Source organism: Diuraphis noxia, unplaced genomic scaffold (genome assembly GCF_037042655.1).
Source record: "Diuraphis noxia isolate RWA-SAM2 unplaced genomic scaffold, SU_Dnox_SAM2 contig0004, whole genome shotgun sequence".
NCBI classification, from domain to species: Eukaryota; Metazoa; Arthropoda; class Insecta; order Hemiptera; family Aphididae; genus Diuraphis; species Diuraphis noxia.
In genome coordinates this window covers 36,886,936-37,173,876 of record NW_028301714.1, presented here as the reverse complement: position 1 = coordinate 37,173,876, position 286,941 = coordinate 36,886,936, and the positions used below count along the sequence as shown (strand labels likewise).

At 28.2% G+C, this 286,941-nt stretch overlaps 11 protein-coding genes and 4 pseudogenes across 20 annotated transcripts; 8 read left to right on the top strand and 7 right to left on the bottom strand.

The window, feature by feature from the left end:
• The first annotated feature begins 15,144 nt into the window (after nucleotides 1–15,144).
• On the top strand, nucleotides 15,145–31,884 carry LOC107169985 (uncharacterized). Its single transcript, XM_015519963.2, has 3 exons — nucleotides 15,145–15,396; nucleotides 26,373–26,467; nucleotides 29,486–31,884. The coding sequence occupies exons 1-3, from the start codon at nucleotides 15,385–15,387 to the stop codon at nucleotides 31,497–31,499; spliced, it is 2,121 nt and encodes a 706-aa protein (XP_015375449.2). The 5' UTR covers nucleotides 15,145–15,384; the 3' UTR covers nucleotides 31,500–31,884.
• Nucleotides 31,885–40,161: 8,277 nt separating this feature from the next.
• LOC107169981 (uncharacterized) lies at nucleotides 40,162–54,794 on the top strand. Of its 6 annotated transcripts, none has more exons than XR_016191558.1 (6): nucleotides 40,162–40,374; nucleotides 41,271–41,448; nucleotides 44,849–44,946; nucleotides 50,787–50,912; nucleotides 51,893–54,048; nucleotides 54,134–54,794. XR_016191558.1 is itself a non-coding variant. In XM_089226684.1 (6 exons), exons 5-6 carry the CDS (start codon nucleotides 50,887–50,889, stop codon nucleotides 53,973–53,975), a joined length of 2,109 nt encoding a protein of 702 aa, XP_089082810.1. In that variant the 5' UTR covers nucleotides 40,162–40,374; nucleotides 41,271–41,448; nucleotides 44,849–44,946; nucleotides 49,859–50,032; nucleotides 50,787–50,886; the 3' UTR covers nucleotides 53,976–54,794. The 6 variants fall into 6 exon arrangements, 5 of the variants coding, with proteins under 5 accessions (XP_089082810.1, XP_089082811.1, XP_015375446.2 ...); XM_089226684.1 differs by adding an exon at nucleotides 49,859–50,032 and having other exon boundaries at nucleotides 51,893–54,794; XM_089226685.1 differs by adding an exon at nucleotides 49,847–50,032 and having other exon boundaries at nucleotides 51,893–54,794.
• A 6,719-nt stretch (nucleotides 54,795–61,513) lies between these two features.
• Nucleotides 61,514–63,067, top strand: LOC107169978 (uncharacterized; annotated as a pseudogene).
• A 63,541-nt stretch (nucleotides 63,068–126,608) lies between these two features.
• Nucleotides 126,609–128,398, top strand: LOC107170203 (uncharacterized; annotated as a pseudogene).
• Nucleotides 128,399–129,925: 1,527 nt separating this feature from the next.
• LOC107170212 (dynein axonemal light chain 4) lies at nucleotides 129,926–133,553 on the top strand. The gene is made up of 3 exons (XM_015520278.2): nucleotides 129,926–130,139; nucleotides 130,844–130,927; nucleotides 133,257–133,553. Exons 1-3 carry the CDS (start codon nucleotides 130,071–130,073, stop codon nucleotides 133,416–133,418), a joined length of 315 nt encoding a protein of 104 aa, XP_015375764.1. The 5' UTR covers nucleotides 129,926–130,070; the 3' UTR covers nucleotides 133,419–133,553.
• A 2,380-nt stretch (nucleotides 133,554–135,933) lies between these two features.
• Nucleotides 135,934–138,034, bottom strand: LOC107170211 (cold shock domain-containing protein CG9705). The gene is made up of 3 exons (XM_015520276.2): nucleotides 137,587–138,034; nucleotides 137,229–137,351; nucleotides 135,934–137,160 (listed from the first exon to the last, which is right to left on the bottom strand). The coding sequence occupies exons 1-3, from the start codon at nucleotides 137,712–137,714 to the stop codon at nucleotides 137,004–137,006; spliced, it is 408 nt and encodes a 135-aa protein (XP_015375762.1). The 5' UTR covers nucleotides 137,715–138,034; the 3' UTR covers nucleotides 135,934–137,003.
• A 3,181-nt stretch (nucleotides 138,035–141,215) lies between these two features.
• Nucleotides 141,216–148,594, top strand: LOC107170209 (transmembrane ascorbate-dependent reductase CYB561-like). Of its 4 annotated transcripts, none has more exons than XM_015520273.2 (7): nucleotides 141,216–141,354; nucleotides 144,463–144,500; nucleotides 145,711–145,859; nucleotides 145,962–146,103; nucleotides 147,646–147,854; nucleotides 148,017–148,171; nucleotides 148,250–148,594. In XM_015520273.2, exons 2-7 carry the CDS (start codon nucleotides 144,497–144,499, stop codon nucleotides 148,407–148,409), a joined length of 819 nt encoding a protein of 272 aa, XP_015375759.2. In that variant the 5' UTR covers nucleotides 141,216–141,354; nucleotides 144,463–144,496; the 3' UTR covers nucleotides 148,410–148,594. The 4 variants fall into 4 exon arrangements, with proteins under 4 accessions (XP_015375759.2, XP_089083737.1, XP_015375760.2 ...); XM_089227611.1 differs by lacking the exon at nucleotides 141,216–141,354 and adding an exon at nucleotides 141,916–141,934; XM_015520274.2 differs by lacking the exon at nucleotides 141,216–141,354 and adding an exon at nucleotides 144,218–144,407.
• Nucleotides 148,595–149,330: 736 nt separating this feature from the next.
• Nucleotides 149,331–160,580, top strand: LOC107170208 (centrosomal protein of 131 kDa-like). Of its 2 annotated transcripts, XM_089227239.1 has the most exons (17): nucleotides 149,333–149,883; nucleotides 151,213–151,396; nucleotides 152,145–152,246; nucleotides 152,420–152,548; nucleotides 152,633–152,747; nucleotides 155,330–156,180; nucleotides 156,282–156,375; nucleotides 156,520–156,598; nucleotides 156,716–156,826; nucleotides 156,880–157,108; nucleotides 157,181–157,375; nucleotides 157,616–157,821; nucleotides 158,198–158,402; nucleotides 158,695–158,894; nucleotides 159,708–159,879; nucleotides 159,956–160,131; nucleotides 160,199–160,580. In XM_089227239.1, the coding sequence occupies exons 4-17, from the start codon at nucleotides 152,516–152,518 to the stop codon at nucleotides 160,332–160,334; spliced, it is 2,802 nt and encodes a 933-aa protein (XP_089083365.1). In that variant the 5' UTR covers nucleotides 149,333–149,883; nucleotides 151,213–151,396; nucleotides 152,145–152,246; nucleotides 152,420–152,515; the 3' UTR covers nucleotides 160,335–160,580. The 2 variants fall into 2 exon arrangements, with proteins under 2 accessions (XP_015375758.2, XP_089083365.1); XM_015520272.2 differs by lacking the exons at nucleotides 151,213–151,396; nucleotides 152,145–152,246 and having other exon boundaries at nucleotides 149,331–149,883.
• Nucleotides 160,581–165,477: 4,897 nt separating this feature from the next.
• LOC107170207 (maltase A3-like) lies at nucleotides 165,478–170,171 on the bottom strand. Its single transcript, XM_015520270.2, has 11 exons — nucleotides 170,036–170,171; nucleotides 169,259–169,464; nucleotides 168,996–169,175; nucleotides 168,698–168,873; nucleotides 168,409–168,534; nucleotides 167,481–167,725; nucleotides 167,187–167,382; nucleotides 166,737–166,983; nucleotides 166,154–166,349; nucleotides 165,912–166,055; nucleotides 165,478–165,798 (listed from the first exon to the last, which is right to left on the bottom strand). The coding sequence occupies exons 2-11, from the start codon at nucleotides 169,437–169,439 to the stop codon at nucleotides 165,609–165,611; spliced, it is 1,881 nt and encodes a 626-aa protein (XP_015375756.2). The 5' UTR covers nucleotides 169,440–169,464; nucleotides 170,036–170,171; the 3' UTR covers nucleotides 165,478–165,608.
• Nucleotides 170,172–175,870: 5,699 nt separating this feature from the next.
• Nucleotides 175,871–213,629, bottom strand: LOC107170204 (maltase A2-like; annotated as a pseudogene).
• LOC149056018 (uncharacterized) lies at nucleotides 204,270–207,325 on the top strand (annotated as a pseudogene).
• Nucleotides 213,630–214,515: 886 nt separating the features above from the next.
• On the bottom strand, nucleotides 214,516–223,904 carry LOC107170206 (salivary alpha-glucosidase). Its single transcript, XM_089226814.1, has 10 exons — nucleotides 223,657–223,904; nucleotides 220,513–220,692; nucleotides 220,288–220,445; nucleotides 218,903–219,031; nucleotides 218,586–218,824; nucleotides 216,601–216,799; nucleotides 216,275–216,530; nucleotides 215,967–216,159; nucleotides 214,940–215,083; nucleotides 214,516–214,774 (listed from the first exon to the last, which is right to left on the bottom strand). The coding sequence occupies exons 1-10, from the start codon at nucleotides 223,838–223,840 to the stop codon at nucleotides 214,693–214,695; spliced, it is 1,764 nt and encodes a 587-aa protein (XP_089082940.1). The 5' UTR covers nucleotides 223,841–223,904; the 3' UTR covers nucleotides 214,516–214,692.
• A 3,370-nt stretch (nucleotides 223,905–227,274) lies between these two features.
• Nucleotides 227,275–234,264, bottom strand: LOC107169447 (maltase 2-like). Its single transcript, XM_089227124.1, has 10 exons — nucleotides 233,997–234,264; nucleotides 232,219–232,398; nucleotides 231,991–232,148; nucleotides 231,324–231,452; nucleotides 230,955–231,193; nucleotides 230,601–230,799; nucleotides 229,776–230,031; nucleotides 229,505–229,700; nucleotides 227,827–227,970; nucleotides 227,275–227,700 (listed from the first exon to the last, which is right to left on the bottom strand). The coding sequence occupies exons 1-10, from the start codon at nucleotides 234,175–234,177 to the stop codon at nucleotides 227,616–227,618; spliced, it is 1,767 nt and encodes a 588-aa protein (XP_089083250.1). The 5' UTR covers nucleotides 234,178–234,264; the 3' UTR covers nucleotides 227,275–227,615.
• Nucleotides 234,265–237,732: 3,468 nt separating this feature from the next.
• Nucleotides 237,733–243,463, bottom strand: LOC107169446 (maltase 2-like). Its single transcript, XM_089226591.1, has 10 exons — nucleotides 243,208–243,463; nucleotides 241,798–241,977; nucleotides 241,571–241,728; nucleotides 241,025–241,153; nucleotides 240,656–240,894; nucleotides 240,283–240,481; nucleotides 239,464–239,719; nucleotides 239,193–239,388; nucleotides 238,289–238,432; nucleotides 237,733–238,162 (listed from the first exon to the last, which is right to left on the bottom strand). Exons 1-10 carry the CDS (start codon nucleotides 243,386–243,388, stop codon nucleotides 238,078–238,080), a joined length of 1,767 nt encoding a protein of 588 aa, XP_089082717.1. The 5' UTR covers nucleotides 243,389–243,463; the 3' UTR covers nucleotides 237,733–238,077.
• A 22,287-nt stretch (nucleotides 243,464–265,750) lies between these two features.
• On the bottom strand, nucleotides 265,751–271,112 carry LOC107169448 (maltase A3-like). Its single transcript, XM_089225991.1, has 11 exons — nucleotides 270,973–271,112; nucleotides 269,523–269,725; nucleotides 269,251–269,430; nucleotides 269,004–269,176; nucleotides 268,369–268,494; nucleotides 268,068–268,306; nucleotides 267,641–267,845; nucleotides 267,246–267,492; nucleotides 266,400–266,595; nucleotides 266,177–266,320; nucleotides 265,751–266,039 (listed from the first exon to the last, which is right to left on the bottom strand). Exons 2-11 carry the CDS (start codon nucleotides 269,719–269,721, stop codon nucleotides 265,841–265,843), a joined length of 1,908 nt encoding a protein of 635 aa, XP_089082117.1. The 5' UTR covers nucleotides 269,722–269,725; nucleotides 270,973–271,112; the 3' UTR covers nucleotides 265,751–265,840.
• Nucleotides 271,113–286,941: the final 15,829 nt, after the last annotated feature.

Sequence of the window (286,941 nt, the reverse complement as noted above, 5' to 3'; positions counted from 1 at the left end):
ATTACAAGACAATGCAATATAATAAATTTAATGGAGAAAGTTTAAAATTTAGACATATTGCATCTCCGTTGTGTTCATCAATCCGTACCATTCGTCCGTAGTTATGATTTTTGATTCGTTTAACAATGAGTTAGATATTATTCATAACATTATTTTTATTATAAAATACAAAATATATAATAATTTAATGATGATGGGGTTTTAAAATTATGCCCATGAATAGGTTATAGGTCGAGTCATTATATTAATTTACATTTTATTATTAGAATTCATTCCAAAAAACTCGAAATATATTTAGTTAGTTTTATTTACTTATAATTTTTAATATTGAAAATTAATAAATCAATAAATGTATTACGGTTGTGTTGAAAGTTAATGCGTATACAATAGTCAAATTTTAATAGGTATTCAAAATAGGTTCAAAACAATAAGTACTTTTTTTAAATTGCTTGTTAATTATTTACAAATAATTAACCATCTTAAGACATTTAATTTATTTTGGTTTCTACATACAAGTATAATATAATAGGCAACTCTAAATTCTTTTAAAATTCGTCTATGGAATTAAAGTTTAAATTATTTAAAATATTTTTAAAAACAGAAAACTTTCATACTACCTACAGAGTAATTTTTAACTCTTAAGCGTTTAAATTTTTGTATTTGTTTACCAAACAAAAATCGAAAGCTTCAGAAAAAAGCTTAAACAAACGTTTAAGTTACAAATGTTACAATAATAATTTAAATTGTTTTTTTTTTAATGTTCTGAAATATGCATTTTTATTTTTAAAATCTCAAAATATCCAATTAAAATACATACCTACCATTAAATATGCAAAATAAAAATAAAAATAGTAATAATATTTTATTCAGTAGAATATGAATTAAATTTGTATCCAGGTTAACATTAAATTGGATAAATGGAAAAAAATATGCAATTTCATAAACATACAAGTCCTAAACTAATAATAATATACCTATAGCGGAACAGTGTGAGACTCTTGGAAGATGCAGTTTTTCCCATTTGGCCAAAAACAAATAATGTTAACTTAATTTAATGATCAAAGTGTTTATGTCAATTATTTAATGATCTAAATTTTTAAATCGGTTTCTGATTTAAATAGTGAAACTAAAAAAGCTGGTAAGTAAGTGCAGGATGTCGTTCTGCAGTAGGTACAGTAGGTTAGGTACTATATTGGATGGTATTAAATTTGAATTCAATGATGTAATATCATTGTATATGTAAAACGATTCTGAGCGGAGACAGTTTATCAGTCTAGGATATGTTACACTAAATTAATTATATTGTTATAATTTAAAAAAAAAAATTGTTGTCCGTAATTATTTAATATTCTAAAATCGTGAAATTGTACATATTTTCTCATTTAACCGCTTTTATTTTGAGTACCGTTTCGAAAATCGAAAAATGACCTTTCTAAAGTACCAGTTCAAGAACATGGCCTTTCAGAAAAAATGCTACACTTGATACTTTTGAGCAAGTTTAGAGGGAGAAAAAGTGTTTACATAATAAAAAAGAAAAAGAAATAAACATCATTGTAAAACCAATACATTCCTCTCTCCGCTCAGAATCTAAAAAATATAAATTGTTTTAAACAAACATATTTTTTTTTAAATAGAATATATACAATCTGTAAATTAGATTTTTACAATAAGAATATGAGCTATAAGTAATAATAAGTTGACATGAGTTGCTTGATAAAAGGAGTAACCCAGCGGCTACACTTTACATAATTAAACTGTTGTTATAAACAAACATATAAATCACAAAAATTACTTTTTAAAGTTTTTGTATAATAAAAAATATAGAGATCCATTTAAGTGAATACACAAATTAAAACATTATACGGTTTTAGAAAAACATAAACCTAAAAGTTTAAAAAAAAATTAGCGTATCCACTTAAATGGATCACCCTGTAGATAACGTAGTTTAGTAGTGTTATGAATACTTCAAATTTTACTCATAACAACTTTTTTTATTTTTATTTCCCAGAGTTGACAAGAGAAACTTGTAATGTTATCGGTGAAATGGAATTCACATGGCCTTCAGCTGGTCAACTTCGTTATGTATCGGATAAAAAAAAAAAAATTGGCGAGCGCATGATAAATAACGTTATAACTCGGTTTCGGACTATGCATTGAATCGTCTACACACGCATGTACATATTTTTATATATAATTTCTATAATCATATACAAATAAGAAAAAAACAATGACTGAAAATGAATAGGTAAAAATAACAAATTAAATGCAAATATCTGTGTTAATTAGGTTTCGTATGTTATGAATTATATATTTTTATGTCGTATACTCGTATATACACATTGTTTTTACAAATTTACGTTTACATTTTCCATATTATTAGTGATTTTTAATATGCACAATGCATCACGATGATCATTAAAGGTTGTACAGTGGTTATTGTGCATACTTAAGTTTGAAAATAATACGTTTTATAGGGCACGGTTACAACAACGTGATTTTATAATTTGTTAGATGGATATTTTTTTCTTTTCATTCGGTGTACTGCCACACGAGATCCTAAAGCTCTTTCAATGTTTCATATCTGTAGATTATAGGCATACATAAAAATGATACATAATACATACTAAATAATAATATTTTAATTATTATATTTTTTTTTTTGCTAATTTTTCCCTACATTATTATATCAGACAGAAGTAACAAGTAACAACTAACAAGTGTAATATTATATTATATACACCTACTTACTTACGTCGATACATCTAGAATTCTAGATTAATATCATATCGAATTACTGGCCAGTCTTATCTAGTTTTTACGATTTTATCGAATTTTTACCAGTGACCAAAATGTGTGTTGCATGTAGTAAGTGTCATACAAATGTATATAATTTACGAGTTAGTCGTTTATTACCAAGGTATACTACCTATACTTAACATGTACCTATCCATGTGGTAAAATTCCCCATGTCTGACTATTTTTCATATATTCATACAAAAAGCGTTTTTCCATAAGATATACATTATATATTTATATTTATTACACCAATATCATAACTATCCATGAAATAAAACATCTACAGTGTGCAGATTCACAAAGCATGCTCACCCGTATTTTTCCTTTAATAATAAAACTAATATTCTGATATTTGAACATTTTAAATATACTTATTACACAAAAACCATTTTTTTTTTTAAATTCTTGAATTTTTTTTTGTAGTACTTAAGGAGTTCCCCCTGTGCTAGTGCCTTAAACTTTTGTATTTTTTTTCAAATGAGAACCCGCGCCTTTTCGAATGTAATTTATTTATTAGATAATAATAAGTCCAAGATCATAGGTTTCGAAGATATATAGTTTAACATTTTGATGATTAGGTAATATTAATTTATCGAACTTAATAATTTTCCTAATGGCTCAAGTATAATGAATACAAAACTCAATATAACATATTTTCCTACTTTTGTAGAACCACTTTTAAGGGTTGATATCCTTAGAATAAACATTTTAAATATTCGTCTGAATGTTGAATTGAGTACATCAAAATCTATATAAAAAAAAATATCTACTAAATAATTTAAAATAAAAAAGCTGATTCTCAATTGAAAAAAAAATAGATGTTTGTATTGCCACAGGGCATTCTTTAGATGGTAAGAACAATTTCAAGAATTTGAAAATAAGGTCTTTTCAAACCATAAGATTTAAAATATAAGATTTTGAATAATTTAATTATTAAAAAAAGGGGGCGAGCAAGCTGTTGAATCATCCGGTATATAATAACTAATATAGTAATATGTATTTATAATGTTCGTGTGTGGCATATTTTTTTTTTTAAATAGATAATTATTTTCCATAAGACCAGCTTGAACTTATGTATATGGTTATATGGATGAACGCTGTCGCAAGTATGTACCTACCTAATATAATTGTATTGCGTGTTTACGAATAGAACTGTACGATGGTATAATATTATGTTTATATTGTTTATTATTGTTTAACCGTGGGAAATTAATGGAAATTATTTTAGTAGCTACATAAATTGGTTCTATTTTTATTTCCAAGTTTGTTTTTTTATTGTCTGCAAGCTGCACGAAAATGTGAAAATTATACCTACCTACTTAATATTAATAATAATTAGCAGGTAAACCGTTCCGGAAGTATGACTGAGGAGTCTTTGTTATCGGCATTCACGGCGCAAACCATCGAGATCCTAATAATACAATTATCTGAATCCATGATTTTTATTACAGTCATGTTTTACACCTTATATTTTTGACCCGACCTTTACCCTGTTATTATTCGTAACGTGGTCACTCATGTAGTTATACCAGTCGGAACGCTGGTATAACTATTACTGTAGTTTACGCACACCGCGCCGGCCGCATTAAATCCACCCACACGTTCACTTGGATCTTTCCTTATTTAATGATACGCGTGATCACTACAATACATTATGTATTCTCTGCCGCGTACGATAACATTTGATAACTACATTGCGGTTGGTTCACAAAAATCACGACTGTGTGTAATATGATATTATCGTCCATTATTATAATATTACTCAGTATACGTGCAAACCAGCTACTTACCCAAATAGTCATTATTTATTATTACTGTAGACACCGAAATCTAAACGGTTTTAAACTACGTAAATTTATTTATGATATTATAACACTAATCATTGTGTTCAGCCCTGCTAAGTATCACGTTGTACCTACAGGTGTTTTAGCGGTGTAGGTAAATCATGCTGAGCGTACTTCATGGCGCGTCTTATTATAATATATTATAGAAAACGTATTGTCATTATTATTATCTGATGATGACTATAGTGTACATCATAGTTTGTTGTGGGGTGGTCTGTTTGGACAATAGTATACACGTCGTTTAATTCCGTATATTTCGGTTGGGACTATTATCACTTATATAGACAGTGTGTATATAGTTACTGTACCTATATCATAACATCATCTACTCGTAGAATAAATTAATCATAAAAAGAGTACATATTATATAAAAGTAGGTATCAACCTAGTTTAACATCAAAGATTAAACCATTACGTTCAAGAACTATAAAAATTTGTTGGTAAAAATATTAAGCATGCATGGGTGTTATTTATTAATCTCCAAACTTTAAATTTTACCAAAGCCGCTTTGGCAAAGCGTTATTGCAGTATGTATGGCTTTTTTTTCCGTTCAAAAAACCAGGAACGGGTGAGAAATGTCTAGTACAATACTGCGCAGTAGGTATGCTTGCAGTGGCCATTGTAACATTTTACTGCAGTTAGGTGCAAAAATTACAGTGTGCCTATAATCGTATAGGTAGGTATTTGGTATAGGTGCCTCCTTGCTACTACCAATATCGAATTGATTTCGCATGAGATTTTGTACATAGTAATACAATATTGTAGTTTACGTATACTGATTACTGCGTGTATATACATATATTACACTTTGTATGTTGCCATTTTGTCAATATATTTTTACAGTTGAACATAATATGATATATACATTTTCATGTATATATTGCAATGGTTCAAGTAAAGTTGTGCGTTGTGAAGTTATTTAATTAGAAAATAAACAGAGCGTTTCATAGTACGATTCGGAGCAGGTACTGCATGGTTGTTACTTTTTCTCATTCGATTTTGTTTTTCATTTGTCAGTTGGGCTGATGGGTATTTTGGCGTAAACCACATGCAAGATGACACTCATCCCACGTATTGTAGTTGCTGTAAGTATTATCAATTATGTTATAAATGATTAAAATATAATATTATTTTGCCATTTGTACATACATAAGAAAATAATATCTTACAACTGGGAGTATTTTGATAAAAATATTCATCAGGTTTATGTGATTAATTTTCTATGCCAATATTGTGTCAATATTACAATAAATATCTAGTAAATATATTTTATAGGTACACACAGGTACATTTTCGAATTCAGTAAATATTGTATTCTCATTTGTGTTACATACATTCATACACGTAAGTATACTATTATGTCTCAATATAGAAAGAGACAGTTTATTATATTAAATATTGATAATAAACTCACGGGGGGCACAAGCCTCCAATATAAAAATAGTGGTAACTCGATTTATAGGTGTACCTATTACCTAATAACAAATCATAAGTTTTTATGGCAAACATCAAACCTGCAGCTGCATGCTTGCACTTTTAATCCATCACTATCCATGAATGATAGACAGGAAACATTAGTAAACAATAATTACTCTTATGACGAATATAAATATATTTTGTATCAATAAATATTAAATATTAAAATATAGCGCGTTATAACTCAAATTTGTTATTAAATTCGAAGTTGAGAGATGAATTGTATTGATTTTATGTTTTTATTTTAAAATATAATGTTTGATTATTATAAATGATTATAATTATTATTTTTTTGTCTTGTATTAATCTTATAAAACAGTATATAAAATATGCTCCAAAGTTCTACGTCAAAAGTGGTTTATGATAGCATCGGTATAGTTAGCTTTTATAATAGTCAGGAAAAACTAAAAAAAATACAGAAATAGCTAGAATATTTTATTTATATTTATGTTAGACCAATTATTTTATTCAAATTTAACTATTTTTTTTTATTCAAAAATAAATAACTGTATTAATTTTTATTTTCCACTAAATATGTTTTTATATTAGGAATCATTGTCTTGTCGTTGTAGTTTTTGAACTTATAAAGCTCATAGCATTCTATTAAGAGATATTGAAAATGTTATTATTTAAATATTTTTCAATTTATTTACAATACAGTTTAAGTTTATGAGTAAAAACCTTGAAAAATTAGTACGAGGTTGTTCATACATTTTTCTCGTTGAATTTTAAAAGTATCGAAATACATATTCATTTTTTTTTTTAAAGCATTTAATTATTAGTTGAATATTTAAATAAAAACTAACAAATTGTTCAAGTACATTACCCTTATACATAGGTGGATAGGCCATTTTTGGCCTACCGGGAAATTTTAAAAAGGGGACCCACATGAAAAAAAATTTAATATTTTTTTTTTTAAGGAGAACCCGCGGCAACATAGGCCATTGGGTGTGGGGTGGTACGGTAGGGGTTATTTTGTATATTTGTCAGTAGGTTTTTAAGTGGGTAGGGTTGTAACACGTGTTTGTGTTTGTGTGGCAAGGATATGTTGCTAATAATCCCGGGTGGTCACTGGTCACCCATCCGGGAGCTAGCATCTGCGGCCAGTACGTACTCTCAGTGCGTTTCCGCAGATTGAGCGTACGACCGCGCTTCACCAAGCCACAAAAACTTAATAATATATTATAATAGGGCCCCATAACCGAAATACGAAGGAAAATGCACGATTTCCCGGTAAGCCTATCCGCCCATGCCCTTATACCACTCATTTGTATGCATTGATGGTACTATTATAATAAATAAGTTTGCTCAAAGTATTGACATATTATATCTTATAGATGCGGATATCTGTTATAAGTATAAACTTATCTGTAATTAAACTGCCGGAATCGTGTTTTTTCTGACACTGATTTATCTATACGTATAAAGATTATTATAGTTGTTATTACCACATGGACACCAATGTTTCGCAACTAGTAATACGGTAATTTATAACCACGCCAATTTAATAGCTTGTTGATATTTATTTGTTCAGTGTTTATAAACAGCTAGTAAATGTTTTATCGAAAATTAAAAACTAAAAATATAATATAAGTATAAGCATTTAAAATTAGATGAATTATTTTGAATAACTCTGTACTATATCGATTCTAACACTGTCAATCTAACCAGGAGAATTAATTTTAAATAGGTAAATATAGGTATAGTTTTATTGGGGATTTTTTTTAATAAGAGATAATTATTTTAAAGGTGATATGCCTTTGAACGTAAATTTTTTGAGGGTGCATCGATAAATATACAGTATCCAACTTAGGTACCAACCGTTTAATATTACAAAATGCAATATCATTTATTTCAAATAAACAGAATTATCAATCAATATCAATATTTGATTTATTTAGATGTTATATATTTAATAGTAAATATAGCACATATTATACTAAATATCTGTATAATTTGTTCTCAAAATAAATCTATGGGTGATTCGGGATTGTACAATCAGTTTAGAATATTGTTTAAATGGCCGGCAGACCGGCGGCAGTACTTGAATTAATCTAAACACGTACATTGATGGTCCGTATGTTGATCTGCTAAAATACATTACATTTTTGCAATCTGCATATTAAGTTTATAACAAACCAATAAACATTATACATATTTAAACAACCATCATACCTAATGTTGCAGCCAATAATTATAGCTGATGTTTGCCATTGTTTTCAATTTCAACAAAATGAACTCGCCATATCTACAGCAGTGATCTTTTCATCTAACGAGATGGATGAACGTCATAATAATCGTCACTGTATTCATGGTCGTGAAATATATCCAATTGCGTTGGATAGTTGTAGGTAATAGATATAAAAAGGGTTAACTTATAAAAGCACGTAGATACCTATAGCACTTGAGCATAAATATAAATATGTATTGTTAAAATCACTCATCCATAGTTTTATCATGTTTGCTGTTCATAATATAATACGTGATATGAACATGTAGGTATACGAACTTTATAGATGGCCATAATTATAATAACGTGATAATTAGATAAGATTTTCATACACTTCAACTAAAGCAGTATCCTTTGAGTGAGGTTTCATGAGCTTTTATTGAACATAACAAAGGTACATCCAACATTTTATCTTACATAAAAATGCATATTATTGTAAAGATGTTAGAGAATATTTTATACTATAGGTATGCATTAAGGTATTTTAGGAATATCTGAACTAATAGAAAAATAAATAACAATGCACTTTAAAAAAATAATATTATACCTATAGAAAATAGAAATATTTATTACGTTTAAATACACCACAGGTATAATTAGTATTAGTGTGATACATTTTTTCTGTATAAAATTGTTTAATGTAGAACATATGTACATCTTACCTACCTACTAACTATTGGAAATTCATTGTCATAAACTGTTTCAATTTGTTTGATTTTCTATGAAATATATCTGTTCAAGTTGTTAGTCTTTGTTGCTAATTAGATTTGATACAGTATTTTTTTTTTAGACATTTAACACATTAAAAGTTTATTTAAGTTATTATTCTTTTAATTATATATTATCCAAGCTTTAAACTATAATACTTAAAATAAACTAAACATTTTTTTTTGTTAAAGCATATTAAGAGTTAAATTATATTTAGAAAATATTTTTTTATATTCTTACTGAATAAAAATATCTTATTTGAAGATCCCGTCGGAATGTCGATCTCACATTTACTTATACGAGAGTATAGTTGGGGATATTATTACTATTTATCATTTTACTATACCTACAGGCTAAAATACATCTATCAATTACCAGAATGCAAGTAACAAAAACGTCATAGTTATGTTTTGAGAACGAAACAACGCCGACCTGCAGCATACTCCTATAGCAGCATTAATTGACTTAGACAGCCCCAAATTCTTATGATGCAAAAAATAGTATATTATACGATATAATACCAACAGACAAAAATACTATACTAACGTAGAATATGCAATATTTTATATTTTCAACTGTGTATTAGAGGTACCTACCTTAGGTAGGTAAAAATAAATATTTAAAAGTTAAACGTATATTATAATTTATTTAAACAATTTATGAGTACATTTCAGGAAGTGTGAAATCCTCCACAAGCTACATTTTATTACAAAAAAAAACCCCCCCTAAAAAAAATCCTGGCTACGCCACTGCCTACCTATATTTTATTATATGCTTCTAGAAATTAGAAGTTGTACTTCACTAGAATAGCACTTTGGTCACCGGTTGGCACTCGCATTCCTTTAACTATACGTCGTATAGTCCATTGTCTATAATATATACTATATTATTATAATATATACTATATTATTATAATATATACTATATTATTATAATATATACTATATTATTATAATATAGCTATAAGGTTTTAATACTCGCTTATTATATATCTGTTATATATCTGTTATATATCTGTATATTACTTTCCTATGGAATTTCTTTTTGGGGAGTAAGAGAAACACATCATACTCTCACATTCGGAATCTTGAAATCACATTAATCTAACTAACAACTAGAAATTCATTTTCAATAGTCTTAATCTTAATAAAATTCAATATAAAATTAAGAATACTAATAGCTTTAAATAATTATTGTATGCAAAAAAACATTTGTTTGGTATTATAAAATATGATAAACATTAATTTCATCGTAAAAGACTTTAAATTCAATTTTATATTAAATGTTATTTCATAATATTCACGATTTAAATCGTTTTAAATTTTCAAAATATTTAAAAACATATAACTTATATCATACTACAATAATCTTTTTATAAGGTTATCCATATTCTAAGCTTATAGTATTACAATATTTAGCACAATACATCATTTATATTAGGTTATATTAGGTTATATTAAGTATATAAATATTTATGTATATAAGCTTAATTCTCATGTTGTATCATATAATTAACAATTTTATTTACTTTAATTAGACTTTCTATCCTCAAGCACAGCCTTTAACTTTTGAAGAGAAGTTTCTTTATATCTAATATTTTAATGTAATAATATAATTATTTTAACGCTTTATAACAGCAATATAAAAAAAAAAAATATTATTATTATTATTGCAGAAATGTTCAAATTTCGAGTACCTATAATGTATTTACAACTTTTTATAATAAATTAAATGAAGGTTTTTTAAAATTATTATTTCAGTATCATATCAATTTTAGAACAAATATGATTTCTTTTCCTACATATTTGAATCTTCCATCAATATAGGTTTCAAACACATATTTCTGTATCTTGGCCAATTATTTGGAAAATGAAAACAACTAAAACAAATATAAAACTGCAGATGAATAAATATTATTATTATTTTATAATTCATAAAATCATAACTCATAATTCATAAGTCATCACATAATAATAATTATGCACTCCATAGTTAATTAACCTCGAAAGTTTATATTATTTATAAATAATTTACATTGATTTTATTTAATTTTTATATTTTATTTATTTATCATGTCAAGTGTCGAGTTGTTTGAAAATACAAATAACAATGGCATAATTTGAAAGTTCAAAACGAAAATAATACTAAAATTGTTGTGTTAAGCAGAACTATATAAATATTTATTAATCATTAACAATATGTTATAATAATAAATAATTTTCAAATCAATATGTCGCAAAACTTTTATTAAGTTTTTATTGTAAGTATTTTTGTTGTTATTTGGTCTTTGAAAAATCAAGTTGTACCTGTGTGCATAATTTTTAAAAGCAAAACAGAAAATATCAAATATTATAATATAAGCTTGGAAATGTGCCAGCAACGCAAGAGATCAATCGATCGTATGCAGTAGGGTTCACATCCGTTTCTAACCCGACCTGAAGCAAAAATATATTTACGATAGACGAAAATCGATATAATAATAACAATCATAATAATCATAATCGTAGTGTATAATACTCGTTAATCGAGTGCAAATCCGGAGTTTTGAAACTTCAAAAACTATATTGACGTTGGCACAGTGTGCGCATTGCGCGCAACAGTGATTAAATTCTGTTGCGGACGTTACGGACCAACGCGGTTAATGAAACACTCGAAGATTGCAAAATTCGATGGATTAATATTTTCATAGAAGTCTTAATTAAAACTATAAAACTATTAACCAGCAAAGAATGCTTGTAAAATTGCACACAGATACATAACGTTATATTTTTATGAAATTGTAGTTAACAAAAAATATCTATTAGGTGCTTTATTATTTTATGAACATTTAATATTATGTCCTATATTGTTGATAATTGAATCAAAATATATTAAAAATATATGTATTAGACAAATAGATCAACGTATTTGAAAAAATAGTAAGCATTTTTTTTATAAGAAAACTAGTTTTTCTTGTGCTGAAATATTATTCTCAGATCTAAAAACATCATCTGTTAGCCGTAGCAGTGACCCATATCCAATTACAACTACATTACCGCTGCAGCATCTCACTTTTTTAGTTTTATTACAGCATGGCGTCATTATATTACTGTAATAATTGTCATAATTCGTAATTATTAAAAGTATTCTTTTAATCTTAGATATAAAGTTTTTTTTTTCGATAAGCATTCAATATTTTTATATTTGTGTGATGTATTTTGAATTTATATTTTTGAACAGATAATAAATTGGTAGTGAAATTATGTAATAACGAATAACGATAATATTGCATTATTATGTAATTAAGAATTAAGATGCGTTCGACATTTCAATTCAATACTACAATCCTCGTAACGACTTGCAATGATAAAATCCATATAACAACACTAACACGTCGTTCGTAATAATATAGTATTTTTGTAATCCTGTGTGGCTGCAATGATTACTGGTTGGCATAATATCGACATAGGTACATAATATTATACCGATAGATTTAGTCCTTAAGATAGGTATAGGTAAATTTGTAAAAAAACTATTTTTTACGTTTTTTTTTTAAATATTAACAAACTTATATACACATACATAATACTGATAGGTATACTTATCTCATTTAATCATAACGTTGTGCAATATTTCTCAACTTATTGCGGTTTTCAGATAGAAATCAAATGTGTAAAATTCAATCGTTCTTTTATCCTATAAATATCATTAAAAACATGCAGATATAATACAATTTTATGTTCATATATATTTTAAACACAGAATTAAAAGATTGTTAAAATTTATTAATATAATTTTATAAAAAAATTAACAATATTGTACTTTGAATAAATAAAAACGATTTATTAGTACATTATTGTTGGGCATTAAACGAGAAACTTACAAAGCGTAGTAAGAGGGGATCTATTCATTTACTATTTTATATTTTATTCTACACTTTTTATTTAGAAGTTCAAACTTTAAAAAACAAATGTTCTTACATAACGTGATGTCATTACAAAACAAAAATATTTTTTGAATTTTTTATAGTTATTACTTTTTAATTTTAATGATGATTATTTTATATAGGTACTCGTGCAAAATTTTAACATTGGCACAGATCTTAGGGTGAACTTGCTAATTATAAAGAATCAAATGTGGCTAGTTTCTAATGGGTGACAAAAATATGACGGGCTACGTGATGTTAGCATATTTACATTTAACATTTTAGCATATTAATTCTTTAAGGTGACACAAATACGTAACAACTAACAATATCAAAAAATTATTCACTCAAATGGATTGCAATTCTTACAAATTCGATCAATGTAAATCACCTATAATGAATTGTACAATACAGTGATTAATATTATGCATAATGTGCGTATTTACTACATTATATTTTACATAATGATTATGAATAATGAGGAAATATGATTATTTCTTTATCCTTATCGTTAAAATATAGACAATTTACCTCATAATATTAGATTTAACAAAAATCCATATGACATAAAATTCAACCTCAATTTTAACTGTATTTTTTATTGAAAGTGGACAAGTGGAGATATGATGTTAATGACTTTTGAATTTTTTCTTTATATTCTTTAGAATGTTAATCAAGGTTCAAATGTGCTTCATACTACTTATACTGATTCAGAATATATAAATTTTATTGAAATTCTTTTTTCCATTTTAGATCTTTTTAGCTAAAAATCTTTTTTTAATGTTTTTAAAATAATTTAATTATATTTTTAATACAATAATCATTATGAATTTTGTACTACTTTCCAATGTAATCTTTTGCGACGCTTGTACATTTTAGGTTATTTTTCTTGAATTTTTTAGATATAAATTCAAGTGTTTACATTTTTAAAAATATTTGTATTATTATTATTGAAGGTTTTCAATAACACATTAGTCTTGATAAGCATGCTCGTATAATTCAACGAAAACTGAATCAAAATGAACAAAACAATCAAGTTCTATAATTGTGTAATCTAACAAATGATGTGATATATCGTAATTGTATTTGGTGCTAAATAAGTGAAATTTTACTAGAAGCTAATATTCTATTCGCTAAATTAAATAGTACAGTGAAGCTTAGAAATTTTTTTGGAAAAATTAATATAGGTAAGTACAATATAAATGACGAATCTCTATAGATTATGCAAGAATTTAGTTGAAAAATACTATTTTAATATAATATTAAGTATAAGACATATTTAACATAGGTGATAAAATATTTAAGTAAGTGTAGATTTAATATATACATAATAACCAATAGATAACAATTATTTAAAATTAATTTTTTTCACTAATTTAAAGTAATTGTTTTAAATTCGTTGTTTAGAGTTCAAAAATATAAGAAAATTATTTGATTAACAAACTTTAATCTATAGATACATGTTGCGTTTTTTTTAATACAGGTAGGTATTTGTTATCGTATATGAAATTAATACCTTTTAGATAACAGAACACACTATTCTATTAAACGAATGGTTTATTGTATAAATAGATGGTTATATAGGTTTATATATATTATGTATAGGTACCTATACAAATACAAATCAGTAATCACCTTATCAATATTGAGGAATAATTTGAATAAATTTTTTTCATTTCATTCAATTTGAAAACCAGAACCAAAAAAAAGGTTTCTGAAAATTGTTTTCACGATATTACTATAATGACTTGAGCATCGATTCTTTGAAGAAAATAATAATAAAAGTAATAATTTAAACTCTATTTTTAGCATATAGAAATCGACCGTCGATAATCAACTGCGGTCTTCACGAGTTTATGCTGCGTATCAATGCAGGTTCCTATAATCCTATATTATAATAATAATATAATACTTATTATTATTATGTACGACAGAGAATCGCGCTTGGAAACGAAAACAAGTTTGTACGATTTCCTAGACAGTTTTTTTTTTTTTTTATTCCTTTTTACAGAATCAAAATATCTAAGACGCACAACGCGCGGACTATCGTCGCAATGTAGCTATGAGAGACCACAAGAACTCCGAGCGTGTCCTCTTGCACTAATGGTGGGGACGAGAATGCAAGATGAACACATTAACGATGACTGAGGCCGTCGCCCAAGATAGCTGGTTAGGTAGCTATAATAATGTAGTCAGGTAGTCTCCTCGTGCGTGCGACTGGCGCAGGTTCACTTGCTAAGTAAAATATTATTATTCATGTGAAACAGTGCGTTGGCGCGTCTATATCATAGTGTTTGCCGGGTTTATTCGATGTTTACGCGTTTCACGTCGTTAGTCATAAAACATTAATTATTATCGTAAACGTTGTTATTATTGAATGTCCGCACGACGATTGACATGTAACATAACGTACAACCGTTGACAATATGAAAGCTGACGTAAGTAAAACTACATTATATGTAATATTAAAAATGTAAATAATTTATTATGTTTTACGTATAATAAGTACTAAGGTACTTGGTCACTTCAAATTTAACACAGTCCATATGTAGGTATGTTTAATACATTGATAAATGAAAACCAATTAATAACATTGTATTTATATTGTAAATAATATTAAGTTGTTTACACGTTGGACCCCCATGGCATGTTATAGTGGAAGTTTAAAATGAGCATCAAACTGCCCCAGCAAATGTTACATGTTTACTGTTTAGTGTTTACCTATTAATAAAATAAAACTAAACTTAAATACAATATTTTTTATTTTTGTTAATCGAATAAAAGTAAGTAAAAAAAAATATCGACTGTACTATGAAGTTATATTTTTGAGTTAACAAAAAAGTGTTTATTTAGAAGTAAGGGGGAATCTTTTGAATAAAAAATAATTTTAATAAAGAAACCTATTTAGGTACAGTACAGGCCCATATATGCTATATTTATCAATATTATATCTAATATCCGTGGGTACCCTAACGGGTATAGTGTATACACCATACCGGAAATAGGTATGAATGACATTAAAACATATATAAACATCTGCATTATCTTAAGTTAATTTGAATGGTTATGGACGCTTTCGTTGTCTATGAAGAATAAATAATAAAAATATAATATGTAAGTACGCAATATTAATGGATTTGGTAAAAACCGACTTCATAGCATAATATGATATTGAAATGTATTATACTATAAATTATAATTTATAAACTGATAGGTATTTAACGTTACAAGTTTATACATATTTAACTGAATATTTTCTCTTTTAGAGGTCACGGGCAGACAGGTATAATACAATTGTACGTAGGAACACAGCAAATAAGCCAATCAAAATAATGTTTTTATACATACGTGAAACAAAATTAATAGTTGAAAAAAGTAGTAAAAATTCCCATAATTATCTCAATGTATAAATTTGTTATCGAATCATATATTTTAATCAAACTATTTTACAGACTTCAAAACTCAATAATTTAAACTTATTTTATCTACGGATACTTGCGTGCATTTAAAAAAAAGTCATTTAATTTTAATATAGACGCATGAATGTATAAAAATAATAAAGTGAATAAATTCTACTATATTTATCATTTTATCAGTTTTAGGTGGTTAGGTAGGTATCCAAGTATCTTTGTATTACAAAATTATCATGACATTGTCTAATATAATAAAGTAAATAAAATTAAAATATAGTCTATGGGTGATCATATATTTTACATATCGTATAGTATATTATTCATTAATTATTGAACTTTTATTGCGCTTATAATAATAATAAATTTTAAGGTCACTTAGATGACGGTAAGGTATTTTTATTAAACAACTAGGTACCGTTTAATATTTTATAATTTAAAATACATTTATTTTCTTTGGGAGGTATAAAGACAACATGTATTTTCATATCATTGATTTAATACATTTTATAATATCTATCCCATGATTGTAGGGTACAATTTACAGATGCATTTAATCTTGTCATCTTAAATTTAAATTTAAATAGAACTTAGAATATTTTAAATTACATACTTACTAAGATAAACAAATATAACTCTTTACCTATGTTTATTATTTTATTAATAACAAGCGTTTTTCTATTGAATATTAATCAGTATGACTTAAATGTAGTTTGATAATATCTATACAATAAATAATAGTAATACTTGGCATACAGATGGCAAATCATAGAATTATTTTTTCCATCGTTAGATTATTCAACATCAATTTTTAAAGTGAACATAATGGAAATTAAATAATTTAACACACTACACAACCATTCATGTAAATATAATTATTATTTTATCCGAATCAAGTATCTTTTCAAGGATTTGAACTAAATAAAAAAAAAATGTTTAGGTATGAATGAGCTATAGTTATTTGAATAATACAACTGATAGTATTATTTTTTTGTATCAAAGATGAATGATATTTACAAGCAATGAAAAATTTTAAATTATTTGTCAACAAAAACGTCTTAAAATTATATGGTTTCTGACTACTAAAGATTGAATAATGGAAAAGTTATACCAGTCATCTTATGATAGGAAAAAATTGGAGCTATAGTTAAATTTACAGAAATTGTATTTTGGAAATGTACTCTCAAATGTCAGACATTTTTATTAATATTGTACAAAAACTATTAAGTTATAACTTATAGCCGTTTAAAAGTTAAAAATAAAAATCAATTCTCTGGTAAATGGTAATGTTCTTCATATTATTTACGTTTAATTAATAAACTTCTATTATGAAATTATCAGGAAAAAAATATTCCTATGTAATAATGATAATAATAATAATAATAATAATAATAATAATATATTTTTCGTAATTTTTAGTCAGACATATAATATCTTGTTCTACGATCTATGTTATAATATTGTAAGTATCTACTTAAATTTTAATGAGTTATAAAAATATATATGAAATATAATATTGCTAACTTTCTATGGTTAAATCAGGATTTGATTACATCTGAATTTAATATAGGTAATGTTAATATCTAATAACAGAATCGTTAATTTAATTTAAATGTCTGTCTAAAAAAATTGGTTTTCTTAACAGTTGTTTTTAAACCACCATTGCATTTAATATTAATAAATTCAGTATAAAACGTAACTACTATATAGTATAATATGTAATATAATATAATATGATATATGAATACAGAAGTAAGAAATGCACCTTTTATTAGAAGACATATTATAGGTCTCGTATGGGATTAGTTAAATATATTTGTTTTTTGATTAATTTGTAATTAATAATTATAGATAATTTAATACGAACCTACACTAAATCCTTTCCGAAATTAAATTAAACCATGCCATAGACTTATGAATTGTTTATTTTATATAAATTTTTAATTGTAGACTAATGAATTCATTGTTCATATTGTTTTTCCAAGTCTGATTTAAATCTATTGTTACTTAACAAATTTATTTCTGAATGAATGAATAAAAGTAAATATATGAATTCTATGAAATAAATCGTGTGTATTGAATCAACGGAATTCTGACTTATATACACGCAGTCTTATCAAAAAGGATGTATATTCACATACCTATATACCATACATACAATATACCGATGTTAAATAATAAATAATAACACACGGATTTTATAACAAGGAATAAAAAAATGCACTCAATGCTAATGATTCCAATCATATTCAACATATTTTTAACCATTTGCATTCGTCAAAGCAATTCTCAGTCACAAAACTTTTTTTAACTGCTATTGGATTACATAACTTTAAATTTTCAATTGATCTCAGTTTTTCTTACTAAAAATCTGAATTAAAGAAAATATCCATCTTTTATATGCTAAAATGACAAATGTGATCAAAAATGTGATAAAAAATCATACTGTCCTTCGAAACATTTTAAATTTTAATATTTCAAAGCAGCCTGAAACGTGAAAGCGTAATATCAATTTTAAACAGTTTATTTGTTTTTGTTTTGTTTATTTTTTAGTCATAAATTACTAACACAGCAATGAGCAGTCACCGTCATACGTGTGGAAATTCTTTCTTTTATTGTATTTGTTGTTTTTCTTCTAATTATACATTGAGTAAATGAAATGAAATTAGTTAAGGTTTTGGACACCTTCATTGAACCACGACCCGCGTTTATCGGGGACGTCAAGGATTTACTTTCGGTGCACAACCGCTTCCCAGTGACAATCTGATGGTGACCCTTAACCGAATCAAAATTTAATTAACCTTTTGCATAGCAAAATAAATAATAATATATATATAAAATTAAGTAAGGACGTTATCTGTTCAATGTATTAACGTTCATTGCACTACTGTTTTCAATCGCAATTATTCGCAAATTACGGTCTAATATTTAAATCCATTAAGCATTCATTTCAAGTTTATCCGTAATTTGTATTACGATCTGTCTGTAATAATGTACCGTATATGAATTATTAAAAGTACAATTTAGTAACCTAATTAAAGTTGTGTAATGTATGATAATATCAATTTTTTATTTCTTCCTAAACTTAATATAATGGTTGCTAGAACCCGTACTTTTTAATCATTAAAATTTTAAATATATTTCAAATACTTTTATAAAAAAGTGTTGCTATTTAAATACTACAATATAATATTAAACTCAAAAATATGTACCTAAATATTAAACACATGGATAAATAAGCAATTCTGTATAGAAAATAATATAGACACCTACAAAACTTATAAGAGGAGAATGATGCTGATAATTTTATAATTAAAAAGTACTTTTATTAAACAATAAATAACTGTAACAAAAAATAGTTGGTTAAATATTTTTAGCTTTTAGGTATATATTATACAAATATTTTTTATAAATTGTAATTTTACCTAAATTCTGAATAAGAAGCTATAATGGGTCAGTAACTGAAAAAAAATATTTATTACTTATTATTATTCATTCAAATATTTAAATATCTATTTTAAGATAAATTAATCAAGTATTTTTAACAAATATATAAATACAAACAACGTATCATGGAAACATTTTAGTTTTTAATTTTTATAGTTAAAAAGAAAATAATGATAACATATTTAATCGATGAAATACGTATTCACAAATGAAAAATATAATATTGATTTTATTTCAGAAAATATAACTTAAATCCGTTACGAATTGTGTATCATCAATTCATCTGCATTTATCGTTGAAATGAAGTCATATTTTTTTTTGTATACTACACTGAGGCTGTTTATGCAAAAAATATATCCCCATTCCTCGGCCTTAGATGATTATTAGAACACGTTACTATCTAACCACTGAATAAAGTGAAAACACATCGGTGAAGACGAAAATCCACTTGTTTTTGAGTACCTATCTACATAGCTATTATGCTTTCACGTAGTAATTTAAAAAATGGAAATTTCGCTTAAATTATTTGATAATTTCAGTAACAATAATGTTACATGGTCCTGTTATCAAAATACGTACAGGCATATTTAAGACCTACCTTACTTAGCCATAGTTCTTATTTTCAAAAATTACAAAGATAATTTATTTTTAATAAACTGAACTGCAATCACTGGTACACAGGATCCACAGCTATGATACGAAAATTATGATTAGTATTTGGTGGGAAACTATTTTCGTGGAAATTATTGTAAGTCGAGAGCCGTTAACGTTGTGAAATGTTATAATAATATTATACTATTATAATTTGGTACCTACTTTGTCTGGTGCATGACATAGTTTTATCAGCTTATATCTGTTAGCTCAGGTTAGGTTAGGCTATATAATAATGTATATATGATGTATATGACTATCGTTCACTATTGAGCCTTTAGGAACCATTTTAGGACTTAATGATACAACAAAACGTGTACACTACTTTAAGATGACAATGTCTTAAGATTTTCAAACAGATAATCGACGCAAACGATAAAAAAAATTGTTACATTGTTTCTAAGCGTAGTGTTGTGATATTGTATAGTATTTCATTCATATTCCATACAATAATATAAAGTAAACATAAGCGTATAAAAATATTTAATTAAGTTGATAAACGTATAACGTTGTTTTCTTTTTAATAAGTAGTTAATATTATTTAAATTCTATACAAAAACCTAGTCAAGTGTAATATTGCTTCAATCTAAATAATATTTGTTTGTATTTTTATAATTCACATTACAATAATTTGAATTAATTATGTTTAAATAATTAAAATATAATTAGAATTAATCAATTTTAAAATATTTTTAGTTAGAATTGTTTTGTCACGTCTAATTATTATATCAATGTATGAAATAAATAAATTTTAAAAATCCAACGAAATTAAATTAATGAATAAAAAATTGTATTTGTTGTCATAATGATGAATCATAAGGTAAAATTTGAATAACAGTTTATCATCATAACGATTACGAGACTAATATAATATGTAAATCCTTACATGCTTGTCATAGCATGAAGAAACGTTAAAGAATATCACATTACATTATTAAAATATTTCATAGAATACGTAGAATAAGTATATAGATATTATTGACAATGGTCATTGTTATGAATAAAAAACATGAGTGATTACTCAGACAGATGTGAATGATTCGAATAGCTCGTGATTTCAGTCAAACAAATTTATGATAGATAGGCGTTGAGCACCGACGGATAATAATAGGTACTTGCTAATTAATACTGATATTAGTTATTATAGTCAATAGCCATAAACTATAAATAAGTTCTTCTATTGTATCGATTGTTTTGACAGTCACAGTTTTGCATGAATAACTCTCTGCATTGTACCAGCTAATAATAACTATTATTTTGAGTTTACAAAGTACATACCTATATGGTACCCAGCTAGTTTAAATATTATTGTTAGGATGTCAACGCACTACTAGTATTCTTTATCTGATCCATGTGTAACACAAGAAAATTTAATTTAATAGAACCAACATTTTGTTGTTAGCTTTATTATGAATAAGACCTATCATCAAACTTAAAATTTAGAACATTATCTATTTATCTGTTTTTATAGGTTGTCTCTTGCTCTTATAACGATATTTCAGTTTTATAATACTATGAGTACCTAAGTAATATAATTATATTACAATTTAAAAATGTTATAAAAATAAATTTTTTCGCTTAAAAATGAATTGAAAAATTGTAAAAACGCCGACGTAAAAACACAGATAATTTTCTAGTAGATTAATTCACCATACACTAAAGCTAACAACACAAGGTTAATAATGTTCTGCTGAACGCAAATTTTGTATAATATGTTTGGCGCGGGCCATATAAAGGAAACAAATAGTGCGCTGACATCCTAATTACTTTTACCTTCGGGAATTTTTCCACGATAAAAATTAATATCAAACCTTTTTAAACAAACAGAGGATAACTTACAATTGGAAAACGCGCGTTAAGTGAATTACATGTTTCTAAGAAATGTCTAGAAAAATGAAATTAATGCAAGTGATTCGGCTAATGTTATAGAAATATTAAAACACATTAAAAATGACGATAACTAAGAAGTCAAATGTAGAATCGACAACATATTATTATGTTATTTTTCACGTTTTTACCGTGGAATTGTAATTTAATAATGAGCAAACTTTTCCGTTAATCGTGTGAATTTGAGGTTTTCAACACATTTACAAAATTAAATTTTTTAATCTATATGAAGAATCTATTATATTACATCAAGTAAATTAAACATTTTTAATATACCTATTACTTACCTCTATATGTTTATACCTAGTCAAAAATACTTCCTTTCTTTAATAATTATTTGAGTATTCATTACCTTCAATAATATAGATGTTTATGTTTTTGATTATTGAAAGATGTATCTAATTTTTAAACCAATATAAAGGCGTCAGTACAACATATTTTTCAAGTTAAAATACATCGCTAACTACAAAACATATTTACTGTGGCGTCTTTATACTAGGAATTCGGAAATTGTTTTGTTTGTGCAATTTTAACTGTGCAGTTAGGTACTTCTTTTAGTTTATTGCTAAGCTTAAAATGTTTGAGGTTCATTTTGCACTATTGGGTTGCAGTTTTTGATCACTTCGTATGGATTCTGACGTAAAGGCGTTTTTAAGTTCATAAGCTGCTTCTGATGATTTTTATCAATAGCATTAAATAGCATAAAACCATCTTAAACTTAATATCGATACAATGAAAGCGCGCCTGGATTTCAGCGCTTCACACTATATCATCATTTTTTTTTTTTATTAGCTTCGAATATTTTTGATCCCGGTTTAATAGTTTATATTAATCTAATTAAGACACATGCGTAGTTCTATCTAAACTTTAAAATATACAAGTGTTTTGTTTACCCACATAGTATATGCTCTTAAAACATACACGTGAAAAAAAACTGTCAGTTAAACTTATTTTAAAGAGGTGTTAAACGTGTATGGTTAGTTACTTACCTGACCGTTACTTATGGTTCCAACAGAAGAGTGCAACCTGCAGGTCCAAGTCCAAGATTATTAGACCATACACAAAACACGACGCTTTCACTAGGATTAAATAAAATAAGAATTACGTACAAAAGAAAAACTTGGCGAAACATAACAAATATTGCATTGCAAGACCTTGGAAATACATTTTATATTTGAATACGGCTGTGAATATAGAGGGATAACATGTGTGTATCGTGTGAACTTTGAATTAATATTAAACATTATGCTTGGTGTGTTATACACGTTTTTTCTTACAAGTAGGTAGATATATTTAATGAATTGTATAGATTATAGATATCTATGTCATAATGCAATTAAAAAATATATAGGTACATATTACTTAGCACAATTACTTTTAATTTTAAATTTCGTGATTGTTAAATTGTTTTTTTAAATAAATTAGATAATTATGATAAGTATTTCAAAAAAATAAAAAATAGGTTTACGATCACCTATAATACAATATTATTTTTACCTCCACATTTTGATTATTATTGAATATACTCATCCATAACAACTTTTAAAAAATATTTTAAGAACTTCACACGATCATGCAAAGAATTTTAATTAAAACGTTGATTAATAATAATTTATATTAGATATTATGTACAAATAGTTTGATAAAATAATGTTTTAATATAACTACCTAGTCATCAGCATTCAGCACTACTAGTTTTCAAAAAAGTGAGACTTAACTGCTTAAGGCGGTATCAAAGAAATGATAGCCAAAACGAGATATTTATACATAGGTACCTATGTAATTTAAAATAACTTGTATGAATATTATTTATAAATTGTAGTTTTTATGATGAGATATGTGAATTAGAAAAAGCAAATGAATAGTTCTGGTCTAGTGGTTTGTGCAATAATACTGTAGGTAATTTAAAAATAAAAACAAGCAATATTATCCTTGTTGAAATACTATTAGTAACTTGGTGATAGACTGATACCGTTAATTGTTATTCATAATAATAAACATACTACTTACCTAATATTAAGTTTTTAGACCCATTAAGTAAGTAGTAGGTAGTTGTTGGTTCTCCGTATCAACTGGAATTGATACTAGGCGTATTTACTATAAATTATGTAGGTACCTACTCGTAATATTGCTACCTATATAAACATTATAAAGTATAACATGCTTATATGTTTGTGAAATACGAATTTTAGTTTGATCTTTAAATGATTTATCAATTGAGGAATAATATTGTCATATTATAATAATAATATCTGTATATTATTCACAAGTATTTGTACAAATAAATTGTAAAATAAATTATTTATTATTCTTAAAAATCTATCTATGTGGCTGTCGTTGATGTCGATATCATGTCATTCACCCGCAATATATATTATGATATACATTATGTTACATTTTTTTTGCGGGATATGTTGACTCACGCAAAAATATCGTCTAGAAAGCTATATAGCACGTGAGAAAAATATTAAGCCACCATTAAAATATTCTCTAGAGGTAACTGAATAGTACCTTACAAATTCATAAAACCTTAGATTGCGACTGTTTAACTTTATTCCCATAATTATTATGGTAGGCAGGTACTTGCAAACGACTGAAGAACGTTTTGGATGATGATCATTTGACGACATTAACTTTAAACGTTAGCAATGACGTAATCACATATTATCTCTTTAACATGGTTTGATAACAATATTAATAATGATAATAATAAAATAAGGAAGTTTTAAGAGAAGACATAAGTAATCGTATTTTTCGTGCACAATTTAAAATAATTTATTTTATGTAGTGCACAGCTTATTTGTGACAAATTTATATAATATATATGTATATGTATATATAAATATGTAGTCGAATCGTTTCATATTTGCGACTACAAATTGAAATATTACCTATAGGTATATTTATATTCATTATAATTTTATGATACACCAATATTTGGTTGCTACAACTTAGTATAATATTTGTCTATATAAACTACATAATTCGTCATAAGGACACTTATTATAAAGTGCGTTTGGTCTCGGTGAAATCTGAGGTACTTAGTTTTTAACAACGTTACGGTGTGATAAATTATTTGTTCTAGGTACCTACACGCATAAATACATACATACGCACATTATTTCAATTTCTATAAAAAGTAAATCGACTTGAAGGTTTTTCGGGACCGCGGCAGTTTATTATACCATCTACTTATGATGTTATACAACTCTCAGGAAATGCTCAAATAACGTACATATAGTATATTATTTTGACAATATTTGTAATGATAAAAATAATTTTCTCGTTTTGCAATAATAATAATAAAAAAATCCATTAAAATCATTTTAACCGGCTTGTCGACACCATCTGATTTACTAGTGCTTATGGAAGTCTATATAACTTACACATATTTTAACTAAAATTATATACTCATCCCAATATAATATTTCAATATTATATCTTAATATTTTTTTTCAGTATCTAAAATTACATACAATACATAATATTATACATTCTACAATATAATTCAAACGAACGTGTGACAATAATTTTACTCCGACTAATAAACTGACATTTCTATCGTAGTGTTATGCCGGTCCTAACTCCTAATGTATAATACATATGCGAATCACCTTTCATTATTATTTAATTTTTTTCGTTAAATACGTTTGTCTCCTTTCTCCGCATGCATACACTATACGTATGATGCAACAAAAATAATATCTTATCGCTAACGTTTAAATGACACATAAGAATTCCGTATAGTTATTATGAAGTAATTAAGGAGCGTGCAGACATTTTATCCTTCGTTGAATCTTACGTTTATTATTTTGCTGAAGTCTTAGTTTCATGTGATTTCATCACGCTTTTGGGAACGTTTTATTAGGGACTCCATTATTATATTATTATTTTATATTGTATGTTTTTAAATAATAGATCAATGAATGAAATACAGATTTGAAAATAATTTTCTTAGCAGACCAAACAGCAGTGTATCTACGTATAATAAAACTGGTTTTTATTTTGTGTTTGTATAGATTGGAATACATTTTATTATCGCAATATTCATTTTGTTCGAGTCGTGGACCGCTGCTATTGACATTCCTTATGAAGATCTCAACAACCCATATAAGTAAGTAACTATTTTTGTACGGATAGTGGATTTAAATTTTAAACAGTATCTATTTAACACATAATATGTTAGATATGATTAACGAACAGCGATATTAATTTTTTTTTTATTAATCATGATTTACAGTGTTAAGTTCCGAATTATTGAACATTATATTTACATAATATGTATAGTTAGAACACAATAATAAATTAATACAAAAGTGTTTACGAGTTTCGATACAAATATTTATTTATAATTGTTTGTTATTTGTAGTCGAATCCTTTAGAATTAAGTTGTATCTAAAATAAAAAAGTATGCAAGCAGACATCAAAGATAAGAGTAATTTCGTAAAATTAGTATAAAAGTATTAATTTTATCGTTGAAACTTTAAATCTAGAACAATGCCTTAATATTAATTATTTGCTAGTCAAATAAAATTTATTATAACTTCACGTAAGAAATAATATTATTGTTGTCATTAATGTAATGAACACATAAATCTTATTTAAAAAAAAATGTTTTATTTTATTACCTATTACTTAATTTTTAATGTAACATTATTATATAACTTTATGGATAATGGAAGAATGGTTAATATTTATACGTGTTATACTTATGGTAGGTTTTACTGAAACGTTATATCTTATGTATGGTAAGATACCTAACGCTGCCTACCTTTGGCCAGTTTATAATTATTGTATTACGTCCATAATTATTCAATTATATTTACTAATTCGTAATAAAAATAACAATTTTTTGTAATCTCAGAAATTATAACCTATGAGTAATGACTTAATTACTTAGATTATTTTTTCCTCATAATTTTTTTTCTTAACTATTTTCGTATATAGAATTAGGTACCATTATAATGGAACATATTTTGTGCACATAATATCAAAAAAGTTGTTCAAATCCAACGCGGTTTCGATTTATTTGAAAACGCAACTCCTAATGAATATTACATTGCATATTATATTTTATTAAGAACTTTCGTTTAAAAAAACCAATTTAAATGATAACGGGCAATATTCTTTTATGATAAGTGACGTAAATCAATATTAATTTTAGTACTTACCTATGTACATATTTTGAAAATTACCAAAAAATGGAAATCTCTCTATATACTCTCAATTAGTACTGTAAACCGTAGCATAAGATATTTGAGTTATGTCACATAACAAATAAAAAGATTGAAATCAAACGATGTATTATTATCTGCGTTTAATAATAACAAATTGTTTTTAGATGTCTCATATAACTTGGCACACTTAGAATTAACTATATTAAGTGTATTAATTTCATTACGTTACCATCATTTGTTAGAACTTTAATTATAATAGGTATACAATATTCATACATATAATAATGTAATATATTTTAAACGTCATATATATTACTAAATACTAATAAAATAGGAATCAATAGTTATCTATTCTACATTTTTTAAATCACTGAGTGTGTTAGACTTATATTTAGTACCTAGGTACTAAGTTTAGTAAGCTTAACTTAACTGTCTCCGTTTTTGTTATTCATTTAATGTATGTTAATAATATTGATTAAAGTTTTATAATTTCACTTATCTGATGTCCATTTTAATTTGTAATGTTTATATTTTGTAACTTATATTAATTGTTGAATGTATATTTATGTGTTTGATAAAATAAAAATCCTTGCATATTTGAAATTACATTGTACTTATAATATAAGGTTTATGTACACGTATACAATTTACAAGTTTAATTTGCGCCTTAAGTCTATTGCATGCAATACCTACCTAATATTGTTAGGTATTAAAAATAGGACATAGAAAAACGAATTTGTTTTGTTTAGATTATAAATAAATAACAAAAACAATCTTGTATAAAATGTACAATACTTCAGTAAAAAAAAAATATATCATTCATATATTTACTCATGTCTCACCTCATCAGTTAAATATGAATGAGGTTCAACATTTAACTAAATTTCTACTATACGGCCCACGCTTATTGAAAAGATTCTTGCAATTTTAATTTATAGTGTTTAGTCTTTAGTACATACAACATACAGGTAAACACTATATAGTGCATCACCTTCTTATTTGATGTTGTGTGTAGGTTTTCTCACATTGTAATAGGTGCAATAACTGTATTACACACCGATGTTATACTATTATAAAGTGACACGCTTACATAATATTATAATAAGATAATCGATTAAATATCGGATTCAAATTCTAAGTGGATGAAACACAGCAGAGATCCATTGTTTTCGCTGCTGATTGTTATCCCACGTGCGAGTCGTGGATAAAAATCACGTTTTGTGTTTCAAAAACTATACGAGGTCAACATTTGGGAGACAGCCTATAACATGGTTCAAACGTACCTACGTGCATCATTTAATTATTATTGTTCTTAGCGTATAATTTAACTATGTATATACACTATACATAGTATTTTGGTTACTGTATATACATAACTCGTAATAGTTTATTTAATGACGTATTGCATTAATGCTTAGTATCTGTATACTATTGTGTTTTAAAAATAAATAAATACATTTGTGTGGCATTCAACAATCATCTCATTTATATTTAATATAATAAAGTTGCTGTTTTGCATATTAATATTTTAAGCATCTATTTAAGTGTTCAAAGTAACCCAAAATACTTTAAACCACAGTGAAACTTGTATGTCGATGCAGACACTGAATACAAAAATATCGATTTTCACACGCGCAATACTACTTTATCACATAACAAACTCTGCAATTTTGATAGAACCTTACTGATAGGTTAGTAGGTTACTTATCTGAAAAAATACAACTGACATTTTGCTCACTCGATACGTGCCAACATTAAAAATAAAATCCCCTCAAACAATCGTTTTATCATTTTAATTTTTTAATTTTGTACATCGTATAGGCCAAGTAGTGACGATTCTACTTATTATCGCGTTCGTCACGATTAGTTTCGCTGGTATTAAATTCCGATTTAGATGCACATTAGTTATTATAATTGAATATTTTTGAATTACATCATGATGGTATTGCTTTCAGGTTTTGTCCACCGCGGTCCAGTTGTGTGGGAGTTGACCAGAAAGTGGCAGCCTCGGAAGTTCAGGATAATGACGACGGCCTGGGCGGACTACGGCGAAACTGCCTGTGTGACGACCTTTGCAGCGAGTACGGTGATTGTTGCACCGACTCGACGCACTTTGACCCAGTGGAACAGCAGAGGGCCGCTGATCGATACGGTTGCATGCCTACTGATGTAAGCGGCGGAGCGTACGTCGTGAACAGGTGTCCGGCCACGTGGACGAACACACGGGTACGGGACGCGTGCCATGCGGCCGCCATGGATACAGACGGCATGCTCGGAAATCCCGTGACTAGTCGAACGACGGGACACGCGTACCGGAACCGGTTCTGTGCCGTGTGCAACGGCGATGCGGCTGACCAAATCCTTTGGGACACGCGGATCGTTTGTAATACACTTCTAGGCGTGGCCGCGGGTGCCGAACAAGCAGTGCTCGACACGCTCCGGTACGACGCGACCGCTGGTCGATGGGTGGTAAAGTACAGCGGTGATACGTACGATTGTGACCAAATAGTGGTGCCACCTGCCGCGACCCGTATCCGGAAGTGTCTACCAAATGCCGTGATCACATGTCATCCCCGATGGCCGAACGACGAGATCAGGTCCAACTGCGAGGCGTACACCACAGTGATGTACTACGACGACCAGCCCTACAAGAACATACACTGCGCCATATGTAACCACGTGCTCGTACAGAACGTTACGTGCCAGCTTACTAGTATTCACGTGAGGTTTCCCAACCAGTTTGCGGTTCGCAGCTTCACCGCGTTATTCGTTGCGCAACCCGGCCATCGCGAGTGCCGCGGCCAGGACACATTTTACGACCCGTTCAGCAAGACATGCCGGTCGCTACGGACGTCAGTGGCCGGCGATGGCGTGCCGCTCAACTGTTCCGTCGTGGCCATGTACCCGTCACCACCCAAAGGTTGGCGGCCGCCCAATGCCGACGCCGAGTACGTGACGCTAGAAAACGGCACGATGGCTGTGTGCGTGGACGCCGGTCAGCCGGCCACCGCCGATACGCTGAGGTATGCGGTTCTCACTTATGTGGGACTGGGCGTGTCTGCGGTGTTACTGATCGTGCACCTGGCTGTGTTTGCCGTGCTACCTGAGATAAAGAATCTGTCCAGCAAGAACCTGGCGTCGTTTTGTGTGTCACTGTTGTGCTCGTACGCCGCGTTCGTAGCCGGAAATTGGCTGACTGGTCCTGCCTGCTACGCCGGCGCCGCTTTCACCTATTATGCGTTCCTCACGTCGTTCGCGTGGATGTTGGTGATGAGCTTTGACTGCTGGCGCACGCTGCGCCTGGCCACCGTCGAGTTACGCGTCACCAGTGGCCGACAGACGAAAAAGTTTCTCGTCTACTCGGCTGTCTGCTGGCTGGTGCCGGCCATGATGACGTTCGTTGCGGTGGCCGCAGACGCCGTGCCCGCCGTGCCCAACGACGTCCGTCCTCGGTTTGGCGCCGACCAGTGCTGGTTCGGCAGCAAAACGGCGCTGTTGTTATTTTTTGCCGGCCCACTGACCACCATCATGGCCGTTAATGTCGTGCTATTCGGTTGGACCGCGTACATGATACACTCGAGCCGGGCCACCGTCCGGCACATCAACACGCGTCACGTGCGCCGCGATTTCCGCATGTACTGCCGTCTCGGCGTGCTCATGGGCCTGACGTGGTCCACCGGCATAGTAGCCAGTTACACGGACGCCAAGTACATGTGGATGCTATTCGTTATTCTCAACACGTTCCAGGGCCTGTTCGTATTCATTGCGTTCACGTGCCGCCGCCGCGTATTGGACTCGCTCGTCCGCGGCGTCGGCGGCGGCAACCTGGGCGTCGGTCACCTGTCTCACGAAAAGTCTAAGGACATGGACAAGCACTCCCGCGGCCCGCCTCCGTCGTCGTTCTCCTGGTCGTCCAGTGACAACAGCGCGCCCGTCAGTTCGGAGAAAACGACGGACACGCTTTACTGATCTGCCGATACCTACTTGTTTCGCGCGTTCGATTTTGTTGTTCCGAACACGAATCAAAACACCACTCTAAGACTGAACGATGATTCGCTGTCGGCCGATGATGATGAACACAAAAATAATATGTTATATTTATGTACAGTGTTGGTGGACACGCGATCTCGCCGCCAGCCAGACACACGACTACTCCTCATAAGATCTGTTTTATTGATTTTTTTTTTTTACCTTTCTTATGTCATTTAGATTTACTTAAACGCGTGTGCTTAACGACTCTTTATATGATACAAGTGGCTATTTTGTACACGTTTTATCGTATATTTTTTGATTTCGAATGTAGGTTTACGAAACAGCTTATAAATAATAAATGCGCACTTAATTTCTTGCATAATTATTCTACTTATTTAATTGTAGGTATACGCATTATAGTTACATTTTTTATGTAAATTATATTCCTAACGTATATTACCTACGATTAATTAAATCACGTATAGTTTGTACAGTTTGTACAGTTTATTATTTATTATTATTTTTATAATTAAAATATTATTGATATAGTATCACCGCTATCTTATTAATTGTTTGAACCCTATCGAATCATATTTTAATTATTCTTTTAATATTGTTTTACTATACCTATCTACGCGTCTACACAAGTTTGTTTAGTATTGTCATTATTTAAGCTATAGGTCTAAGGCAGACTATTATGATCCTAAGATGTACCGCAACGAAGTCAGACAATGCTTTATCCCCCCGATTAATGCATTGTGATGCTGTGCATAATGTTATTTGAAGGTATGTTTATTAATACGAACGCATTAAATATTTAGTAAATCTGTTTTATTGAAAATCTCCTAATTTCTCATTTATAAGCTGATTAATAAAAATAATTTATCCATAGGCAAAATATGAATGATATTATTAATTATAACTTTATGTAAAAATCAGAATGATTCATAGAAAAATTGAGTTGATAAAAGCTGATATTGTTTTTGTTTACTAAATTGTTGATAAATTACCTTACGATCAATAACTCGTAAAAAATAACAAATCAAACAAATAATATAAAGTACGTATAGTTATCTGCACTGGTATTGGGTAAAACAAAATACATTTCAATATGACAATATTAATAATAATACCTCATTATAAGACCATAGTTTTATAAACTTCGGCAGTGTATTTTTACGAATTAGCACAATAGCATTACAAATAACATGTAATAAATAATATTATTATCTCATGTTTCACACCAATGTTGGTGTATAAACCTAGAAAAATAATATTTAAATATCTGAATGTGGTACGTGTTTTTTTTTTTTAACACAGATGAATCAGGAGGTGAAAGTTAGTGTGTATCGCGGATAGGACGAGGTATACTTAAATAAATTCTTATGTAATAGCAATAATTATACATACTGACGATGAAGACAGTGAGTGGCGTATGTGCGGTATTCTGTGAGCGCGCATGCGAGGAAACGTACCGTGGTGCCTACCAGCCTGCCATGCGTGCATACACATGAAGGATTAGATTATATTATTATTATTATATTTTATTTTGGCGCGTTCCTACATATATGATTTTTTTTTTTTTTTAATTGACGGCTCAAGTATGAATCAGCAGAGGAACAGGTATAAGATCGGATAACGTTGTGGTATATACATATTAGTATTATTATTATGCCGTGTTGAGTCGTGGTAAGTAGTGCAAAAGAACGTCCGGTAGCAGAGTGAAAACAAACATCACACTAAAATTTTTGCAGCGTAGCCGCGTAGGTACAAAAAATGAGCATGTGTGGGGAATTCAAATACTTTAGCGTGTGAAGTTTGAACACTGAGTACCTACAAATGTACACACCCACAACATATTTAATATTGATCAAAGTCTCAATAGTGATGTGTAAATCAATTCATCGAATATTGTAAAATATTTGTAAAAAAAAAAATTCGCGAATATAAATTAAAGATAATGTATTTTCAAATTGTTTTCACTATTTCATCATTATTTAAAAAAAAATTAACTTAAGTTTGCAAAGAGATGCAAATAAACATCGATTAGTGTTTATTAATTTACCCACTATATAGTTGAATGGGCCAAATGTATGCGTTTTTTTTTATTGAAGCCCACTTATTCTTGATTGTATGCAGAAAAATCGGTTATATTATATCAACACATTGTGCTCGAATAAAAAGCAATCTAAAAAAAAAATACTAACTTATAATTCAACTATTAATATGATATTGCACTGTAATAATTCTAATAATGTAAAAGTTGTAGAGATAAGCGATAATGTACTATAATGAATTACGTACATTTTTACCTAGTTTATTGGCTATTTTTTAAAAGTGCAGTCAATAGTGATTAGAGGTGTACCTATGTGTATATAGTAGTTTTTAGTTGTAAATAACTTAATCTTATTGTTAGAGGTGGATTTATGTCAAGTGGTGAGAATAGTAGATGGTAAACCGACGATGCTGAGGGAAAAGAGCATTATGTTTGTTTTTAAACGTTTTCCGACTTCCACTTCAAATGAAATAAAATAATATTTGACCTAATACAGAATTGTTGTACACAGGAACGGAACGAAATTGATATGCAATAAAATGTCGAAGGCGATTCGTTGTCACACTGTTACGACAATCAGCAGAGCTGTACGTCGACTGTGGTCGAGATGGTAAACTCTATGACGAACACGAGTTGACCGTGGCCATCGCTGGTAATCCATATAAAAATGGCCAGTATAACAGAACAGGACGGTGGCGTATCTGAGGGGGGGGGCGATGGGTGGATCACCCCCCCCCCCTTGGATTTTTCAGAGGTGGTTATTTACATTACGGCTATTAGGCTCTCAGAGTAATAGGCTAAAGTATTTATTGGATTTTATTTTATCAACATCTTATCGTGGCCTAAAAATAATAATAATATAATCATCTGTTCATTGCATTGTTATCTAAGACCCGCGTTCACTCATCAAGATAGTTAAGAATTAGACAATATTCTTTAAGCAGTGTGTTCTGTGCTTTCAGTAATTTAGTTTTGTTAACATGATCATAGTGGTCATACTATCTTTACCGTTATCAGCAAAAGTTAAATCGCCCCCCCCCCCTTGACTGAGCTTTATCTACGCCACTGGTACAGGAGGTCATGACAAAAACGTAATCAAATCGCTTATGGTCGGCGGTCGCGTATCGCATGCTGTTCGCAGACGGTGGATGTCACGCTGTGCCCGAGAACCTGTCCTATCTGCAGTGTGTGTGATGGTTGTTTGCCTCGTGTCCACGCTTGACACGCGATTTGGTTTCCTGGCCGCATTCACGTGGATGTTCGTTATATCGACTCATGTGTGAAATGTGGATCGTACTGCGCACGTCCATAAATAAGCTAATCGGGTGGCCAATAGACCGCATCACGACAGAATTGTCGCCTATTCTATGTTTGGGTATCTCACTCCCATCGCTCTGATCGCAATGTCGCTTTCGTAAAATTTCAGTTTTCCGCTGAACAGCTATCCTCCGAACTCCGAGCCAATTTCCATTGCCTTGCTCGTTGTCCCAGTCGGAATCGCAGTCGCCGTCAACTTCGCTGATCGCCAGGCACAGAAAACGATTCAGATGGCTATCAAAAACAATAACGTGGTCATCGCTAAACGGATGCACATCGACCTCAAGATTAATTTTCACCAGTCAGCTATGACGTGGGTGTTCGTGCTAATTAGCACAATCATTGACAACGATGTCGCTTTGATTCCTTATATAAACATAGCCTTAAGTTCTCAGCACAGTGGATTTATTTTTATCGCGTTTTACTGCAATCGGAATACCTTGCACAAGACCATTCCTATGTACCTCGGATAAAATATGATTGAATTTGCCGTCGGATACTCAGCTGTTGCCTATTTACCACCGATTTCCTTGTAATTTAACTGGCTCAATTATTGTTTGTCGTTTTCCTATAAATTATTTTATCAACGCTGCAGTTGTTCGGTGTCAAAAAATATCAATTTTAAATTACGAAAATACTTTATATTTCATTGATAAAAAATGTCAAAACGGTTACACAGTCCACGGATAAAATATTCTCCTTTTCAACAATAATAAAAAAAAATTGATTCTCAGACCATTTCGCATAACTACCATATATGTAAGTATGAGCTCATGTTTCTCCACCCTAATTCACCCTGATTCCTGAATATTATATTAGTTACAAGGCAAATAAAATAATATAAAATGATACTCATTTTATTGAAAAATTGAAAAATGTATTATATTATTGTTATTATTGTTATCAAATGAAGACATTTTGTTCAGTTATCTTGTTATTTTGTTTAATTATTGTTGATACTTTTAATTTTAGATTTTTGTTTTACTATTTTATATACTATAATACTATATACTTTATTTAACGTAAATACAACACACATAATAGGTAATACTGATATTAACTGATTAGTTTTTAATGTTTATGAATATTTTAATTTTGATAATATATTTCTGTGAATTAAATACCTATATTATTTAAAAATTGGTTATATACTGATAACTAATAGTTAAAATATAGTTATGAACTACATATATTTTAACTAAAAAGTATAACCGCATATTTTGGGAAATAAATATAAATGTATGATTAAAAATTAAAGTTATTGAATTGTTATTATTTTAATTTATCTTTTATATTATATAATGAAGAATTATTTTTATAGAAGGTTTTTTAATATATTTTTTGATCCAATGTATCTGAAAAACTTGGCAAACTATAAGAATAATGTACCTATATTCAAACAATTATTGAAATTTTAAGTATTGGATTTAGTAAATATATTAAATGTAATAATGATTGTATAATATTTTGTTTAAAATTTGAATTTTATTTTTGAAATATAACTACAAAAACTTTGGTTAAATTAAATTAATATACTATAAATCATAATATAATATTTGATTTATTTTTTTTTTAATGGTTATTCATTCATATTATTATATTGTAATTTTAATTAGCTTTGAACATTTAAACTAGGGACAAACAATAAAATTAAGGGTAACAACCCAAACGAGGTTAAGTATTACTATTATTCGTTCATAGTATATAATACTTATGATAATATTCTAAATAATGCAAAACATCCATTTTTATTTTTAAATTTAATTGTATGTACACAGTAGGTATGTGAATTTTTTTAAAGTTGTTTCTTCTTAATTTTATTTAAATTTTCATTTTAATATAATAGTTTGATACTATTTCCAGAAATGGTATTTATTGAAAAATAAACAAATGGAAATAGTACTCACTGGTGCACTGCTATAATACAATCCGATTCAAATTAATTAAGATTCAAATTAGGGACGCACGTGCAGTTTATATCACTAAATTTTGAAATATTATCTCAAATTAATTATTAGTTTCTGATTGGTATGGTATTTAATACAAAATATTTCATTGAAACTACGAATACATTAATATTAATCAATATTGTAGTTTATTTTACAGAAAATATAATAATAATATGTTTTGTTATTTTAAATAATTACATAAATATTTATACTCGGGAATTAATACATAATATATTAAATGCGTATACTCTGAAAACATAAAAGGATATAAATAGGTAAGACGTTTTGAGATAAATTTCAAATTTAGTATGCCTATCATGAAATATGCCTTAAAATTAATAATGAAAAAAAGACAAAAATGGATTACTTTTATTTTTTATAGTAAGATTAGGTATCCATTACGATTTACTAAATTTTGATAATACCACATACTGGATAATATCATAAATATTGCGTAAGTGTATGATTTAATAAGTGACATGTATAAATTATAGATAGTTCCTAATATTCAACATTAATTTAACCTTACATATTTATATCAAGAATAAAAATCGTTGAGGTATTAGTAACCATTAGGCATGCACAACATAAGTTACAATTTACAAATGTTACAATAATATCCTATTATAATCTAGTTAACCCGATATAGTAAACCTAGATCCATTACCAACCATGTTATATTTAATACGTATCACCGGTGCAATGTTTATTAAGTATAGTATAGCTATAAAAATTAACCAAATACCGTCTAGATAGCCAATTAACTAATTGGTTGATACTAAAATACTTATCAAGTTTCGGGTAAATATTATAAAAGTAATAAAATAATGACCCAACGCCCGTTTTTGATAATAATACCAGAATATAACAATATTTATTACGACCGTGAAACTGCATTACCAAAATTATTTTTTACATGTTCTTTTAAAACGTGTTAAGCGTTATATTAATATACATTATTAGTTATTACATTTCAAGCTTCCATATTAAAATTTGTATATCAAATAAGCACACGTTTACGTTTTTCGCATTTCGCCCTTTAGAAATTACTTCATAGGCACCTACCTAGCTACCTATAATGTACTATCGTGATACTAATATGATATATATATATATATATATATATATATACATACATATATAGATAAAATCATGCAAATATTGAAACATCAGATAATGTATATATGGGGTGTAACAGAAAGACCTTACAAAAAAAAAAAAACTGCCAATTCATCGTATGTCATACAACGTATGACAAATTTTTTAAAATATTATATGGTAAATATATAATTTAAGAAATATGCTCATGTTAGCAAATTCTCAAAAATTATATTTAAAAAAATATATATAAAAAATAAACTACTTAACTTAGATAAATCTTTTTACTTTTTTACATTTTTTATTAAATATTTTTAATTTTTCTTATAATCAGATTCACATATAGGCTATTTTGAATTTATCCAATATTTTTTATTAAATTAATTTTTCTTCAGTACTAAAAAATAAAACATCAAAAAATGTATTACACATGTATGCTAAGTTCACTAAATGAACAAAAAGTAAAAATAAAATAAAATAAAAGATATTAATCTAAAAAAAAAGTTAGACCAAAAGTCAGTTTTATCTTTTACACCTTGTAATTTCTATACTTAGTATCATGATGTTATTCGTTCCATATCTTTATACTTATAATTGTAAATATGTTTTATTACGTTGATACATGTTATAATAATTTACAGTTATAGATACACTTTAATATACTTAATTATGTTATGTTTTATGTACATAATATGTGTTTTATTTATAACGGACCTCGGAAAATTTATAAACTCTTTATTTTTTTTATTATAGCGCCAACGAACAAGTCTTCATTTGAAAGATTGTAACAAATACTTCTAGTATTTAAAGCCTGATTAAGGTATGTTAGTATTATACCTTATTTAAATTTCTTAAATTTAGATTCTTTGCGGAGACGTGAATTTTTATTATTTTACTATGATAAAAGTGTTTTTTTTTCCGGTTATTTAGATATATCAAAATTTACTATACATGATATTTAAAAAAATACATAATAGATTGGTTTTTTGTGCTATTGTTATGTCTATAACATTGAAAAAAAACTTATTTAACTTTTTTGACAGTGAGATACGTTTGTATAATGTAAGTGAAAGCTCTTGATAACTTTACAAAATTCTTCAAAAGTGTTTCTTGTGCTAATTTAAAAATATTGAAAATTCGTTGGAAAATGTTTTTATAAGCATTTGAAATTCAAATTTGAAATGTTAATAGCTGTCTTGACAGATAAATATAATGAAATTTACGATTTTCTTATAAAGACCTAAAAATATTAATATTATGACAGTTCATCTATAGAAATTTTGACAATTTGACAAAATTGAATATTCAAACGAAAATGAATATGTGATAATGTTATGATAAACAAAATTATATACAAATATTATAATAATTTTTATATAATATATTTAAAATTAAAATGTATGTAAAGTCGCAGTAGAATGACTTTTTATTCTTAATTTTACTTCAACACTTTTTATCCCATATTATGTGATAGTTTATGACATACTAAAAGTGTTAAAATAAATTATTTTATTTCAGCAATTTGGTATTTCAAGTTAACGTTATTACTAATTTATTCCAATCGAAACATAATACAATATATATTTGAAAGCCATATTAAAAATTAAAACAAATTTAAAAATAGGTTGATTCAAATAAATTATGTTAATCAAGCTAATTAATTTTCTATTATAATGATAATAATTACAATAATAATTTTATATAGCAAAACAATATACATACAATTTATAGAATTAAATTTGAATACACGTTTACAACTCCCCTTTAACCATAGGCTTGTCTTGGTTTGTTTTATACATTTTGAACTTTGAATGAACGATAAAACGACATCGTTTAATGTTTGAACTCATTCATACAAGATTTGCAAACATTTACCTAAAGATATTTATATTATATATTATACAGAATTTATATTTCAGTATAATCAAAATTATGATCAAATTATGTGAATTCACTAATGGCGTAAAATTTTAAACCAATTTTTTAACTTACAAAAAAAAAAACAAATCCTAAACTATATAACGCAACTTCTGTCTTCTGACAAGATAGTACTGATAGTAGATAGCGCATCGTGGGATAAGGCGTCACGAGAACCTACAGTTTATACTGTTTATAGCGTGTGGCAACATATATAGCTATCTAGGTGGGGCTAGATTAACACGCCTTGGCGATATTGTGTTTTCGGTATTGCCGCCGCCCAAGATAAGTGTATTATAATAAATTTAGGTATATAGTCTCATCGTGCTTGCGACCGGTGATGGTTCACTCGCTAAAATATTATACACGTGAAGTATGTAACTGTGTTGTTTTTAGGTATTGATAATATTTAGAGAATTTCGATGTTTGCGCATATTTTTCTCATTTGTCCACATCGTTATTCTAGAGTTTATTGCACTTTGTTAGGCATGGACGTAAAATAGTCTATGACGCGGTCGACAATATGAAAGCTAACGTGAGTAGAACTATAAAGTTGTAAATTTTAAAATGTATTTTAATATAAATTATACTATTGTACTAGAATTCTGACTTGGCCAATTCATACGTACAATTTGGTATGAAAACTGTATTCATATCCATAACTTATATTTACGATGGTTTGACACAGCAATATAATCTATAAATCATTAATTATATCTGTTTGATACTTTGATACACCATCCGACCATCCTATCTTCAAAAATGTAGCTATTATTCAGAACGATTTATGACTATTGAGTGACAATGACATATGAGCTTGACTATTATAAAATCGTTGTAAGATTATAATATACGAACTTCAATTTTATATCAAACTGTTCTGTAATTTTCTCTGTTTACAACTTATAATACTTTGTCAGTAAATTTTTAAAAATATTTACACGTATGTATATACTTTCAAAGCCAATAGATATTATAATAAAACAGTTCCAAATACCAATGACAATTATTTTTTTATAGTAAAATCTGCGGAATTATAGTTTTTTCATCATTATTTTAATGAGATTTATGTCATATATTTACTATAAAAATATAAACAAACATTATATATAGTTATTATTTACATTTTTATTAAAAATTGTCCACAATTGTCTTAAATTTAATTTAATTTAACTTTACTTACCTACTAATTACATTTAAAATAGGTACATTTTTTATAGAGCACATGGATGTATATTTAAAAGTAAGAATCGCGATAAAAATATTATATTATATACTTTTTGATTCTTAAATATATAATTTGACTATAATTTGTGCGATTTTGAAATACACCTATTGACTATAATTTAAAAAGAAAATATTCAATACATTTAAAAAAATGAAAAATCCAATGTTTACTATAATTTATACAAAAAAACCATGTTATTTCAGTTAAATATCTGCCTATTAGACTGAAAAAGTTTCCTTAAAAATATAATGAATTTTTATTGAAAACATATGAGTTAAAAAATAATGTCTTCCAAACTGTTTTATAACATTGTTCAGAGAAAATGGAATGAACAGATGTATCATGTTGTTATTGTCTACGAATTTCAACCAGCATGTGCAAGTAAGATCGCTATTCTCTATAAATAAATTACAATTTAATGACTAAAATACGCAATCGATATAATATCAATGTTTATCTTGCGTTTTAAAATACATTTTAATAGTACGATTTAAGATTTACACATAACATATTGTTTTTCGATCTAAATTTGCACTTTTTTTTTGTTTCATATATACCAACAAAAGGAAAAAAATAATATAAAATATAAACATCTGTTATAGGCAATAGTAAATAACCAAGCAGTAGGAACGTTATTCATTCAATACAAATTACTATAAAATATTATGTTATATCATTTATATCTTAGATTTGTACAATTGTTTTAGTCGTAATTATTCGTAAATAACTAATATTAACTCTGTTCAGCATTCATTTCTGGTTTTATCCATAAATCGTATACCTATTATATCTACAATACATCGTTAAAATAAATTTATATATTATGTTCATTATTTACAAATATAACTAATTAAGTACGTACGATTTTATTGGTACTTACCTTACACAATATTTGAAATATTAAATTATTATATAGTGTTTAATATTTGATTGCAGTATAAATAATATCTACATCCTATATCTATACTATAATATATTAATATTCCTATATTAAATTTATCAATCAAGAGTACGCACGATTTAAGAATGAATATTCAACTGGACAAAGAGGATGACATGATGTTTTTAAATTTTAAATCAATAATGCTAATGACTAAAAACGAAATATAAATTTAAACTTACGTATAATGTTGATATTAGTTATTACTTTATTAGTTACCGAATACTTAAGAGTTAAGAGTATTCCTAAAGATAATACCGACGCAACATGAGAATCTACTTTAGATAATTTACAATAATTTTATCAAGAATAATATTGTAGGTAGTTATAGGTTCTTTATAATAAATATTATTTCTAAGGAAGATTAGATCAAACAAAATCGATAGTTAAAACTAGATATTCATATTATATTATTCAATATAATGTTTATATAATTAATATAATTACCTATATAAATACTATTAATCAGTGGCGCCATATGAGTGTTTTAATATTGGTGCCAACATTTAAGTATGCCAATTTTATTTTTTTTATCGTTAGTCAACTTTTTCTAAATATGTATTTATTATATACAGCGGCACACGAGGTTGAAATATTGTACACTTAATATTTTAATTTTTAATAAATTAAAACTAGATACAAATCAATAATTCTTTCACATTTTGCCTACCTTAAGATAAGTATATTATATTATGCAAATAAATTATTAATTTATTATGTATATTATATACAGTATAATATAGTAGATACTTTATATAAAATTAACTTTACAACATACCTACTAAAAATTAAGAAATGCCTTGATGTGAAAACCATCTGTCTTTAAGCAAATAGACTCTATTGAAAAATTTATATTTCATGTTATAGTTGTTTGAAAAATGTGTTTTTCTGTAATCGAGTACCTATTCAATGGTCGTGGTGATAGTGAATCAATATAATCATTATTGTTGCTTATAACGATACTATAGTATTACAATATCTATATGTATACGGTATACCAATATAATTGTATAATTAAACCAACCAAAAAATAAATATTATCTGAAAGGTTGGAAATAGTTCTTGTCTTGTTTATATGTAAATTTTAATGTATAATATTCGCATTATAGTTTAGGTACTTAATATAATGTATAACTTATATTCTAACTAATAAGTAATTCGTTATCGCTGCATTTTTGTAAACTGTATAGCAGGCCAATACAACTCATGAAAAATAGGGGTGAAAATGTACATTTTATACATTTTACATCATCTTAGGTGATAAAAAATAATAATAATAATTTGCAGTGCACCTGCCACCTACATACAAATCGATTATTATTTCGATACTAAAGTAGAAGATATTAAAATATAAAAACTTAGAAGCTAATGAACTCTGAGGATTGTATCACTAACCTATTTACAATTTACTCTAATACTCTGTCATATCACTCAATATCACTGTGAATTGCAAAGTGGTGATTAGTGATTAGTAATGACTAATAACTGATAACAATTATCTTGTTCTTCGTTCATGTTATTATACGTTTTTTTAGGCACATAATATAGAGTTGTTAACATACGGTATTATAAGTTATAAAATCTTATATCTTAAATCATATATAAAATCTTAAATTATCAACAATTATACAAAATTTAATACTTATAAGAAAAAACCCATTTTAAAATCTCTTAATAACCAAGGAAAGCATCTTAAAAACAACAATAATACAAAATAATTTTAGAGTAAACTAATATTTAAGTCCAAGGTACCAATATTGATATAACTATTGACTAGCAATAATTTTAAAAGAATCAAAAAAATTGCCTAATAATATTAACATTATTAACTAGGTTGGCTGTAGGTCGGAAATATGATTTTTTTTTTTATACCACCTATATAAAATAATTTAATTCCATGTCTAAAATTATATTTTATTCAGATATATAATATACATTCACATCTTGGGGTGCATATGTGTGTTGTCAATTTCAAACACTGGGCCCATTGTTAGATATTTTTCGCTCTAAAGCGAAAATATTAATGCCGCGCTAAAGTAATGCATGAGTGCATGACTTACTTGTGCCCTAGCGACAGGCCTGTGACAAACACGTTCATAATTTCACAGAATTATCGTCCATAAAGCTAAGTGGCTTGATATAAGAAAAATATTAAGTCAAAATTAAATATCCTCCAACAAATCGAACTTCTTACAAATTCGAAAACCTTAGGTTCCAGTTGTTATTACAGTCAATTATAGGGTAAAAGTTATAAGTTGCAAATTATAAATTACCGAATGGAGTACATTTTGAGCGGTAATTTTACAACATTGGTTTTAAACATTTATAATGCCGTCGTCACAATATCATATAATAATATTATTTTTACATGTACCTTTTTTTTTTCGCGATATCGACGACGATGCCGAAACTGCTTGCGCATTATGTCAACAGCGTCGCTATCGTTTATTACATAAAAGAAAATATATATAAAAATATACGATACGTATTTAAATATACCTAGTCAAATAAGCTTAAAAAAAATAAACCATAATTCCCGTGTAGGTAATAATATAGGTAATTTATTACATGTAACAATAATGATATTGGTTTATTGTACACATGAAATTGAAACATTTAGTATCGTTTAGTAATTATTAATTAATACTACGGTAGCATTAATTTTTTTTTTATTCATTATAAATTAGTTATTATATTTTAATAATATTAGATAATAATGCAAAATTGTATGATATTATTCAACGAACTTTATTGTAGAATAAATTATGACTCATGAGGACAATCTATAAGTGACCTTAAATATACCTTATCTAATAATTTTTTTTTTTTATGTTTGTACAGAATATTAGAATACATTTGATTATCGCCACATGTATTTTATTTATGTCGTGGACAATTGCCATTGACATTCCAGATGAAGATGACAACAACTCAAATAAGTAAGAAACGTTTTTCTGTACTTGGAGAAAATTTAATTTTACTTGATATGTATTCACACATAAACGATAACATATTTTGTAAAAAAAAACTATTATTTACTGTATATTATTAGATACTTAAGAATACTCGTATATTTTACCATATAGAATTGAGAAAATTAGGTTTAATTAAAATTATAAAATAATTATTAATTTAAATCATGTTCATGTAGGTAATATAAACATGCATGCACAGTAAATAATACAAAATGAATATAATATCTACCCATCACATCAAACCAAATTAAATACTAATAACAGTAATAACTTTATTAAAGATCACAATATTATATATTTTTTTAACATAACACAAAACACAGGCCGTAATATAATAAAATTTTTATATAAAACAACTAAACCATAATTTCAATAATCTAATCTCAACATGTAAAATACGGATAAAGGTTTTATTACATTATTACAGAAAAAGTTATTACTGATGTAGTGATGCCGTCTTTTTAAGGCATTAAATATCAATATAATTGTAGTGACCAAAATTAATATAACTATATAACTATATTAATTTTGTTAATGGAACTCGATAACAAGTAATAACATTAAATCTAATTTTTAGTAAAATGTATGCCAAATATAATTTACGGTACAATATAAATACTTTTAACTTCACATTGGTATATGATGTATATAAATGACTAATGCAATGAAAACATAAATCTTATTGTAAAAAAAAACTATATATTTTTTAAATTATTTGATATAAATATAATATAAAGTCTAATGGCTAATAAGTAATGAATTAGTACCAATATATACTATGTATAGTGTATATATCTAATGTTATCATAATTGTAAGACATTGATGAAAGGTTTTACTTTATTTATATACTGAATCAGCTGCATGTTACTTGTGTCCCAAAAAAAATAAATATTTTTCAGGTAGTAAATTTGACTGGTAAGTTGCGTCCCTTTTTGGGGGACGCAAGTCAGCCATATTATTATCATCGATATTATCTTCAAAAATCATTAAAATCGACAGTATCATGTAAGGAAAATACTTTTTTACAGGCCAACTATTTGTTGGGAGATTAGGGGCAACTGTCAAGTGTGCCATACTGAAGATAGTAATTTTTTTTAGTATTTTAAAGGGTAGTCTACTGTAATCATGTGTTATTATAAAATCAACCTTTAACAATAAAATGTAATAATAAAAATAATAATAATAATGGAATAACAATAGTATTACTTTACATATAAATATTACATAATAAAATGTTAGTAATTATTTTTTATTTGAATAAATTCTAAAAAAATTCCGTGGTCAACAAATGGATTATCTGATGTGTATGCTGCTTAGAATTGATTTCCTCTAAAACTCAATCCACGTTTTCCTATAAGTTTAACAGCTTCAATCACTCTTGTAACATTTTCGCAGTTTTTTTTATTTCTTTTTTAGTTTCACAGAAAAGTAGTGAACCAAAATCATGTTGATTTGAATGGAGAAAAAAAGCTGATACACAATTTTTATGTACTGTGCTTTTATCATGTTCATCAATTCGAATATAAGTATGACTCCCTACATCTAAGCCTTTAGTAAAATTATTACTTTCTGAAGAAAATGCAAGACACAAATAGCAGAATAATTGTTTTGAATTTTTATTGTAGGTTAACCATTTTCGTTCAGAGCCATTACTTCTAAGTTCTAAAGAAAGCTTTTTGAAAAGCTGTGTAATTTCATGTTTCTTGAATATATTATCTAGAGGGCCAAAATTAGAAAAATTACACATTGATCAGTTTAATAATTTACAAACTACAATATAATTACAAAAAGTGAGATTGATCCTTTTAGACCCGAGCCACAGAATTTTAATTAATATTATTTTTGTCTATGTGCCTTTGTATGCTAACTAAAATTGTTTCCAAAATTAAAAAAAAACTTACTAGGTACAACTTTATTGTTAACACTTTTTGATGATCAATAGATTCAATTACATTCAAGCCAATATTTGCATTATCTTTATTATTATATATTTATATAAAGGGTGATTTTTTTTATCGAAGAACACTCATTATTTAAAAAAAGCGGGTAAGTCGTGGATGTCGCTCTGCTGTACAGTAGGTTACTGTAATGGATGGGATTAAATTTGAATGCAATGATAGGTATCATTGTGTACGAAAAACGATTCTGAACGGAGATGATTTGTCAGTCTAGGATATATTATATTTAAATATTGTCATATATTCTATTTTGAAACAAATATTTTATTTTTCAATTAAGACGCATTTTGCATAAGGCATGGTTAATCAATTAGGGTAGTTATTATGTAGTTATCATAATTCATAATATATTAATACCTTATATATACGGATATCTGGTTTGAGGATAAATCGTTATCATTACGCGATTTCATAAAAATTTAAAACTCAAACGCTCAAAACATTTTTCCTATAATGACGCTTCAAATGTTCTCTATAGCTATTTGAAGCAAAACTTGTGGAAAACTTGGTGTTAAATTTTATAACCTTAGATATAAATACAAACAATATTATGAATTTTGAACTACAAAATAATTTGCAAATATTCATGGTTTTGACAAATTTTTGTCAATATTTGAAATTCAAATGCTAATAAAAATTTAATTTGAATTTCCGGTGGACATTTTTTTTGTGATAAAGATGGATGTGATATTAAATTTTCAAATCTTAGATTTAAAAAGAAAATTTTTTATGAATTTCTAGCTTATAATAATTTACGAATTTTTGTGATTTTTACGTATGTTGTCAAAATTAAAATTTGAATACATGTAAAAAAAATAATTGTGATAATACATTTATTTTATTTTTCAATTGCTATTGTAAAAATATATTATGAGCCTTGTATTAAATTCTCAAATCTTAGAATTAAAAAGAAAAACTTTTACGAATTTCGATCTAAGATAATTTGAAAATTGTCGTAATTTTTACGTATTAAGTCAATATTTGAACTTCAAATACTAATAAAAAAAAAATTGTGCCTATGTATTCTTATAAATTTTTAATCACTATAATAATAACTTATGAGGAACTTTGTATTAAATTTTCAAGTATTTTGATAGGGCCAAAAAATTTTTATCGACACTTCAAAAAAAAAATTTCAGACAAATTGAAAATTTCAGTCGTCTATAAATATTTCAAAAAAAGTCTAAATATTTTGAAAATTAAATCATGTAAAGAAAATGCCAATCCTAATAACTGGTAAAATTTTCAAGTATCTAGGACTTATACTTTTTGAATAATAACAAATATTTAAAATTGTTTCAGGATAAATCGTTATCGTTACACTATTTCGTAAAAATTTAAAATTTGTCCTATAATGATGCTTCGAGTTGTCTCTATAACTACTTTAAAGGAAAACTTATGGAAAACTTAGTGTTGTATTTTTAATCCTTAGTTATAAACGCAAAATTTTTTATGATTTTTCAACTTCAAAACTACTTGCAAATTTTCGCGTTTTTGACAGATTTCGTAAAATTTTTAACTATAAACGCTTATTAAAAAAAATCGTGACTTACGATTTTTAATTTTTTTTAGATACAATAAGAACAACTCATAAGGAATCTTGTATTAAATTTTCAAGTTTTTTTGGTAGTCCAACATTTTTTTACCGACACTTCAAAAAAAAAAAATATAAATATAACTCCAAAAAATTGAAAATTCAACTGTATATAGATAGCACTACCATAAACATTTGGTGAAAATTTCAAGTATTTACAGTGATTAGTTTTTGAATTACAACCATATAAAAAAATCGATTTGGTCGAAAACTGATTTTGCGTAAAAATTCCCGTTTTTCTGTCATTTTTTTTTGTTTTTCTCGATTTTTTTGAAAAATGTTGGAAAATGTTATAATTTTTTAAGTTTTTTACTTTTTTAAATGGCAACATAGAGTTTTAATTTCATATTCCAAAGCAGAATATTTTTCTAAGTATTTTGATTCATTAAAATCGAATTTAGGACGAGTAGTTTATGAGTTATAAGTATTAAAAGTTTAGATTGGCATAATGGAGTGGTACAGGATTACCACACAAAATGTTTGTCCACTACTCCGCTTATCTAAACTTTAAATACTTATAACTCATAAACTTCTCGTCCTTAATTCGATTTTTATGAATCAAAATACTTAGAAAAATATTCTGCTTTGGAATATGAAATCGAGATTTTCGTTATATCGAATTTCGTTATATCGCGAGTTGACTGTATATATAATATATATTTGATTACAGCTGTTATTGGTATTACTTATTGATAATTATATGATAATCAGTTTCTGTTGTAGTCTTGTGTAATTAAAATTTACAATGTTTTACTTTATTATATTATAGACTGTTATTACGTAATATCATTGAATAAATAATTTATAATCAATGGTAATATTTATTAATTATTTGATTACATTTACGTCTACCTACTATTTACTATTTAGTATATCGGGAATTCCTCGATTTCCTTACGGCCCAATCCGTCCCTGTATACCGGGACGCAAATACGCTATGACCTTTTTGAATCTTTTTTTTGCGGGACGCAACTCACCTACTGATAATAATTTCGGACGCAAGTAGAATGCTCTCACTGAATCGTACCTATAGTATTGTGTACCTACGAGTACTTATAATATAGTCATATAAATCAACCTTTGATTAGTTTATTTGTAGGTATTGTTTGTGTATGATATTATTATTAAACTGTTATTATACCTATGTTACATGTATCATAATGTCATAAATCAAAAAATAAATGTAATAATATAATAGTAGTGTAGTAGGTATTGTATATTATGTAGCTTTTATTATATTCTATAGAACAATATTTTTATAATGGTATGTAATATATACCTCTGTTTCGTGTACTTATTATAATACACAAGTTTACAATATAGTTTATTCAAGAATAAAACTCAAAGATATACATATACTAAAGCATAAACGCCATACGATGAAGATATTACGAGTATGCTCTATGGCTTTAAAATTCAACTCTTTCTGACAAACACTTGGGCTGCAATTTGCTTTGCGTACACTGTTTGTAAATGTCAACTGCAGATTTGAAACAGGTTAGCTATTTTTGGCTTAAATATTTAGTTTAAAATAAAATCATGGGCAATTTTCTTTTTTGATAAGTGACATAAATCAATAATGGAATAAGCCGTATGCTAGTTTAGTATAATTATATTTGAATTTTTTTGAATTACGGAGATCTCACAATTTTATCAACGTTATAACTGATAACGTACTTGAGTTATATTTTATATCACATAATAAATTTGAAACTAATTTTTACGATATTGCTCTGCTCAGAATCTAAAAATGTGTGATGTCACATTATACATAATAATATAATTTACGTTTGTATGATTATTTACATATTATTATCTAATAATAATGTGGATACTTGTAATTCGAAGTGAACAATATAATTTTAAATTATGGCATTACATGTCTTGTTTTTAGGTTAAGTATTCTAGATGTATATGAACCAGAAAAAATTGTGAGTCACGGTGGGAGTGGCGTAATAATAAAACCTTAAAGAGGACATCAGCCAGAAACGATATTTTGTATTGTACTTTGTACTTATTACAGTAGAAATGTAAACTTATTTTATTGAAATGTGAACAATTGTGTAATAAATAACGATTAATCAATCCATTGTTTTGTAGTAGACATTTATGTACCTACCTAAATTATTAACTTACGGTTATGATGATATTTATTCCATTTATATAGACTAACTCGAATTGTATTTATTTATTTATTTAAATAATTATAACGATTATTGTCCAATTATACAACTTTATTAATATGTTATAGGTCATTATCAGACGATTATGAAACCACGTTGCTATTGGATGATGACGAGGACGACGAAGATGTCCAGTCAACGGTCAATCCAACAAAGCTAAAAACAAAAATGTTTAACGCAGGTGTTATTAAGAGGTATGTTTTAATATTATTTATTACGAAATAATTACGATATATGTGTATTTTAAATCCTATAATTTTATTTTCGTATACGAATGGGGTTGTTTTATCCATTATATTTAATCTTTTATGCTACAAAAGTTCAGTGACGGCTCGTGGACCGTGGTGTTAGTACCTATATTTTATTTATTGTCACAACAGACAACATGTCATAATTAATAATATTAAAACAACAATAAAACTAAACATTTTTATATGTGAAGTCAAGTCTTTTTTGTGGCTTTTAATTCATGATTAAAAAATAATAAAAATATTATAATAGGCTGGGTAAAGCAAAAAAAAAACTGTAGTACACAATAGAATCATTGTCACTGGAAAACACAACTGACAACTAACATAATTTTCTTTGGTAAAATGAAATAATATATTAATCGGGGCAATAGTAATGATAAAAAATATTAAAAATAGAAAACGGTGGAGTTTACAAATAAAAGTTACATATAATTGCCGATCCCCCCACTCGATAGCCAAATGTATTTTACACGGACTGGCGGTGTTCAGACTGAGCACACCAATTGATGTGTATTTGTTTCATAACTCGTTTAAATTTTTGGAGTATAATAATAATAAATTGTCACTTTGGTTTTTAAAATTTAATTTTTTTTATATAAAAAATACCCACAGTTTAACAGATATTATATTAATATATTGTATTAAAATTAATTAATTAGTATATATTATTATTATTATACATTTTCACTATTAAATCTATATAACAATCTATGTGGTGTGCGCACACATGCACACCTAGGCACGAGCCGCCACTGCAAAAGTTAATATGCTATAGTCCAGTAGAATAGGGTAGAGTAAAATCGGACGTGGAATGGAGTGAAACATATATTTTCATCGGACCACAAATTGACCCGTTGGGGATCATATGAATTAATATTTAAAATAATATTAATATAAAAAAAACAATTTCTGGATTGAAACAGGACTGAAACAGAATTGGTATGCCGAAAAACGTTCGAGTACGAAGGCCAAAAGTTGTCGCACTGTTACGACGACTCGCACTGCAAGTTGTACGGCGACTGCTGTCTGGACAGTAAGTTCTATGATGAGCCAGGGCAAACTGTTGCCATCGCCGGCAGCGTGTACAACAACAGCCGGTACGGGTGTTACAATAAGCACGGCATGGACATGGTGCAAGCGTTGCTGATCGGCAGGTGTCCGCGGGTGGCGTCATTTGCTGATCGCGATGTACGCGAAAAGTGTGAACGGCGCGAAGATGATTTCATATCCGCCTATCCTGTGTCCAGCAGCGACGGCCAACACGCATATAAGAACGTCTGGTGTGCATTGTGCAACGGTGAACGTTGGCAGATTGTATACTGGAAACCACTGTTCGTGTGTTACGGTCGCGACAGACGGGTTTTACCGATGCAGATTCGGCTGGAGAACGCGTCCGACCACACCCTGTTGTATCGCGACGGCCAGTGGTACTACGCCGACTACAAAAACCGGACGTTATTCACGTGCGACTACAGGATCCGTCCACCGGATGTGGCCGTCACACCGCCATTGAGGCCGTGCGTCGGCGAGGGATTCACCGGGATCGTGGACGGGTGTCCCGTCGGCACACCAACCGCCATGGCCTTGGCGTGCGCGTCATACACCTACACCCTTTTCGAGTACCAACCAAGCGGAGACCAGGATAGGCGCGTTTTTCGAAACGTCGACTGCGCCCGGTGCAACGGGTTGACCACAAATCAGTTGACATGCGAACCACCGCCTCCACCGTTACGCAGCGGTGTGTTAGGGTTCGCATCGCTGTTCGCAGTCAGTAAGGCTGGAAAACTACGTGACCCATGCCCCCCAGACGAAATATATGACGTAACCGCGGTCAAGTGTAGGAACGTGATTCGGGAAGAGCTGTCGGGTGCATGCTTGACGTTCGTTACGTTCGGCCAAGGGGAATACGACGGTCGGACTGTGGGCAACGGCACAGCTTACGTGTACGCGTACAAGAAACGTGTCCGATACAGAGTGGGAGACCGCACGACGGTCATGGCCACGGGTATCGGATCTCCACTGCAAGTGTGCACTGAGGACGCAGACGGACTGCTCAGACCATACCAACAATCAGCTTACGCGGTGTACCTGTCGTACGCGGGCGTGATTGGATCGTGCGTTTCTGCCGCGGCGCTGATCGCGCATCTCATACTGTTTGGATTCTGTGGATGTTGTACGGGCGCTGAACCCAAGAACCTTCCCGAAAAGAACCTGGCCAGTCTTTCCACAGGTTTACTGATTGGCTACGTGGGCTACCTTTCCGTGGCACTGCGAGCCGTGTCCCCAGGCAGTGGACTTCCGTGCCTGGTGTCCGCGCTCATCACACAATTCGGTTTCCTAGCCGCTTTTGCGTGGATGTTTGTCATGTCTGCTGATGTGTGGATCGTGCTGCACGCGTCAACAAAGAAGCTCCGAGTGGCCGGAGGCCAGCGTCACGGTCGGTTCATCGTCTATTCAATGTTTGCGTGGCTTGCACCCGCCGCACTCACTGCGCTGTCCACTACCATACAATTACAGTTGGCCGGTGGTGCATTGTTTCCCGAGCTCCGGCCCAACTTTCATTACGACTGTTGGTTCCGGAACCCGCAGTCATTAGTCGCGCTGTTCGTGCTTCCAGCCGGGACCGCAATCGCCGCTAACTATGTGTCGTTTTTCGGCGCTGTCCGGCTGATCGCCACTTCCGATAATGGGTTCAAGACGTCTGGCAGTGGGGGCAGTTGCAGCAACGCCACCGGCGTCAACCGGACGCGCAGGAATCTCAAGATCTACGTACGGCTGTCGCTGATGATGGGCCTGGCGTGGGTTTTCGCGCTGGTGGGCGCGATCACTGACAGCGACATTGCGTGGACGCTTAACACAGCCCTCAACTCGCTGCAGGGCGCTTTCATATTCGTCGCGTTTGACTGCAACCAAATATCCATTCAAAAGTTTGCCGTGTTCCGCAAACAACTGTCCGTATCAGAGACGCAGACCACTGCCGCCACGCCACTCAGTGCATCCACATAGCGGGCGCCTGGTTAAAAGTTCCAAACACATATTATTGTGTACCTTATCTCTGCGGTAGTGTGTTGCTATTACTGTGTGTAGACACATTTTTTACGCTATTGAGCTTACCGTGGTAGTAAATACATAATAATATATAATATATATTTACCGTTGTTTAGCATCTATACCAGAATCCTATGGGATATTTCTCACTGATGTTTGTTCGCAATGCAATTGACTGTAATCACGGAGGTTTGAATGTCACACACAACTATTTTTGTTCATTATTATAGTGAGTTTTATTGTTCCACTTTAATCCCAATTCTATATTACTTTTTTTCATATAATAGCCAATAGAGATATTTTAATTGTTATATTTTCTTTCGTAATTAATAAAAAAAATATTGTACCTATTATTAATTAAAGTTCATTATAAGGTTTTTCAGCTATTTATATTTTTTACCATTATTGGTAGAATATTTCTTTTTTTGGTATCAATTATATCTTGTTATTTAACGGCCATAAGAATATTTTATTTTTATTTATTATTTATAAAATATACAAACATTTTAGCCTATACATTTTAAAGCTGTATAAAAAATACTTTATACCTTCACATAAATAGTGAAATTATTGTACAAGAATAGCTTGAAGGAACAAGTAACAACCCACCCATTGGCCATCCGTAACGAAACCTGTGTAAAATATGTTTCTTGTGTTATAATGTAGAAGAAGAATATTTAGACCGTTCAAACAAGACTTTATCATGCATGTAAATATGTAATCGACGTACAACATGGTAAATATTTTAAATTAAAGACATTTTTATACACTTTGGTATTACGCAGTCACGCAGCGATTTGTTGATATCCATTTGATCTAACATTTTTCTGATTCTTCGATTTTCGTATAGAATTATTTCTAAACAGACTTAAAAGCTATTTTAATTTCTATTTTAGTTGTCATATTATTTTATAATTAAATACATTGTTGAGCGTTGACGTAGTGACGTATTCAACGAATGCTGTTAAATAATAATAATTAGTACAATATGTGTTTAATGAAAACAATATCAATAACATCAATTATAAGTATCTAAAGGCACATCATAATGAACAATTACTGTTTTGAGAGTGAATGTTTGACGAAGGAATTGTAACTTTCAGACAACTTGCGCACGAACTAGTATATAGAATAAGATGGAAATACATCTATTTGACAAGTATATGAACATGACTATCATAAAATCAATGTCAATTAATTTGTTTTTTGTAAAAGGTAAGTACTGGAATATTATTATGATTTTTTATCACATATCATTTTTCGTTATAATGCATGTACAAATTATACGGACGACTATAGCATATTATAAACTACAGTTGCAATAAAGATAGATCCCTCAACAGAATATTTCTGTGATTAGCATTGAATATGGAATAAATGTCAATAAATACTAATACTCTTTTCGACTTTAATAATAATAATATAGTAATGTTCATATTTTATAATAGGTTTATTTTTGTGTAAAATTATTTTTTCTCAACATTTCTTTATTTATTCTATTTTCATTTTTCTACCCTTTTCCCTTCACATGGTTTTAGAGATCAAATTTCCCTTAAATTTTCCTACTATTTGTTACATAGTATTTTGTATACCATTATTGTGTTGCTATGAATTTTTATATATTTGTACAATTATTATTTAACTTGTGTATTATACAGCAACTTATTTTTACCAGCAATCGTGTTACCATTTTATATTATTGGTCATTGTATACACACCCACACGCATACACATATACACAATATAATTACACAACACGCACTACATAGCTCGACAGTATTTGCCCAGCATTCCCGACCACTGCTGTTCGAGCTATTACCTCACTACACACCCGGCTAGTCCTCCATATTTTTAAGATCTAGGTTTTAGTGGTAAGCAATCAGATGTCCGGAGTGCGCGTATTACTATCATAATATGCTCCCGGACCGAACAACATTGTTAGTGACTAATCTGCAGTGTTCTTTACAACAATACAATGGACGATGGAATAATTGTGTAGGTTTAGCCAGTTTAGGTATCGCTAATAACGATGTAACGTCACAACAGCACACCATACTGGATTATGGTTTAATGAGTACGAAACCGTAGACGCACTATTCAGTAGTCACTTGTCAGGACACATACAAAGATATTGGTAGACAAATTGATTTCCGGTATGCGTTGGGTTATGAAACGGCGGTACGTATGAAGAACAGGTCGTACAGCCTGTGACAATAAGCGGAAAACAATGACCGTATTGTGCTCGAGCTTAATTTCCGGGATCGTTGTATAACAGCCATGCGCTTGTACATTTAATTATATTCATTATTTGCCCACACAAAAATTATCGCTGCGCATTCTGTTCACCGACTCGATAATATTGTACCGATGTGGTTTGTCTCATAAACTATGATGAACTATTTTATCGTTACCAGTAACGTATCGATACCGTACCGTTCATCACCGCAGTGTGTGTGGTCCTTAAAAACATGGGGCGCTCTTATAGTTTTTCCGTCAACATGTTCCGCTACCATTCCTTCAAGTATACATTTCAATGAACGGCCCTATTTCCGCTATATCGCTACGCGTTAGTTCAACGACGGTCTACCGTCGCACGTCGGCCGTGTCGTAACTGATTTACGTCGGTCCAGTTGTCTAAATGTCTAATTATCGGTTAAACCAAATACTGAAATGTCACGACCTTCGCCGTTTTTGGGTACCGCCGTAAAAACCTTGTGTGATCATTGTACTTGTCAGTTTTTTTTTTTTTTGTTGCTCTGATCAGAAGGCATTCACGACAAATAAATTATTGAGTTTTTGTTTTTCGGCTTGGTGGCTGAGCAGAACGCAACATCTCACTCATTCACCGCCCGAAGTGCCGCTGCATTCGTATCTACCTGCGTGTTGCCGCCGAAGCGTAAGCATTATCAGTGGCACCGGATGAGTGCTGGTTTAACACATCCACACAATCGCCTATTGTAATTATTTATTTTTATTTTTATATGTATTTAGATGTGGTGTCTTTTGAGTTATCAGTTATAATATAACACCTATGGCGTAGATACGCTCTCGGTGGTTATACAATCACATGTCGCCGCGTCGTTTATCGATTGTATAAGTATTTAAAACGGCTGTCATAATAATATTTTGTTTCGTATCGTACGTTGTCACATCAGGACCGTACTTATTGTCTTTACACAAATATTAAAAAGTGCTTTAACTATTTTTAGTCACAAGGCTTATTGAATACACCACTTTATCTTTAAATCTTTTTTATGTCAATTATATCACTGTTAATTTCTTATTTTGAGTGTTTGATCATCGTCGACGTGCGTGGTGTTCCGGGTAGTTTCGTGGTTTCGCCGTCTAACGTGATATATCTACCCGCTATATCCCCTCGCAAATCACCAAAAGACAAAACCACCGTGTCTGTCCACTGTTGCAGTTCTAGTGAAGTAACACCGCTGTTACCAGTAGTTGCCGTTCCATTCGGGTCATAAGTTTTTTTTAAAAGTTATCTACGGGTTCAGTCAGCCACACTAAATCTAACTAATATTTCTTTCATGTCCCCCCGTACACAACTAGTATAGTATTATATATTATAAACTAGTATCATGCAATAGAATATTTGAATTGTCAGACTTTTCTCGACAAAACGAATAGAATTACACAATGATAAACTAAACAAGATGTAAAATAATGTAAGAATATTACTTTATATATTTAACTATTATCTATCTATATGTGATAATAGCCATAATCACAGAAAACGAATTCTCTACAGAGTTGGGAGATAAAACACCTTTCAGGATTTTTTTAAAAATTAGATTCACTAGTATAATAACGTTCAACTAACGTAAAATTAGTAGGATTGAAATTTATTTAAATTTAAATAATATAGTGACCGTTATAATGTATTGGTATTTTCAAATAATTTTACATTTTTAAATTTATAGTTATAATAGGTAGGTAATTTGATTGTAAAAATTAAATATATTTATAGTTATCATTTAGCCGCACAGATTTTATCCGGCCAGCAGAATAGAAAAAAAGTAAAAATCTATAATACCTATTGTTCTAATTTCTATAATGTTGTAAATTTATCATTTTTGTTCATTGGTTATTAGTACTTATTACTGATTTTATCATTTTTTATGTTCCACGAACAATTTCCAGATTTGTAATGCGGCCCTTCAAAAATAATAATTGGGGACCCCTGCTATATTATAAATACTATTATTATGATATTATATATGGTTACTGCAGGTAAGATTTAGACGGCCATATTACACATTTAAATATATTAGGTTATAGAATAATTGTAGGTATTGTTTAATACCTATATTATTAAATTATTAAATATTTCTTATATTGTATATATTTCAATATCAACAACCCCTCAGCAAAGTAAATATGAATAATTAAGTATTATACGATGGCCGATGGTTTTGAAGAAATGATTGATCACAAATTAATGATCGCATCTAAAATTCAAGTGTACCTAGTACCTACAATATTTATTTAAACCTTGTATTTAAGTGGAGATATACTTACGGTATTTGGTGTTATTAAATTTAACTCATAATACAGTAATTTGTGTTATTAGTATTGAGGAGGGCTATATAGATTCCACAAATTACCATGAACAGTCAATTGCATAGCTAGTAACATGCCTACAATGCTAACCGATAAATAAGAATAAAGCCAAAAGGTTTAAAAATATTATCGCCATAAAGACATAAATAGTTAAAAATAACAGAAAATATCACGTTGCGTAACCCGGCCATCACGAGTGCCACGACCAGGACACATTTTACGACCAGTACAGCAATAAGACATGCCAGTCGTTACGGATGTCAGTGGCCGGTGATGACGTGCCACTCAACTGTTCCGTCGTGGCCATGTAACTGTCACCAGCCAAAGTTTGGTGGCCACCACCGAAACGCTGAGGTATGCGGTTTTTACTTATGTGGGACTGGGCGTATCTGCGGTGTTACTGATCGTGCACCTGGCTGTGTTTGCTGTGCTACCCGTGATAAAGAAACTGTCCAGCAAGAACCTGGCGTTCGTTTCCGCTTTAACCTATTATGCGTTTCTCATGTCGTTCGCGTGGATGTTGGTGATGAGCTTCGACTGCTGGCGCACGCTTCGCTTGGCCACCGACGAGCTACGCGTCACCATTGGCCGACACACGAAAAAGTTTCTCATCTACTCGGCTGTCTGCTGACTGGTGCCGGCCATGATCACGTTTGTTGCGGTGGCCGCAGACGCCGTGCCCAACAACGCCCGTCCTCGGTTCGGCAGCAAAACGGCGCTGTTGTTATTTTTGCTGGCCCACTGACCACCATCATGACCGTTAATGTCGTGCGTACATGATACACTCGAGCTGGGCCACCGTCCGGCACATCAACACGCGTCACATGCGCCGCAATTTCCACATGTACTGCCGTCTCGGCGTGCTTATAGCCTGACGTGGTCCTCCAGCATAGTAGCCAGTTACACAGACGCCAAGTGCTATTCGTTATTCTCAACACGTTCCAGGGCCTATTCGTATTCATTGCATTCACGTGCCACCGCTACGTAGTGGACTCGCTTGTCCACGGCGTCGGCGGCGGCAACCTCGGTGTCGGTCACTTGTCTCACAAAATATCCAAGGACATGAACAAATACTTCTACGGCCTAACTTCATCATCGTTCTCCTGGTCATCTAGCAGCAATAACGTGACATCAGTTCGGAGAAAACGATGGACTTACACTTTGCTGGATCAATCAACCAATACTTTTAAGCTCTCATTTATAAGTTGGTTAATAAAAATAATTTATCAATAAACAAAATATGTGTATTATTATTATTATTAATTATAACGTTATTTAAAATTCAGAATGATTCATAATAAAATTGAGTTAATAAAAGCTTATATTGTTTTTGTTTACTAAATTGTTGGTAAATTACCTTACGATCAATAACCCGTAAAAAATAACAAATCAAACAAATAATATAAAGTATGTATAGTTATCTGCACTGGTGTTGGATCAAAACAAAATACATTTTCATACGGCAATAATAATAATTATAAGACCATTGTCTTATAAACCTCTTCAGTATATTATTATGGGTAACATAATAAAATTACAAATAATATGTTATATATTATATTTCCTCACACCAATGTGTCGGTGTGTTCATATACCTATCAAAATAATATTTAAATGTCTGATCGTGCTGTGTGTTTCTTTTATTTTTTATTTATTAAAACATATTATGTCTTAGGAGGTGAAAGTTAGCTACATAAAATTTCATCCTGATTTCTGCAGGATATTATATTACTAGGTCGATAAAATAGTTTAAAATAGTATAAAATTGTATCATATAATTAAAAATATATTAAGTAGTTAATATTATTATTTTTATAATTTTAAATATTTAATGTTATAATTTTTATATGTATAGTAACTACATGGTGACCCGAATGTACATTTTTATATTATTTTGCAATATTGTATAATTTTTCGATACTTCAAATTTTAGATTATCGTTTTACTGTAGAATTATTCACTAATACTTTATTCAAGGTAAGTATACACAACACATATAGTAGTTAATACTAGTATAATATTAAATGATTAATTTTTAATGCTTAAAAATATTTTAATTTTGATATATTACTGTTCATAAAATATATATTATTTAAATATTGGTATAAACTAATAGTTTAAAAACATTTATAAACTATGTTTTAACTAAAAAGTAAAACCACAAATTTTGGAAAAAAAATAAAATGTTTTATTAAAAAATTAATGTTATTGAATCGTTATTTATTTAACCTTTAATGTACTATATAACAAAAAATTGTTTTTAAATGAGGTTTTTTAAGTACATCTTTTGATCTAATGTATATGCTAAATTGTGAGAATAATATACCTATAATTGAAAAGATTATTGAATTATTGAATTAATTAGTATATATACCAAATCTCATAATAAATCTACAATATTATGATTTTATTTGAACATAATTTTAACATTAAAAAACTATTTGATTTCCTTTGAGTAGTTCAAGCTAACTTTTTGACAATAATATTTTTCCAAAATGTAGCTTAGCGTCACCGTGATCTAGCTAGAACCAAGTTGGACTCGTATTAAAAAAATTTCCATTGAAAAATTCAATAAAATATAAATGTTGTTGAGATTGTTATCAACAAGTGTCACAGCTATACTACAATTAAATGAAAAAATTGACAATTTCACATTTTTTTTACATCAACATAAATATGAAGGTTGAAGTTGAATGGGGTGAAAATGATTTCATATCCGCCAATTCGTATCAAGCAGCGACAGCGACACGCTTACAAGAACGTCTGTTGCGCATTGTGCCACGGCGAACATCGTTAGTGTGCAGATAGTATACTGGAAACCACTATTCATGTATTACGTGCTTGACGGGCGGTGTTAAACTTTAAACCACATCCTTTTGTACCGCGACCGGCGGGATCGTAGACGGCTGTCCCGTTGACACTCCAACCACCATTTCCTTGGCGTGCGCATCACACATTCACACACATACACCCGTTTCGAATATCAACCAATCGATGACCATTATCGGCTCATTTTTCGAAATTTTGACTGCGCTTGCTGCAACGGATCGACCACAAATCATTTGACGTGCGAACCACCACCTCCGCCGTTATGCAGTGGTATATTAGGGTTCGTATCGCTGTTCACAGTCAGTGAGGCCGGCAAACGGCGTGAAACGTACCCCCCCCCCCCCCAGATGAAAAATACATCGTAACCACGATGAAGTGCAGGAACGTGATTCGAAAAGAGCTGTCATGTGTGTGCTTCGCCTTCGTAACGTTTGCCCAACGAGAATACGACGTACGGACCATGGGCAACGGGACAGTTTACCTATATGCGTAAAAGAAACGTGTCCAATACAGAATGGGAGACCGTCCGACGGCCACGGTCACGGGTGTCGGGGCTCTATACTGCAGGTGTGCACTGAGGACGCGGAAGTGGCTGTCAACCACGGCGCTGATCGCGCATCTCACGCTGTTTGGATTCTTTGGATGTCATGCAGATGCTGAGCCCAACTGCCCGAAAGAACCTGGCCAATTTGTCCACAGACTTACTGATTAGCTACATGCGCTACCTATCCGTGTGGCATTGTGAGCCGTGTCCCCTGCATGCAGGCAGTGGACTTCCGTCCTCGGTATCCGCGCTCATGACACAATTCGGTTTCCTAGCTGCTGTTGTGTTGATGTTTGTCATGTCAGCTGATGTGCGTGTATCGTGCTGCACGTGTCAACAAAGAAACTTCGGGTGGCTGGCGGTCAGCGCCACGGCCGGTTCATCGTCTATTCGATGTTTGCGTGGCTCGCACCCGCCGCACTCACTGCGCTGTCCGCTACCATACAACTACAGTTGGCTGGTGGTGCATTGTTTCCCGAGTTCCAGCCCAATATCCATTACGACTGTTGGTTCCGGAACCCGCAGTTATTGGTCGTGTTGTTCGTGTTTACAGCCGAGACTGCAATCACCGCTAACTACGTGTCGTTCTTTGGTGCTGTCCGGCTGATCGTCACTTCCGATAATGGGTTCAAGACGTCTGGTAGTGATGGCAGTTGCAGCAACGCCACCGGCGTCAACCGGACGCGCAGGAATCTCAAGATCCACGTACGCTGTTGCTGTTTATGTTCCTGGCGTGGGTTTTCGCGCTGCTCGGCGCGATCACCGACAGTGACAAAGTGTGGACGCTCAACAATGGATTTTTCTGATTCTTAAATTTTCGTATAGTATTATTTCCGAACGGACTTTAAAGCTATTTTAATATCTATTTGAATTGTTATATTCTAATTAAATTTATTTGTTGGGCGTTTACGTAGCTCCCGATAAATGGGCTGCCATTCAACAAATACTGGCCGTGCAATCATAAAATAATAATAATTTACACAATTATGTATACAACAAAAACAATATCAATAAGAACAATAATAAGTATCTAATTACTTTTACTATTAAATACTTTTAGACTTTCGTTGCTTTGAAACATGACTTTGTCGTAGATAATGTAGTGATAACCAGTTTTAACGGTTTCAACTATAATGGACATTTTATACCGGTATAGTCTATACGGCCCGTGATCCATATTGGTACGGGTGTCACATTGTATGTGGCTGCTCTTAATATTTTCAATTTGTTTTGACGTGGTGTCGCGTCAGACACGTATAGGTGGTCCCCAATCGTCACCTGGTCGATCAGATCGTCGAAGTCGCAGCATATCAGTATTGATATTACGTGGGCGTTATCATCCAGCCGCGCTACGGTTGTATACTTCGTATTATCTTATTATTATATATATTGTAGTCTATTTAGGTATCCCATGACCTACTTACGGTTTACGATACCATTGTATTAGTCATTGTAATTATTATTATTATTTATATTGAATCGGAGGTTCTTATTATATTTATTATTATTTTTGTTAATATACTGGTGGAGACGTCCACCTGTATGGTTTAAGTATAATTAACTATCATTTATTAGTGAATACATCTCAAACCTTTTGTATATTTTACAATTATTTTTCTATTAATTCTTTATTATATTAACACCCTATCCCTAAATACGAGTCATTGGGGCTAACTGTTTATAAATACCCTATTGGCGAGCTTTCCAAAAAAAAAACAAATATCTTAAAAACAATATACAATATGTCCCGTGAGGATTTGCCCATTGCAATATCTCCCAAAATAATGGTGATATCGAAATTCTGGTTTTTAATAAGACTCACAGGGATCAGAACTACACTTATTTCATATTTTAATTGATTTTAACGTTTTGGTAAAAAAGTTAAAATATATATTTTTGTATTTAATTATTTCCAAAAAAATTAAAGATAGCCATTTTGTAGAGTTTATTTTTCTGAAGATATTGACGTTTCAAAATCTTATTTTCATTAATTTCCTGATTTTTAATACTTTATTTAGTTTCGAGAAAAATTGCGAATCATTTAACACCGTAATGTTATCAAACATGTGACCCGCCGCGCCGCGCGCATTCCCATACGGCCAGCCGAATATTTTCCGTGTTACTAATAGTAATTTATAATCATATTTTATTTCTTCAAAACTAGAAAAAATATTAAAAATCAGGAAATTAATGAAAATAAAATTTTGAAACGTCAATATTTTCAGAAAAATAAACCCTACAAAATGGCTATCTTTAATATTTTTGGAAATAGGTAATCAAATAAAAAAATATATTTTTTTATATTTTTACAAAAACGTTAAAATAAATTAAAAAATGAAATAATTGTAGTTCTTATCCCTCTGAATCTTATTATAAAACCAGAATTTTAACATTTCATTTTTTCGTGAGATAAATGGGTAAATCCTCGCGGGACACCCTGTATGTGTATACTTATATCATACATTTTTATAATTACATAATACTTTTTATATTAAGTTGTTGATTGTTGTATTAATATGAATAAAACTCCTAGACGTAAAATTTTTTAAATGATTTTATATTAGGTATGTATGTGTTTATTATTGAAACTACAGTATATAGACTAATGTCAGATTAAGTATACATGTCACGTATGGTGAGGCATTCCTCCACCGTCTATCATGTATTATGTTTTTAAATAAAAATTATTTACTACTACGCAACAAAAGTGATTAATTTTTGTGTATAACACTGGGGCCCCGTAACTTTGGATCGAAAGAGTCGCATATCTCGCGAGCATTTTATACATGTATGTGAATGTATGAATAAATTTTGAATAGTAAAATAACAATAATGAAAATGGCCCTTCACAATACAAATAAATCAATAAACATGATTGATATAATAAACGAGTAGGTGGTCAACGACAACTCAATCAAATACTGAAATAAATGCTTACTAACTATAATCTGCAGTATTCTTTACAATGATACAACAGACGATGGAATAATAATTGTGTAAGTTTAGCCAGTTGAGGTATCGATAATAACGATGTAATGTCACAACAGCACACCATACTGGATTATGGTTTAATGAGTACGAAACCGTAGACGCACTATTCAGTAGTCACTTGTCAGGACACATACAAAGATATTGGTTAGGTATATTGGACGAATTGATTTCCGGTAGCATGATTTCCAAACCTATTAGAGTTGTGAGTACAGTGGATCTGATTGGCCCATATTTTTATGGCGGTAAATTCAAAACTATAAAATCAAATAACATTGTATAAATGTGTATTATTATTATGTATTTTGTGATATAATTTAATAATATTAAATATTATATTATATTATTATATATTATATATATTATATTATATTATATATATATATATATTATTATATATGTATTTATATATATAAAATGCAAAAAATACAATATAAAATGTCAAACATTACAGTATAAAATGCACTTAAAAAGGTTTTTAATTTAATTTTTATATTTATATCGATATTATAAGATATTATACAATAGTTCATTAGTACATTACATTTTACATGTATAATGTAAATAATGTAAATTTTACATCAATAATGTTGATTTTGATTTAAATTTCACATGAAACATTTTTTTAAATTGTGTAATACTTACAAAGCTATGTTTCACAATCACCAGAAAAAAAATGCACTTGCCTACAAACTCACAGCCCTAATTATAATATTTATTTTGTTTATAATATTTAGATATTAAAAAAGCATAATAGGTGATTAGGTACTGATTATTATAAAAAAAAATGTGGTAGGTACTCATTTTCCTTTGTAGGTACTCTTCTATCCACCTATATTTTAGATTCCTTTCTCTAATTCTGTTTATTTTTATAATACATTATTATTCACTATTCTTTATTCAGTAATCTTGTATCTTAACATTTAATAAGCGTTTAATTTTTTTTTTTCTAGTTGTAGCCAGGTATATTTATTGCAAGTTGTTTACCATATTTAATTGTATATTATATTATTAAGAAGTAAATGTAAACACATAATATTTATTCATTATAATACAACTTATTAGTAATTTCAAACTTCAAAAGTATTTACATTTAATGAAAGCCAAATAGGTAATCATTATTATTATAATATCAGAAATTTAATTAAAATTAAATTATAAATAAAACATAATATGAAAGCTTTAAAATAATTGAACCATTCTTGTCTAATTATATGAAAAATAAAAATAATGTTAATACATATTACATAATAAATAAAAATTATACATTTGTTTCATCTCAAAACAGTCAAAACTATAAAATCAAATAATAATAAATTATTGTTTTTTTAAATGTTTTTTGTGATAAGGATAACATTTAAAACTACACTGTAAAGCTCTTATTAACAATCTAAAAATACACATTATTTGATATAAAATTTGGATCTTATGATTGAATTCACAAATCAATATTATTTTGGGTTTCTATACCTATTGACTATTATGTTTGTTTAAAATTACCCTCATTATATAAATATATGATGCATACATTTCATGAGAATTGTTCTTTGGTGTCGAGTGAGCTGAAATGTAAAGTAAGTACACACATTTACCTAAGTTTGAAATACCTACAAACAAATGTATAATTTTTATTTATTATGTAATATGTATTAACATTATTTTTATTTTTCATATAATTAGACAAGAATTGTTCAATTATTTTAAAGCTTTCATATTATGTTTTATTTATAATATAATTTTAATTAAATTTCTGATATTATAATAATAATGATTACCTATTTGGCTTTCATTAAATGTAAATACTTTTGAAGTTTGAAATTACTAATAAGTTGTATTATAATGAATAAATATTATGTGTTTACATTTACTTCTTAATAATATAATATACAATTAAATATGGTAAACAACTTGCAATAAATATACCTGGCTACAACTAGAAAAAAAAAATTAAACGCTTATTAAATGTTAAGATACAAGATTACTGAATAAAGAATAGTGAATAATAATGTATTATAAAAATAAACAGAATTAGAGAAAGGAATCTAAAATATAGGTGGATAGAAGAGTACCTACAAAGGAAAATGAGTACCTACCACATTTTTTTTTATAATAATCAGTACCTAATCACCTATTATGCTTTTTTAATATCTAAATATTATAAACAAAATAAATATTATAATTAGGGCTGTGAGTTTGTAGGCAAGTGCATTTTTTTTCTGGTGATTGTGAAACATAGCTTTGTAAGTATTACACAATTTAAAAAAATGTTTCATGTGAAATTTAAATCAAAATCAACATTATTGATGTAAAATTTACATTATTTACATTATACATGTAAAATGTAATGTACTAATGAACTATTGTATAATATCTTATAATATCGATATAAATATAAAAATTAAATTAAAAACCTTTTTAAGTGCATTTTATACTGTAATGTTTGACATTTTATATTGTATTTTTTGCATTTTATATATATAAATACATATATAATAATATATATATATATATAATATAATATAATATATATAATATATAATAATATAATATAATATTTAATATTATTAAATTATATCACAAAATACATAATAATAATACACATTTATACAATGTTATTTGATTTTATAGTTTTGAATTTACCGCCATAAAAATATGGGCCAATCAGATCCACTGTACTCACAACTCTAATAGGTTTGGAAATCATGCTTTCCGGTATGCGTTGGGTTATGAAACGGCGGTACGTATGAAGAACAGGTCGTACAGCCTGTGACAATAAGCGGAAAACAATGACCGTATTGTGCTCGAGCTTAATTTCCGGGATCGTTGTATAACAGCCATGCGCTTGTACATTTAATTATATTCATTATTTGCCCACACAAAAATTATCGTTGCGCATTCTGTTCACCGACTCGATAATATTGTACCGATGTGGTTTGTCTCATAAACTATGATGAACTATTTTATCGTTACCAGTAACGTATCGATACCGTACCGTTCATCACCGCAGTGTGTGTGGTCCTTAAAAACATGGGGCGCTCTTATAGTTTTTCCGTCAACATGTTCCGCTACCATTCCTTCAAGTATACATTTCAATGAACGGCCCTATTTCCGCTATATCGCTACGCGTTAGTTCAACGACGGTCTACCGTCGCACGCCGGCCGTGTCGTAACTGATTTACGTCGGCCCAGTTGTCTAAATGTCTAATTATCGGTTAAACCAAATACTGAAATGTCACGACCTTCGCCGTTTTTGGGTAGTACCGCCGTAAAAACCTCGTGTGATCATTGTACTTGTCAGTTTTTTTTTTTTTTTGTTGCTCTGATCAGAAGGCATGCACGACAAATAAATTATTGAGTTTTTGTTTTTCGGCTTGGTGGCTGAGCAGAACGCAACATCACACTCATTCACCGCCCGAAGTGCCGCTGCATTCGTATCTACCTGCGTGTTGCCGCCGAATCGTAAGCGTATAAATAATTAATTACCAGTGGCGGCGGAAGAGAGCTGGCTTCACACATCCACCCACCCACACACCAACACTGCCGATATAATATTTTATTTTGTATTTAACTTTTTCATATCAGGACCGTGTTTCTTTATACAGATATTGAATAGGGCTGTTACTATTTTTAGTCACAAGGATTATAAAAAAATCTGTTTGATTACAAATAAATGAATAAAATTAAAAAACAATTAATATAGAGAAACTACTTAATTATTTATTATTATTTATATATTATATATATTAATCATAGGTAACATAATCGTAGATAAAATCGGTATTCATAAAAATGTAAATTGATATTGTATATGAATATACTCGTATTTCTAGGAGTATGATTGTAGATTGTAGAGGTTTAATTTCGGCTGGGTATAGTGTAAGTATTATACTCGCTACCAAATGACTTCGCTCTTATGACGCTCGCTCATTTCACGGTGACCAAATGACGTGCAATTATAAATTTAAATAATAGAAACAAATTAATAACGTAGTATACGGTGGGGGGGGGAGAACTTTACATTTCTACTTATCGAGCTCATCATTTAAGCGTATACTCGCTAAATAAATTACAACAACATCACTGCAGTTTTATTTTGTCGGTCAAAAAGATGTACATTTATCTTGTAGATTCTATTTCTAATTACCATACTTGATACATCGCGATCTAGAATTGTTTACTGTAGATTTAATTGTGAATTCATATTAATTTGAAATGGCCATTTGACCATAAACGTGCCACTATTGATTTGTTTTATTGTAGAAAACTCGTGCAATAGTAACAGAGTAATGATTAATTTGTACAATCATACAATACATAAGAGTATAAGACTATAATTTTAACTAATTGCAGGCGTTTGTAATAATTGATAAATTTAAACTAAGCAGCATTGGAAAATTCATGTGAAAAACATTACTATTGTTTATTACTGTCTTTGATCAATTTATACAAAAAAGAATAATGATTAACATCTATTACCTATCATTGTTTGATGTTTTTATGGCATCCTAATTAAAACAAATTCATGGACTGTATATTATTCATATTGATTAATTGGTTAAGATTATGACTAGATTAATTCAAAATATTTTTTTTATTCTAATTGGTATTATCTTACTTAATTAATTTATAAATGTTGTCTAATATTTCATTTGTTTTCAAGTAATTGATTATGTTAATAGTCTTTCCCTCTGATAATGGATATTATTATGTTTAGTTATTATATTTTTTAATTTTGCTCGTTATTCAGAATTTTATTCAAATAGATTATGAGTTTGATTAAATAATAAAAAGCATACATTTCAATCATATAAGAGGCATACAATTAATTAGTTGAAGTTTTCATAGAAAACTTTGATATATCCTATCAAATATTCAGACTGGTCTCCTTAAAAATTCTGTACTTAACGTGCAATATCCAAAGTTTTATTTTTAATATTAAAATTTAACTTTGAGAATAATTATTTTTGCACTAACTACATGAAAAAAATGAACAAAAATGAAGAAGTAAGACACAAGTCTTCTCTGTTGTCAAACTACATTAAAATACAGGTATTTAATTTTGTTATTGCATACTTTTATGCTTCGGATAGAATAATAACATGAATTATATCAGCAAATGTTTTAAGTTTTAAGATTTTTCTTATGTATCGAACAAAATGGTTAATTTAATATTGTAAATATTGAGTTTGTATCAAATAAAATAAAGAAAATATATTCATTATATGTAAATAAAATTGTAAATACAATTTAATACAATTATAATAAAATAATAAACCATCATACCTACACCAGTAATATTTTATATGCATATGTATGCCACTTCTCTCATTTACGTGTATTATTTAAAACATATTTTAAAGCATTAACCGCATTCTATTTATATATATATATATATATAACAATTATTAAAAAACAAGAATTAAATTTATTTACAAGTTGAAGTAGGTACCTAATCTAACCTACTATAATCGTGTTTTAAATTTCCCAACATCCATTTAGATTATCATATACACTATACACCTTCTTTAATAGGTTGATGATAACATAAACATAATAGTTACCTACGCAGAAAAACAAGTCTCAAGCATAAAAAGGCCGTTTCATAAAATACTAACTAAAATATTATAATATACAGATGTAGAGGATAAAAGTTTCAAGTAACTACGGTTAATATTTTTTGAGTTTCAACAAAACGTTTGACCTTTTTTTACTCAGTCGTGTTAATGTGTTATACACAAAGATGATGCGTTATTGCGTTCATAACCACACAAACAGAAATTTTACTAGAAGAATCAATACTTTGTATTTTTTTTATATTCTTTTATTGTAAATGGTTTAATATATTAAAATTACATCGAAAGGGACAAGCATCGTAAATACCGAAGCATGCAATTCCTTAAAATCCACGAAGCAACTATACAGCTGCACCTCGGTGATTATCAAATTATTTTTTACTCATTTGGTACGCCAAGGTTCACTCATAGAATATTAATAATAATTTTTGTAAATAGTGTTATAAACAGTAAGCACTCTTTTACCTATGCCCCGTAAAATTCAACAATACAATTATTATTTATGTTTTACGCGTAACATTTTTTTTTTGAAATAGAAAGAATGTAGATTACTTTCTCTCTCGCTCTACAAAAAGAAAAAAAATGCTTAAAGTACGTAAATAAATGCGAGGTATAATACTCATGAAAAATCGTAGATTTTACTATTTATAAACTTTTGATGGATTAGTATGTATGGTTCAGTTTCATATGTGACATATATACATTGTTTAATTAATATTTTCTTATAACTCATTATTGACGGACTGACGTATCGAGAATAGTTAAAACCGGCCGACTTTTACAATAAGTAGCGATTTTCGCATTCATAAATAAATATTGATCATGCTGAACTAGCTGTCGCCCGACATGGTCGGTACGGAAAATTAATGTGTACACTGTATAGGTAACTTAATTTTAACTTTAAAAAGCAGTTATCACATTTATTTAATAGTTCATAAAGAAATATATTTTAGTAAAAATATGCATGTGCTTCTAACATTTAAACACCATCTTAAATATTCTTAATCGATAATCAAATAAATAAATTTAAAAAAAATAATTAAAATAATACCAAGGTACTTTGTTTTGTTATACAAGATTGTATACAAGGGCATCGTTGATACAAAAGTAGTATTATAATATATACCTAGGTATCTATGGATTCTCTTATTGATTTAGTACAATATAATCCATGGCGATTGTCAAAGTCGTTGCGGAGGACGCAGTCTATTAAAGATTCTAACATTTCAATTAGATAGCAAAGTAGACATGAACGAAAAACATCCTGTTTTCCGTTTAATCTTTTTTTTTATAAATCACATTATTTGTAGACTTCAATTCAGCAGTATCTAATGCGTTTCCATTTCAGCGTCGGAGTGCATACACGTCGCGGACTCTAAAATTGATATTTAAGGTAAGTTTGTTTTAATACCAATTCTTTTGCGGCTTAATATTATAAAAGAAAAGAGGTACACGTTTGTACACTTTTACAATGGTGATGTTTGCAAAGAATTCTTCACCTATGCATTTGAAACTAAAAACTACAATAGGCACTTTAAACATACTTTATATTGTGACTTTTTCAAATATAATAAAATATTCCCTTGAACCCAAAAAGTCAGACTTATGATGGCCTTTTACAATTTTTTAAGTAAATGCAAGACTGTCATATTTTGATATGTGGCTGTATTGCATACAGAAATTGATTTTCAGACATAACAAAATATGGCAGTATTGAATTTAAGCTATGTTTATTTTTGTGTCATATATCCAATTATGGCAGTATTGAACTTTGAATTATTAATGATTAATAAAATATTATTAACTGTTAGTTTTTTTTAAATTTGATTAAAATTGTTGTGTTATAATTTATAATTGTACAGGTAATATATAGAAGGATGAAAATTAATAATTTAATAGTTGTAGGTATGTAATCAATATCTTTAAAAATAATTTACTATAAAACACTAAATAAAAAATAAAATACTACTTGTCTTTAAGTCAATAAGCTTATTTTTATGTATCAAAGTAACAAATAACATGACAAATTAAAAAAAAATTCATTCTAAACAGATAATGGCTATAAAATTATCAAATGCTTTTGAAAAACAAGAGTACAAGACTATAACATTATGTACGAATTTGAATAATTTATTATTATTTTAATAATATAGGTAATACTTGTTTGAAATACAATGTAAAAAAAAAAGTTACTCATTATAATTATATAATATGACCTTATGTTTAATAATATTTTGCTACCTATGGCTTTGAAAATACCTAAATAAATAATAAGTCTAATTTTATTATATAAATTAATCACCATCTTTATAGTTTTTTATTATTATCATTATTTTATTAGTATTTGTTTTAAGTATTATCAATTTCAGATATTTTTAAGTTTTTATAAAAATGATAATAAGTATCTAGAATAAGTTTTGCTTTGCGAGATAAAATTAAATATATTTTATTTGTAAGATTCGAGGCTTTTCAATAAATGCAAATTTCATATGTAATGCATGTTTGATAATTTTATTTTTGAATTTCTATTTTTCTTTAACACTATAATTTCTTGATAATTTGCTTGCCCATAAGTTGTTTAAATTGTTGTAAAAACAATTTATCAGGGGATTCTTTTTTAACTCTAATTGATTTAATATCTCTCTATAAAACCATTTGACCGATAGTATTTTTATTAAAGTTGTTACAAAAATCTTTACTATGACACCTTGTTCTAGTTAAAATGTCATCAAATTCTGATTTTAGACATTTCGTATGATGTTCCTGAGCTTTTATCTTCTTTCCAGTCCTTGTCTTTAATACTATCATCAAAATCTGTAAACAGAATACAAACTGTGTTGTAACATAAAGTTCATATAAACACGAGATCATTGAGATCAACATAAAATTATTATTTATTATTAGAGTCAGTTATTTAATCACACTAAGTTTCCATTGGCACCTACTAGCTCAATGAAATTTTGTGAACTTTCATTTGATTTGTTTGAATGTGTCATGTGTGGTTTTCAATGGTAAATCGTCTAAAAAAATATTATAATAATATAGCTTGTAAAATATTGCGACTGTGTAGCTGCTAAGTACCTACTTACTGTTCTCATATTCATGTACATATCACTGAAGGTGTAGTATTTAACCATCCAGTATTACTTTATTTGTAATATTAAATTCTGCATTTTTAATAGCTGTTAATATTTTCATAGAACAATAACACAATTAAATTAAAATTTATGGTTGATAAAGTTTTGTACATTATAAATTATCAGAAAATGATTGATATAATGAATTGCATTCGGTATTTATTAGGGTATATAATATTATACAAAATATATACAATAAGCCAACAACTGACGTAGATTAATATATTATTACCTATTTATACATTATATTTTTAATTCATATTGCTTAAAAGTTAAACCATTTATAATTAAATTAAATTTTTACAGATTTATAGGTAAACAATTTTATGTATATATTTTTTTTTAATGAGCATATTCACATCGACAACAAAGGCCATTAGTTATCTACACTTATTTACAATAATGATATAATATAATATGTAGGGTACTGATACAATGGTAAGTTATTTAATTAGGATAAAACATTTTTTTTAAATATAATATTGAACAATTTTGTTTTTCTTAAAAAATTAATTATGTCTAGGTTTTTTTCATGAATAGGTTATTTTATATTTTACGTAGGTACCTAATTCAATCATTTATTAAAATTGCATTTATTATTTATTTTCTAAAAAAAAACACAATATATCAAAAATTAATAAATAATAAATTGGAATAATATTTTTAAAAATTATCGAAGTAAAATAAATAAACATTAATACAAGTAATTATAATTAATCTCTACGTTATTAAAATAAAAACGAACCGGTAGGTATCCGAGTTTTAGAAGATATTGTTGTGATTAGTGAACTAGTGAAGAAATAATAAGATCTTGAATAAAATATTAAAAAAAAAAAAAAATAACACATTATAACTAGGGAGGGAAGATAAAAATTAAACATTAATCGGATTATTTTAGTTATATAATACCTGTAATGCATAAAAGAAGCATGATCGTAATCAATAATCAAACAAAAATAGGCTAAGAAAAATAATATATTATATTATTATAATTTAAATTTAAAATTACAAATATTTTTTGGTTATTGTTGTATCACATTTAATTATTTAAATGAACATTATTTATAAACGTGAACCTCCTTGCTGATAGAAGTTTTATAGATATAATACATATCTTTGGATTTATCTTATTAGTGTAACATAATATAATCTGTGGCAATTGTCTTTTCAGAATCAGAAGTGGCAGTCGATTTAAGATTCTAAAATTATAATTTCAATGAGCACTATAGCAAACATGAACTAAAAATATTCTGCATATCATTTTAATTTCATAATTAATAATATTTTCAGACTTCGATTAAGTATCTGTATAGTAGTGAATTTTGCATTCATAAATAAATATTGATCATCATTGTAAACTAATATTTTAATTTAATTTTAAATTCAATATTTTTAAAAATTTTCTCTTATATTATAATAAGCGTTTAAAAAAAATTGTATTAACAATAAATTGTGAGGTGTAACGTAAGCACTGTTCAATAAAATTAGTTAAAATATTTTGAAAATTGCATTAAGTGACATTATGTATTGAAACTGACAATAGACAATTATTATTACAAAAGATATCTTGAATCATATACATTTACAAGATTTTTTACGGACAACTTATTATTAATAACTATAGGAAATAAACTAACACAATTTAAAATGTAAAATTCATAAATAGCTTAAAAATTAAATAATATAATATTTACCTACCCAATACCATTAATTTATAATATTAAATATAATTAATTTCGTCTTCAGAGAAAATAATTGACCTGCAATTTTACAAATTAGCTGGCGCCTGGCATGGTCGGTAGGGAATTTTGATGTGTACATTACATTGTATATTATATAACTTTATAAAGCAGTAATCACATTTATTTAAATCAAAATTTTTATTTAATAGGTAATAAAAAACATATACCTTAAATTTTAATATATTTGAGTAAAAAAATACGAATTTCAGCATCATCTATATCATATTTCATTATTTCGACGAGTAAATTATAAACACGGACATCTATGATATAAAAGATGTATTATAGTAAATATCTATGGATTTGTCCGATTAATTTAATTTAGCATAATCTATGGCGATTGCCAATGCCGTTGCGCACGACGCAGTCGATTAAAGATTCCAACATTTCTATTGACTAGCAAAGCAGACATGAACGAAAAAACATCCTGCTTCCATATAATTTTTTTTTCTTTATTATTCACCTTATTTTCTGTTATTTCCAAACTTTAATTGAGTAGTATTTGACACGTTTCGAGTGCAGTACACGTTACGGCTCTATCGAAACTCGAAAGAACGATGTTTATATGGTAAATTTGTTTCAACATGTTTCATGTTTCATGAACTAAAAATATTCTGTATTCCATATCATTTTAATTTTATAATTAATAATATTTTCAGACTTCAATTAAGTATCTGACGCGTTCTTACGTCGGTATCGGAGTGTACCCATACATGTCACGGACTACACCAAAACCCCGAAAAAGAGTCGATGTTTGAGGTAAGTTTATTTTCATATTCTTTTGAGGCTTGAATTTTATGTTAGGCTTTAAATAAATATTTAACGTCACGAAAAATATATTCCCAAGTTCCAAGTATCGTTGACGCATATTTTATTTCTAAGCGCGAAATTAAGAAATACGCGAGATCGAATAATATAAACGCGCTGCGTCGTTTTGCAGGTTGCCAAACGTATAATAATTATAATTTCATAATTATAACCTAGGTATGTGTTTGTAATCGACATTTTTCAATTTTTGTTTAGTTAGTTAATTGTAATATCCGTTTTAACTGATAACTTCAGTATCCAAAACTCATAGGGATCAATTTTAATTCGTAAATGGTAATTTGTTCCAAATCCAACGTTAGAAGTCAGGAATTTAGAATAAAATATATTTTATTTCAATAAATTATGTATATTATAAATATTTATAGTTATTTATAACTAGTGATGGGTCGAACCCTTATTTTTTAAATCGAACCGAACTTGAACTGAACTATAAATATTTTTTTTTGAACCCGAACCGAACCGAACCGAACTTAGAATCATTTTAAGTTGAACTCGAACTCGAACTCAACATTTTTTATCATGTACATTGTACCCACAAATTAAATCAACCATCATTACTATTTTATTTTAAGTCTATATTATATGACTGTATTTACTATAAATTTAGATTAATTTCTTATTTTTTTTTTTTTTTTTTTTAACCTAACCTGGTTCGACAAATATTTTCAAGTTCGATTTTCGGACAATAAAGGATACTTAATAGTTCGGTTCGAATTTTTTTCATACCTAGTTCAAATTTCGAACCGAACCGAACATCAAGGGTTCGTTTCGAGATTCGAGCAGTTCGACCCATCACTATTTATAACCTTTAATCTTTATCTTATATCTAATATCATAGGTACCTACTTATTAAGTTATTACATTGTAGGTACACCTATAAAGCCCTATGACCTAAAGACTAAAAGAATTGATCACTGAGTGGTGAACTAAGCGGTTATGAAACATATATTATAACTTAGTAACTAAGTCTTAGTTATCATACATATAATAAATATCTGTTAAAATAGTGTTTCTACTTAATACATACACACAGGAGTTATTATTTTCTTCAAAATTGTACAGTCATTATTTATTATGAAGTTATGTAAGGTTAGGTAAATAAACAAACTCTAATTTATTGCAATCGAATTTTTATTCATTTTATAAAACTCAATCTTTCAAAAATTATTATAGAATAATAATTATAATATTCACGAATTCTTGAAATAAAATAAATAAACAAACTAAAATACGCAATAATAATTAAAGTTTGTATAAAAAATTATTAAAATAAAAATGAATCGGTACTAGAGTTTTAGTAGCGTAGTAGCCATACAGTAGGTATAATGTTTTTATAGCCATATAAAATTAATAAGTTCTTGAATAAAATAATCAAAATACATAATAACATTAAACGGATTGTTTAGCTATATTTTATTTGTAATGATAAAAAAAAAGTGGGTAAGTGGATGTCGCTCTGCTGTACAGGTTAGGGTGTGGGGTGGACCTCTGACAAGGGTAGGTTAAATTTGAATGCAATGATAGGTGTCATTGTATACGAAAAACGATTCTGAACGGAGATGATTTGTCAGTCTAGGATATATTATATTTAAATATTATCATATATTCTACTTTGAAACAAATATTTTATTTTTCAATTAAGACGCATTTTGCATAAGGCATGGTTAATCAATTTTTCCAAAAACATTGCATGTAGTTATCATAATTCATAATACCTTGTATTATCATAGATATACATATACCTGGTTTGAGGATAAATCGTTATCATTACGCGATTTCATAAAAATGTAATACTCAAACGCTCAAAATATTTTTCATATGATGACGCATCAAATTTTCCCTATAGCTATTTGAACTTATGGAAAACTAAGTGTTAAATTTTATAACTTTAGATATAAATACAAACAATATTATGAATTTTGAACTACAAAATAATTTTCAAATATTCACGGTTTTGACGTATTTTTGTCAATATTTGAAATTCAAATGCTAATAACAATTTAATTTGAATTTCTGGGAGACATTTTTTTTGTGATAAAGATTGACAAATTTATAAGGAATCTTGTATTAAATTTTCAAATGTTAGATTTAAAAAGAATATTTTTTTTGAATTTCTAGCTTAATACAACTTGCGAATTTTTGTGATTTTTACGTATTTTGTCAAAATTCAACATTTGAATGCTTATAAAAAAAATTGTGACTATGAATTTATTTTTATTTTTTAACTGCTATTGTAACAATATGTTAAGAGACTTGTATTAAATTTTCAAGATTTTATCGATATTAATTTTAAAAAAACTAATAATGATCGAAAATTGCATATACCTATGAATAGTTCAACTTAAGTCAAACATTTTTGAAAATTTTATGGTGGTTAGAATATACTTATATAAACATTCGATGAAAATTGCATGTATCAATGGTCATTTGTTTTAAAGTTACATCAAAAATTAAAATCGATTTTGTCGAAAACTGATTGTGCGTAAAATTTCCCGTTTCTCCCTTAATTTTTAGTTTGTTTATCCCGATTATTTACAAAAATATTAAGAATACTTTTGACCACCAAAGTACCAACTAGAATCACTTTCTGATCGAATAACGTACTGAAGTCAAAAATCGAAGCACTTTTACTGCCCCAAAACGTGATGACAGACACAAAAAAATAAATATATCCATGGTTTTGACGAATTTTTGTCAATATTTGAACTTCAAATGCTAATTAAAAAAAATTGTGCCTAGGTATTCATATAATTTTTTAATCACTATAAGAATAATCGGTGAGAAAATTTTTATTAAAATTTCAAGTATTTTGATACTGCCAAAAAAATTTTATCGACACTTCAAAAAAACATTTTCAGTAAAATTTAAAATTTCAGTTGTCAATAAATAACTCAATTGAAAATTAAACTGTATATAGATATCACTAACATAAACATATGGCGAACATTCCAAGTATTTACAGTGATTAGTTTTTGAATTACAACCGATTTGCTCGAAAACTGGTTATGCGTAGAAATTCCCGTTTTTCCGTCACTTTTTTTTTGTTTTTCTCGATTTTTTTGAAAACTGTTGGAAAATGTTTACTTTTGACCTATATTGCACCAAGGATATTCACTTTTACATCGGAAACCACCTCCAAAGTTTGAAATTGAAGCATTATTTCGACTACTTATGCTGTACACACACACACACACACACACACACACACACACACACACACACAAAAAAAAAAAAAACACACATCATTCTAAAATGAATAGGTCAGAAAATATTGTTGAATATTTTATTTAAATTTCAGAGATGGTATTCGTCAGTGAAGATTTTCCAACTAAATATATTCGTTGTAAAGCCTGTGTGAAATGTATTAACAATGTTTCGAAGATGAAGTTTTATAGTAGATTCAGATATGTGGTAAGTAATTTTCTATTATTCAGTAGGTTTATTTTTATTTTATTAATTTATTAATTGATCAGGGGATAGATTACTTGCAATATTTTTAAATTATTCGTTTTGTAACCACTGGTGTAACACTATTCAAGTTATCAATAAAATCGTGATAAAAATTAGGAAATTGGTCAGGTATAATATTTAAAAAATTTTTTTTTTTAATAATTTCCTCAATGATATTTAAATATTTTACCAATTATCAGGTACGATGACCTGTAGGTACTATAGGGACTGGGAGTGTGTGAGTGGGGGCAGGGAAGGATTAAGAGATGGGAGAGAGAGAGAGAGAGAGATAGAGAGAGAGAGAGAGAGAGAGAGAGAGAGAGAGAGAGAGAGAGAGAGAGAGAGAGAGAGAGAGAGAGAGAGAGAGAGAGAGAGATAGTGAGAAGTAGCGTAGAGAGATAGATAGTGTGAGGTAAGTTTAGATTAGGTTAGGTTAGGTAAGGTAGGTACTATAGTGACTTGTAAAGAGAGGGCGAGAGAAGGATAGTGTGAGAGGGAGTGAGAGAGGTAGATAGGATGAAGGATAAGGAGATAAAGTGAATGAGAGGGTGCAAGTGTTAGAAAAAGGGGTATAGGGGGAATGTAAGACGAGTGAGTGTGAGAGTGAGGTGAGGGGGATGGTGTGAAAGTGATAGGGTGAGAGAGAGGTAGTGTCAAAGGAAGATGATAAGGTTAGGTGGGGGAACAGAACAAAAGGCGAGAGAGATTTGTGAGAGGTTGTAAAAGACAGTGAGATAGGTGAAGGGGAGGGCGTGATAGGGATAGGAAGAAAGAGGGGTAGTGGCAGAGAGAGAGGATTAGGTTAGGTGGGGGGAAGGGAGATAGTTAGGTAGAATAGTTATGTTAACAATTCTGAATATGTAGGAAAGGATCTTAATTGCAAAGGTCACTTGACCCTTTGAGTGATACTACCAGGTTAGGTAAGGTTTACAACCTTCGACTTATGGGATAGAATAAAAAGAGAAGGTTGGTTAGGCCGATTAAGAGGATGTCAGTGGAATTTTTTTTCTCCGACTCATGCGCAATATATCAAATTTTTTGTTCACAATAATCTTAATAATTTCTAAAATTAGAGAAAAACGAATGGTTAGATTTTTATCTACGGCATATCATAGGCTTATTATAATTTAATTATTAACTGAGTTATGAGTATTTTAAAGTATTCATAACTCGCTTTAAATATAGCCTACCTATAAGATGCTCTAAGTATTAATCATAAGTATCTTAAAATTTTAAAAGAGGCCATTTCACTCTAATTTTAAAAATTATTATGATTATAGTGAACGTAATATTTGCTATGTTGTGCGTGGGTCAGAGAGAAAAAAAAGAAATGCACTGACATCCTCTTAAGTGTTATCAAGTCAAAAAAGCTCTTGATTGTTAATTGTTTACATTATTAGAAGTCTTGTAAAAAGTATGACTTTGTCATTACATATTTTGTTAAAATATCACATCAATCAAATTAATATTATCTTTAAAATAACAAATTTTATTTTTATATACAAATTTACAATTAAACATATGATAATAAATATTGTAATGCTCAATAAAAAAAGTATTAGAGTTGTGGCTTGATAAGTAAAAAAAATTAAATATTATAAATTCTCATTGTCAAAATATTCATCTTAGGACTTCAATTTCAAAATAAAATATTTGAATACTTTTGTTTAATATTATTTTACAAGATTGTACTATGATTGTGATTAAAAAAATAAAATTGAAAGTAGGCATGATTGGAAGTAAAAGTTATAATTAATAACTTTAGAGCTAGGACTTTTATGTACTTATACTAATAATTCATCAAATATATGCAGTTAGATATGCCTTTAAAAAAATTACATTCTTTTATTACACTATAAAAATTACTTAATTAAATATTTTATGCATTTTATCATATGTTTATATATACATACCGTGTGTCCCACAAAACAATAGGTAGGTACACTTTATCACTCATTATCCTTTAATTATACCCTGTAATCAATCATAAATTCCTATATGACTTAAAATTTTTTTAACTCAAATATTTTAGTGGTATCCATACAACTTGGTTTTGTTGTTTTTGTGATTGGCGTAGACTTCTACTTTTTGTTTCCCATGAGTAAATTTTTTATTGAATATATTGTTATGTTGTTTATTTATGAGACATTGTGTTAGATTAGTAAAATGTTTTGCTAATATTTTGATACTCCAATCAAAAGTATCGAACGTCTTTTATGAAGTACCTACTTAATATGTATGAGATTGGATATTAGAATCTCTATCAAATAAGAATAACTTATTTGATGTTTTGTTGTCTTTTTTATTAGACTTTCGGAATATTTGCTTGATTGTGACAATAGTGTTCAATGACATTATTCATTTGGTAAATTATTGAAAATTAGAATTTTATTTTTGTGGTGGTTTAGTATGATCAGATGAGCCATTCCTTGTATAAGGATTTCATGATTATGATCTAGAATCTGAATGGATAATCCATTTAATTTCTTGTAGCTTACATTTATTTATTTTTATAAATTAAACATTTTTATTTTTATTTTATTGTCTTTGAACATTGATTTGTAATTAGATTATTAGTATTATTTTTAGGTACCTATAGTCTTGTAAAAATCTATAATTATGACATTTTAATTGGTTATTATGTTAAATTTGTATTTATGTTGTATGGTTAACTTGTAATAATATGATTTTATTCTTCTAACATGAATGATGTTTTCAGTTAGTTTTTTATCGAAGATTAATTTTACTTTATAATTTAATTTTTATATTTATTTATTATTTTTAAATTACTTTAAATATTGGCCTCTGTATTTTTGTGCTAGTTTAGGCGTTTTGTCTATTTGTGAAAATGGAAATTTTATTAATTCTTGGTCACCTGGATTAAAGCTTACTATTCCTTGATTTTTGTCTAAATAATTTTTTCGTTTAATTTGTGCCATTTTTTTACTATTTGTGGAATTTCATTCCTTATTTCGTTTAGTTCCTTTAATAATTTTTATATGTTGTAAGGTATGCTTTTTCTGGTATTAGTATAATATCTATTGGAAAATAAGTTTCAAAATCATGCATTAGGAAAAAAAAATGCTATAATCGGTATAATATGGTGTGCATCGTTGATAATATAATATGTTATTTATTATGACAAATTGTCGTGATTTCATTAATATGTTTTTATTTATATTTTCTTTGGGTTTATTAATCGCTTTTGTTGTAAATGCAAAATTGATCTTTGGAATTTGATGGATTTATGTCGTACATTCGTACCTAATTAAGTGATTTGTCGATTCCAATGTTTTTATCGTTTTTATCGTTTGTATTTATGTTATTGTATTATAGCCCGTCTGATACTCTTTTTTCTTTACCACTTTTATGTGATATATCAAAGGTGAAATATTATAGTTCGATATTATTTTTGAAAAAGAAACATTTGTTTGATATTATTGAAAAATTCATTTTGTCCATGATTATGAACACTTATGTTAAGTAAACTTTGTTGTTTGTTTCAGTTATTTAATCATTGTTTAATAATAATAATCTCTGGACATTTATTTTTTTTCTTTTCTATTTAAATCAGAATTATTTGTTAAAAGTCGGCTATGAATTATATCCCCGATAATCTGCTATGGATTATGTTTTATTTATTATTAGTCATCGTTTGGACTATAATCTTAATTTTATTTGAATCTTAACGACTATGTGTTTAATTCTTTTATAAAAAATGTATTAATCTTCTTTGGATTATATTATTTTATTTATTATTATTCAACGCTTTGACTATAATTTTAATTTTATTTGATATTATATTAATATATTTATTTGGTCTTTATTTATTATTAGTCATCATTTGGACTATAATATAGTTATAATATATTTTTATTTTATTTAAATCTAAACATCTCTGTGTTTAATTCTTTAAAAAAAATTTGTTAATCTTCTTTGGATTATGTTTTATTTATTATTATCCAACGCTTTGAATATAATTTTAATTTTATTTGATATTATATTAATATATTTATTTGATCTTTATTTATTATTAGTCATCATTTGGACTATAATATAGTTATAATAGATTTTTATTTTATTTGAATCTAAACATCTCTGAGTGATTATTTATATTTTATTTATACTTCTTAGTTTTTTGGTTTGGTCTCCAGTGAATTTGGTTTTTTTTATAGTGTACAATGGCATTTTTTATTTTGTAAATTATTGAAAATTAAATATTTTTCTTTTGTAGTCCTACATACTAGATTGATATGATCAGATGATCCCTTCCTTGTATGAGAATTTCATGATATCAAAAAATGATATTTAAAATAGGGATTTCCATTTAAAAAGAATGAAGAAATACATGATTTATAAGAATTTTAAGTCATATAGGATTTTATGATTGATTTTTCTAGTTTAATGTCCAACAAACAGAATTAAAGATATTTACAGGTTAATGGGCAATAAAGTGTACCCTTTTATTTGAGACACATGATATATTGTATATATTAAAAAAAAAAAAATTAAAGTGCTAGTAAAAATTTCATTTTTCTTTCATAATTAATATAATTATATTTTGATCCATAAAAATATTTACCTAAGTGCTTGATTTTCGATAAACTATCAAAAGATGCACTTAAAACATTTAGAATTTTATCACATAAGTTTTTTAATATGCTGTGTACTACTACTAACCTAGAAATAAGCATACAATAAAGCTTACAAAAAAAAAAAAAATATATATATAAAATGCATAAAAAGTCTTTGCTCTAGAAAACATAAAATGCTTTAAAATAAAAATTTGAAATAGTAATTTGTCCAGATAAAAGAAAAACAACTTTTGAAGGTGATTAAGAGTTAAAAGAATTTCATTATTAAATTGAAAGCAACTTATATTACTAAGTTTTTTTAAAAATTAATCCAAATCTCTAATGCTGGAAAGAAGAAATAAGATCTGGTGATAGGCAATTTTTCTGAGAAACACAATCATTTTTAAAGTATTATTTTAGTTGAGTGTTGGAATCTATACTAGTGTTAATCGTATACTTTTTCGACTAGTCTAATGGAATTTTTAAATTAAAGATTTTAGAAAAAGAAAATAAATGTTGTTGTTCACGTATGTATTTATTACCTAGGTATTCAATATTTTAAGTGACATACGTGTTGTTGTTATTATTAGCTATAAAAATAAAAATAAATTCTTGAACTTGATGAAAAATAGACGTACAAGTACTAATTATCTCATATAACAGATATGGTTTCTATATTTAAAAAAAGTAAATTTTGGACCTAAAGGTCAACACATCGACTGTCGTCGCTAGCTCCCGGATGGGCAACCACCTGGGTTCTTAGTGACAAATCCTCGTCTTATTTACATGTGTTTAAAACCAAACAGTAAAATCAGGTTATGCAGTTGATATCTTGAAAACAAAAAAATTGCCTCTGGCCTGGTTATGCACTGCGCACTAGTCGTATACTGTATTTTGGGGTATGGTGTGGCGCGGTAGTTTGCCGTGGTCAAACATCGCCTGGCGTCACTAGCTCCTGGATGGGTGACCACCTAGGTTCTTAGTGACGAATCCTTACCCCACATACTCACGTGTTTCTAAACAAACACACGCAATATGGATATATAATTGCAGAAGGATTTGTTTAAAAAAAAAAGTATATTATGTAATAAGAAAAATAATAAGAAACCAATTGTACATTGTTTAAGTCTATATGAGATATTATACTTCATACTATAACTTTTTAATAGTAATAATTAACAATAAGTATGTAATTTGAGATATTTTAGATGATTAAATTTTCTTCTGGACACTTGATCTTTGTCACAAAAAATGTACAGACACTGTGATGTAAAGATTACCAATCACACAGCAAAATGTAATGTAGAAATAATAAATAATAATATTTTATTGTAGAAAAGATTGTGTAAACATTTTTTTAGATCGTTTCATAAAAAATATATTCAAAATCGTAATAATTCAATTTCTGGTGTCTAGGGTGGTTTTTATTAGGTACCATATAAAAATAAAAATAAAATTACCATTATGGTACCACCTGACGTTTTTTGGGCCCAGAAAAGCATGGTAACTATAATTTTAGGGTTGAAAGGGGAAATAATTTAGATATTACACCATTTATGTAATAATATTACAAAAGTTGTTTTGCTTTAATGAGGAAGTCGCACTCTCATTCTCTTCAACAGGACTTATGTAAGTCGGAGACAATACAAACACATAAATCTTTAATAATTATTAGTTATTACTTGTACAATTTACATCCAATCATACTTGCGAGTTTAGATGACAATTTTTTATTAAGACTTGATAGAATGTACTATGGATGTGTTAACAACAGTTTACCTCACGTATACTCGTAAATATGTGCTAAAAGTTAAATACATCAAAAAAATGTGCATGGATCTATCCATAGGTAAAATATTATCTAAAAAATAGTTGCACCGAAGTCCTAAAAATCTAGTAGGGAGAAATATATTTCGAGAGGCCCAACATCTTAATAATAAGAGCTATTTCTAAGAGGTTAACAATCAATAGAACAACTTGATAAGTAAACACTTATATCGGAAATCAACTAAGGATCTTTTTATTCAATGTGTCCTAGTTAACCATCCGTTTGTCACGCGTTACCCAAATAGCATTTCTTTTTATACGATCATTTCGATTGATACTTATTAAACCCAGTGTCGTAGTCAGCCTTCCCGAAGGGTATTGGGTGTATAGTACTGTATACACTTATTCCCTCCTCAAATCCTAACCCTGGCTACGACACTGCCTTCCCCGCGGACAAGTAGATGGTTACCTACATAAGTCATCAGAAGGTTAGTTTAGGTTAGGTACCTATCGACAATGGTATGTTGAGCTCAAGTGATGATAGATGACTATCATCACCGGTCGTGACCTTTGCGTAGAACTTTTCTTACTAACTAACAAGGTATTCGAAATTGTCACCATAACAATGAAAAATATTTAAAAATTAACGAGGAAAATATTAATACTAAATTTATACTAAAATATAATATTATACTTATATATTAGTGAATTATACATACTTTTTTTTAGCTTTTATAATGAATGATTAATACTTAAAATATTATATATACCTCATTAATATTGACTTAATTTGGATCACGGTTTTCAAGCCATACGAGTAATAGTGTTATACCAGTATTTCATATGAACTAATGCCAATCACAGTAAATAATGCGTCCTCTGATCATAATTTGTTCAACAAACAATATAAAAATCTAGTTTATATTTGTGTTCACAATTTTCAAACTTTATAAGCCACATGCCACTAAAAAACATAATTATATCATGATTTTACTCTCCATCTTTTGTTTTTCTTGAAAATACATAGTGCAGTCTACATTGTGTATTACCAGACTATAATTATATCTAAATTTCTTTTTGTTCCATAAAAAGCGTTTACCGGCGGGATCCAATACGCCCTTTCCATTTTTTTTTTAAAAATATAGCTCTAGTTTATTTTTATGGACACAATTTTTAAACTTAATAAGCCACTTGCCACTAAAAAACATAATTTTATCATGATTTAATTATCCTTCTTTTGTGTTTCTTGAAAATACATAGTGCAGTCTTCATTGTGTATTCAAAGCCCATAATTTTTTCCAAATTTCTTCTTTGATCCTTAAAAATCATTTGCCTGCGGGCGCCAATACCCTCTTTCCATTTTTATTTTCAAAATATAGCTATACTTTAATTTTGTGGACACAATTTTTAAACTTAATAATCCACTTGCCACTAAAAATCATAATTTTATCATGATTTAATTATCCTGCTTTTATTTTTCATGAGATTACATAGTGCTGTATTCATTTTGCATTCCAAGACTATACTTATTTCGAATTTCTTTTTTGATCCTTAAAAATCATTTGCCTGCGGGCGCCAATACCCTCTTTCCATTTTTATTTTCAAAATATAGCTATACTTTAATTTTGTGGACACAATTTTCAAACGTTATAAGCCACTTGCCACTAAAAACATATTTTTATCATGATATAATTATCCTTCATTTTGTATTTCATTTATTTTTCTTGAGAATACATAGTGCAGTCTTCATTGTGTATAACAAGACCATAATTATTTCCAATTTCTTTTTTGATCCTTAAAAAAAATTTGCCTACGGGCGCTAATACCCCCTTTCCATATTTATTTTCAAATTATAGCTATACTTTATTTTTGTGGACACAATTTTTAAACTTAATAATCCAACTGCCAGTAAATAACAAAATTTTTTCATAATTTAATTATCATTCATAGTACAGTCTTCATTGTGCATTCGAAGACTATAATTATTTCGAATTTCTTTTTTGATCCTTAAAAATCATTTGCCTGCGGGCACCAATACCCCCTTTCCATTTTTATTTTCAAATTATAGCTATACATTATTTTTGTGGATACAATTTTCAAACGTTATAAGCCACTTGCCACTAAAAACATATTTTAATCATGATATAATTATCCTTCATTTTGTATTTCATTTATTTTTCTTGAGAATACATAGTGTAGTCTTCATTGTGTAATACAAGACTATAACTTTTTCCAAATTTCTTTTTTGATTCTTAAAAATCATTTGCCTACGGGCGCCAATACTCCCTTTCCATTTTTATTTTCAAAATATAGCTATACATTATTTTTGTGGACACAATTTTTAACTTAATAATCCACTTACCACTAAAAATCATAATTTTATCATGATTTAATTATCCTTCGTTTTTTATTTCATTTATTTTTTGTTATTTGTTTAGTTTATTAGTTGTGTTTAGTTATCCTTCATTTATTTTTCTTGAGAATACATAGTGCAGTCTTCATTGTGTATTACAAGACTATAATTTTTTTCAAATTTCTTTTTTGATCCTTAAAAATTATTTGCCTGCGGGCGCCAATACCCCCTTTCCATTTTTATTTTCAAAATATAGCTATACTTTATTTTTGTGGTCACAATTTTAAAACTTAATAATCCACTTGCCACTAAAAATCATAATTTTATTATGATTTAATTATCCTGCATTTATTTTTCATGAGATTACATAGTGCTGTATTCATTCTGCATTCCAAGACTATAATTTTTTTCAAATTTCTTTTTTGATCCTTAAAAATCATTTGCCTGTGGGCGCTAATACTCCCTTTCCATTTTTATTTTCAAAATATAGCTATACTTTATTTTTGTGGACACAATTTTTAAACTTAATGATCCAACTGCCAGTAAATGACAAAATTTTTTCATAATTTAATTATCATTCATAGTACAGTCTTCATTGTGCATTCGAAGACTATAATTATTTCGAATTTCTTTTTTGATCCTTAAAAATCATTTGCCTAAGGGCGCCAATACCCCCTTTCCATTTTTATGTTCAAAATATAGCTATACTTTATTTTTGTTTTCACAATTTTAAAACTTAATAAACCAACTGACAGTAAATAACAAAATGTTTTCATAATTTAATTATCATTCATAGTGCAGTCTTCATTGTGTATTACAAGACTATACATTTTTCCAAATTTCTTTTTTGATCCTTAAAAATCATTTTCCTAAGGGCGCCTATACCCCCTTTCCATTTTTATATTCAAAATATAGCTATACTTTAATTTTTTGGACACAATTTTCAAATTTTATAAGCCACTTTCCACTAAATAACATAATTATATCATGATTTAGTTTTGCTTCATTTATTTTTCTTGAGAATACATAGTGCAGTCTTCATTGTGTATTACAAGACTATAATTTTTTTCAAATTTCTTTTTTGATCCTTAAAAATTATTTGCCTGCGGGCGCCAATACCCCCTTTCCATTTTTATTTTCAAAATATAGCTATACTTTATTTTTGTGGTCACAATTTTAAAACTTAATAATCCACTTGCCACTAAAAATCATAATTTTATTATGATTTAATTATCCTGCTTTTATTTTTCATGAGATTACATAGTGCTGTATTCATTCTGCATTCCAAGACTATAATTTTTTTCAAATTTCTTTTTTGATCCTTAAAAATTATTTGCCTGCGGGCACCAATACCCCCTTTCCATTTTTATTTTCAAAATATAGCTATACTTTATTTTTGTGGTCACAATTTTAAAACTTAATAAACCAACTGACAGTAAATAACAAAATTTTTTCATAATTTAATTATCATTCATAGTACAGTCTTCATTGTGCATTCGAAGACTATAATTATTTTGAATTTCTTTTTTGATCCTTAAAAATCATTTGCCTAAGAGCGCCAATACCCCCTTTCCATTTTTATTTTCAAAATATAGCTATACTTTATTTTTGTGGTCACAATTTTAAAACTTAATAAACCAACTGACAGTAAATAACAAAATGTTTTCATAATTTAATTATCATTCATAGTGCAGTCTTCTTTGTGTATTACAAGACTATAAATTTTTCCAAATTTCTTTTTTGATCCTTAAAAATCATTTTCCTAAGGGCGCCAATACCCCCTTTCCATTTTTATATTCAAAATATAGCTATACTTTAATTTTTTGGACACAATTTTCAAATTTTATAAGCCACTTTCCACTAAATAACATAATTATATCATGATTTAGTTATCCTTCATTTATTTTTCTTGAGAATACATAGTGCAGTCTTCATTGTGTATTACAAGACTATAATTTTTTTCAAATTTCTTTTTTGATCCTTAAAAATTATTTGCCTGCGGGCGCCAATACCCCCTTTCCATTTTTATTTTCAAAATATAGCTATACTTTATTTTTGTGGTCACAATTTTAAAACTTAATAATCCACTTGCCACTAAAAATCATAATTTTATTATGATTTAATTATCCTGCTTTTATTTTTCATGAGATTACATAGTGCTGTATTCATTCTGCATTCCAAGACTATAATTTTTTTCAAATTTCTTTTTTGATCCTTAAAAATTATTTGCCTGCGGGCACCAATACCCCCTTTCCATTTTTATTTTCAAAATATAGCTATACTTTATTTTTGTGGTCACAATTTTAAAACTTAATAAACCAACTGACAGTAAATAACAAAATTTTTTCATAATTTAATTATCATTCATAGTACAGTCTTCATTGTGCATTCGAAGACTATAATTATTTCGAATTTCTTTTTTGATCCTTAAAAATCATTTGCCTAAGAGCGCCAATACCCCCTTTCCATTTTTATTTTCAAAATATAGCTATACTTTATTTTTGTGGTCACAATTTTAAAACTTAATAAACCAACTGACAGTAAATAACAAAATGTTTTCATAATTTAATTATCATTCATAGTGCAGTCTTCATTGTGTATTACAAGACTATAAATTTTTCCAAATTTCTTTTTTGATCCTTAAAAATCATTTTCCTAAGGGCGCCAATACCCCCTTTCCATTTTTATATTCAAAATATAGCTATACTTTAATTTTTTGGACACAATTTTCAAATTTTATAAGCCACTTTCCACTAAATAACATAATTATATCATGATTTAGTTATCCTTCATTTATTTTTCTTGAGAATACATAGTGCAGTCTTCATTGTGTATTACAAGACTATAATTTTTTTCAAATTTCTTTTTTTATCCTTAAAAATTATTTGCCTGCGGGCGCCAATACCCCCTTTCCATTTTTATTTTCAAAATATAGCTATACTTTATTTTTGTGGTCACAATTTTAAAACTTAATAAACCAACTGACAGTAAATAACAAAATTTTTTCATAATTTAATTATCATTCATAGTACAGTCTTCATTGTGCATTCGAAGACTATAATTATTTCGAATTTCTTTTTTGATCCTTAAAAATCATTTGCCTAAGAGCGCCAATACCCCCTTTCCATTTTTATTTTCAAAATATAGCTATACTTTAATTTTTTGGACACAATTTTCAAATTTTATAAGCCACTTTCCACTAAATAACATAATTATATCATGATTTAGTTATCCTTCATTTATTTTTCATGAGATTACATAGTGCTGTATTCATTCTGCATTCCAAGACTATACTTATTTCGAATTTCTTTTTTGATCCTTAAAAATTATTTGCCTGCGGGCGCCAATACCCTCTTTCCATTTTTATTTTCAAAATATAGCTATGCTTTATTTTTGTGGACACAATTTTTAAACTTAATAATCCACTTGCCACTAAAAATCATAATTTTATCATTATTTAATTATCCTTCATTTTGTATTTCATTTATTTTTCTGGAGAATACATAGTGCAGTCTTAATTGTGTATTACAAGACTATAATTTTTTTCAAATTTCTTTTTTGATCCTTAAAAATCATTTGCCTGTGGGCGCTAATACCCCCTTTCCATTTTTATTTTCAAAATATAGCTATACTTTATTTTTGTGGACACAATTTTTAAACTTAATGATCCAACTGCCAGTAAATGACAAAATTTTTTCATAATTTAATTATCATTCATAGTACAGTCTTCATTGTGCATTCGAAGACTATAATTATTTCGAATTTCTTTTTTGATCCTTAAAAATCATTTGCCTGTGGGCGCCAATACCCCCTTTCCATTTTTATTTTCAAAATATAGCTATACTTTAATTTTTTGGACACAATTTTCAAATTTTATAAGCCACTTTCCACTAAATAACATACATATATCATGATTTAGTTATCCTTCATTTATTTTTCATGAAAGTTCATAGTGTAGTCTTAATTGTGCATTCGAAGACTATAATTATTTCGAATTTCTTTTTTGATCCTTAAAAATCATTTGCCTGCGGGCTCCAATACCCCCTTTCCATTTTTATTTTCAAAATATAGCTATACTTTAATTTTGTGGACACAATTTTTAAACTTAATAATCCACTTGCCACTAAAAATCATAATGTTATCATAATTTAATTATCCTTCGTTTTTTATTTCATTTATTTTTCTTGAAAATACATAGTGCAGTCTTCATTGTATATAACAAGACCATAATTATTTCGAATTTGTTTTTTGATCCTTAAAAATCATTTGCCTGCGGGCGCTAATACCCCCTTTCCATTTTTATTTTCAAAATATAGATATACTTTATTTTTGTGGACACAATTTTTAAACTTAATAAACCAACTGCCACTAATAAACAAAATTTTGTCATGATTTAAGTATCATTCTTTTGTTTTTCTTCAGAATAAATATTGTCGTTTTTATAGTGTATACTAAGGTTATAATTTTTCAAAATTTCTTCTTTGATCCTTTAAAATCATTTGCCTGCGGTCCCAAATACCGACTTTCCATTTTAATTTTCTAAATATAGCTATACTTTATTTTTGTGGACACAATTTTTAAACTTAATAATCCACTTGCCACTAAAAATCATAATTTTATCATGATTTAATTATTCTCCATTTTTTATTTTATTTATTTTTCTTGAAAATACATAGTGCAGTCTTCATTGTGTATTACAAGACTATAAATTTTTCGAATTTCTTTTTTGATCCTTAAAAATCATTTGCCTAAGGGCGCCAACTCCCTTTTTCCATTTTTATATTCAATATATAGCTATACTTTATTTTTGTAGACACAATTTTTAAACTTAATAATCCACTTGCCACTAAAAATCATAATTTTATCATGATTTAATTATTCTCCATTTTTTATTTTATTTATTTTTCTTGAAAATACATAGTGCAGTCTTCATTGTGTATTACAAGACTATAAATTTTTCCAAATTTCTTTTTTGCTCCTTTAAAATCATTTGCCAGCGGGCGCTTATACCCCCTCCATTTTTATTTAAAAAATATATTTCTAATTTATTATAGTGGTTACAATTCTTAAATTTTATTAGCCACTTGCCACTAAAAAACATATTTTTATCATGAAATAATTATCCTTCATTTTGTATTTCATTTATTTTTCTTGAGAATACATAGTGCAGTCTTCATTGTGTATTACAAGACTATAATTTTTTTCAAATTTCTTTTTTGATCCTTAAAAATCATTTGCCTGCGGGCGCCAATACCCCATTTCCATTTTTATTTTCAAAATATAGCTATACTTTAATTTTTTGGACACAATTTTCAAACGTTATAAGCCGCTAGCAATTGAAAGAAATAATTATAAGGATAATTAAATCATGATAAAATTATGTTTTATAGCTGGAAATGGTTAAAAATGTTAGAATATTGTGTCCACAAAAATAGAATTGAATTTTAATAAAAATATTAGAAAGAGGCTATTGGTATTGGTATTTGTATTTTTTTTTGAATACGCATTCGCATTCGCATTCGCGTTTGAATTCGAATTCGCATTCGAATTCGCATTTGCATTCGCATTCGAATTCGCATTCGCATTCGAATTCACGAATTTTTAGGACACAATTTTTAAGCTTTATTGATCCTTAAAAATCATTTGCCTAAGGGCGCCAATAGGCCCCTTAAAGGAAAGGACGAAAAGGATCAAAAAAAAAATTTGGAAAAATTTATAGTCTTGTAATACACAATGAAGACTGCTCTATGAATGATAATTAAATTATAAAAAATTTTGTTATTTACTTTCAGTTGGTTTATTAAGTTTTAAAATTGTGACCATAAAAATAAAGTTTAGCTATATTTTGAAAATAAAAATGGAAAGGGGGTATTGGCGCCCGCAGGCAAATGATTTATAAGGATCAAAAAAGAAATTTGAAAAAAATTATAGTCTTGTAATACACAATGAAGACTGCACTATGTATTCTCAAGAAAAATAAATGAAGGATAACTAAATCATGATATAAGTATGTTATTTAGTGGAAAGTGGCTTATAAAATTTGAAAATTGTGTCCAAAAAATTAAAGTATAGCTATATTTTGAAAATAAAAATGGAAAGGGGGTATTGGCGCCCACAGGCAAATGATTTTTAAGGATCAAAAAAGAAATTCGAAATAATTATAGTCTTCGAATGCACAATGAAGACTGTACTATGAATGATAATTAAATTATGAAAAAATTTTGTCATTTACTGGCAGTTGGATCATTAAGTTTAAAATTTTGTCCACAAAAATAAAGTATAGCTATATTTTGAAAATAAAAATGGAAAGGGGGTATTAGCGCCCACAGGCAAATGATTTATAAGGATCAAAAAAGAAATTTGAAAAAAATTATAGTCTTGTAATACACAATGAAGACTGCACTATGTATTCTCAAGAAAAATAAATAAAGCATAACTAAATCATGATATAATTATGTTATTTAGTGGAAAGTGACTTATAAAATTTGAAAATTGTGTCCAAAAAATTAAAGTATAGCTATATTTTGAAAATAAAAATGGAACGGGGGTATTGGCGCCCACAGACAAATGATTTTTAAGGATCAAAAAAGAAATTCGAAATAATTATAGTCTTCGAATGCACAATGAAGACTGTACTATGAATGATAATTAAATTATGAAAAAATTTTGTCATTTACTGGCAGTTGGATTATTAAGTTTAAAAATTGTGTCCACAAAAATAAAGTATAGCTATATTTTGAAAATAAAAATGGAAAGGGGGTATTGACGCCCGCAGGCAAATGATTTTTAAGGATCAAAAAAGAAATTCGAAATAATTATAGTCTTCGAATGCACAATTAAGACTGCACTTTGAACTATCATGAACATTTTTAACCATTTCCAGCTATAAAACATAATTTTATCATGATTTAATTATCCTTATAATTATTTCTTTCAGTTGCTAGTGGCTTATAACGTTTGAAAATTGTGTCCAAAAAATTGAAGTATAGCTATATTTAGAAAATAAAAATGGAAAGTCGGTATTGGCACCCGTAGGTAAATGTTTTTTAAGGATCAAAAAAGAAATTCGAAATAATTATAGTCTTCGAATGCACAATTAAGACTGCACTATGAACTTTCATGAAAAACAAAAATCATTATAAAGTTACGTTTTTAGTGGCAATTGGTCAATAAAGCTTAAAAATTGTGTCCTAAAAATTCGCGAATTCGAATGCGAATGCGAATTCGAATGCGAATGTGAATTCGAATGCGAATGCGAATGCGAATTCGAATGCGAATTCGAATGCTAATTTGAATGCGAATGCGAATGCGAATTGGAATGCGAATGCGAATTCGAATGTGAATGCGAATTCGAATGCGAATTTGAATGCGAATTCGAATGCGAATTCGAATTCGAATGCGAATGCGAATGCGAATGCGAATGCGAATGCGAATTTGAATGCGAATGCGAATTCGAATGCGAATGCGAATGCGAATGCGAATTCGAATGCGAATGCGAATTCGAATGCGAATTCGAATGCGAATGCGAATGCGAATTCGAATGCGAATGCGAATTCGAATTCGAATTCGAATGCGAATGCGAATGCGAATGCGAATGCGAATGCGAATTGGAATGCGAATGCGAATGCGAATTCGAATGCGAATGCGAATTCGAATGCGAATGCGAATGCGAATTTGAATGCGAATGCGAATTCGAATGCGAATGCGAATGCGAATTCGAATGCGAATTTGAATGCTAATTCGAATGCGAATGCGAATGCGAATTGGAATGCGAATGCGAATTCGAATGCGAATGCGAATGCGAATTTGAATGCGAATTCGAATGCGAATGCGAATGTGAATTCGAATGCGAATGCGAATGCGAATGCGAATTCGAATGCGAATTCGAATGCGAATGCGAATGCGTATACAAATAAAAATACAAATGCGAATGCGAATGCGTATACAAATAAACATACAAATACCAATACCAATAGCCTCTTTCTAATATTTTTATTATAATTCAATTCTATTTTTGTGGTCGCAATAGCTATATTTTGAATATAAAAATGGAAAGGGGTATTGGCGCCCGCAGGCAAATGATTTTTAAGGATCAAAAAAGAAATTCGAAAAAATTATGGTCTTGGAATATTCAATGAAGACTTCACTATGAACATTCAAGAGAAATAAATAAAATAAAAAATGGAGAATAATTAAATCATTATAAAATTATGATTTTTAGTGGCAAGTGGCTAATAAAATTTAAGAATTGTAACCACAATAATAAATTAGAAATATATTTTGAAAATAAAAATGGAAAGGGGGTATTGGCGCCCACAGGCAAATGATTTTTAAGGATCAAAAAAGAAATTCGAAATAATTATAGTCTTCGAATGCACAATGAAGACTGTACTATGAATGATAATTAAATTATGAAAAATTTTTGTCATTTACTGGCAGTTGGATCATTAAGTTTAAAAATTGTGTCCACAAAAATAAAGTACAGCTATATTTTGAAAATAAAAATGGAAAGGGGGTATTAGCGCCCACAGGTAAATGATTTTTAAGGATCAAAAAAGAAATTTGAAAAAAATTATAGTCTTGTAATACACAATGAAGACTGCACTATGTATTCTCAAAAAAATAAATGAAATACAAAATGAAGGATAATTAAATTATGATAAAATTATGATTTTTAGTGGCAAGTGGATTATTAAGTTTAAAAATTGTGTCCACAAAAACAAAGTATAGCTATATTTTGAAAATAAAAATGGAAAGAGGGTATTGGCGCCCGCAGGCAAATGATTTTTAAGGATCAGAAAAGAAATTCGAAATAAGTATAGTCTTGGAATGCAGAATGAATACAGCACTATGTAATCTCATGAAAAATAAAAGCAGGATAATTAAATCATAATAAAATTATGATTTTTAGTGGCAAGTGGATTATTAAGTTTTAAAATTGTGTCCACAAAAATAAAGTATAGCTATATTTTGAAAATAAAAATGGAAAGGGGGTATTGGCGCCCGCAGGCAAATAATTTTTAAGGATCAAAAAAGAAATTTGAAAAAAATTATAGTCTTGTAATACACAATGAAGACTGCACTATGTATTCTCAAGAAAAATAAATGAAGCATAACTAAATCATGATATAATTATGTTATTTAGTGGAAAGTGGCTTATAAAATTTGAAAATTGTGTCCAAAAAATTAAAGTATAGCTATATTTTGAAAATAAAAATGGAAAGGGGGTATTGGCGCCCGCAGGCAAATGATTTTTAAGGATCAAAAAAGAAATTCGAAATAATTATGGTCTTCGAATGCACAATGAAGACTGTACTTTGAATGATAATTAAATTATGAAAAAATTTTGTCATTTACTGGCAGTTGGATTATTAAGTTTAAAAATTGTGTCCACAAAAATAAATTATAGCTATATTTTGAAAATAAAAATGGAAAGGGGGTATTGACGCCCGCAGGCAAATGATTTTTAAGGATCAAAAAAGAAATTCGAAATAATTATAGTCTTCGAATGCACAATTAAGACTGCACTTTGAACTATCATGAACATTTTTAACCATTTCCAGGTATAAAACATAATTTTATCGTGATTTAATTATCCTTATAATTATTTCTTTCAGTTGCTAGTGGCTTATAACGTTTGAAAATTGTGTCCAAAAAATTAAAGTATAGCTATATTTAGAAAATAAAAATGGAAAGTCGGTATTGGCACCCATAGGCAAATGTTTTTTATGGATCAAAAAAGAAATTCGAAATAATTATGGTCTTCGAATGCACAATTAAGACTGCACTATGAACTTTCATGAAAAACAAAAATCATTATAAAGTTACGTTTTTAGTGGCAATTGGTCAATAAAGCTTAAAAATTGTGTCCTAAAAATTCGCGAATTCGAATGCGAATGCGAATTCGAATGCGAATGTGAATTCGAATGCGAATGCGAATGCGAATTCGAATGCGAATTCGAATGCTAATTCGAATGCGAATGCGAATGCGAATTGGAATGCGAATGCGAATTCGAATGTGAATGCGAATTCGAATGCGAATGCGAATGCGAATGCGAATTCGAATTGGAATGCGAATGCGAATTCGAATTGGAATTGGAATGCGAATGCGAATTCGAATGCGAATGCGAATGCGAATGCGAATGCGTATACAAATAAAAATACAAATGCGAATGTGAATGCGTATACAAATAAACATACAAATACCAATACCAATAGCCTCTTTCTAATATTTTTATTATAATTCAATTCTATTTTTGTGGTCGCAATAGCTATATTTTGAATATAAAAATGGAAAGGGGTATTGGCGCCCGCAGGAAAATGATTTTTAAGGATCAAAAAAGAAATTCGAAAAAATTATGGTCTTGGAATATTCAATGAAGACTTCACTATGAACATTCAAGAGAAATAAATAAAATAAAAAATGGAGAATAATTAAATCATTATAAAATTATGATTTTTAGTGGCAAGTGGATTATTAAGTTTTAAAATTGTGTCCACAAAAATAAAGTATAGCTATATTTTGAAAATAAAAATGGAAAGGGGGTATTGGCGCCCGCAGGCAAATAATTTTTAAGGATCAAAAAAGAAATTTGAAAAAAATTATAGTCTTGTAATACACAATGAAGACTGCACTATGTATTCTCAAGAAAAATAAATGAAGCATAACTAAATCATGATATAATTATGTTATTTAGTGGAAAGTGGCTTATAAAATTTGAAAATTGTGTCCAAAAAATTAAAGTATAGCTATATTTTGAAAATAAAAATGGAAAGGGGGTATTGGCGCCCGCAGGCAAATGATTTTTAAGGATCAAAAAAGAAATTCGAAATAATTATGGTCATCGAATGCACAATGAAGACTGTACTTTGAATGATAATTAAATTATGAAAAAATTTTGTCATTTACTGGCAGTTGGATTATTAAGTTTAAAAATTGTGTCCACAAAAATAATGTATAGCTATATTTTGAAAATAAAAATGGAAAGGGAGTATTGGCGCCCGTAGGCAAATGATTTTTAAGGATCAAAAAAGAAATTCGAAATAAGTATAGTCTTGGAATGCAAAATGAATACAGCACTATGTAATCTCATGAAAAATAAAAGCAGGATAATTAAATCATGATAAAATTATGATTTTTAGTGGTAAGTGGATTATTAAGTTTAAAAATTGTGTCCACAAAAATAATGTATAGCTATATTTTGAAAATAAAAATGGAAAGGGAGTATTGGCGCCCGTAGGCAAATAATTTTTAAGAATCAAAAAAGAAATTTGGAAAAAGTTATAGTCTTGTATTACACAATGAAGACTACACTATGTATTCTCAAGAAAAATAAATGAAATACAAAATGAAGGATAATTATATCATGATTAAAATATGTTTTTAGTGGCAAGTGGCTTATAACGTTTGAAAATTGTATCCACAAAAATAATGTATAGCTATAATTTGAAAATAAAAATGGAAAGGGGGTATTGGTGCCCGCAGGCAAATGATTTTTAAGGATCAAAAAAGAAATTCGAAATAATTATAGTCTTCGAATGCACAATGAAGACTGTACTATGAATGATAATTAAATTATGAAAAAATTTTGTCATTTACTGGCAGTTGGATTATTAAGTTTAAAAATTGTGTCCACAAAAATAAAGTATAGCTATAATTTGAAAATAAAAATGGAAAGGGGGTATTGGCGCCCGCAGGCAAATAATTTTTAAGGATCAAAAAAGAAATTTGAAAAAAATTATAGTCTTGTAGTACACAATGAAGACTGCACTATGTATTCTCAAGAAAAATAAATGAAGCATAACTAAATCATGATATAATTATGTTATTTAGTGGAAAGTGGCTTATAAAATTTGAAAATTGTGTCCAAAAAATTAAAGTATAGCTATATTTTGAAAATAAAAATGGAAAGGGGGTATTGGCGCCCGCAGGCAAATGATTTTTAAGGATCAAAAAAGAAATTCGAAATAATTATGGTCATCGAATGCACAATGAAGACTGTACTTTGAATGATAATTAAATTATGAAAAAATTTTGTCATTTACTGGCAGTTGGATTATTAAGTTTAAAAATTGTGTCCACAAAAATAATGTATAGCTATATTTTGAAAATAAAAATGGAAAGGGAGTATTGGCGCCCGTAGGCAAATGATTTTTAAGAATCAAAAAAGAAATTTGGAAAAAGTTATAGTCTTGTATTACACAATGAAGACTACACTATGTATTCTCAAGAAAAATAAATGAAATACAAAATGAAGGATAATTATATCATGATTAAAATATGATTTTAGTGGCAAGTGGCTTATAACGTTTGAAAATTGTATCCACAAAAATAATGTATAGCTATAATTTGAAAATAAAAATGGAAAGGGGGTATTGGTGCCCGCAGGCAAATGATTTTTAAGGATCAAAAAAGAAATTCGAAATAATTATAGTCTTCGAATGCACAATGAAGACTGTACTATGAATGATAATTAAATTATGAAAAAATTTTGTCATTTACTGGCAGTTGGATTATTAAGTTTAAAAATTGTGTCCACAAAAATAAAGTATAGCTATAATTTGAAAATAAATATGGAAAGGGGGTATTAGCGCCCGTAGGCAAATTTTTTTTAAGGATCAAAAAAGAAATTGGAAATAATTATGGTCTTGTTATACACAATGAAGACTGCACTATGTATTCTCAAGAAAAATAAATGAAATACAAAATGAAGGATAATTATATCATGATAAAAATATGTTTTTAGTGGCAAGTGGCTTATAACGTTTGAAAATTGTGTCCACAAAATTAAAGTATAGCTATATTTTGAAAATAAAAATGGAAAGAGGGTATTGGCGCCCGCAGGCAAATGATTTTTAAGGATCAAAAAAGAAATTCGAAATAAGTATAGTCTTGGAATGCAAAATGAATACAGCACTATGTAATCTCATGAAAAATAAAAGCAGGATAATTAAATCATGATAAAATTATGATTTTTAGTGGCAAGTGGATTATTAAGTTTAAAAATTGTGTCCACAAAATTAAAGTATAGCTATATTTTGAAAATAAAAATGGAAAGAGGGTATTGGCGCCCGCAGGCAAATGATTTTTAAGGATCAAAAAAGAAATTCGAAATAAGTATAGTCTTGGAATGCAAAATGAATACAGCACTATGTAATCTCATGAAAAATAAAAGCAGGATAATTAAATCATGATAAAATTATGATTTTTAGTGGTAAGTGGATTATTAAGTTTAAAAATTGTGTCCACAAAAATAATGTATAGCTATATTTTGAAAATAAAAATGGAAAGGGAGTATTGGCGCCCGTAGGCAAATAATTTTTAAGAATCAAAAAAGAAATTTGGAAAAAGTTATAGTCTTGTATTACACAATGAAGACTACACTATGTATTCTCAAGAAAAATAAATGAAATACAAAATGAAGGATAATTATATCATGATTAAAATATGTTTTTAGTGGCAAGTGGCTTATAACGTTTGAAAATTGTATCCACAAAAATAATGTATAGCTATAATTTGAAAATAAAAATGGAAAGGGGGTATTGGTGCCCGCAGGCGGATAATTTTTTATAAGGATCAAAAAAGAAATTCGAAATAATTATAGTCTTCGAATGCACAATGAAGACTGTACTATGAATGATAATTAAATTATGAAAAAATTTTGTCATTTACTGGCAGTTGGATTATTAAGTTTAAAAATTGTGTCCACAAAAATAAAGTATAGCTATAATTTGAAAATAAATATGGAAAGGGGGTATTAGCGCCCGTAGGCAAATTTTTTTTAAGGATCAAAAAAGAAATTGGAAATAATTATGGTCTTGTTATACACAATGAAGACTGCACTATGTATTCTCAAGAAAAATAAATGAAGCATAACTAAATCATGATATAATTGTGTTATTTAGTGGAAAGTGGCTTATAAAATTTGAAAATTGTGTCCAAAAAATTAAAGTATAGCTATATTTTGAAAATAAAAATGGAAAGGGGGTATTGGCGCCCGCAGGCAAATGATTTTTAAGGATCAAAAAAGAAATTCGAAATAATTATGGTCTTGTTATACACAATGAAGACTGCACTATGTATTCTCAAGAAAAATAAATGAAGCATAACTAAATCATGATATAATTGTGTTATTTAGTGGAAAGTGGCTTATAAAATTTGAAAATTGTGTCCAAAAAATTAAAGTATAGCTATATTTTGAAAATAAAAATGGAAAGGGGGTATTGGCGCCCGCAGGCAAATGATTTTTAAGGATCAAAAAAGAAATTCGAAATAATTATGGTCTTCGAATGCACAATGAAGACTGTACTTTGAATGATAATTAAATTATGAAAAAATTTTGTCATTTACTGGCAGTTGGATTATTAAGTTTAAAAATTGTGTCCACAAAAATAAATTATAGCTATATTTTGAAAATAAAAATGGAAAGGGGGTATTGGCGCCCGCAGGCAAATGATTTTTAAGGATCAAAAAAGAAATTCGAAATAATTATAGTCTTCGAATGCACAATTAAGACTGCACTTTGAACTATCATGAACATTTTTAACCATTTCCAGCTATAAAACATAATTTTATCATGATTTAATTATCCTTATAATTATTTCTTTCAGTTGCTAGTGGCTTATAACGTTTGAAAATTGTGTCCAAAAAATTAAAGTATAGCTATATTTAGAAAATAAAAATGGAAAGTCGGTATTGGCACCCGTAGGCAAATGTTTTTTAAGGATCAAAAAAGAAATTCGAAATAATTATAGTCTTCGAATGCACAATTAAGACTGCACTATGAACTTTCATGAAAAACAAAAATCATTATAAAGTTACGTTTTTAGTGGCAATTGGTCAATAAAGCTTAAAAATTGTGTCCTAAAAATTCGCGAATTCGAATGCGAATGCGAATTCGAATGCGAATGTGAATTCGAATGCGAATGCGAATGCGAATTCGAATGCGAATTCGAATGCTAATTCGAATGCGAATGCGAATGCGAATTGGAATGCGAATGCGAATTCGAATGTGAATGCGAATTCGAATGCGAATGCGAATTCGAATGCGAATGCGAATTTGAATGCGAATTCGAATGCGAACGCGAATGCGAATTCGAATGCGAATGCGAATGCGAATGCGAATTGGAATGCGAATTCGAATGCGAATTCGAATGCGAATGCGAATTCGAATGCGAATGCGAATGCGAATGCGAATGCGAATTGGAATGCGAATGCGAATGCGAATTCGAATGCGAATGCGAATGCGAATGCGAATTCGAATTTGAATGCGAATGCGAATTTGAATGCGAATGCGAATGCGAATTTGAATGCGAATTCGAATGCGAATGCGAATGTGAATTCGAATGCGAATGCGAATGCGAATGCGAATTCGAATGCGAATTCAAATGCGAATGCGAATTGGAATTGGAATGCGAATGCGAATTCGAATGCGAATTCGAATGCGAATTCGAATGCGAATGTGAATTCGAATGCGAATGCGAATGCGAATTCGAATGCGAATGCGAATGCGTATACAAATAAAAATACAAATGCGAATGCGAATGCGTATACAAATAAACATACAAATACCAATACCAATAGCCTCTTTCTAATATTTTTATTATAATTCAATTCTATTTTTGTGGTCGCAATAGCTATATTTTGAATATAAAAATGGAAAGGGGTATTGGCGCCCGCAGGCAAATGATTTTTAAGGATCAAAAAAGAAATTCGAAAAAATTATGGTCTTGGAATATTCAATGAAGACTTCACTATGAACATTCAAGAGAAATAAATAAAATAAAAAATGGAGAATAATTAAATCATGATAAAATTATGATTTTTAGTGGCAAGTGGCTAATAAAATTTAAGAATTGTAACCACAATTATAAATTAGAAATATATTTTGAAAATAAAAATGGAAAGGGGGTATTGGCGCCCACAGGCAAATGATTTTTAAGGATCAAAAAAGAAATTCGAAATAATTATAGTCTTCGAATGCACAATGAAGACTGTACTATGAATGATAATTAAATTATGAAAAATTTTTGTCATTTACTGGCAGTTGGATCATTAAGTTTAAAAATTGTGTCCACAAAAATAAAGTACAGCTATATTTTGAAAATAAAAATGGAAAGGGGGTATTAGCGCCCACAGGTAAATGATTTTTAAGGATCAAAAAAGAAATTTGAAAAAAATTATAGTCTTGTAATACACAATGAAGACTGCACTATGTATTCTCAAAAAAATAAATGAAATACAAAATGAAGGATAATTAAATTATGATAAAATTATGATTTTTAGTGGCAAGTGGATTATTAAGTTTAAAAATTGTGTCCACAAAAACAAAGTATAGCTATATTTTGAAAATAAAAATGGAAAGAGGGTATTGGCGCCCGCAGGCAAATGATTTTTAAGGATCAGAAAAGAAATTCGAAATAAGTATAGTCTTGGAATGCAGAATGAATACAGCACTATGTAATCTCATGAAAAATAAAAGCAGGATAATTAAATCATAATAAAATTATGTTATTTAGTGGAAAGTGGCTTATAAAATTTGAAAATTGTGTCCAAAAAATTAAAGTATAGCTATATTTTGAAAATAAAAATGGAAAGGGGGTATTGGCGCCCGCAGGCAAATGATTTTTAAGGATCAAAAAAGAAATTCGAAATAATTATGGTCTTCGAATGCACAATGAAGACTGTACTTTGAATGATAATTAAATTATGAAAAAATTTTGTCATTTACTGGCAGTTGGATTATTAAGTTTAAAAATTGTGTCCACAAAAATAAATTATAGCTATATTTTGAAAATAAAAATGGAAAGGGGGTATTGACGCCCGCAGGCAAATGATTTTTAAGGATCAAAAAAGAAATTCGAAATAATTATAGTCTTCGAATGCACAATTAAGACTGCACTTTGAACTATCATGAACATTTTTAACCATTTCCAGCTATAAAACATAATTTTATCATGATTTAATTATCCTTATAATTATTTCTTTCAGTTGCTAGTGGCTTATAACGTTTGAAAATTGTGTCCAAAAAATTAAAGTATAGCTATATTTAGAAAATAAAAATAGAAAGTCGGTATTGGCACCCATAGGCAAATGTTTTTTATGGATCAAAAAAGAAATTCGAAATAATTATGGTCTTCGAATGCACAATTAAGACTGCACTATGAACTTTCATGAAAAACAAAAATCATTATAACGTTACGTTTTTAGTGGCAATTGGTCAATAAAGCTTAAAAATTGTGTCCTAAAAATTCGCGAATTCGAATTCGAATGCGAATGTGAATTCGAATGCGAATGCGAATGCGAATTCGAATGCGAATTCGAATGCTAATTCGAATGCGAATGCGAATGCGAATTGGAATGCGAATGCGAATTCGAATGTGAATGCGAATTCGAATGCGAATGCGAATTCGAATTCGAATGCGAATGCGAATGCGAATGCGAATGCGAATGCGAATGCGAATTCGAATGCGAATGCGAATTGGAATTGGAATGCGAATGCGAATTCGAATGTGAATGCGAATGCGAATTCGGATGTGAATGCGAATTCGAATGCGAATGCGAATTCGAATGCGAATGCGAATTCGAATGCGAATTCGAATGCGAATGCGAATGCGAATGCGAATGCGAATGTGAATTCGAATGTGAATGCGAATGCGAATTCGGATGTGAATGCGAATTCGAATGCGAATGCGAATTCGAATGCGAATGCGAATTCGAATGCGAATTCGAATGCGAATTCGAATGCGAATGCGAATGCGAATGCGGTTGCGAATGCGAATGCGAATGCGAATGCGAATGCGAATGCGAATGCGAATGCGAATGCGTATACAAATAAAAATACAAATGCGAATGTGAATGCGTATACAAATAAACATACAAATACCAATACCAATAGCCTCTTTCTAATATTTTTATTATAATTCAATTCTATTTTTGTGGTCGCAATAGCTATATTTTGAATATAAAAATGGAAAGGGGTATTGGCGCCCGCAGGCAAATGATTTTTAAGGATCAAAAAAGAAATTCGAAAAAATTATGGTCTTGGAATATTCAATGAAGACTTCACTATGAACATTCAAGAGAAATAAATAAAATAAAAAATGGAGAATAATTAAATCATTATAAAATTATGATTTTTAGTGGCAAGTGGCTAATAAAATTTAAGAATTGTAACCACAATAATAAATTAGAAATATATTTTGAAAATAAAAATGGAAAGGGGGTATTGGCGCCCACAGGCAAATGATTTTTAAGGATCAAAAAAGAAATTCGAAATAATTATAGTCTTCGAATGCACAATGAAGACTGTACTATGAATGATAATTAAATTATGAAAAAATTTTGTCATTTACTGGCAGTTGGATCATTAAGTTTAAAAATTGTGTCCACAAAAATAAAGTATAGCTATATTTTGAAAATAAAAATGGAAAGGGGGTATTAGCGCCCACAGGTAAATGATTTTTAAGGATCAAAAAAGAAATTTGAAAAAAATTATAGTCTTGTAATACACAATGAAGACTGCACTATGTATTCTCAAAAAAATAAATGAAATACAAAATGAAGGATAATTAAATTATGATAAAATTATGATTTTTAGTGGCAAGTGGATTATTAAGTTTAAAAATTGTGTCCACAAAAACAAAGTATAGCTATATTTTGAAAATAAAAATGGAAAGAGGGTATTGGCGCCCGCAGGCAAATGATTTTTAAGGATCAGAAAAGAAATTCGAAATAAGTATAGTCTTGGAATGCAGAATGAATACAGCACTATGTAATCTCACGAAAAATAAAAGCAGGATAATTAAATCATAATAAAATTATGATTTTTAGTGGCAAGTGGATTATTAAGTTTTAAAATTGTGTCCACAAAAATAAAGTATAGCTATATTTTGAAAATAAAAATGGAAAGGGGGTATTGGCGCCCGCAGGCAAATAATTTTTAAGGATCAAAAAAGAAATTTGAAAAAAATTATAGTCTTGTAATACACAATGAAGACTGCACTATGTATTCTCAAGAAAAATAAATGAAGCATAACTAAATCATGATATAATTATGTTATTTAGTGGAAAGTGGCTTATAAAATTTGAAAATTGTGTCCAAAAAATTAAAGTATAGCTATATTTTGAAAATAAAAATGGAAAGGGGGTATTGGCGCCCGCAGGCAAATGATTTTTAAGGATCAAAAAAGAAATTCGAAATAATTATGGTCATCGAATGCACAATGAAGACTGTACTATGAATGATAATTAAATTATGAAAAAATTTTGTCATTTACTGGCAGTTGGATTATTAAGTTTAAAAATTGTGTCCACAAAAATAAAGTATAGCTATAATTTGAAAATAAATATGGAAAGGGGGTATTAGCGCCCGTAGGCAAATTTTTTTTAAGGATCAAAAAAGAAATTGGAAATAATTATGGTCTTGTTATACACAATGAAGACTGCACTATGTATTCTCAAGAAAAATAAATGAAATACAAAATGAAGGATAATTATATCATGATAAAAATATGTTTTTAGTGGCAAGTGGCTTATAACGTTTGAAAATTGTGTCCACAAAATTAAAGTATAGCTATATTTTGAAAATAAAAATGGAAAGAGGGTATTGGCGCCCGCAGGCAAATGATTTTTAAGGATCAAAAAAGAAATTCGAAATAAGTATAGTCTTGGAATGCAAAATGAATACAGCACTATGTAATCTCATGAAAAATAAAAGCAGGATAATTAAATCATGATAAAATTATGATTTTTAGTGGCAAGTGGATTATTAAGTTTAAAAATTGTGTCCACAAAATTAAAGTATAGCTATATTTTGAAAATAAAAATGGAAAGATGGTATTGGCGCCCGTAGGCAAATGATTTTTAAGGATCAAAGAAGAAATTTGGAAAAAATTATGGGCTTTGAATACACAATGAAGACTGCACTATGTATTTTCAAGAAACACAAAAGAAGGATAATTAAATCATGATAAAATTATGTTTTTTAGTGGCAAGTGGCTTATTAAGTTTAAAAATTGTGTCCATAAAAATAAACTAGAGCTATATTTTTAAAAAAAAAATGGAAAGGGCGTATTGGATCCCGCCGGTAAACGCTTTTTATGGAACAAAAAGAAATTTAGATATAATTATAGTCTGGTAATACACAATGTAGACTGCACTATGTATTTTCAAGAAAAACAAAAGATGGAGAGTAAAATCATGATATAATTATGTTTTTTAGTGGTATGTGGCTTATAAAGTTTGAAAATTGTGAACACAAATATAAACTAGATTTTTATATTGTTTGTTGAACAAATTATGATCAGAGGACGCATTATTTACTGTGATTGGCATTAGTTCATATGAAATACTGGTATAACACTATTACTCGTATGGCTTGAAAACCGTGATCCAAATTAAGTCAATATTAATGAGGTATATATAATATTTTAAGTATTAATCATTCATTATAAAAGCTAAAAAAAAGTATGTATAATTCACTAATATATAAGTATAATATTATATTTTAGTATAAATTTAGTATTAATATTTTCCTCGTTAATTTTTAAATATTTTTCATTGTTATGGTGACAATTTCGAATACCTTGTTAGTTAGTAAGAAAAGTTCTACGCAAAGGTCACGACCGGTGATGATAGTCATCTATCATCACTTGAGCTCAACATACCATTGTCGATAGGTACCTAACCTAAACTAACCTTCTGATGACTTATGTAGGTAACCATCTACTTGTCCGCGGGGAAGGCAGTGTCGTAGCCAGGGTTAGGATTTGAGGAGGGAATAAGTGTATACAGTACTATACACCCAATACCCTTCGGGAAGGCTGACTACGACACTGGGTTTAATAAGTATCAATCGAAATGATCGTATAAAAAGAAATGCTATTTGGGTAACGCGTGACAAACGGATGGTTAACTAGGACACATTGAATAAAAAGATCCTTAGTTGATTTCCGATATAAGTGTTTACTTATCAAGTTGTTCTATTGATTGTTAACCTCTTAGAAATAGCTCTTATTATTAAGATGTTGGGCCTCTCGAAATATATTTCTCCCTACTAGATTTTTAGGACTTCGGTGCAACTATTTTTTAGATAATATTTTACCTATGGATAGATCCATGCACATTTTTTTGATGTATTTAACTTTTAGCACATATTTACGAGTATACGTGAGGTAAACTGTTGTTAACACATCCATAGTACATTCTATCAAGTCTTAATAAAAAATTGTCATCTAAACTCGCAAGTATGATTGGATGTAAATTGTACAAGTAATAACTAATAATTATTAAAGATTTATGTGTTTGTATTGTCTCCGACTTACATAAGTCCTGTTGAAGAGAATGAGAGTGCGACTTCCTCATTAAAGCAAAACAACTTTTGTAATATTATTACATAAATGGTGTAATATCTAAATTATTTCCCCTTTCAACCCTAAAATTATAGTTACCATGCTTTTCTGGGCCCAAAAACGTCAGGTGGTACCATAATGGTAATTTTATTTTTATTTTTATATGGTACCTAATAAAAACCACCCTAGACACCAGAAATTGAATTATTACGATTTTGAATATTTTTTTTATGAAACGATCTAAAAAAATGTTTACACAATCTTTTCTACAATAAAATATTATTATTTATTATTTCTACATTACATTTTGCTGTGTGATTGGTAATCTTTACATCACAGTGTCTGTACATTTTTTGTGACAAAGATCAAGTGTCCAGAAGAAAATTTAATCATCTAAAATATCTCAAATTACATACTTATTGTTAATTATTATTATTAAAAAGTTATAGTATGAAGTATAATATATCATATAGACTTAAACAATGTACAATTGGTTTCTTATTATTTTTATTATTACATAATATAAGTTTTTTTTTTAAACAAATCCTTCGGCAATTATTTATCCATATTGCGTGTGTTTGTTTAGAAACACGTGAGTATGTGGGGTAAGGATTCGTCACTAAGAACCCAGGTGGTCACCCATCCAGGAGCTAGTGACGCCAGGCGATGTTTGACCACGGCAAACCACCGCGCCACACCATACCCCAAATTACAGTATATTATACCAGGCCAGAGGCAATTTTTTTGTTTTCAAGATATCAACTGCATAACCTGATTTTACTGTTTGGTTTTAAACACATGTAAATAAGACGAGGATTCGTCACTAAGAACCCAGGTGGTTGCCCATCCGGGAGCTAGCGACGACAGTCGATGTGTTGACCTTTAGGTCCAAAATTTACCTTTTTTTAAATATAGAAACCATATCTGTTATATGAGATAATTAGTACTTATACGTCTATTTTTCATCAAGTTCAAGAATTTATTTTTATTTTTATAGCTAATAATAACAACAACACGTATGTCACTTAAAATATTGAATACCTAGGTAATAAATACATACGTGAACAACAACATTTATTTTTTTTTTTCTAAAATCTTTAATTTAAAAATTCCATTAGACTAGTCGAAAAAGTATACGATTAACACTAGTATAGATTCCAACACTCAACTAAAATAATACTTTAAAAATGATTGTGTTTCTCAGAAAAATTGCCTATCACCAGATCTTATTTCTTCTTTCCAGCATTAGAGATTTGGATTAATTTTTAAAAAAACTAGTAATATAAGTTGCTTTCAATTTAATAATGAAATTCTTTTAACTCTTAATCACTTTCAAAAGTTGTTTTTCTTTTATCTGGACAAATTACTATTTCAAATTTTTATTTTAAAGCATTTTATGTTTTCTAGAGCAAAGACTTTTTATGCATTTTATATATATATTTTTTTTTTTTTGTAAGCTTTATTGTATGCTTATTTCTAGGTTAGTAGTAGTACACAGCATATTAAAAAACTTATGTGATAAAATTCTAAATGTTTTAAGTGCATCTTTTGATAGTTTATCGAAAATCAAGCACTTAGGTAAATATTTTTATGGATCAAAATATAATTATATTAATTATGAAAGAAAAATGATATTTTTACTAGCACTTTAATTTTTTTTTTTTTAATATATACAATATATCATGTGTCTCAAATAACAGGGTACACTTTATTGCCCATTAACCTGTAAATATCTTTAATTCTGTTTGTTGGACATTAAACTAGAAAAATCAATCATAAAATCCTATATGACTTAAAATTCTTATAAATCATGTATTTCTTCATTCTTTTTAAATGGAAATCCCTATTTTAAATATCATTTTTTGATATCATGAAATTCTCATACAAGGAAGGGATCATCTGATCATATCAATCTAGTATGTAGGACTACAAAAGAAAAATATTTAATTTTCAATAATTTACAAAATAAAAAATGCCATTGTACACTATAAAAAAAACCAAATTCACTGGAGACCAAACCAAAAAACTAAGAAGTATAAATAAAATATAAATAATCACTCAGAGATGTTTAGATTCAAATAAAATAAAAATCTATTATAACTATATTATAGTCCAAATGATGACTAATAATAAATAAAGATCAAATAAATATATTAATATAATATCAAATAAAATTAAAATTATATTCAAAGCGTTGGATAATAATAAATAAAACATAATCCAAAGAAGATTAACAAATTTTTTTTAAAGAATTAAACACAGAGATGTTTAGATTTAAATAAAATAAAAATATATTATAACTATATTATAGTCCAAATGATGACTAATAATAAATAAAGACCAAATAAATATATTAATATAATATCAAATAAAATTAAAATTATAGTCAAAGCGTTGAATAATAATAAATAAAATAATATAATCCAAAGAAGATTAATACATTTTTTATAAAAGAATTAAACACATAGTCGTTAAGATTCAAATAAAATTAAGATTATAGTCCAAACGATGACTAATAATAAATAAAACATAATCCATAGCAGATTATCGGGGATATAATTCATAGCCGACTTTTAACAAATAATTCTGATTTAAATAGAAAAGAAAAAAAATAATGATAAAAAAATAAATGTCCAGAGATTATTATTATTAAACAATGATTAAATAACTGAAACAAACAACAAAGTTTACTTAACATAAGTGTTCATAATCATGGACAAAATGAATTTTTCAATAATATCAAACAAATGTTTCTTTTTCAAAAATAATATCGAACTATAATATTTCACCTTTGATATATCACATAAAAGTGGTAAAGAAAAAAGAGTATCAGACGGGCTATAATACAATAACATAAATACAAACGATAAAAACGATAAAAACATTGGAATCGACAAATCACTTAATTAGGTACGAATGTACGACATAAATCCATCAAATTCCAAAGATCAATTTTGCATTTACAACAAAAGCGATTAATAAACCCAAAGAAAATATAAATAAAAACATATTAATGAAATCACGACAATTTGTCATAATAAATAACATATTATATTATCAACGATGCACACCATATTATACCGATTATAGCATTTTTTTTTCCTAATGCATGATTTTGAAACTTATTTTCCAATAGATATTATACTAATACCAGAAAAAGCATACCTTACAACATATAAAAATTATTAAAGGAACTAAACGAAATAAGGAATGAAATTCCACAAATAGTAAAAAAATGGCACAAATTAAACGAAAAAATTATTTAGACAAAAATCAAGGAATAGTAAGCTTTAATCCAGGTGACCAAGAATTAATAAAATTTCCATTTTCACAAATAGACAAAACGCCTAAACTAGCACAAAAATACAGAGGCCAATATTTAAAGTAATTTAAAAATAATAAATAAATATAAAAATTAAATTATAAAGTAAAATTAATCTTCGATAAAAAACTAACTGAAAACATCATTCATGTTAGAAGAATAAAATCATATTATTACAAGTTAACCATACAACATAAATACAAATTTAACATAATAACCAATTAAAATGTCATAATTATAGATTTTTACAAGACTATAGGTACCTAAAAATAATACTAATAATCTAATTACAAATCAATGTTCAAAGACAATAAAATAAAAATAAAAATGTTTAATTTATAAAAATAAATAAATGTAAGCTACAAGAAATTAAATGGATTATCCATTCAGATTCTAGATCATAATCATGAAATCCTTATACAAGGAATGGCTCATCTGATCATACTAAACCACCACAAAAATAAAATTCTAATTTTCAATAATTTACCAAATGAATAATGTCATTGAACACTATTGTCACAATCAAGCAAATATTCCGAAAGTCTAATAAAAAAGACAACAAAACATCAAATAAGTTATTCTTATTTGATAGAGATTCTAATATCCAATCTCATACATATTAAGTAGGTACTTCATAAAAGACGTTCGATACTTTTGATTGGAGTATCAAAATATTAGCAAAACATTTTACTAATCTAACACAATGTCTCATAAATAAACAACATAACAATATATTCAATAAAAAATTTACTCATGGGAAACAAAAAGTAGAAGTCTACGCCAATCACAAAAACAACAAAACCAAGTTGTATGGATACCACTAAAATATTTGAGTTAAAAAAATTTTAAGTCATATAGGAATTTATGATTGATTACAGGGTATAATTAAAGGATAATGAGTGATAAAGTGTACCTACCTATTGTTTTGTGGGACACACGGTATGTATATATAAACATATGATAAAATGCATAAAATATTTAATTAAGTAATTTTTATAGTGTAATAAAAGAATGTAATTTTTTTAAAGGCATATCTAACTGCATATATTTGATGAATTATTAGTATAAGTACATAAAAGTCCTAGCTCTAAAGTTATTAATTATAACTTTTACTTCCAATCATGCCTACTTTCAATTTTATTTTTTTAATCACAATCATAGTACAATCTTGTAAAATAATATTAAACAAAAGTATTCAAATATTTTATTTTGAAATTGAAGTCCTAAGATGAATATTTTGACAATGAGAATTTATAATATTTAATTTTTTTTACTTATCAAGCCACAACTCTAATACTTTTTTTATTGAGCATTACAATATTTATTATCATATGTTTAATTGTAAATTTGTATATAAAAATAAAATTTGTTATTTTAAAGATAATATTAATTTGATTGATGTGATATTTTAACAAAATATGTAATGACAAAGTCATACTTTTTACAAGACTTCTAATAATGTAAACAATTAACAATCAAGAGCTTTTTTGACTTGATAACACTTAAGAGGATGTCAGTGCATTTCTTTTTTTTCTCTCTGACCCACGCACAACATAGCAAATATTACGTTCACTATAATCATAATAATTTCTAAAATTAGAGTGAAATGGCCTCTTTTAAAATTTTAAGATACTTATGATTAATACTTAGAGCATCTTATAGGTAGGCTATATTTAAAGCGAGTTATGAATACTTTAAAATACTCATAACTCAGTTAATAATTAAATTATAATAAGCCTATGATATGCCGTAGATAAAAATCTAACCATTCGTTTTTCTCTAATTTTAGAAATTATTAAGATTATTGTGAACAAAAAATTTGATATATTGCGCATGAGTCGGAGAAAAAAAATTCCACTGACATCCTCTTAATCGGCCTAACCAACCTTCTCTTTTTATTCTATCCCATAAGTCGAAGGTTGTAAACCTTACCTAACCTGGTAGTATCACTCAAAGGGTCAAGTGACCTTTGCAATTAAGATCCTTTCCTACATATTCAGAATTGTTAACATAACTATTCTACCTAACTATCTCCCTTCCCCCCACCTAACCTAATCCTCTCTCTCTGCCACTACCCCTCTTTCTTCCTATCCCTATCACGCCCTCCCCTTCACCTATCTCACTGTCTTTTACAACCTCTCACAAATCTCTCTCGCCTTTTGTTCTGTTCCCCCACCTAACCTTATCATCTTCCTTTGACACTACCTCTCTCTCACCCTATCACTTTCACACCATCCCCCTCACCTCACTCTCACACTCACTCGTCTTACATTCCCCCTATACCCCTTTTTCTAATACTTGCACCCTCTCATTCACTTTATCTCCTTATCCTTCATCCTATCTACCTCTCTCACTCCCTCTCACACTATCCTTCTCTCGCCCTCTCTTTACCAGTCCCTATAGTACCTACAGGTCATCGTACCTGATAATTGGTAAAAATATTTAAATATCATTGAGGAAATTATTAAAAAAAAAAATTTTTTAAATATTATACCTGACCAATTTCCTAATTTTTATCACGATTTTATTGATAACTTGAATAGTGTTACACCAGTGGTTACAAAACGAATAATTTAAAAATATTGCAAGTAATCTATCCCCTGATCAATTAATAAATTAATAAAATAAAAATAAACCTACTGAATAATAGAAAATTACTTACCACATATCTGAATCTACTATAAAACTTCATCTTCGAAACATTGTTAATACATTTCACACAGGCTTTACAACGAATATATTTAGTTGGAAAATCTTCACTGACGAATACCATCTCTGAAATTTAAATAAAATATTCAACAATATTTTCTGACCTATTCATTTTAGAATGATGTGTGTTTTTTTTTTTTTGTGTGTGTGTGTGTGTGTGTGTGTGTGTGTGTGTGTGTGTGTGTGTGTGTGTGTGTGTGTGTGTACAGCATAAGTAGTCGAAATAATGCTTCAATTTCAAACTTTGGAGGTGGTTTCCGATGTAAAAGTGAATATCCTTGGCGCAATATAGGTCAAAAGTAAACATTTTCCAACAGTTTTCAAAAAAATCGAGAAAAACAAAAAAAAAGTGACGGAAAAACGGGAATTTCTACGCATAACCAGTTTTCGAGCAAATCGGTTGTAATTCAAAAACTAATCACTGTAAATACTTGGAATGTTCGCCATATGTTTATGTTAGTGATATCTATATACAGTTTAATTTTCAATTGAGTTATTTATTGACAACTGAAATTTTAAATTTTACTGAAAATGTTTTTTTGAAGTGTCGATAAAATTTTTTTGGCCCTATCAAAATACTTGAAATTTTAATAAAAATTTTCTCACAGATTATTCTTATAGTGATTAAAAAATTATAAGAATACCTAGGCACAATTTTTTTTAATTAGCATTTGAAGTTCAAATATTGACAAAAATTCGTCAAAACCATGGATATATTTATTTTTTTGTGTCTGTCATCACGTTTTGGGGCAGTAAAAGTGCTTCGATTTTTGACTTCAGTACGTTATTCGATCAGAAAGTGATTCTAGTTGGTACTTTGGTGGTCAAAAGTATTCTTAATATTTTTGTAAATAATCGGGATAAACAAACTAAAAATTAAGGGAGAAACGGGAAATTTTACGCACAATCAGTTTTCGACAAAATCGATTTTAATTTTTGATGTAACTTTAAAACAAATGACCATTGATACATGCAATTTTCATCGAATGTTTATATAAGTATATTCTAACCACCATAAAATTTTCAAAAATGTTTGACTTAAGTTGAACTATTCATAGGTATATGCAATTTTCGATCATTATTAGTTTTTTTAAAATTAATATCGATAAAATCTTGAAAATTTAATACAAGTCTCTTAACATATTGTTACAATAGCAGTTAAAAAATAAAAATAAATTCATAGTCACAATTTTTTTTATAAGCATTCAAATGTTGAATTTTGACAAAATACGTAAAAATCACAAAAATTCGCAAGTTGTATTAAGCTAGAAATTCAAAAAAAATATTCTTTTTAAATCTAACATTTGAAAATTTAATACAAGATTCCTTATAAATTTGTCAATCTTTATCACAAAAAAAATGTCTCCCAGAAATTCAAATTAAATTTTTATTAGCATTTGAATTTCAAATATTGACAAAAATACGTCAAAACCGTGAATATTTGAAAATTATTTTGTAGTTCAAAATTCATAATATTGTTTGTATTTATATCTAAAGTTATAAAATTTAACACTTAGTTTTCCATAAGTTCAAATAGCTATAGGGAAAATTTGATGCGTCATCATATGAAAAATATTTTGAGCGTTTGAGTATTAAATTTTTATGAAATCGCGTAATGATAACGATTTATCCTCAAACCAGGTATATGTATATCTATGATAATACAAGGTATTATGAATTATGATAACAACATGCAATGTTTTTGGAAAAATTGATTAACCATGCCTTATGCAAAATGCGTCTTAATTGAAAAATAAAATATTTGTTTCAAAGTAGAATATATGATAATATTTAAATATAATATATCCTAGACTGACAAATCATCTCCGTTCAGAATCGTTTTTCGTATACAATGACACCTATCATTGCATTCAAATTTAACCTACCCTTGTCAGAGGTCCACCCCACCCCCTAACCTGTACAGCAGAGCGACATCCACTTACCCACTTTTTTTTTATCATTACAAATAAAATATAGCTAAACAATCCGTTTAGTGTTATTATGTATTTTGATTATTTTATTCAAGAACTTTTTAATTTTATATGGCTATAAAAACATTATACCTACTGTATGGCTACTACGCTACTAAAACTCTAGTACCGATTCATTTTTATTTTAATAATTTTTTATACAAACTTTAATTATTATTGCGTATTTTAGTTTGTTTATTTATTTTATTTCAAGAATTCGTGAATATTATAATTATTATTCTATAATAATTTTTGAAAGATTGAGTTTTATAAAATGAATAAAAATTCGATTGCAATAAATTAGAGTTTGTTTATTTACCTAACCTTACATAACTTCATAATAAATAATGACTGTACAATTTTGAAGAAAATAATAACTCCTGTGTGTATGTATTAAGTAGAAACACTATTTTAACAGATATTTATTATATGTATGATAACTAAGACTTAGTTACTAAGTTATAATATATGTTTCATAACCGCTTAGTTCACCACTCAGTGATCAATTCTTTTAGTCTTTAGGTCATAGGGCTTTATAGGTGTACCTACAATGTAATAACTTAATAAGTAGGTACCTATGATATTAGATATAAGATAAAGATTAAAGGTTATAAATAGTGATGGGTCGAACTGCTCGAATCTCGAAACGAACCCTTGATGTTCGGTTCGGTTCGAAATTTGAACTAGGTATGAAAAAAATTCGAACCGAACTATTAAGTATCCTTTATTGTCCGAAAATCGAACTTGAAAATATTTGTCGAACCAGGTTAGGTTAAAAAAAAAAAAAAAAAAAATAAGAAATTAATCTAAATTTATAGTAAATACAGTCATATAATATAGACTTAAAATAAAATAGTAATGATGGTTGATTTAATTTGTGGGTACAATGTACATGATAAAAAATGTTGAGTTCGAGTTCGAGTTCAACTTAAAATGATTCTAAGTTCGGTTCGGTTCGGTTCGGGTTCAAAAAAAAATATTTATAGTTCAGTTCAAGTTCGGTTCGATTTAAAAAATAAGGGTTCGACCCATCACTAGTTATAAATAACTATAAATATTTATAATATACATAATTTATTGAAATAAAATATATTTTATTCTAAATTCCTGACTTCTAACGTTGGATTTGGAACAAATTACCATTTACGAATTAAAATTGATCCCTATGAGTTTTGGATACTGAAGTTATCAGTTAAAACGGATATTACAATTAACTAACTAAACAAAAATTGAAAAATGTCGATTACAAACACATACCTAGGTTATAATTATGAAATTATAATTATTATACGTTTGGCAACCTGCAAAACGACGCAGCGCGTTTATATTATTCGATCTCGCGTATTTCTTAATTTCGCGCTTAGAAATAAAATATGCGTCAACGATACTTGGAACTTGGGAATATATTTTTCGTGACGTTAAATATTTATTTAAAGCCTAACATAAAATTCAAGCCTCAAAAGAATATGAAAATAAACTTACCTCAAACATCGACTCTTTTTCGGGGTTTTGGTGTAGTCCGTGACATGTATGGGTACACTCCGATACCGACGTAAGAACGCGTCAGATACTTAATTGAAGTCTGAAAATATTATTAATTATAAAATTAAAATGATATGGAATACAGAATATTTTTAGTTCATGAAACATGAAACATGTTGAAACAAATTTACCATATAAACATCGTTCTTTCGAGTTTCGATAGAGCCGTAACGTGTACTGCACTCGAAACGTGTCAAATACTACTCAATTAAAGTTTGGAAATAACAGAAAATAAGGTGAATAATAAAGAAAAAAAAATTATATGGAAGCAGGATGTTTTTTCGTTCATGTCTGCTTTGCTAGTCAATAGAAATGTTGGAATCTTTAATCGACTGCGTCGTGCGCAACGGCATTGGCAATCGCCATAGATTATGCTAAATTAAATTAATCGGACAAATCCATAGATATTTACTATAATACATCTTTTATATCATAGATGTCCGTGTTTATAATTTACTCGTCGAAATAATGAAATATGATATAGATGATGCTGAAATTCGTATTTTTTTACTCAAATATATTAAAATTTAAGGTATATGTTTTTTATTACCTATTAAATAAAAATTTTGATTTAAATAAATGTGATTACTGCTTTATAAAGTTATATAATATACAATGTAATGTACACATCAAAGTTCCCTACCGACCATGCCAGGCGCCAGCTAATTTGTAAAATTGCAGGTCAATTATTTTCTCTGAAGACGAAATTAATTATATTTAATATTATAAATTAATGGTATTGGGTAGGTAAATATTATATTATTTAATTTTTAAGCTATTTATGAATTTTACATTTTAAATTGTGTTAGTTTATTTCCTATAGTTATTAATAATAAGTTGTCCGTAAAAAATCTTGTAAATGTATATGATTCAAGATATCTTTTGTAATAATAATTGTCTATTGTCAGTTTCAATACATAATGTCACTTAATGCAATTTTCAAAATATTTTAACTAATTTTATTGAACAGTACTTACGTTACACCTCACAATTTATTGTTAATATAATTTTTTTTAAACGCTTATTATAATATAAGAGAAAATTTTTAAAAATATTGAATTTAAAATTAAATTAAAATATTAGTTTACAATGATGATCAATATTTATTTATGAATGCAAAATTCACTACTATACAGATACTTAATCGAAGTCTGAAAATATTATTAATTATGAAATTAAAATGATATGCAGAATATTTTTAGTTCATGTTTGCTATAGTGCTCATTGAAATTATAATTTTAGAATCTTAAATCGACTGCCACTTCTGATTCTGAAAAGACAATTGCCACAGATTATATTATGTTACACTAATAAGATAAATCCAAAGATATGTAATATTTCAATAAAACTTCTATCAGCAAGGAGGTTCACGTTTATAAATAATGTTCATTTAAATAATTAAATGTGATACAACAATAACCAAAAAATATTTGTAATTTTAAATTTAAATTATAATAATATAATATATTATTTTTCTTAGCCTATTTTTGTTTGATTATTGATTACGATCATGCTTCTTTTATGCATTACAGGTATTATATAACTAAAATAATCCGATTAATGTTTAATTTTTATCTTCCCTCCCTAGTTATAATGTGTTATTTTTTTTTTTTTTTAATATTTTATTCAAGATCTTATTATTTCTTCACTAGTTCACTAACCACAACAATATCTTCTAAAACTCGGATACCTACCGGTTCGTTTTTATTTTAATAACGTAGAGATTAATTATAATTACTTGTATTAATGTTTATTTATTTTACTTCGATAATTTTTAAAAATATTATTCCAATTTATTATTTATTAATTTTTGATATATTGTGTTTTTTTTTAGAAAATAAATAATAAATGCAATTTTAATAAATTATTGAATTAGGTACCTACGTAAAATATAAAATAACCTATTCATGAAAAAAACCTAGACATAATTAATTTTTTAAGAAAAACAAAATTGTTCAATATTATATTTAAAAAAAATGTTTTATCCTAATTAAATAACTTACCATTGTATCAGTACCTACATATTATATTATATCATTATTGTAAATAAGTGTAGATAACTAATGGCCTTTGTTGTCGATGTGAATATGCTCATTAAAAAAAAATATATACATAAAATTGTTTACCTATAAATCTGTAAAAATTTAATTTAATTATAAATGGTTTAACTTTTAAGCAATATGAATTAAAAATATAATGTATAAATAGGTAATAATATATTAATCTACGTCAGTTGTTGGCTTATTGTATATATTTTGTATAATATTATATACCCTAATAAATACCGAATGCAATTCATTATATCAATCATTTTCTGATAATTTATAATGTACAAAACTTTATCAACCATAAATTTTAATTTAATTGTGTTATTGTTCTATGAAAATATTAACAGCTATTAAAAATGCAGAATTTAATATTACAAATAAAGTAATACTGGATGGTTAAATACTACACCTTCAGTGATATGTACATGAATATGAGAACAGTAAGTAGGTACTTAGCAGCTACACAGTCGCAATATTTTACAAGCTATATTATTATAATATTTTTTTAGACGATTTACCATTGAAAACCACACATGACACATTCAAACAAATCAAATGAAAGTTCACAAAATTTCATTGAGCTAGTAGGTGCCAATGGAAACTTAGTGTGATTAAATAACTGACTCTAATAATAAATAATAATTTTATGTTGATCTCAATGATCTCGTGTTTATATGAACTTTATGTTACAACACAGTTTGTATTCTGTTTACAGATTTTGATGATAGTATTAAAGACAAGGACTGGAAAGAAGATAAAAGCTCAGGAACATCATACGAAATGTCTAAAATCAGAATTTGATGACATTTTAACTAGAACAAGGTGTCATAGTAAAGATTTTTGTAACAACTTTAATAAAAATACTATCGGTCAAATGGTTTTATAGAGAGATATTAAATCAATTAGAGTTAAAAAAGAATCCCCTGATAAATTGTTTTTACAACAATTTAAACAACTTATGGGCAAGCAAATTATCAAGAAATTATAGTGTTAAAGAAAAATAGAAATTCAAAAATAAAATTATCAAACATGCATTACATATGAAATTTGCATTTATTGAAAAGCCTCGAATCTTACAAATAAAATATATTTAATTTTATCTCGCAAAGCAAAACTTATTCTAGATACTTATTATCATTTTTATAAAAACTTAAAAATATCTGAAATTGATAATACTTAAAACAAATACTAATAAAATAATGATAATAATAAAAAACTATAAAGATGGTGATTAATTTATATAATAAAATTAGACTTATTATTTATTTAGGTATTTTCAAAGCCATAGGTAGCAAAATATTATTAAACATAAGGTCATATTATATAATTATAATGAGTAACTTTTTTTTTTACATTGTATTTCAAACAAGTATTACCTATATTATTAAAATAATAATAAATTATTCAAATTCGTACATAATGTTATAGTCTTGTACTCTTGTTTTTCAAAAGCATTTGATAATTTTATAGCCATTATCTGTTTAGAATGAATTTTTTTTTAATTTGTCATGTTATTTGTTACTTTGATACATAAAAATAAGCTTATTGACTTAAAGACAAGTAGTATTTTATTTTTTATTTAGTGTTTTATAGTAAATTATTTTTAAAGATATTGATTACATACCTACAACTATTAAATTATTAATTTTCATCCTTCTATATATTACCTGTACAATTATAAATTATAACACAACAATTTTAATCAAATTTAAAAAAAAAACTAACAGTTAATAATATTTTATTATTCATTAATAATTTAAAGTTCAATACTGCCATAATTGGATATAACAAAAATAAACATAGCTTAAATTCAATACTGCCATATTTTGTTATGTCTGAAAATCAATTTCTGTATGCAATACAGCCACATATCAAAATATGACAGTCTTGCATTTACTTAAAAAATTGTAAAAGGCCATCATAAGTCTGACTTTTTGGGTTCAAGGGAATATTTTATTATATTTGAAAAAGTCACAATATAAAGTATGTTTAAAGTGCCTATTGTAGTTTTTAGTTTCAAATGCATAGGTGAAGAATTCTTTGCAAACATCACCATTGTAAAAGTGTACAAACGTGTACCTCTTTTCTTTTATAATATTAAGCCGCAAAAGAATTGGTATTAAAACAAACTTACCTTAAATATCAATTTTAGAGTCCGCGACGTGTATGCACTCCGACGCTGAAATGGAAACGCATTAGATACTGCTGAATTGAAGTCTACAAATAATGTGATTTATAAAAAAAAAGATTAAACGGAAAACAGGATGTTTTTCGTTCATGTCTACTTTGCTATCTAATTGAAATGTTAGAATCTTTAATAGACTGCGTCCTCCGCAACGACTTTGACAATCGCCATGGATTATATTGTACTAAATCAATAAGAGAATCCATAGATACCTAGGTATATATTATAATACTACTTTTGTATCAACGATGCCCTTGTATACAATCTTGTATAACAAAACAAAGTACCTTGGTATTATTTTAATTATTTTTTTTAAATTTATTTATTTGATTATCGATTAAGAATATTTAAGATGGTGTTTAAATGTTAGAAGCACATGCATATTTTTACTAAAATATATTTCTTTATGAACTATTAAATAAATGTGATAACTGCTTTTTAAAGTTAAAATTAAGTTACCTATACAGTGTACACATTAATTTTCCGTACCGACTATGTCGGGCGTTAGCTAGTTTGTAAAATTCCAAGTCAAAAGTTTTCTCCAAATACGAAACTAATAATTATATAATTACGAATTTGTTATTTATTATAATTAATTAATTATATACGGCAAAAGCCACCAATATGCCAATCATGTGCCACCACAATCTCACAAACTATTAAATATTGATCTACGTATCGAGTGATGTGCAATGCAATTCATTGTCTAGATAGTTGAAATATATTGATGTTAAATAAATGTGTGAATATAAATTATAGACAATGTATTTTCAAGATGTTTTCACCATTTAATCGTTATTAAAAAAAAAATTTGAACCTTTAAGTTAGCATAGAAGTACAAATAAACAATGATTATTGTTTAATAACTTAACCACTTGTTGAGTGCGCCAAATGTATGCATTTATTGAATCCCAATTATTTTTTAACTCTTCTTGCTCGAATAAAAAGAATTTAGAATATTTGACTATTAAAAACTAATATCTTAGAGTTCATATAATGTTGCACTGTAATCGTAATAATTTAAAAGTTGTAGAAATAAGTGATTATGTTTTATAATAAATTGCATTAACTTATACATAGCCTATTGGCTATTTATAAAGGTACTAACACTAGGCAAGCAATATATACATAGTAGTTTTTAGTAATAAATTATTTTATTTTATTGATAGAGATGGAGTGAATGGATTTATATCAAGTGGTGAGAATATTATGTTGTAATCCAGTGATCTAAAAAGAAAAAGCAATTTGTATTTAAAGGTTTTCCGACATCCACTTCAACTATACCTAAAACAGAATTGTTGTACACAGAAACCAAACGAAATTAATAGACAACAAAAATGTCCAGTTCGAAGCCGAATTGTTGTCATACAGTTACGACAACCAGCAGGCAAGCTGTACGTCGACTGTGGTCGGGATGGTAAACTCTATGACGAACAGGAGTAGACCGTGGCCATCGTTGGTAATCCATAAAAAAACGGCCAGTATATAAATAAAGGAGGTCATGGCATAAACGTAATCAAATCGCTGATGATTAGCTCGTCGTATATCTCATGCTGTTCACAGGCGATGAATGTTACGCTGAGCCTGGAAACCTGTCCCGTGTGCATTGTGTGTGATTGACGATGGTTATTGGTGCCTCGCGTCCACACTTGATACTTGGTTTGGTTTTCTGGCCGCAGGCACTTGGATGTTCATTATATTACTTATATTGGCTCATGTGTGAAATGTGGATCGTACTGCGCGCGTCCACAAATAAGCTAATCGTGTGCGGCCACTGAACCGCATCACGGCAGAATTTTCATCTATTCTGTGTATGCGTATCTCACTCTCGTCGCTATGATCGCACTGTCACTTTCATGTAAGTTAAGTTTTCCACTGGAAAGCTGTCCTCCGAACTCTGATCTAATTTCCACTGCGACTGCTAGTTCCTGAACATACAGTCATTGGTTGCCATGCTCGTTGTCCCAGCCAGAATCACGGCCGTCGTTAACTTCGCTGATCGTCAGGTACAGAAAACGATTCAGATGGCTATCAGAAACAACAACGTGGTCATCGTTAAATGGTTGCACATGAACCTCAAGATTAATATTCACCAGTCAGCTATGACGTGGGGGGTCTTCGGGCTAATTAGCACAATCACTGACAACGATGTCGCATGGATGCTCTTACAGTCTTACAGATTCCTTAACATAGCTCTCGGCAAAGCTCATTCGTATTCATCGAGTTTGACTGCAATAGAAAGACCATTTCTATGTTCCTCAGATAAAATTTGATAAAATTTAAGACATGTGACAGATACTGAGCTATCTGTTTACCGCCGATTTCCTTGTCATTTAACTGGTCAATTATTTTGCCGTTTTCTTATATCATTTTATCAGCATACTATACATAAAATACTCCATAAAATACTCCCCTTCAAACAAAAACAAAACATTTCTTCCTTAAACTATTTACCATAGTTAACATATATGTATATAGTGCGCATGATACTGTAACCTATAATTTTACCCTGATACCTAAATATTATATTACTTTATAGGTCGATAAAATAGTTTAAAATTGTATCGTATAATTAAAAATATATTATGTAATTAATATTATTATTATTGTTGTTAACATGATGGTGACCCGAATATAAATTTTTATATTATTTTGCCATATTGTATAATTTTATGATACTTCAAATTTTAGATTATCGTTTTACTGTAGAATCATGCATTAATACTTTATTCAAGATAAGTATACACAGTACACATATTAGTTAATACTAGTATAATATTAAATGATTAGTTTTTAATTATTTTCTATTATTGTGCTATATTGTATAATTGTAACATTAAAAACTATTTGCTTTCTTTTGAATAGTTCAAACAAACATTTTTACAATAATTTTTTTGGCGAAATGTAGATTAGCATTGCCGTAATCTAACTAGAACAAATTTGGAATCATTCCGCAAATATTTCCACCGCAAAATTTAATAAAATGTAAATTTTTTGAGATTGTTATCAACAAGTGTCATGGCAAGACAATTAAATTAAAAAAATTAACAATTTCACTTTTTTTTACACCAACATATTCATCGACATAAATATGAAGGTTGAAGATGAATGGCGCGATGATAATTTCATATCCGACTATTCCGTGTCAAGCAGCAACGGCCGACACGCTCACAAGAACGTCTGGTGTGCGTTGTGCCACGATGAACATATTGTTAGTGTGTAGATCGTATTCTGGAAACCACTATTCATGTATTACGTGTTTGACGGGCGGCTTTAAACTTTTGACCACATCCTATTGTACCGCGACTGCTAGTGGTAAGTGATTCACCTGCGATTACTGAATCCGGCCACCAGACTTGACCGTCACTCAATCATTGCGGCTGCGCTTCGGTGAGGGATTTGGCGGTATCGTAGACGGCTGGGACATGACGTTGACACTCCAACCACAATTTCCTTGGCGTGCTCATCACACACATACACCAGTTTCGAATACCAACCAGTCGATGACCATTATAGGCTCGTTTCTCGAAAGGTTGACTGCGCTTGCTGCAACTGCTCGACCACAAATCAGTTGACGTGCGAACCACCGCCTCCGCCGTTATGCAGCGGTGTATTAGGGTTCGTATCGCTGTTCACGGTCAGTGAGGCCGGCAAACGGAGTGAAACGTAGCCACCAAAACGAAAAATACATCGTAACTACGATGAAGTGCAAGAATGTGATTCGAGAAGAGATGTTGGGTGGATGCTTCGCCTTCGAACGTTCGTCCAATGAGAATACGACGTACGGAACAACGGGACAGTTTACCTATATGCGTAAAAGAAACGTGTCTGATACAGAATGGGATACCGCCCGACTGCCACGGTCACGGGTGTCGGGTCTCAATACTGCAGATGTGCACTGAGGACGCGGACGGGCTGCTCAAACCATGGTATGCATACCAACAATCAGCGTATACGCTGTGTACTGTCGTACGCGGGCGTGGTTGAATCGTGGCTGTCAGCCGTGGCGCTGATCGCGATCTCATGCTGTTTGGATTCTTTGGATGTTGTGCAGGTGCTGAGCCCAAGAACCTGCCCGAAAGAACCTGGCCAGTCTGTCCACAGGCTTACTGATTAGCTACATGCGCTACCTGTCCGTGGCACTGCGAGCCGTGTCCCTAGGCAGTGGACTTCCGTGCCTGGTGTCCGCGCTCATCACATAATTTGGTTTCCTAGCCGCTTTTGTGATGATATTTGTCATGTCGGCTGATGTGCGTGTTTCGTGTTGCACGCGTCAACAAAGAAACTTCGGGTGGCTGGCGGCCAGCACCACGGCTGGTTCATCATCTATTCTATGTTTGTGTGGCTCGCACCCTCCGCACTCACTGCGCTGTGTGCTACCATACAATTACAGTTGGCCGATGGTGCATTGTTTCCCGAGCTCCGGCCCAACTTTCATTACGACTGTTGGTTCCGGAATCCACAGACATTATTCGCGCTGTTCTTGCTCCCAACCAGAATCACAATCGCCTTTAACTACGTGTCGTTCTTTGCAATGGCGCTGTCCGGCTGATCGCCACTTCTGACAATGGTTTCCCGACGTCTATGAGTAGTTGCAGCTGCAGCTACGTCACCGGCGTCAACCGGACGCGCAGGAATCTCAAGATCTACGTGCGACTGTCGTTGGTGATGGTCCTGGCGTGGGTGTTCGAGCTGGTCGGTGCGATCACCGACAGTAACATTACGTGGACGCTCAACACGGCCCTCAACTCGCTGCAGGCACGGCACTTTCATATTCGTTGCGTTTAACTGCAACCAAATATCAATGCAGACATTGGTCGTGTTCTGCAAACAACCGTCCGTGCTCGAGATGCAGACCACTACTGCAGCTACGCCGTTCAGTGCATCCACCTAGCGGGTGCCTGATTAAAAGTTCCCAACACATATTGTGTATCTTCTTCGCGGTATGAACATACTGTACTGCTATAGCTGTATGGACATATTTTTGACGCTATTGAGCTCACCATAGTATAATAAATACATAATTTTATATTATATATTTACTGTTTTTGAATATTTACCTAAATGTTTCTTACTGCTATTTTTTCGCAATTTAATTTATTATTTTATTTTATTTTATAATTTATTTTAATTTTAATTTAATTAAAATTTTTATTTTAATTTTATATAATTTTATTTTATTTAATTAATTTTTATTGTAATCGTGGAGGTTTGAATTTCGCATTTAACTATTTTTGTTTATAAGTAAGTTCCAAATTTTGTTATTCCACTTTAATCTCAATTATATATTACTTTTTTTTTGAAATAATAATAGCCAATAGGTATATTTTAATTTTATATTTTCTATAGTAATATTAACAGAATAATAAAAAAAATAAATTGTATTATTAATTAAAGTCCATTAAAAGATTTTTTTGCTATTGATATTTTTATACCAATATTTGTAGAATATTTCTTTTTTGGCACCAATTGGCAATTTTATCTGGTTATTCAACGGTCATAAGAATATTTAATTTTTCATTAGTTTGTATACAATACATAAAAATTTTGGCCTACTGGAAGCTGTATAAACTATACTATACCTACACAATATGATTAGTGAAATTAATGTACAATAATTGCTTCACAGAACAACCCATTCTTGTAACGAAACTTACAGTACAAGCATTCGTTTTTATTTGTTTATATACATGTTTATAGTTATAAGTTATTTACTGTACAGATATCTAATCACTCAGCAAGTGGATTACTAGGATTACATTGAAGTTTTGGATTAAGAGATTAAAATGAGAGCCAGCTGCCAAGGAACTTCGTTTTAATAATAACTTGTTTTTTAATATTTAAGAATTATATTTGATTTTTTTTATGTAATCATTGTAGTTTAGAATACTTAAGAAATTAAAAAATATGACTCCATTGTCTGCATTTGTCTATAAAACTAGTAACTTATAAGACATTGTATTAAAAATATATAAATAGATCATGTCTATATGTAGATACTTTAATAATATACTTATACATAATGATATTTATAAAATAATTTTGACATTTATATATAAAATTAATATTTAAGAATTCATTCAAAGTATAGCAATATTTGATTTCATATTGCAATTACTATTATTACTCTAAATACGAAAGTTATTGGTTATAACTTTATAAGTTATAACTAATAATATTAACACGATTCCAATATTTCTGATTAAAAAATAAATAGTTAAATTTCGATATCTTATAGGTAAGTACGTCGTATGGAAAATTCAAATCTTGGTAATGCAAATTATTATACCAACGAAAAATCTTTAGCTGCAGTATATAATATTATAATAAAATTATGCATTTTAGTGTCATATTGTTGTTCCATAGCAACTAACGCACAGGCATACCTTATAGTCTATAACAATCAATAGTCGAACAAACATCACGCGACGGTCGTTGTTTTCGTCGTAGCCATAAGATATTTTGTTACGTTATTCTAAAATTAAGCTCATTAATCCGTGTAGTTTTATAAGTTTTACATAGTAATATATTATATTATTCACACCTAAACTATTCGTGTATAGACCATGGAAGAGTTTGCAGACGCCAAAGAAGATGAAAACAAGAAAATTGTCCACACCTATCCATTAGTGCAAGTGAATACTTAGAATTTAAACATTATATACACCTATCTAATACATACAACAGTAGCTTAAGCAGAATTATGAGGGGGGGAGCTCCATACAAATTATAATTTGAATACATGGTTATATTTTTAATTAATATATTAACCGAAAACTAATAGAATTTATAATTTTCCACAAATTTCTGGGATGGAATCTTACATAGACAGTAGACTCTCGCTTGCAATAATAAAACTGGCTTTCAAGAATTAGATATTTAAATATATTTTATACATAGTACATACAACATACATAAATAAAGTAACTCAGAATGTTACAATACTGAGTTAATATATAATACAATAATTATGTTACAAAACTCGTACTTATATTTAAATAGGTACTTATTTTATAATTTATCATTGAATACTTATAATTTATATGGCATATGCATATTATTAATATTAAGTTATCTATCAATCAAATATTTTAAAGTAAATACACATACATTTTTGGAATTTATTAAAAATATTGTTGAATACCTATACCTACTTATTTAATAATTATGCTTAATATTTTATTTTTAATACCAATCATAATAAATATCCAAAACAAATATAATGAATTAAAAGTTGGAGAATTCAAAAATCTAATAACTTTTTTTTTAAATTCATGTTTTTTTATATCTGTGTAAATAATTAATAAAAATAAATAATAATAATATTGTTTATTGTCAGACTTGTGATATGTCAGAAGAAATGAAAGCTGAAACGGTTGAAGTTATAATAACAGCATGTGAAAAATATGGAACAGATTATTTCGTAAGATTAATTATTTTTTGTTAATTTACTCATATTTTTTGTTTAACGTTTTAAACTTTGACACCCTGGTGGCTATTGATACTAATAAAACGGCCCATGGGTAGGTAGTGATTTATTTATTACTACTATATTGAATATTTCGTATACAAAAAATATTCATCATAATAATATATATATATATATATATATATATATATAGTGGGGAGTGAGGACACTATTGTGGGATTCGGAATAAGTATTATAATAAGCTGGCTTATGAGTAAAGATAATTTACAGCCAATTATAAGTACATTACAGAAAAAATGTTTTAAATAATATCAAATTAGTAAGAAATAACCACTCATCACTACCTACTTATATATTGTAGGTATCTAACGCCGGATTTATATACATATTAAAATACTTACCTACTTATTATGAATTTAAAGTTATTATGATTTGGTACTCTAATATAATATACTTTATTTTTTTATTTATTGTACCTATATGTATAATGATTAATGATTATTAATATATGAACTATTGAACTTATTATAAACTATTTTTCATTGTATTCATTGATCACTATAAGTCTATAACTGCATGGTCCACATAATAATAAATAATTATTATAATACAGTCGAGTCCCGATAACTCGAAGTTGAAGCCATTGAAGTGGGATGACAATTCACTTCGAGTTATATTTTATTTAAAATACCTAATTAATTGGGTGTCATAAAATCTAGGGGAATAATAAGAAAAAAAATCGAGTTGTCAAGTTTTTCAAGTTTTCATAACTCGACTGTATGTAGTTGATAGGTAACAGGTACCTAAGTATATGCGCACGCCAATTTATATGATTCAGAATTACAGGTACCGGCGTGTTTAATAGTTGTACACCGCGTAAGTCCCAAGACGAAATTGTAATTAGCAGGTAACCAGATAGGTACACATGTATTATTGAAAATTTCTAATTAACTTTTAGGTGGGCGTTTAAACCGCGAGAGCCTATAGAAGAGAAGCTATATCTTCGGTTACATAATAACGTAATACTATATTAGTTGTACAACAATACTCTCATCGTAATATCATATATTTGTACGTCTGTGTCTTAATTAGTAATTACTAATTACCTTATACCTATGCTGTTCCTTCCTTTTCAATAAGGATAGATATACGACGTATATTTTCTCCACATTATTTTGATAAAAGTGCCTAGTTACTTTCTTACAGTTTTAATAAAATGTTTTACTGAAGTACTTACGAACAATTTAATTTAGGATGTCTTTTAATTTTTATGTTTGGAATATTAATAAAAATAACATGAATATTGTACAGAAACGCTGTAATTTCATTTTTTTTCTTAATATTATATGTTTATAATTTATGCTATTTACTATGTACCACCTAAGACTTGGTAGGTAGGTAACTATTATTATCTGGTTATAAAACTAGTTCAATCAAAAGCTTTTAATTGTATAGTTTTATTGTTTTATGTATATACCTACCATTAGCTTACAGAATTTAAGTCGTAAGTACGATTCCATTTCCAAAACTGAAGCAAAAGTTCCATTTTATATGTTAAAAATAAAGTCATTACAATATTTTTTCAAACATAGGATTTCCATTTGTAAAAATTTACTCGGTAATTAATTGTTAACTATAGATTTTTTTCATCCAAATATAAAAATTAAAAAGAGAGTTTGTTATTTTATTTTCTAGCATGCACATTGTTTATGATAGTATATAAGACGTAAATTCTACATTATAATCCCTCAATTATAGATTAAAAGTTATGGTTGAGTTTGAGGGGCTGAACTCAAAATTACTAAGGCAATTCCAAAATTATTAGACGGATATTCGTCTTCATATCACGTAAAATGTTCAGTTGTAAGTTGTCATTCGCTACAACAGTGGTTCTCATAATTTTTTGTTTCACACCAGATTATTATGCACCACAAGTTTTCGCAACACACTCAGTACAAATTGAATGAAATAAAACTACTGGTTGAAATGTTTTTTTACCAGCGTAATTACAAATATCAGACATTTCTAGTGACAGTGTGACACCTATAATAGTCGATCTCGTGGAACACCTGTTGAGAACCACTACGCTACAGTATAAAACAGAGTTTAATTACATAATATAATAATATTATATATTATATTCATAATATTGAAATAAACTGATCAAATAATAATTAAGAGGAGAGCATTTTTATCACCTACGAGTAGGTACATCGCAGTACTCGTACATCACCATTTACCGTCATCACCGCTTCATTAACAATATTATGTCAATACTTATAATAATAACGCATTGTATCATTTGTATCTATAACTTTAACAGGCGGCCGCCAAGACGGTGAAACAAATGCTAGATAAAAAATACGGTCCTCAGTGGAACATAGTGGTGGGAGAAGCGTTCGGCATACAAATAACGCACCAGACCAATACATTGATGTACATGTTCTTCGGTGGCAATCTCGGCATTTGCGCCTGGAAAATCTAAACGCAACAAGGGTTTACGAGACAAAATTATAAAAATAGTTTCAAAAACAATAACAATAGAATATTATTTAATTGTTATACAACAATGATATCATGTATACTATATTATTATATTATTAAAAACTGATTACCTATATTGGATATTTTGCAATATCAACAACCCTCAGCAAAGTAAATATGAATAATCAAGTATTATACATTTATACAAGATGGCCGAAAGATTTGAAGAATTCGATCGCAAGTGATCGCATCTTTAAAATTCACGAGTACAATATTTATTTAAACCTTGTACTCGAGTGAGGCTATATAGACTGATACTTAATAGTGTTATTAAATTCATAATTCAAGCATTTTTTATTTTATTTCATTAAGAAGGGCTATATCTATCCCATACGACCACACGTGACCATGTATTCAATAACATGGTAACGTGCCTACCCTACGCTGCTACACTCAGTGGCTCTGGCTCAGCCCCCTCAAAATTCAGGTCTAAGTACGCCACTGTATAAGTGTATATATATCATATTATAAGTGTAACTTACACTTAATACCGATAAACACGTATAATAGCCTAAAGGTTTAAGAATATTATCACCATAAACAATTACCTACAAATAATATAAAAAATCACCTACCTAGTTAAACTTATACTTACCTAGAAAATTATACATTATTTTAATAAAAAAAATAACATTTTGATACATTTTAAACTTTTTAAGAAACTACTAAGGCATATTTTTAAATAATGTGAATATATTATATCATTTTAATTTTTTTTAGAAACAAGACACCGTTTGATTTTGAGGAAAAGTATAAAAATTATTATTTTCAATCACAAAATTGAAAATATAGAATAAAAAAATGGTTATTCAATGACCAAAGACTCATTAATTAAATCATAGAAATCTGTTTTGACAACTTGATTTAGCTTCTGTTTTAGAATTACATTCTATTCTAATATTAGCTAGTGTCCCGTGATGATTTACCCACTATGACATCTCCTGAGATTATAAATCTAATTTTTTATAAGACTCACATAGGCAAGCGATACATGTATTTTATTTTTTAATTTAATTACTATTTTTGGTAAAAAATTTAAAATTTTTTTTAATTTTTGAAAACTAAAGATATCTATTATATAGTTTATTTTGCTGAAAATGTTGACCTTTCAACATTTTTTTTTTTTTTTTTATTGGTCTTGAAATTTACAAAGAATTTCCGCTTCGACAACTATGGGCTATTAGCGTTGGATTAATTAATATAATTAAAAAGAAAGAGAAAAAAAAATTTGTTAATTTTAATATACAAAATAAATATGTAAATTTTTGAACATTTTGTGTCTTATAATTATGTATATGTCAAAATTGTTGTTGTTAACTTATAATAACTTTAATATTTGAGATGGTTTGAAGAAATGTATTGTTTTTGTTTCGTTTTCAGGATTTGGACCTAGACTTTCTCCAATGTCGTGGCTTATGTTTAATTCTTTTTCAACATTTTATTTTCATTAATCATATGATTTTTAATAATTTGTTAAGTTTATAAATAAAACAGCAAAATACTAGTTTTTATCCGGGCTGCGATTCCCCCTCTACGGCTAATAGGTCCTCACAAGACACCCTGTATTAATTTTTTCAGTTAGGTAAGTAATGTAAAAGTAATAAAAACAAAAAAATATTTAATGTCAACAAATTACTGCAAATATTATATTAATAAAATTAATTTATCAACATTTATCTACATTCTACAACACATCATATTATTTTTGAAATATATAATTCAATTTATTTATTTACTTGTAAAATCTAAGCGTTTGATCAATAACATTATGAAGGATTATAAAAATCACCAAATCAACCTAGATATTTATTAGAAAATTACACAATATTGATAATTATACTTAATAATATTATTAGTAGTTAAGGTAACTTAAAATTTCAAAAAAAAATGTATAATTATAAATTTTAATAAAAATAAATACATTTATATTAATTTTTCATAATTAACTAATTATCAAAATGTTGTCTAGTTTAAATAATGTGTAAAAATATAAACATTACTTATACTTAAAAAATTAAAGCTAAGTAACATTTTCAAAATAAATTCGATAACAAACTTGTAAAGGATTAGATCACTTTTAAAATTGCAATTATTATAGGGATACTTTTGTATACAAAATTAATACATAATAATATGTAGTTATATGTAGTTATTTAAATCTAATAAATTAACAATCAATGTATATTCATGTTAAAGATAAAAATTAAATTAAATTTAACATAAATAATGCAGTATTCATTTAAAAATGTATGGTATGCCGATCAAAAATTACTTTGTTGGAAAAAAGAAGATTACCATCTATTCATATTTTTGTATACATGAGATACAATAATTTTAAATACATAAAATATATTATCTGTAAATTAATATAACAATAGTATATCAATGTATTATTATGTGATAAAAAGTTAGTAACAAATGTGTTACATTTTTCAATGTAAAATCATATAGACAAATCAAAATAAAAATGCATTATTTTATTCATATTCAATGATTATTACAATATAATTATAATTAAAACATAATTTTTATCTTTATAATAAAATCTTCAACTAAAAAAATAAAGGTATACACCAGCAGTACTCATAGGGCCTCTACCTAATCTTGATTTAAGAATAATTTTGTATGGATCAATCAAAAAAAAAGTTAGAAAATATTAATATGAACAAAGAGAAATAGTTTCTTTTAGGTAAAGTAATTGGAATATTAACCTGGTGGTTAATTGTTGAACATTATTTTCAAAAAGATTACATGAAAAGTTTGTTGATATACACAAAGATTGAGTACCGCTGAAATATTGTACTGTTATTTATTTTTTTATAAGCATACAAAATACAAATAGTAAAAATTGTGTGCATTACCTAACCATCTTAAGCATATTTTGTTGTATGGAAATGTTGTTGTTATGTTCTAATGTACATCATTAAATGATACAACTGATACAAGAATTAAATAAAAAAATTAATTTATTCAATCATAGTTTGATTTTGCTGTATTGCTTGAAATAAATCTTTACCATTGATATTATAATTTATTGCCGAAAAAAAATTATGGTTTTATACCAAGTTTACATGAAAAAAAGTATATAAATTTCTAATTTAAAGTGCAATGGATTTAAATACATACATACAAAATACAATTGTATAAAATAATTTAATTAAAAAATAATTATTACAAAAGTTGGCAAGTTATTTACTAATAAATATTTATTAAATGTTTGTCATTTCAAAATTTGACATTACATGTAAATTGAATAATTATTTAATCTAGATTGATATAATAATATCGAATTGTAGAAGCAAAATTATCTTATAAAATTATGTATAACCAAATGGAATTTTTTATTTTGGCACTTTGCTAAAATCAAAAAAAATAATATCATTAGGTACAAATGATAAAGTCTCTCCGTTATATTATAGAGCATGGACAATCGGAATGTACATGTTTTGATAAAGGTTTAGATATTTGCAAAATATCATACATTGGACATTTGTATACAAATTATCACTACGATTTTATAATGTATTTAATTGTTTTCTGGCGAATCCCATTTTAAATGTACTTGAGGTGTTAAATTAACGATTTCCACATGTACAGCTTGGAACTTTTCTAGTTTAGGAGGAATAGGGCATAAGCGATAATGTACTTGATCACCAGGTAACGGAACATATTCTCCTTCAATACTAAAAAAACAACATGCCATTAGTCACAAACCTAAATAAAAATTATAAACTGTAACAATATATCTTACTCTGATATATGTACAAATGTGTCTGGATCACCATTGTCTGGAGTGATAAAGCCGTGTCCTTTAGATTTACAAAAATATTTGACCTTTCCAGATAACAATGGATTCTTGAGAGCTAGAGCAGACCTACAAGTAACAATGAAAATCAATGTCAATGGTAAATAATAACATTAGCATTGGAATCTAGACGATAAGACATATGTGGTGTTGCTTAAATGCGATAATTGACAAACGACAATGCGTCGTACATAACGAGTGCATTTCACCAGTCAAACAATCAGCTATACAAAGTCCATCGCCTTTAAACATTAATGTCAAAGGCAATGTTATGTTATAATTAGGTAATTGTAATACTGCTCACGTAGAATCAGTTCTCGTCCTTCTGGTCACTATCGGGCTCGGGGCGAGCATTCCACCCTTGGTCGGCGAAAGGTGACTGGCGAACTTCAACGCTTCCTGTTCACAGCCGTTGGAGAATGAATCGCTCATGGTGCTCAGGCTTAGTAGTAGTCCGTAGAAAATTGGACACGGACCGGTTCACGATAGTTGTTGATACCACGTTGAGACGATAAACAATTAAATGATTAATATTATTATTACCGTGCGAAGAATAACGAAATCAGACTGAAGATGAAAAGTCGAAAACTCTCTAGTAGTCGAACAATGATTGTTCTAAGTTCGTAAACTGTAAATTAAAGTTGTAAGCGTTTCGGCAACTTGGCGATAAGCACTTAACGTGGTATAGCGTGTGTGTATGTTATAGGGTAATAAATAATAATAAAAACATAGTTATTACGTGCTATTACAATTATTATTATTATTTATATATTATATTGATAAGTAAAAACGATTAACGAAGTCTCGCCTTTCAGTCATGCCAACATAAGCAACAACGAAAAGAAAAAAGGCCAAATAATATTGTGTCGTGTTATTTTACCCGGTTAAATATCTGTTATCAGCTGATTAAACATAATCGAAATTTAACCGTAGACGGTACAACTACTGGCTCTTAACCAAATAACTACATAACGTCTGTCGTATGTAGCTACTTTTTATACCTAGGAATAATTATTAAAAACAATACCTACCTATTAATTATTATACGCAAAATTATTATTTTTATGTTATCCGATTCAATGTCGATACCTATAGGCTATATAATATGAATCGTTGTATTTTTTCGTTAACAATTATTATACATTTTATTTGAATTGTATAGGTACCACAATGTTATGATTTACAAATTATAGTAAATAGTTGGTAAATATCTATTCAGTACCTACTACCTACCTATAACCATATAATTGAGTATTAAGCTATTTCGATATAATATCAATGAGTAAATTTTGCGATGTGCCGATATTTGTAATATTCTATTACGCATATATTCCATGCGACATGCGCACACTCATGTAATATTAGTATTTACGTAGCTGGTAGGTATTAGATATGACGTCGTGTATAATAGGTAAGATTAAAAAGTATAATAATAGATTCTGAGTGGAACGATGAATTTATTGATTTTAAAATTGTTTGTGTCTGTCATCACGTTTTAGGGCAGTAAAAGTGCTTCGATTTTCGACTTCAGTAGGTACCTCGTTCGATTAGAAAATGAATCTAGTTGATTTCCCAATATCTTTCTTGATAATTGGAATAAACAAAATTAATAAGTCTAGGTCCAAACCCTGAAGATGAATCCGAAACAATAGAATTTTTCAAAACAATGAAAATAATAAAGCTACTGTAAGTCAACACTAAAATATTGTAAAATTATTTGAGATATATACCATATTTATTATTATATAATTGTATTTTACTAATAATGAAACACTAGTGGCCTGTGTTGTCAAATCGGACATTTATTTATATAAATTTCAAAATCAATAAAAAAAATTAAAATTAAGGGAAAAACTGGAATTTTTACGCACAGTCAATTTTCGACCAAATTGATTTTGGTTTTTGATGTAACTTTAAGACAAATGACCGTCAATATATGAAATTTTCACCGAATGTATTTATAAGTATTTTCTATCCACCATAGAAATTTCAAAAAATTTCGACTTCAGTTGAACTATTTATAATCATATGCAATTTTCGATTATTATTAATTTTTATTTAAATTAATATCGATAAAAATTAATTTATTGGGTAGAAAAGCTTGAAAATTTAATAAAAGGCTCCTAACATATTGTTACAATAGCAATTGAAAAATAAAATAAATTTATAGTCACAATTTTTTTTATAAGCATTCAAAATTTGAATTTTGACAATATACGTAAAAATCACGAAAATTCACAAATTATTTTAAGCTAGAAATTCATAAAAAATTTTACTTTTAAATCTAAGATTTTAAAATTTTTAATAACCTGTAATATATCCTATACAGACAAACCATCTCCGCTCAGATTCGTTATTCGCATACAATAATATATCATTGGATTCAAATTTAATTCCATCCATTACAGTAACCCATTTGTACAGCAGAGCGACATCTACGACTACCCGCTTTTTTATTTATATTATTGTTGTGCCCAGTGATGGAGTTGTGTTGGCCGTGGAAGGGATTCGGGAGTATTGGAAAATTTTGTACAAGGTTCCAACAGCTAATTTTTAACTACTTAACAATTTGCAAATCTTCATGAAAATAGTGATATTTGTCTAATTTTCAAATTAAACTTTTATAAAATTACAGTATTCGATATTTTTAAATTGATGTAAGAACAAGTTATTTAGGATCTTGTATTCATTATTAATCAATTATTCAAGCTTTTTGGCCGAATACCTAGCGTACCTCAAGCATACCTAACATTTATTATCAATATTTATAGACTAGATCCAATGAAAAATCTGTAAAGTAAGTAACTTCTGACTTCTCTGTTTTACAGTAACTAGCAAGAGTCGAATGTACCTACCTCGTCATTGAGTATATAGGAAATAGGTCATAATCATGGATGCGTAAAATATAAATTCATTGATAAATCATTTCAAGCTAAAAAAATTCAAAACGGAGATGGTCTGTCAGCTTATTATCATTAAACATACAAATACTAATCTATTTTATTAAATAAAATATAATATCATACCTAAAAGTTTCAAAACCCTATAAAAAATATTTTTGAATTACAATAAAGTAATATTAAAGCCAATATCGAATTCAGTCCAACTTTATCTTGAAATATCAAAAAAAATTCAAGTACCTATGTGATAAATGTATATATATACCCATATTTTGATTTTATTTATCCAAGTATAAGTAGTATCTGTTCATTCGTTTTTGATTTGTGCCTAACTCCTAAGGCCTAAACATTTTTACAAATAATTATGTATATCGTATATGCATATAAATGAATAACAACACGATTCAAAATGTAAATCTTCTAAATAACCACATTATATTTCAAAGCTCTTAAATTTTACACTTCAGTTTAGCGGATAGAACCAATGGTTTACAACTATAATCAAGTGATCACACAATAAAGGTCGCCGGTCGGTGTACATGAATGCATATTTTTTTTGTCTAACGATTTAGGTGGTTAAGTTGAACCTATCATTACCGTAGGTATATAATAAGTACTTATTAAAATAATTAAACAATAGATTATTTACTACTCAAATTATAAGAGGAATAAAATACATGTTATATTATAAGCTGTTGATTTTTTTTGTACTTATAACTTATAAGTATAACAATAAGTTTAAGACCAAAAGATACGAGAAAATACAATTTTAATTAGTTATCGAAAATACATTATGTATTCAACTGTGATAATGTCTGCAGACTTTTTATAATAGGTAATTTATAATTCTATTAAATAATACAATCTTATCGAGTTCTATAAACTAATTTAAAATTAGTGTGCATTGAAATGAGCCGATTATACATTAATAACTACTGTGATTTTCTTCATATTATTGTTTTCTTCGTTTTTTTTGTGTGTTTTAAGTACCTAAGATATCTATTTTCAATTGTTTGGTGTCTCCTTCCCCTGCAAATGTTTTAACGTGTATAAATATTTTAACTTTTTACATGCATTTATTTACAATTGTTAACATTTACAATTGTTGACGACTGTAATTATGCTAATATTCGGCAAGTCTTAATACTTCATTATAATATATACCTACTATAGTGAGTATTTATATATATTTTTTTTAAATTGTGTTATTCTAGCACTAATAATAATTACGAATGGCTATAGGTATACTTACTAACCATATTTTCCTATGCTTGAATTTTTGTGTAATTTAATTTAAGAAACCGGTACTTTAATAATGCTTAGATATTAATTGTTCAAAAATATTAATTTAGATCTCGTATTTTAATTTATCTTATATTTGTCGAGTCTTTACTCTTCAGAATCGCTTCGGTTAGGTATGCTAAATATATTCTTAAATTTGATTTTTGAAAAGTAATTTTTTTATAATTTTGATACTTCATCATTGTATTTAATGTTAAGTTTGAATTACGATGCATTGACTAAGCTTATAGACAAGAATCAACTATTTTTAAACAGTTATAGTAAACCAACATAATTAGGTACACTACATGTGTGCAGAGACGCAGAATGTTATGTTAAGCTGTTAGAGTGTATATTATATATCATTTTTCAGTGTATGTGCTGATTTTTGTTCTTATACAACTGTTTTGAGATTCAACGTACTTTATTGCTTCGCCAGTGTTGCAAAAAAATTAAACATTTTGCATTGATGTAGGTACCTATACAAATTGATTTACATTACTTGTTGATTTTAAAATAATTTAGTAATATTAAAATAATAATTCTATAATATACATGTGCTATTATTAATTATCATTATTACGTATAGGATTACTTTATCGATACACAAGCTGGGGAAATCTTAGACTTACTTAAAGTCGTCGGAAATATGATTCTGGTAGATGGTTGAGATGTTAGAATAATTATATAAAAACTAAAGGCTTTACAGAAAATGTGCAGTAGGTGTGCTTGCATAAACTAGACTAACTCTGAGAAGGGAAAAAGTCTAATAAGTTATGATATAATCTAATTACATGCACAAAATATTATTGTAATAATAAATAAGAGTTCTTTTATATAATATAAAAATTAATTATAATCTTATGTTAGTTACTCGATATCAATGAATAATCATATTCCTCTATTGCATTCTTTGATTTATTTCAATTTATATGATATGTTAGAAATGGTTTACATAAATACATTCCAAAAACAAACTAGCTTATAATTAGGCTACCTACAATTTTTTCTACATCTACCAATAAATTACAACACGATTGTGCATCAATACTATTTGTATATATTGCATAATGTACTTTATAATTATGTATATCTATATTATGATAATTTAACAAATAGGTTGTATTTATATATTATTGCATGTCATTTGTAAATCATGATTTTTCAATCAGCGGGATGTTATTTATTAACTCTAATATTTCTTACAGAATACAGATCATCTGCATAATGTAGCCTTAAAACTTCAAATATTTACATGCAATTTATTAGCTATGTGGCATACAATAATATTATTATAAAGCAATAATTAGTATATTTCAAAATAGTTACACAATTATACAATATGTCAGTGTACATTAATGAATACAATAATTTTTTTTTTATATATTCTCGTATATTATGTTTAAGTAAATACTGTGTAATATAGTAAACTATATAAAAATGTATACTTTTATAACATAGGTTGTATAACTTAGTAAAATAGTTTTCTCTTCAATAATATAGTTATTCAAAAACTAAATTTTGAATTTTAAAACATATTTAATAACCATGTTTTAAAATTATTGAGATCTTTTGTATTAGTTAAGTTGTATCACGGGGAGAATAAATTTCCATTTTTTTTAATGAAAACTCTCTTTTTCTTCTTTAAATTATTTAGAAAATTATTTTAATTCGAATCCGAACAATGGGAACAAATGATATTTTATCTTGGCGAGAAAAATCTATGAAACATAAATATGTTTTTGTTAATTAGTAACCATAAAAATTAACCGTAAGTATGAAATTTGATGTCACAGGTTCGAAAAAAAATTGTATCTATACCAAAAAGTGAAAAAACATATTTGTGTTGAAATTATCCACTAAAAAAAAGTAATATGTAAGTAGGTATAGTAGTTAAATTAGATGACGGAACATCGTGTTTTTTTATGTTCACTATCGTAATACCTGTAAATAGTGTCAGTATATCACTCAACATATTATACATATATATATATTTTTAAATCATATAAGTTAATCTCCTGCTTAAAATATAGGTACTCAATAACGATTAATAACGTCTTATAATTTAATTCTTACTGGTCTTTACAATTGTTTAGAATAGGTACCTATACTATTAATTGATTTATCCAGAAAGCCAATATTTTTTAGAAATGGATTGTTTAAAAAAAATTTAAAAAATGTTTACACTTAGGTACTTATATTACAATACACAATACAGGTATAATTCGTATCACGTATTTTTTGTCATTCTGTAAATGAAAAGATAAGAAACAAATATAAATGTTAAAAAAGATAAATGTTAAGAAACATTGGATAGTCTGTTAAGTGTTTATCCAGTAATTAATTGTTCAGTCTTAAACATAGAAAAATGCTATGTATTTACATACATATATATATATATATATGTGTGTGTGTGTATAGATTCATTGATGTTGGTAGCATAAATGAACTTGTAAATATAACTATGTAAGGTATAGAGTTGTAGGTACTTCATACGTACTGGTTGTAATTAATATTATTACCATTTTATCAAACAAATTTAATACAATATTATGTAAGTACCTACGCCATACTTTATATATTAGTATTTTCTAAGTTAATGGAAAAATTATTTTTAGTAGTTCACTAATAAAAATAAAACAGGCCAATAACATATTCTATGAAAATTGTATACATTCCACCATTCCGGTCATTCCAGATGTTACAATATCTTTGAGTATGTACTTATGGCCAAAAATATCGGTCATTCTATATTCAGTAGTAGAATGTTATACATCGGTTAATGGTTTAGTTGTATTACAACATAAAACGGACATGTTTGTGTCAAAACGTGTGATTTACTTTATTCCTTAGAAACGTGTATTATGGATTCGTGTATAATAATTAACGTAATAAATGCAGATCAACTTTAATCTAAATGATAATATATTAATAATACAATTTGGTAGTATATTTGCAAATGTTAATACTTATAAGATATAATATGTGACGTATTTTAGGTGCTGAAAGTGCTTGCGACGTTGGAAATTGAAAATGAGTATGTATAACATTTTATTGTGCCTACTATAATATATTTTGTAATACTACCTATAAAGTATATTATAATTTAATATAATAATTTATCATTTATTATAAACGATAAAATATTACTTATACCCGTGAAGCCTTAGGTAGGTACTTCTAACTATAAAAACATTTGAGACAATATGTTCTCTTATTTACATATCTGCCTATGTTATTCATATGTAGACAGAGTTGTACTTAAGTGTCAGTGTAAATTTTCGTATGAAGTATGATAATTGTATTTACTTAGCAATGTTTTCTGGTTAATATCAAGTTCTCGAAATATCTTGTCTACTCGTATTCATATTTAATATATTTAATCAATTTAATCATTAAACATTTTCATAATATTATATTTCAGTGTAGATCATATTTTTCGTCACATATTTCTAGACAGAAATTTATATCTAAAACAGATAAATTATTATAATATCAAGTACAAATTCCGTTTTAAAACCATAATTCAATGAAGACAAAGGTAATTAGCGTGGTACCTATAAGTTTCGTTAAATTTAGTTTAAATTTCGACAACAATAAATGGTTTATATTATGTAGAAGGTACTTAAATAGTTATAGTTTACATTTTATGGTGTTGATATGATATTATAGTACAACTTCTAGATTATCCACACTAGCAGTCAGCAAGAACTTAAATATTGTGGTCATTGCATAACTACTATCCCTGAACGTTTTAATTTGATTTCTATTAGTGAATAATTGATCCTAAATCTTGAATCATTCATGCGTTTGTCCAATATTGTTTCATTCGAGTTTAGGCAATGAAATTGTTTTTATTTTAGCAGAAGAAGAATTTATTTCCTTATTTATTCCATTCTTTGACATTAATATTTTGTAGTGGTCGTGGCGGTGACCTATCATTTTATATCAATACGAAGATGTCAAAAATAAATTAAAACGCCTCCATATACTATTAAACTTTTTAATTTTGAACTGCCAAGTTCACAGTTCAATTAATAAATAATAAGTAATACCGTAGTAATCGTTTACATTGGCTGGTTTATAAAAAAAATTGTCACGTATTTTAAAATATTTTTATACAACCGACGTTGATTTGGTGACCGCAGTAGCTTAATACACAGAAAAAAACTGTTAAATTTTTAACTGGTGATAATGAGTTATATTCGATAACCACATGTTAATATTTACGCTTATTTTTATTGCAGTTACAGTGCAATTAGAAAATGGTAATAACCAAGAAACTCCTACACTGAACAATAATTGTGTTTCAAATATCAAACAGAACGGCCATAATACAAAACCTATGAATAACGATCAAATTCCTGGCTATTTGTCAATTTACACAATATTTCAGGTATTTTTACGAAATATTTATTTATTGAAATTCGTCCAAGTTATAAATATTAATACAATTCTCATAACAAATTAAATAGGTATGTATCTTTTTTGATTTCAGTTAATTGGAATATTCCTTATACTATCTGTCTTTTTATGGCTTCAAATTTATCGGACTGGTTTCGGTTTTAGCGGAACAATACATATATGCAACTGGCACCCTTTATTAATGACAATCACGTTTATTTATTTATTTGCGAATTGTAAGATTTTATTTTAAAACATGCATTAAATAATAATTTATAAAGATTAGAAATATTACATTTAAATAAATTATGACTATCGTACAGCCACTTACGCCTCTGAGCTCAACATTATTTTTACAAACCAACTCAACCTTCAAGTATTAAAACAGCTCCTATGGATCACCAAAAATCATTCTCATCTATTTCAATCTAACGTCATACAAAAAAAAAAGAAACCGGCTCCAACATTTACAAACCAAACTTCTTAGATCTAAAAAACAGCCTTCCACCACATCGCCAAATTTATGTATATGCATCCAAAAACATAGAAGAAACTGCAATCGCATTAATTCAGCCAAACTCTCAAACAGCACTTCAGACCCCAGCTTACAACTCCATTTACACATCAGAATATCTAGCTCATTTAAAAGCCACAGAATTAGCCGCTACCTCAGATAGTCAATGTACAATCATATATACTGACTCTCTCAATGCTCTCAAAAACTTAGTAAATCCCAAAAAATACAACCTTATTCGCACCCAAATATTGAACATCCTATTCATAACCAAAAAATACATTAGATACATATGGGTAATATCACACAAAATGTAAACATATTTCTCTTAAAACTTATTGTATCAATTTTTCACCTATTTACAATTTATTATTTAGTAAAAATTAAGTTAACTATTATAGTTATAGACATATTATATGTATTTTGAAACGCCAATAACCCCGGTAGTTGAGGCGTATTTGTTAAATAAAAAAAAAAAATATAACTATATCATTTAATTCGATACTAAAATGATATAATCATTATAATAAAAAAATGACCATATGAATAATATGATGTATCATGATATATTCTGATGTATATATTTTTTAATTCAATTTTATAGCATGAATACTAATATAATTTAATTTATAATTACTGATAAAGTATATATGTGGCAGTTAAAAGTATGAAAGATGATAATATAACGTTTCAATAATGTAATGCGAGTTTGGAATGCAATTCAACTGTGAAAATTTTAAATACTCAGAATACCTAATGTTAAGCTATTTTTATAACGAGCCTGTTCTATGTTACGCAGATAAATTAACGCAGATTAATAAATTAATATCAATACATTTTAAATTTAAAATATCTAGTTATGTAATTTTTTGGGCAACAATTAATTAATCCTTCCATATAACTAATTGAAAAAATCTATGAATCAAAAGTAATATTGATATAATATAAATAATTCTTAAAAATAGTGGCTGACACAACGTCTCCGCTCAGAATTGTTTTTCATTTACCTACTTTGATTTCTTACTAAATTCAAATTTATAACGTATGCAACGAATCACTGTAATAGTAACTAAGGTACTCAACGATGAGATACACTTGGAAATCTAGAGCAAATTACCTGATTTTTTGTTTTAGATTCTATTAAAATATTTAACCAATTCTCTTGTATGCAAACAATAAGTTATTTGATTATATCACACAATTAAAATTAAATTGAATTTTATTAAAATAAAACTATATTATATAATATGTATTATTTTTTCAGCTATCCTCCATTTCAGAAATTTTCGAAATACTTCAAAACGAAGATTAAAAATCCAGCATGCAACAATTCATAGTTGCATAATCATCTTCGGGGTTCTTGGTATATGGACTGGTTTAAATTCGAATTTAATTGCTAATCCACCTATTCCAAAATTTTACAGTCTTCACAGTTGGTTTGGAATTATAACTGTTATAATGTTTTTCTCTCAGGTAAGTCCAATAGACATTTTCTTTTTTTTACTAAAAAATTTTCAAATATAAATAGATTAATAGCCCACACTGCACATAGCACATATAGTATCGATGAAAATAATAGGTATTTTATTTTTATGAAATGTTGTTTATTGTGTACTAATTTAGTATATTTTATAGTTTACTAGTGGATTTATATCATTTCTTTATCCTGAAATAGCAATGAGATATAAAAAAGTTGTTATGCCGTATCACATCATTTTTGGTATACTGACATTTATATTATCTATTGTAACTTCAATTCTGGGATTTAGTGAAAAAGTCTTATTTGCATTGTATGTATTCACCATCAACAAATTTGTTAAGAATCTTGTAAATATTAATATAATACAAAATGTTTTATATTATTATAGGAATCAGCAGTATGAGCATATGCCGACAGAAGGACTATTTTTAAACTTTGTAGGGATAATATTAATTGTATATGGTGTATTGGTCGTGTACATATTGATCAAACCGGAATATAAAAGATCTTCTAAGCCAGATGATAGAGTGACAACTAATAGGACTTGAACTTAATTTTGATTTTGTGATTTTGTGATTTTATATTTTATTTATTTTATTTTAATGAATGTAACTACCAAAACAATGTCTGACAGTGAAGATAAATAACGAATTAACTGTCTTTTGTTTCTGTTTATATAAGTGCAGATTAGATGTGTGATAAGTGATTTGAAAAATAAAAGCATTTATTAACATCGCCTAGAAAATGTTTTCAAGCGAAGTTCGATAAAATCTGCTCATTTTAATTATTTTACTTTAAAATTGTCTTGAGTAATGTTTTTTACGTTTTTTGAAAATATCTGAGAAAATTGATTTCCACTTTGTAGTATTATTATGTATAAAGAAAAATTACCGATAACCATCTAATATTTTTTAAGGAATGTCAAGCTAGATTTATCCTTAGTCCTGAATTTAAGAATAGTATTTTTAATGCAATAATTCATAATTGATTTTAAAATTGATAACAAATTCTATATCAGCTATTTTTTATTTTACTCAATTTAAAAATTGCTATCCTTATAATGTTAACATAATAGCATTCATATGTATCATTGAAATAAGTGTATCAATGCTTTGTCTTTTAAAAAGTAGGAATACAATTATAGTTATAAAAAGTACATAATAAATTATAGGTACTTTAAAAATACTTAAATTTTTATACATTATAAATAATTTACTGATGATGAGTAGAATTTGTTATGTCTGTTAAATTAAAAATATTAATCTATGTGTAAATTTCAATGGACTTAACACATCAGTTGGTTAGTATCACGCACGATTACAAAAAATGTATCAACTATCAAGTGAAATTACATCAGTAAGTTTAAAAGCAATGTTTTTAACTATGACAATAGTCAATATTGAATAAGAATTTTATATTAACAGTTAATACTGTAATATGACATTATGATGATGTACTCCACACGTTAGGTTATATGCGTTAAATTTTCATAATTATGAATCAATTATATCATACATATGAAGTATTGACAGAGAGTAATCGAGCTCGACCGATCGAATACAATATATATGCTTGATCGTTTCAAAACACAACTTGAAACACACATTCACACGTGCGCACGCACACACACATTCACATATTTTATGTAAATGGACATGGCTTGCTTTTAAGTGTTCTGTGTTCTGTTGCTCGGCAACCGTTTTGTTGTAGGTGTTGTGTGGATGAGATTCGGATTGCAGGTATAATATAGTAGGCCTCAATTTTATTCGGAGTTCTCTGCACGCAAACAATAGTCGTGTATCGTGACATCCACGAAAATCGTATTGTTGTCGATACAATGTCATAGTTATAACTTATCATTAATTAATCTATGGGCAGCGGTTATCGCAGTGGTTTGATGTTCATATTAAGTTTTCATCCTTAATTAGTTTTGGTTAAAATAAAATGTCCAATTTCAAAAAGAATTCAAAGGCTAATAAACACATCGTGACGTCCACGGGGCTATCATTGCAAGGCTCTCAAGTATGTTCATTGCAGCATAATACAATCATATATTCGTACGATGTATTATACATAGTAACGTATTTAAATATTATGTGACATTTAAATATATATAGGTATATATTACAGATGCGTTAAAGATTCATTTAGTTGATTATTTGTTTATAAATCTATGATTAGGTATTTATCTTATTGGTTTAAGACACTTAACAAATTAATTATTATGCACGTCATGCACTTTTGCACTATAAATAAAATAAAAACAGAAAAATATATAACTACAACAGTGTTTAAATATTAAACTGTATGGGTAAGATTGGGTTATGGCTAAAGAACGGAAAGTTAATAAAAAATTATAAATTTTAAAATGTTATTAAAATAACAGAATAGTAAATTAAATATTTTAATGACATAACTTATAAGTTATAAATGTCTGTCGTGCATAGACAACAATTTCAATCTGAAATTCGTGACTATAATTACAATTGATAACATAACCTAAAACAAAACCACTGAACTTCGAAAACTTCAGTTGCACTCTCTCAAATTGGAAGAGTTCCCACTAATAGTTTGAGGATTCAATAAATCATAATAATTTATAGAAACGTTTCAAACAAACGCAACGATAATGGGTCCAAGGCAGGTTTACAATTTTAAATAAATAGGATTTTTTGCATAGTGAGTCCGTTATAGGTCCTTCCATAAATAGTAAATACCGATTTATATTATTTTGCATTTTACATACGTACACCTATATTGTATTGTTTTAAAAATGCTTGTAATACTATTATTTATGTATTCTGATAAGACCGAAATAGTAACAGACAAATACCACACAACATATTATAGTCTTTTGTCTAGTTTTTTCTAGTACCTACCTACTTTTATTATTGTACTACACGCTAATTTTATCAGCTCACGTGTGGTATACAAAAAAATAAGAAGTACGAGTATTTTTTTGTATTTATTCTAATGTGTGTTCAGCCTAGGAAACGAACCCATCTGGTTAATAATAATAAATACAATTTAATCAATACATATCATGGTGGACAGGTAAAAATGTATTATAATAGTCTATTGTCATAGTATCATAAAATATAAAAATATTTTGTTTAACACAAAAAATATTACAGAAGTACAATTTTGTATTGGATTTATTTCTCAAAAATACATGTGAAATATCTTTAAATTACTTGATTTGTATGTTTTGATGCCTGTCGGCTGTCCTATAAAAATATATTTAAAATACAGCTACAGAGGCAATTCATTTGTCCCATATCAATATATAGTTATTTTAATATTCAGTTATTATTTAATAGAATGTTTTATATGATTGAAAATATTTTATAGGATATCGTTATATAATTTATTCAATTTCACAACTATACAATATGTGACTCGTTATGCAACACATAGCCTTACGTTGTGCTTTATCACCACTGCAAGAAGCATTCCAAACCATCCTTCAACAATGCAAGAAGAACTCGGAAAATAAAACATACTTATCTAGTCTATGAATTTTTCAGAACCATGGGTATCGATAAAATTTTTTTAAAATAACACAAAACGCCGTGTTAAAAACTTAGAAGTTGTATAGTTATATAGTTGAGCAATTCATTAATACCAATATAAATATAAATGTTGGCTAATAATTTAATATATAATAACTAAGATATATATATATAAACTAATACACAAACAAACTAAAAATGAGAGTAGGAATATTGTGGTAAGATTTAATTTTATAGAATCCATGACGTTTTCACATCTATAAACTTTTCTATTCTTCTGAGTTGTTGATTTATGAATTATTTTCTCTATCCTGTCATATTGTACTTAAATCGTTTATGCGTGTACCTACTTTGCTAGTCACGCGACGTCTTAAATTTGAATGAATATTAATTTATGTATCGAACATAATATGTAAGTGTGCGAATTAATTTTTCACTAGCAATGGTACTTAATTTTAAACAATAATGTCATTATGAAACTTTGTATTCCTACTGCAACTTATCATTATTGTGGGTATGTATAGTAAATGGGTTTTGTTATTTAAATATTAAATAATTATTAATACTATAAAAATATATATGTATGAATTATGATATATAGAAAGTATGATAAAATATTGTATAGTATGTTCCTATATATACCTAAATTGGCTAAATTATATATACCTGGCCCGTAGCGCCAGAACGAATTTCAAGTTGAGCAAACCAAATTTTAGGGTCATTCTAAAACATAGAAACAATATTAATTTCTTATATCTTTAATATTTCTAGAGGAGAAAACGATTAGGTTTATGGAAGGCAACGCCGCATCTTGCTGCAAGCCTGTTATATGCCCATATAATATAATTACTGATATTTATAAAATTATAACCAGTAAGTTCATTTGTATTTTTGTCGTAGCTTTAGGTGTTCAACACGTACATTATGTATACATCTTTTGATAATTATTTTCTTAAAATGATGATGATATTTATTGTTTTTTAGTATTATACGTATTATTGTATAAATAAGTATTTATAGTTTAATCTGTATAATATTTTGTTCAGATTAATCTCTCTACCCGTTTATCGAATTTGAACATATCAAATCCTTTACATTATTTGTATAATGAAACCGTCGATACATCTTCGCGTGGAAGACCGATGTCTGCTATGACATTGAGTGCTACATATCAGGTTTAATGATTAGATAAAAAGCATAAATATTATAAATTATTCCTAAACAAAGTATCATTCGTTAATTTAATTTTTTTGTTTTAGGAATCACCACGTAAGTCAAGGCTAGTTAAGCGTCCCCAATCTGCAGACACAATAAATAAAATTACCAAAAGCCGACATATTTCATTTGATTTCAACGATCAACAAATGGACACGGGTAAATATTGAATAACTGAATATAGCTAGGTAATAAAAAAAAAATGTACCTTATTAAAATATTTTTTTGAGCGAGTTAAGTAACACATTTGTGAATTATCCAAGAGTTTTTGCAATACTTAGTGTACATCACTTATTTTCTTACATTTAACAATCACAATATTACATTGAATGAAATGTAATCAAACTTTAAGATGATTATATTATAACAAATGAAATTTTTTCATTAGAAAATATGATTTAAATTCCGTTAAGAGTCCTTTTATTATTACATCATATTCAAAGTTAAAGAAAAATACAAATACAATTATTTGCTTCATTATTATTAAATTGTTTAAACTCATTTTATTTTATTATATTTTCAAAACCAATAATAATAATAATGAACATTCTAACCTATAAGTTATACGTAATATTATATCCTAACTGAACAATCTGGATTTATCACGCGATTCAGCGTGGCTCTATGTGTATGTTTTAAAATCTTTGCAATTTATTTATATGCATTAGCAAAAGTTTATATAAGTTTATATACAATACACACGCCACAATGTTATAAAATAGTGTACATGTTGGGTGCATAACTACAATAATATACTCATGTATAATAAATGTTAATTATTCAAGTACCAGCATATTGTACTATGCATTAATAATTATTCATCAATCACAACTGCCAATAACAATTTATAAAAAATATAAATACTTATAGCTATAAATACTCCATAATAATTGATACTTGCAATGATGTTTATCTGTTAGTATGTTTTTCTATTTAACTGTAGTGGAGTTCATTAGAGTATATTTTAATATTACGACTGCCCACCAGTGTCGGCCTGGTACTTAAAGAGCCCCGGATGCATTTCTTCAGAAGGGCCCTCAAACATGTTATTAAATAAAAATTATAAAAAAATGCTTATTATAGTAGTTTTTTTTTTTTATTAATTATAAAGTTTTCCTGACAAAATCATCTAAACTTAGTTATATAAAGTACAATATTTTTTTTTGGCTATTTATAAAAAAGGTATTAACATAATACAATGTAATAATTAACTAAGTTGAAGATAAGCTACTTTAGGACATCATGGGGACGACCACGTTTTAGTCTTCGATTGATGGGGCTGACATTTAACCCATAATGCTGTGGACTGCTTGCTTTGCGTAGATGACAGAAGAATCTTGCCGATAGGTCCTTAATGTAGTTCTTAATAGTTGGTAAATTGAAGTCGGTGTGCAGGGCATCGTTTCCCATAAACCAAGGGGCATTTGAAATCACACGGATGACTTTGGATTGTAAAACTTGGATTTTATTTATGTGGGTAGGTGCACATTGACCCCAGACAGGGACAGCGTATAGTAATAGAGGACGAATGATTTGTTTGTATTGTAGTAATGAACACTTCCAGCTCAGTGATGTTTGCCGATTTATTAATGGATATAAAATTTTTAAACGTTGGTATCCTTGTTGCACTTTAGAGGATATATGTGGGTTCCAGGTAAGTTTTTTGTCCAGAATGACTCCAAGATATTTAATGTTTTGTGACCATGATATATTGTGTCCGTTGATTTTTAATGAATTATAATTAGTGGGTCTACGAAGTGAGAAAATGACTGCTGTGCTTTTGGTCGGATTGAGAACGATTTTCCATTTTTGCGCCCATATCTATATTACGTCAAGATGAGTTTGGATGTTCACTATTACATTTTCGATTTTATCGGAACTAGAATAAATGACACTATCGTCCGCATATAAGGCTATTTCCGTGTTCGTTGTTGTAGGAAAATCTGATATGTAAAGGTTAAAAAGTATTGGAGATATTTTTGAGCCTTGTGGTACTCCTGCAATAATTTGTTTGACGTCTGAGTTTGTGCCATCTATTTGAACGGTGAAACTACGAGAGTGGAGAAAAGATTTGATGATGTTGAAGAAGATTACAGTGGGTGTGTTAAGACATTTTAATTTATAAAGTAGTCCGTCATGCCAGACCTTGTCGAACGCTTTAGCTATGTCAAGAAAGGCCGCTCCAGTATGTTCTTTTATTTCGAATCCGTTGCTTATGTGCTCTGTAATACGTAGTAGTTGCTGAGTTGTGGAATGGTTTGGTTTAAAACCAAATTGGCAGTGAGGAATTGCATCAATTGCATTTAAATAACTAATAAGTCTGGTGTGAATAATTTTTTCGAAGATTTTTGAAACAGACGATGGTAAGCTGATGGGCCTGTAATTGTTTGGATCAGTATTATCTTTGCCAGGTTTTTTAATCATAATTATAGTGGATTATAGTAGTGAAATATTATATTTTTAGTTATATCGGGGCCCCTCGACACAAATACGGCCCGGGGCCCCAGATGCGTTCGCGGCCTGACGGCCATGGCCAGGCCGACACTGCTGTCCATACACTCGAACTTGAAATTCTATTGCACATACGACACATCATTTCACCCGAGTTAACATCCTAAATTAAACTCACGTAGAAAGAAAATTGATTCAATTTTGAGGTTTTCTGTGTGTAGGTACAACCGCAAAAACTAAAAAACGAAATCACAAATTTAAAGTTTTAATTATATAAGCCCATCTCGCAGGTATCGGAAATCGTGTTGATCGGCCGGAGAATGCGTTTGATGAATCAGACGGGGCCGAACTGTCTTCGAGTGACGGTCATTTGACGCCCGCCCCCCTAAACGAAATCACAGGTGATGGGGATGGTCAGCCATCGCTCGAACCAGGGCTGACTTCTAAGCCACCCATACCACCCGGGGGTGGGGACGTGTGCTTACCGGAAACATTTGGCAGGACGGCCGCCAATGGATCCTCCACGACATTTGACGATGCGGTAGAGCTGAAATTTCAGCGCTGGTTCCCGAATTCGGCACCGGTCTTAGTTCCTACACCAATAACCGCCACGGACGCATACGTAGAAAGTGTGGCCAGTGGTGGCGTCAGTGATGGGCGAACCGTGTCGTACGCAAAGAGCGACCGCGGTCAGCTAGACGAAGAAAATCTGTACTCGAACCTGAGCGCGGCCATAAGTGGTGCGAGTGACAGATTCGGCGGGTCCGTTTCCGTGGACCTGTCAGAGGCGCTACGGGGTAGCGCTGTGGATGGCGAGAGAGGCCGAATGCGGTCCATCGCAAAGCCGAAGATCAAGTTAAAAAAGAAGATCATACCAGTAGTAACGCCGACGGCTGGCCAAAGAGCTAAAAATTTAAGAGACACGGTCAAATCAAAGCAGATTCCGTCCTCGACTGTACAGCCGGTAGAAACAATGGCGCGGAATGAGCAACTTCCGGAGAGACAACCAGAAGTGAGGGGAGACCGTCCGAAGAACGCTGAACGTTCACCGGTGCAAGATTACGCCAGGGAAGATGTGGTTTCATGGATGTCTAGTCACTTGCAGAGACCATCCACATCCGAGTTTAACGGCGATACACTTGTGCGTATCCCCGGTGATCGGTATCCGCATCACAGTTTGTTATTTTTAGAAAGCATCCTTTTATTTATTTAGTAAACATTTAATGTAATTTATGTTTAAAGGACGCGTTTTGCAAAGAAAAACATAAGACGTCGACGTACGACGAGATCGTTAACATTCTTAAAGAACTTGAGTCCGAAAATAACGATATCGATAGTTAGTTTGTAGAATTCGATTATCTCAAACTTTTTTTTGTTGTCGTCATACTATCACGTATTATAATACTTAATTACACTTAAATTAATATATTTCTTAACTTTTTTTATTTGTTGTATAATGATGTAAACTGATTTATTGTAGACATGAATGTCAGGAAAAGTGGTGTTACAGATAATAATAAACATCAAACATTAGTACCAGAATCTTCGTCTAGTTCAAAGTTAATATCAGTTGGAAATCATTATAATTTTTTTTGTTTTTTTTTTTTTTTGATTCCAAATTTATGTTTCTTTTTATATTATGTTTTTATTTTTGTTTATTAATGGATTTTTCAAAGGGCATTATGGTCATTTCTGGACGAAGTAGAGAAAAATTCAAATCAACCAACTGCTTCCAAATCGCCAAAAAAAAAATCACCTGTACAATTGCCAAATACACCACCACCGTCGTAAGTTTATTTTTTTGATCACCAAATATGATATATATAATTTCTATGTTTAGACCAGGTAAAAAAGTTGTGGATGTAAAAAAGGGAAATCTTCAACAAGTCATGGATCTTGACAAAGCAGAGTTGGCTCAGAAAGTAGCCATGCTTCAAATACAACTCTCAGAAAAAGAAGACATAACTGAAAAACTAAAAACTACTATATCTGAACTAAAAGCGGAGCACGCTAAAACTAAATTTGAATATGAATCCACTGTTACAAGACACCAGACATTCATCGATAAAGTAAATAATTTTAAAATAGTGTGTAAAGATTTTGTAAATTTGATTATTTATGAAAATATATTATTCAATTAGTTATTGAACGAGAAAAAACAACTGAGTGAAAGTTGTTCTTTGACTGTAAAAGAACTTACAAAAAAAATGAATGACGCACTATCGAGCCAAGAAGAGCGACACAAAGTTGAACTAAAAAAAGCTATTGACAAGCAAACAGCATCTGAGAAAATAAAAAAAGATCGATGGGTTGATCTGAAGACAAAAAAAATCAAAGTAAATATATATTTTACTTACTAAAATCAAAGAAAAAACCACAATATACCTAAAGAGTACCAGCCAGGCCATAAATTATAACTTATTCCTAACCAATATTAATTATAAAATTTATTCATACTAATTATATTGTATAGATTGTAAATATTTTTTCAATGAAATAAAAATATATTCGACTATTTAATCTACTAGTACAACATGTGTTATACATTTCACATATTACAAGTTGTGTGTATACAGGAGATGACGATTAAAGGTATTGAACCAGAACTTAATAGGATGTCAATAGCATACCAAGAAGAATTGTCAGAACTTAGAAGAATTCATCAATCACAAATTGAAGAGATCGAAGCAACATGGCATAGGAGAATGGCAACCATGAGGGATAAAATGGATGCAGAGCGGGAACAAGCAATTGTGACTGAAAGAGAAAATTCAAGAAATCGGTACGTATATTTTTACTTTTTGCACTATAAACCACGTAGGTATGTATCTTTTTATAATTTCTCATAATTTTTTTTATGAATTTGTCTCTACTGATAAATGGTAATATTATCATTTTAATTTACACATATCATACTCTAATATTTTAGTGAATAACTAAAAATGAAATAAAAGTTTCAACAAAATTAAAGTACAATTATTAGTTATTTAATGAAGAACTTGTCAGTACTTATAAATTGAATAAAATTAAATTTTTTGTATTCAACTATAAAAAATAGCCTTTTGGGCTTTGTTTTTTAAAAACAACTTTTATTCTGATTTTTACCTATATAGTGTGATAATTTGATTTATAATAAATAAACTATTATTTATAATTAGCTTGGAAATGGAAATTGCTGAACTTGAAAAAAGTTATCAAGATCAACGAAAACGACTATTAGGTGAAATTCACGGAGAAAGATTACGTCAAGAAAGAGAAAATGACGTGACACTAATGGAAAAGCAAAAAGCCCTTGAACAAAAGTTTGAGAAGTTAGTACAAGAGATCCAAGAGAAGATTAATAAAAAGGAGCAAGAGTTTCAGGTAAATAACGTTAATAATTTTATGATATTAACTAATAATTTAAAACCAAACCTAACCTAACCTTTGTTTTTAATAGTTGTCAAAAATAAAAATCAGAATAGTTGTAATTTGTCTTAGTTAACTTTTTTTAATGAAGGGTACCTAGTGCTGTTTAGATTAAATCGAATAATTATTTATCGATTGTATAAAAAGTAGTGTTCTATAAAGAGAGAATTTTTACTAAAAGAAAAATAAATATAATATTTAGGTATGGTGTATAAAATAGTTGATTAACAATATGACGTGCTTTCAGAACGAGTTAAAGACTATTCGAGAAACTTGTGAAACAGATAAAACAAAATGGATACAACATCAAACGGCTGTGTTAGCAGATAAGGAAAGTAACATCAAAGAAATGTGCAAAAAAGAGAGAGACAAACATATTGAATTAGTTGTTCAAAAATTGGAGAACGAAGCTTCTGAAAGAGAAAAAAGTTCAGAAATGAAAATTAAGTAATAATTTATACAATTAATCCAAATATCGACGAGTCAATTAATAATTATAATAAGTTTATCTACGTATATATAAAAAAATGGATTTCTGTCTGTCTGTTTGTTCTTTATGCATTCCTATACGGCTGGACCGATTGCGAGGAAATTTAGACAGAGATATATTAGACTTATGGGCATAAGATAGGCTAAGTTAAAAAGTGATAAACACCGGGAGACCCTTTGTGATATTACTTAGTATATTATTTCAACCGTTATCTATCTATATGTATAAAAATATACTGTTAACATAATCACAGGTAACGAATTTAACACACAGTTTGAGACATAATATAAGAAGTAAGATTTTAATATAAATTAAATATAATGGGCTACGAAGTGCACGGGTTCAGCTAGTTATAATTCAGCTAATTATAATAATCCATTCATAATATTTTACATTTCATCGATTTTAAATTTTTTTAAATTTTTTTTTTTATTAGAATTAAGCCTCAGCAACTATGGCCATTGGCAACAATGGGTTTAACACTAAATTATTTACAAGTTATATATTTTACATCTTAAATACTATTTATAAAGTTGGAAATAATAAAGGTTATTATTTGTCTTATATTGTCTGGGTGGAGGGCTTCTGACTTGAGATGCCTGCCACCCGTCTATCCGTTTCGTATGAGAGGCATTCAGTTATGATGTGCTTGTTTTAAAATTATTGTACATCGTACAATATGTATATTGTTTGTAGTAATTATTTAGTGTCTTAACATAATACACAAAAGTAGATTTTATAACAAAATTTAATCGATTGTGTGATTGCAGACGAATAAAATCTGAGTATGAAGCTGACATTCGAGAATTAGAAAATACCATATCTGGTCATCGTATGAAATTAAATGAAGCTCGTACCAAAGCACAGGAGCAAGAAGATAAAATTGCAGATCTCACTAGTGAATTGAATAAGTGTAATGTTGAACAATCACGATTACAAGAGGTATATTATTATTAATTTTACCGAATTGCTCAATGTTAACATGAAAACAATCCTTATCTATTTAATACATTTGTAGTTGATTACTAAACTAAAAAATGACCTTAATGAAAAAGAAAATATTATAAAAAACGAGAATGTTTCTAAGATCGGAATATTACAGTCAGAATTAATTCAATCAAAATTGAGTTTTGAAGCTAAAATAAAAGCTATTGAAAATGAAAAAGAAAAAGAAATAAATCACGTTTACGTTCGGTATTTGTATTTGTTTTCTATGTGATATGTCTTTTAACATTTCTTCATTCGTTCGTTGTTATTTTAGGGTAAAAGAAGCAATTAAACGAAAAGACGAAACAATTCAAACTTTACAAAGTGAACGAAATGCTGCCTTAGATCAGTGCAGTAACATGGAAAGACTCTTGGAACGGCAGAGAAAAGAACTTTTGAAGTTAAAATAATTTAATTTATGATAATTTATCAAAAGGATATCTCTAAAATTAAATGAATTTATAATTTTTTTTTTCTTAATAGCTACGCAAATCATTTTTGAAAATTTTAAGATTATGTTTTTAGATTAGAATACTCTGTTATTTTAGGTATTGTAATTAGTAAAAATGAGGTTGTCATCACATTTATAAATCCTAGTTTTTTCCATTATGTATACCCGTAGATATATTAAATAAACTGTTCGTACATAATTAGATATGAGATAAGTTAATTTATACTTTTTACAGTATTTTCAATTAAAGTTTATAATTATATTTTGTTTTTAGTAACATTTATTTCTAAACATTTCTACATTTGCATATTATCAAATCTGGGCATAAGTTAGTCATTTTTCTTAGCTAATTGACGTCAAGTTAGGTACTTTAATATAAACTTAGTAAAAATCAAAATATAATATAAGTTAGTTTCTGAAATTTTTTAAATTACTAAAATACTAATAATTTATTTAGTTAGAAATTAATTTGGTAAAAATACTAACTTAAGTTAGAAGTTAATTTTTTTATAGTAAGTTGATATATTCAATAACGCCTTTAGCAAGTGTAGGTAGAGCTAAAATTGTTCTTAATGTACTTTAAGTAGTGTTTGATTGCCCCGTATCAAGAGTTTCTGGTGAGCCGTCGATTTAGTCGATATTGTTGTTATCCAAGGAAATATAGGACCTCACGTGGTAAATAATAAGAGCAGCAGACAAGTTGTGTGTGATGAAAGGTTTTGATTTATATTTGTTTGTGTATGCAATATGCAGTTATTGCGGAGGAGAATAGGAGGAAGATAAGCGACGTTTAACTCCATTATTGCGTTTATTATTTTTATTACGTTTCTTTGTAGCGACAATTTTATTATTGATAATATTATTCTTATTTGGAGATACGGGTTTTGTCTGAAATGCGCATAATATATTATGTTTTATTAAATATAGTCAAAAAGTCACTACACGTGATGACGCTAGTAGTATATTATTATTACTTATAACTTTAAGACGATTACAAATATTACGTGACTCGATAAGTTTTTTGACATTGTAAAACATCTCTAAATAATGCTTTTACAGGGAATAATTATTGTGGTTCACCATTCGTTATATTATTTTTTGAAGTCTTTCACTTTGAATTTGTACCAATCCGAAACATTTTAAAAACCTATATACGTGCGGGGAGTTCTCAGCGGGAGAGTATTACAATCTTCAGTTTCCTTTTCGTGTTTAGAAAATACATAGAGAATAGGTTCGTTACTGTGGAAAAAAATCGTATGAGTACGAGTACACTCGTCGCTTTTGGCCCTTTTATTTTTCATACATGTCACCGGAGGCCATTTTGCACTGTTAGGTAATAATGTTTCATTGTGACCACATGGCGAGTCTATCTAACACTCGAAAATGAGTTGATGAACAGTCGTAGAGATGTTAAAGGTCGGTTATTTGAAAATGAATGATAAATAAAATGACACCTGCGGGCGGCTACAACTTCATTTATGAGTGCAATGCAAAAGCTATAAACCTATGTAAATAACTGTGTGTATTAAATACAGAACTATAATAGTGTATAATGTAATATTCTGGACTTGAACGGAAATTATTTTTTCCTGATGCCGATTTTGGTTTCGAATATCGGTATTTATTTTTTCATCAATTTTAAAGATTACAGGGAATTTTCAATTATGACTTATTTAAGTCACAAAAAAGATTCACTATCCTATACCAGAAATTTTACTAATCTATAAAATCACAACAGATATCAAATCGGACAGAAAGAAAATAAACACTCATCACTGTATAATCAATAAAATCATTCGTTACGTTCAAAATCTAAAAAATTAAAAAGTTCACATCTAAGAAAGTTTGTAAGTAGTTCAAAACAGCCAAAATATATGGAATTTGTAACTTATCTCAGATGCGATCACATAAAAACTTATTTAAAAGTTGTTCATTTTTAAATAATAACCAAAAAAATAAAAATTATTTTGTCAAAAATTAGTAGTTAATGACACCGAAAAACTTCCTTCTGGTGAACCAATTTAATCAAATTTACTACCAGAAAAAAATCGTCAAAGTTGGAAATTCGCTGTTTCGAAGTTTTAATTGTTGCTATTCAAGGAGAACTTTTCCGGGTTTTAGTAGTATCATATGTTCTGAATTTTTTTAATTATTTCAGAATATGAGGCTTGTAAAGAGGTATTATAATTTTTTGAATATCAAATTACTATTGGTTTAATTGAGAACCTCTTTAACTTCAATAACAGATGATTTAATACCAGACTTTTAATAATGATTCATAATTTTTTTATCAAATTTATTTGCTTATTTATGGAAAAAAAATATTATGAAATTACCTAACCTGTTATATGATATTAATTATCAATTAATAAAATTATCAAAATTATGTAATGTACTTAATATTTTAGATTCTGAGCGGAGCGAGGAATGTATTGGTTTTACAATGATGTTTATTTATTTTTATTTTTATTTTTTATTCTGTAAACACTTTTTCTCCCTCTAAACTTGCTCAAAAGTATCAAGTGTAGCATCTTTTTTAAAAAGTAATGTTCTTGAGCTGGTACTTTAAACAGGTCATTTTCGATTTTCGAAACTGTACTCGAAACAAAAGTGGTTAAAGGAGAAAAAAGTACCATTTCATGATTTTATAATATTAAATAATTATGGACGATATTTTTTACCAGAAATATTGCTTCAAATGAAAAATGACAAGAGATCTTTTGGGTTGTATTATTTTGAATTTTATTCTTACGGTTTAAAGTTTGGTCAATTTTAACCATTTTTTACGAATAGCTATTTATAGTCATTTTAATTTTGGGAGTTTTTTGTTGTTATTTGGTTAATAACATTCATAAAACTTGAAATTTGGGCTGTTTACTTATATTATCCTTACCTATACATGGTAAAATTTTCAAAACATTTGAGTGACTATTTTAAATCTAAGATTTGAAAATTTTTAATTATCTATAATATATCCTAGACAGATAAACCGTCTTCGATCAGAATCGTTTTTTGTATGCAATGATATAATATCATTGAATTCAAATTTAACTCCATCCATTAGAGTAACTCACTAGTAACCTACTGTACAGCAAAAACAGACTACCTTTATAATAATATTATTGATAGGCTTTATGCCTATAAATCAATATAAAAACAATAATAATAATAATAATAATAATAAAAATAATAAAACCATGCTAACAATGCAACAAAATATGTACTTACAGTCTTAATTCGGAATATTATTAAGTTAATAAAAAAAACATACTTTTTAATCAAATCCAATAAGGAAACAAACCCACACGACGATCAATCACCTTGTCATTGCTTGTTTATTTCAATGGCAATGGGGAAAAAAACTATTTAATAATATCTCAGTGGGGTAGAAGAAACTAAAGGGGTAACGATACCATGTTTCAGTAATCCTATTAACGGCTCAAACGTAAACCGCGAGTACAATAAGCACACTACTAACACGTGTTCACTGTTCTTCATAATATAAAGAAAAGTATGAACTATGTTATAAATTGAATTTAAAATCAATTAATAAATGGCATAATATTTTCGTTTAACAATTATTCGCGATGTATAATATTATATTGGATTGTGTTGGTCATTATTTATCATTATTTATTTCAACTCCAGAGTTTCGCAAACATAAGAAAATCAACCAAAAGAAAAAAGAAAAGAAACTGACAGAAATAAAGAGTAAGGCGCAGAAAGGGAGAGAAATTTGTGATCCAACGTACAAACGAAATATTACAATATTGCCTATTGCTGGGGTTGACATTTGCAGAAGGGTCTAACAAGAGAGGCTCAACGTTCAAATGGGATCCGGAAGGAAACAGGAAGGAAAGAATAAAGAACCTGCGCTCCCTTTTGCCAGCTTTCACTATACTCAATAGTAAAAATGTATAAACAAGACATTGAACGAAAAAACTATTCCAAAAACTTATCATTTTTATATTTTTTCAAATTTAACCCAAAATAATGAAAATCAAAAATATCAGCCTTAGCATTATTTACCAAATTTGAAAAATCTAAAAACTTTTATAAATTTATGAAACAAAAAGTAGCTTAATTTTCACAACCTTTGTGTTTATATATTTTTTTTAAATTTTAGGTAATAAGAACTACTGAAAATGTATCGAGCCACGAGCCATAATACTTGAAAATTATCAACAAGCAATACATTTTAAATCTTTTCTTAATGTTAATCATCCTATTGCTATCGATAACAATATAGTACAAGTATCATATATATTAATTATTACTATTATTATATATCTATATGATATCATTAAAAATGGCTAATTAGTATTTTAAGTAATATTTTTAGTTTTTCAAGAAGTATTTTTTTTTTTAATCTGAATGCTATTTTTACATAGCTGCAGAGTGCTAGGATTAGATAAATAAAGATAATTTTTTCAAATATATTTAAACCTAATCTTCTACGAGTATACTTTGCTACTACATGAATATAGTTTAAGCAAATAGGTTGAAATGATAGTCTGTAATAAGTAAAAGTATAAATGAATAACAAATTTTTAAAATTAAATATTTAATATTTATAATGATACATTATAAAATAAAAGAATACTTTGTTTGATATTAAATATTATAATTATAATTTATGTGTAGTAAGAATAAATTATGATATAAAAATTACAATTATTTATACAAATGTATTTTTCTAGATAGATGAATTTTAAATCTTAGAAAAACAATTAGATAACTTGTAACTATTTATTAATATAGGTAGGTAGTCTTTATTTACAAGATTATTATTAAATTATGAATATTAAGGATTTTAGATATTTAGTTTTTTTTTGAATGATGAGTGATAACCAATATTTTTAATTAAATATTCCGATTTTCTAAGAAGAATATTTATTGGCACAAAGTATAACAATGCTATTATTATATACAAATAATCATGGATTAGCATGATACATTTTTAAAAAGAATTTGAAAAATGTATGTCACTTTAAAGCATTTAATGAGAGAAAACTCTGAAGCTTAAAAAGCTAACCATAGTAAGTTAACTAATTTCTATGGGTAGGTACTACAGTTTTTAATAAATTGTTTAAAAGCCTTCGTTGGCTCATAAATTAGGAATTTATTAAATAATACATTAAAAAATGAATGTATGCAACAAAAATATTGATAAAATTAAAATTAAGAGAAATTATAACTATAGGTATTTAGTGTACAATTATGAAAGATGAATTCATAAAAAATATCTTAATAGTAAAAAAATACTTAATAAACTAATTGATGTGGAACCGATTTGTGTGCCTGCATTTTGAGTATCAATTGTTGGTGTTTCAGGTGCAATATATTTATCTGTTAATACAACTACAGATTGTGGTCGGAGGTTTAGTGAATTATTGGGTGAACAAACAGTTGTAACAATACTTCTAGAAACATAAATTACAATAAATCAAAAACATAAAACTGTTAATTGCAATGATAGTCAATAATAATCATTACTAATGAAAAAAACATTTTTAAAGTGAGAAATTCTAATTACCCGATATTATATCCAGAATTTGCACTTCCTAAGTATACGTAAAGTTCGTTTTTGAGATTGCTTATGACATTTGACAATGCAACTGTTTCAGTTTCACTTCCAAAATTCAATACGACTATGTATGATTCGTGTTCCAATAATGATCTAAATAATGAAAAAATTACAACAACGAAAAGATAATTAATGAAAAGATTCAATGCATAATATTTCATAATATTATTAATTAATTTACATTTTTATACCTCTTTAATATGTATATGGATTTACTAATATTATACGTCTGAAGATCGCCGTTTTTCAATGTATCGGTTCTTCGAAGTTGAGACATTTTTTTGTAAAAATTATAGTTACTAGTTGGTATTTTTTTCTGTGATTCAACGTTGAGCATGTAATAATTTGGATTTACTGGTAACCATGGGCTTTTTTTTTCAGTGAAACCTTTGGAACAAATTAAAATGGCTTATCAATGTTGATAAATAAAATGAAAATATATTGTATACATATTTAGACTATGAAATAATATATTTAAGTCATTATCATTCAAGATCGATGAATTTGATAATCTAAAATCTAATATAGTTCAAACAATTCGATTTTTCTGATATCTCTGAGAACATTCTCAATGATTTTCATCAAAATTGATCGAGTAATTTTCCAGTGCACATATACGCAACAAACATACATTCATTTTTATCAAATAAATTTAGTTTATGGTATAGAAGTCTCTTTTAAATCTGTAACCAATGGTAACCCTCTAACCCTACATGTGAACTAAAAAATATTCGATTTTCGTGAGCCAAAACTGAATTTCTTTCTTTGTCTTACCTGCATTTATTGAAGTATCCCATTGCATTGGACACCTTTCATAATCTCTGGATTCATCCGCTCTCTTACCTCCTGCATTATTAGGATCTTGTGATTGGTCTGGTCTCACATACGTATTGTCCATACCAATTTCACTCCCATAGTATGTAACTTCTATACCAGGAAGTGATAATTTCAAAGCTGTAAAGAGTGGTACCATTTCGGCACCAAATTTGGTTGGTATCCTTGGGTTGTCATGATTTTCCACCTTAAATAAAATGCATGATATAAAACTATACGTTATAGTATTTGAATAGGTAGTGTTTATAAACGTGTAAACGTATTGAAGTAATATTAAGTGGCAGTTGTATAAAGCTCGTATGATTTATTGGTGATGTCTGTACCTTAATCATATTTTATTTTGTTCACATTTAATATTTTTTTAGAAGCATTATATTTTAAAATACTTACCACCCAATTAGCCACCTGGTTTTCGGGCATTATTTCTAGCCATTCATTAATTTCTATGTCTATAGATGCAACTATGTCACGTTTATCAACAGTTAATAATCCGAAGTTAAATGGTACATTAGCTCCGGGTTTCGTTGAATTGCCATAGTATTGCATTAATATTTCTTTCGGTGAGTAGGATTCGGTGGCTAGATAGCTGTTCAAATATAAAAATAAATTAATATAATATTGTGACCTAGACAACACAAATGAAAGTTGCTACTTTTAAAGTTAAATTCACTAAATATGATTTACCTAGATATTGTGATGTTTTTGCTTCTCATATAATTATCAATGAATTCTCTCCATTCATTAATAATTTCAATGTTTTCAGGTTGATCTGTTGTATAAATATGTTTTAAACTATCATGGTTTATTTTACATTCGTCCTCATCAGCTAGACAAGGTTCATCAAGGAATGAATCACTTTCATATAAATGTTTAATAGCATCAAATCGATATCCAACAACGCCTCTATCAATCCAAAATGCAAGTATATCCTTGAATAAAATGTGCACAATAAATTTATACTGATAAGAAAAATTCGCTTTTTCCTACATCACACACATAATATACTAACTTAACGTTTCACATTTCCATTAAAATGTAATTGTTTCATTTCAATAAATTTGGTCTTTTAAATAGCAAGTTGGGTTTTAATATTTTAATTTTGAAGTGAATTACAAATGTATTAAATACTAAATAGTAACTTATATTTCGATTCAATATAAAAATATCGAATATTGACAATATCAGCAATATATTGTTTTGAAATTAGTTAAACTTATTAATGAAAGAAAAAAAAATGCCTATTGAACATGTTAAATGGAAATTTATCACATTATTAATTATTGTGTGTGTGTGTGTATAAGGCATAAGTGTATGTTTGATTTTCCTATAAATGAACGACTGATTAAAAAAGGTAAATATTTCAAAAATCTAATTTTTGGGAAATTAAAAAAAAAAACGTTTATTTCCTTAATATTTACTCGAATCGAAAACTTGTCTGTATGTCTAAATATATTATTAACAAAGCTTTAACCTCCAAAATATGAGATATTAATAACAATTATGAATCAACCTCTTGGCTACAAAACGACTACCTATATCAGTCTTATTTTACGTATTTTTAGAATATTAACCTTTTCTAATCAGCTGCTTTAATTAAATTTTATTCACTTACCAAAATTTCTTTGTGTACTAATGGATTTCTGATATTAAAATCTGGTTGTTTTGAATTGAACTGATGGTAATAAAATTGTTTTCGTTCATCATTCCATGTCCAGCCAGGACCACCAAATACACTCAACTGTGTAAAAAATCAATTTTTATTCAATATTTAATAAGTAAGGCTATCATGATTTTGTAAAATACTTTTCATTCTAATCAACATTTAATAAAATGCTTTTAAAATTCGTAAATTATTTGCATTTTAAATATAAGGAATTTTAAAGTTGATTAATATTATTTACCCAATTGTTTGGAAGTATTGGTTTTATTGTTGAATTTTGTAAAACTTCATCTTTGTTTAAAGCGTCACGCCATATGTAATAATCTTTGTATTTTCCTTCTTGTTTAATTGATTTCTGGAACCACTCACATTTATAACTCGAATGGTTAGGTATAATGTCCGTTATTAATTTAAGATCTAAAAAAAAATATATTTACAGTAATTTACCAATTGTAGCAATATTTTGTTATTCTAACAAATAAATGACAAATTTAATGTTAAAATCTCAAAAAAAAAAAATAATAATAATAATAAATTACTTCGTTTCTTCATTTCTAAAACTAGTTCATCGAAATCAGCCATCGTTCCATATATTGGGTCTATCATTCTATAGTCTTCTACATCATATCCCATATCATCCATTGGTGATTTAAAAAGTGGACCAATCCATAACGTCTCAATACCAAGATCAGTGAAATGATCTAGTTTCTGAATAATACCTGGAGATAATTTATAAAATTAATAGAAACTTGTTTCCATTTTTTTCTCAATATAATAATTAATCAATATCAAATATAAATACCTTTTAAATCACCAATACCATCATTGTTACTGTCTTTAAATGATCTTGGATACACTTGATATGTTATTGTGTTCGACCACCACTCATTATTTGGATTTTTAGCATGGAAATACACATTTCCGTTCACGGAGGTACATGTAAATGCTACCACTACAAACAAGAACATATCAAATGTCCTCATATTGTTTTAAAATAGAATAAACTACCTAAAATAAGAAATATAATATTATTAATAGGCTAATAAACATTGTATTTGAAGCCTTTAATTAATAAAAAAAAAAATAAAAATATTATTAATGGTTATCAAACAAATATATATGCATATATATTGGCTTTTAATATAGAAAAATGGAAGTGTAGCTGTAAAAGGAATAAAATAGGTTAAAAACTATTAAAAAAAAAAAAAAAAACATTTAATTAGTTTTGTAGTTATTACGTGCATTTTTATTAGTAATTATATCGAAAATAATAACAGTTCAAAGAAAAAGTTAAACTACCTTCATACCAATTATTTATTTAATTAGTTATAAGGTTATAACGAATGAATGTTTTATTATAGTTTTTCGTCATAACAGATTATAATATTTAAATATTTTACATTTAAACATCATATTAATATGTTAAACAAACAAATTAATTTAAAAAATGTCATTAGTTTTGTTCAAAATATGATTTTAGATTCTAATTCGTGCAATTTATTTTTGTTAATATTAAATGGTTAAATAGGTACCTAACTATTATAGCTATAATACTCTGTATATTATAATTTAAACTTACAACAATCACAAGACAGTTTGATACAATAAATAACTAAATAATAACAACTATGGTGTAATTAAAGTATTTATTAGTATTTAAGTTTTTTTTTTTTTAGAGCTAATTGTGAGATGTGTGCAGTGGTGCAATATCCCAATAACTGTATTAACCTGAAAAATATTCTTTATTTATACAAATAAATTGTACTTGTTTGATCATAAAAAAGTATAATATGCTTAAGAGATTAATCATTAAATTATGATAAAAACAATAAACATAAATAGGTTAAATATTATAAGCACAATCAATGGCATTACATTATAAGACAAATGTATTAACTATTGATCTATATTTATCATGCACACGTGATTTAAATCATATAGTTTTAACTCCCGTTGAATTGTTAATTTATTCCGAGTACATTATCTTCTGCAGTCTTAGCTTATCCGTAATATGTTGATAAAGTGCACCAAATCGATGTATCGATACGTTTTTCATTTAAAAAACTAGCTTATCCTATGAATCAGTAACGCCTAGTTGATTTTAATCGTTTAAATTAAAAGTCTAAATTATTGACTTGAGGGGGAATCATTTCAAAAACTATTCCGAATTCACCAGACAGCTGCCATTACATGCAAACGTGTTCAGATAAGTCTAACTGTCCTCGTGCCTGACATTAACCACTTCAACAGTAAATCCACGGATAAAGCTACTGGTACATCTATTAATAATTATTTTAAAAAAACTAGTGGGAAAATGTCGATTGTCATTAAACTAAATTTAATTAAATTTGAATAAGGAAACACTTATAAGGTTATAATGACACAGTTCATTAAAAAATAATAAAATAACGAATACAGTTTTACTCAAATCATAGTGTACAGTTATCCCTAGTGATATTAGTAATACCAATACCTTTACCAATAGAAATGATACAAATTTAATATTTTTATGTGTTTTTGTTCTAAAAAATAAATAAACTAATGATCAAAAGTGTATAATAATATAGTTACCTAGTATATATCTATTTGCTGATATTTTAGTAATTTATTTGAATAATTAACATTTAATATTATCAAAACTTAAACTTATTAGTAAAATACTTTTTATGATAATTATTAGTGAGGTTTTTGAAACGTAGTATTAACATATTATTCCTATCTAGTCCGTATAAATAGTAATACACAATATTTTATCCTAAATTTTTTATCATATTTATGGTAAATCAAAAGTAAGTACCTACCTTTAGTACATATATATTATTACGTGCACAAAGTATTGTTTATCTTACTCAGTTACCTCTTGGAATTAATTAATAAATCCTTATACGAATTGATTGAGTTAAAATATTATATTCATTAAACCAAATAAATAAGCATTAAATATTTATTTTATGTGTTTATTACTTTAATAAAATTATGTTACTTCATCAATGGATTTGAATACTAGATTATTTTTTTCTACCATTATTAATTTATATATTTATTTAATACATAAATTGTTTTTCCCGACATTTTTGAAAACTAATGTGGATCTTAAATTTCAACCTCTCGAATACATCAACTAGATTTACATCCCCTCTAAAAAAAGTAACTGAAATTGAAAGTCTCTAAGCATTTTTTTGACTATTTATCGTGTGAAAAGTCACTCAATAAACACAGATCATTATAAGATCAATATTTTTGTCACTCCACTCAGAAACTAAAACTTAACTTAAACAATATTATACAATGATATTCAAAATATATTTTGTTTAGGTATTATTTTAATAATATTATTATTTCTATTTATTTCTATATATTTACAGGAAACACAAATATTTTATTTTAGTGTTATATAAATTTTTAATTTTTAATTTATAAAATTTATTTATCTTTATTAAAAAAAGCAAATAATATCTACATTTAATACTAATGTTAGTTAATACTTGTTGTGTCTGTACAAGGTAATAAATATCATTTCAGTCGTTAAACTATATTAAATCCATTAATACTCAACAAACTATATAAGTTGAATAATTATAGCACCGACGTGCTTCTGTAGAGCTAACATAGATAATAGATAATAATGTTATTGAAATAAAAATAGAACAATATAATATAATTTCATACATATTGATATTCAATGGTATTATGTAATCATGGTTATTATTGTAATATTGATAATATTATATATCTATGTATATATATATAGTACTGAATAAAAAGGTAGCCAAGTGTAAGAACCGCTGTACATTAAGTGTTGCGTCAGATTTCTTAAAATTAAACTCAACAGGTGTATTGTATACGAAGGATTGGGAGAAGACTGTCAGCATTTTTAACTATAAGTATATCTTATGAATTATAAGTTATGATATTATTGCTATTACTTTCGTTTATTTAACTATGAATAAAAACTAGGTTGAGTTAATTCTTCCAAAAACATTTGATTTGATGTATGTACTTTGTAACTTCAAGTAGGAGCCGAAGAATAAGATTTTTAAATTACAAAAATATAACAAATATTGTTATTCAGTTATTCTCTGTTTGAGTATCTATAATTTTGACTTAATTTTATGTTATAAAATCTCATTGAAAAAAAAAACAATTTTTATATAATTTTTAGATTTTTCGGTTCCAAATGTTCCAATATAAAAAAATTATGAGAAACCCGATGAAAATTTTAATTAGATTAATTTTACATAGCATCAGCGTCTAGTTAGGAACAATGAATATTTTGTGTAAGTTACTTTTATCTTTACCATGTGATTAAGTTCTTAAAAAGGTAAAGCATTATATTTTTAATCAAACATTATAAAATACAAATTAATAATTACATAAATGAAAAATATTTTCCAATATAGTAGAGTAATTGAAACATTACATCATTGTAGACACTTCATACATAGCTTTAAAATAACTATTTTACTACATTTTATTAATATCATGTTAAATACGTATAGTTTTTATTTTTAACTGAATAATCATATAACTAAATTAGACTTAAAACTGTTTTTTGGAAGTTAATAATTGCCGATATAATGTATAGGTACTAAATAGCTATTATAATAGTATAATATTACTATTATACAATTTAATTGAACTGTATAGTAGGTATTTTTCGAGAGTATGTTCCTTATGAATTTATAGTGAAGATTTAACATCGTTTTTGTTTGGATGACTTCTATAGATAACCTCTATAATGAAATTCTTTAAATATCAACTTTTTTAACAAATGTTATGATACAGAAATTATAATATACTCAATAATATCAGCCTATTCATTAAAAAAACTAGGGTATCTTGGAACAAATTAATAAAAAATATTGTTGCATTGATTAAACAAAAAATACAAAACATGATATATACATTAATAACAGTAAATAACAATATTAACAAGCCATTTATTCTTATAAAATATTTATAAATGCTTCAAAATCTCCAAATAGAACTGCCTTTAGAGGCAAATAATAAAACCTCGATGTTCAAACTTCTTCTTGAAACTAGCATTTTCCCCGCTGAATGCCAAGCCATAAAAAAAGCAATACCTATCACACTTGGTGAATATAGAGTCAGAAGAAATTCTCATAATAAGTGACTATCTTAGTGATCCACTTGCTTTTGAAATTGCTTACCCCAAAAATGAAATCATCCAAGCCATTCGATAAAAGTTATCTCACTATAATAGCATAATTGGCAACGAACTAGCTGATAGAGTAGCCATCGAAGCAATATTATCACCTAGCTCGGTAAATCTAAACAAAATACCGTTTCAAAACGCACTCCTAAAAATCAATACTTTAACTAAAAGTCACTGGCAAAACATGTGGGAGGAGATTCCTAGTACAAACAAGCTCAAAGAAATTAAAAGATCAATAGACCCACAGAAATCCCCTTCATTCAATTCAGACATGAAGAAATAGTCATCACAATGACTCAGATTGGACACTCCCGTTTAACACACTTGCATCTCATAACCAAAGAGAAGTGTCCAATCTGTGAACTCTGTGAAAAAGAACTGTCAATCAAATATAACACTCTAAAATGCTTCAAGTTAAATAGCTCCAAGCAAATCATCGGAAACCCATCAACAATGCAACAAGCACTTGGCGAGGAAAATTCCAAAAAATACATTCAATTATTTCCACAAACATAAGTTTAGCCAAACTTCTATTAATTATTATATTTCACTAACTTCCTTTATTTTTATCCCCATAGTCTTAAGACAAATATTTTGTAATTATTACAGGCTATTGACCCCAGTTGTTGAAGCTTTATTAACACAATAAAAAAAGCAGTTGTTATTTATTTTAATTTAAAATATATCCATGATATGACATTAATTATTAAATATTGCAAAATTATGATAAAAATAAAAATATTATTATATTTACCAACTTATTATTTATATATTTTGTTATATTACTCAAAAATGACATAATTACTCATTTATAAATTTTATCAACCATTCTCGAAGGATTTAAAATTGTCAAATTGATATGAAGAGTAGGTATCAAATAGCTACCAGACGCGGAGAAACCAGCATTTTATTTTATAAGTATCTAGTAACTATTTTTTTTTTCATTAAAAACTTTCAATCTTCATAATGATGTATGTTATTCGAGAAAACTTTTTTTTTATACATATTGACTTGTACATTAGGAACAAGTATCGTATCTTAGTTTTTGAGATCTTTAAATCTACATAAGTTATTTAACTAACATTTATTTACTATTATTTTTTTGTATTATATGAATCGGTCAAATAACTGATTTTTATATTTCATATAATATGTTTGGTAATTTGTTTTTAAATTGTATTTTATTAGACATAAATACAGGAGTATTAGGTACAAACAAAGTGTTTGTGAAATATTATGTGCACTTTTACGAATTATAGATTTTTTTATTTACAAACAAAAATATTATGACAAAAAAATAAATAAGGGGTTTAGCATGCTCGGTGAGTCAACCTGTATACAAGTACATACATGATTATTCATAAAATTTTATATTCAGAAATAAATCTGTTTTATACATATAATAACCTGGGTGATCATGGGTTATCCATGTTTATATAACCCAGGTAATGGACTTTAATATGTTAAAAATCGAAATTTGTATTAGACTAAAAATAGCTTAACATGGCTCATAATTAAAGAACAAAAATGATTTTGTCAAAAACGTATGCTGCCTACTGAAAACTCTCCATGAACTACTTAGATAAAATGTATTACTGGAAAACCCATTTGAGTTAGAGATCAAAACATATTTATTGCTTTAAAAAAATATGAACAATACAAAAAAAAAGAAATAAGAATTAATTACCTTAACATTAAAAAAAAGGTTTAATAGGTACACACTAATGATATAAAACATGTTATATATTAATAATCAATTTAATGATAATATATTATGTAACTTAACAACCATAATATGTAAGATAAAATTATAAAATCCCCCTTGTAAATACAAAAACACAGATTAAACTAATGAATTTTGTAGTGCGTTCTATACAACCACAAGCATTATTAATTCTTGGTAAATCGGGTTCGATATATTTATCTGTTAATATGACCACTGAGTGTGGTCGCAGTTGTAATGGATTCCCAGTTAAAATGGTAGATACTTTACTTCTAAAAACGAAAACACATTCAGATAAATAAATAAAATATACAACTTTTAAACATGTTTTAAGTTAAAAATCAGCTGATTTTCGATAATTTTTAATTAATTTTTACTAAATATTTTAGTTTCAGGGTATAATAATATTGCCTTGAATAATATTATAAAATAATTCAATACTTTTTTTTTTATTGGAATAAAAGGCTTCAACATCACAGGTCATCAGCCTAATTCAATACTTATTTTTATATTTTTTATGGAATTGTGATGTTGAGACATATGAAATTATTATTTTTATAAAACATAAGATTGCCTGCGTTATTCGAATCATTCCATTGCATAGGACATCTTTCGTAATTTCTAGGTTTCGTTACTTTCAGTCCACCTGCAAGATTGGTATCTGTTATTTTTTGTCCTTGTCTCAAATACTGAAATACATGTTGTCTTCCATTCCAATTTTACTACCATAATTTGTTACTTCAATACCAGGAAGTGCTAATTTCAATGCAGTAAACATTAGTACCGTTTCAGCACCATATTTTGATGATATTCTTGAATTATCGTGATCGTTATACGAAATACGTTATAATTTATCATTTTAGTTGTAATCAAACATTGATTAGATTTGTATAATAGGTAACACACCAAAGAGATTTTTGAGTATGAAATCATAGGCTTTAAACCTTGCGTAATATTATCATACAATTTAAAAACACGTACCACCCAGTTGGCTACTGCATTTTCTGGTAAATTAACCAACACATTTTTGATAGTGGTATCTATAGATTCAACTATGTGATCATCTTTTCGAAATCTCACCAACGTTAAATTAAATGGTTCTTGAACGCCGGGGCTTGTGAAATTTCCGTAATATCGTATTAATAAATCTACACTCGAATACGATTCTGATGCCACTGAACTGTTCAACATAATACAAAATTATGATTTTTAATAATTACTTTTATTTATTTTATTGAATATTATAATTTATACTAATAAAAAACATGAGGAAAAAAGATAACATTTATTAAATTTGGAGCCAGGTGTAGCGTGGATGTTATCCACGATTATTAATATGGATAGAGGTAAACAATGTTCTTCGTTGTTGCCTTCCGGAATAATTTAACTTATAGAATTATATTGGTTATTTAAGTACTTATATGCATATGATTAACCTGGAAATTGATTTATTGTTGCTTTTTGTATAATCATCCATAAACGCCTTCCATTCTATTACAGTAGGTAGTAATTGTAATAATTATTTCAAGTTGATCTTGAGTATATATATGATCAAGCTCCATGAATTCGGATGCGTTGCTCTTTCCTGACAAAAATGGTTCATCAAACAATGAAATATTTTCGTATAAATATTTAAGAGCATCAAATCGGAATCTATTAACACCTTTATCCATCCAAAATCCCATTACATCCCTGAACATAATATCAAGACCGTAATTTAAGTATGTATATCAATACGATGTAAAAATAAAATCTCATGACTATTTTAAATTCAAAATTAATGGATCTCGATCCATTATTTTGGTTTAAGCAAATTTTACAATTATGTATGTGTGTTCGAAGTAAATGAAGAACTAAAAACGTATAAAATAATTTTCTAGATATGATAAATATCATACTTTTCAATGTATTTAACACACATGATAAGTTAATATTATTATGCTGTTAAAAACTACTTATTGTTGGGACTTTTTTGACATAAATTATTTTTTAATGAAATTTTGTGAAATTTTCAAAGTATATCTACATAAGAATAATTTTAAGCTATTTATACCACCATATTCCTAATTATATTATGCTGTGTCAAAATTAAATAAAAAACAAATTATACAAGTTATGAATAATAATATTTTATATTAACATTAATGAAAAATGTTTGACAATTATTTGTTCAACACACCACACTGTACGAAGAATAAAAAAAAAAATTGCTAAAATATAAAACTCTTAATTATAAAGGCAGAACATTGTTACCGTTCAGAATAGTTTTTTATCTCTTATGATTCCACTGAATTTAACTATCTGTACTTACTAAGCTACTTTGTTCCTTAATATCCAAATTTCTCAAATCAAAGTCTGGTTGTTCTTTACTAAACATATGGTAATAAAATTATTTTCGTTGTTCATTCCATGTTCAAACAGGACCAACAAACAGACTCAACTGTAATAAAATAAATAAATTAAAATTAACAAATATTTTGATAAATATCAGTTATTTATAAATAAAAGTTTTATAAATAATAATTTATATAATAAAATAGAAGTTGAACACTCCATTTCAGAAATTAAATTTAAGGCTTTATTAAAGATTATATTAATTATAGGTACCTATGTTATAATCATAAAACGCGTTAAGTGCCGAATATTTTATATTTAAACCATTTAAAATATTTTAAATACCAATAAAAAATATATGTCCTTATGTTATTTACCCAATTAATTGGTATTATTAGTGTTATTAATGAGTTACTGAGGATTTCGTTTTGATTTGAAGCGTTACGTCAGATGTAATAATCTTTGTACTTACCTTCTGGTTTGATTGATTTCTCAAACCACTCACACTTGTGACTTGAATGGTTTGGTATAAGATCAATTATCAGTTTGATATCTAAAAGAAAAATTTTAAATTGTTAAATAATTAAAAAAAAAACATAAAAATCTATGTAATTATTATTATTTCTACCAAAGTAAAAAATATATTACTTCGCTTGTTCATTTCAAAAACCAATTCTTCTAAATCACACATAGTACCAAACGTTGGATCTATCATATAAAAGTCTTCAACATCATATCCCATATCATTCACAGGTGATTTGAAAAATGGACCGACCCATACTGTTTCTATGCCAAGACCAACAAAATGATCAAGTTTCTGGGTCATAACTGAAAATGTTACATAATAAAATTAAAATCACTACAAAGTTTTAGATTTTTCTTGAAGTGAAGAATTAATTGTATATTTTAAAAAAGGTTTTTTTTTGTGCGTTGATCATCACGTTTATATAAAGAATATTTGTTCTAATCATCGTCTCCACTTGCTTATTACATTTCATTAAAAAACATAAAATCACAATACTTTTATTAATTAATCTATTAATTTACAGAAAATAAACGTATATAAGTAAGTTATTTTAATAGCAATATTATATAAATTATTCTGCCTAAACTCGTATTAAATATTCAACCCTTAGCTGTAAATATTGAACACTTTATATATTTTTTATTAGATGCTAAATAATTTTAAATGTTAGTAATTTTAATGAAAATTATTGAACTTAAAATGCATATAAAAAAAATTATTCTCATGTATCTTAAAACTTTTGAGCTACCATTATAACTTTAAGGAACCTTATGAAATTTTCAATATTTTTGACCCAGTGAAAATGTTTTTATCGTTATAATGTATATAATATGATAAAAAAAAATAAAAAAAAATATTTAAAATATCTATAAAAGCGTCAAAATAAATATATTAGGGAAAATATTATAATACGTAAAAAATGGTAATAATTATAGAAACTTTCGGAGATAATCTCAAACATACGGTTATTTGATTTTTTACTTTTAAAATAATATATATATATATATATATATGTAAAATCGTCAATCTTTGATAAAATGTACACAATTATTAATATGGGGAGGGGGGTTATACAAGACATAATTTTACAAGACTAGTAGGTTTGTAAAAAGGGGTCCAATAACCCTACATAATAATTCTAAGCTTTTTTTTTAGTTACACCAAATAAATAAAAACGATTTTGAATTTAAAATAAAACATTAGGAAATAAATCACTATAGATCCAGTATTCCAGTCAGTGGCGTAGCCAGGATTTTTTTTAGGGGGGGGTTTTAATAACAGAATACATTTTACCACGACCAAATGATTGTATTCCTATATTATAAACATTATATTTTTGATATAAATACGGCTGAGGGGGAGGGTTATAACACCCAAAACCCCCCCCCTGGCTACGCCACTGATTCCAGTCACAATAATAATTATTGTAAAAAATTATTTTGTCTATGAATATATTAATTTTAAAATACCTACTAAATCTAATGAATATTTTTAATTAAAAAATTGTAACTTAAAAACTTTTCTTAATTTTTCAGTGAAATAATTTATATTAAACGATTTAATTGCAATAAAATAGTACAATAGTTATTAAATTCAATTTGTGCCTATTTAGTGAGTATTCCACCGTTTAAGAAACTTGTTCAATTAATCTTGTTCCTTTAAGAGTTTAAGCAATTATAACTGTCTATATAACGTCATATTGTTAGAAACATACATTTGGCAAATGACTTTAAAGTACCTCATTTAGTAAATTAATTTTTTAAGACCATGTCAGCGCATTGTTTGTAATATCTCTCTAACCCATCCGCAACATAGACAAAATTCATTTACGCAGAATCATTTTTCTTATGTTTTTGAATAATCTTAGAGTAAAATCATCTATTACAAAATCGAAAGAGAATAATATTTTTGAGATAGTAACATATTGATTTGTCTAAATATTGTCTCAAAATAATTTAAACATCCTTTCAATTTACATCATTTTTTTTTTTTTTTTTTTTTTGAAAGTTAAACACAAAGCCAAATAATAATAAAATATAAAACCGATATAAGTAACATTCAAACATCAATAGTCTAGTAGAATCGATAAGAAGAACATTGCAAGAAAAAATAAGTAGCATGCAATATAAGATCTAAACTGCATTTAAATTATGTTGTATAATTTAAGACACTAAAAAAAAAAAATGCTCTTTTGCGGAGTTGTGGGGGATGTTCAACGCAGTAGTACTTAGAAATCATCGGTGTAGGTTTTAAAACGCGAACATTTTTCAGGTGACCAGATGCATAAAAATATTGTCGTTGAGAGATTTTCTACTGTTGTTTGATGCGTATCGTAAGTTACGATTCGTAACCTTAGTGGTTAAATGATACAGTTGTTTCTCATATTCATATATTCAGCGATATGATAATATAATTATGCTTCAGGACTCGTTTAATAACAACGTTGCGACCAGGCAATGTGACGATTAATGTACCACGAACCGCGGTGTCGTGATATTGGCGAAAGTCAACTCTTAGTCGGCCGCCCTCCCCATATCAGTAATCCCTATCGAACCCAAATGAATCATTTGCTGACACCGGATTACAGTTATTATTATATAAATGTGGCTACTATATTCCGTTATGTTATAATGGCCCGTGTGTGCAGCACGAGCTTAAAAACGGTGATGGGTTTTTATTTCTGCCAAAATATAAATAAGACAAGCAATTTAATAACACGTCCACCCTCTGAGGGTAAATGAGGAGAGTTTAGGTAAGGGGAATGTGTTTTTATTAGTGCTGTTTACAATATGACTCACTGCCGGATTCACACTGCCGAGAAATTTAAATAATATTAAAAACGTTATTAAAAAAGCAATAATTAATAAGTGCTGATTGCGTGAATACGTGCAGATATACAATTTATTTTTAATATCTGAATCAAAATATAATATTCTAATATGTACAACGAATAACACTTATCGGATTTTGATGATTAAAATGTTATACAATAACCTAACCTGTATACATACAACCTGTAATTTTTACTGTTATATAATATTGTATAATATTTATTAAGTAAGCAATTGTGGACAATGATTGTAAAATTATAATAATTATTATTACCTATTATTGTTATTATTATAACGCGTGTGACTGAAATAAATAAAACGACATTATCCGTATCGAATGTATATTATATACATTACGTTATTTTTGTACGCAATTCTATGACGATAAATAACTGCGTTGCGACGACGATAATAATATAACCTCGTTAGCGACCTTTTCAAAATCAACGAGCCCACGTCCGTGCGTAATGCCCGAAAGAAACATATTCACTGTTCCCAGTTCCGGGGACGTTGTTTGTTTACCGCCTCATCGCAACCCTGGACACGGCGAAGAGTGTGTCTCTGCGGAGAGTAAAGATTTTTGCGCGCGCGGAGGAGCGGGGCAAAGGCGGACGCGAAGAGATTATTTATTGCCAACGGCGGTGCACTTGATTCCGAGTCATTGACTCCGCCGGGGTCCTGTTAAACGGTTTATAGGCGCGTGGCCGCCGCCCTTTGTCGATGCGACCGATGTGCAAGCCGGTGGCACGGCGGCGGTGGCTTTTGCGACGGAAAGCGAAATAATAAAAAAATTATTACGCGGTTATAAATTAAAAAGAGGCCTATCTGCTCGCACGACCTTTGTGCGTGTGAGATGTTGTCGTACTCCGCCATCCGCCCCCGCTATCACGCCGTCGTAGTCGTTATTAATTTATCGAAAATTTACGACCCTTTTTTTCTGACGAAGCGAATAGGGGTGCGTGTGTACGCTAAACCCTTTTCGTTCGTTGTTCCCGCACGAATGACATAATATTATGTTTCGAATTTTTTCGGCACTCCCACGAAATACCAACGACTGCTAAAACTTGTGATTGACATGGTATTAAAATATCAACAATAAATCTCAATATTAATCAATTATTTTGAATACTATTGTTTCAGGTCTTATAAATTTTTTGCGATTCAAACCGATTTTTTTTTATATATTTCATGATAATAACTCAAAGATCAATCATTTAGCTTATTATAAAAAACATTATTACTGTGGTCCAACTATTATAATGAAAACATATCCATCTAATTATTGGTACCACTATCATCTTCGATAATTTCGACGAATTTAATTTATTTTGAAGTTCTATAGGTTTGCCTATTTTCAAGTATCTCGTTGATAGCTAATTGTGAGATGTACAACTTTACTAGTTTTTCACAATTTAAATTAATTTAAATGTATATTATACTCAATACCCTTTATGGTAAGTATATGCAAGTCCTAGTTATTTATCGTTTATAGGTAGGATATATTATATTATTTTATTGAACAAAAATCTGTAATGTCCGGAGCAAGTTCCTTTTTTTTTTAATCACCACGCAACCATGATCTGGTTTTGGTTTGAAAATTGATTAAAATTTAAAAAGAAAAAAATATTGTAATTTGATTACTATATATTTATTCAAATTTCTGAACGAAATGATAAGTATATTAATATTGTATGTGTTTCTCATACATTTTCTTCATAGCTTTGTGTTTGAAGATACTTTTTTTTAGTGGAAAAAATGTTCTTATAATATCTTAAACATTAATGGTGGTCTTTAGAAACTATAATTGGATTGAGTTTGAAGATACAATAAAAGGTCATCAGAAGTAAGTTAAAATTATTTTTTAAAGAAATTAATTATCCTAGAAATATAAATTTTTTTATTTTTATAATTTTATTATAAATTTAATATTTTTAATTAATAGTTTTAATTTGAATGATTTTTATATCTATCAAATAAATTATAAGTAAATTTATTAATAATATTAAATTTAATATAAATTTTATTATTATTAGATTAGAGATTATTAAATTAAAAGTACTTACCTAATACATCCACTGTTTTATTTAAAAAAATTAAAAACTATAAATATCTATTTGGAATATTCAACACTTATTTATAATTGTATTTTACATAAAGCAAAAATTTTCAAAACCTTTTTAACTTTTTTCGTGGCATTTGAAATATTAAAATTTTTACAGTTTTTTATTCTAAGTCAAAATGTAAAACAATGCTCCCCATAAGTTGTTCTTCTGCAATGTTAAAAATAGTAAAATCATAAACATTATTTTTTTTCATAAACATTTTAAGTCGAAATATGTTAAGAGGACGTCTAACCTGCATGTGTTGTATCCGTCTTACACACGTACGACCTAGCAAATTATCGTTTGCTAGTTTCAGTAGGGTATTTTTTTTTTTTTTTTTTTTTTTTTTCTTATTATCGACGACGCTGCCGGAACTGCTTGCGCATTACGTCAACAGCGCCGCCATCGTTTATTATACACTAAAAATGATAATGAATAATTACAAACATGCATACAATATTAACAAATACTATTTTCCTTTGATGAGCCGCTGTGCCGACTTCTCGGGCCGACCGGAGTCCGCCACCCTTTCAGTAGGGTATTGTCAGTTTTGATATTAGAGTGAATCCATCAATTATCAAACTTTTAGGTAGCAACATTTTCTGTGTTATCTCGTTGGTTTTTTACGATATTATTTTAATTTTTAAGTGAGTTATGAACATTTTAAAATATTCATAATTTACATACCCATAACTCACTTAAAAATTAAAATATCGTAAAAAACCAACGAGACAACACAGATAATGTTGCTACCTAAAAGTTTGATAATAGGTGGATTCACTCTAATATCAAAACTGATAATTCCCTATTGAAACTAGCGATCGAACATTTCATATGTCGTACGTGTGTAAGACGGAGACAACACATGCGGGTGCGACGTCCTCTTAACAAAATAAGATACTTAAACAAAAAACAACGAGATTCCCGATACTGATATTATAGTTATTATGTTATATATATAAGTATTATAGTTATTATCATGACATTTTTGGATGTAACGAATATTATATTATTATGGTTTTCCATGTACAATGCTTATTATTAAATATTTTAACTTAGCTTAGCTATTTATACTACGAACTTCATATTAATACCATATTTTTATGGCATATACTTATAAGTTCGCAAACTACGAGTATATATCACATTACAATATCATATAATTTTATTTATAGACAACATTGTCTACGTTCAAAATTTTTTATGGTATATTATATACAATGATTAATCATTGAGTACAATTTTAACACACCTATTACAGTGATCTACTCAATGACCATAAACACTTAAAACTGAACTGCTTCCTAAAATGTTTGTATGATAACATTTCTTAATTTATTTATTACTCATGACGTAATTATACGCAAGATGCATCTTACTGGAGTAGATAGGCAATTCAAATTTGTAAATTGATACCATTGATGTTTAACTACATGACATCTGTTGAGATCACTTATATTTTTACTCACATATTGCGCAATATTAAATAGATCAACAATTATTTCATACGACTGAAAATAAATAGGAACTTAAATGCGTAGATACAATATACATGTAATCGTTGTATACATTTATGAATTTGATTTTTATTTCTTAAATTTTTAATTATAGAAATTCCTTTAGAAATTTTATTTGCAATACTGTACCTACTTACTATAAGTGACAGTGAATACTAATTCTGACTTAGGTAAGCATTCAGTTTTTCAGTACTTTTTTGGTCGGTACAATATACCCTTTTTTAATATTATAGATTGTATGTTACGTCTTTATATAATTGATATTTTAATAAAATAGCATATTAAATGGTTAGCAAAATATAGTATAACTATTGGTTCAACTTCTATAACATTATTTTAATATTACTAGCCATAGAACATATAATTAAAAATTGGTTATTGTTACTTTTAATATTTCTAAATTAGATAATATTTTTACATGTACTTATCTATGATGTATCAAAATAATGTCTTGTATATTTTAGGTGTTACAAAAGATTTTTTGTAGCTATATCTAATTATTTAATTGTCAGTGTTTTTTATTTTATATAGGAAGCCGTAATGTTAAAAGCTTTACAGAACCAAATATTAATGGAGTGTAAGATTAAAAATTAATTAAGTGATTGTATTTTTTATTATTAATATGAATACAGAATAAATAGTTTTGTTTTAATATAAAGTTATATACATTTTTTCAAACTTGATGTTTTGTTTCCAATCATCTATTATACATTGTATCATTTTTATCCATGAAATTTTAATTTATTGAAAATTACTGGTATTCGTTATTAATAGTAATAATAATTATGAACGTGCATAATAATAATAAAAACGATTTTAATAAAACGGTTGTCTAAATTTGTGCAAGAGGCAGGGGATCAAAAGGAACGGATCTCACTGGGGTTATACAAGAATATAAGGGCTGCAGTGTTTATGACAGGTAGCCGCTCCCGCGCTCCAAAAAACTTACCTCACTCTCATTTCTGGCCCACCATTCGGTCATACAACTCTGATGCAGACGCGTGATTGTGCGTATGTGTGCTCGTTTTCTATTTCATAATATGGCAGTTTAGGTTAGGTACTGCTGCAAATGATAATAACACATATTAGGTTACAACCATCGTTGTGTCTGCTTTTAATAAGGCAGATGTTTAGTCTATAACCTACTAAAGCTAGTCAATGGATATAATTACACGCGGTTATAAATTGATGATGGAGATGAATATACAGTAGATATATGTTTAAGTATTATAACCCCTTTCAGTTATTCAGTGACAACTCTTTGTTTAAATAAAACGTATACGGCGTTTATATTATGTAGGAGGAACATATTTTTATTTGCATTTGAATACAAATAAATATGATTGTACATTCAATATAGCCTATAGGTATTTAATTTTTAGGCATCGAAGACAATTCATCTAGTAAAAAGTATAATATCCTTCATCAATGTCTTCGATAACTTTATGAAAGACAATTTTGTTTTTTTATTTAATTATATAAACACTCCTGACCATTATGATATACCATATTTGATACAAAATAAACAACTTTAAATTTACGCACCGATATAGTAGGTTAGGTATACGTATTATACGAGCAAGGCTGGGCAAGTTAACGATTTTTTTTAACTCGTTAAGTTAAGTTAATATAAGAAAAAATAAGTTAAGTTAAGTTAAAAGTTAACTACAGTATTTTTTATAACTTCGTTAAGTTAATAATTAATGAATAAAAAAAATTAACTAAGTTAAAATTAACTTAATTAAAAATTTAATCAAAATAACATCACCGTGGAGTTTATTTTTATATTTATTTTTAAATATACTATAAACCCTGGAGTATAAATACTTTGAATCGGAGCGTTAACAAATATTTTGAGAAATTATTTTTTCCCCATGAGTTATTTTAATAATTTTAGGTAATAAGTAATATTGTAATGACGTATTTCTCGGGATGTGTGGCGTATGAGTTAAAATGTCATTAGGTTGATTTATGCCTTGGTTTACAAGAAAACTAATTGAGTACACAAATGTCGCGACCCGTATCGTGTATACAATTATATTATTATTTGTTAATTAAACAATTTCCCATTTATTTTCTATTATATCTAATATTTCTGAAGTCAACAAAGTTATAAATGAATGAGTTGTATCAAATTTAAAATTTAACTTAATTTTAAGAAATCTGTGTATAATTAACTTGAAGTTAACACGTTAAATATGTATAAAAATTAACGTATTAAGTTAAAAATTAGTTTCAAAAAAAAAGTAACGAGTTATTTAACTTAGTTAATATTAACTTAACGTTTTAACTTAATTTTAATTTTTAACTCGTTAATGCCCAGCCTTGTATACGAGTATAAAGACATTATTACTGTCTAGTAGGTACTACAGTGAATCATGTCATTTTTATTGATTGGAAAACATTTTAATCGTAACTATAATAGTAAATTCTCCCATATCTGTCAAGTTGTCACCGACACTATTAATGCTATAACCTCAAAACATAGATACATTATTTACACATATTTTACTACGAGTATGCTGTAGTTTGATACGCTATTTTAAGAATTTTTTACTGCCCGAGTTTTCCATAATATCAAACAATTCAATTTTTTCTTTTTATTCATTTGTTCTTATAAGTCCAACTTTATTTATAAAGTCATCATTAGGATTCGGAAGTTATAGGAGCAAAAAAAAAGCAAAATATGCGTGAAAAAATGTGAAATATGCAACAAAACAATGTATTTATTTATTAAAAGTATGTTACTTATTTATTAATAAACACAAAAAAAATTCTAAATATATAAATTTAAAAAATATTATTGTATTATTTAAAACTCTTATATATAAACATAATAAAAATATGGCGCGTTACCGGTTAGCATTTGAGATTTTATTGAGCTGAAAAAATAGTTAAATAAATATATTTTCATTATTTGTGAAATATGAAATAAATATATGTTGAATAATACCTTTTAGGTTGTTTTCGCGTTATTAGCGTTGTATTATGTAACATCACCTATTTAAAATAAATTGGTTAAGAATGAAAAAAAATTTAATTTTTGTACCTAGAAAATATTAAATATGTATACAAATATGCGAAAATAAATAAAAATCGACAAAATAAATACTTTTTCTCTAAAATTATCGAAATATGCAAAATATGCATTTTTAATTTTCGATTTTTAAACTCAACATTGCAGTAGAGCTCGGATTTCTATCTTGGTCTGCTATAATTCGACAGCATACAAGAACAATATATAAACCCTATAACTTCCAAACCCTAATCTTTATAAACATTCCAAAATGTATTTATTCTCCTTACATGAGTACCATGCCCTAATACTTCACTTATGCACGCATAAGGTTCAAAAACATAATATATTATAGAAACTTCTGTATACTCCTCAATTCAGTCTTCACCGACAATAATGGTTATACATTTTACGAATCACTAGATACTAGAGCAATAAAAAAAAAAAAAAATTAAAAACTTAAAACATTTGGTTTTTGAATTGAATATACGAATCAACTTACTTATATTTAACTCAATCTTTAAGAACATATAATTTAACCTCTTATTTAATATAACTTTATTTTTATATATGATTAAATTGAGTTTAAAGTACACTTAAAACAATGCTTAATTGATATAACAATGTAAATTGGAAATATGATTCTAAACACAAAATACAAGCTGAATTTTTAAGTTCAATTAAAGTATTTAGTTTCTCATTAGTCATTGTACTTAAATTTATAACTTTTTTGTTTTTTATATGTGTTTGTAGTCACCTTTAGCAACAATATGAATGATTAGATTTTAAAGTTTGAGAGTGTTTTTTGTGGAAAACTGTATCCAGTCTATCCATATAGTACTTTTGAGGGTCGATAGAAGATAATTATCTGCAGTTTCTTTTAAAATAATATAGAAAGCAAAACAAATAGTTTTTCGGGATTCCGTAAAAATAAGTAGATAACAAAGTTTAATGTAACTTATTTCGATGCCACAGCCTAACCGTGATGGTTCTATAGTACCGGCATTCGTCTCAACGTTACTTATGCGAACCCCCACCACTGTTCAGTCCATTCATCCGTCACACCGGTGACTGAAAATGACAGTCCCTAACCTAGCCCATCGAACGCGTGGTCTCGAATATCGTTCTGCAACAAAAACGACGTCCATCAAATCTTCGAACCTAAAAATGTAAACTAGGTGACTTTCTACTCTACATACATTGTGCTTTTTCTGTCACTCTTTTTTCTATTCGTGATTCTGAAGGTCCCATATTTAACATCGCTTCGGCTTCTAATCTCAACACGACAAGTCTTTAAGACCCTCTAAAAGACTAACATGAATCGACAACGATAGTAGATTGCAGTTGCACAGTGAATTCGGATAAAATCTCAGGTTATTATTATAAAATCGTACGATACGATCGTATTATACTTTCGGAGAGTCCTTGTCTTGTGAGGGCACTACTGTCGTCTAGATTTCAGCCACATAAGTTCATGGCTCTATAGAGAAGATCACCGCCATCGTCATCACTTGCGTGAACTGCAGCATCACAAAAAAAAAAACAAAAAATTAACTACACCGGACTTTTGATGAGTAACAATTCACGTCGTTCAAAGATTAATGACATTTTTAGGACTTTCACAACCTATCAAACGTATATAATATACATCAATTTTAATGATAGAACGTTGCATTCCTTTCTAAGAAATTGCACCCTAAAAAGTATTCAGTTAGGTGAGGTGACAGAGCTAACTCGACCAACTATAATATATATATATATATTATCAACGTTATCGTGAAATCATCGTTTGCTCGATATTTATTTCATTGCAGCAGTAACTCGTAATCTCATAAATTGTTTACAAATATTATACTCTTTTAACACATATAATATGAAATATTGCACATTTTACTGAAACTTCACTCTTAAGACAGTTTCAATAACCATACGTTATCATTTAGGTTCATATTGTTTATATTGTATTTGTTTTATTCGTCTCGTCTTATATAATTATAGTATTCTACAACTGAAGAAACACCATTTACCCACAGTCATTCGACGGAGCTTAATTTCTGCGCTATCATAATAACTGTTTTCTATTTTTATTTGGTGTGCACGTTTCGGCTGAATGAATTGCATGGGAGCGAAAAAATGCACTTGTTATTGCATAAGCAAAATTGTATATTATACGAAGTTTCTGCGGAGAAATCGGATTGCGTACAATACACTCCCCTTATGTGTAAATGTTGTGCAGATCATAAAATGCATTGAGGGGCGTTGAACACAGTTAATGTGCATGTGATTTGCGTATTTATTTTGTCACGGTGGACTGACGTTTAACACCCACGGGGATTCTTCCAGCCCGAACAATGGTAGACGCGATATTGTAAAGTCATTATAGAGCGCGTGTCCAAACCTACGAGTATCATAAACTATCGCATAAAAAATTAATAAGAATATTATTTATACCCATCTCCTTTTTAACTAAATTAATACAAATTTAATAATAATAATATGTGTTGTTTTTTAACTCGGTTTCATGTTGATGTTATACGAGTAAGTAATAAGTACCTACAGTTCATATGTTTTTGATCGCTGTTGATTAAAATTGTTGACAATTTGTATTTATTTTTCCTTGTATCAGTTGCGTAATTCGAGTGAGAGTACTATACTCAACGCCTAATGAATTTGTTTGTCTAGTCACCAGTTACCACATACAAGTCTATAGGTTACACTTACTTGTATACATTGATGTAAGTAGGTGAAAACTTTACAAATATAAGTGATAATTGTTTAGAATAGATAATACCAAATAAAGCAATATGTATTAAAATAATATTTTATTAGCTATTAAGTATATACTTACTTAAGTTATAATTGGTTCAAGAAAATCTATTACAGCTTTGATTTTTATAATAATATATGTTACTAATATACTACCTATAGCAATAGAATCGCCTATTGCAATTTTTGCGTTGTATCTGATGTTATTTTATTTAAGTATTTTGAAATAATAACTTTTATTGATATAAATCATTTTACTATATTATTTACTATAATATTATCAAAATTTAACCAATTACCTATATGAGGTGCTTTTATTAACTTTGGACGTTTTTAACTTAACATGAATTCTACAAGCACACTCAACTATATGATAAGGCCACCTTACCTTAGCTAACCTAACCTTATACTAGAATCTGCTAGTATTTGTTTTACAAAAATTCTTACTATATAGCAGTTTTATAAAAGTAATCCTGTAACACTTAAAAGTGTCATAAAATCAATTATGTAATTCAGTTAATGATTCAATTCTATAAGCTTGTACCTTATATACAAAGAATAAGTAATAGCTATAATAATACCTACCTATAAATTATAACTTTTAAGATATAATAATTAATATTAATATTATATTACTTACTGCATATCAGCTGATGGCTGTTTCGGGAATTAAATCTACTGTCATGAAAACTACGCATTTATCTTGTACCTTGTTAAGCAACAATAATGCGTGCTTGATTAGTAGGTACGTATTTTTAATTATCTATTTTATCTTAATTCCATACCATTCATTATTACGAAAGTCACAGTTAATATTACTTAAAATATTTTTGTGATAAAACACATTATTGAAACTAATAGTTAATATTTCCAATTCCATCTATTTACTATAGCTAGTGATGGCTATCCCGCTACTCGTTAATCCGAAAACCTCAGTAAACTTAAGCAACGCATTTTTTTAATTTCCTTTTCTTTTTTCTAATATATGTGCTGAGCAATATTTTTTTATACGCTCTCTTTACAGATTTTAAATTGCATATTGGTATGAAATCACAGTAATATATTATTATGAACACATTTTCCTGTGGGACTATATAATATATTATACAAATATTATATAAGATCCTTACAGTGTTCATATTCTTTGTCCATGTGTATATTACGACTTTATACTAGCCGTTTGCTGTAACGTTCAAAATAAAACGTATATAATTATTACACATGAGAACATACGATGAAAAAGAAATGTACATGTAAACCTCGGTAACGTCGAATAAGCAGGCGTATGTTTTTCCACGATAACTACACGCACGTCATCGGCCGATCTGTCCTGTCACATACACTCACAAGGGAAACCGATAATTATTGTATTTAGGGTGGGTCAACCCCACAACATCAACCCTCTTTTTTCGTTTTTTTTCCATCGTGACACAGTAGCGGTAGTGCCTACTGTCACTTTGGCCACGCCCACCATGTAAAACTTTACTATAGAAAACGCGTCGAAGAAAGAGACACGCACACTTCTACGACTGGCATCAGCGATTAGATGTAGACACCTTATTTTGTCTTGCATATATTCGACGAAAAACATCTACTGACGTTTAAGAAATGTTGGTCTCAATTTAATTATTTGTTAAGGTTTATAATTATAATACATTAATTGTAATAAAAAAAACATAAATATTGCAGGTGACCAATATATTATATAAACCTTATACTTTTGAGCTCGATATTACTCATTTATAAACTTTACTAAACATGTATTGAAATTACCAAAAGGTAAATATTAAAAGTTGATTAGTAATAGTCATAGAGTATAAAAAAAAAATAATGAATTAAAATTGTGATTTCCTTTTAACAAGAAGATTACATCAAATATAATGTAACCATGTAACTATAATAATAATTATATAATTAAATAATTTTAATAATATTTTGGAAATTTATAACTCTGAAATTAAATAAATTTAAGAATATTACACAGTTATTTTAAATACAAAATATTATTCTCACTATAATAATAGTAATTTCATTGAAATTTGATGAACTGAAAAAAGTGACAACATAGATAAACATTTTAAATTTAAGTTTGTTTTCAATAATACTAGAAGACTTGGCATGATCTAATCAAAGTGACAAAGTCCATATAATATTGTCGTTCAGATTTTTCGTTTCACTGTATTCAAAAGAAATTTTTTGAAACATACTTTGATTGTTTTTTATTTTGAGTATTATTAAATTATTAGGCTAAAGATTATTAGGCAATTAAATGAATAATATTATCATAATATAGAACATTATACTTTGGCGTGAGTTATATTAGAATTGCTTAAAAAATGCTAGACAATCAAATTTATTTATTGATCTTGATAATATTATGTATAGGTATTATACATACATTAAGTATCTCTTTATAACTATGCTAATTTATGGCTGGTATTTATCAATATTTATTATCTTATGTCAATATATGTAACGTTTTTTTTGTGTTATATAAAATTCAAATCATTGTTAGATACTATATTATAGATTATCAAACTCGTGTCTAACTAATCAAATTTTTTGAGCTGAATAACTTAAGTTGTTGATCATTATAGTGAATTTAAAATAACTATATTTATGGTTTCCATCATAGTTATATCATAATAAAATAATCAATTATAGAGAAGGTAGTATATCATTTTAACTGTTTGGTTAAACATTTTTCATTTCAATATTTAAAATTGTGAAGGCACCTACGAAAAAATAATAATAAAATTTATAATTTATATGATGATTATTGGTACCTTACCTAATCTAAACCATACTTAAACTTTAAAAAAAAAATGCATACCCTTATATATTCCCTAACTATGTATACCCTTGTTGTATAAAAATATTAACCTATTTTATTAAAATATGTAGTACCTATTATTAATAACAAATTCGTTGATTCATAGTCATAAACGAGGCTGAAGAAAAATAAAATTTTAAAATATTTAAAAATAAAAATGTTTATTCAATTTATAACTAATTCAGTTAATAATATCCATTGGTGTTAAGTCGGGAGACCTAGGTGGCCAAAGCACTAGACCATTTGTTCCTATCCATCTTCCCGGGAAGTGCTCGTCCAGCCAACCTCTCACAGTATTTGAATAATGTGCTGGTGCACCGTTTTTGATAAAAATAGGCTCTATTTTATTTATATTAACTAATTGAGAAATTATTGGCCACACACATTCTTCTAATAAATCTCTATACTCTTCTCTGTTTAAATTGCGTTTTTAAAATTAAAAAGGGTCCGATAATCTAATATAATTAAAATACTTAAAAATAGGTAACCCGTTTCGCTGTTCAGCAAACGATAAGACACGACTATTTTTTTTTTTTTTTTTTTTTTTATTGATCAAATAAAAACTCGGCAACTACATGGCCATTAGTTACAGTTGTGGTATGTTTACATGGTTTAAGATTTTTACAACATTTTTTTTTTTAAAGGGGATTACAATATTAAAGATAAGTTATAACAGTATGGTTTCTAAGTATTTATATAAGAAAGAAAAAACAAATGTGAATCATTAAATTAAATTGTAAAGACCTGTTGACTTCAAAAAAAGGATCATCTTATTGTTCTCCACAGCATTGGGTCCCAATGCGATGTCGAGGGTCGTGTCCAATCCGATGTTTTGACGTTCTTGCTGGTATTTTAGGCATTCTGTTATTATGTGTTTCACTGATATTTGGACACCACATACTTCGCATAATGGTGGTTCTTCCTTAGCCATTAGGTGCCCGTGTGTAAGTCGCGTGTGTCCTATTCTCAATCTGTTGAGTACCGATTCTTCTTTTCTATTTAAAGAGCTGTTTAACCACCTAAATGTACTGCTTTTGATTCTGTTAAGCTTGGTGTTTTGTTGTTTCCAAGTATTGAGCCATCTGGTGTTAGTTATGTCATTTATGTATTTTTTGAGATCGTTGTAGGTGGATCCAAGAATAATTTTACATACGGAGCTTGTGACTGCGAGCTTAGCGTGTTTATCAGCTAGTTCATTTCCTTCGATGCCGATGTGCCCGGGGACCCACATGAGAGTGATTTGTTTGTTTTTATGCAAGGCTTCATTTAATTTGTTCAGTATTTTTGTTGCTATTTCGCCGGGTTTGAACTGGTTTTTTATGCTATTAAGGGCACCCAAGGAGTCACTGAATATTATGTGGTTGGGGTGTTCATCATCTAAGGTTGTTTTGATCGCCTCAAGTATTGCTATTGCCTCGGCCGTATATATGGAGCAGGTGTTCGGTAGCTTCAATGTTACGTTTTGGTTCCTTAGTATTATTGAAATTCCTACTTGGTCTTGTGTCTTGGATGCGTCCGTGTAAACTTCTTGATAATCTCGGTAATTTTCTAATATGCTTTGAAAGTGTCTTCTGTAAATTTCTGGTGGAGTTTGTTGTTTTAGAAAGGAGCTGAGTTCCGTATTTATGTCGAAAGAGGAAGTCCATGCGGGTGGGGACAATTGTTCTCTCGTCATTGATTGATCCATAATAATGCCGTTTTTCCCTAGTTCATCATATAAATCGGAGTTTTCTAATGGCAGTGGTAGGTTGTTACATATATAGGATCTAACCATGTATTTAAGCGATAGGTCATTCCTTTTAATCTCAGGTATGGGTACGCCTGCTGTATTATATATGCTGTAAATTGGACTGCTGCGAAAAGCGCCAATCGCGAGCCTTAGTCCAGTATTATTGGTACTATCTATTGCATTTAAAATAGATCGGGATGCTGTTTTGTATATGTTTGATCCGTAATATATTTTCGATTGAATGGTTGCCTTATGAATTTTGATAAGTGTACTAGAGTCACCTCCCCAGGAAGTGTGAGATAATATTTTTAAAATATTAAGTGTTTGACTGGTAGATGTTTTAAGGTAGCGTATGTGGGTTGCCCATGTGAGCCTGCGGTCGAAGAAAATACCAAGTATTTTGACTGATTCTTTTGTTGGAATTGGAGTGTTGTCTAGTGTAATTATTAGTTCGCTGACATTTCTTTTTTTTGTAAATATGATGATGTTGGATTTAGTTGGTGAGAATTTGAATCCTGTCTTATTGGCCCATTCTGTTAAATTGTCGGTGGTTGTTTGTAGGAATTTTTGTATTGAACTTATATTGTTGCTACGACATGAATAACTGAAATCATCAGCGAACAAGTTGCATTTTACGGGTGGTGAGCAGCTTTTGGTTATGTCATTTATAGCTATAAGAAAAAGAGTTACCGATAATGCTGAACCTTGTGGTACTCCGTTTTCCTGGATGAATTCCTCAGAATAGTGATTGTTAGCTTTGACTTTGAAATGCCGGTCTATTAGGAAGTTGGTTATCAGATTGAGTATCTTGCCTTTGCACAGGATTTGGTTAAGCTTGACTAAGATGTTGTGTCTCCATGTTGAGTCATAAGCCTTGGATATGTCAAGGTTGACTAGCCCCATAATTTGTTTGTTCTTAAAGGTCTGATTTACTTCATGATTAATATGAGTAAGAGTATCGATTGTGCTTTTATTTCTTCTAAAACCGCATTGTTGCTTAGAAAGGTATTTGTCTTTTTCTAGTAACCAAGTGAGTCTGTAATTAATAATTTTTTCAAGTATTTTTGACAAGGTGTTTAAAAGAGTTATTGGCCTATACCCTTCGGGATTGAACTTATCTTTTTCATTCTTAGAAATTGGTATTATTGTGCCTTTTTTCCATGTGGTTGGCCATGAACCTTCAGTGAAAATTCTATTAAACAGTGCCAGCATTAGTTTTAAGGTGTTAGGTCCGAAGTTCTGAATAAAAATGTAAGGTATGCTGTCAGGACCGGGACTGTGACTTTTACATCTTGAAAGAGTGTATGTGATTTCTTCCATAGTGATTGGTAGGTTTAGTTGGCTTTGGTCCATCTTATTTTGGTCTATAGTATTTGGAATTGTTTCCAATTCGCATTTTCGTTTGTAGGTTTGGAACTGGGGAGAGTAGTTAGAATCACTACTGTTATTGAAGAAATATTCGCCCAATAGGTTAGCAACTAATTCTTCGTTACATAGTAGGTCGGAATTATTGACTATAAGATTTATTTTCCGAGTTCTGTTGAGTCCTTTTAAGGATTTGATTTTATTCCATATTATTTTCGTGTCGGATTTTGCATTGATACTATTTGTGAAGCTTTCCCACGATGATTTTTTACTGGTTTTAATCAAGTACCTTGTTCTCGCTCTGAGTTTTTTAAGTTCTATAAAGTCCTCTTGGGATTTGGATAATTGGAATTGTTTTAAAGCCTTGTATTTTTCTTCGATAGCAGTTTTAATGTTATGATTCCATCAGGGTACTTTAAGTTTTCCATTCTTGGAGGTTGATTTTCCTATTGTTATATTTGCTATTTGTAGGATTGAGTTGGTAAAAGTATTTACAAGTGTATTGATATTTACTGTTTCTGTATCTTTTATACTTGTAATCTTTTCTTCCAATAGTTCAGAGTATAGTGTCCAATTGGTTTTTTTTAGATTCCACCTTTCGACCGGAGAAGGATCGTTAGTCAGTGGTATATATTTGATGATGATTGGAAAGTGGTCACTGCTAGTTATGTTTTTATATACAATCCATTCTAATCTTTGTGCTAACGATGCATTGGAGAGTGATAAATCAATGTTGGACATTTGTCCGTTGGCAATGTTTATGTGCGTGGGTTCATTGCTATTCAGGATTACTATGCTATCTTTACCAAATGCTTTATAAATTTCTTTTCCTCTCCTATCGGTGTTCATAGATCCCCACATGAGGTTATGGCTGTTAAAATCTCCGGTGATAATGAAGGGAGTAGGTATTTGGTTTAAGAGATTTTCAATGTCATTTTGGGTGAAGTCAAGTTGATTGGGGATATATATATTACATATATTAATTTCTAACTGTCTTAACTTCACTGATACTGCTATAGCTTCGAAATGCGTATTAATATTGATAATTTTGCTGGGATATTCAGATTTTACGTATATTGTTACTCCGCCACTGGCTCTAGCTCCGGCAGTTCGGTGTTTACTGAATCCTGTGTAATTTGGTAATTTTCCTGTGTTATCATATTTAAAATTTGTTTCTTGCAGACATATTATTTCGGGATTTGTTTCTGATAAGATGATTTTAAGTTCGTCGAGTTTTTTGAAAAACCCGTTCAGATTCCATTGTAGTATTAAGGACATGTAGATGCGTATGTTTAATTTTTTTTTTTTATTTATTGCTTTATGATAGGGTCAGTATCTAGAGTTATCTCAAGTAAAGAGTTGGAAAGTCTGGTTAGTCTATTTTTGATGCTAAGATTCCTTATCTTGGGGCGGATTGAATCCAGAATCTCGATCATTTCCATTGGTGCTATGTTGAACTCCTTTAGAACACTAGAGGGGTTCGGGATGCTAAGTGTGTTTTCTATTATGTATTTTAGTTGGTTAAAATTTATTTTAAGATTGGGTATTTTTTCGAATTCCAATTTGGCTGGTAATAACGACTCGTCTAATTTAACTATAATTTGTTCGACGGAGTTTGATCGTTTTGGTTTCTTTGGAGGCGGTTGTGTTGAATTGTTTGCTTTAGGTTTGTTATCATTAGTCGTTTGATTTGTGGGATGTGTTGTTGACGAATTGTTTGCTTTTTTTTCTTTGGATTGTGACTCTATTAATTTTGTTGCTAATGAGCTCTTATTGGTTGGTGTGTTTTGCGCGTTAGTTTTTGTTTGAGATAAATTAATTATATTTTCTGTGGGGGGAACATTATCCGTCTGTAAATTGCTAGAAGTAGATGAAGGCGCTGGTCTTTTAACTTGTTCTACTTGTTCTTGTGAAGGTGGTTGGCTAATGTGTGAAGTGTTGGGTAGATGTTCAATATCGTGTTGTACATTGGTATTATCTGCGTCATAGCCGTCTGAGATAGTACTTTGGTGTTGCAGTTGAGAATCAGTAATTTTATATTCTGTTGCCTTACGGCAACGATTGGAAGTGTGGCCAGATTGTTTACATAAGTAACATATTACCGTATCATCTGATATAAAGATACGGTATTCAGTTTGCTCGAATACTATTAGTATTGAGCTGGGTAATTTATCATTATCGTCTGGGTTTATATATAATTGACGGCGGAAGCTGCCAATATGCCCGTATTCGTCATTAGCGAAGCCGGCCTTTATAAAAGTTATCGGTGATAGTATTCTAATTGACAAATTTTCGATAGCGTTTTTAATTACATCATGAGGGATAATCGGCTGCACGTTAGATAGTATTATTCGTTTGGCTGGGTTAATTAGACGACGGAATGTTATCTTTGAGTTATTAATGACGATGTGTGACTGTTGGCTAATGATTTGTTCCACGATATTTTTATTTGCAAAATAAATGCAAAATCTGTTATTAGATATTCTAGAGGCGAATGTTATGTTGGTTGGTGAAGTGAGTTGACTGAAAGCTTTAATATACTCTATTTGAGGGACATCTTCGATTGAGTTAAAAACGATTGCTTGATCTTTTTTAGGAAATTGTATATTTGCTGTGGTTTCGGCGAAAGTTTTAGTGTTGTTGGTTTGAGGAACGTACTGTGAAAAGTCGAGGGAGTTGGGTTTGGTGAGGTCCATATTTTTGGATATGGAGAGAGTGTTTTAGGCACCTGCTGTAACTATGGATAACAATAGTGTGTCTACATACCTTCTTAATTGCTGTTCGTAGAGTATTACTGCTATCGGAAGCTATATAAATGCGTTTTACGGTGACCGTGGCACACGTGTGTGTCGGTCGGAGGTAACACACGTACACGACGACTATTTTTATTTCTATTCAAATCAAAACTTTGATTAGGTATGTTAAAGTATTGTCATGCTGAAATGGATATTTTATTATTGAAATGTGAAACAATTAATATTTTTGTTATAATTTTTCAAAAACATAACTTGCTCTAACTTGGTCAATTTTTATTCAATTTTTGTATATATATTTTTTAATTGTTTTAAAAAATATATCTAACATAATGGCTAAATGAAAATAATGACGTTTCGAAATCTTATTTTCATTAATTTCTTGATTTTAACTTTTTTTTTTGATTTTTAGAAAAATTGCAAATTATTTAATACCGGAATTTTTATCAAACATGTGAAACGCCGTGCCTTGTGTGTGCTCGTGTGGCCGGTCGAAAGCCTTCAATGTGCTTAGTTATTATTATATTTTATTTCTTTAAAACTAGAAAAACTATTAAAAACAGGAAATTAATGAAAATAAAATTCGAAACATAAATATTTTCAGAAAAATAAACTCTACAAAATGGCTATCTTTAATATTTTTGGAAATAATTAAATAAAAAAATTTATTTTCATTTTAAATTTTTTACCAAAACATTAAAATAAATTAAAAAATGAAATAATTGTTGTTTTTATCCATGTGAGTGTATTACAAACCAAAATTTTGAAATCTCCATTATTTCGTGAGATGTCGCAATAATGGGTAAATTCTCGCGGAAAACCTGTATACCTATAGAGCTTAAGAATATATCACATCTATGTTATTATATCACTAAACGATCCAACTGATCCCGCACGGAGTTACGTGTAGAAAATTAAATGCCCATGGTTTTACCTTTTTAAGAAGATGTCGTACCCGCAATGGCAGTTGTCTCCGCCTGACATACGTACAACAACAAATTGTCGTTCACCAGTTACAAAAGTAGGTGGTTAGTTTAGATATTAAAGTGAATTGACCTATTATGAAATGTTTAGGTCAGAACATTATGAACATATTGTGTTCTCTCATTGGATTTTTTTGTTGATGTTTTAATTTTTAAATGAGCTATGAGTTTATAAAATATTAATATTTTAAAATGCTCATAATTCATTTAAAAATTTGAATATCGTTAAAAAAAACCAACTAGATAACACAAATAATATTCTTATCTAAAATATATGTATTATAATATAACATATATATACATATATATTATAACATAAATATACCTATTATAATAAAAAACAACCTTTTTTCCAATTGTATGTCTAATTTATTGTCAGATGAATTCAATCCAATGTTGAAACTTTAGTCGGGTTAGCAATTGCGATTATTTTAAATTGTTTTTGATACCTTTTATTAATATAACTACTTTACCATGTATTTTTAATAATTTATTCGTTATTAGTTTATTATATGTTTACCACACACACTATATAAATTATATATATGATAATACACAGTGGCGGCGTGAACTATTTTATTTCATGAGGCAAGTATATATGCTCGACCACCACCACCTAAATATTATCACACAGACGCTTCATAACTTATATTTTATAATATATTAATAAAATAATAACGATACAACTTTATAGTGTTTCCGGTTTCGTGCAGTTACCACGATACTACGTTATAGTACACACTACACATAGTGTATTTCCACTTTCCAGTAACCGTGAGGTACAAATTATCCTAATTATTATATAATTAGTATAAATAGTATTAGTTGACCACTTGACCACATGTGTATTTTAATATCCATTCAAGGAGGTACCACCACCTAATCGGTCGTGAGGCAATTGCCTCATGAAACACCCTATCACGCCGCCACTGATAATACATCTTGCATAATATTAAAATTTATTTATTTTCAATAGGTATTGATAAGATATATCAAGATAATATGTCCTATAAACATTGTGATATATGAAAATCAACCGATCAGACTAGCGCCACAGATTATATAAATATATAAATTTTATATAATCTGTGCTAGCGCATTGTTGATTACCGATAAAAAACTATCACAACCGAAGAACAACTGACACGACCGTATAGTCTATGCGTCTTATCAGCTGCCGAGTGCCAACAAACGAGATCAAAACACGCGGAAATCAATGTTAATTTTAAATTGAATATGAATAATAAACTAAATGTTGGTTTAAACAAAACATACCTATCTAATATTATAAGTTATAATCATTAATATCAAACTAGCTAATATAATATATAAATATGTGGTTCAGTCATCTAATCTGTTTTATGCAATAAACGTGTTCATTTGGACTTTTGAAAACACATCGTTATAATTATTTACATTAGTATCTTATACTTAAAAATTAAGTCAGGTAAGTGTTTATAAACTCAAAATGAAATTAATTTAATTTATGAGTAAAATACATTTTAATTGTAATTATAACTGTACATAAAAATTAGATCTCTTCTGGAAATAATTTGTGTGGTTGAAGCTATTAGTGAACTTGAAGAATCAGCACTTAAGCAAGATAGGTGATGGGTCCTAGTAATAGAAAACACGACAAGGTTTGAAGAACTACTCAAACAGGACTGACCAAATTTAATAATGCAAATTATACACTTTCAAGAATAATCGGAATTAACTTCTCGTTGTACTTTTTGTATGAGTCTAAAAATAAAAAATTGATTCCAAAAATATTATTAATTATATATGAGGAAATCTGGGCATGTTATTTTTATTTGGGTCGAATTTAAACTATATAGACTTTGTGTATATTTTCTTCTCGAACCTAGTTTACAATCACCGGTAAATTAAATACTATATTATATAAATAAATAAATAATAACCATATTATATGCACCATAATACTGCGTATATAATAGATATACCTACGGTGGCTTGGTGAGGAGCGGTCGTACACTCAATCTGCGGAACCGCACTGAGCGTACGTACCGGCCGCAGTTGCTAGCTCCCGGATGGGTGACCACTCTGGATTTTTAGCAACATATCCTGCCACACATACACAAACACGTGTTACAACCCTACCCACTTAAAAACCTACAAACAAATATACAAAAATAACCCCTACCGTACCACTCCACACCCAATGGCCTATGTTGCCACGGGATCCCCGTAAAAAAAAAATTGGTATACGACATAAACTATTTTAACGTTCTCAAGGTAACGCTTGTTCCTATATTATATTGTTTAATTACACATATTTCTCTCGTAATTATACGTTTGTAAAAAACGAAAACAATACCTACGTCATATTTATTTATGTAGTTATTGAATTATTTGCCACTAATTATTAACTAATCCATCAGCAACGCCATGTTTTCAAATTCCGAAAAACTATTCGATGATTATGGCTGTCTGGAATTCTTGTTGTTTTACTACGAAATTAGCAAAACCGTCGTATTCTGGAATGTTTTCATCTCTTCCATCGTAATAACCGGTAATTTTAAGCTTAATGTAACTCAAGGATAAATTTGGTAATTCGCAATGAATCCTGAAGTGACGGATCCCGTGGTTAGGGGCCATCATGTTTAGATTAAAGAGGATTTTGGCTCTCAATTTATAAACGCCATTATTGTTTCTTACTTATCTTTTGCTTTATTTATTTAGATATATTTAAATGATATATCCTAAAGAATAAGCCTATACTAACGTAAAATAAATTAGTAAATTACTGTTATATGACCAATATAATATAATTATATAAAGTGTAGAATAAGACCTTAAAAATAGAACAAAACTTTTGTTCTATAATCAAAGTTTTTTAATTTCATTTCATTTTATTCTAAGCTGATCCCGTGCAATTCGTTGTTCATTAAAAATACTACAACTTGTGATTTATTAATTATTATTAATTACTATTAATTAGCCTTGTAGTTAATCTGGTTCTGCAACTTAATTTTTTACGTCTAATTTCTGGAATTTTTAAAAACATACTTGTCAAAACACATTAAACAACTGATTCATTTTGTTTTTTATTTATTTAAATGGTTGGCATTGATTAAAAAAAAATTTTTTTTTTTTTTTTGTTTTTGCTGAACAAATGACACTATTATTATAATTTCATTACCACCACATTGATAACCCCGTAACTTTCTTATTTTTTTTACTTTCATAAGATCCTTCTCCTTACAATAACAAACACAACAAAAAAATAATTAGTTAAATCAGTTCAGCCATGCATGATGAGGATTTCTGATGAAATAGGTTTTCATTTTTTATATATTTATATTATGAAATACAATTCATTAACTAATGTGCTACAGATATATAATATGACATTATTCATTTTTATTTCTAACACTAAACATAAAAAATTTTAAATCTGCTTAATTTATATTTTTTTTTTTTAATTCAATAAATGGCCTATTTGTGAATCTAGCTTTTAGAAAAATTTAGACTGTAAAAAATTTATTTAAGTTTTCTATTCATAAATCTCATTATTTTTGTAAGTAATGTTGATTCAACCGTAAAAAACATTTTTAAAAATTCGAAAAATAAATTTTTTTTTAATATTAAATAAAAATGTTAAATACCTAAGTTCTTATTAAAATCTAAATATGTTTAAAAAAAATTATTGTTTCTCAGATTAGTTTGTTGTCAAAAAAAGTATATATTTGAAAAAATTCATAAAAATAAACTACATGACTCAATTAAAATGTTCATTAAAACCAGATTTACAAATTGGCTATCTATTTTCATTATTTTTATTTTCATAATTAAAATATATTGATTAGAAGTGGAGTCATTTTATTTGTCAGGCTTTTACCGGTTACAACATGTATACTAAATTAGTATATTAAATTTATGATAATTTAAAAAAGGGAGAGCGAAAAGTAAATCTTATTATCATGGCTCATCACCACGCTGTCGCTATTCAAGCAATAAATCCTGTCTGTGGCTATGCTACATTACAGAACCTATCTATAAATAACTAATAATTATAATAACACGCTGTGCAGGCCTTTGTACCTCCCTTCGTAAAAACCCCTAACTCTTGTCTATAGGAAATTATGAACGTGCAGCTTTTCTGCTATAGTGCTATATGTACTTTCCCACTGTGCAATCTAAGTTACAAATCGTTGCCGCTATGTTAAGTTTCGATCACATAAAAATATTACGAAGTATCAATAATGCAATATTGTAAAATTATTCCATAAAAATAATATCTAATGTATCATAAAGTAACATTATTTAAATATTTTAAGCGTCATACGCATGTAATGCTACAAATGAACATTCGTGAAATGTTCATTTATTATTGTATTGAAATAATCTTGTTTACGCGTTAACATGCAATTATAATATTATTATTACTTTATTAATAATTTTAAAAATATACCCAAATAGTTTTATCTCATTGTTATGAGCAATATAGCATTGTATTTCTATTTCCGATTTCGGGAAAGCTGAACCCACATGACGCGCAACGGACGGCGCAAACAGCGCATTGTGTAGTGTACTAGTGTGCGGCAGTCCGGCGGATATTATGAAAGTAATATTACACTACATATTATTATAAACATAAAATTCGTAATCATAACCCATGTGACATTGTGACCGTTTAAGTTTTCATTTGTTTTTTTCCGAGTTTCTCTTGTTTGAAATTGTTCAGTTATTGTTTTTCTCTTTCATTCTGGTTATTTTCATTTTACCTATACTTCACGTCTATACGGAAAGAAATGGATTACCAAAATAGCTGTGAATACTCAACTTCTGCAATTAATAGAAAGGTAATTAATAATTATACACCTATTTTGCATTTTAGTCTCAATGTGGTCATCAAAAAGTAAGTAATATAATTTTTTTTCTTTCGTATAAATGGTTGTAAACTTGTAACTTTATTAAATAGGTAGGTTTATAGACAGTGTTGGGAAGTAACTTAACTTAAGTTACAAGTTACTATAACTAAATTACTTTTTAATTAATTTTCTGGTAATTTAATTGCATTTTATTGTAAGTAATTTATATGTGATTTAAGTTACTTTTTTGAAGTAATTATTACTTAATTATTCATTACTTTATTTGGTTTAAGACTTTAATATACTAGGTATAACCTATGCACTAAAACGCGATCTAAAATTAGTGATTGTAATTTTGAATATGCACTTTAAAAAAAAATAAATTTGAAAGTGTGAAGAAATAACTAAATGTGTAGCAAAATAAGTATTTGTTAATAATTTCATATTGTTGGTTGTCATTATTTAATATATTTTAGTTTATGTATTGTATTGAACACATGGTTATTAAGCTCCAGTGATATTTTTAAAAAAAAAGTAACTTTTATTGTAATTGAGTTACTTTTTAAACTCAAAATAAATGTAACTTAAAAATAATTTAGTTACAATTTTGATGAGGAATTAGTAATGTAATTTAATTATTAAAAAACAGTAACTTCCCCAATACTGTTTATAGATAGGTACACACATAAATATTTATAATTAATTAATAATTATTCATTTTCCATACATTTTCATAGACACTAACCAAAAAACGTTGGGTGATAGCTACATTTCCTGACAGTCAGGAGTATAGTGTCATACCAACTAATTGGGTTTTAAAAACTGTTGATGGACATGGCAATGCAATAGTAAAATGTATGTGGCCACCTGCTACATTACATGTTACAAGTGATATACTAAAAGAGGCTATGGAACCATTAGATGATTGGAATACTTACAGAATAAAATTATTTGAAAATGGAAAAGAGTATAGTATGTATCTATTATATACCTAAAATTTTAAAGTATTAATGAAAATAAACCTACAAAAAAAAGGCTAGCATAGATACCTACCTAAATTTACTATATTTACATAAACAATTTGTAGGTGATTTTGGTAAAGCGTGGTATAGGCATGGTGCATTAACTGAAGAATCAGCATCCGAAATTGAACAGCAACATTTAAATAAAAAATAAAAACAAAAGATTGTATGGTCAGTCATCATCAATGATGTGTGGAGATTCTGATACTTCCAGTGATGAAGGTAAACAATTCATTAATTTTTTTTACCTAATACCTTACTTATTTTATTTTTAATTATAGGTATTAACATTATTCAACAGAAAAAAATAAATAAAGGTCCACAAATTGGTATGCCAGAACAAACTGTTGTTAATAACATTTCTGAGCCTCAGTTTACTGAATTAAATAATATCAATTTAAGTCCTTCCACGAGCTCAGAGAATGTATCGTTGAATATGGCAATATCTCGCAGTTTTAACATATCTGAGGTAAATAAATTTAACATCATTTTTAGTTACTTAAATAATAACAGCTAATAAAAGATTAAAAATTTTAATTTTTAAAAAATAATTCTTAACATTCATAAATACTAACATTTTTTGTAATAGAATTTCCTTAGAATTTCTAAATCAATTATTTTTAGTTACCTAGGTACCTACCTATTCATTTTTTTTTAAATGTTTAACTCATTCTGATTTAACCCTAAATTATTTAAGTATTAGGTTCAGGTAGGTATGTTATTTAATTAACATTGCATTTTAAGCTATTATAGGTATGTGATGATAAAAATATAATTCATGTTTCATTTAATTTTTACCATAAATTTCATTAGTCATCTATTTAAAATAGTATTTTTGTTGTAAACTTAGAGTAGCAGTGCATTACCTCAACAAACTCAAATTAGCCCAATACCACTTCGGTATACAAATTAAATTCAGTGGATTGTTTGGACAAAACTCAACCAGGTTTAATGAAATATAATAATTCTTATGAATATTTTCCCTTGTTTATATTTTACCAGCTTTTCATCTTTTTTTAATCTACTTAATTTTTCATCCAAAGATATTGGCTCATATATCATAAATCTTCAATTTTTAAGTACACCTCATCTTATCCAACTAAATGATTTTAAATGTAAGTGTTTTTATATTCAAATATCAGGGGATAAAGCAGTAGTTATCACTCTTTGTCATAATTTAGATATACCACAATAATTAAAACAAAATTTTTAATGTGATTTAAAATATTTGATAAACTCCTCATGATAAATTAATTATATTTATTGAAATTATTAATTATTGTTTTGTGTTTATTAGAATTAAGGAATGTAAATATTTAATGAATATAATGTAGGTACATATCTAATCAATTTGGATTAAATATATTTTATATTATTTTATATATTATGTATTGCAATACCTATGTATAAATATGTTATTAATTTGTATTATTTTAAATGTAAATGTTTTATAAAATATTAAGTTTGCTATAATATTATAAAAATTATTTTAAGTTAATTAACATTTTAGTTAAATTACCTTTGTGCCACATAGACGTTAATTAATTCATATTTTTTTTATGTATAACATAAAATTATAGAATTGTATATTTAATAAAAAAAAAATTGTTTTGAAGTCAAATAAAACACTTGGTTATATTAATTTGTTTTTTAATTTTAAATAAAATGTGTATTCCTTTTCATATTTGATAAAAGTATAAAAATAATATTATGATACCTTAAAAGAATAAGCTATGAATTATGTAGGTATTATTGTAATGTTTCATTTATATTAATATTCTAAAATATATTTAGAATACAATATTGAAAAGGTTTAAAATTATTTGATAACGTTTATTGAATGTTTTTTGGGAACAATCATTGAATGTTATTTGGTAACAATCAATGGATGTTATTTGTAACGTGCTTGGAATATTACCAGATTACTTGTATAGAATGATATACAGTAATATGCATGGAACATTGGGATAAAGTATTGTATTCATATTACGAATGAAGTTACTTTCTTGGGACATAAGCAGTTCCATGCACATTACAATCACACAAATGTAACTTAAAGTGTAACATTACAAGTTATGAATTAATATTGTAAAAACATCGCAAAAATATTCCATTGCACAGTGGGTTATAAGGGTACACTTTTAATTAATTAAAAGAATATTGTTGGTAGTTTTGTTGGATGATCAAAAAAATCAGTCGTTTAGTTATTTAAGGAAACATTTTTTTAGGAAGTTTCGATCGGTTATTTTATTTCACTGCGAGTAAACATATTATAGAAATGTTGATCCAACGAATCTACTACATGTTCCGAATGAAACCATTGGACATGAGACACTTCCAGGAGGATACGATGTTAATGCGCCAACAGCGTCACCACGAAAAAAATTATAAAGAAGAATTCGAATGGCTGAAACTTAAAATGTTTGAAAAGGAGAGGCAAAATGAACGAGACAAACAATTCATAATTTACGGTAAATTTGGCATTGAATCGTAAACTTTCGGGGGTGAAGTGGGTGATATTTAAATCTCTAATCATAATTATGAAAACCGATGACAATTAATCGTTATATTTTTGAGGCTAGATATATTTTAAATAAATGTATATGTAACTTAGTATAACTTGATAGGTATGTTATCAATTTATCATATATTAACTAATTTTTTTGTGAACTTGTGTTGGGTGCTGGATACACCAAGAGTGCGATTTGATCGATTTTTAGGAGAAAGTTTAGACTTTATCTACTAGCTATGACCCACTCTATGTTCTGGTTAAAATTGGGGGAGGGCTAATAATAGGTACTCGATACTCATTTGATAATTTTACGTCATAAAAAAAATCACTAAAAACATTTTCCTCGCCATTTACAATAATACTATTATAGACTAAACTAAAGTAAACGCATAGGTTGGTACTTCACTCGCAATACAATATTTTGGATAGTGAAACGGTGCAGTAGTGACAGCGGTTAAACATGAATGATATTATTTCATTATTTATTATTAGGGCTAGATTTTATGCATTTTTTTTTAAATATATTATAAAGGGCTTTTAAAGCTACAAATGTGTTTCAAGTACTTCGTGTTCTACCCACAACATTTTTGGGGAATTTTTTGCATTTTAGCGGATTATATACTTTTGACGTTTTTGATGCATTTTAACTGTTTAGGAAATTCTTAATGTTATTGAAATATAATTACTAGTGTCTATATATGATATTAATTGCAATAAATAATAATAATATCATCATTATATAGTTATTACATACATAATATAAATAAATTTTGAACTTTACATCACATAATCTGACTTTAAATTAGACGAGGCTAAAATTTATCTGTATGTCACACCATACAACTAGTCGATTTGATTACATAAAACAAATAAAATGTTTTTTTTTATCGAACAATAATAATATTATTATATCGGTGGTGCGTGTAGGCAATTTTCAGACGTTGTTAGTTGTGTTGCGTATTACGTCAAAGGTACTGCTATGTATCTCACATTTTACATAATATTTTACGGATATTATTTAATTCACATTTTATTTTTTTATAAACAAAACATGATAAAATTAAATTGCCTTTTTTTTCCTGTTCAAAAACCAGGAATGGGTGGGAATTGTTCAGCACAATACTGCCACCCAAAATTAAATTGCGTAAAGTAAAGCGTAATGAAAAATGCAATTTAATTTTATATTATATTTATTTTTTAACATAATAATTTGAATTTAATTAATAAAAAATGATTTTTTTTTGATATTTTTATGACATTTATATCCGAGGCCTAATTATTATTTTTAGTGGTAACATAGATATAATAGGTATAAAATTATTTTTTTAGTAAATTCGTATTTATAATGGTAATGAATAATGACTTAAATAAAATGAAAAATCTGATTATATGAATTTCACAGATTTTAAAACAGTGATAAAATATTTTTCATAATACACTAATATAATTCAAAAGTATAGTATTATAAAATTATTAGTTTTGGGGGTTAAGGTTACCCCCCCCCCCCCAAGATACCCCTTTTTTGTATCTACTAATTAAAGTAATAGTACCTACGATAAAGTTGAAAAAGAATTAGCTTATTATTCACCTACCTTTTAAGTTTCATATTAACACAATTAACGCTGATTAACGTTTATCTTATTGCTCATTCGATATTATAGATTGGTTAGCAGATGCGTTAGATATTTTACTGAACACGAAATCCCAACATCGTCAACGATACTTCGGCAACCTTGAAGATCCAATGCCGGACTCAATGCCGTCCGGAAAATTGGCCATTAAAGATCTGAGATCGTTCCGAAATCTAAACACGTCGATAGTTGTAGATACGTTGAATACATCGACACACCAATTCATTTGCCAAAAATGCGCACTTTCCACTTAGGATTTGTATGTATTAGCGTGGTTAAAATAAAATATAATACAATAACATTATAGGTATACCTACAGCTTGTTTCATTGTTTCAAAAATGTTTTACGGGGTACCTGTTTCATCCAAAATAAACCTTTCCCGTTCCACCCAGATACTTGTTTTGATCAAAGCCATTTTAAAATTAAGGTAGAAATGGTTTTTAAACAATATATTATATTAAAAATGTCGCATCCACATAGTGAAATCATTCGTTTCATGAATTGGATATTCAGATAGTGAAATTCGTCCAGATCGTAAATTTTGACAAAAATACATTATAATATGGACAATTCCTATATATTGTGTACATTGTGTAATTATTATAAAACAAGATTGTTATTTGTTTTGTTATTTAGCATATTTTATCATAATGTTTTAACTAGACTTTAATATATCGTTCTATAAACAAAAATATAGCAATTATAGACAATAAATTAAATCATATTACATTATATTTTTATTTTATTTTTCATAAACCATACGTATAGGTATTATATTTTATAAACGACAGTGTTACCTATGCAGTATTATAAAATAATCATTAAATTAATTATATCTACCTATATTTTTTATATTATTTTACTATTATTATTTATTTTTCAGGACGATTGATTATGACATCGACTATTAATTATTAGTTATTACATATTATAGCACATTATTTTTAAAACAAGCACGCCTTCTTGATTGGCAAGGAGTTTTTGCCTTACAGGAACAGGGCAAAAATTATTTTCCTCCTTAATTTTTTTAATCATCATTCATTTTTCGAAATGAAGATTAAACATTTTTATCAAATTGATCAGTAGTGAGAAATTGAGTTGTTGATTTTAACAAGCATCCACAATTAAAGAATCTTTAAAGTAAGCCATAAAACCATATATTGGTTCAAATTTATGCAATTTTTTTTGTTCCATAGTCACACAAACTATGTTTTTTTGTCACGGGAACATATTGTGGAAATGGTAAAAAAAATAATACTATTTACACTAGGTATATCATTTTTTAACAAAATTTTAGTAAAAAATTCATAGAAAAAGTTTAAAAAAAAATACATATTCAATTATATACTATTATTTGTTACAGTTATAATACAAATGACCAATTAATATTGTCTATTTTAAAATAATAGGTGCCTACAAACACAGTATATTTTAATATACTAGAATGTTATGTAATATAACGATAAAATGTATATACCTTTAAATTTCACTATCAAATTACTGACATTTTAGTCGACTGAAGAAGTTTCCACATTAATATAACAGTTACCTACAATAATAACAATAATAATAGCATAAATATAATTATAAACGTATAAATGTGTAATTGCAGAGTATATATTTATTAAACATTTTTGTGATGGCTACAAATATTCAAACTGATAATAAGTAGGTATTATAAATTTTAACTGTAAATATTTTTGATTGAATATGAATATTTTAAAAACTTTTATTTACTTATTACAGAAACTTTATCAAAACTAATATAGTGTAAATTAAGTAATACTTTTTTAAAAACAGTTAATAACAATGTATACATTATATTATTAAAAAATCATTAACAGCTTTATCTGAAAACAACTAAAATGGCTGGTCGAAACGGAACGTATCAACACGTGTTAATTATCACCTGCGTCATAACTATTATTATACAACTAAATATTTTTAAGTATATCATAACAACAATTTTTTAAATATTTATAAATATATTTTTGTTTCTACAAAATAAAAATGATATGTATTTATGTGCTTTTGACACAGTAAGAGGTTTTTATATTTTATATAGCCTTTGAATAAAAAGGTTTGAAGACCCCGGGCCTAAACAGTAAAGAGAACATAAATTAATTAATCATCCCCGAATAGACCATGTAAGGTTAACAATTTAACACACAAGGCCCTAATGACCAAAGAGGAACCTCCTCAGTGTATAGCCACAACAACCTATGACGTTAATCTAACAGTGGAAGTAAAACACACAATAATATAATGCTTTATGCTTAATACTACACATACATTAGTGACTTCAGAAACTAGAACATCTCATCCTACATAGATGTAATGTAGATTCTAACAAAGAAAACATTTTATAAGAAAAACAAACCATATAAAAACATATTAATTATAATACTTTCTTCGTTTAATTTTTTCAAAAATATTTAAAATATGTATTTCAGTATTTGTGTGCTTAAAAAGTATTTGAATACTTTTCTTCAAATTTTTTTACTCAAGCACTTTTCAAACCTGTCAAAAAGTTAGTATTAGTTGTGTTTAATACGCAATTGTACGCTCTTAACCTACATACGCTAACTTGTTGGATCAAAGTTGAATGATTTCTCGTTGTAGGTGAAATAATAATTATAACATAAATCACTTCTAAGGTACACAAACAGTGTAAATATTTTATTTAATCATTATCGGTTTCAGATATTTTTATTTTTGTGGTTGGGAAAACAAGTATGTAAATACATTGTAAGAAGAAAATATTTTTAAAAAATGTGCCTATTTCATATTATTATATCGTAATTAATAATATTTTACATTTAAATACCTACATAAACATCTATTAATGTGAATACAATTTCTGGAATATTTTTAAGTGTTTGACATTTTACACAACACACTTTCATAATGTAATTATATATAGCTAAACATTTTTTTAGGGAAATCTAGCTATTTTATAATTAATCGTTTATTTAAGTAAAATAACGTGTTTTTTAATATCGCATTCAATCTATTAATGATGCGTATGATTTTTTAAAAATGAATAATCAAAAAGCTTAATTTTAAAACGCAATAAAATGTGTAATGGCAAATCATTTTGAAATTAATGTCACTCTATGTAAATTAAATCAATATATAGTAAATTAGAACTAAAACTATAATGTAGTCTATCATTTGTACTTAATAGTAATGACAAAATATTTTTTACATGTGTATATTTACAAGAAAAAAATAATAATAATACTAATAAATTATTATTTCGGTATAGAGTCTGGACTGTTAAAACGTGTGTAGGTATACTCACCGTTCAGGTCTCCAATCCCGTCACCATTGCTGTCTTTAAATTATCTCACGTATATTTGATAGATAATTTCCGTTTGCCACCAGTCTGGTTCGGCTGAATCGCTCAAACCTTCATAAATATACTCTGACGATACAAGACTGTTGGAGGCAAATAGCCACATGCATAACGTTATTTCTTTAAACATGTTGGCTGAGCGGCTGTGTTATGTGCCGAGTATACAACACCCGTAATGTCGAATCCACAGTTAATCATGGCCTATTTATGCATTTTGTTAATATGATGTTACATTTTCATGGATTTATCTGCATGTCATTTTATAAGTGGCCGATTCCCTATCTTTTAGTTAACGCATAATCAGCGCACTCAAGAGTTACTCGCATTAATTATGCCGTTTAATCCGTAAAATGGGTTTATTAAAAAAAGTGACAAAATAACGATTTGATTTTTATAGTCTGGCGAACAAAAAACTCTTATACTTAATGTCTACATTAATAATTTTGTGTAATGGCAAATAATTTTGAAATAAATGTCACTCTATGTAAATTAAATCAATTTATACTATATAGTAAATTAGAACTAACTAAAACTATAAGATAGTCTATCATTTGTACTTAATAGTCATAACATAAGTATTTTGGACATAATATGTTTTACATGTGAATATTTACAAAACAAAAAAAATAAAATATTTTATAATAAAAACAAACCAATATAAACAAATTTTACTTAAAAAAAAATTCGCATTTATATAACCAACATAACTTTGCAACAATAACCTTAGTTTCTTTATTTTAATTCATAAATAAATAATTTTAATGACCTTTTTAAACGATATTTCATATTTTAAACATCATGGCTCTTGATATCATCGTTTTTATCCATGTGACTCGTTGAAGTATTAATGTTGGCCACCCATGGGCCATGGTATATATTATCAATTATTATTATGTTTAAACAGTTTCCAAAATGAATTCATCGTTTTTTTACTAACAATCAAAAACATCACATTAATAATATATTATTTTGATTATGGTTTTAATTTCTTAAGTTTTACTTATAGGTATTAGGTAGGTGTAATAGATACAACATATGACACAACATTAGAAACTCAAATAGGTTTATTGAGAACTGGTGACAATAATTGAATATTGTTTAATAATTAATGCTATAATCAATAATAGTTATAATTTATAAACTTATGCTTACTAACTTATGTTCAACTTATACAAGCTATAAATTAAATATTTTATAAATTAAATATTTTATAAATTAAATTTTTAATCTTCACTAACTCTTGAGGTTGTGAGTACAAGAGCTGCTTTTGGACGCAGTAACACTTTTTCAGTACATAATATATTTCTAGAAAAATACAAAAATTTTAAATAAATAACTTAATTTATTAATTAAATACAATTATTCTAATTTTTAATAGAAATATTAATATTATATAGATGATGATAATTTTATTGTATAGTTCAAAATGTTTATTTTACATATATTTAATTGTAAAATATAGTTACTTACCCAGTAACATAACCAGAGTTAATACTAGAGACCTTAACTTTCAAAGTCAGTGGTAAAGTACCTCTAGCTTCCAACAAGTTAACTGTTTCTATTTCACTCCCAAAGTTAACTACGATAAAATAAGTCGGGTGATCATAAAAACTCCTATAATAAATCAATAAATTAGTCTTTTTAAAATTAGTCATTTTAAACAATTTTAAATGACCTATAAATATAACAAAATTGTATTACATAATACACACTTAATCTACACTTCGTCTTCGTTCTTCAAAAAGATTAAAATACAGTGGAACCTCGATAACTCGAACCTTTATAAGTCAAATTTTTTTTCGCCCCAACCGATTCGAGTTATCGAGGTTTCTCTGTATTATATTAAAGTTGATGAGATAAAAAAATGCATACTAACATTGAATTTAAAATATGTTTTAGTACAATGTTTAAGTATAAAAGTAAATAAGGAGAGTAGTTCACGTTGAGACAAAAATCGTGGTATACGATGAGACCATCCATGGTCTAATAAGACATATGTTATTCTTGATATAAAATTAAAAAATAAGCATGAAAAAATAGTTTAACATTTCAAACTTGGTAATTATTTTTTAAATAGCATAAAATGTACATAATGACATGAAGGACATAGGATCAAGGTATACTATTAAATATACTCGTATAATATCTACATTACATTTTATATACAGATACCATATGAAAAACTTATAGAAATAAAAAATATTTGCAATATTCTTCTTTTAGTTTAAATGAACATACAGTTCCTTCAGTCTTACTTTGATCTTGATATGGTGAATTAAACTATATCAAAAAAACCATAAGTAAATTATTTCACTTGTCTGGTTAATGAACTTGTATCATCGTAGACTACTCTATACCTTAAATATTAAGTAAGTATTTTTACCTATTGTATAAAATATACCAGTTGTATTATTCATATTTTTTTCATAACGATAATGGTGAAGTATCTTAAACTTGAACGCTACAATAATATAACAATTACTATTGAAAAACATACCGTGAAAATCCAAACACCCATTTGGACAGTGTGTACAAATGCAAATCGCCTTTGACAAATGTCAGACTTCTCCTCAATTGCGCCAATTGTCTGTATGACTTTAAGTTACTTTTGTGCCTGGATTCATCTGCCATATTTTTTTTCCAATAATCAGCGTTAAGAGGAAGCCACAATGAAGATGAATTAGAAAAACCTGCATGTAATAACGAAGGTAAAATAATGTTTTTTTTTCTGATTCAAAATAGCTCATATGATATTATAAAGCTATATTTGATAATAGGTACCTACATGTTATTAAATTTATTTACCTGCGTTATACGAATTGTCCCATGGGAATGGAGTTCTCACTGGATCTCTGCTGAATTTCAAGAACCTATAGGGACCCACGTTAAGACCCGCTGGATCAACAGTTTGATCCCAACGAACATTTGTATCAATCATACCTAGTTCGTCCCCATAATAAGTCACTGAGGTGCCGGGTAAGAGGTGTTGGATCATGTGTAGTCCATCGACTAACATTGGATTGGTCCTTGAAGCCACTCTTGCGTTATCATGGTTACCTAACTGAACATTATAATAATTTTTCATCGATATTATTACTGTCCAAATAAAAGTTGCTATTTATTCTACTCACCACCCAGTTAGGCCACATGCCGGTGGGCATACCATACATCCATGATCTGATCATATCATGGACCTGAGCAGCATCAGACTGTTGATCGAACGTTCCGATGAATAAGAAGTTAAATGGAAAATGAGCACCAGGCTCTGAGTTATTACCGTAGTACATCATGGTTTTATTGAACGGTGAGTAACATTCCACCATCATAAATCTAAAAAAAAAAGTCGTTAATAAACATTCTAAATATCAGTATAAAATGCAAATATGATATTTAATATAAAAAAATCATTTTTTAAATGAAAATATCTTTAAATTTAAGTAGCAGTCACAATGTTAATTCTATTTTAAAAAATCAAATATTTGATCAAAAAATAACCATTTTCCCGCTATCTATTTTGACCATTAATTAATAACATATTATGTAATTCTATAAATACCAAACGTAATAACTTATTGTAATAAACTAGCTGATCCTCGTGCACTTCGTTGTCCGTTAAAAATATCAACTCTATTTGATTCAAAATGTGTGTTTAATTCGTTGTTTAGTACTCGGACTAACACGCTAGCCATGTTCAAAACTCCTCGTGAGAATTGCCGCTTGTTTACCCTATCTTATAATCTCCAATTATTCTCCATTAAAGATTTCTAACGCTGCAGTCACATAAAATACAGGAATAAAACTATATTCAATCATAATATTTTCTCTCATTTTTAGCTTTGTAAAGGTGAAACAATTTTTAAAGTTGATACTTATTAACAAATTACTAATTTCTTATTCGAATTACTGATCAAAATTTTTTTGAGAGGCATAGCTGTATAGAAATTACATCATTATAACAACAACAACAAAAACAAAAATACAAAACATCAGTTACAACTTTTAATGTCATAGACGCATGTGCCACGGAAAAAAACAAAAATAAAATAATAACAAATTCAGGGATAGTAGTTTTTATTATTATTGAAACTAATAGCAACCATCAATAAACAAAAATGTCCATTTTAAATCTCAAAATGTGTGTTTATGCATCTCCCGGGGTTAGGCCTATCACCTTTTAACTAAGCCTATCTTCTGTCCATAGGTCTAATAAATCTGTGTACCAAATTTCGTCGTAATTGATTCATCCGTTTAAGGAATGCATAAAGGAAAAACTAACAGACAGAAATAAATTTTAATATAGATAATATATAGATTATTAACGGATCGAATATTATTACATTATTTAAAGCTGACCCGGTGAACTATTATAATGTGATATACATTAAAATCTTCCCAGAAACGTGACCAACTAAAATAACTATAAAATTAATAAGTACAAACAAGAAAAAAATGATTTGAAAACTGTGCAAAAAGTTAGTTTAGGGCTTTATAGGCTATCGAAACTGGTTCGAACTCGAGACACTCAGCACATTAATCCTACCGAAGTGCTATTGCCTCATAGAATTTTTGGTACGTGGCAATAATTTTACGGCTTTTCAATACCTAGCAAATTAATACATTTCTTATAAATTCTAAAGTTCTGACATAACCTGTGGACTTTCTAAAAACGTTATATAGTCTATAGTCTTCCTCGATGAAAGGACTATACAACAACAAAATAATTTTTAAGTTCGAACCAGTAGTTTTTGAGATTAACACGTTCAAACTTTCTTAACTCTTCAGCTTTATATAAAATTATTTATTATTAATTTATAATATTAAAGTAAGATTCGTGATTTTATTGTATTTAGTATATATTATGAAAAAAATTTAGTAAAAATGACAACATTTCTCAAATACTTATTGCATTTATAAACAAATACCGGTAAATATTCACATCCTTACAGTATCTAATACCTATTAGTAATGAACTAATGAATGCAGACATTTATCATTATTATTGGTTTTAAATATATAAAAAATTAGTGGAGACTGGGGAACAGTAACTACCAATAAAGGTTACCATAACGAGATCACCTTAACATAAAAAATATTTATATTTCCACTTTTTAATTACTTAGTTTTCTTTTCCCTGGTCCTGTAACTGTCCAGCACCTGCCTCCATTGACGTACTATGGTATAAGTTTCAGGTTGATCCAGTGTGCTTGTATGTGTTAAAGAATCGTAATCGGTGTCCAAATAGCCGATTTTATTAGATTTTGGTTCGTCAGCTAGATCTTCTCTTTCGTATAGATAGTTCACCGCATCGAATCTGAACCCGTCAACGCCACGTCCCAACCAATATAACAGCGTGTTCTAAGAAAAAAAAAGATATTCGTTTAAAATACGAACCAACAACTGAATGATTATTAATTAATATCATGGATGTAATACTTTTATTTCTTCTCTAACAGATGGATTTCTGTAGTTCAAGTCGGGCTGTTTCACTTGAAACTGATGTAAATAATATTGTTGACGTTCTTCATTCCATTCCCAAGCAGATCCACTGTTGAATACACCTAACTGGAAATCGACAAACCTTATATTATAATAGCCATGTTTAAACGTATAAGTATTGAAATAAGTAGTAACAGTTTAGGTGTATTACCTACAAGAAAACAATTTTCTTTTAAATACCTACTTATATCCAAAGATTACATTTTATTGTTCTTGACATAAGTACACTTCAGTTAAAACAATTTTAAGTTTTAATTGAACTTCTTAGTGAGTATATACTTAGATACTGGTAAGCATTTCAAAGTTAATTTTAGCATAATATTGCTTATGTTATAAATTGCTATAATTAACATTACGAGTATTTTACTGTATTTTAAGATGAAATAATCGCTCAATATTTAATATGTATCTAGATATTTTAGAATATTAATTGTGTAAAATACCTGTTTCAAGCAGATTGCATAAAATACATTTATTATTTAGTTCTGATAATAATAAAGATTATACTATTTTCCTCTTTGTTTTTAATATTCAAAATAAGAAAATTTACAATTAACACAGGTAAATGAAATAATGTATAACATACAATAAGTAAATTTGATAATCCTTTATGTTGTATGTAACTTTTGACTGGTTAAATGTTTTAATGAATGTCGGACCTCCATCAGAGATAGCAATACGTTCTTACTTTCTTAGTAGAGTCCAGTATTGCGAACTGCAGATGGTACCATAATATTGCTTTATAATCTGATTCGAGAAATAAATATTTGAAATGGTCTACAATAATGACGAATCAACTACCAGAAAATACATCAACAATGAAGTTTGCACATCAATTAGTTCTTATCGTTATGTTTCGACAAATAAGTTAGATATGCTTAATGAAAAGATTTTCCGCAAAATGTTGGGCCGAAAAGAAAAATTATATGGATATTTGGAGCTAAAAAATTGAAATTATGATGAACACTTTTTTTTATTAAATCCCATCATATTTCATTATATTCCCCACCCTTTAAAGACTTATTTTTTACCTAAGACTATAAACTTTCCTCAAAGTCTAGTGATTTTTTGACGTTAATGAAACTATTGATAATGTGATGAAAGAGTTCATCCCTTATGCAAGAACTTTAGAAGAAATATTATGGTATTTTAAGAAAGAACCGTTTAAATCTCTGTATTGATACCTACTAAAGGACAATATTCAGAAGGCAATCAGTTTAAATACTCTCACTGTAACTTTCATATATGATACATAATAAAAGCGAATCTGTGCCATCTGTGAATTTATATTTCACAATAAGTGAAATATCTTTATTACTCACCCAATTACTCGGAGCGGTGAGATTTCCATGTGCATCACGGATCGGATCTTTCCATACATAATAGTCACTGAAGGGTTCTATTTTTTTAATTGATTTTTGGAACCATTCGTGTTCATCACTCGTGTGGTTAGGCACAAAATCCAATAAGATCTTTATGCCTGTGTGTAAGAATCAGAAATATATTATGTAATTTTTAAAAAAAATATTAGAAATAAGAATGCATACCATGTTTGTGAAACTCATCCCTCATACGTTCAAAGTCTGCCATTGAGCCATAAATAGGATCGATCTCTTTGTAGTCTGAAATATCGTATCCAAAATCATTTTGTGGCGAGAGAAATATTGGCGATAACCAAACGGCGCCAACACTTATAGATTTGAAATATGGGACTTTTTCTGTTATACCTATAAAATACAAAATATAATGTAATAAACTTATAAGTCTTAACGTGTTCATTGAATCCTTTTAAGTAATAATAAATTATTAATGTTATTCCATTAAAACAAAATGATAACTCATTAATGTAATTATGGAGACATGAGGTTTCAAAAGCACCTAGAAAAATACAAATAAATATTGGAAAAACAGGAATTTTTACATGAAATTGGTATTCAACAATTTCAATTTTGGTTTTTGATATAACTCTCAAAAATATTACCAAAGTAAATGAAATTTGTTGAATAAATGTTTATATTAGCACTTTCAATAAACCCTACACTTTTCAAAATATTTTGACTTAATATGTTGAAGTATGTATGGGAAAATAAAATTTTCAATATTTATTAGTTTTTTAATCAATGTAGATAAAAAAATGACGCACAAATTTAATACAAGGTTAATTATAAGTTTTTGAAAGTGGAAATTAAAAAAAAGTTCAACATAATTTCACGATATTTTTTTATGAGCATCCTAACCTAACCAGAAATTCGAATAATGACAAAATTCAAAACAAAAAAACATGAATATTTGCAAATTATTTTGAGTAGGAATTCGTCAAAATTTTTCGTTTCATATATAAAATTTGAAAATTTAATACAATATTCCTTATAAGTTTGTCTACTTTTATCAAAAACAAAACGTCTATTAAAAAGTCTAATTAAATTTTTATGAGCGTTTGAAAGTTCATAATTTAACAACTTTGGATATTCAATTTATTTCTCGTAGAACGATTTTCTTATAATGTAGTAATTAAAAAATAAATGACCATAGAACCTTAAAATTTACAAAATGTGTTAATTTTATCATTTTCCATTTTAAAGTTTTCAAAATATTTTGACTCGTTTTGAGCTGTTTACGGAAAATTAAAATTTTTTTGTTTTTTTGTTCTATAAATGTCTGTACAATTTTGTTCATTGGCTCAAAAAGTTTCAACATTTGATACAAGGTTCCTGATATAATGTTATAATGGTAGTAAGAAAAATTTTTAATACACAAAGGCATGATTTATTATATGCATTTAAATTTCGGCTTTTAACATTTACTAATTATTTTGTATTTAAAAATGTATAAAATGTCCGATTTTATAGTGCTAGGAATTGAAAATTTAAATAAGGTTTTATATGACGTAAGAAGTTATTTCTATGATGAAAAATTATAAACAAATTTTTTTTTATAGCTACTTTCAAATATGAACAAGATTGTATATTTAATCAAGAATAACGATTTTAGTTATTTAGTATTTGTGTCTGTCATCACGTTTTGGGGCAGTAAAAATGCATCAATTTTCGACTTCAGTACCTATTTCGTTCAATCAGAAAGTGAATCTAGTTGGTATTTTGGGGGTTCGAAAGTAAAAATTTCTTAATATTTTTCTAAAAATTTGGGATAAACAAACTAAAAATTAAGGGAAAAACGGGAAATGTTATGCACAATCAGTTTTTGATGTAATTTTAAAACAGATGGCCATATAGATACATGAAATTTTCACAGAATGTATATATATAAGTATATTCTATCCACCATACAATTTTCGAAAAATTTAAACTTAATTTGAACTATTTATAGGCATATGCAATTTTTAATCATTATTAGTTTTATTTTTAAATTAATATCGATAAAAATGTATTATTTAATTGTTGGGCAGAAAAGCTTGAAAATTTAATACAAGGCTCATAATATATTTTTCAATAGTAGTTGAAAAATAAAAAAAATACATAGTCACAATTTTTTTTACAAGCATTCAAACTTTGAATATTGACAACATACGTAAATATCATGGAAATTCGCAAATTATTTTAAGCTAGAAATTCATAAAAAATGTTCTTATAAAATCTAAGATTTAAAAATTTTTAATAATCTATAATAGATAAATAAACCATCTCCACTCAGAATCGTTTTTCGTATACAATGATAAAGTATCATTAAAATTTAATTCCATCTATTACAGTAACCCACTTGTAACCTACTGCACAGCAGAGAGAAATCCACGATTTACCCGATTTTTTTGTTTTTTATTTTAAATGCAAATACTTTCGTTAATTATAATAATTTCTTCGTTTAATTTTTACAAAAATATTTAAAATAAGTATTTGTGTACTTGAAAAGTATTTGAATACTTTTACTCAAGCACTTTTCAAATCTTTAAAAAGTTAGTTTTAATTGTTTTTAATTCGTATACGCAATTGCACGCTTAACCTACATCGCTAACTTGTTGGATCAATGTTGAATGATTTCTCGTTGTAGGTGGAATAACAATTATAACATAAATCACTTTTAAAGTACACAAACAGTGTAAATATTTTATTTAATCATTATCGGTTACAAATATTTTTATTTATGTGGTTGGGAAAACAAGTATGTACCTAAATGCATTGTAAGAAAAAAATATTTTTAAAAAAAGGGGCCTATTTCATATTATTATATCGTAATTAATAATATTTTACATTTAAATACCCATATAAACATGTATTAATGTGAATACAATTTCTGGAAAATGTTAAGTGTTTTATATTTTACACAACACACTTTCATAATGTAATTATATATAGCTAAACATTTTTTTAGGAAAATCTAGCTATTTTATAATTAATCGTTTATTTAAGTAAAATAACGTGTTTTTTAATATCGCATTCAATCTATTAATAATGTGTATGATTTTTTTTAAATGAACAATCAAAAGGCTTACTTTTAAAACGCAATAAAATGTGTAATGGCAAATCATTTTGAAATTAATGTCACTCTATGTAAATTAAATCAATATATAGTAAATTAGAACTAAAACTATAATATAGTCTATCATTTGTACTTAATAGTAATGACAAAATATTTTTTACATGTGTATATTTACAAGAAAAAAATAATAATAATACTAATAAATTATTATTTCGGTATAGAGTCTGGACTGTTAAAACGTGTGTAGGTATACTCACCGTTCAGGTCTCCAATCCCGTCACCATTGCTGTCTTTAAATGATCTCACGTATATTTGATAGATAATTTCCGTTTGCCACCAGTCTGGTTCGGCTGAATCGCTCAAACCTTCATAAATATACTCTGACGATACAAGACTGTTGGAGGCAAATAGCCACATGCATAACGTTATTGCTTTAAACATGTTGACTGAGCGGCAGTGTTATGTGCCGAGTGTACAACACCCGTAATAATGTCGAATCCACAGTTAATCATGGCCTATTTATGCATTTTGTTAATATGATGTTACATTTTCACGGATTTATCTGCATGTCATTTTGTAAGTGGCCAATTCCCTATCTTTTAGCTAACGCATAATCAGCGCACTCAAGAGTTACTCGCATTACCTACGCCGTTTAATCCGTAAAACGAATTTATTAAAAAAGTGACAAAATAGCGATTTGATTTTTATAGTCTGGTAAATAAAAAACTATTAGACGTAATGTCTATATTAATAGTTTTATTATTATTATTATTAGGAGTAGTAGTAGTTTACATTTATATTTTAAAAATATTGAGGACCTAGCCGATAGTCCACTAAAGTTGTTTCCTATGAATTAAGACAACACTTAGTGGTTATAATACTATCTTGCTCATATTTTTGAACTGCAGAGTTACATTTTTTGTTTTTCGAGTATAATGAAGATTTCCTCGTGTCCATTATATTGTTTGTTTAATACTATTAGGTAATAAAAATCGTTTATATCATATTGATATTAATAAATTATAAAAAAAACTCCTTGCTATATAAATTGTCAATGACTAATTGTGAAGTTTTACGGTTGAATTATACATAGGTACTTACTTCACAAATATAGAATTAAGTTATTCATTAAATAAAACGGAAGGCCTGTAGTTACCTTTTATTTATTGTAATAATGTAATTATTCTAGTAGGAATAAATATTAATTACTAACTATAACTTTCAATTTGATCAAACTAGTTTTTTTTACATAATTTAATAATTGTATCAATTTAAATTGTTAATTTTTACTAAAATTTCCAGATTAAAACCCCTCACTAAACACAATACGTAATCACTTAATATTACTATAATTGTCAGTTATTAGTCTAATATTATAAGAGTTACATTTAATTTTAAAAATATAAAAATTTGAACGAAAAACCAACTAATTATTTATTTTGATGAATATTGCATGTAGAAGCAAAGAATTTTTCAAATAATTATAAGTACATAAAAGATTAGTTTTATAAATTTGAAATCGCCAATAAACTTAATTTTAATTTAGAAACGTTGAAATATAATAATATATAATATTTAAGATTAATTTCAAGCTATATAGGAGAATTTAAAACTTTTTGATTTTGATTATTTATAATAATTTTTAGAAATCATTGTTTAATAATGGTCAAACAAAAAATGTTTAATGACTTAATAAGTGATTAACAAGTTTAAAATCTCATGTGATGAATTTAATTAAAAATCTATATTTAAAATCGTTGATAGAAATGCAATAAGTTTATTTTTATCTCTTAATTTTTTTTATTTAAAATTAAAACACAAAATATATTGATTCACGGTGAAATAATTGATTCAAAAACATGATATTTTTGATTTGTGTCTTAAATGTTTTTTTTTTTTTTATTTAGAAGAATATATTTACAATCTATTTTTACAATAATCAGTAAGTATGATCACAAAATTTTATTTATATGACATTAAGAATATTAGAAATCTTAAATGTTATATTGATAAAAATAGTAAAAATAAAGTAGATAATTTATAAACATAATATTAATTAATCACTAGTTTGCTCACATAGAACAATAAAATAATTAGTTGAAATAAATTTTATTTATATAAATATTATTTTTTGTTTTTTGTGTTCAATAATACACATGTACTCCTTTTTATTACTTTCACTAAAAAAAATTACCACATAATTACCTAGTATGTTACAACATCCTTATCTACGACTGTCTTTAAATGTAAATATTAAATGTAGTATGGATAATATTATATCTATTGAACATGTTCAATGACACTGCCGTGATCTAAAAAAATGAAACCAAAACTGCTACGATAACAGCATAAAATACAATGACGACAATGATTGTATTATCTAGTAAGAAAGTAAAATGTTGTTTAAATTCTAAAATTCTAAATTAGTTATGACAAATTTGGATAAAGAATAATATAGAAAAATATTATCACATAAAGTATTTAACTGAATAATAGGCCAACACAAGAGTTATTAATTTTTACCTACTATTGCATCACATTTTAATACAAGTTTTTTTTATTAAGGTTTATTTTTGTAAATGGATAAAGATGTTTATGTACCTGAATTTCCTATGACTACTTTATCATTTACATACACAGTACAATTATTATTCATACAACCATCAACATTATCAACATTTTCATTAAATTTGTCATCATCAACTGTCACAACTAAAAAACATAAGAATTTTAACTTAATAAACTAATAAGTAGAACAAATTCTAAATAAATTCTATAATTTTATAAAAATTAAATAGTGATAAATTTATATAGTTTATTGTACCTGAATTTAATTTAATTTAATTTCAAACTTATCTTTAGCATTCACAGTGCAAACATTATCATTTTTAATAAATATATCATCATGAACTATAGCAAAAATATATGATTTTAATGTCCAAGTTAACCTAATAAGTAGCATAAATATTAAAATAAATGTATAATTGTGTGTTATGATTGCAGTATAAAAAAATAACAATAACAAGGTAGATACACAGCTCATTGAATTTTGTTATCAATAAATAATAAAGCTATAGTTCTTCACCCAGTTTACTATAGATACTTTACTAAATACCTTCCTAATATATAAATAAAATTGAACAATTTTTTCAAATTTCTTAAAAAAAAATATTTTTGACATAATATAATAAAAAATTATTAAGTATAGAGAACACTAGAACAGTAAAGGCCGTTCTTACAATGTCCGGTTAAGTGTCGGTTAAGACTAACCGATAGAATTCTACCGGTTAACTCATGATAAAATCTTCCGGTTAGTGTTATCAGGCACTAACCGAGCATTGTAAGAATGGCCCTAAGTCAATATAGAGTAGCTGTAAACTATATTATATTTTTTAATCAATAATTAATAGTTAGGTTGGTAGGTATCAAATAAAACTAAATAAGAACAAAGATATCAATCAATGCAATTTATCATGATTAAATACCAAGATATTTATATTATTTAATAGTATGAAGTATGTTCTTACTTGAATCAATTTTGTTCAAAAACTTATTTAATGAACCTTAATGAAAATTAAATAAACAGGCATGTTTTCTCTTTTCTTGATAATATTGCTGATCTTTTATCAACTATGCTTATCACGATAATATTTATTGACAATATTTGTATCCATAAAAATGTATTAAAATTAAAATACAAATTGTTTAATGTTTAGACACAATACCATTGTAACTGAAATGAGTATTATGGGCCCTACACAGGTTTATACGAGTCGCAGGGTGTTCCCTGGCACACCAGGCACACCCTATAGATTTTCCTATGATATGAGTTTAGTGTATATAAGGTAGGTACATGAAAATAACAAAAACAAATGTTTAATATTATGCTTTGATTTATTTTTGCAAATTACTATCACATAATATAAAATGACCTAATCCACCACTGTATGTATATGTATAAAATTGTATTGTTGGACATGGTTATAATAGCTTAATATAAAGTGTTTGTATACACTTTATATTAATCTTGAACACTTTTGAATTTTTGTTGTTTTTAACAATAAATTAACGTTGAGAAAAACCACTATTATTGTTGTACGTATGCTATGAAATTAATAAAACATGAATACAAATAGTGTATAAAAACTATGCATTACGTTTCAAAACCAATTATATTTTAATTTGTACTTGAACTTTTATACTTTCTTCAATATTTTTAATAGTCTGCATATGGTTTAGCTGTTGAAAGAACAAGAGCTGCTTTTGGTCTCAAATGTAAGCGATTTGTGTGTATCACATTACTAAAAATTAAAAACAAAATAAAAATTACAGCAATAATTGTTGCATACAAAATGGGGCTTTTGCCCCAAAAATGGTACTGTTCGTAAAAAATTATAATATTAAAATGTTTTAAGTTTTAAACTTACCCAGTAACATAACCTGAGTTTATACTTGAAACTTTGACTTTTAATGTTTCTGGTAACGTTTGTCTAGCTTCTTTTATATTAATTGTTTCTAGTTCACTGCCGAAATTAATGACAATGAAGAAAGTTGGATGATCATAAAAACTCCTGAAATGAATAAATCACCAGCATGTAACTAATATAGGATATAACATATGAAGATACGTATTATATATATCACATGTAGCATAAACAATTTTATGGAGCTAGGTAAATTGAGTCCGAGATAAGTTTGGTTCATTTTGCATAAAAAATAATTATATTATAATTAATAAAAATGCATGTTGCTATATTCAAAATCATATACATGCAGTCAATGAATGTCTACAAATCACAAATAAAAATTTTATAGTGCATATTTTTAAATTTTAAATGCATATAAATCGTTTTTCCCTGGGACTCAAATTACCTACTACCTAATTTTTCTGGGACTCAACTTACCTACTACCTATTTTTCACCGGGACTCAATTTACCGAGTTAGGGACATTTGGGACTCAATTTACCAACCCCGAATTTTATTCATCGAATACCCATTAATCGATTTTTGTATTATTTTTTTCATAAATTAACATTTTCAGGATCAGTTATTCGATGGATTGTTTTAAGTAGGTACATTAATGTAATTAGTAATTACCTATTTTTGTGTTGACAATTCATTATTCTAATTATTAATCGGTTATCATTTAGGTGCTAAAACTGACTTAAGACTACCGATATTATTTTAGTTCCATAGTTGTGACATTCGTAACTGTAAGTATATAATACCCAATGTTAAAGTTACGTCCGTTGATGGCTTTATAGTATCTAGTATAAAAATAACGTTTCATAGGTACTTTAAAAGTGAAGCACAAATATTTCATATATTTTGAAGTGTCCAAAGTTTTTTAAACATCATAACAAGTCATTAGAGTGAAGTTGTTTTTTTTATAATAATATTAAGTTAAAGCAAAAAAAAAAAATGTAAATGACTTCATAAAATATTGTCATGAAACTGTAATGATATATTATTAAAAATAAAATCTAATATAAACATATTTATACGACAGTTTGTTTTACTGACTCGATTGTTGTTCACGATTTAATGAGTTTAAAGTATAAACTACAAACGGATAGATACCTATTGATGACACATATTTCAGTAAAGAAAAATGTTGATTTCATTAAAGTTAAGTAGGTAATGTAGCGTAATCAGTAATAAGTTGAAAGAAAACTATAACTATCTCAAATGACTGGAACAAATGCAGTTGTTTCAAATATTAAAATACAATTTCACTGAAAGATTTTTATGAGCGATAAAACATATTAATAAACGTGAAACAATAATAATTTGTTTATCGTTTATATAATAATTATAGATTTAATGCTTTAGGATGTATATGAACGTAAATAAATTAAAACAACAAGTTGACTAAAAAATTATCGTTGTTTCTTTATATTTCTTCAGTTTGAAGGTTAAGTATTTAAATGTGGCCCATCCAAGCATGAATTAAGGGCGAGTAAGCGGGCGTAGGTTCAGGCCCACACGGAAATTCAAAACTAGTGGGCCCTTGGCAATTAGTACATTTTATATAATATTTGGATATATCGTTATTATTTATCAATTTTTAATTATTATTTTTATTCCTTATCTATGTAACTTACCTCGAAAATCCGAACACCCATTTAGACAGTATGTATATGTGCAAGTCTCCTTTGATGATTGTGGGGTTCTCCCTCAAGCGCGACAACTGTCTGTACGTCTTAAGGTGACTTTTATATTTGGACAAACTAACCAAATTTTCATTCCAGTAGTCCGGGTTGACAGGAAGCCACGTTCCATTTGTTCCGTTAGTAAAACCTGTGGTGATGGAAATGTTCTATTATTATCATTATTATTGTCGTTTCGGTGAAAACGGCAAATATAATTTTATACCTGCGTTTTCAGAGTCATTCCAGGGAAACGGAGTTCTGGCTGGATCTCTAGTGAATTGCGTGTACCGCAATGGACCGACGTTACGTCCTGCCGGGTCCACAGTTTGGTTCCATCGGACATACGTGTTTTGTACACCCAACTCGTCGGCATAGTACGTGATTGGGGTTCCAGGCAACAGGAGTTGTAACATGTGTAGGCCGTCCACCAACAACGGGTTCGTCCTAGTCGCTAATCGCGAATGGTCGTGATTGCCGAGCTAAACCACACAAATAAAAAAAAAACACAGTTTTCCGTTTTTTACTGCATAAGCAATTTATATATATATATATAAAATGTATAATATAGATATATTATTAACTTTACACGTGACACGACACAGCACAGGGAAACACCTTATCCCGAAAAAATGATATTAATACATATGAAATATAAGTGTTTTTGAAAATATTATTTTAAGTTATCAAATGGGCACCTATTTTAGGTAAATTGCAAATTTTTTTAAAATAAATTCATATTTTTACTGTTTTATTATTGTCTATTTTTTTTTTTTTATATAATAACAACATACCTATTTTGATTAAATATTCCAAAGCAGAATATTTTTCTGAGTATATAAAAGAATTAAAAATCAATGATAAAACTAAATTGTTATTAGTTAACAATAATTTAAAAGTGTTACTGAACTAAAGTTTAGATGATCGGTAAGCTCCAAAATATTGTTTGGTATAGAAAATTATCGATAATATATTCGTTTCATGAGAAAATAATCGTCTTGTGTATATTGTCTAGCCAATGGTGATAGTCTATATAGTATCAGATACTGACCACCCAGTTGGGCCATTTGTCTTCAGGCATGTTCACCATCCAGGATTTAACCATATCGTATACATCGTAGGCGTTAGACTGCTGACTGAACAAAGTGATGAACATAAAGTTGAACGGAAAATGAGCTCCAGGAGATGTCGTGTTTCCGTAGTACATCATAGTTAGGTTCATTGGCGAGTTACATTCCACCATAAAGAAGCTGTCAGAAACGAATTCATAATATTATAATGACAAATATGTGCACGAATATTATAATCATACGACGAGAATTGGCAAATATTATATACGTAAGTTTTTATTATTATTTGAAACGTTTGTGAATCTCGATGAATAGGGGTTAGGTTTTTTTCTTACTTTGACATATTTTCAGCTGTCGCATAACCGTCCAACAGATTTCTCCAAACACGCACCATTTCAAAACTTTCCGGTTGATCTACAGTGTTGGTGTGCAACAACGAATGGTAATCAGTGTCTAAAATGCCGATTTTGTTTGATTTTGATTCATCCTCCAAATCTTCCCTTTCGTATAGGAAATTGACAGCGTCGAATCTGAATCCATCTACACCACGTCCCAGCCAAAATAATATGGTGTTCTAATGACGTGTTTATATTAAATTTTTATTTACGTCCATAAAAATATTATGTAAAATCAATAGTAGTACTATATGACGTGTATAATATAATATGATCATATCTAAATTGTAAATAAGTGAGAATCAATACTTTGATTTCTTCCACGACCATCGGACATCTGTAATTCAAGTCTGGTTGTTTTACTTGAAACGCATGGTAATAGTATTGTTGGCGTTGTTCGTTCCACTCCCACGCAGACCCAGTATTGAAAACGGCCACCTGAAATAGCCACAAAAGAACAATTCACAATATTTTCAATATGATTGATGATTTAATAAAAAATACCAACCATACTGTTAATATAAAATATTACAGATACCTTTAACGGAGAGACCTAATGAAGTAACTTTTGTTTTAATTAACATTAAAACATTTATTTTTAATTTTTTGTAATCCATAGAAATTGATTAAGTGTAATAAGTATGACATATTTTTTTGGAAATATTCAAATCTATTAATAAATCTAATTTTAGACAGAGTTTGATCGTAAAAACTTTTATTTAAGTTAGGTTGCTTATTTAATTTTTTTTTTTAATTTCATAATTATTTTTAAGTTAATTAATTTGAAAAGCTATCACAAATTTTTGATACTCCTAAGATAAGTTTATTTCTTAAATTATTTACCATCTATAAAATTTTTATCAATTTTGTCATCCGTTTAAATTTATCTATAAAGTACCTATCTATTTTTACAGGTTTTTTGTTAGGCAATTTATATCCATTATAATTTTTTGTCAAATAGATTTTCATTAATTACCCAGTTGTTCGGAGGTGTTCTGGTACCATTTTCACTGATGATTGGGTCTTTCCACACGTAATAATTTGTGTAAGGTTCAATTCGCTGTACAGATTTTGTGAACCACATATGTTCGTCACTCGTGTGGTTTGGCACAAAGTCCAACAATACTTTTATACCTTTTAATCAATTAAGTTAAAAATACGTCTTGTACAAAACATCAACCGAAGACTCCAGTCATAAACGTACCTTTTTTGTGTAATTCATCTCGCATCCGGTCAAAGTCTGCCATAGTACCGAATAATGGTTCGACCTGCTTATAGTTTGATACATCATACCCAAAATCATCTTGAGGAGATTGAAATATTGGAGATAACCAAATCGCTCCAACATTTATACTCTTAAAATAATCAACTTTTTCCGTAATACCTATTTGAAATTTTAAAATAATTTACTGAATTTCGTATTATTATTTTGTTAATATGACTACTTTTTTAAATTTAATTAATTCAGTAATACGTTTAAACAAGTAGGTAAGTATTATCTCAACTCTCAAGTATTATGGTCCCCAAGAAAAGTGAACTTTATTGTTTTATTAACATATTTTTAAGTAAGTTGAATTGAAAACAACTGTTAATTCTAAATGATTTATTCAATACCCATAGATGTTTATTCTTTATATAATAATATTTTAGGTTAAAAACAATATTCTAAGAAAATTGCAAGATGATGGAAGCGAACAAATATTTTTCGCTAAGTGTTTGCACAAGCAAGTTCCTGACTATTAAATGTTAGCCTTGAACAATTACATCTTTAGTGGTTTCAACCTTCACTGGAAAAAAACGCTTGTCAAGTTTGAATCAGTATGTAGGTTACACTTTCTTGATAGTACGTATATATTTTATCATGTTATTATAAAGGTTCCTTAGTTTCAAATTTTTTTTTAAATTTTTTGTGCCACTTTTATGGAACTAACCTCGTAGTGTTTATCCATCATAAAATTGTAAACTAATGTTTCCCTTAATATTTAGTTTTTATCTACGAATATGTATGTATGTGCTTAAAATATCAAGTCATATAACTTCAAAGGTCTGTATCACATGAGTTATCAATGATACAAGTTATCCTAGACAAAATGGTTCTATCAAAACCTAAAAAACATTATCCGTTCTCCAATTTCAAAGATATGCGTTGCTAAATAAAAATCTATCTAAAATTTTAAACATTTTTAACAGTTAAAAAATTGATTAATTTTTTTTATATTTCACATTTTGTAATTTATTGATATTGCAAGCCTTCTAGCTGTCATAGTTTAAGAGAAAAGTTAAAAATTACAGCTTTTAGGGCTGAATACAACGATGTTTTTCTGGATTCTAATCATTATATCATTATACCACTTGAGATGATTCAAATCTACCTCATAAATATCTTATATTAAAGTTGAAATGAAATTTAAAAAAATAAAACATATTTATACTAAGGATATATAATTTATGAATATAAATAAGTAGTAACCAAACAACTATCATTCAATTGAAAGTCTATTCTGTCATCACATACACTTATTGTGTTAAATAATATAAATTTTGCATATTTTAATAAAAAAAAAATAAGAAGTACTAATACTACCTTAATTAATCACCTACTAATTATTACTGAGTTACGTTTTTATTATTTTCCTATTTGCCACAAATTCTTGAAACCTTATAAATTCAAATTTTTATTATTCCGATTACTATACCTATGCTTGATTAAAAATCAAGAAAATAAAAGACTAGGTACCAAAAAGTATTGCTGAATTCTTTGGATTAGTTTAAAATATGTTCATGTAAGAATCTTGAAACTTTATTTTTAATAATATCACTGAAACTTGACAAACATTAGAAAATATAAACAATATGAATACTTTAATTTTTAATTCGTATTAGAATCATACCTAAGATACTGTTTTTATATCTTTATTTTGTTTAATATTTGAAAATCCATGTATTTATTTAATCAAATACAAAATAATACACAGTACGTACCATTGAAATCTCCAATTCCATCGCCGTTACTGTCTTTAAAAGAACGAACGTAAATCTGATAGATAATATTCGATTGCCACCATTCTGGTTTAAATGTATCGTCGAATCCTTTGAATATGTACTCTGCAGACACAAATGTATGGGCGACAAACAACGATACAAAAATAATTATTTTAAACATTCTGACGTTAAAACGAATTACAAGCGTTAATGGTGTGACGGCTCATGAAGGCAGCCACCAATATAATGGCTAATCCAAATAGGAATCGTATTCATATATTTATATGTGTTAAGTTCATAATTATTATAATCAATGATTACCTATTTATTTATCCAAACCATTTTAATCTTTATTGGTCTAAATAAAATTATATTATACTAGATAAATACCATAATACTATACAACCCTATTTTATGACAGGTAACCTATTGGACCGTATTACCGAATATCAATATTACCTTTAAATTATGATCGTTATACTATAATGGTAAAATAATTACTGAATGTTCATAAGTGCTATACTATCTGAATTTAACAGGTTTTTTCGTTAAATTACAAAACTTAAAAAATTGATACAAAGTTGTCAAATTTATATCCAATTGAAACATTAATTTTAAGGAAAATAATTTTTTGAAATATAAATTTATTAAAAAAGAATTACATAATAAAGGAATTACATTTTTGTGGAATAATATTTTTTTGGAATGTTTTTTAGATTCTGAGCGGAGCGATGAATGTATATTTTTTTTTGATTATATTTTGGATATTATGAATGATCATTATTTATTTACAAGTTTAAACTTATTACTTTTAGATTATGTGGATAAGTACTCAAGGCCAACTTTGACAGAGGGAAGTATAGGAAAATGTTTATCGTCTTAAATTTTTGGGGACCCTTTAAAATTATTACCTCAAGTTTTTTACTGATATAGACATCAACAATTGTTGCATATTCAGCATTTATATAATATGATATTACACCTATACTGTTTATACTAACAATAATCATAAGTATCATATTACGATAGGTGGGGACTGTCTATCGGTTATTAGCGAGTAGAAATATATTGTACGTCATTAATATTTATACTGTTAATAATAAATGTCTATATAATACGTTTATGTTATTATTTATATTAATAAAACATAACAAATCGGCGACGAAGAATATAATAATTTAATCGTAATCACTAGTGCATTAGAAGTTTCAAGTATTGTATTCATACTAATACAAAATGGCAACTCCTAAGACAGAATCCATAACGAACTTCAATCAAGTTATTGGGTCACCTGGAAACTTTGAAACAGGTATGGATAGCACGCCAAACGATGTTGAGTATGAAACTCTAATCAAAAGTTTGAACAAATATTTCAAACCAATAAAATCGTACTTCGCGGCTAGGTATGCATTTTATCAAGCTAAACAAAGACAAGATGAATCGGTGTGCCAATGGGGTGCACGTGTCAAAAATCTTGCTTCAAAATGTGGGTTTTCGTCGGAACTAACAACAGTCATTAGAGACATATTTGTTGTCGGAATGGGTTCAGGACCAATCCAAGATCGTCTGTTAGAAGAGGATACCTCAAAAATTGGAGTTACATATTCAAATCTAATGGAAATCGCGACAGCCAAAGAAGCTGCAATAAATGACAAGAGTGGCTGGAAAAAAGTGTAATACGCAGACTTGAAGTACCAAAAAAAAAAAAAAAACTATGGACATACTGCCAAGCAGGGGTTCAACATATACAAGGAATCAAAAATCAAATGCAGTATTTGTGGCCGTTCCAATCACTTTCAAAAAGACTGCAGATACAAGGACTTCGAGTGCAACAATTGTGGTGAAAAAAGTCATTTTTCCACCGTATGTAAAAAGGGTAAGAAAGAAAAGAAAAATATCAAAACACAAAATAAATTTTTGTATGAGAATAATGATGATGACGAAACAGTTAATTATGATCGTTCGAATACTTTTTTTCCATAATTGATCAAAATTCTCAAAATAAAGCAGTGAAACCGTTTACAGTAAATTTAGTTGTAGAAAACAATAATATAAGCTTCGAAATTGATACCGGTTCACAACATAGTGTAATTTCAAAAAGATTATATCATCAACTGTTTAGTCATATCAAATTTTAAAAAAAAAATGGCATTTCGCTATCTGATTACGTCGGCAACGACATTAAACCGATAAGAAAAATATTTGTCGATTCGGTGTACCAAAATAAAAAATTTATAATGTCCCTTTATGTTACCGACAATGGTGGTCCTCCATTAATAGGTCGAAATGATATAAAAAATATAAAATGTTTTACCTTTTTTAGCATTGAAAATGACGTAATTGTCGATAGTATTATAAAAAAATATAACAATGTTTTTAAAGATGAAATAGAAACTTTTAACAAATACGAAATTTAATTAAATATCAAAGCGGGGCAGTACCTAAATTTTACAAACATAGGTCTATTCCTTTAGCATTAAAGGGAAAAGTTGAAACCGAACTTGAGCGTTTAATCAAAAGCAACATTTTAGTTCCCGTCGACCACAGTGAATGGGCAACTCCAATAGTAGGTACCAATATTAAAACCAGAAGGCACGGTTAGAATTAGCGGTGATTTTAAAATAACAATAAATCCGGTATTAGAAGGGACTGAATACCCTCTTCCAAAAATAGAACATCTATATGCAAATATTAGTGGTTCAAAATATTTTTCGAAAATAGATTTAAAAGACGCATACCAACAAATGGTTATTAAAGAATCTGATCGCAAATATACCACTATTAACACACATAAAGGTTTATTTAGCTATACACGTAACCCTTTTGAATAAAGTCGTCAGCAGGGGAGTTTCAAAAAGCTATGGAAACTTCCACAGCAGGTCTTGAGGGCATAGGTATATTCCAAGACGACATTATTGTTGCAGGTTCCACTATCACAGAACACAATGCTCGTTTAGACAAATTACTAAATGTATTGTCAAATGCAGGTTTAAGAGTAAAGTTGAATAAATGCAAATTTATGTAAAAGTCAATTGAATATTTGGGTCACAGGTTAGATGAAAATGGTTTACACACACTAACAAAACACACAGATGTTATAAACGATAACATTGTCCCAGAAAATAAAACATTGCTAAAATCATTTTTAGGTTTAGTTACGTATTATATACAATTTATTCCAAACGCTGCAAATATTTTAAAACCATTGTACACTATTTTACGTAACGGCAGTGAATGGAATTGGACACCAGAATGTGACCAAGCATTCAATAAAGTCAAACAAATTTTAATTTCGAAACCCGTATTGATACATTATGAACATAATATAAAGTAATTTTCATTTTGCCAATAACCATAAAAATGATAATTACTGGTAAAATTAAATTACATAAAATAACTATGATTATGGCTATAAATTACGACTATAGCCATGTTATAAATAAACAGGCATGTTTTCTCTTTTCTTGATAATATTGCTGATCTTTTATCAACTATGCTTATCACGATAATATTTATTGACAATATTTGTATCCATAAAAATGTATTAAAATTAAAATACAAATTGTTTAATGTTTAGACACAATACCATTGTAACTGAAATGAGTATTATGGGCCCTACACAGGTTTATACGAGTCGCAGGGTGTTCCCTGGCACACCAGGCACACCCTATAGATTTTCCTATGATATGAGTTTAGTGTATATAAGGTAGGTACATGAAAATAACAAAAACAAATGTTTAATATTATGCTTTGATTTATTTTTGCAAATTACTATCACATAATATAAAATGACCTAATCCACCACTGTATGTATACATATGTATAAAATTATATTGTTGGACATGGTTATAATAGCTTAATATAAAGTGTTTGTATACACTTTATATTAATCTTGAACACTTTTGAATTTTTGTTGTTTTTAACAATAAATTAACGTTGAAAAAAACCACTATTATTGTTGTACGTATGCTATGAAATTAATAAAACATGAATACAAATAGTGTATAAAAACTATGCATTACGTTTCAAAACCAATTATATTTTAATTTGTACTTGAACTTTTATACTTTCTTCAATATTTTTAATAGTCTGCATATGGTTTAGCTGTTGAAAGAACAAGAGCTGCTTTTGGTCTCAAATGTAAGCGATTTGTGTGTATCACATTACTAAAAATTAAAAACAAAATTAAAATTACAGCAATAATTGTTGCATACAAAATGGGGCTTTTGCCCCAAAAATGGTACTGTTCGTAAAAAATTATAATATTAAAATGTTTTAAGTTTTAAACTTACCCAGTAACATAACCTGAGTTTATACTTGAAACTTTGACTTTTAATGTTTCTGGTAACGTTTGTCTAGCTTCTTTTATATTAATTGTTTCTAGTTCACTGCCGAAATTAATGACAATGAAGAAAGTTGGATGATCATAAAAACTCCTGAAATGAATAAATCACCAGCATGTAACTAATATAGGATATAACATATGAAGATACATATTATATATATCACATGTAGCATAAACAATTTTATGGGGCTAGGTAAATTGAGTCCGAGATAAGTTTGGTTCATTTTGCATAAAAAATAATTATATTATAATTAATAAAAATGCATGTTGCTATATTCAAAATCATATACATGCAGTCAATGAATGTCTACAAATCACAAATAAAAATTTTATAGTGCATATTTTTAAATTTTAAATGCATATAAATCGTTTTTCCCTGGGACTCAAATTACCTACTACCTAATTTTTCTGGGACTCAACTTACCTACTACCTATTTTTCACCGGGACTCAATTTACCGAGTTAGGGACATTTGGGACTCAATTTACCAACCCCGAATTTTATTCATCGAATACCCATTAATCGATTTTTGTATTATTTTCTTCAGAAATTAACATTTTCAGGATCAGTTATTCGATGGATTGTTTTATAGTAGGTACATTAATGTAATTAGTAATTACCTATTTTTGTGTTGACAATTCATTATTTTAATTATTAATCGGTTATCATTTAGGTGCTAAAACTGACTTAAGACTACCGATATTATTGTAAGCGGGCGTGGGTTCAGGCCCACACGGAAATTCAAAACTAATGGGCCCTTGGCAATAAGTACATTTTATATAATATTTGGATATATCGTTATTATTTATCAATTTTTAATTATTATTTTTATTCCTTATCTATGTAACTTACCTCGAAAATCCGAACACCCATTTAGACAGTATGTATATGTGCAAGTCTCCTTTGATGATTGTGGGGTTCTCCCTCAAGCGCGACAACTGTCTGTACGTCTTAAGGTGACTTTTATATTTGGACAAACTAACCAAATTTTCATTCCAGTAGTCCGGGTTGACAGGAAGCCACGTTCCATTTGTTCCGTTAGTAAAACCTGTGGTGATGGAAATGTTCTATTATTATCATTATTATTGTCGTATCGGTGAAAACGGCAAATATAATTTTATACCTGCGTTTTCAGAGTCATTCCAGGGAAACGGAGTTCTGGCTGGATCTCTAGTGAATTGCGTGTACCGCAATGGACCGACGTTACGTCCTGCCGGGTCCACAGTTTGGTTCCAGCGGACATACGTGTTTTGTACACCCAACTCGTCGGCATAGTACGTGATTGGGGTTCCAGGCAACAGGAGTTGTAACATGTGTAGGCCGTCCACCAACAACGGGTTCGTCCTAGTCGCTAATCGCGAATTGTCGTGATTGCCGAGCTAAACCACACAAATGAAAAAAAACACAGTTTTCAATTTTTACACTGCATAAGCAATTTTTTTTAAATATATGTATAATATAGATATATTATTAACTTTACACGTGACACGACACAGCACAGGGTGATTCTTTTATCGCGAAAAAGTGATATTAATACATATGAAATATAAGTGTTTTTGAAAATATTATTTCAAATTATCACCTGGGCATCTATTTTAGGTAAATTGCAAATTTTTTTAAATAAATTTATATTTTTACTGTTTTATTATTGTCTATTTTTTTTTTTTTATATAATAACAACATACCTATTTTGATTAAATATTCCAAAGCAGAATATTTTTCTGAGTATATAAAAGAATTAAAAATCAATGATAAAACTAAATTGTTATTAGTAAACAATAATTTAAAAGTGTAACTGAACTAAAATTTCGATGATTGGTTAGCTCCAAAACATTGTTTGGTATAGAAAATTATCGATATTATATTCGTTTCATGATAAAATAATCGTCTTGTGTATAATGACACGCCAATGGTGATAGTCTATATAGTATCAGATACTGACCACCCAGTTGGGCCATTTGTCTTCAGGCATGTTCACCATCCAGGATTTAACCATATCGTATACATCGTAAGCGTTAGACTGCTGACTGAACGAAGTGATGAACATAAAGTTGAACGGAAAATGAGCTCCAGGAGATGTCGTGTTTCCGTAGTACATCATAGTTAGATTCATTGGCGAGTAACATTCCACCATAAAGAAGCTGTCATATACGAATTCATAATATTATAATGACAAATATGTGCACGAATATTATAATCATACGACGAGAATTGGTAAATATTATATACGTAAGTTACTATTATTACTATTATCATTTACTATTATTTGAAACGTTTGTGAATCTCGATGAATAGGGGTTAGGTTTTTTTCTTACTTTGTCATATTTTCAGCTGTCGCATATTCGTCCAACAGATTTCTCCAAACACGCACCATTTCAAAAGTTTCCGGTTGATCTACAGTGTTGGTGTGCAACAACGAATCGTAATCAGTGTCTAAAATGCCGATTTTGTTTGATTTTGATTCATCCTCCAAATCTTCCCTTTCGTAAAGGAAATTGACAGCGTCGAATCTGAATCCATCTACACCACGTCCCAGCCAAAAGAATATGATGTTCTAAAGACGTGTTTATATTAAATTTTTATTTACGTCCATAAAAATATTATGTAAAATCAATAGTAGTACTATATGACGTGTATAATATAATATGATCATATGTAAATTTTAAATAAGTGATGATCAATACTTTAATTTCTTCCACGACCATCGGACATCTGTAATTCAAGTCTGGTTGTTTTACTTGAAACGCATGGTAATAGTATTGTTGGCGTTGTTCGTTCCACTCCCAGGCAGACCCAGTATTGAAAACGGCCACCTGAAATAGCCACAAAAGAACAATTCACAATATGTTCAACACGATTGATGATTTAATAAAAAATACCAACCATACTGTTAATAGTTCGTTAATATAAAACATTACAGATACCTTTAACGGAGAGACCTAATGAAGTAACTTTTGTTTAAATTAACATTATAACATTTTTTTAAATTTTTTTGTAATCTATAGAAATTGATTAAGTAAAATAAGTTAATTAATTTGAAAGGCTATCATATATTTTTGATACTCCTAAGATAAGTTTATTTCTTAAATTATTTACCATCTATAAAATTTTTATCCACTTTGTCATCCGTTTAACTTTATCTATAAAGTACCTATCTATTTTTTACAGGTTTTTTGTTAAGCAATTTATATCCATTATAATTTTTTGTCAAATAGATTTTCATTAATTACCCAGTTGTTCGGAGGTGTTCTGGTACCATTTTCACTGATGATTGGGTCTTTCCACACGTAATAATTTGTGTAAGGTTCAATTCGCTGTACAGATTTTGTGAACCACATATGTTCGTCACTCGTGTGGTTTGGCACAAAGTCCAACAATACTTTTATACCTTTTAATCAATTAAGGTAAAAATACGTCTTATACAAACATCAACCGAAGACTCCAGTCATAAACGTACCTTTTTTGTGGAATTCATCTCGCATCCGGTCAAAGTCTGCCATAGTACCGAATAATGGTTCGACCTGCTTATAGTTTGATACATCATACCCAAAATCATCTTGAGGAGATTGAAATATTGGAGATAACCAAATTGCTCCAACATTTATACTCTTAAAATAATCAACTTTTTCCGTAATACCTATTTGAAATTTTAAAATAGTAAGTAGGTAAGTATTATCTCAACTCTCAAGTATTATGGTCCCCAAGAAAAGTGAACTTTATTGTTTTATTAACATATTTTTAAGTATGTTGAATTGAAAACAACTGTTAATTCTAAATGATTTATTCAATACCCATAGATGTTTATTCTTTATATAATAATATTTTAGGTTTAAAACAATATTCTAAGAAAATTGCAAGATGATGGAAGCGAACAAATATTTTTCGCTAAGTGTTTGCACAAGCAAGTTCCTGACTATTAAATGATAGCCTTGAACAATTACATCTGAAAAATGGATCTATCAAAACCTAAAAAATATTATCCGTTCTCCAATTTCAAAGATATGCGTTGCTAAATAAAAATCTATCTACAATTTTAAACATTTTAAACAGTTAAAAAATTGATTAAATTTTTTTATATTTCACATTTTGTAATTTATTGATATTGCAAGCCATTTTTAGTGAAACATCAACTAGCCTTCTAGCTGTCATAGTTTAAGAGAAAAGTTAAAAATTACAGCTTTTAGGGCTGAATACAACGATGTTTTTCTGGATTCTAATCATTATATCATTATACCACTTGAGATGATTCAAATCTACCTCATAAATATCTTATATTAAAGTTGAAATGAAATTTAAAAAAATAAAACATATTTATACTAAGGATATATAATTTATGAATATAAATAAGTAGTAACCAAACAACTATCATTCAATTGAAAGTCTATTCTGTCATCACATACACTTATTGTGTTAAATAATATAAATTTTGCATATTTTAATAAAAAAAAAATAAGAAGTACTAATACTACCTTAATTAATCACCTACTAATTATTACTGAGTTACGTTTTTATTATTTTCCTATTTGCCACAAATTCTTGAAACCTTATAAATTCAAATTTTTATTATTCCGATTACTATACCTATGCTTGATTAAAAATCAAGAAAATAAAAGACTAGGTACCAAAAAGTATTGCTGAATTCTTTGGATTAGTTTAAAATATGTTCATGTAAGAATCTTGAAACTTTATTTTTAATAATATCACTGAAACTTGACAAACATTAGAAAATATAAACAATATGAATACTTTAATTTTTAATTCGTATTAGAATCATACCTAAGATACTGTTTTTATATCTTTATTTTGTTTAATATTTGAAAATCCATGTATTTATTTAATCAAATACAAAATAATACACAGTACGTACCATTGAAATCTCCAATTCCATCGCCGTTACTGTCTTTAAAAGAACGAACGTAAATCTGATAGATAATATTCGATTGCCACCATTCTGGTTTAAATGTATCGTCGAATCCTTTGAATATGTACTCTGCAGACACAAATGTATGGGCGACAAACAACGATACAAAAATAATTATTTTAAACATTCTGACGTTAAAACGAATTACAAGCGTTAATGGTGTGACGGCTCATGAAGGCAGCCACCAATATAATGGCTAATCCAAATAGGAATCGTATTCATATATTTATATGTGTTAAGCTCATAATTATTATAATCAATGATTACCTATTTATTATCCAAACCATTTTAATCTTTATTGGTCTAAATAACATTATATTATACTAGCTAAATACCATAATACTATATAACCCTATTTTATGACAGGTATATTGAACTGTATTACCGAATGTCAATATTACCTTTAATTTATGATCGTTATACTATAATATTAAAATAGTTACTGAATGTTAATAAGTGCTATACTATCTAAATTTAACAGGTTTTTTCGTTAAATTAAAAAACTTAAAAAATTGGTACAAAGTTATCAAATTTATATCCAATTGAAACATTAATTTTAAGGAAAATAATTTTTTGGAATATAAATTTATTAAAAAATAATAATTGAAAAGAATTACATAATAAAGGAATTAAACTTTTGAGGAATAATTTTTTTTTAGAATGTTTTTTTTTTTTTTTGGAACACTACATTAAGAGCACGCTACGAGAATTTTGTCTGTGCAATATCGTTTTTATTTTTTCGATATCAGAACTACAAACAAAGTTATTCATGCTTAAAAAACACAAAATTAATATATTATCAAACAATAAGAATTGTTTTTTGTATAAGTGATATTGAAAAAATAAAAATTATATTGCACAGACAAAATTCTCCTTTTTATATGGTGAAAATTTCGTTTCTTAGTCATAACTGTATCTTTCTCGGTTCTTTCCCGCACGAAACAGTTTTAGCAATGTTACGCACTTGTAAGACGGAGACAACACATGCGGGTGTAGCGTCCTCTTAAGAAAAATTTAAAACGGAAAAATACTGACACCTGGAAACATATTATGATGAAACAATATTAAGGGGGAGATTAAAACACGGGATTGTATTAATCTGAAATGTATGATATATTTTGTTTAGTTAAGAGGGCATTTAGATAAACAATGATAAGATTGATTTACGGCGGTTACCCTGTGACCTACTTGAAGTGATGTTCCATAGCTAATGTGTAAGGTGTCAACATTCTAATCATTTTTCGGACTATCTCCGTCCTGATTAATATTTTGAATTTTCCTTGTTTACTAATAACATTATTAAAAAAAGCGGGTAAGTGGTTGTCGCTCTGCTATACATTAGGGGGTGGGGTGGACCTCTGACTAGGATAGGTTAAATTTGAATGCAATGATAGGTATCATTGTATACGAAAAACGATTCTGAACCGAGATGATTTGTCAGTCTAGGATAATATATTATATTTAAATATTGTCATATATTCTATTTTGAAACAAATATTTTATTTTTCAATTAGTACGCATTTTGCATAGGCATGGTTAATCAATTTTTCCAAAAACATTGCATGTAGTTATCATAACTCATAATACCTTGTATTATTATAGATATACATATACCTGGTTTGAGGATAAATCGTTATCATTACGCGATTTCATAAAAATTTAATACTCAAACGCTCAAAATATTTTTCATATAATGACGCATCAAATTTTCTCTATAGCTAATTGAACTTATGGAAAACTAAGTGTTAAATTTTATAAATTTAGATATAAATACAAACAATATTATGAATTTTGAACTACAAAATAATTTGCAAATATTCACGGTTTTGACGTATTTTTGTCAATATTTGAAATTCAAATGCTAATAAAAATTTAATTCGAATTTCCGGGAGACATTTTTTTTGTGATAAAGATTGACAAATTTATTAGGAATCTTGTATTAAATTTTCAAATCTTAGATTTAAAAAGAATATTTTTTTGAATTTCTAGCTTAAAACAACTTGCGAATTTTTGTGATTTTTACGTATTTTGTCAAAATTCAAAATTTGAATGTTTATAAAAAAAAATTGTGACTATGAATTTATATTATTTTTCCACTGCTATTGTAACAATATGTTAAGAGCCTTGTATAAATTCTCAAGATTTTTTACCCAAAACATAAATTTTTATCGATATTAATTTTAAAAATACTAATAATGATCGAAAATTTCATATACCTATGAATGAACTATTCATACTTAAGTCTAACATTTTTGAAAATTTCATGGTGGATAGAATATACTTATATAAACATTCGGTGAAAATTTCATGTATCAATGGTCATTTTTTTTTAAATTACATCAAAAATCAAAATCGATTTTGTCGAAAACTGATTGCGCGTAAAATTTCCCGTTTTTCCCTTAATTTTTAGTTTGTTTATCCCGATTATTTAGAAAAATATTAAGAATACTTTTGACCACCAAAGTACACACTAGATTCACTTTCTGATGGAATAACGTACTGAAGTCAAAAATCGAAGCACTTTTACTGCCCCAAAACGTGATGACAGACATTTTTTAATCACTATATGAATAACTTATGAGGAACTTTGTATTCAATTTTCAATATTTTGATAGGGCCAAAAAAATTTTATCGACACTTCAACAAAAAATTTTCAGTAAAATTGAAAATTTCAGTTATTTATAAATATCTCAAAAAAAAAACAAAATATTTTGAAAATTAAATCATGTAAAGAACATGCCAATCTAAATAACTTGTGAAATTTTCAAGTATCTAAGACTTATACTTTTTGAATAATAACAATTAACAAATATTTAAAATCGTTTGAGGATAAATAGTTATCGTTACGCTATTTCGTAAGAATTTAAAATTCAAACGCACTTAAAATTTTTCCTATACTGATGTTTCAAGTTTTCTCCATAGCTACATGAAGGAAAACTAATGGAAAACTTAGTGTTGTATTTTTAATCCTTAGTTATAAACACAAAATATTTTATGATTTTTTCAACTTCAAAATTACTTGCAAATTTTCGCGTTTTCGACAGAATTCGTAAAAATGTTAAAAACGCTTTTAAAAAAAAATTGTGACTTAAGATTTTTAATTTTTTTTAGCTACAATAAGAACAACTCTAAGGAACCTTGTATTAAATTTTCAAGTTTTTTTGGTCGTACAACATTTTTTTTACCAGCATTTCAAAAAAAAATTGAAAATTTCAGTGGTCTAACCTTTACATGGTTTAATTTTCAAAATATTTTGACTTTTTTTGAGGTATTTATAGACAGCTGAAATTTTCAATTTTTCTGAAAATTTTTTTTTTGAAGTGTCGATAAAATTTTTTTGGCCCTACCAAAATACTTGAAAATTGAATACAAAGTTCCTCATAAGTTATTCTTATAGTGATTAAAAAATTATAAAAATACATATGCACGATTTTTTTTATTAGCATTTGAAATTCAAATATAGACTAAATACATAAAAATTACGGCAATGTTCAAATTATCTTAGACAGAAATTCATAGAAGTTTTCCTTTTTAATTTTAAGATTTGAGAATTTAATACAAGTCTCATAATATATTTTTACAATAGCAGTTGAAAAATAAAATAAATATATAGCCACAATTTTTTTTTACATGCATTCAAATTTTAATTTTGACAACATAGGGTCAAATGGGGTAATTTTAAATCGGGGCATTTGTAAATAATAATCATAAGAAATTAACCAATCATTTTTAATGTATTTCATATTAATAACATGAAGGTATGAACGTCAAAGTATAATAATTGGGGCTAATGTAAATTTGTGTGTATTGGGTCTATCAAAACGTTAAATAAAAGGTAATACAGGTTTTTTACATATGCCCCAGTCCCCCCAGATCCAGATTCTATTTCACTCTTATAACGTGAAATCATTGTTTACATTTACCCCAAATAAATGGGGCAAATGTAAATGAATGGGGCATATGTAAATTTTTTTTTTTTCTTAAGTGATTTAATATTCTGGTCTTGTGTAGGAAATTTTATAAGCCTAGGATATGTTTATGAATGGTTTTGATGAGAAAGAAAATGTATTGTTAATTATAATTTAGAAAATAAAAAAAATATTAAAAAGTAACAAAATTTATTTACAATTACCCCATTTGACCCTACGTAAAAATCACGAAAATTCACAAATTATTTTAAGCTAGAAATTCATAAAAAATGTTCTTATTAAATCTAAGATTTTATATATCCTAGACAGACAAACCGTCTCCGTTCAAAATCGTTTTTCGTATACAATGATACCTATCATTGCATTCAAATTTAACCTACCCTAGTCAGAGGTCCACCCCACCCTCGATGTACAGCAGAGCGATACCCACTTACCCGCTTTTTATTTTTTTTCTCGATTTTTTTTTTGAAAACTGTTGGAAAATGTTAACTTTTGACCTCTATATTGCACCAAGGATATTAACTTTTACATCGGAAACCACCCCAAAGTTTGAAATTGAAACATTAATTCGACTAGTTATGCTGTACACAGACACAAAAAAAAAACACGCATCATTTTAAAATCAATACATTTATCACTTCGTTCAGAATTTAAAATACGTTTCCGATTTTTTTTTGCTCAATACTTTCTAGAGTTATTAGTGTTTCAAAACTACCATTTCAATCATAGATTTTTGATAATCCTATATTTATTTAGCTTTCATTTTAAAGCATTTCCGAATTTCGAGTACGAATAAAGACAATTAAATTTTTACAGATTTAGGATACTATAAAAAACACATAATATTGTGTAATGTAGGTATATATACTGCATGCATGTTGTTTGTATAATCTGTATAAGGAATACAAAAGTATCTGTCATCAAACTCCAGCCGTCTTCTATGTACTACGGGCTTCTCAAGTGTTAAACATAAAATTGTCAGGGCTGACATCCCACAACATGCCTAATCTAACTGTGAAGGTATCAAGTCAATACCGTTGTTCTACGATTTTTAATTAATTTATAAAAGTGAAATTCGCAATACTGCTGGGTGATTCCGCTTAATCTGTGACACTCCACTCGTCCGCTCTCAGTGACTACAGGCACAGGGTCTTTGATCCTTATACATAAAACTACCATACCTTATTTATACTACTTATGGGTCACAATATTTGCAATCTACGTTGAAAATTTCCAGCCTATAGCGTGCGATTATACGATTATTAATAAGTTTTGATATAAACGGAAACCGTCAAAATTCGCAATACCATGGTAAGACACACACCGTAGACTGAGTATTATATGATATTTAATAATTTACAATTTTTGAAAATATTTACACACGAATATCTCGTTAAATACTGGTTTAAGGGAGGGAGAGGGTTTCCAATTTTCCCCTTCCATAAAGCTATGTCTTTTTTTATCCCCCCTTTCAGAAATCATGTGTATACGCCACACTGCTCTCCTCATTTGACCACTATATTGATGCTTGTGTATAACAGTAAATATATTTTTCATAAATTAACGATATTCTCGAATATCCCCATTCTTATCATTAAGTTTCAGTATAGATTAATGAGCAACGCCATCTTAAACAGTTTAACTTAAATATTTTCGTTTCTAGAATTTTGCTAATAAAATATAATAGAATCATTATGATATAGATACACCATACACGAACACTATTAATAAATGATAATCTTTTACTATATTATGTTATACCAATATTGGAGATAGAATTAGTTTAGTATTATAATAATCATAAATAATATTAAACAATTTATATAACTGTTTATGCTCTTCTTAGAGTTTCCTATTTAAATGTTAACAAAATATCTTAATTAATATAAATATATTATATATGTTACATACAATGTCCGGAATTGTACATTTCGCAATTTGTACAGTGATTTTTGTACACATCGCGAATTTTACAATGTTGCTGTACAAAGTAACTAGATTGTACAAGTTTAATTATACAACTCGCGATGTGTACAATAATCACTGTACAAATTGCGAAATGTATCTTCATTGTTCAAATCACAAGATTGCTGCTAGTTTTAAAGTCTTAATTATTATTAACAAATAAATAGAAATACTGGATATTTTAATATAAAGTTATATAAATTACAATATAATAAGTGGTATGTTTTAAAAGTATTTTCTTAACAAATATTACATATTAGTATATCAAATAAAATTATTTTTTTTTTTTTTTTTTTTTGTGGCTTGGTGAGGCGCGGTCGTACGCTCAATCTGCGGAAACGCACTGAGCGTACGTACCGGCCGCAGTTGCTAGCTCCCGGATGGGTGACCACCCGGGATTTTTAGCAACATATCCTTGCCACACTTACACAAACACGTGTTACAACCCTACCCAATTAAAAACCTACAAACAAATATACAAAAATAATCCCTACCGTACCACCCTACACCCAATGGCCTATGTTGCCGCGGGTTCTCCTTACAAAAAAAAAAAAAAAATTATTTTTTTTTAATTAATATTATTTTCAACTTCACTCATTTTGCCCAATTGTATAATACTATAATCACACTAATATAAGTTGAAGTATTGCAGCAGTTCCGATTACAATACACTAGTCCGTATTAAAATATGTTTAAATTATATTTCTAAACGACTCAACGACACTACTTATCGTAAAGTCGTTTAAATAAACTTTATCATTTTTATTGCATTATACCTTTACTAATATGTTAGATTCCACATAATGTGGGAAAATAACTCATATGACTATACGAGATGAAATTATACATCTTATTATAGATACACGTATTTTATTTCATATCACAATGTGTACTGCGTAGTCTGTGTACACTGTATAGTAATATGTAGTTTTATTCGATTTGTAATTTTTATAATATGTTTTTAAATTTTGTGATTTGTTCGATGATTGTAGTATAGGTACGTAAAGAAGTAATACGTAAAGACCAAGTGCATCTAATTATATATGATATGCTAATATGTAATATTTGTTATGAAAATATTTGAAAATACGTTTAAAACATACCAGTTATTAATTATTATATTGTCATTTATGTTTTTAAATTTTGTGATTTGCACAATGAAGGTACATTTTGCAATTTGTACAGTGATTATTGTACACATCGTGAATTGTATAATGAAACTTGTACAATCTAGTTACTTTGTACAGCAACATTGTACAAGAATCACTGTACAAATTGCGAAATGTACAATTCCGGACATTGTATGTAACATATATATATTTATGTTATGAATGATCATTTTTATTTACAAGTTTAAACTTTTTACTTTTAAATTATGTGGATAAGTACTCAAGGCCAACTTTGACAGAGGAAAGTATTGGAAAATGTTTATCGTCTTAAATTTTTGGGGACGCCTTAAAATTATTACTTCAAGTTTTTTACTGATATAGACATCAACAATTATTACACGATTTCCACGTAATATAAAGAAAAATACATTTTTTATTTATTTGTACACAATCAATGTGAAAGTTGTATTTTAATATAGGTAAAGACCATTTGAAGGGATAATAAGAAAAATTAATTAAATCCAGTGCCCACAATCTTTTTAGACCCATAAGAATTCTAAATCTGGCTGTGTATATTATTAAAATATAGGTTTATCGAGTTGTAACGTATAGTGGCACACACAAGTTTTTTACAAACTAAAATATTTACCAAAAAACAATTTACATGATGATGAAATACATTATTTTTTCAAGTATTAACTCTACATAATATAGTATATCTACCTATAATAAACTCTTAATATTCCTAAATAATTTTATAGCATGTAATCCAGCTAATCAGCTTCAATGAGGTCTGCGATAATATGTGTAATGTATGTTATAATAACTATAAAATATATTAGGTACCTATATTTAATTTTTTTAAATCTAAGATAAATTTCCTCTTCATCATTTTCCTGTAATATGTATAAATAAAAAATTGCCAACTATTATAGTTAGTATATGTTTTATGCATGTATTAGTTTATATATTATTATATTTTTTTTATATTCGTTTTGCCTTTGAACTAGCGTTCCCGTTACACCCAGTGTGGTCTCCGTTCACAAAACAAACCTCCCATCGAGTATCCCAGTGGGTCTAACTGACTTTTTGTCAGATCAACAAAAAAAAACAACAAAAAGAGAAATCATTTCCATTCACAAGTGAATAGACCCGATTTTCTGTCAATTATTGTTATTCATATTATATATATATATATTGTCCAATCGTCATCGTTACGATTAGAGGTAGCCATATACACGGCATGTATTATAGAGGACCACCGACTGTTAGCCGCAATTTTTTTCATTTTTTCTCCTCATTTACATCCGGACCTTTTAGCGTGCATGCGCTATAACAATATGTATTTACACTATAATTACGATCACTCGACAATTACGCATATATATTATTATAATATTATACACTCATATTATGTCATCAGTCGTCGTATCATATTATATTATAGTGCGAGTTATAACGTAGGCGTAGTTGTGGCTGTGTTCAATAAATTATTAACATGCACAGTGCAGATGCTTGTAATATAATGTATAAATTATTTTGTTATGGCGGATTTAGAATCTTCAGACAAAATATAGTCAACCGAAACAGACCTGCTTGTAAGAATGATACAAAGTAAGGTAAAATAAATAATTCTGTGATCAATGTACAATATTTTCCACAAACATTAAATCAACTAACTGCTTTGTAATTCTAATAGTAAAATAAACAATTTTTTTTATTGTACAACAATATCAAAAAAACATATTTCATAAAATATACTGATTAATATAGGATGTTAGATGGTCTTTGATTTTATCATTGGATTAAAATTTAATACATACATTAAACTATTATAGTGACGTTCTCGATGACGAGGTACTGAGCACTCAACATCTTTTAGCTGCCGTATACAATAGAGCGGTTACCTAATTTCCTTCTTGTTTGTTTAAGCTCATGGAAAATAATTATTTGAGACCTTGCATTTATTATCATTTTCGGAAATAAATATTGTATATTTGTGTTTTACTCACAATTATAAGAATGACTAGGAACTTGAAGTAAATTATGTATTTAAATATGTATGTATATACTTATGTTAAGTCTGTTTACAAAAAAAAAATTGCTTAAAATAAATAATGATATCGTTTAAAAAAATCAATTAAAAGCCACAACAAATGACCTATAGGGGTGGTAATCGTGAAAATCTTTTGCTTATATCTATATCTACTCAATCTCAATATACATTATACATTTCGATGATAATATATGTACCTATACCTAATTCAATACAATATCGTTAACCACAAGAGGTATAGGTATAATATTATACATATGGTAAAATATATGTACCTATCTATAGTGACTATTCTACGAAGCGGAGAACAACCCTCAATGACTAAAGATATGGATCTATCGTCGATATAGTGTTTATAATAATTACCAGTAATTGTTCTCGATGTCTATACCTACGCAGCCATAACACCACTATTACTACTACTAATAATAATAATAGTAATAAGTAATAACACTATAAGCACACACGGCGATCATAATATTATATTATTGTATAGGTGAGCCCGCAGGTTATCGGACGAAAAGAAGAAAAAAAATATTCGGAAACTTGTCTCGCGGGGGGAGATGTATATAAAATTATAAGTATTATATATTAAACAGGCTGGTCTCGATTTCAATGGACCGCTAATGAAATGGACCGGCTAGTATCTTTCACGAGGGATGACGAACCCTCCATATGCAATCTATTAGGTACGTATAATAATAATAATACACGTGTAACGGGACTACGTGTATGTGCGAGCCCATGTTTCTATTTATATATAAATAACATACGTATCGAACGTGTTTATTTAATTATCTATAACACCTACGTCATCGAACGTTACTGCATAGAATAATATGTTATAGATATAGTTTGTGTCGCCCTTCAGCAAAGCATGGAACTATCTTTATACCGTGTAGTTTGTATAGGTACTTATAGGACAAATATTAAGTGAAAACGCCCAACACTTTCGGTGGTCGTGAAACCGCATTACCGCGAACCACTTATTGCGACCGACAAACGTGTGACTTAACCCAATAATACCGTCTAATATCATTATTTCCTGTGTGTAGGATACATATATATATATATATGAACTGTAATTATGTTATATTGCGCCGAGTGCTGCACATAGTCAGACATTCAGAATGTAATCGTATATTACATAACATATATATATATATATATATATATATATATATATATATATATATATAATGTACGAATATATAACAATAAAATAATTATCATTTTACACAAAAATCCCATCTGTTTTATGGATACTCATCGTCTCCTATCGGTGTACTTTATGTAATAAGTTTATAATACGGGAATATATATATTACTTATATATACTCGATGAGAATTTGGAATTACTTTACTCCTATCGAGGCAGTGCTCATTCGTTAAGATTCGAGTGCATGCCAATACCGTGTGTATTATTGTGTGGCGTCTAGAACAAGTAGAACCGAATGATTTGGTTTTTGCGTGGTCTGTGGCTGCAGTTGCAAAAAAATTCTTGTTAAATTATTTACAGTTAAATGCGTATTTGGAATATTTTAGATCGATGGACAATTTAATTTTATTGATAATTTCGAGATTTAAACATAGTTGATTCAAAGTTGATAAGATTAGAAAATCAATATTTTTTTTTTGAAATATTAATATTGGGTGCTTGTAAATTGCGCCCACATTAAGCAGGTAGTAAAAATATTATAGTAAATTGCTCCCGGGATATTTTTTTTGGTTTCTAAAATAAGTATAGTAAATTGCACCCGGAATTTTTCGGGGTCTAAAATGGATATAGCTAATTGCGACCATAATAAAAAATGTTTGCGATTATTTTAACTATGAATTAATGCCTACGATGCCTGAAGATGATCGACTTAGACAATTTTCTTGTTATATTTTAAACACGTATATTTTATTTGCTGATTTTCCTCCGAATATTTGGGCATCAGCTTCTGCAACATTAATATATGAAAAACTATTGCCTGTGAATCTCTACAGTTATTTTAATAAAAGCTTTTATACACCTCATCCTCATATTTATAATGTTATGGATGAAATATTAGGGTTACAATCTGAAATTTATATAAAAATTAATAGTATAAGTATAAATAATGAACCTTATAAATTTAAAACACTAAATCGAAAAAACAATTTGAAAAAATAGAAAAATTATTCAATAATACAATAAAAACACTATTATGAGGGCTGAATATATGAAGATGATGTCTCATTAGTCATTACTATATGCAGGTAACTCATAACTGTATTTTTATTATTAACATTTTCAACGTAACAAAAAATGTATAAAACTTTAATTAAAACCATAATATAAAAAAAAAATTAAATAATTTTTCTATTTTTATGAACTAACTAAGTAAACCAAAAAACATTTTTTGTAGAACCTATTACAATGATTCACCACCTCATCGTGGTGTCTTCTGGGTAATGCTAAATAACTATGATAAAAATAATATTTCTATTGAGCATAATAATTTACTGCACAGAAATTTGTAACTAAAAAATACCGAGCGCAATTTACTATACACAGACATTTTTATTTGAAAAATACCGGGTGCCATTTACAATTGTTTCCTTTCGTTGGGCGCAATTTACGTTTGCTCTTAATATTTAATACTTACGTCATTCAATGAAGTACTTTGATCCAATTCAAGCTCAGCTGGTTTCGACTTATTTTCCTCAACTGATAACATAAAATAGAATATGAACATAATTTAATACCTATAATACCGCTCTAGTGCCTATAAACTCTATAGTACTTATTTATGATGTAAACGCATTCGATAGTTTTGTGTTTTATAACCATGCGATTATTATTTATAGCACCCAAAAATGGTCAAATATTTGTAAAATATGTTCGTATTCGAAGTAGGTAATAACGATATCTGAAAAAGTATGAATTTTGTTTTAAATATAATATATTTACTATATATGTATGTACTATGTATATATATTTATATATGATATAACAACAATGATTATTTGTTACTTATTACTAGTTATTAGTTATTATCAACAACAATTAAAAAACAAAAACTAATAATAATATGGACATATCGTCAATTGGTAATATGAAATTATAGGAACCTATATTTTGAATTTATATGTATTTCTTCTACTAAAAGAATTATTAGCATTCTTAATTAAAATATTTTTTTTTTATTTTCTTAAAATCTTAAAAACTACCTTAAGTTTTCATTAGGTACCTATAATTTCAATAAATCTTTGACTTAAGTTAAAAATAAATAAGGCATAAAAAGAACAATATTATGTAACCATCGAGTAACAGAATATGACCTTAAAATTAAAAAATGTACAAATGTTATTTATGCACAAATAACAATAATTGATATAATTATGATCTAAACGAATTTTTTTAAATTTTTAAAATATCTCCTATCACATCTTCATGCAACTTATTTTGTACCTAATCACTTTAACCTACAGTGAAAATTATGGTGAAAATATTCAAATGGTACAATTCCGAGCTCCAAATATCAGTTTCACTGATAACATGTGGCTAATAATTTGTGTTCTTAGGTACTATTTATAGTATTGCGATTTTGCAAAAAAAATTAAATTAAGTCTAAAAATAAATAATTTTTGCTAAGCTTCCTTAAAAATCGAAAAAAAATACTCTTTTATTATTTTACGACATGAACAATAATTTAAAATAACGCACGTTGTGCGTGTGTATCATGTATGTGGACTATGGTTCAAACCCACTTTACTTATTCCCTTTTCGCCGATAGTCTAGTTTGCCGACGTCTCGGTTCGCCGACAAATTATTATTAAAGTTTCAATTTTTCCGATTCGCCGTCAATTGATTGATAGGTACATATTAATGATTTTATCGAAAACGGATAAGATATAAAGATAATATTATGGTATGTTATCGATATAAGTTCAACGTTTAAATTTTTTTCCACACATAAGAATATAAAATCCATATGTAGTATATATTGATGAATTTAGTTCATTCCAGCCGATTTTACAGTGAACTTTAGTATAACTATTGAAAAGTGCTAATTAAAAGTTGAATTAAAAATGGAGTGGCTTAAAATAAAATCTGAAAAAGATCGAAATTTACTAGTTGTTGATAATTTTATTCATAGAGTGGACAGAATACGAGACATAACTATAAATGCATTCAAAATTGCGGTTGTCGTGCTATTTTGAAAAACAATACAGATGTATAGTATTATCGAAGAACCATTGTTTTAGTAATAAACTGAAAGTAAGTAATATTTGTTTTTATGAAAATATTGAGTAAAAAAAATTCCATTTGACAATAAAAACAATGTTTTTTTGATAAATATTTTTTAGACGTTATAAAATTTATGGACTATTTTGTGAATACGTATTTGAATAGTGATGCATGCATGTTTGACCGGAAAATATGGAATCATTTCAACACCGATAATACACGGAAAACTAACCCCCTAGAAGGTTGGCATGCAGATTCAAACCGAAGTATAAGTCGACCAAACTACCAAAGCCGAACATATTTGTGTTGATCAATGAAATAAAAAATCAACGACAAAATTTTGAACTTGACCTACAAGCCCAAAAAAACGGTAATCCAAAACCATTAAATAAAATGAAATCTCGAAAGCTTGAAGAAAGATTAAAAATTGAAAAGGATAGGTAAATGTTATAACATTTTTAATCTTTACATGTATAATAGTTAGTTTTTTTTTTAAATTTTTTTCAGATTGAAATCAGAAGAAATCTCTTTAAAAGAGTATGTCGATATAATAAAATATCATACAATAATATTACAATAATTTTATAATTTTCTTATTTGTATTTACTTTTATTTTTTAATAAGTTGGCGAATTGGGAGTCGGCAAATTGGGAAAATGTAAATAAATAGTTGGCGAACTGGGATTTCGGCGAATTGAGAGTCAGCGAACTAGTGTGTCGGCGAATTGGGTTTCGCGGCGACGTGGGAAGTCACGGTATAATATTATGTAGTACTTTGTTGTTTTTGGTATAAGCCACACGCGCCGCCCTGTAGTGCGCCTACCTATAGCTCTACTCGACGATGACAAGGGTTTCAACCAAACCTCCCACCCGATCAAACGCCAACGATGAGGTGACTCAAGCTCAGCCATCTATGTGTAATGTCATTGTGGTCTTGGCGGTGATTTAATGTTTAAAAAAAAAATTCGTCTGTATAAAATATAAAATAATGTGCACACTGAAATCGTACGGAAAGTAGAAAAAAAAACAATCGAAAGTCGCTTAAAACCCATCAACAACACTACAATAATAATAATAATAATCGCGGAAGCCCGCGCTGCAATCCTAAACGCAGTCATAACGCGTGCTCATTGCAATAATAATAATAATAATCACAATCATATATAGTAGTAGTATACGCACGCGTGCACACACTCGGTGGGCAGTCCGATGTCCCGCGGGCACTGGTGGTTTTTCGCGTTGAGCAAAAACAATGTCGAGAAATTCCGAAAAATCGAACGTCCACCAGACCGAACGATGATCCGCCGAGTGCGTGTGGGCCAGGTGTCGGTTTTTTTTTCAATCCTCTACTCCTCCCTCGCCAGTTTTTCCTTTTATTTCATCGATTATACGCACGGCGCACGAGTTTGCAATCCACCGCCCGCCGTCTTTCAAGTACAAGACGTATATAATAATAATAATAATAATATGTAATGTGTATAAAATATAATACAGTGCGCACACGTCCCCAGCGTGGCGACGGGTGGGACGGTTATTTTTTCTTTATTACAATTTTAAATTTTCCCTCTTTCTCTCTCACACACCGCTCTTATTATAATAACATCATCACGTCCGTCGTTTTTCCGGTCGATTACGCGCTACCGCGGCGATTGTTCGTCAAGTTAATTCTGAGTGCAAATCTACCGCCGTTCTTCCGGTCTTGATGATGGTTGTAAATCACATATCGTTTCATATTTTACTAACACTATTTAAGTAGAGGTAATGTCATATTTAGCACTAGCATCAAATATAATATGAACAGATTACACGGCTACCACTTAAAAAATCGTTTTCTATACTAAAAAAATATTGACGATTCGTCATTAGTCGTAATTTATACAACTGTGCGTTCCTAAATAGGCATTATTTATTTAAATTTTCCATTCAATGAGACATATCTATATCATATCGTTTATTAAATATAAGCCTGCATAATTCCCGCATATAAAAATGGGTGTTCTGAAATTATAATAGTTATGCGAAAAACGAAAATCAACACGATTTGGTGTAATTTTTTATAGTTATTTATTACGCGAAGAATCCCGATAAAAGAATATAAAGTTTTTTTTTGGTGTTAGGAAATGAGAAGGTCATATGTATAATATATTAGTTCAGATTTTTATGATTTCATTTTCGTATATTTAAATTATGGTTACCTTATGGCTTATGGCATCTTAAAATGTTTAAAACCGAAATAACATATTTAGTGGTTAAAGCAATCGCATTAGTATACAAATAAGTTCATACAGAACCGAGTAGTCGACGTCATGATGTCGATGTTGGTTTGTGTGTGACTTTTTTCTACAAGTTCTGATTTTCACCACAGTACAGGCTCTATCATAGACCGCGCACACCACTGAGGCAGTAAAATAATAATAAATAATAATAATAATAATACGCGTATAGGACTATATATAATATTATATTATTATACATGGAGATGGATAGAGATTAACATTAATAATAATAACGGCGTTTCGATCGCGGTATGATTATTATTATTATTTTTATTATCGTACAACAATGAACTCAGACAATAACTATTGGAAAACCGTAGAGAATAAAAAAAAATGTACATAGTATTAATACGTTATTATAACATTGGATTATAAGGAGACGACAGGACGATAAATTGATGATGCGCCGCACGCCAAAGCAAGTGTTCATTATATGATCGCGGGCCTCACATAGCCACCCCACCGTACGGTGTGCGTATATATACACTATTTATGTTTTTTTTTTTTATCACAAAACATAATACTTGATTACAATAACAATGATACAAGCGTAATATATTGTTGTTATTTATTGTGTGAGAATCGGGAGAAGAAGAACAGCACTGGATATATGTATAATAAGTACTTATTCCTTTTTCGAGTTTCGAGTCTTGCAAAGTAAACTCGACGTGCGCCCACAAAAGGGTCTTAGTAGAAACGTTAAAGCACCGAACAATACAAGAGCCAGCGCAGTGTGCACCTATACATCGTATAGGTGCTCTAAAGACGTTATTTATATGGTCTTATCGTTTTGTCGGTATTATATAATTATAGCGCCTCGGCCCTCAGAATGGATGAAAGCGATGAGACGATATTCTTCATCAACGACAAGTTTTATATTTTTTATCTCACAATGGGGACATAATATTATATATTTATTTGTTTAGAAAAATTATTTTAGATTATTTTTATAAAACGCTTATTTCAAAAACTTCATTCAATGTGGATTTCTATTACATAACATGCAATAAACACGAATAATTATTTAATTTTAAGATACGTAAATGTTTTTGGACGTATATTATCAATCCATGATGTATTATAATGTAGGTGTTAAATGGATATTTTCAAAATGTTTTGTTGGAAAGCGTTGACTGAAATAAAATCACTAAAATAAAACAAATATAATCATAATATCATAATCTACTCAATAAACTCCTCGGAAAAATAATATTAAATATATACCTACCTAGACACAATTCTAGTAAAGTGATCGTGTTTATCTTATATAACATGTCGTATAAATTCATACAATTCTATTTTGATTTTGTTTAGTATTATGTAAGAATTTAAACGTCAAAGTTATATTAAAAATCCTTTACCTCATATATTATTGTCAGCACGGTGGAAAACACGTAATGCATAAAAGCGTAGATGGAGCATAGGTATAATAGGCATACGAACATAATATCATAAAATGCATATTATTATTATTTATTACCTATCATTATATAAATTTGTAGATAGGTGTTGGGCACATACGAGTGGTATGTATATACACTGAGTTTAATATGTTGCAGTTTAAACTTTTTTCAAATGACTCGTAGGTAGGTAGGTAATATTAAATAAACCAATTGTCTTTGGAGTTACAATGTTATGTGCGTATCGAGTTTGAGCAAATCTCTGATCGTATATTCGTGTATTGTGTGCATTCAGGTATAGGTATTGGTATATATGAACTATGTGTCTATGTACATCATCACAGTCCACAGATTACAGGTATGTAGAATCAAGATGACTTTGGTAACAGACGACGCAAGAAACAACTACGCGGCACAATATAAGAATATATATTTATACATATACTTATAACAATGAGAAGTAATTAAACGCGATAAAACAAAAGGCCGAATGATACACGAGTTAATTACAATTTTTTTTCTTCACATCCTCCCCCACCACTTCCTTTGCCACGGCATATGCCGCCACCGCCGACTCTTCTCTCGAACCATCATCGTCTCTTATTCCGATAAACAATGCTCGTCTTGAGCGCGCGCCGCCGCACAATGCAACAAAAGATAAAAATAAAACAAAAATAAAGACATAGAAAACGGGGTCAAACAATTTGGGTTCCGCGATAATAATTAAACAACAATAATATCATAATAACATAACCTCTATTGTTACTCTTAGATGTGAAAATACCTTCGGACACTCCTAAATCGGCGTACGCCGCCGCCGAGCTTGCATATGAACGCGTGCACAGAAATATTGCTTGTTGCTCGTCGCTAGATGAATCGCGAGTAGAATGAGGTGAATGAAATATTCAAATATAATCTAAAAACATTATCGTAAAACGTTTTACGGGTACAATAATTTTATGATGTTTCCATACAGACAACTTAACTTCGCGATAGAGTTTTAAATAATCGTACACGAATACTGAATTTTATAATATTGCACGTAGTGACATTAGCTGTTGGCCATTGAATTAATAGCGATCGGCGTATTGGTATCATATTGTGCCCAGTCCGTGATATATTCAATTATTATAACATTATAATATGTATTTCCTGTGAAAGTATTATGTAGTGTTCAAAAATGTTATGATAGTTTTTCATTTCATTAGTGTGAGTTTTTGATTCAAGAAACTCAATCGAGCCATGATCAAGCTACCGTGAATATGCATTTGAATAATGCATATTTGTTATTTTTCCAACGTATTTTTATTGTACTATTTAAAGTAAAATAAAAATACAAGCTTTGATAAAATTTGAAAAAGGTTCCATCTTTAAAAAAAAAAATATATATAAAAATCTGACATTTTTCCTGCGAAGTAATTATTATGTTGATAAATACGTCGTATCAACTCCTATAAATAAGTATCGAGCAGTAAATTAACTAAAAAGTATTAGAATTAAATTAAAAACTTAAATATTATATATTATTATAATATATTAAAACATTTATATAATTTTCAAATTATATAGAATTGCAAAAAATTGGAAAAACTCTCACAGACACTCTTAATATAACATTTCATAATTTGTAAATATCAAGCTATATGTAAGATAATTTATATTTAAACAAATTTTAAGCTATTATATATTACGTATATTTTATATTTGTTATAAATCCATTATTGTGAACCACTTTTGAGTCTTAAAAAAAGATTCTTTTTTGGTGTACGATGGTGGTATGGTGCATAATCTTCATTCGTGACTTTAAACGAAAGATCATCAACGCGATTATAATTTCTTTAAACATTATGAGCAAATCAACAGTAATGAGACATTATAACTTTCCACATACTACCAAAAAATTTTCTAAAAGATTTTATTTGAAAAAAAAAATGAAAAACAAATAACAATAATACAACATAAACGTATTATCATTTTATTGTGGTATATTGATATAATAGTGGTTAAAATAAATAGACCATCCTATACAATTTCCAATTGCAATTATTATTCGATGAAAAAAATTGTACATATTAAAACTAAATAATTATTGTATACGGTATGCTTGTGTATTGAAAATATAATAGTTTTGTATACATTATAATATAATATACTGACGAGACATGTGTCAAATGGAAACTTGTTATCGCCCCTATCGCATCTCTAAATTCTTGTCCGTGACCCATTTGAAAAAAACTCAATACTGTGCAGTTAAATTAACCTATAGAATAAAACAACAATGGAGAATCCAAAATGATTTTATATTTATTATGCTATTATTACATTACGTCTTTACCTTTCATTAAAAATACTGCGATGGGTGTTAAAAATTAATTTAATATCGTCACAGTTCACTCACATCTGTTTATTGCACATAATATACGCACACTCAATATGTCGTTTTATTGAGCAATTCTGTTAATTTAAATTTAAAATTCATTAAAAAAATAAAGTTCCTTCGTCTGCAATACTCAAATTATTGTACCTAATTATTATTTTTGTTATTATTTTGCTTCTATTCTTCAGATCAAAATACAATCTATTGTTATCAATTGTACGCGGAAGAACATTTGTGAGCCACTCAACCGAAAAGTCCTGAATTATTTTGTATGTTTAAATATTAAATGTCTAATTTGTACTCTAGCGTATCTAGCAGTCTAGATACATCTATTCCAGAGGTCGACTCTATAAGACATAAGTTATAAACCTACATTAAACATAGGTACTAAATACTATAAAAATTAAATTTCAAAAGAACTAATCTACACAACCCCATAATACAGGGTTTTTTAAAGTTAATTTATTATAAAGGTGAAATTTATACTGACTGTGAAATGTTATTCACAAATACGCATAGTTATCAACCACTACACGGATATTTCGACTCGTCCTTGAACATTGCGCATTGAATCGGTAAAGATATAGTAGTCGTATGACTTGTTCCGCAAGTCGTTTCATATTAAATAAATAAATCAAACTACTTGACGGATTAAGAAAACATAATATTATAATATTGAAAACTGATTTTCAACAAGTACATTTACATTACATTCGATTACTGAATAGTCTAATACAAATATTGTACCTAACATGGTAAATAGCGAAAATCCGTACCTGTCAAATGGATTTGTTATAGCTTACTAACTAATGCTACATTTTAACTAACTTTACAGTATTGGCACCAACACAATAATTCAACTAACATTTAGACGCAAGATTTGTTTCGATCAAAACCCAAACTTTCGAAGTGAATTATTAAGTATTATGATGACAAATAATAGTAATAATATAATAATTACAATCAACAATGATTCAAACTAATGCCTATTCAAATTTATACTTTATACTTTATCGAAACTATTTAACTAAACCCAAATCACAAAAGTGTATACCTATCCTACCCGAATCATCACTTTCCGAAATATTGAACAACAATCCTCAATCCATTACATCATACAATTCATCACAGCCGCCAATCTTCTTACCAAAATTTAGTTTAATTTAGATATAGGTACAATTCATGTAATTTTTTTTCCCCTTATATTAATAATTTCTCACGTTAAACCCAATGGCCCATGTTGACGAGGGTATCATTAATAAAAAAAAAAAAGTGTATACCTACTATCAGCATATTATTATTGTTACAATAAAATGAATAAAATGTATGGTTTATTATAATTATATAATATATATATTTATATGTATAGATACCGACTCTCAGACATTAAATAATATTAAAATAAGATAGTTACGTTTTTCAAAGCATTTTTCAAGTATATAAAAATTCAAATATTTTGTACCTATAAATTATGTATAATGAATAGTAAAAATTGTATTCATAGGTAGTTATTAGTAGTTACTAACGTCCGTCACCTATTGATACAAAAGTATAATAATAAAAAATTATACATTTCTAAAACTTTTATTAAGCTACTTACCTATAAATACAAATTTATTAATCATACTATAATGTTTTTACATCAGTGAACGTCGCACCCGCATATGTTGTAGATATCTGTCACACGAACGACATAACAAATTTTTGTTCATCATTTCAATAGTGTGCTGTTAGTTTTCAAATTAGAATTAATTGACCTATCATAAAATTTAAAGGTAAGATTATTATCAAAAGCCCTATATAGGTTTTTATTTATATAATTACTCTTTTAAGTAAGTTATGATCTTTTTGAAACTGTACAATTTCACCTTTAAATCTTATAATAGGTCAATTTTCTCTAATATTAAAATAATAATAATACACTCTTAAAACTAGTGAACTTAAATATTCTTTTTAGTACACGTGTAAGATGGCGACAATATAGCACGTTTTACAATAATTACATAATCCAGTTTGCTGTTATTTTTTTATTAGTGAATATAATATACGTATAGATTAGATTATTATTTACTATCTATAAGGGATCTCGAAAGCTTTTATTGCTATTTTATTATTTTGAATCATGTTATTACCATTTTAATATGCCCATAATTTGCATCGTAATTAAAATATCAATAAAATTCCTTGAGATAACCTAGATAAAATAATAAAAACCTTTATATTTTATAATAGGTAAAAATGTCTCTGGTTTTAAAAATACCTAACAGAGTAAAAAGGATTGTCTTAAAGGTTTTAGTAATATTTATAAGCATATATTTCTTTTACACGTTTATAGTCTGTACTTATATAATTATTTTACATGGTATAACTTATACTGCATACACTAACCAGAACGTTCTGATTACGTTTTTAGAGTGAATTATTATTAGTTTATAAAATATAAAAATATAATATTAAATTGGTACTTTTACCTCTTTTTTTATACATTTTTTTCCTGTTATTCCTCGTTATTTTTAACTGCTATATTATGTTCTAAGGAGGCACCTACATGCTAAATAATATACTTTTATAATGCATTTTAATAAATAATATAGCTAAGTTTAAAACTGATTACAATGTTTTAATTATAAAACTTTTTTTGTATAGTGTATACTGTATAGGCATAAATATAATGCATAGTTTAATACCTATATCTTTATTAGGGCTATAAACAATTTCAATAAATTTAATATTTAATAAGTGTTTCAATTTAATTTATTGGGCATATTGTAACACTGTTTCAACGTAGCAAATATGTTAAAATTAAGACTTAAGAGTGAAATATTCATAGCAAATTTTTATTTAATAAACTTTGAGCTATATGAATTTATTGCAATCATTTTTGGAAATTTATCCATTAAATTAAGTATTTATTTATAATTATTAAAAAAGGTGTTAATAACTTTAAACTTTGGTCACGGTAAAATACTTAATAGCTAATAGCTAATAAGATATAAAACTTTTACCTATAATTAATATAATAACATACACCTACCTAATATATTATTATTTCATTAAATATGAAGTGTGTAGGTATATATTTATTACACATAGTACATTATTTAATTCGATGGTACCAACACATTAGTAATTTTAAATTTTTGGAAATAATATCACAGATTTAAACGTATGTAAATGGTTAATCATTAGATTACATTTATTCTTGAAAAAAAAAAAGTTTTGTTGTATATAAATTATTAGTGAATTAAATTAATTACGCATTCCAACATAATATTCAGTCAGTAATAAGACACACAGAATACTAATGTATGAAGAGTTATATTTCTTGTAACTGATCGCATTATTTTTGAACTCCTCGATATTGATTAAATTATCGGTCAAAACGACCACCGATTGTGGTCGCAGTTGCAACGGTTTGTCAATCATGGAAATCGTGGACACAGTATCACTAAAATAAATCAAATAATATCAAATATTACATTTATCATTACAAAATTCGTGTATTGATTGCATTTAATCAATACTATTTTGAACTAAATTTATTGATTAATATTACATATATACATGGTACATTAATATAGATACCTTCGGTTATATGCTGAATTTTCGCTGCCCAAATAGACGTACAGATTTTTTTTTAAGTTGTTTATGACCGTAGATAAGATGACTGTCTCGGTTTCACTTCCAAAGTTCATTACGACCAGATACGTTTCATGTCCGGATAATGATCTAAAAAACCGATAAAGTTAGATAGTTTGAGAATAGTAGAATTTACTCCAATGAGATTATTTTATGTGACACAAATGACCTTTTGATTATATATATCGAATCAGTTATATTGTATGATTCAAGATCGCCATATTTCAAAGTATCAGTTCTTCGGAGTTGAGACATTTTTTTATAAAAGTTGTAATTGCTAGAAGATATTTTTTTCTGTTCTTCAACGTTTATTTTATAATAATTTGGATTTATAGGTAACCACGACCTTTTTGCTTCAGTAAATCCTTATGAAAATTAACAAATTTAGTATTATTATGAAATTATTTCATAAGTCTTATGATCTGAATAAAAACATTTTGAAGAATTATAGAATATTTTGTTAGAAAAAAGTTTATTTACTACTGCATTTTAATATAACTTTTGGTTTAAGTTTTAAATGTAATTGTATCAACTTATCATTTAATATTACCAAAACATTATCATAACTTTTACTACAACTTAATCAGCAATGTTAACTCAAATGTCTTAGTTTTTAATGTTTTAGTAAATATTAGATAAAAACTCAATTGATACAATATTTTTGTAAAATCTTTCGGTTTTACTCGTATTATCGGCAGTATTGTAAAACTGCAGTTAGTAATTATTTGGATTTTATGTTTTCCGAATAATGCAATAATTAGTTTCAATTGAATTCCTGTAACTGATAAGAAGTATTTGATAAATGTTTCACTTAGCGTTATAAATTATAGTGAATATTATTATTATAAGAAAATTGAATAGCTATTGTTGTTTTCCATCGTTTGTACTAGGTATATAGAAATCATAGCACAATGTGAATGTTTATTTTGTTTTCTATATATTATCAGTTCAAATCATAAAAAATGAATTTTCGCACATTACAAATCATTATGGTTACCTTAAAATTTTTACGCACCTGCATTGGATTTACCATTCCATTGCATAGGACTCCTTGCAAAATCTCTGCTTTCTATATTTCTCTGTCCACCCGAATCATATGAATCTTGAATTTGGTCAGATCTCACATATACATTTTCCATGCCTATTTCACTCCCGTAATACGTAACATCAATACCAGGAAGTGACAATTTTAATGCGGTAAATACTTGAACCATTTCCGATCCATATTTCGATGATATCCTGTCGGTGTCTTGGGTTTCCATCTAAAAAACAAAACAATAAAATAATCATTGTGCCCGGTTTTTCTTGGCTTTACTGTTTACATTTAACACAGAGGTAAATATATTTCAATTTAAGTCTTTTAGCAACTTATACGATTTTTTTAAATCAATAAATATGAAACGTTCTTACCACCCAGTTTGGTGTGTTATTTGCCGGCATCACTTCAAACCAAAATTTAATTGCTCTATCCACTGAATATACTAAATCGTTTTTGCGTACTTGAATCAGTAAATGATAATTAAATGGAATTTGAGCGCCAAGATTATTGGCATTTCCGTAATAATCTCTCAACGAAAATACACAGACATGGTGATGTGCTTCTGCAGCTAAAAGCCTATATACATGGTACATACAAGTATAATCTAACAATAAATAAACATCAACTCATTGAATATTTTTTGTACCTATACACATAAAATTTAAGCAATCCTATAAAAATAGTACCTGCCTATATGATCATATCTGTACATAAATTTGATTTATAATTTTATATTAATAGTTTTATCCTTAAATTTATTAAAAATTATAATTAAACTTATGTAATATACAAATTTACCTAGGGAATGTATTCTTCCTTTTCGAATAATCGTCCATGAATTTTCTCCATTCAATAACCGTATCGATAACTTCAGGTTGATCAAGTGTGTATTTATGTTCCAAAGAATAATAAATAGGCCAATTTTCTCGGCCAATCGAATGTGGTTCATCTCGAAAATCTTTGTCCTCATATAATCTACCGACAGCGTTAAATCGGAAACCAGCTACGCCTTTGTCCATCCAAAATTCCATAATATTCTTCAAATTGATATAAAAAAATAGGTGATCTATAGATTAAAATAACTAAACTAAACACTTACCAATATTTCTTTATGAACATCAGAATTCCTAAAGTTTAAATCCGGCTGTTTATCACTAAATTGATGTAAATAGAATTGTTTTCGTTCAGTATTCCACGTCCAAGCAGGGCCACCATATCTGCTTAACTATTTTCATATTAAGCGTATACAGGTTAGGACTTATACGAATATAGGTAAACTGATTTTTTTTTAGTATTATAGCTTATAACTTCCCACTTAATCATTGTATAAATCTTTTTTTTTTTTAATAAAATTATCTTAATCACAAATAACTGCTGTAACTATACTATAAACTTTTTTTTTTAAATTAAAGACTTGTGCATCGGTTGCGATATTAGGCACCCTTATTTGTTGAAAAAATACCTACCGCACTTTTATAATACAATTTAATACAAATTTGAAACAGATTATTTTTTAAAACTGCCGAAGTACCTATATATTAGGTTAAGTTAATATTATTCTCGATTGAAAAAATGTATGATTATGATTAAATTAATATCCTGTAAAATGTAGGTATAGTCCACTACTACACTCATTAAGTTAGTATATGGAAAATAATTGTTTGTTTTTAATTTTGATTTATATACGATTTTATCCAACTGAATGGCCAATTTAATAAATACATCGTTGTTTACCCAATTATTCGGAGGTTCTGGTTTGATTGTTAAATTACTTAGTAGGTCTTGATTTGAGGCATTACGCCATACATAATATTCATTGTATTTGTCTTCTTTTTTTATCGACTTTAAAAACCATTCACACTGGCTACTCGAATGATTTGGTACGAAATCTATTATAAGTTTTAAACCTAAAAATAAAAATAGTTATTTATATTCCTGTATTAAGTTTCTACTTAGCTCTTTTTAGTATTCAAATAGATACCTCGCTTGTTCATTTCCGATATTAATTCATCAAAATCTGTCATACTACCAAATATAGGATCAATCATTGTATAGTTTTCTACATCATATCCCATGTCGTACATAGGTGATTTAAATATTGGATTTATCCATACAATTTCTATACCAAGATCGACAAAGTGATCCAGTTCTTCAGTAATTCCTATGTTATAACATTCAATATGATAATCTTTAGTAATTTGTATATTTTAAAATGATCAATAGTATAATTATAGGATTAACAATAGTGTATACCTTTTAAATCACCAATTCCATTATTGTCACTGTCTTTAAACGATCTGGGTAATACTTGATATATTATTGTATTTGACCACCAATCGTCTTTCGGTTTTGTTACTGGAAAAAGTATTTCTTCTTCTCCATAGGTGATGGTCCATAATGACACGGAGAATATTAACCACAAAGAATATAACTTTACCATTTTGTGTAACATTAATCTAAAACAATATAATGACTAACGAAGTAATATAATTTTTAACTCGATCCACACAAACGCCTAAAAATTATATTATATTTTAGAATATTTAAGTCATTGCCTATTGGAAATGTTTTAGACATTGCAATTTAACAGCTGTATGAGATCAGAAAATATTTTTTTAAATAATTTTGTTTGGATCAATAATTTGAGTAAGGTGTGTTTGATCTAAAATGAATTAAGACCTTCGATAATGCTACACGACTGTTAAATTAAATAAACACCGTTACATATTTACATAATTATTGTATTTTTTTTTTTTTTTTTATTAGGAAAGAGCCCTCGGCAGCATAGGCCATTGGGATAATTATTGTATTATTTGTATATGAATATTGTAATTTTTTTTTTTAAATAAATAAAAATGTATATAATCTAATTACTTATGAATATAAAATATCATAAATTACAGTATATTCTTTATTATAACAGTTTTAAAATTAATTTAAAATAAAACTTGGAAAATAATAATCAACATTTTTAAATTTAAAATTAAATTTTACAATTTCTCATTTGTGAATAAAAACAATTATAAAATATTAAATTATATTTTCTTAAAAGTTTTCAGTTTCTGCAGTGATCATAAATTATTTAACACGTATATACAAAAATTAATACATCCACAATGACTTGTGTTTTATAAATTTAATTATTTTTTCCTTCTTATTTCTTTACTAACATATAGATAATATTTTTAGTTAATGTTTAACATAACTGTTAATCAAATGAAAATTGAAAATGTATTATCAAACATTACCTATCATATTGTTTAATAAATTATAAAAGAAAAAAACTAAAAATATATTCTATACTTCTTTAGTTTTTACAATTTATTTTTTAGTAATAGTTCAATGAAACTATATGTATATAAATCAATTTTTACAAGAAATATTGTACACGTCATAAATTAGATTCCATAACTCCACAATAAATTCTTGTTTGTGAAAACAGTGAATAGACGTAGAACTTAAAAAATATATTATATGATTATAAGTTGTTTAATATAATTATTATTAATTATATGAGTAGATGTTGTTACATTACCGATTTTTTAAAAAACTTTTTACCTTATCTTTGTGGCCTATTAATACAATATTATACTGTTATACTATTGAAACAAGCTTTTGTTAGTTTAAAATCATATATAAAGTGGGAAATGTGGGCAATTTCTGTGAAATACAATTAGAACTTGGTATTGATTGAAGTACTTACGATGAATATAACTTGTTCTAAAAATTATCAACTAGTTAATAATAATTTTAATTTTGGTCAGAAACCACAAAAATTTAATAAAACAACTAGGTATAATGAATTTTTATGCTTAAAATAAAATATACTTTATGCAAAATGAAAAATAACACTTATAGTACAAATATTCATTATTTATATGAAAACTAAATTAGTGATAAGTATAAAATTTTAAAATATAATACCTAAAATCAATAACCGATATGAAGTACTATCATTATTATGTATCTATAAAGAATATGTGTTACGTTTTATTTATTTAATCATGTTAGGATACGAATGGGCATACAATAATTTTAAGTGAACCAAATAATTGATAAAATAACATTGTCTATATAGCCTATTTAGCACCTAACTATCCATGATGAGCTGACTAGGGAACTCGTAGAGAGAAGAGGGTTTTCAACCTATATATCCAGTATAATAATTTCGATAGTATATCTTACTAGGTTCCTAATTAAAATGCACTCTATATATACAATTTATGTTAGTTGGCACTTGCACATATATTAAAATTGTCCAGTTAGTAGTAACTACAGTAAATCATAAAATAATCACTATAATTATTGGCAAATTATTACAAGTATCTGTGACTATTTTATTATTTCCAGATATTTTTATACATAATTCTGCTATGGTAAGTTGACGACGAAAGTAATTTTTTACTAAATTTCGTATGTTTAAAAAATAATCGAATATTTTATTTCTACTTTAAGAATGGGTTTTATTTGTACCTACATAAATACTGGGCGATTGTATACTCTCCCGGGCGCTATTGAATTGGCTCCCAATTTTGGATAAATATGAATTCGACCCTTGAATTGGCTCCTGAAAAATGTGTATTTGCATTGGCTCCCTAAACTGTAAAATATTATTATTTAACCAGGGGTTCTCATATTATACGCGTTTATATTTTTACGACGTCAGCCTACTATAGCCTGACAATTTGCACTCAAATATAGTATAGCGCAGGATATATTATTATATTTATAGCTATAGGTAGATATTTATGGAATTTAATCTTATCGCCTCAATCGTCGTAATCTACTACATATAGGCAGAGCAATGAATTATTCTTATAATATACATAATATGTTTTATAATGTCGCGCTAATGTATAACATTGTCTTTAATGCATAATAATTGAATATTTTTCAATTTAAATTAATATTTAAATTGTTATGTATAACACTCAATGTAACGATGTAAAATATACGAATGTGATACAATAATAATGTGTTAAAATTAAAAATCATACTGACGTTAACTACTCTAGTACACTAGGACATAATGTCTACCTAACTTTAAAATATTAACAATATTTTGGTAACCAATATATTTTTGAAAAAAAAATACTAGGGAGCCAATTCAAAGGTACTTATTATAGGTAAAATATTGACTACCTGGTTTGGGGAGCCAATTCAAATACGCCGACTCTCCCTATGGTAAACTCTCCCGGGTCTACTTCAGTACTATCTGACGGAAACGTGTAAACTCTCCCGGGTTTATTCCTGTACTACCTAACGAAAATATGTAAACTCTCCCGGATCTATTCCTGTACTACCTGTTGGAAACATGTAAACTCTCCCGGGTCTAGTAAAAATCATAAAATAAATTTAATTTACATTTAAGTTGCGTTTAAAAATAGTCAATGGCAGTCAATCATATATAATAACAATAATAATAATAAAAATATAAATAATTAATGTCTTTAGCTGCTATGAGCTATAATATTATAGTCAAAATACAATAAAAAATAAAATTTCAAAAAATCTAATATACATATAAGTTTCTTTTAAAAATAGTCAATAATAATAAAATAATCATGACATAAGTTACAAATACATAATATACGTAAAAATGTTAAAATTATTGTATTTGATAATAAGAACATACAAATCTTAACAAAGTTAGGGAATCTATTTTTTTTTCTAAAAAAATGTTTTAACATTTAAAACAACTCGGGAGAGTTTACATACTTCCTACAGGTAACTATAAAGTTAGCCCGGAAGAGCTTACATATTTTACTTTAGGTAAACATAATTTTGACCCGGGAGAGTTTACACATTTACTTCAGGTAAACAAAATATTAACCCGGGAGAGTTAACTATTTTTAAAAATCGGGGGAGTTTACCACCGCCTTAAATACTAATTGTTTTTATTTAGGTACATAATTATGAAAATTTAGATTATCGCAACCCTGAAAATACAAGTTTTAAGTCATGGTGAAAAAAATCTAGGTAAAATTGTCCAAAATCAAAAATGTCAGTGGTAAAATTGTCATAACTCTTAATCGACTTACAGTAAATTATAATGTTAATTGAAATAAAATTCAGATTAAATAAAGTATTATAGACATATATTAAAAATGTATCTACAACATTGATTATATATTTTTTTTAACTTTATTAACACTACAAATAAAGTTATAAACGTTTAAAACGTAACGAACGTTTTTATTATATGTGATTATGTAATACGTAAAAATACTTAGAATTTCGTGTTTGAAATTAAATTTTTAATGAATATAAAGTTCAGTATGTTCATTAACTATCATTTAAATGTATAAAAAAACCTAAAGGTATATATATATCAAAAATCGTTCTGAGCATTGAATAGATAATTTTCAATAGTTTTTCTATAGACTTAATGAAAAACTATGGATAAGTGAAAAAACATTTTATCAAACGTTATTGTAGTTTATGGCCTGATCTCAACTATACCATAATTTCCGTATTCACATTTATTATTTTTCATAATTCTATTGTATCATAAATCGTCACTAGAAAAACACAATATCGCACTTGAATACCTATATTGTTTTAAATGTCCTTCCGCTAGTTCAAAACTAAGAAAACAATGTGCAGTAGGTACCTATACTGATTGTTGTTACCTAATGTTTAAACAAATATAGAGTGGGAAGTTAATTCACAATATGTATTTTTTATCTCTATTTTAGATAATTTGTCTACTTCAAATTTGTGTACGTATAATATTTACTGTATTTATCAGTTTTGTTATTTTTTTTTTACCAATATTATTCACAAATGATTTTTTTTTTGACGTTTTAGAGTAGCTTCGCTTTTTATTATGAAAGACGTCTCCTAATCCAAGATTCTAATAATTTATAATATTGTTTGTTTGTCTTTGTAGATATAATTTTGTGAACATTTCAATTATCAAATTACCGTATTATATACAGAGTGCTTCTGTAACAAAATTCACCATTAAAATAAAATAATTATAGGTAATATAAGTATAGATGTTTAACAAGTAGTAAAAAAAAATGTAAAGAACATTTACAATTGTAGGTATATACTTACAACTAATACAACTTACACTTTTTACTGCCATAGTTTTTTCATAGTTCGTGCCTACTAATAACTGTTAATATGTTCTGTTGCATGCATTTATCTATCATCGATAAACTGCAGGTTATATTAACCAGTACCATCGAACGTCCATTGAAAAATTAAACGACGGATAACAACATTTTATTATAACGGCAGTGCTATTGAAAATTCAAAATACGTTACAAAAACCATATGAGACATATCATTTTGCACAAAGACTATACAGAAAAACTTGAGGAATATCAATTTTTAAAATACAGTCATTATTAAAAAAAAAAATTGGAATAAGAACCATTTTTTAAATTTTGAATGGAACTGCAATTATTCAACGAAAATCTCGTTATTTTACCGAGTATGTGTTTATTTTATTTATTACATCTATTGTAAAATCATCCTGTACCTATACATAGTATTATATATCATGTTTTATGTTGTATTTCAATCGATGCAGTTGATAATTATTAAGTTAAACTCTGATGCTACTTAAAACATTTAAGTGTTATCGTGTATAGCATGTAGAGCCAGGTATATAAGAAAACGATTGTTTGTACAAAAATTGATTAGTATACAAGCATACACAATATACATATGTATATGTACATATTACATATTACATTCTCAACAATGTTTGTTTTTCCTTCGACGAAAAGATCGATAATTTTTTAAGCGATTTTATTAAAACTAGACCACATATTATTATATTATACATAATACACCCTAAATAACAGTTAAAGATGAATTTTCAGTTTCTAAGCACGCTTTATTTGAGTAAGTATTGACTATAGAGTATATAATACTCAATAATGTATTGTTTACGAGACACGAGTATGTAGGAACGACTGAATCAGAACTACCTATTATATTATTTTATATTGCATTAAGGTTGGTTATCTTGATACTACATAATATGTAATAATAATATTATGCACTCTGTCGACTTTTTTTAGCAAATCATTATACGCGCTGCACGCGTCCTTTCGCGACCGCCTCATCATTGCAACGTCATCGAAGTTTGTATGCCTATATCTACATTATACGTATCATTCACAATATAATATGTTAATTGGGTTACACGTGTTTTTATAACAGTAAATTATTCAGTTCCATAAAGATTTTTACCGTAGCATCCATAATGATGCGTTGACTGCAAAACAAGAGCATATAATAATGTAATATAACTGATACATATGCAACTATATACAATATAAATTGTATAATAAGGTTTAAGGTATGAGTATTCCACCGACAATACGAAATCCCCCTCCCCCTTTTGTGTACTACTAGACTTTTATTTTATTATAATATATATATATATATATATATATATATATTATTATTATTATTTGATGTGGTACATTACAATATTCAATTAAAGAACGTGGGACAGTGACAGTAAAACGTGTGTTATTATATTATATATTATACGTGTTACTCGGTGTAGCCATGGGCTATTATTACACAAATAATTATCGTCATTGGTCCGTCACACGTTTTTTTATGCATTTTTATCACACTAGTAAACGAATTGATTTTCCAACGAAAACAAATGTCAGATATCTATTGATAACCTCGATCATAATATTTTGTGAAATCGTCTGATCGAGTTAAAAATTTTCCTATTAAATAAACGAAGAAATTTAACGATATTTCTTATATTTCTTTTTCATTTTTATATTTTTAACCCATTAAAGTATGTTTCAACAGATTTAGTAGGTACGTCATAGCGTACGTTATGTCGAATCAAAAAATCAAATCTTTTGTACATGCGCTATTATTTAATAAATATAAACGGCGCTTGTCATGAGAAAAACGTACGAAACAAATGCACCCTATTGAATACAATGAATACAATTTTTTTATCCTATTCATTACTATTATTATTATTATTATTACTTCTACAACTATACTATTATTATTACGATTATTATGTCCCCCACTCAGAAATTGCCACAGCTACGCCAACAGGATGTACAAAGGCCTTCCGGTGCAGGTCACTGCTGGAATCCGCGGAAGTCTACCGGAAGAAGGCGTTTTTCGACTTCATCGGATTCTTGTGTTGTAGTGTAGAAGCTGGTAGTGCACCGTGCAATTCTGAACATTTATTCAAACATACAATACAACCACTCGTGGGAACGTGCTAAGTTTCACTGCCATCGGTTCGCCTTTTGGATTTCTTCCGCCAAATGACTCGTGGGAACGTCAATCGTGACGAAATGACCGGACTCCACAACACCTATATGTATATTTTTATATATTATACATTATTAATTTCAAAATTGTTTTAACCGTTTTTTGTTCTTTTTGACGGATGTCGTATTATTGTCGCACAGGGTTGATTGCACCCGACCACGCCCTTTCCAAGTTCAATTTAACCGAAAATAATAATGACAGAATATAACTATATGTTTTATCTAGATAAAGTGAACTGTTATAATATTGATAATATATATTTTTTCTTTGGGTAGGTATGCACTATGCAGGTATTGTATGATGGACGATGGTGGTGTGAACTTCACGGTTGGTGTCGAGTTTGTATATAATGTCGGCACCTATTATACTTACCATACTTTAGTATTCCCGTACAGGAATCACAGCATGCATAATAATATATTGTATAGATTTAAAAAGTTCAAAATGCATTTAAATTATTAAAGAAATATGTTACGCGCATTTTTTTGAAAAATAGAGGTCACTGTAAACATATATTTTTAATAATATGTATTCATCTATATTCTATAATATGATTTGTTCGGTCTACATCATGATATCAGTATTGAAGCTGATATATTAAATAACAATGTATAAGTATTAACTGACACTAATTGTTATACGATTAAACTGTCTAATACAATATATCGTTTTCTATTTATGCCTTGCAAAAGAATCATAGTTGCAGGGTATTACACAATGCCTATGAAGGAATAAATAAACTGTTTTAAGTAATGTTCAATAATTGGCGATTTCTATTATGCATGTTATATCTCTGTCATCCATTTTAATTTAAACGATGTACTTCTCGATAATATTAACAGAAAATATAGAGACCTTCGAAATCAACATTTCACAATTTTTTACCTACGCAACGCATTTACTAACAACGACGGAGAACCTACGCGAAAGTCTACAAATATAATGAAATTAAACGAATATATTATGATATTATATCATGTAAATAAGTTTATATTGTATTATGATCAATGATAAAAATCTGAACTGTGAAGAAATGTATAAAAAAATATGACAATACCTAGAATTTAAATCAACCAACTGCTTTGAGGACTGTTCTAAAGAGTTTCAGATCGAGTTTATTATTTCGTAAGATGTTTACAAGAATCAACTCCAAGGGGGATAATTTTGATTTTACGGTATTTCAAAAACGATAAATTTCCGAATGTCAATAATAATTGTTTTTCACCTTACGTGACACAATTTGAATTTCATTACATGATAAATATATATATATACATACAATATCTAGCTATATGCCTATATATGGTTATTATAGACCTATATATGTACATTCACGTTATGTTAGGTACAAAATAAATGGTGCGTTCAGGTCTATGCACCCCCTCCGAAGTACTGTTAATTTACCGTCTTCGTCAGCGTGGCAAATTTATTGCAACAGGTCGTGCGAATTGATTATGGTAAGAGATTTATCAACAACGCGTTATTCCCATCGTTTTTCCTCGGAAAAATGATTTCGGTGAAACGGAAAAAAATCATTATTTTTGCGAACGATAAATGAACGAAAAAACGGCAGATGAAGGTTCTCGCCCCGTGTCCGTCGTCGTTGCAGTCGTCGGTCGTGGCGATACTATAAGTGACGGAGAGTGGTGGTAGATTTCTCTTGCTATTTTTTTCTCTCTCATCGAGGAAAAGCCCACCCGCGGACAGAGGCCGAGTGCCTGTCGATGTTCTTCACGGCGCGTCCGGCACTTAGCGTCCAGGAAAAATGACCTCCATTAATATTTTTATTATATTATAGGTTTTCGCTAGCTATAAGCACGGGCGCGCGTAGTCCCCGTAATGGACCCTGTACAGTATAGTGGCGTCAGCAGGGAACGTGGTTGCCGGGTAGGTGAGACAAATGAATAAACGATGTTTATTTTTTTACTTTAGCCTCCTTAATTTCAACGATTTATTTTTAGACGCGCTGTCGAGTTTTGAAAGGGATTTTTTCTCGGTGAGTATATAAATTATTGTCATTGTTATGTGGGAATTTTAAAAAATAAATAAAAATGTATCAACCATTCGTTAAACACCTTTGTCGTTTTATACTGTTACTTTATATTTGTATATAATAATGTACAACATCATTTTGTTGTTTGTTGAAAATATAAAAATTAAAACTATAATATATTATATTATAGTTGTACCTATATAAGAAATCAATTTAGTTTTAGTTACATTTTTTATACCAAAATTACATTGTATTCATAAGAAACGATCGAGATTTTAAAGTTCATATTATTATTATATAATATATCATATAGGTATTAATATTCCTACTACCTAATATTTATCCAAAATAAAAATATATATTAAAATAATCAAAATTAATATTTTTTCAATATTATTTAACTTCTTAACTAACGAGGATCAAAAAAATAAAAGTTAAAAAAATATCTAGCTGGTTCACTAAGTAAACACCAAAGATATTTTTAAAAAAAACACACATTAGCATGCATAATTGTTTTCATTGTGTGAACAATACTAATAAAACATAAACTTATAGGTATGTTTTTAAATATTTTATGTTAAAGATTCAGATGTAAGAAGACGTTAAATTATTTAATCAAAGTGCTTATAAGACAGTATAAAGCTATAAATATTGTATAAATTCCATTGTAAATGATAACAATAGAAAAATAACTTTTAAAAAAAATAAAAAAATTTTAAAGTAATTTACATATTTTAATTCAAAATTCTGCAGCATTTAATAAAATAAAAATTATTCTTTATATTTAAACATCATGTATAATTATTTAATCAAAATTATTAGTTAATCTTCTCATAATTTTATGAACAACAACTTTATACACACTATTAAAATCCACATACCATATAGGATTACCATATAAAACTATAATATTACAGGTATAGTAATATATATATATAAGATTATCATCGTTAAATTAACAACATTTAATCAATTTTAATTTAATATACGTGTTTAATAAACTGAATTAGTTTAATTATAATAAAAATCCATTTTATAGAGTTTTTATACTAATTAACTAAAAAAACTTCTGTGTCAATAAAATAACTGTTAAAGTCTCCACGATTGCGAGTCAAATTTATATACTCTACTATACCTATACTCTTCAAAACTCATAAAAATTATGTTATTATAAGAAATATTTCAATAAAAACTTATTTCAAAGATAAAACCAATAAGAAGCCAAAGTTTTGTAAAATATATTTATATAAACGTATATTAAACAATAATATTAATATTTTATTTACTTTTATTTTTATGATAGCAACATGATTTGCATGACGACTAATGATAGTCGTATGATAGATAAACAATGATCTTTAAAGGTTTAATACTTTACTTTTAAGAAGTAATTTCGTGTTTTTAAACCGTTGTTCTTACTAAGTTTCCATTTTATTTTTTTACATTCTATAGGTATAATTATTTACCATGGTAATATTATGGTTAATATTTAAAATATAATTAATTTAGACATGTAATTGAATCATTTATGTATAAAGTTATTAATGCTTAGGTTTAACGTATTACACGCATTATTTTGGTTAAAAATTACAATAAACTCTCTATAATTTTTACACTTTAAAGTAAAAACTAAATACCTATAAGTATATAACATTGCAAAATCATGAATAATAATTTCATAAAATATTTTAACAAATGTGCAAATGTTAGAATCAGAAAATATGAATTTTGAAAATATGTACATACTCCATTATGTTATACTAACTATATCCATTAATCATTATGAATATTAACTAAAAATATCCAAAGACAATACGTACTATGATGGTACAGTATAAGATAGCTTAAACGCTTTGATTATATTATATACAACATATAATAATTGCTTTGAAATGTGCCAATGTCCTTGCATAAACGATTTGTGATGGAAAAAATGATGTATGTTCTTAAATATAAATGTCGATACTTTAGTTGTGATATCTATCTAAAATTTCATCTCCGCGTTATCTTTTCCATTTTCCACTTATGGAATTTAGGTGGTTTTGAAATAAATATGTAACAGCTATTATAACAATCACTAATTTCTAAAGTGTACCAGTAAACCTATAAATATAACAATAGGTTATAGGATATTATCTAAGTGACACTATTATTATGTTTTTGGTTATCCATAAATCTCTATACAACTATTTATCTAATGAACAATTTCTAACATCTAACATGTTGAAAAATTTGGTACTAGTAGCCCTAATATAAAAATACACATAAATACATTACATCCGAGTAGTACCTATAATAGACACGACGTGTTAGACAATTGCTTCTGCCGCACGTTTATTAAGTGTTAAATTCCAATTCACTTTTGGTCGAAATTTCAAAAATTAGAGCACATGTACAAATATGCAATATACATGCATATAGTAATAACATTTTATTATATTAAACTTACCTACACATTTTCCATACACCAGCTACTTCGCGCGTTTATATGTGAAAATTAGTATAGTTATTTAGAGATTGCGCAAGCCTACTGAAGAGATTCAAGATTTTGAAAACTCATCTCACTCTCTAAGTTTCAATACATTCAAAGTACCAAATACTAAATTATTCTTAAGAAATGCCTCACGCCCCCCCCCCCTGAAAAAAAATAAATAAAAATTAATCCTCCAATCCTCCAAATAAGTTTTCAGCTTAACTGTTCATTTAGTTATATAATATTGACAAACCCCTCACGTAAAATATTTATATCATATCGTTTTGTTCCATAGGAATCAAAACAAATCGGCCGTCGGTCGGTTGAGCAGATATCCAACGGCGACCACTGTGTTTTCGTATGTTATTATAATAATAGCGATATTTTTAATACAGACAATATTTAGCAGTATATAGTTTGTTTTCTAACATGTGTTTGCGTTACATTTTACATCCTCACCAGCTATAGCACATAGTATGGTACCTTGTAAATATGTATAGGTAGTAGCTGCGGTACATTATTCCATCTCGTACAGGCCGAGTAATATGTGCTTGCATCAGTCACACTCCTCAGTGATGTGGCGGGGTGTTGTTGCCTGACGAGAGGGATGTATAATATGTATACATGTATAGAGGTACAATTATAATATGTGCTAACTCTCTCCCCCCCCCCCCGAAAGCGGGTTAGTAAGTTAACCGCTTCGGCCAGGGGTAACGGCTTTTTACCGTTTCGCAAAAAAAAAAAACAAAACGAAACGAAACGAACGAAAAACAAAACGTAAAAGTGTGACGGGGAGAAAAAGTACCCACCCCGCACATCCTGCAATTCACAAATAACGCCGACGACAGACGTGTGTGCCCGCTGAGTCCGGCACAGCGTGTGCGTACGTATACCTCTCAATATACATATATAGTATTATAATATGTACACACACGTACGATGTGAGCTCTCGGAGAGGACCCCCCCTGATGGGCGTAATATTATATTATTATATTGTGTACGCTCGCGGTGCACCAATTATCCGCGGGAGTAAGTCAATAACAGTCACACAAACACACACCTACCTGGGTCTCGATCTGTACACGGATTTCTTTGTACACTCGCCCGTTTTGTAGCGGATTCGCTTCGCGACCGGATTACACGTACACGTACATAATAATAATAATATATACCTTCTGCAGGTATACGCGTCTATTGTAATCGTATAGTAATACACCGTATAACAGCCGTACCTACCTATAGGAATCCCGAAGACGGCCGCAAAAACAGAATTCGCCGACCGCCGCGCGCGTAAACGTTTCGAATCGCGCGACGCTCGTCCTCCCGTCAGCCTCGCGGGTAAGACCGCGGCTGTTGCCATAACGTATAAACGACAATAATAATACCGTTGATTATAAGACGTTCTGTAATATACTCATCAATGATGATACGACAATACTATCGACTGCAGCTACGACCAAGACGATAGTATAGGTATAATAACTAATAACACTGCAGCGACAGCACACACGACGTTACCTACCCGCAGCGTCTTGTTATTATTGCTGCAGTCTCGCGGCCGCCTTGGTGAATTATTATTCATTACCATCAGTCATTGTCGCCGAATAAGCGCGTAATTGACGTTTTTCTCTTTCATCGTTTCTATTTTTTTTTTTTTTTCAAGTAAAATCGTCGACTACGCCTATGTGCCATTAGATACGATATAATAACAATAATAATATTATAGAACGCAAACTTCGAATTCAATTCGAGAACATTATTATATTATATCTGTCAATATATACGTACAACACGTCGTCAGCGTATAATATAATAATATAACGTATATATCTATAATAGCGGACACACCGTTTTAATTTTAGACTGTGAAAACTGTGACTATTTTTCTTTTTTTTTCCTAAAACTCTTAGCCCGGTTAATCCGTAACGTCATGATGACACGAAGGCTCCGTCACGATGTATACTTGTACACACATAATAGTATAATACAATAATATATTTTGGTATGTGATACGAAAATTGACACACGCGTTCTATGGGTAATAGTATTTGTGTTTGCCGTTTGGAACGAAACGGTCTGCTCTCAGGACACACTAACTCAGAAAACCCGACAATAAAATAGAAATACGCGTCATTTCCAGGCGTGTAGGTACCGTAGTACTGTATGCGCTGGCCACGATGTACCTAGGTATAAATGGGTATGGACGAACAAAATATATCGCGTGTCATCTTGGCCGGTATTGGCCCATTTGATTTCTGAGTCATCGACGTGTGAAGAAACGATTTCTTCGTGCAATATAATAATAACATAACGTTGTCGTGTGATATTGTAATAATAATAATTATTATTATTATTATTTGTGTACGACAATCGCATTCGTTATTATATACTCTTTGATGAATTATTATAATACAAGAGTATAATAATGAAATGTTCCGTGCAATCAAAGAACAATAACGAGCACAAGCACCGTTTCACATTTTGTCAATATAATTTATCTATATATATATATATATGTATATATGAAATACAAGTATAGGTAATAACATTAATTTCCGATGACAGGCGTTATTGTTTCGGGAGGCTTTTATTGAATATTCAGGACACAAATTGTGTTTTTTATTAATACTACGAATCTCGCTTTCGAGTTTTGAGATTTTGATATCATATATAATTTTACATTTTAATTATACATCATAATATGTAGGTGGTATATACAGGTATATCATATTTTTATTCTTTAACGAGATATTGCTGCAGAAGGTACCTATATATATATATATAGGTAAATTGTGCATAATATGTTTTCGTCCGAAAATAGTGTATTATTCGATTGGCATTTCATATTATTTAAATAATGATGATGAGTACATCACATTGAAAAATATTCATGCTACGCATTTTAACAGTAATTTTGTGCTTATATTATCATAGTGCAAATGTGCAGTTAATTGAAATAAGCAATAACTCTTTTGAATGAAAGAGACAAGGACAACGCGATGAAATATTCGAAAATGACCGAGTTTGATGGATACAACTGACTTTATAAGTATTACGTCTTTAGCTTCGACGTGTCAACCACTAATTAAAATAATATATTTGCTTATAGAATCGGTCAAGTGATAAATTCGAACGTAATCGCCAGCGACGACAGTATGCATGTGGTGATTTTCGTCAAATTATACATATTATTATAATATGCCCCCGACGAGCGTATATAATATACCGGCTATAATAATATTATATTGTCCGACTAAAGACCGATGAGATGCGCCATATACCTGTACCAATACACTCGTAATATACACAATAATATATACAGTACGTGGTACCCATGTATATATTATATTATTATTATTATAAAGGAGACAAAACGGATTTTCGTATTTGTAAAATACGAGTTTGTTCACGGTGCACGATGGGCCTGTGCAGCAAGTCTGAAACATAAAACTGAATTACGATATGGTTGTCGTCCGTGGAGCCACGAATGAAATGAAATATCATAAACAGGTCTCGAACGCCGAGAACGGATAATATATTTTATATTTTTGGTTTTTTATGTTTTCTTCATTCCCATTTTTTTTTTTTTTAACGCACCGTTCTTTTTTTATTTTTCTCCCCTCTTATTCTTTTCGACCCACTGGTATACTATATAGGTAAGTATTTTAATTGCAGACTGTTTTCAATTTTTTCTCCATCGCCGGCGCGCCGACGTCACCGTCATCGTGATCGTCGCCGTTGAGTGGGCGGAATATTCCGGAATACATTGCTCATTGCTGTATGCACGTTATCATTATACGCCTGCAGTGGCTCACTATTTAGTGCACACGCGTATGTGCGTTGCGTTGTGTGTACAATATCGTAATTTAGTAATAATTTCGAATGCATATATTATTGTCAGAAGGTACAATATTATATTGTATTACGATTTACGGCTACCAACAACCATTGCCACAACACTGTATTTTTGTAGCCATTTAGATGACGGACCACGTGTCTGAAAACCAAGGTGGATAAAACAGAGGTGAATATATTTTAAAATAGCCATATAAGAAGTATAATATTTCAACATTTTTTCAAAACATTTTATCGCATTGAAGACTGTCGATGTTAAAGGTACATACAACACAATTTCACGAAAACTTTTAATCAAAATTCAACTTTCCGGACCTAATATTCTTAGCCTCAACTTTCATTACGATTCAGTCGAAATTGAAAATAGTTACCATTGTTACCAATATCATCACCACTTTAAAACACTTAAACTATTTATCTATGATACTAACTGATTTTCATTAACAATATACCTAGTTATATTTATTAAAATATTGTGTAAGAAAACTTTTTTATTACCTTTAATTTTATATTTTGGCGTTTATTGAGAATTTACAATCTGTACACCATTATACAATACGTATAAATATGATGTAACAAGAATAATATATAATATACAATAGGCTTTAAATGACTTGAAGCCTTCAAATTTATAAATAATATGTTTTTTATTTATTTTTATTACCTATAGCGTTTTAACTTTTCCTTATAATACAAACATCTTAAAATTAGTATTTAAAAAATGAAACGTAACTTTTTCTAAAATATTTAGATATATAATATATACTTGATTTAATTTTTGTATGTAGATAGGTATATATTATATTACACACTGCAGTTAGTAGGTACCTACCATCATGAATTATGAAAAAAAAAATAGATATTTAATTAAAACCAAAAATATTATGACGTGATAAAAACTAAAATAACCTACCACTAAGGAAATAATATTTAAATTAGATATTCATGTGTTAACATGTAATTTTACATAAAAAGGTCAAATTGTTTTAAAAATATTTTATATTATTTTATAACAGTTTCACTTCGATTTATGGCAATAATATTATTCTCGCAGGTGTTCAGTCGTATCAGGAAAAATAATGACATCACACGGTAAAAAAAGAAAACGAATACCAAAAGATACTAATAAGCATAACAAAAATCAAAATTTTAAAATTATGGTCCCAGTTCATAGGTGGTTCATGAGCAATGATAGCGCGCGGTTTCTCGTGTAGTTACAATATTCAGTATTCTATACGTCGACGGCAACGAAAATCAATACGAAACCCCATCATGGTAAGTGTGTGTGTGTGTGTGCGTGTGTGACGTGAATTAGCGACAAATTACGGTACGCGATTGATTTCAATAGAAAATAGATCCCATCTGGAATCCTGGCGGCGGCGGTTCATTAGTCGTGAGTTCTTACGCGTAAGTCCTATATTTTCACCGAGCACGCTGCAGTAGCATGCACGTGTATACGCGGGGATCAACCGAGATCGGATCGGTCTGAATTCTGAATGAAAGCCAGTGAATATAATACATATTCATATATACATGTAAACAGTGTATGTGACGTTTATACAATATAATACGCACGCTCTGTGCGCGCGGTGTGTTAGATGCCTTCCCGGCGAGGGTTGTTTTTCCGGCATACGAAAGGCGAAAGCACGTGCTGGCGAATGAATAATAATAATAATATGTAAGGTATACAGTATTATACTATACAGTAAGTTGATGTTTATCTCGGGTCGACCCGTTTTGTGAGTGCCGACGACTAGTCGTCTTATAATATTATGTTATTACCGTAGGTACGTATAGTTATATCGAATGACATTACTGCGGCAATTAACGTCGTTTTTTATCCTTTTTTTTTTTTTTGGTTTCCGATTCGGACTACTGTGAACGTTGAAATAATGCCACCCGACGATATTACACACCGCGTTAGGTAAACTCGTGCGTATAAACGCTTGTCGTAGAGTAAAAAACAATAAACGAGTAAAACCTACAATAATTATATTATATAATAGTATATAAGTGTTACCCTGCAGCAGGTACGCTTGTTCAAAGTTGAAATTTATTTAATATTATTT

What these genes read in the sequence shown, in the direction of transcription:
- LOC107169446 (XM_089226591.1), bottom strand. Translation starts at nt 243,388, where the DNA reads ATGTTTAAAATAATTATTTTTGTATCGTTGTTTGTCGCCCATACATTT. An exon ending in AGATGAATTCCACAAAAAAG is followed by an intron (nt 241,729 to 241,797) that starts GTACGTTTATGA and finishes ATTGATTAAAAG; the next exon opens with GTATAAAAGTATTGTTGGAC. An exon ending in AACTCAGGTTATGTTACTGG is followed by an intron (nt 238,163 to 238,288) that starts GTAAGTTTAAAA and finishes TTTAATTTTTAG; the next exon opens with TAATGTGATACACACAAATC.
- LOC107169448 (XM_089225991.1), bottom strand. Translation starts at nt 269,721, where the DNA reads ATGTTACACAAAATGGTAAAGTTATATTCTTTGTGGTTAATATTCTCC. An exon ending in ATCGGAAATGAACAAGCGAG is followed by an intron (nt 269,177 to 269,250) that starts GTATCTATTTGA and finishes TTTTATTTTTAG; the next exon opens with GTTTAAAACTTATAATAGAT. An exon ending in ATAACACACCAAACTGGGTG is followed by an intron (nt 267,493 to 267,640) that starts GTAAGAACGTTT and finishes TTTGTTTTTTAG; the next exon opens with ATGGAAACCCAAGACACCGA.
- LOC107169447 (XM_089227124.1), bottom strand. Translation starts at nt 234,177, where the DNA reads ATGTTTAAAATAATTATTTTTGTATCGTTGTTTGTCGCCCATACATTT. An exon ending in ACAAATGGCCCAACTGGGTG is followed by an intron (nt 230,032 to 230,600) that starts GTCAGTATCTGA and finishes TGTGTGGTTTAG; the next exon opens with CTCGGCAATCACGACCATTC. An exon ending in AACTCAGGTTATGTTACTGG is followed by an intron (nt 227,701 to 227,826) that starts GTAAGTTTAAAA and finishes TTTAATTTTTAG; the next exon opens with TAATGTGATACACACAAATC.
- LOC107170206 (XM_089226814.1), bottom strand. Translation starts at nt 223,840, where the DNA reads ATGTTTAAAGCAATAACGTTATGCATGTGGCTATTTGCCTCCAACAGT. An exon ending in CGGGATTGGAGACCTGAACG is followed by an intron (nt 220,693 to 223,656) that starts GTGAGTATACCT and finishes TGTATTTTATAG; the next exon opens with GTATAACAGAAAAAGTCCCA. An exon ending in GCATGTGGCCTAACTGGGTG is followed by an intron (nt 216,531 to 216,600) that starts GTGAGTAGAATA and finishes TATAATGTTCAG; the next exon opens with TTAGGTAACCATGATAACGC.
- LOC107170208 (XM_015520272.2), top strand. Translation starts at nt 149,806, where the DNA reads ATGTCCAATTTCAAAAAGAATTCAAAGGCTAATAAACACATCGTGACG. An exon ending in CGATCAACAAATGGACACGG is followed by an intron (nt 152,748 to 155,329) that starts GTAAATATTGAA and finishes CCCATCTCGCAG; the next exon opens with GTATCGGAAATCGTGTTGAT. An exon ending in ATAAATCACGTTTACGTTCG is followed by an intron (nt 160,132 to 160,198) that starts GTATTTGTATTT and finishes TTGTTATTTTAG; the next exon opens with GGTAAAAGAAGCAATTAAAC.
- LOC107170212 (XM_015520278.2), top strand. Translation starts at nt 130,071, where the DNA reads ATGGAAGAGTTTGCAGACGCCAAAGAAGATGAAAACAAGAAAATTGTC. An exon ending in ACACCTATCCATTAGTGCAA is followed by an intron (nt 130,140 to 130,843) that starts GTGAATACTTAG and finishes GTTTATTGTCAG; the next exon opens with ACTTGTGATATGTCAGAAGA. An exon ending in AATATGGAACAGATTATTTC is followed by an intron (nt 130,928 to 133,256) that starts GTAAGATTAATT and finishes TAACTTTAACAG; the next exon opens with GCGGCCGCCAAGACGGTGAA.
- LOC107170207 (XM_015520270.2), bottom strand. Translation starts at nt 169,439, where the DNA reads ATGAGGACATTTGATATGTTCTTGTTTGTAGTGGTAGCATTTACATGT. An exon ending in TTTAGAAATGAAGAAACGAA is followed by an intron (nt 168,874 to 168,995) that starts GTAATTTATTAT and finishes ATTTTTTTTTAG; the next exon opens with ATCTTAAATTAATAACGGAC. An exon ending in CAATACTTCCAAACAATTGG is followed by an intron (nt 168,535 to 168,697) that starts GTAAATAATATT and finishes TTTTTTACACAG; the next exon opens with TTGAGTGTATTTGGTGGTCC.
- LOC107169985 (XM_015519963.2), top strand. An exon ending in GATCTCAACAACCCATATAA is followed by an intron (nt 26,468 to 29,485) that starts GTAAGTAACTAT and finishes TATTGCTTTCAG; the next exon opens with GTTTTGTCCACCGCGGTCCA.
- LOC107169981 (XM_089226683.1), top strand. Translation starts at nt 41,395, where the DNA reads ATGAACAGATGTATCATGTTGTTATTGTCTACGAATTTCAACCAGCAT. An exon ending in GATGACAACAACTCAAATAA is followed by an intron (nt 44,947 to 50,786) that starts GTAAGAAACGTT and finishes AATATGTTATAG; the next exon opens with GTCATTATCAGACGATTATG. An exon ending in AACGCAGGTGTTATTAAGAG is followed by an intron (nt 50,913 to 51,892) that starts GTATGTTTTAAT and finishes GGATTGAAACAG; the next exon opens with GACTGAAACAGAATTGGTAT.
- LOC107170211 (XM_015520276.2), bottom strand. Translation starts at nt 137,714, where the DNA reads ATGAGCGATTCATTCTCCAACGGCTGTGAACAGGAAGCGTTGAAGTTC. An exon ending in AGGACGAGAACTGATTCTAC is followed by an intron (nt 137,352 to 137,586) that starts GTGAGCAGTATT and finishes TGTTACTTGTAG; the next exon opens with GTCTGCTCTAGCTCTCAAGA. An exon ending in ACATTTGTACATATATCAGA is followed by an intron (nt 137,161 to 137,228) that starts GTAAGATATATT and finishes TTGTTTTTTTAG; the next exon opens with TATTGAAGGAGAATATGTTC.
- LOC107170209 (XM_089227610.1), top strand. Translation starts at nt 145,680, where the DNA reads ATGTTAATATTTACGCTTATTTTTATTGCAGTTACAGTGCAATTAGAA. An exon ending in CAATTTACACAATATTTCAG is followed by an intron (nt 145,860 to 145,961) that starts GTATTTTTACGA and finishes TTTTGATTTCAG; the next exon opens with TTAATTGGAATATTCCTTAT. An exon ending in GAAAAAGTCTTATTTGCATT is followed by an intron (nt 148,172 to 148,249) that starts GTATGTATTCAC and finishes ATATTATTATAG; the next exon opens with GAATCAGCAGTATGAGCATA.